The following is a 288358-nucleotide window of genomic DNA, read 5'->3' as shown; positions in this document are numbered from 1 at the left end:
GGTTTCTTGAAAGACATTTAGTTGTTCAACAGAATATGACCCCTTGTTTTCCATGTACTTTACTTATATTATATTATTTAGTCATAGGTCCTATGACTAAATAGTCATATACAGTCATATATAATACAGTCCAGAGATGGAAGCCCCAAGGAAACAGAACAAGAGGAAGGCCCCGTAAAAGATGGATAGACGACGTAGAGAAGGATCTTAAAACCATGAACATCAGGCAGTGGCGAAGGAAAGTATCCGAGAGGGCAGAATGGAAGAACATTGTTAAGCAGGCCAAGACTCACAAAGGGTTGTAGCGCCATTAGAAGAAGAGGAAGAAGTCATAGGTTCTAAGCTTATAAATTAACTGTAGCGATTAGTTACATGTACTTATTGTAATTATTGTACACAATATTGTTTGTGTCAATAATCATTGCAGCGAAACACATTAATTTAAATAAAAATATATATATATATATATTTTTAGTTCTTATTTATGTAATATAAACCACCTCACAGTTACGAAAAGCTATTACACGTGCTTACAATTGCAATACAGATGTAACTGACAAACGGACCGACGGTTGATGTCGCGATGGCCATCTATCGTCTCTGATGCCGTTATGCGCCAAGGATGCGTACGCGCACCCTCAATATTTAAATCAAAATTGGAAAATTCCAAGCCAAGTTTCATTCAAGTATGCAATTTAGAATGAAGCGTAATAGTATTTTGAAGCTATGTTATCATAACATACATTTTCGTTTGGTCAAAAAGTCGATAAAAAATTATTATCTTCATGATGTTGTCAAACAGTTGAAAAATCGTGTTAGTTTCACAAATTATAAAATAGTTTTTTTTATCTAAAATCAAGTACATATGTTTATAAAGATAAAACGAACATGCTAGAATATTTGTGAATACATGTTAAAGTACTAAGTATTTTAGGAGTACGTAAAAAAAGGGTACGTAGACTCATCTTTGGCTGTTAATGTGTTAAAATCTGTACATTTTGTCCATCTCGTGTACCATTTTTTTAAAGATAGTTAACGAAATTAAAATGCCACTAGAGGAATATTAAAATACATTAATTGTGAAAGGTGAGTTAATATGATAACGGTTGTAGTGATTGCTATGTTTTGTAAGTTCTTAGAACACTCTATATAAAGAATTATATTTCTCTTTTCTGATTTTTATTCGTTTGAGAAAGTACCGGACGAATAAATGAACTGTAACTGTAACTTTATATTACATAATCTGTAATATAATGATACATCATATTTTATAATTTTGAATAGTATTATATCACTTTAAGAAAATCTCGTATCAACATTTATTCCCGAAGCTTTCAGCTATCACCATGGCGAAAAAATATTCTATCTGTATATTAAGATAAAAGCGTAGTCCCCGAAATGGGAAGAGATCTTCGCCCATGGCTACGGGGTGCGGCCATAAATAAAGTCGATGTGCGAAACCGAGGAACTCACCCTAAAATTGCATTCAAATTATCCATGAAATGGAAAGTATAGTGGAATATAACATTTTTATTTAACGACTCAAATTTATTGTCTAACTTTTCATCTGGAAATGTAGCTCATGAAAGTTTACGTTTTTCGGAATTTTTCCCTGCATAATAAGGGTTCTTTATGTCTTTATTCTTGGAATAAATTATCACAAGAAGAAAAGAAAACCTTACGACTTCAGAAATATGGACGCGGTATGATAAAGATTTTTCTCCCCTTTCTCTGAAATTATTAACTGCAGAATTTTCTCCAATTTAAAATCTCTTTTCGTTATATACAGTTTTACTATTTACAGTGTGTACATTTTATAAACCTAAATTTTTTTCCAGCTACTCAAAATAACTGCTTGCCTATATAAACAAAAAGTTAAGGGTTTGTTCATACCCCAGCTTTCCTCTCATTACGCTCATGCTCCAATAAAATATTCATTCTCACATTAGAAAAATAATAAAAAAAATTATGTAGAGGCTCTAGAATCTTCCTAAGACCGTTAAAAGAGCCTCGGGCTTTTTTTAAAACGAATTTTTGTTTCGTATCTATAATCTCAGATATCCTTAATATTGCAGAACAGATATCATAGTTTCTTCAATCTTTCTAAGAACATATCGTTTATTGTAATTTGAGCGTTTACGTTGGTGTTCTTACTAACGATCAATATTTATGACTTCTTACAATTTAGTTTTAGCTAGTTTTAGCTTTATTTAGTTGAAGCTAAACAGTTAGACGAACTGTGAGCGTAACATACGGACTGAACCTTAATATTAAGAAAACTAAATTCATGGTTGTCAGCCGTACAAATTTAGATCCCGGGGCACTAATGGCAGGTAGCGAAGAGATCCAGAGAGTCGACAGATTCACTTACCTCGGAACTACCCTCAACGTACAATGGGACTACGCTCAAGAGATTAGATCCAGAATTGAAATGGCACGGTCTACTTTTATTAAGTTGAGATCCTTGCTGTGCTGCAGTGATCTCAGTTTGGGAACCAAGATGCGGATAGTGAGGTGCTACGTTCTTCCAGTGTTACTATATGGAGTTGAAGCCTGGACACTGACGCAAGCCACTGAAAAACGAATCGAAGCCTTCGAGATGTGGATATACAGAAGGATACTAAAAATATCTTATGTGGACCATGTCACCAACGTTGAGGTCCTACAGCGCATGACAAAAGAAAAAGAAGTGCTTAATTTAATTAAACAACGTAAGCTTGAGTACCTCGGCCACGTGATGCGGAACGAAGAAAAATATCGAATTCTTCAACTTGTTATGCAGGGTAAAGTATTTGGCAGAAGAGGACCGGGACGCCGTCGTATCTCGTGGTTGAAAAATCTCCGACAATGGTTTGGGATGACCTCAGCGGAGCTGTTTCGCAGAGCAGTCAACAAAACCATGATAGCCTTGATGATCGCCAACATCCGGACCGGATAAGGCACTGAAGAAGAAGAAGAAACAGTTAGACACTCGCGATATAAGAATAATATCTACTCTGTATTATAATCAGAAAGCAGTTGCACGCATCGAAAATAGCAAAAGAAATGAAATTCAAATTAAAAAAGGAGTTAGACAAGGATGTGTGCTGTCACCATTGCTATTTAATCTCTATTCGGAAGAAATTATGAAGAAACCATTGGAGCAAGAAGAGATTGGGATAAAAGTTAACGGCCAACCAATTAATAATATTAGATACGCAGATGATACGGTTTTAATGGCGGAGACAGTAGAAGACATGCAAGCCATTTTAAACAAGGTAGTCACAGCTAGTGAAGAGAAAGGGTTAACAATGAACGTCAAGAAGACGAAATTCATGATTATTTCAAAAAAAAACAAAGATTGAATGCAAACCTGTACATTCACAATAACGAAATCGAACGGGTGCACAAATATAAATATTTGGGAACAAGCGTTAATAACAACAGTGACATCACAGAGAAATAAAAACTAGAATTAGAAAGGCTCGAGCTGCTTTTGTTAATATGAAGGACATTCTAGGAAGTCATGACATTAACCTAAACCTGAAAATGAGATTGGTTAGATGCAACATCTTCTCGATACTGCTGTACGGAGTAGAGACTTGGACTTTAAACAAAAGCAATATTGATAAACTAGAGGCCTTCGAAATATGGATATACAGAAGAATTTTGAAAATATCTTGGACAGATAAAGTAACAAATAGTGAAGTTCTTCGAAGAATGAACAAAGAACGGGAGCTGTTAATCACCATCAAGAGAAGAAAGTTGGAATATTTTGGTCATGTGATGAGAGCGAAAAAGTACCGATTGCTCCAGTTAATTATCCAAGGAAAGATTCAGGGCAAACGAAGCGTGGGGAGACGACGTATATCTTGGCTGTGCAATTTAAGAGACTGGTTCCAGTGCACATTTAATCAATTATTTAGAGCAACAGTTTCAAAGATACGAATAGCAATGATGATTGCCAAACTCCGTAGCGGAGAGGGCACTTGACGAAAAAGAACAATTTAGTTTTAGCCGTATTTGTAACACGTTTTTACAACATTATCCGTTATCTTTTGGAGCTCCTGCTCACTATCTGCCAGCAATACGGTATCATCTGCATATTTAATACTAGTTGCAAGTAAGCTGTTTACTGTAATATCATCTTTTGATTCGTCCAACGCTTCTCTAAAGATATTTTTAGAGTATCTGTCGAACTCCTTTTCCGACTGTGAAGATCTCGGACAGTTTATTTTCAAATCGCACTGTTATTTTGTGTTGGAGATATAATTTTGAGATGAGTTATATCCTTACCATCGAGTCCTAATGTTTTTGGGGTATCCATTCTCTTTCTCTCTCCAATGGCGCTACAGCTCAAATCGGGCCTTGGCCTCCTCCAAACTATGCCTCCAACCTTGTCGGTCCCGCGCCGATCTTCTCCAGGTCCTCACGTCTAGCAAATTTTGAGCGTCCGCTGCCACTTCATCCTCCCATCTTTTCCGTGGCCTTCCTTTTGGTCTTGCGCCATGCATTTTACTATCAAGGGCTCTTTTCGGCAATCTTTGTGTCTCCATTCTTACTACATGACCAGCCCAGCGAAGTCTCTGAAGATTAACGAATTCTGAGATCGGTGTCTCTTTGAACAGTTGGTAGAGTTTATGGTTATACCTGGATCTCCATATTCCGTTTTCGTTAATAGGTCCAAATATCTTTCTTAGGACTTTTCTTTCGAAGACTTCCAGTTTTCTTTTTGTCTCTTCTGTCATCACCCATGTCTCGCATCCATAACATACTATTGGTCTGATAATAGTTTTGTAGACCCTGATTTTCGATCTCCAGTGTGTGTTTTTGGAGCGAAACACATGATCGAGTGAAAAATAAGTTTTGTTTCCCTTTACTATTCTTCTTTGGATTTCTGGTTCTTCTGTTCCATCCGTGTTTAATGTAACTCCTAAATATGTAAAACTTTCTACCGTTTCAATATCGTCCTCTAATTCAACTGTGCGTCTGTTTCCACTAGCTCTTGTCTGTGTTAACTTTTTTGTCTTTTGAATATTTATTTCTAGTCTCTTTCGCCTTTGATTTTAATTGTGAATATATTTCTGGGGTATCCATTAGTTTCCCATAATATGACATTTTGTCAAATGGCTTCTCGAAATTGATAAAACATGTATACACATCGCAGTTGACATCCCTGGCTCTCTGTTTTTGAACTTGCAAATCGAAAAATGCTTATTTTGTTCCGAGTCCGGCTCTAAGTCCAAATTGAACTTTATTTAGGTTTGTTTTTTGGTAAGTAGAAGGAATATTGATAGTAACCATTCTTTTGGTAAGTGACCACTCTCAAATATATGTTGTTGAATGGTCTTTAATGTCTACAATTATACCTGTATTGCTTTGTTTTCTAGTGTTCTGTACTTCTTTAACTTTTTTGTACATATGGAGGTCGTCATCTTTAGTTATAATTTTGTTATAGTTTTTCAATTTATGTACATTTCTCCATCAGTTATGCATATTTTGCTCTTTTATTTCCCATATTTCATGCGAAGAAAATTTTTTTCTTGGCATTGTTTGTTTTCAATAGTTTTGTATCTATCTTTTGCATCATTTTCTTATGAATTATTTTGACTTATATATTGACATTTGCAACTACTAGAGTGATAAAGTTTCGAAACCTTTTGTTTATGTTATTAATATGATTTTATTATAATCTACTCCGGGTTATACCGGGTGTTTTCCATGTATAAGGCCTTAAAGTAAGGTATTCGTTACAACCACATTCATCTCTTGGCATAATTGGATCAGCCTTTCTACTCTTTCATTTCTTGTTCCAAGACCATATATTCCCACAACATTCTCGACTGTAAATTATCTTATTTTGGTGTTAAAATCGCTCATGATAATAGTCAGAGTCTTCCAGAGTCTGATAAAAACTTTTTATTTCTTCTTCAGTATCATTGCTTAGTAACTTCTTCAGTATATCTTCATCTCTGTTTCTTGTTGTGCCATCTCCCGAATAATAAATATACCCTAAAAACAGGTTTCAATAATTTTCTTACTATAATCCATAAATTTTTTATTTTATTTGATTATCATAGGTACCACTTTATTTATTAAGGTACTGTGCAATATTTTTGTAAACTAATAATTATTTGAAATAAATATTTGCTTCTACAAAGTTGAAAACCTCCAAAACCAAATAAAAGCAAGTCAGTATTCTTCCACTTTTAAATATTTCTGATGACGTTATTAAGATATTCCGGTACAAACTAAAAGTCGTAATACTTTAGGAGTAACTAACTGCTGGTCTTTGTGAAAACTTGTTCTTGTCGAGATTTAATTTATGGGATGCACAATCTTGATCTCCCGAATAATAATCAGGTAGTTTATAGTTTTTAGAGTGTACGAGTTCATTAAGTGTATCTTAATCGAATTTTTGTACAGTCCTCCATGTACAGGTATATACGATACATATTTAATCGAAAAATGTAGTTATTACAGAAATTATATTCGTTTAATGAAATACACTTACTTTTTCTTCTTCTTCTTCCTGTTTTTCTTCTTCTTCTTTTTATGTAGACATGACTTTACCTGTCTTTTAATGTGCCTCCAGTAAGTTGTCGTCCCATCGTTTTTGTGGTCTTCCTACTGATCGTTTCCCTATTGGGGAACCGTCTCTTGACGTCTTTACCACTCTATTTGTTATCATTCGGCTTATATGATCCTTTCATTCTACTCTTCTAGTTCTTACCCAGTCCTTGATGTTCTTCACCTTGCATCCATGTAGTATAACTGTACTTCTAGCTCTGTCCCATAGTGTTCTATCATCAATTTTTCCAAGTGTTTTCATCTCGACGAAGATATGCCGACGATACCTTAGTGCTTGCTAATTGCGGAGAAGACCTTCAAAATCTAATGAACAAAATAAAACAGACTTGTGATCAGTATGGATTAAAACACAACGTTAAGAAAACTAAATATATGATAGTTAGCAAAAAAAGTTATATACAGGATGACGGTATAAAAGTCGGAGATGCCACACTGGACAAAGTAGAAAAACTCGTGTATCTCGGCAGTAATATCAATAAGAGCTGAAATCCAACCGCAGAAATTAAAAGCCGAATAGAACAAGCCCGAGCTGCCTTTGTAAAAATGAGAAACGTACTTTGCAGTCACGATCTTAGCATTGACCTTAAAGGTCGAATGACATCCTGCTACATCTTTCCTGTCCTGCTGTATGGAGTGGAAGCGTGGACTCTAACTGAGGCTATCCTTAGACGCTTGACAGCCTTTGAGATATGGGTATACAGACGACTACTGAAAATAAGCTGGGTCGAAAGAGTTAGAAATGAGGAGGTCCTTAGACGGCTGAACCAAACAACACAACTGGTCAATATAATAAAGAAACGCAAGCTGGAATACTTCGGTAACATTATGAGACACCCTGAAAAATATGATCTTTTACATCTGATCATTCAGGGAAAGATCCAAGGTAATCGTGGTCCTGGTAGAAGAACATCATGGCTGAAAAATCTAAGGCAATGGTATGGAAAATCAACTACATCGTTATTTAGAGCTGCTGTCAATAAAGTCACGATAGCGACTATGGTAGCCAACATGATATCCAACGATCGATAACGGTCATGGAACTAGAAGAAGAAAGTTACCTGAATACAACAGACTTGTGGAAAACGAACGGCACTGGTATAGAGTTTTTCCGACTGTCAATGAACATTACGAGATTCAGAAATTTACTAAGGTACATGTGAATTAATGATATCAATAGAAGGCATGATAGAGTTAGTTTGAAAAGTTAGTTTAGAAATCTTGTTACCAAGTGGAACGAAAATCAGAAAAAAAAAATTTTCTTATTTGCAATACGTAACCGTGGACGAAAAGTTAGAGGCTTTTAGAGGACGGTGCTCGTTTCGCCAGTACATACCAAGCAAACCTAATAGATACGGTATAAAAATATTTGCACTGTCTGATGCGAAGTTATTTTATACCAGTAACTTAGAAGATATATTTATTTATTATTATTTTTTTTTTTATTTTCAAATATATCTAAAACTTTGAAAATAAATATATCTAAAACCCAGATGATGACAAATCTTGTAGTCGGCGAAGATATATGCGTAGGAACAAGATCCATAGACCAGGTAATGGCCTATAAATACCTAGGTCATAAGATAACCAAACCGTTGAACTTCTCCGTCGTAAAAGACTGACTTGGGCAGCCTTCGGCAATCTGAACCATATTTTCAAATCGTCTGATATACCAATATGCCTTAAAAGAAAAATGTTTAATCAGTGTGTTTTGCCAGTGTTAACTTACGGTGCGGAAACGTTGACCATGACAAGGAGAACCGTTCAAAAGATCCGTGTGTGTCAAAGGGCGATGGAGCGTGCTATGTTGGGCGTTTCACTACGAGACAAGATTAGGAACACGCTACGACAAAGAACAGGAGTGGCTGATACAGTAGAGAGAGTAGCAACACTGAAATGGAACTGGGCAGGTCACATGGCTCAAATGACAGATAATAGATGGACAAAGCGGATACTGGAATGGAGACCAAGAGATGATGCCTACCGAAGCAGCACGTTGGACTGACGATCTAATACGTTGTCATAGGAATTGGATGCAAGAGGCACAAGATCGAAATAGATGGAAAATTATGAGGGAGATCTCTGTCCAGCAGTGGATAAGCGAAGATTGAATGATGATGATGATGAACTTGGAAGTATACGTAGGCAAAAACCAAGTGGGTGGTCCATACTATCTAGACACTAGTACCAAAGCAGTGGCGGAATCAGTCAACATCTCTACGGATCTAAGAGAAATGTTACCACCGACAATTGGTACACCAGCGTTCATCTTGATATAAGCTTGAAGGAAAATGGTTTAACTCTCTTGGGAACAATAAAAGTAAATAGAAGAGAAATTCCTGCATATCTCTCTAACAATCAAGGACGACTTATTGGCTCTAGTACATTTGGTTTTGGTTCAGGAGGAACACTAGTGTCATATAAACAAAAAAAACATTCTGTTATATTCCACTATGCACCATGGGGACGACGTTGATCCTGTAACTGGAAAACCGGAAATCACATTAGCATATAACAGCACAAAAAGGGGTGTTGATACCGTAAATAAATTATGCGCACAGTATGATGTGGCACGTTAAGATGGCCTATGGTTGTTTTGTACAGCCTTTTACATATTACAGCAATAAATTCCTTTGTTTTTTACAATTGTAACATTCCAAATTCCACAAAGACCCGACGAAGTTTTGAAAAATTTAGCATTTAGCCTTATGTACAACCACCAAGTTATACTGGAAGGAAAAGTACAGGGCAAAAGATCAGTAGGAAGACGCCAGAACTCGTGGCTGAAAGACCTGAGGAGATGGTTCGACCGCTCATCCGCAGAGATCTTTCGCGCAGCAGTTTCCAAAACTACAATTGCCATTTGGATCGCCAACCTTCGAAAGGAGACGGCGCAATGAGAAGAAGAACAACCACCAGAAGAATCAAAGCCAAAATGTCTATATATCCAAGATAATAAGGATTCGGCTAAAGGTGATCTGTCATTTGGATAAAGATGTCGTGCCAGTTCAAAAAACTACGGGAGCAACTGGGAGGTTTGATGACTGTGGGTGGAAAAAGAATCGAAAAACAAAATATCTCGATTTGTAAAAAGTATCTTGGTCTGGAACATGTAAATCCAATTTGCAATGACTGTAACAATATTCCGGCTTAATTTTATTATGTTTTTGCTATCTTTTATATTTTTTTATGATAAGTCTTAGTGAAATAATGTATTAATTTATTTCAAAATGGTTCTTGAAGACTGATATTTTAAGCTTGAATTTTAAATTAATTTTATTTTTTTTAGTAAAAAAGAGAATAAATCAAACTATAACTTATAATACAAAAATTGTGGACTATTTTTTGTGCTACGTAAATAAACATTTTAAATAAACAAAATATGTCAATAACAATAAATAATATTAAAAAAAAACTACAAACAATAGAATATTTTATTGAAATTTAAACAAACTGCATGCATAGGAGCAGTGACGGATCCAGAAATTTTTGCCAGGGGGGGTCATGGGTCTTGAGGGTGATTTTGATACAGGATTTAAATTTTTGCACGTCGGGGGGGGGAGGGGTCATGGGTCTTGAGGGTGATTTTGATATAGAATTTAGATTTTTGTACCTTTACAATTGATATGATTTGTCCTCATGTAAGGGAACCATTTTCTCAATAATTATTTTAAGCCCTATATTAAATAAATAGCAAGTTATTAAACCCAAATACCCTATGGGTGCAAAGAAGGGTACAACATTAAGGGATCTTAAACTTAAACAAAAAAATATAATTTAAACCCACATACTCTATGACAGTAAAATCAAATGTACAAGACTATTAAACCAAAGGAAAGTTATTAAAATATAAATACTGAAAAATAAAGGACTGTTAATTTAAACTAGTTATTTTAAAGACTATTAATTTAAACCCACCTATTATATAGCTACAAAATCAAGAACAAACCAAGGATAAATAAGTATAAACCAAAGTTAAGTAATTTAAATGCAATAAATCAATGTAAGTGTAAACATTAATGATGTTTTTCGAAGAATGTTGAAGATTTCGTGGACAGAGCACGTATCCAATAACGAGGTGCTGAGAAGAATGAGGACTGAGGGAGAACTCCTAAATATTGTAAACAACAGAAAAACGAGTTATCTAGGATATATTTACATAGAAGAAAAATATAACTTTCTACGACACATAATGGAAGAGACAGTAGAAGGAAAAAGAGGTCCAGGAAGACAAAAAAGGCTCCTGGCTGAAGAATGTAAGAGACTAGACAGGCATGGACACACATTCGATACTAAGCAGAGCTTTAGATAGAAAGCAATTTGCTGTAGTTATAGCCACGCTTCCGTAATGAAGAAGAAACCTTAAGAAGAAGTGTAAACAGCATTTCATTGAAATTGATTTTTTGGATAAAAAACATAATATAATTAAGGAATAATTATTTCTACAATTAGGCATATTAGGCTATAAGTGAGTGAAATATTTTTTTACTCGGTATTGAAAATTTTCTCACGAATTTTCAGCAACAGCCAGCAACGAGTGGTTAATAAAATTTCAGTCATTCAAAATACCATAAGAATAAAATAAGTAAATATTATATAATGTTATAAAAATGTATTCTTTTCGCCTATCCGATTTAGCAAATCGCTCTATGATTGCATCAACATCTAGAGAAATTTCAGGATGCACATTGATGAGTGCTACACCTGTTAACCTTTTCGCAGAAGTTCTATTTCTAAGCCAAGTCTTTAGACGCTTAAGCGTAGAACGCTTTGTTGTTGCTGCACTGACTGGAAGTGTAATTAATATTTGCAGAAATATTCTGGTATTTGGATACATATGAATATCGCAGTTTTTTAATATTTCTAAAATACAATCAGGAAGTTTTCCATTATTTTGCACGACTCTTTTCCACTTTTGAATCCACAGTGAAAACTCTTGTTCTACTGTGGAATATGCAGTAAGTAGTTGGTCCAATAATATCCTGGAAGGTGTAAACAATTTTTCTTAATCCAACTTTAAGGTTTATCTTCTGGTATGTTATCAGTTTTAGGTAAAACAACTCGAAGATTAAATAGATTCATAACTTTCGATGAAAGTCGTTCTTCTAAATCAGTTAAGATATTGTCTAAAAGGGGTAAATAAATAGATCTTCAGAAATATTTTTCGCAAGAGTTAGCAGATTGGTTTTGACGACAGGTTTCACTAGAAACTATACGAGGCATCTTTAATTCAATGTCTAGTTGTTCAACTATTTGTTTACATCATAGTAAAGTTTGCTAAAAACAGATTCAGCATTTGATTTTTTATTTTGAGAATGCATTTAGTGTCCTTTATCGCCTCAGTAGCCTACTTAAAATCTTGACTGAAGAAGACGACTACAATTGTACCTAAAACATCACTAAGACAAACTACTGTTTCACAGTGTCGCAAATATCTTGGACAGCAGCCCCCAGTTCCTTTATTTGTATTCACTAACGTATCAGAGAGAGCTAATGCAACAACAATATTCACTTTGATATTTATTATAGATAAATTATAAAATGTAGCACACAGTCTCAACAATTATAATATATATTCAAATTACAAACAACCAATTCGTAGACAAAAGTGGAGATAAGAAATACCTAATAGAAAATAAAAATGTGCGGATTTCGTACGAAAAGTCAAAATTTGAAAATCGCGTAACTCTGAATTCGTGGTATTCGAAGTCTTAGTCGAGGTATTACTGTATTTAGAATTGTTGATTTTTTTAAAGAGAAATTTAAAAAGGCTTCCGTAAAATTCTACACTTACTCCTAGAATAAATGAGTTTGAATCATTTCAACTCTTGACATTCTGCTTATAGGGTTGATGGGTTTTAAATTATTTGTTTTAGGATTATTTGATTGATATTTAATTTTGTTTTGGGGGTAGTCATGACCCCCGTGACCCCCCCTTGGATCCGCCACTGCATAGGAGTATTTTTATGACCGGTGTAGTAGACCGTGTGTGACTACTGATACACAAAATTAAACTGCGTCTACTGAAATGTTAAATATTATTAATACTATATTAATTTTCAATATCTGTACTACGTATGTGGATGAATACTGTACAACGAAACTGAAACATCAAGCAGTTTATTCTAATTAGAACTTTACGACACAAAGATTAAGTTCTGTTTTAAATTTAGCAAATTGTTAACATGAAACATTTATAAACGGTTATTAAAAATTGTCTGTCATAAAAATAATTAATAATGTAAATGTCGTGCGCTAACAACAACAGGAAATGCACAGCCGTTTTGAATCTTACAAAAAATAATTACCTCCATAATGGCAGCTAGTCGTTTGTTCTGCTTCTTGTGTTTTTTTTTTGTTGATAGTAAAAAAGAATGAATATTTATGTGGGTGGAACAGTGTAATTTGCAACTTTTTAATAATGTAGAACGATTTCTTAATTATGTGACAGTTGTAATTTTTTTATGTAAAATTCTGTTATGCTTTTCTTGTAGTTAAGCTGTGAATGCGAAAACATTTCTATAGGTGAAAGTAGTAGTGTTATTAATTAGAAGTTAGAACAAATGGTCAATAAATGATGAGTTTACGGTAATTTCATACAATCAAGTAAATTATCTTTAAATGTAATTATGCATTATAAGTTGTGCTAAATAAAAATAATGTCCTCATCAACGCTTTATTTCTTAGAGGTATGCTGCATGCTGTATTGCGTATTTTATCAATTTTGTGCCGAGAGTTCAAAGCCCTAAAATACAAAATCACAGAAACGGAATTTTTTTCAATAAACAGCAGCAAATAAACAAAAGAATGGATTGCTCACCTTTTCACACATATATTAAAGGCTAGTAACTCAAGAACTTGAACGCTTAAAGGTCATTAGCAGGATTTTAGAGAAAACTTGAACTGCAGCTACGTTTTAAAACCTTACAGCAGCCTAAGATACATTAAAAAAAAGGGTATGGTTTACAAGCTTCTCCGAACTCCCTAAAAATCCACCGCTCAAAGAATGGACAATATGCCGAGAAACCAAACGATCTAAATGGTGATAAGAAACGACATTACCACACCTAGAAAACTTTAAGAAAAGACTTCCACAAGGATCGGTAATAGCTCCTCTGCTATTACCGACATACCGGAAACCGCATCGACAAAGTTTGGCTACGCTGATGTTGTCCTTGCAACAAAGAGTAACATCTTTATCAACGTCTGTTTTGCGTTGCAATTCTTAGAAGGCACAGATTAAAGCAAAAATCTGAATTTGGTTTCGAAAATTAGTTTACGGATTTTAATATCAGATGTCGCTATTTGCGTCTATACGAAGCCATGTTAGAGTTGCTTCCTAAAATAGAATAGATTTATTTTCACGTTCAGAGCGACTGTGAAAGCCGTTCTGAAGAGGAGTATTAGGCCGAAATATGTATAAGCGGATACACAGACGCACTGTACGTGAAATCAAGCCTTAACTGTCTTTTCCTTTTAAAGAGTAAATCATTTGAAGCAATTAAAAAATCCTTATGACGGATTTAGACATAGTGGGAAAGTACTTGGAGGTTGGATGCTCCAACCAAACGCCTGGTAAGTAGAGGTTTCCAGTTTCCACCTAAATAACTAGCTTGTAGAAATAATAATTAACATACACTTCAAAAACATCACACTACGGGTAATCCTCGATAAAACTTTATTCTTCAAAAAGCATCTGACAAAAAGAGCGGAAAAATTAAAAAATTAAACTAAACTAAAACAACTAAAATCCAGAAACAATATCATCTAGAAGCTATGCGGCAAAATATAAGAAGCATCAGCATCCACCCTAAAATCATCCGCTTAAAAATAGATGTAACAAAATAGCAACCAGTGCGTAACAATAAAGCTAAGGTCCATTCGCTCAACTCGGGCATATTTTGACAGATTCATAGCTGGAAACCTACAACACAAAAGTTCCTAGCTCTCAGTATGAACAGCTTAAATAAACTTTTATTGCAGACTTCTTTCATTGAAAAAAGAAGAAGTATTATAAATAGTGGAAGTGTATACTAAACCCATAAAATTTTGAGTAGTATATATGTATTTAAAAGATAAATTTTAGTGGTTATAATTTAACATAACTATTTATTATATGGTGCAAATAAATAAATATTGATTGTCGGTAATTCGTAAAGTTCTATTATATCTACTATTTGGTTTTTTTACTATTAGCATTGACTATAAGTACGTGTGCTTGGTTGTATAGTAATTTGCAGCCACTTCTAGTCTGTCAAAAGTAACTAACTTCGCAAAAAAATAATTACTAAATTCACTAGAGGACTGAAAATAGCAAACCGAATATACCAACTAAATCAATAGTTTCCAATTGTTTAACAAAAAAATGACCTTAGTCGTTTAACTATGAAAAAATATTTAAGATATCAATTTTTTTGTTAGAGCTTCGAGTAGCTCTTTTTAAAGTGTGGGAACGTCTTAATATCTTCTCTTAATGCAAATTATACAATGCAAAATTTCTTTTTATTCTTCTTTCTCTTCCTCTTTATAAGCAATTCTGCTTGTTCATTGGCGGATTAATAAATCTATGTCTTCACTTCTCTTTCAATCTCCCAGCGCATTTCCTGTAATTCTTCTCGGTACTCTCATCTATGCCGTTTTCAGTAGCCTTTGACTTGTGGCTGTGTCGGGTCTCATTTCTGAGGCATATGTCATTATTGGTCAGTCACTGGGTTTATAAATTCTTGACTTCATCTTAGTGTTAATGTGTTTGTTTCGCCACATAGTGTTATTAAGGCATCCTGCCAGTCTAATTGCTGTTTGTACTGGATCTCTTACTTCTTTGTCCAGGTCTCCATAGCTAGACAGTTTATTTCCTGGTATTTTATTTGCATTACTTGTTCAATACTGATGCCATTAATTTCTATTTTACATCTGGTTGGTTCTTTGCTGACTACTATTGTTTTAGTTTTCTAAAATGAGATTGTTATATTAAATTGCGTTGCTTTTATGTCAAATCTATGAACCAGCCTTTGCAGACTATCTTCATCTTGGGCTATTAATATTGCGTCGTCTGCGTAACAGAGTATTTTTATTTCTTTGTTTCCCATTTTGTATTCTGTTGCTTTGTTAACACTTTTGATGATTTTATCAATGATTAAATTGAAGAGCATGAGGATCAATGAACCCTCTTGTCTTATTCCGCTGCCTATTTCTATAGGTTCTGTAAGTTGTCCATCTATTCTGACTTCCATTTTGTTGTTTTGACAGATGTTTTTGATAGTTTCTAATATTTAGGGGAACTTCTCTATTATACAGAAGATGGATTACATTGTTGAGTCTTACTCTGTCAAATGCTTTTTTTAGGTCAATCAGACACAGAAATGCTGGTCTATTATGCTCTAGTGATTTCTCAGTAATTTGCTTTATAACGAATATTGCATCTGTACACCATCTTCCACTACGAAAACCCTGTTGTTCATCTGCTAAATTTATCCTCTGATTTATTAGCACTTGTAAAATTTTAGTTGTAAGATTTAGTATTAACTTATGTAGTATTTAACAGGTTTATACCTCTGTAGTTTTCTGGCTGTTTTTTTTCTGCTTTCTTGAATAGTAGAATTAGTTCGTTCGTTCTCCATTCTTCCGGTATTTTATTGTGTTTTATAATTTTATTAATTAATGTAGTTAATTGTTCTGTCATTGCTGCTCTATAATATTTCAGTAATTAGTTTGGTGTCCTGTCTTTACCTGCTGCTTTTGTGTTCTTCAGCTTTTCAAGTATTTTCCGAACTTCCTGTACATTTATATTAAATTCTTCATCTGTGATAATTTCTGGTGTTTCCGATTCTAGCGTCGTTTGTTCTTCCTCTGCGTAGAGCTTTTTAGGTAGTCAATCCTCGTATCCTCTTCTATGTATTTTGGTTCTATTAGTTCCTTTACCTCCTTTCTTTGACCTCTTATGAAGCGCCATATTTTCTTTTGCAGACCGTAAAAATCATGGTCCATTTCTTTCGAAAAGCGTTAACAAAGCGTTAATGCAAAATTTGACAGGGATAAATAAAAGATTATAATAACTAATCATAGTTATTAAATATATGGAATATCTTGCCTAAACTTTACAAAAAAAAAAATAAAAATGTAAAATGATACTTATGGCAATAGTTAATGTATGTTTTCTCTGGAAGGGAGGCTGAATGTATTCTTCCCGTGTGCTTATATCTAGATTTCAGCTGTGTGCAGGCTTTAATGGAGATGTTGACTCATCCTGGTAGCAAAGAAGATTGTAGACTTGCTACTGTTTGCTACAGTTGTGATGGTTAAGGTGTCCCACTAAAAACGGGCTAAAGACAATTAAAAAAAACTACAAAAAAAATTTTGTGTTGGCTGACAATATAAAGAAATGCGTTGTTCACCATGGGGTTCCAGAAAATTAACACTTATAAAAAATTGCCAGTATTTTACTAGCAATTTACTTTTAGTTTGTATATATATATATATATATATATATATATATATATATATATATATATATATATATATAAGCGGGGATCCTACAGCTTCTGCCGCTTCCCGCATTTCGATCGCCATCTTTTTCTATCTCTCCAGGTGTCTTCATCAATGGCTCTATCTTTCATGGTTTCCATAACACCTTGTATCCAAGACTTAGCTGGTCTTCCTCGTTTCCTTCTATTACTTGGATTGTATTTCATAGCTCTTTTTGGCCATCTGTTGTCGTCCATCCTCTGTACGTGTCCATACCATATTAACTGTCTAGTTTCTATTCTTTCAGAAGTTGTATGTACTCTATCTGTTTTTCTTCTAATTTCAGAATTAGGTATACGTTCTACTCTTGATATACGGCAAGCTCTTCTTAGGTAGTCCATTTCAACCGTGTCAACTTTTTTCTTTCCTTTTACTGTCATTTGCCAACATTCTGCTCCATATGTAAGAATGGGCTCTACAATTACTTTGTAGATAGTCATTTTAGTTCTCATAGTAGCTTTGTTGGACCAAAGTATCGAATTCAGAATTTGAACACTCTTCCTGCCTTGTTGCACTCTATAGTCTATATCTCGTTCCGTTGTTCCTTTACTGCAGATAATACTTCCCAAATATTTGTATTCGTAGCACCTTTTCATTTGTCTAATTTCCAAATCCGGGTCTTCGTCTTCACTGCCCATTCGCATATATTCTGTTTTAGACATATTCATACTCATCCCCCATTTTTCGTGTTCATCTTTGAGCTTTCTAAGCATATAATCTGCATCTTCTTCACAGCTTGCAATTAGTTACTGTAAATACTCTTGAGAAAGTATTTCCTGTTTTTACAGTGCTTTGAGGACATTTATAGATGTTCAGTATTGCTTTTAGATATGTTTTACTAAGGTCCGTTTTCGTCAAGACACTAAATAAGAGTTTTAAAGGAACTGTATCATAAGCCTTCTCCAGATCTATAAATACCAGATGCGTAGGGAGGTTTCGAGCTGTTCGTTTAGTTTGTACGTTTTTAAATACCCACAAGGAAACTAAATTTCTGTAGCTGCCTGTATACCATGTAGCACAAAAAATTTATTTAAAATTTTTTTTATAAAAGGTATAATATTAATATTATACCTTTTTTTATATACATTTTTCTTAAATTCATTAGTTTTTATTATTTTGTGGTAAAACTAGAACACTTAGTTCAACAACCTTTTTTATTGTCAAAAATGTAACACGCGCTTACTTCTTTTTTGTGCAAAATTAATTCGTTTTTATGTTCACAATAGAAAAAGTTCAATTGGTAAAAAGAAAACGAAACAGACAGGAAAAAATTGGGGTAGCTGAAACCTCACCTCCCTACTTATGTAACAAAAAGATCGCCTCGCTACTTACGGGTTAGATAAGTTGCAGAATATCTTCCTAATGCTGTTAAAAGAACTTTTGGCTTTTTCAATACCAATTTTTATTTATATAATTTATATAATAAAGTGGCATAAAGGATACCAAGTATCCTTTATGCCGCTTTATTTTGGTCAATTATTTAAAGCATTCTATTTTGCCATATAATTTTTGAAGTATCAATATGGGATTTGCCTCTGCATCAGCTCCTTGATAACTATACATCGGTTATTAGTCTAGCATCTCGTATTCTGCGATCAGTGGCTATCCACAGTTCTTTGTGAATTATCTTGTGGTCAAAATAGATACTGATAAATCTCAGTTCATTCTTTTAGGAGCAACCTATTAACCTCCTATATTATCGTTTTTTTTTTTCTTAGCATTTACTTTTACCTTTGGTGCCAAATGATCCAAATCACAAAAAGTCTCAATAAGTCAAAATTGTCAAAAAAAAAATTAATCGACCGTTAAAATTTACTTTATTGTCTTATACACCATCAGAAATAATTTTACAACATGAACGATAAATAGTTCGACTTTCAAAATGTTTAGTCGAGTATACAACGTGGCCTCATACATGAAATTTCTTTTTTTATGACGGCTTCTGACAAAGGTTTGCGACTATCGGTTTTCTGTGTTGTGGTGTCTATAAACTATCACATCTGTTTTTCAGTCAAAGCTCTGCGATTATATGTTTATGTTAATACGACGCCTGGTACACCCTATTTTAATAGTTTTTTTTCGGCGATAAATTATGTAATATAACAGTTTTTCACTTTTGTGAAGAAAGACCCGCAGGTTATATTTCAGTCAACATATTTGTTCGGATTTTAATCAGCTCTTTGATAAACACAGCATGTAATTAGTAGAGTCATTTTGTATTTTAGGTTGTTTCAAAGTTATATATTTATTTTAATAATATATCTAATCTGTTTATAAATGTGTAGTGGCATATTATTTTCATTCTTGATCAATTCCTCGGTAAAAAATTACTGTCAATTAAGAAAAACAATATTTTACAGGTTATGTCAATGTTTTTTATCATTATCATCATTTTTATCATTAATTAACATTTAGTTAATCCACCAACTATGTTTGTCATTTTCAACACATGAGTTGTTGCCCTTTCTTTATAACTGCCCAATATTTAGTTCCGTTCATTGTGGCGGTACATAGCTGACGTTATGGCGGTTTTATAGAATTTTCTCTTTAGTTTCATTAGAATCTTTCTGTCAGGTAAAACACCACTCGGCTCCTTCCATGTCATCTATCCTACTCTAAGTCTACTGCATGTATGTCCAATATATTTCCCCATTAAATAGATGAAAAGAAATAAGAATAGAACTTAGAGGTAATGTATTTTGACAAGAGCTATGAGTCATTCCGATGCAGCACACAAGTTAACCTATCCTAAAACAGGTGTAACACCCACGCCAACAACGTTATTCATTTACCTGCGGCACCTAGTAAGCTAAAGACTGGTAACTTCATTTTACTTTTAAATATTATATTTTAATCTTAACCTATTCAATAATGTTACCTAAAGTCAAAATTAAATTTAACTGATAATATATAATTGGAAGTGCATCTTATGATATTTCTAGTTCTCTACATATCAATTTTAACGTTTTTTGCTTAAGTTTTTTACAATAATTTTTTATATACATGTATGATTATCACATGTTCTTTTGCTGTGCTAAGTTTGTTAATTTGTAAACTGTACCTAGTTTCAATTAATTGTTTATACAACTTGATCTCTAAATGTCCATTGTCGTAAGCTTTTTCACACATTTAATAGCATTGACTGCTACATATCTTTTTAAGGTAACACACATGTAATAACTTTTCTATCGACGTTTGGTTTTTCATATTGTTCTTTTTAGATGAACTGATGATGCTTTCTGAGTAAAAAGCGAAACGTTTTCAATAAATAGATGAAGTAGCCACCTTCTTTGTCTTTTATTTCTCCACTTTGACCGAAAAACCCACCACTCTACGAGTGTCCCTTAGTTTATATTGGATTGACGCAAGAATAACTTTTTCATTTATAGTATGTACATTTTTATCATTATTGCTTCATTTTTAAAATAAATCGCGGCTATAGCAGTTTCCCTAATCTCCTCTGGAATCATTTCGGCTTCACCTTCACTGCTGATTTCCATTTCTTGGAATTGAAAAACAAAAAACTGAGCGAAAACACACGAATTTTAAATGACAAGCGTTGTCATAACAAAATACAAAGTTGCTGTTATTATCAAAGCCGTTATCTAGCTACCCAAAATCGTCCCGAAACTGAAAAAATTAGTCCCGAAAGTAGCTACTTTCGGTTGTAAAAACTTCGATACTACTGTACTTTCGATTTAATAAATCATACCGAAAGTTTTATTTTCGGGACGGCTGCAGAAAAATATCTTAAATAACTCCAAATATCTACAATGCTCTTTGTTGTAAATATTAACAACCTGTATAAGAAGAATAAAACGTAACAAAACTTATAGGAATAGAAAAGTCAGTAATTCTTAACATCATTCAAAATCTTCTCACCATTTTGTTTTTTTTTGTAAAATACGTGCCAATAATAAATTGTACTAAATTGATTTAATGAGAATACCAGCCATAACAATTATTGCAATTAAAAACAACCTAAAGGTTACATATTACTTCCCACTAACTTTAGTCAGTCAACATCAGTCAGTATTCTAGTTTGCAACATCTCTACATGTAGTCGTCGGATTGTTTTGACAGTACCATATTTTATCGTATGGGATAAATAGCTTATGCATACACATGATTTTTTTGAGGTATTAAATATGTAAATATTTAATGATATAAAAAGAGGGATCCATCTATTCGTTTAAAAAGATTCAGCATGAAAGAAATCTAGAGGCATGAGCATTCAACAATTTTGTATCATAAATATCTTTAATTCTGAGATAAACCCTAACGGACTCCTGCAGACCTTCAAAAAATATTTGACAAATAACTGAAAGCGTACTTTTAGTAGAGTATATAACAACAAAAAAGTATGAAAGGGTTAATACTATTAATAAAAGTACTAGGGCATCTGAATACTGTTAGGACTTTTAAATATTGTCCTAATGTACTTTAAACCTTTTCTAAGGACACGCGAATGTACTTATTTTTTCTGAAGGAATATTTTTATCTTTTATTATTTTTAAACATTTATCTTAGACTCAGTTAATTTTCTTTGGCATTTTTACTTAAATTTTGGCCTACTGTGCAAGGTTGCATCTGAACAAACATTCAAATAATGACAAAGAAGGGACATTTGCATACCACACCATTAGGCATATGCACAGTTTTAGATCAATAAATAAGAGTTTATTCTATATATACAATCTATTGAGTTTAAATTTTGTTCCGCTTGAACTAAAAGTAAAGCCATCGTGAAAAATATTTTGGACAGAGAATCGCAGTTACGGCTGGAAGTTGATATGCAGAAAGTAAATTTTCTTAGCATCATTATTGATTCTTCAAATCACAAGGATACAAAACTAGTAGCTTTACTAGTAAGATACTTTGAGAGCAAAATGGGAAATCAAACAAAATTATGATAGTTAATGGATTTACCAGGTGATACGTGCTACTGATGTTTTACCAATTGATATCGAAGTACTAACAGTGAAAATTTATAAGAATTTCTATATTTACACTGTTAGAGTTGATTACCCGGAATGAAACAACAAATTACTGGAGGCACATTGAAAAACAGAGAGTCTTGTCTATATAAAAAGAAGAAGAAGAAGAGTTGATAAACTTCAGTGATTTTGTGAATCGGTTAATTATAAATATCAAAAAATGTTATAATATTCAAAAACACGATTTCTGAACATGATGCCTGCAATTGAACAGATTTTACAAATGTTTGAATTACTTCAAGCCTATTTTCTATCATCTGAGAATTGTCCCACAATTTTAAGACAATTTTTCAATAATCCCATTGCAGAGATGTGGATGTGGCTCGTTCCTAATGTGGCGTCGCAGTTTCATGAAGCTATTCTGAAAGTAGGTGATAAAACAAATGCGACAAATGCTGCCCAAGAATGCTTTAATCTTAAAAACAAGTTAGAACATCGGTTGGACGCATTATTGTTGCCGCTTAAAGTGAGGGAGTGTCTTGGTAAACTTGAAGATGTCTAAGCCGCTATTGAAAACTTCACTTCACAAGTGAACAAAATGTGTAACTTACCTAGAAAATTGGAGTACAAATCTACATGAATTTAAACTATTCAAATGGATAGATCTTAGAAGTGAAATAACATGGAAAGAAGATGAGCTATTCTCTCGAAGCTTTTAAATTGTATATCAAGGCAACTATTTTAAATTAAGATCAAATCTTTGACAAACTGGAAATTTTGAAAGACGTGGCTACAACTGAAAAAATTGGTGAGTGGAACAGACAAAAAAAAAATAGTGAGTATCGATCGCTTGAAGTTTTTAAGTGTGTAGATCAATATTCAAGCTGAGAAACTTACAAATATTATGCGAATTTATTTTTTCTCTTCCGGGTACTAGTGCAGCTATCGGGCGTTTATTTTCTATAATAAATAATTATTGGACGTCGCAAAAGTCACAAGTGTCCATTTCCACTCTCAAGGCAGCGATGTAGGTGTATGTAAATTTTGATGAGACTTGTAATGAAATGTTTCAATTGCTTCAGTCAAAGCCGGAACTTTTTAAGTTATGATTGTCCAAAACAAAACACAATAAAAAGATTCATTTTTTGTTTTTACTACATTTTTGTATTTTTGTACTATTTTTTTTCAAAAAATATATATGGTCACCGTAGTTATACTACTATTATTTACTAATAGTGGTAGATTTTGACAACAACACTGTTACATTATTCTGAAAGCCACGTTGTGTGTGTTTTCTGTTTGGAAAAAATGTGTTTTTTGTGAATTTATCTTAGAAAAATGACTAATTGGTCAAAATACATCTATCAAGGTAGCTGTCAGCAAATAGCTGACATCTATAGAAATTATAAATTAATTTGTATGAATAAAAATAAATGTTATGGGAATGTCACCATTTCCTCACGAATTTTTAGGAATGAATTTATTGTCTCATTTTTCCATCCTAAGAAAGATCAGTGCGGTACACGTGAAGAGTATAAAAATGCATACATAAAGAAGCAAAACACGTGAGTGTGGACAGTTCTCCAGACACCTTGTGGGGACATCAACTCCTTTTACAATAAATAAAAGTTAAGTACGTATAACTTTATTATATTTGGCTGAGGATTATTAAATGGTTTCTGCTACATTTAACACGAAGGAGAAGGTAACCGTGGATCTAACAATATAGGATCATGTTTATAGTCCTGTCTTAAAAATGAATGCTCTAAAGGCCAAATTTGAATGGTCAAAACAAAATCCAATTTATAACCTCATACTTATTTATACAGTAAGCAAACTCAATATTCCTTCTATCACTTTACAATTTTTGGTTGTTGGTCATACGCAAAATGAAGGGTATATACACCATGCACTCCCTGATTGGAAAACAGAAGAAAGATATCCTAAGGTCTGGTCCCATTTACACTCCTTCGCAGTAGATTCCTGTAATTTCTAATGCAAAAAAACTGATACTCCATGCAACACTATGGAAAATTTTTTTTGATAAGAAATATTGATTTGAAAATTTATACAGATTTGAAAGAAGAAGATTTTTTTGATATAAAACATTTGCAGGGGAAAATAAGAACGAAGTTTTTTTTCAATTCCGATGGAGAAAAATTTTATGGTTCGATATTGTAACTTTAAAAGTATTTAAAGATGAACTATTTACCGTATACTACAAAACTTCTTAAAGTGACAGCAACTTCAAAAAAATTTGAATTCGGAAAACAAAGAGCAGAAATTCTATTTGCTTAACTCATGATAATATTGAATTAAAACAGCTCTATAACGCACCACTGAAACTTGAACAAAATAAATTAGCTTTTTATGCAACAAAAATCACATCATTTTGAAATATTATGACTTTTATCGATCTTTAGGATGTACAATGGACCCTCCTCTCAAATTGTACAAGAGTCTCATCAAAGAAAGGCATCAAAAACCAGTAGTTACTTTAAAATTAATGTTAAAAATCTAAACAGGTAGATGTTTCTAACGATTATTTTGTAATAGGTAAGAAGCAAATTTACTTTATGTTCTTATGTAATTACCTTTGTGTGGTATTTTTAATAAATGTATTAAAACGCCTTAACAATCATTCTAATCTATCACAATTTTTACGTAGAACCGCAATTTCTGTGCAATTTCTAACTACTATGATCAGTAATAGTGGCATATTGTTATAATACACATTTGGGTTTTCAGCAACACAGACACATTTGTTAATAATTAATACATTAGTTTTAAATTTCTACAATACAGAATACTAATTGATAAAACAACCAAAATTAATCTTATTGAAGTAAAAATTTCAACATTATCATTCAATTCATATAAATAGTCGAATGTTAAATAGTAAGGATAATCTTCATACCAGATTTACTCAAAATGGTAATTTTTGACTTTTGGTGCGATTTTAATATGTCATTCTCCATATTAATTGTATTTTAACCATATTTGCCTAATTGTCAAAATGTCGATGTTGTTTTTGCAAGCTAAAGAAGTTGACAGAACCCTTTGTGGTTTAATATGGTTTCCACTCCCATAACGGACTAGAACTAGTCTAGATCTCGAGAACACACTTGTTTTCATCACAAAAGTTAGATAACACAGCTCCTTTATTTATAGATTTTCCTTCAATCTTAATTGAAATCGTTTTTAGAGTTGGTCATCGTAAAAGATCATTGGAACGGATCACTAAATCACATCCTAATACATATATTAGTCACAGTAAAAATCTTAAGATAGAGTACATTTTATAATTTATGTAGAATTATAAGTACCAGAAGATATTTAAAAAACTTACATAACCTTTTTGACTATTCCTATTCAAAAGTGTATTAATCTGTTTCAAATTGTTATATCACAGAAAACCTTGCGTATATAAAGCTTTATTTTTGTACTTTTGGTATTGAATTAGCAAACAATTTGAATGCTCGTTTTTTTTGTATACAGCATTGCTGAGCCGGAAAGAATTTTCTACCCCAGTTAACATTTATATGCGTCCAAAAGGGGCGAAAGCGAGGGTGTTGTTCTGATTTATTGTAATAGAGGAAACGCCTCACTTTAAATTGAGATCTGAATTACCGAGCAGCCGATATGTCAAAGCTATAGAGCGCCAAAAAGCATAAAATTGAATTGGAGGACCCCACTAGTAACTTTTTGATAGCGCGAATCGAATATATTAGGGCACTGAAGCCTTGTACGGCTTGGTATAATTATTATTCTAACAAACGTGTAGTTTTATCCTGCTGAATATTCTTAACATTTGTGCATTCGATTTTACGATTGTTAGAGAATAATTACTATACAGAAGAAATAAAAATAGTAATGGCACAAATTTCTGAACTAATAAGTAATATGGGAAAAATGGTATGCAGTAAATGTCTTAAAACGATTGCAAATTTTGATCCTTTTTTTCTAATTTCACAAGACATCTTTTATATATGTTCGACCGTTTCTATCAATTTTGTTCCCACATAATTTGTATGACTACTTACATCCCGGTAAAAAGTTTATTGTTAGGATAGCATATTTCAAATGCTTATTTATGCATAAATAGGCCAAATTCCTCCGTAAATATATGAAAAATCTTAAGAGACCTATCCCAGAGACCTTGTTTTTTGGACAAAACGTGGATTTATTCAAACAGATATGAAAATATTTCCTGACAAGATAACACTGTTAAAAATCTGAATTATTACAAATTGCAAAAGTAAACAGAAAAGAGAATGTATATATAACTGATGAGCTACTAGGAGAACACAATCATAGTGTTGAGACTACCTCCTGATCACTGCGAATTCAACGCTAATGAATTCATTTGGGCAAACTGCAAGTCATATTACAATGGGTATATTGGCAGAGAGAAATATTCTGATAATGATGTTATAAATATGTGGAAAGTGGCAGTAAACCAATGTAACACAGAAATTTGGAAAAAATGTATGAGACGTACTTATGAAATTATTAAAACGTGGTATATCCGATAAAAATATGGTTGACATTAACATCTAATCAATCATAATAGACACTAGTAATGTGAGTTTGAGAAGCTCAGATTCTGACAGTGAAGAAATCTTAAATTTATGATTGTATGCGATGATTAAATAAAAAGGAAAAGACAGTTAAGATTTAATTTCACGTACAGTGCGTCTGTATATCCACTTATACGTATTTCGTCCTAATAGGGCTCAGAGGCAGATATTCACAGTGGCTATAAACGTGAAATAATAAATAAAAATAAAAATAAAAAATAAAAACGTTTATTGCCTAATAAAATTTAACATTGCATTGAGTATCTCATTCATATTAGTCTTCTTTCAGCGTCCCGCACTTGCACCGCCAGCTTCTTGATTATTCGTCCTCTCGGCATCCTGGACCTCTTTGTGTGGATTTATCCTCGTCTTCTTTTGTAGGTACTAATTTGCGGCACCGTACCTACTTCCCTGCTTGGCTGTTTTCCGGCAACCATCCGGCTAGACCCTGATCAGGTGGTCGATCAGTTTATGGGTAGTTCTATGCCTCCTCTGGTTCCTGTTATTCTCGAGGAGGCCCCTGGTCTTACGGAGTCTTCTTGTAACCTGGTGGAAGAAATACCTGGTCCTTTTCTCGGCCACCTCCCTCAGCGGTTGAACGTGAAAATAAATCTTTTCTGTCTTAGGAAGCAACTCTAACATGGCTTCGTATAGACACAAATAGCGACATCTGATATTAAAATCCGTAAACTAATTTTCGAATCCAAAACAAATTTTGATTAAATAAAAATTTAAAACAGATTGTCTTTTTCTGCAGCTCAATAGTGTTTTTTTTTTAATTTATTATGCACAGAGTTCTTTATTTAAATTTTATTGTGTTAATTTTTGTATATACATTTTTTTTTCAGCTTAGTTTGATAACATGTGTAACTTGCATCTTGTCTTATTATGTTCATTACATTTTTTTTGAAAAATACCTATAGAATAGAATAGAATATAATAGAACAGAATAGAATAGCAATAAGCTTTATTGTCACCGAAAATTGTACAATTTTATGGACAAAGCTAACAAAAAGTCAGAAAAATAACAAAAACTATAATTTAAAATTTACTAAATTTACATAAAATGTCAATATCACAAAATAAAAGATAATAAAATACACAATTCATTGCAAAATTTAAATAAATTGCAAATTACATAATAAAAGCTTACGAACTAAAAGTTTAATTTCCTGCATGTAATACTCAAATATATATAAAAAATACATTACTTACTTGTACATAAATGTACTGTAATTTCTTAGTTATTCGTTAAGAAGGTCTTTCAGGTAGAATATGCTTTTGTCAGTTTACGGAACAGTTGTAGATTTAAGTTGCAAAGGGAGATGATTGTCTAATTTTGTTTGCCGAATATAATATAGATTTCTTTACTAACTCAGTAGACGGGATCGGTAAATACACATCAAAGGTTAAATTTCTGGTAAAGTAGTTATGATTAGGTCTTGCTGAAAAAACATGAAGGTGTTTACAAAAAATACCGTATTGCTCTTTTTTGTAATTTAAAAATAAAATCAGATTGGGCAGCTGTACTAGAAACCCAAAAAGGAAGACCATATCGAAGATGAGACTCGAACAAAGAACGATATGTTATTTTGGAAGATGCTAATTTGATTTCCGTCGAAACAGATTCTATTGCGATTCTAAATTTCTTGATGTACAGTAGTGAACGCATATTCTTGACTGATATGCGGATACCTTTTGTAGTCCAGGGTTTGTCATATTTTGACTTAATTGTAATTAAAGGAAATGCCTTATTGAAAATACAGACAAGTCTATCTAAAAAATCACTGAATTTATAGTCCTCGACCACAGAGGGAAAGTGTCACCCAGAAGTCAAGCACAAATTTTGGGAATTTATGAAAGTTCTTAGCCGAAAAAATCCTACCTAAACGTTGGGTTTTTGAGGATGGTTTGTTAAAAGTGTTAAACTTGGCATATACTGCTTCATGATTAGATAGTACTGCATTAATAATTGTAGAGCGTACATCAAGGGGTGAGAAATCTGAGACAATATAATCAATTATGGTGGATGTTGTTTTAGTAATTCTTCTAGGAGAATTAACGTGCATTGTGAAATCATACGATTTGAATGTATTGACCAAGGATATTTGGGTAGCACAAGAAACAGCGTAATTAATATTCAAGTCACCGCATAGAATTTTCCTGCTTTTATTGGGCAGGACAGGACGTCTAACAAATTTAACAAGTTCGGAAAAAATAGTTCCGTGGAAAAATTAGATGATCTGTAAATACAAAGAATGTATAGATTAAGATTCTTGTTATAAAGCTATAAAACTAAAAAAAAGCTTCATTCAACAGTAAGTAATATTTTGTTGTGGGGGAGAAATCATTATTTGTAGAAAGAAGTAGGGTGCAAAGATGAGCTGAACTTTGACGATCATACCTAGCAATCGTGGTATATTATTATAAAAAAAATGGCTCCTTGACTTCAAGCCAGTGCTCGGTAACTGCACTATTGGGGGAAATCCTAATTTTTCTAGAAACAAAAGTAATTTATTTGTTTTATATCGAATATTCAATAAAACCATGCGAAAGTTGTCATCACTAAAATAACTTGAGGTTTCTAGTCCCACGGAACACCTATTGTTTTTCGTTTTGGAGAGGCAACGGAATAGTAATTTCGGTGGCTTTCCATTGATTTTTGCAGGTTAATAATTCTTTCCGAAGAGAGAAAGGAACTAAAAGCAGCAAAATCAGCTTTCATCTCAATTGGACCAATTCCATATGCATCCTTAAATTCTAGAAAGATTTTTCGTAGATCTTCAGTTTTAGTGGGAAATCCTTCGGAAGCCAAAAAGTGTTAAACGCTTGTATTGGTGAATCCTTCGAAACGTACTGACGCTCGAGGATCCTGTTACGAGGATCAAGGCTGTACGATCTTGAAACCATCAATCTCCTCAATAGTAGTAAAATCAAAGTCATTCATAAATTCTAAAAACCATATTTAACACTGATTAAACAAAATCATCAAAATAATAGACCCCTGATGTAGATTTCTATTTAGTTTTTTAGATCATAACCAATATATTTTTATACATATATACAATGAAAACACTTTTATTCCTGTTGTAAATATTTATTTACTGTAGTTCTTTTCGTTCAAACTGTATCTTTTCAAAAATTGGAAAATCACGTTCATAAATGTATACCCAGTTTTCAAAATACAATAAATGAAATAAAAAAATATAAAAACGTCCATTGCAATATTAACCATTTTTTTATTCTTAGATCCAGCAGATGTACTGTACCTACTAATATTACCCTATTATGGCTTTAAGTCAATGTAAATTATTTATTGTCAACTGAATCTTATAGTAAATCCATTTCTATGCTATTCTTTTCCACACAAAGTTTATGTATGTCCGTATATTTATTATTGTTTATTTTTTGTAAAAAAATTTAAGTCAAAAATTATGCAAAAATTGTACTTACCTAACTTTGCTGTCATTAAAAGTTAATCTTTTAAAAGACCATTATCTTCTATAGCCTTGGTACAATTTCATGCATCTTCTCGAGGTACAATAAACCATAAATCAATCCCAAAATTATTGAAAGGCCATTTCAACGTCTTATAAAAAATCACAAAGGAGGGCACGGTGTCAGTTTCTGTAGATTTTCATACCCGGAATCAGGAAGATTTATGACAGTTATAAAAGTGAATAGCTTAAAACCACAACCTAAACTCTATTGTTGTATTTAACAATTCCTTTACGATTTACAACGCTAAGCCTCAAAAAGGGCAAATATTTACACCCTTTTGAATGCGAAAGTTCTTCATGAATTCTTTCGAAATTATTCCAGTCCCTTACCGTCAGTCAAAGCAAAGAAATCAATGTTTTGTATCAGGGGCGTACACTAAGCAAGGTTTAACTAGATTAAAGTATTAGTTTAATAATTAGTAATTATTGAATATACTGTTGGCCAAAAAAAAATTTAACACTTTGAATACTTTGAAATTTATTTGGATCAAAAGCACAGGCCTACATTTTTTTTTAGGAAAAAGTGCTTTAAGTTTAAAAAGTGTCCTATAGTAAATGGGATGTGCTGATGACGAATCTGTACTTAGTTTTTTTCCAGCCCGTCAGGTTTTTAAGAAAAGTGTGTTTGAAATTTTTTAATAGAAACTGTCAAAAATACTGAGAAAATATTTATTGAAACTTTATTTAATACAAACTTACACTGCAAAATTCTCATTCTTAAAAAAAGAGAATTCGGTATAACCTCAGTTAGACAATATTTGGTTTTTTTTAAATACAACCGTTCTATTTTTCTCTGAAAACTGTGTTTTGTAGTCTTCCTTTAGCAATTGTTGTGATCGAGTCTATCTTCAAGGTCCAGCAGTAATCAGCTATCATTCTTATATCATATCTTCCTTGGTAACGTCCCCCAATCTCCTTTATAACTTTATAAAACCTCTCTCCCTGCTACTCGCTTAGAGCTCCAAGATTTTCGGAAAAATAGTCAACGTGGAAATCCAGAAAAAGATGCTCATCTAGCATCCCAGTTTTTTATAATTTTCGACTAAATTGGCTACAATTTCTTTATAGTTTAGAGACTTGTTTCCAAAGAAACCGTTTATGACTTCTACGAAAGAACTCCATGCTTCAAATTCATCTTGGGTGATTGTCTTCTGGAACAATCTGTCCGATTTTAAGGTTCGAATGTGAGGGCCTACAAAAATACCTTCTTTAAGTTTAGCTTCAGAATGTGCATGAAATTTGTCGCACAGATATTTAAAGCAGTCACCTTGTTTATCTAAAGCTTTGGCAAACTACTTTATCAATCCTAACTTTATATGAAGAGGAGGCAAAAGAACTAATTTTGGGTCAACTAGTATATCACCTGGCACATTTGTTTGTCCCGGTACAAGTCTTTCTCTGAGTGGCCACTCTTTTTTAACGTAATGTAAATTTCGTGTTCGTCTGTCCCACTCGCACAAAAACATGGATACTTTGTGAATTCAGATTCAGTTCCAAGCAATAGTGATTCTTTTGCCATCTAAGCAACAACAATCGAACTTAAATTATTTCGGGTTTCTTAGGAGATAGTGCATTAGATATACTATCCATTTCTGTAGCAAAGTGAAGATAGAAAAAAATTAGACTTACACTTTTCTTCGGAACGTGCGATATGAGATCTTTCTTTATTTCTGCATTTTATATCAGCTGCCTTATAATTAAAATTTCATCTGCTCTTGATCTACCTTGCATAAAACCAAACTGGTTATCGAATATTTCTGGTTTTAAACAGATATCCAGGTAATACCATACTTTGGTCTTCTCCATTGGTCTGATATTCGTCACATTTACATAATTATATTAAATAAACCTATTAGCCAACTTATGTTTCTGCCTCTTATAAAGCTGTTCATACTTTTCCAGGGATATAATCTGGTCAATTGCTTTACATTTCTTTATTTTTTGAAGTGCTGGAACAACTTTCTCGTTTATTACTGTGCTGTTCATTGCTGTTATTGTGTCCTTTAAGTCAACTGGTTTTCTTTTAAATCCGTTATTTAATAAGCTGTAAAAGTTCTTTTTCTTTGACATCCTCTTCGGGAACTAGTATTTTATTATTTTCATCTGGGATACATCTAATCTGATTAAAATCTTTTGCTTTCTTTACTGTAACCTTCCCAGAAAACATTTAAGCTTTCCAAAGTTGACTATATATTTGTGTACGCTTCTGCTTTAGCTTTTGCTACTGCTACTTCCGCTCGATGTCTAGCAGTGACGATAGAATATTGCTAGGGCATTTTTTCATGTCAAAAGAAGCAACTTATCGGGAAGGAATAAAAGGTGATGAGCTGTAGTCTGAGATGTCGAAATCGCAGCAACGCACACAGGATGCTAGACGTTCTGGTCACTGGGCTGAGTTCTTAGATACCCTTTGTGCGGTTAAACTAAATGCAAGCTCATAACGTCTAGCTGTCAGCTGGATCTGCACTTACAGGACGTGCCGCATTTGGAAAATGAGTGATAGAGAAGTAGGCAACTCGTCGGCGGTCAACGTGGGAGGTCGGGACCTTATTCCATTTAATTTCTGGGAAGGATAACGAATAAGTGTTCAAGTAGCAATACAGGTACTACGGGGAGGATAAAACCCCACGCTGTAGCAGCCAGCGTGAGATCTTCATCATGTTTCGGACTCGTAGTTATGGTTTTAATAATGCTTAAATGCCGAAAGGTCAGATGGACCAGGGTCACTCTTGCTGCATTTTTCAGCGAGTGATGACACTAACTAGCTTAATGCTTTATGCTATTTTGCTTTCTTTTCAGCGACTGCATAGTTATGAAGATTTATGTCCTATTTTTCTGTAGGCCTATTTTCTTTCCACTGTTTGTAGATTTTTTCCTTTTTCTTAATTTTTTCTTGAACTTCGTTTGATCACCATGACTATCTCGAATAATGCTGACCATTTTGCTCTAAATTGTATTAAGACCTTCTTTCATGTTCCAGTACACTACTATTTTTATTCTGAATAGACCTTCTTTCTCATCTCTGTTAAAGAATAATTTGTTTTAAAGAATCTTAAAAGAAGATAACCTTTAGATGAAAGAAGACAATATCCAATAACGTGGTCGAATAATATGAATAAGCCATTATGGAAAGGGGTCATCTCCACTTTTTTGACACTTTCATTTTCTTTGAGGAAATGTGTAAAAAAAATGTGTAGTCATTTAAATGTGTAAAATTTTTCTTTGAAACCAAATCAAAGCTTTATATGTTATAGCATAACATAAAATATAAAATGCGAAACAATTTGTTGATAAATAAATACGTATCTTAAAGTTTTTTTAATGTTTTTCTTCCGACTTTTTTTTTAAACTTTGCTAGATACAAAAACATTTTATTTAAAGAACTGACAAAAACAGTTTCGTACATAAAACTAATGGTTCTAGCACGTAGGTCACTTGAATTAAATAAAACGACCCTGTCTGCCAAAGAAATGAACGTTTTAGTTCAAGTCGGCAATAAATTTTTAGTGACAAGGCATGAAAATTACTGGAACAGATCTTATATGCGATGCTATATTTCCTAAAGAAAAAAGCGGATCGGTATATAGACGGTCTGATTTATGAATTTGTTTTAGTGTTACATTATAAAGAGAATGTTGAAGAAATATATGAAAGTTCACGATTGGAAACGGATTTGCAGTTTAATTTGCAGCAGTTAAATAGTCTGAAGATGTTGATCATCCAATCAAAATAAACGTACAGTCTGTCCCAAACCCTTCTTTCAGTGCGTCACTAATTTTGACGTAATATAGGATTTTAAGAATGTCGAGAATTATTGCATGTCATTTTAGTTAAATTTGACAGTTGCAGGATCGTAATCCCTCTTTTTCTAATTGAAAATAATTTTAATATTAGTCTTTGTTCTTTCTCGATATATCTCGGCATATTTAAAATATTTTTATGACACTAAATACAAAATTAAATTTTCACTGTAAAATATCTGATAATACTAACCTGGAATGACAAATATTTTATCAGTTGAGTTGTGAAAGTACTGTCAAATTATATTTATGCGCATCATCGATTGGATATCTATTTAGCGTATTCTAAACTCCAAAAAATTATACACCCGTAAGTAGAATTAGCTTTACGATAAATAATTTTCTAAGTTCTATGTATAATAATCACAGACTCACGTTTTTTCTGTCACTTCTAGCTTATATGTGTTAGAGAGAATTCGATCAACTATGACGCACTGAAAGAAGGGTTTGGGACGAACTATACGTTAAAAAATGTATGTATGTATGTAAAGGGTGTTTCTTTAGACGTATAGATCTTTGAAATTGAATAAAATAAAGATGATTTTTATAAATTGACGTGAAATTGACTTTACTCGAAAGATAGTCTTCTGCCATTATAATTTAAATATGATTTCTGGCATATGACAGTTATGGTTGGCTTTGACGTATACTAATCTGGAGGTCCAATTTTCGATCATTTTGTCCAATATTTGTCGCCGTATATCGGTAATAACGTAGCGAATGTTGTCCTCCAAGTGGTCAATCGTGTTTATAGCACCTTCACATATCCCCACATAAAATAGTCTAGCAGTGATAACTCAAACGATCTTGGAGGCCAATTCACGTTTCGAAACGTGAAGCTATGTGGTTACCAAACGTTTCCTTTAATAAATAAAATGTTGCACGAGCTGAAACAATAGCTTCTGTACATTATGGTTGTTTAATTGGGAAATATGTATAAAAGGCAATCATCATGGCGCTATAGCGGTCACCATTGACTGAAACTTTCTTGACAGCATCGTTTTTGAGGAAGTACGGTCCAACGATTTTACCAGATCATAAAGTACACCAAACAGTCAGTTTTTCTGGATGTACTAGTTTCTCAAAATATATTTAAGGATTATCTTTGCCTACTCCAAATAGGGCAGTTTTGTTTGTTGACGAAGCCATTCAACCAAAAGTGAGCTTCATCGCTAAACAAAATTCGCTTATGTAAATTAGGATCAACGGCAATCGCGTTTTGAACCCACTCACCGAATCTACGAATCTATGCCTTGCTAGTTAATACTGTACCTTCAATTCTTGGACACGTATCCAACTCCTGTGCACAATGGCAGATAGACTGATTCCGGTCTTTTGGTATGCTACGCTCTACATCAGCAATAACTTCTTTTGTATGAACTGTACGACGTGTCTGTAGATACATATTATCATTTAGAGTAAACGCCGTGCAAAAACGTTCCATGCTTAATCTAGTTAGTTGCTCTGATGGACTATTATGTTGACTATAAAATAGACGTAGTGCGCTATACGTATTTCGAACATAAATCGAAATTTCGTTAATATTATAAGTCGTTTCGAACTTAACATAAGTCGCTTATCAGTTGTCAAAATAGCCGACAGTTAAAAAAGAGTTACCAACTCACATTTCTATACCTAAAAAAAATACCCTTTATGTATAGTGCTATTTATGATTGATCATTGAAATAGATACTCATATTACTTATTACCAGGGTCATCTATCGGTTTTCTCTCATAACATAACCAAAATATCTATTCAGAAAGCACTTGCAGAGGTAAAAAATGATTACCTAAAACGATTTATATAACCAGGAACAATTTGGAGCTCGACTGCAACCAAAATGATGCAAAAATTGTGTAATAAATAATTTCATCTAATAAAGCTATTTTTACATCATATAATTTTAATGCTATGCAAGAGGTATGCATGACAGATTATGCAACTGCGCATGTCCACTCGATGTTTTTAATGCAATATATGTACCAGGCGGAAAATTAGAATATTCATGTTGCTAATACAGTAAAAATTATAGTTTCGAATTAAAAAATTTAGGTGAATTAAAAAAAAGACTTGAGGGAGGTAATAACTAATTAAAAATGAAAGTTTCCTAAGTCAGAAGGATTGGCAGTTAATCAAGTCGTTTAAAATTGGTTTTAAAAAACCAGAAATAAAGCGATTCCAATATTTGAGCCTCTATTTAAAGAAAAAGAATTCAAGACAGCAAGCAGTTTGAAGATGGACAATTTTGCAGCATCAAATGGAAGGTTGGAAAGTTTCTGCAAACGTTATAATATAACGTTTAAATCAGTTTGTAATAAGTCTGCAGAGGTTAATTTGGACGACATAGAGGACGGGAAAACCAAGTTACCATTGATATTAAGGAATTATTCTTCACGAGATGTATACAATGCTGACGAAATAGGGCTTTATTACCGAGCCATGCCGAAAAAGACATTTGCTTTAAAAAATGAAAAATGTCCAGTGAAGAAGGCTGCAAATAACGTTTGACTATTTTTGTTATATGTAAATATGTAAGGTTCGAAATAAGATCCATAAGTAATTGAAAAAAGTAAAATCCCCGCTATTTTAAGGGTAGGCATATTGACAAATTACTCTTATAATGGGTTTCTAACAAAAAGGATTGGATGACAACAGAAATTATTACAATATGGCCGAATAAATTTGACAATAAAATAAAAATAAAAGTGCTTCTTTTCCTGGTTAATATCGCGGTACTTTTTAAAAACGCCCTTTTAAACGTACAATCAAAATTTACACTATTTACAAGAAATAAATTGATGACGACCTGTCTGCAATTTTTGTCGAAACTGCTGATCGGCTTGACTATTGGACTGCAATCCGCTGACAATCGGGGTTAATGTATCGTAAATCGCGTCACATTCTAAACTTTGATTAGAAAATGTTAAAAAGTCTTCTTGCTACTCAACATCACTTAAGAGAAAACATAAATTTATCAAATGCACTTTTCTGGATTAGAGCTGCTGGGAAAAATGTATCTCCTGCTACAGGTAAGAAATGTTTTTCTAAAGCTGTGTTTCACATGGAATTTTCTCACATGCGAAAAATTATGTCATTTTCTTGCTGTATTACTAGCTACCATTCTACCACAATTTTACAATCAATTCTGATTCTTCAACCCTACCTACTCACATTTTAACCTCACTCCATTAGAAATACAGACAGTTGTAAGATAGCAAACAAGAAAGTCTCGCTCTTGCCTATTACCTATCGTTTGGTACAGACGTACGGCTCTCTTACCTTTCTATCGATGAGAACGGACGCTCTCTCTCCCCTGTTGACTGTCGTTTGGTGACAAGGGTCTCTCTCTACTGTTGACTGCCGCTAACTAATTATCTATTTCCTGCATTTAGTTACGCGAAAAATACCGCAAATACTGTTTTAAATCGTGTACAGACGCAAAATGTGCTCTATCTCGTGATCTCAGTGTTAGCACCGCGAAACACGTGTTCAGAAACCGGTACCCGGACAGATTCCGCGTATGAAAAACAACCGCGAGTGTAAGCCTGTCAATAACGCGAGTGTGTGCAGCAGAAACATTAGTATGACTTTGTATAAACTTAATTTGCTAGAATATGTATAACCTTTTACCACATATCCTAATTTATTTGAACCAGCCCTATGTAATACAGTCCTCATTAACTGAAATTATATTCATAATTTCACATATGTACACCCTTTTTGTACAAGCCGGCTTCTCTGAAAAGATCCACATTTTAATGAAGAGGACAATATACTTCTTGTCCATCTCTTTCCTATAATCTGTAACGAAATTTTAAGAAAGAATCCACAATATCACCTATTTGGGCGCCAAGGTTAACGATAACTTTGATATAAGCAAAGAAATAAGAAATCGCATTAAAAAACCAGAGCTGCCTTTTATAGACTAAAGAAAATTATGATTAATAGAGATATTACATTAAACCTTAAAATCAGATTAATACGCTACATATTCTTCACATTGCAATATGGCATGAAGAGCTGGACTCTTACAGCAACACTAATGAAAAAACTTGAGGTCTTTGAGATGTGGATTTACTGACGAATATTGCGGAAGTTGGGTTGACCGAATAACAAATAAAATAGTTTTGCACAGAATGAAAAAAGCACAAAAATAACTAAAAAAAAATTCGAAAGATACAATATTTCGGGCATTTAATGAGACATCCAGAGATGTATCACCTTCGACACGTTATAATACAGGGCAGGATTGCCAGAAGAAGCGTCCCAGGTCGATATGGCTCCTGGCTCCGATATCTCCGAAAGTGGTACCAAGAGACATCCGCTTATCAGTTTCTAGTTGCCGTAAACAAAGTTATTATTGCCAGTATGACCGTCAACGTTTGATAATCACTCAGACAAGGTTTTAAAAGAAGAAGAAGAAACACATTTCGACATAAAATTAGGACATTGATTAATTTAGACTTCCCGGTTATTCGACACTCAAGAGAATTAAACTTGTCTCAGAAATACACTTTGAATATTTCATTTATTTAATATTTGCTAGTTGGTAGTAAAAGACGAAATCAATAAGAAAGGCGGTACTAATGGTATCATCCCACCACGAGTACTGTACTGTACTATATTAATTCGTTAGTGTACATATGATGGAGGCGGTTAGTTACTAATTGATTTTTAAGTACATCCTTTTTATTTTTAGATTTGATTGGAAACACTGTTAAAAAGACACAACCTTATGATTCACCAAGTATGTATTGGACGTGAGCATTTTGAAGGTTTGGCCTGTAAATTTTTGTTTTCTCTAGTTAAAATTAGAAAGTAATAAATTCTTAGACAAAAGTAAGTTACATATTATTTTTAATTTTTACTCTTACTTGTCATTTTTTAGCATAAGAATAAGAACAACTACAATTATGATAAATCACCTTATTATTGTTTATATTGTAATATTTTTTAGCTCTATTAAATGATTAATAAAAAAAAAAACACACATTTTTTGCACTTTTTGCATTTTAAACAGTTTTAAATGCAATCAAATTTGACTTTATAATGATTATTCTCAACAACTCCTTAAATATCTTTCTTTCTCTGTAGTAAACGTTATTAATCTTAGCATCTAACAAATTATTATTACTGTCTTCATAACGCTTATAAATACAATCATAAATAATTTTCTGCCACTCTTAAATTCAAATCATTAATTTGACGCCGTGGGTTTGAAGACATCACTATTGATTTATTTCATTCAACTATCTATCGAACGTTACCTGATGAAAGAAATACAGTATAGAAATGGGTGGAAGCATTGTTGGTAATAATTTACATTTATTAATACTCATTTGGGTAAATGTGTCCTATTTTTCTGGGTATATGATCCCATTTTTTTGCTTTAATCGGTTCGACATATTATATGAAATGAAAATTTCAATATGTGCACACTGAAAAAGGTCTTCTTCTTCTACTAATTCTTGGAGATCTTTTGATCTGTTTAATTCTGAAGCTGCCTCTGTTTAATTTCCTGGGAGGTAGATTGCCAACTATGCCTCCATATTTTAGGTGGTCTTCCGGGAGGTCTTGAAATGGGCCTGTTTTCTAGGGCAATTTTTGGGAGTCTATTCTCATCCATTCGTCTTACATGATTTTATCACATCTTCTTACGCTGCCTTCCCTATCTTACAATATCTTGAATTTTGCACTGCTCTCTGACGTTTGTATTTCTCACCCTGTCTCTTCTTGTTTTGCCCACTATTGTTCTTAGGGTTTTCTTTTCGGCAACCCTTAGCATCTGTTTCGTTTTGTTGTTATCTTCACGCACTTCTATGCCGTATGACCAGACTATCTCTTGCAGACATCCCGACAATGCGGATGCTTTGTTGATCTGACTCCTTAGGTCCTTTACTGGGTCGTGTGTACTTGATATATCTATGCCCAGATATCTAAATTGCATCACCTGTTCTATGGGGTTGTTGTCAACCGCTAACTTACATCTGAGCGGATCTTTTGCTATTGTCATACATTTAGTTTTGTTAGTAGAAATGGTCATATTTAGTTGGCGGCTTATTTGAAAGAACTGAAAGAGCTGTCTCTGAAGATCATCTTCTGATTCGGAAATAATTGCTGCATCATCTGCGCAACACATCATACCAATTCTTTTGTTGCCCATTCTGTATCCAATATTGAGAGATGTTACTTTGTTTATGATTTTAATTTATAATTCCTCCCGGTGTTGAAATATTTTCAGTGAATTGGTCTTCTGCTCTAACTTTGGTTACATTATTGTTATCTTCGTTATGGACTATCTTTGTTATGTTGGTCGGTGTTTTATTTTCTATTAATATATTTAGAATGTGTCCCAGGCAAACCCTGTCAAATGCCTTCGTCAGATCAATGAAGCAAATATACGCTGGCATGCCGAATAACTTTTTCTTTTGTTTGTTTTATTGTGAATACTGCATATGTTATAGACCACCCTCTTGTAAAACGTTGTTGTTCTTCAGCATTAGTGATTTGCCCTTCCAGTATGCCCTTAAGAATACTCGTGAAAAGTTTCATCGTCGTGTTTAAGGTTATTCCTCTGTAGTTTTGTGGGCAAGTTTTTTGTCCTTTTTTAAATATGGAAATTGTGATGCTCTTATGCCATTCCTCTTGTGTTTCTGTATCGTATAAGATTTTGTTAAATAGTTGTGACAGTTTACTTGCAAGTTCAGGGCCTCCATATTTTAAGAGTTCATTGGGTATACCATCTGTTCTAGGTAATTTTCTGTTTTTTAGCTTCTTGATCTTTGCTTCTACCTCTTCGTCATTGATTGTAGCACTTATATCTGCTTCGTATTCGTTTGTCTTCAGCGTTTCTTCAGCATCATATAGCTCCTTAAAATACTGTTGCCATGTCTCTATAGGTACTCCCTTGGTCTGCAAGAACTCGTTAACTGGTTTTTTCCATTTCCGAAGCATTTTCCATACTTTCTTTTGGGCACCATGTAAGTCCAAAGAAACCAACCAGAAGAAAAGAAGATTATCTATCCATATAAAAGGCTATGATGACAAGTCACACCGTTTGTCCAGTAAGGTATTGACGCCAGCTAGGAAAGTTTTTTTAGACAGATCAATATATCTTTCGGCTTTGGATCTTTTTTGTGGGGATTACTAAAATCAAAAATATACACCAATCCGTCTGCAGATCTTGCAGAGTTGCGACAGAAAATTGTGACAGAACGCCGATTATTGACACCGGAGGTATTTGCAAATGTACAAAGAGACTTTGAAAAAAGGCTGTTTTATTGTATGGAGGTCACAGTAGGTCATTTTCAAATTTAATTGGTTAATTTGATCAAATTATTTGATGAATATATTTTTTGTTATTATTGATGTTCAACCAATAAATTAGTTAAATCCAAAATTATCTTTAAAGTTATTCCGTAAATTAAAAAAAAAATAAAGTGTCATGTAGAGAAAAAATACCATTCAAATAATGATGCCACCCGCATCACACTTGTGTTTTTTTTTTTATTTCGAAGAAACTCTTGGTTTCTGAGTTTCTGGGGGGTAAAATTTTCGTTGGAAGACAATATATTTGTCTTAATTGGTAACATGAATGAGTCAGAGTCAAAAATTTGTACAATTTTTTAATATTTGCAATTTTGAAAACGATTTTTGAAGCGAAAATTTCTATCTGGGTTTCAATAGTCCCTTTTTTCTTTTGGACTTGAAGATCTACATACTTATTCACCTTACCTTGGCTATAATACTTTTAAAGCAATTTAGAACTATTTTTTGTGATAATTGATGTGAATATTAACAAAATATATCAATGCCGTACAGAAATTTTTGGATCGTATTATCCCACTTGTCAAAGGGAAATTAATTTTCCTCTCATAAGCACATGCACCGTGAACAATGTACGGCATGTCCAAAAATGTTATTATTTTATACAAGTAAACAGGCATTTTAAAGTAATTACTATTTTAATGGGAATAAGCCACAATTAAAGGTTAAAATAAGTTTATCGACGTTCCAATGTCCACTTTGGATATCGTTCTCAAAATACAAACATTAATGATTATATTTTGAGAACGATTTTCAAAGTGCAAATTGAAACGTAAATAAACTTATTTTAATCTTCAATTGTGGCTTATTTCCATTAAAATAGTAATTGCTTGAACCAATTCGTACGTGGTCTATCTGATTTTAGGTCTGTTGATTTGAAAAGTTGCGCGTCACTTTATCTATTCGCGCTTATATTGGAAGTATGTATGTACTATTGATCGTCATGTTCAGGGATGATCCGAAATTTACCCCGTTCCACTGCTTCCCATTATCATTTTATAGTTGCTAGTTAAATTAAAAATTGGTTAGATTGTACCCAATTTTTCTAGTTTGATAGTGACTCCAAAGTAACTTTATATTTACTTTTAATCACGTCCATTTTTCTTGTTGGGAAAGAAAACAAATCGTTTAAATATTCAAATTTATTTTTTAATATTCTACAGTCCATTAATATGTACACAACAAGTAATATTTAACATAAATAAGACGTGAATAAAAATCTAAGTAATCGATAATTGACATTAAGGATTACGCATTAGGTTAATATACACTTCAATTTACAACCTACGTGTCTAAATGTAACAGCAGTATTCCAGTATTTGAATTTTAGTTATAAAGACGTAAGAAAATCTCCAAAATTTCTATATAATTTTAAAATAAGTTGTGGTTAAATGTGATGTGGCCATTTAGGAATAAATTATATCTTCTAGAGTACTTACTACATATTATATAGTCAGTACTCTTAATATACGCGATATGAATGTGGCATATATTTTGTATAAATTTGAGCTGGATTGACGCTCAAACCTTACTCTTATAACGCCAATAAAGTTGAAAAACTTCTAGCGCAACCAAAGGAGAGTTAAATATTCCAACTGCAGAAACCATACAAATTTAATACCTAAATGTTTTCGGGCTCATCGATATTTACGATCAGTTATATGTAGACGAAAAAATTACGAAAAATGTCACTGCTCATATTGGAATTATTTAAAGTATCAGAACTTTCTTAGAAATTAAGGCATATATACAGCGCGGCAAAAATTGTGCTGCAGAGGCAACTAAAATCAAAGCAGAAAAATGTGTATGCTAGAAATAAGGCTGAATGACATGACATAAACAGGTGGATTGGCAATAAGAGGCAATGGTTCAAGAGCAACTTTGTAGGAAATCGTATACCAACTTCCAAATAACTATGGGCAGAAGATATTACTAAGTATAGGGCACTTTTTGACCCGGCTCAACTGGTCCTTTTGATTCCGCCCAATCGACCCGTTCGATCAACGTAAAATATGGTATTTGTCGTAAACATTTGACGTGGAACGTGATATTTAATGTAAATGTGACATTTGACGTAAACCGTGACATTTGACATGAAACGTGATATTTTATGTGACGCTTGATATGAATTGTATCTCAATATTGAGATTCTAAGTTAAATGTTACAGTGTATATTGAATGTTACGTAAAATGGAACGTTTCACCTCAAATATCACTTTTATGGACGCCTATAGTAGCAAGGAAGCACCAAAGACGGAGCCAAGAAGTAAATATCTTTGAACAAGGAAAGTTCAAAAGTAAGTTGGAGTGATGACTTTAACATAAATTAGAAGAATAATTCAAAGTGCTTAGGAAGACATGTATCCAAGAATGAATTGGTGAAGATGCTTAAAAGTAATAAGAATTAAATTTTAAAGTAATCTACTCTGTGACATATATTTAACGAAGTGAGTATATTTTATTAACTATTGGTCTAATAAAAGTTTGTTTCTTCAGAAATCTGATATTTTTAAAATTAGTTACAAATTTTAAACGCCACTAACAGCTCTAATACGAAACTTATTATTCTTTTCTTCGTTTTACCAACAAAAGCTTCAAACACTAGTTGAATACTGCTGCCATAAAAGGAACATTGAATTATCTCTGAAAGAGAATTTATTAGAAAACACCAACTAGTATATATTTACATTTAATACTGTTCATGTAGAAAATATAGTTATTAAGACATGCACACAATTCAATATCACTACTTTCACCAGGGTGTTTCAACAAGATTATCATTATCATAGTAGTTGTAAGACATGTTTTAATATTAATACATATAAATTTGTAGTATCTGCTCTATTATACAATATTTTTTCCTTAATGTACATAATATACAAGGTGTTTCTAAATTAATACAAATATTGTTTTAGTCAAATCAAAAAAAAATTATCATCTAATTTTAAGATTCAAAATTTCTCATAAAATATGTGAAATAAGTTCGCTTAAATTTTCGCTACAATTAGTTTTGACGGTAGTTCCAATCACCAAGTACTTCATGTAGACACCAAGTCGATAAGGTTTAGGTGCGATGGCCTTGGTGGTCAAAATTTTCTTTTGTCTTTAGACTTTGAGTCTCTGCAAAAAGCCAAAAATCTTCAAGAGTACACCGATGAAAACAGCTTCTGTATGTACAGAAATGTATGACATCAAAATACCCACTACAATGTAAAATCCAAATTGATGGAAAAATAATAAAGCAGGAAGCAAGGTTTCGATATTTGAAAATAGATATAACTCGTTATGGAGATGTTGAATAAGAAGTACGACAACAAAGCTTAAAAGCAAGTAAAGGGGCGGGATCTCTAAATGACACAATCTGGAAGAACAAACACCTGAGACAAGACACAAAAACAAGAATCTATAACGAAGCAATTAGACGTATACTAACATACACAATGTAGACAAGACCTTACACATCTAAAACAAGACGACTAGTAGAAACAACAGAGATGAAAATACTTTGATAAATATCAGGGAAACGACTGTTGGATAGGAAAAGAATCGAAAGCATAAGAAGAGTATGCAATATAGAAGATAGACAGAAATGGATGGGTGACAAAACGGAAACAGCAGTAGAACAAACACATTATTAGAATAGCAGAGTATAAGATAGTACCAATACCACGAGATAAGTCAACAAATGGACGAAGAAGCATTTTCAGATCAAGAAAAATATGGTACGATAATTTAAACAATTTAGGAGGCTAATATTGAAGAAGAAACAGGCTTTAAAGCCTACATACAAAAAGCAAGAAGAAGAAGTCACCGTTCTTATCTTAAAATCTAGAGAATAACAGGTTTACTAAATAAGAAAAAGATTGGTCCATACTGCACTGTTCCAAGGAAACTTTTCCTAAATTTCAGTCGCTTTTGTGGTGGATAAGTAGTCTGATCCACGTGATTTGTTTCTGGTGATTTATATCTTCTATGGTTGATCGTGTAGTTTCCTCTTGTTTCAGTTTTACAGGATATTAATCTTTAACAGTATTTCTCCATTAAATATCGTACTAAAGTGGTCCTATCATCTTTTTACTATTCGTTTCTCGATTAAAAAATCTAGATTTTGAGTCTTGCTCAGTATCTAGGTCGTCTTAAAACTTGGTGTGTTCGTGTTACCTATCTAAGGATACTATTCTTCAAACTTTTTATTGGTGTTTTTCTCTTTTTTATTTATGTTATTATTTTTCTTCCTCTTTTTTACCTGATATTCTTTAACATTGTTCCTTGTTCCTTTGTTAATCATTGTCAGATATGACTCGTTTCTCTCTTTGGTTTCAAATTTGCATTTTTATCAAAAACCAATTGTTTCGCTGCCATTTGGGTACTTTACCCATATCAAGAGAATTCCTGAATGTTCGGAACAGATTATTATCAATTAGATAACACCCAAATGTTCCTCAAGCTCGTTTATTAAAATAATTTTGGTCATTGAGACAAAAGTTTTGTGAAAACTGGAAACTTTATAGAGAAGATTCTTGAAGAAATTGCATTTCATAGTGAACTATAGTCCATTTTAGAAGAAAAGATAAAAGGGAGAAGCAGGCAGCAAATTGATGAAGGTGTCCATATCATTGTTAAATCCAAGATATTAACACGAACTTCAAAAATCAGGATACATAAAACAGTGATTAGACCGGTGCTCATCTATATAGGTGTAAGATGTAATCCAATTCTTTCGGAATCTATCATGATCTGAATACTACCGAATGAGAACAAATGCTGAGGTCAAACAAATATATAAAATATATATTCATATAGTCAAATAAATACATAAAATACCTAAACACCAAAAAACAGGAAGACTTAGACCTATATAGAGCGAAAAACAGAGAGGTAAAGAAAAGAGTAACAAATGAAAAGAACGAACGATGGGAATAAGCATGCACAGAGATAGAACGACATATCGGAGGAACGAGAAATTCAAAATCATGGCGAATATTAAAAGCACTTCAACGAAATAAGACAGAGAAAACCCAGATCGGCAAAATTAGTGAAAAGTGGCAAGAATACTACGTAGAACTACTTACAGAAAACCGTCCCCAATTTCAGGAAGAGAATATAGAACATGCAGGAAATGGGGCATACGACCAGATAGAAATAAGCCTGGCAGAAGTTAAGAGAGCAATCAAGACATTGAAGAACAAAAAAGCCAAAGGACCCGAAGGAATACCAAACGAACTAATTAAAAACGGAACGGAAAAGTTATTCCGCATGCTACATAGAATGTTCGAAAGAGGACTAAATGGAGAAGAAATACCTGCGGAATGGACACAAGCATACATCACATCCATACATAAGAAAGGAAACAGGAAAAAATGTGAAAACTATAGAGGAATTAGTGTAATATCGTCGGTAGTTAGTCTTTACGGGAAAATTATTAAGGAAAAACTAGAAACTGAAATAATAGGAAAAATTGGAGAAGACCAAGCAGGGTTCACAGTAGGAAAATCATACCTAGATCATACGTACACATTAGAACAACTGATAGAGAAGAAAATGGCAAAAAGTAGACCGGTCCATCTGGCCTTTGTTGATCTAAAGAAAGCATATGACTCAATACCTAGAGTCAAATTATGGGAAGCAATGAATGATCTCGGAATCCGACAAACACTAATAAAAGCAGTTAAAGCACTATACAAAGAAAACAAAGTAGCTATTAAATGTGGAAATAAAGCCTACAATCCATTTAAGACGACAAAAGGACTTCTACAAGGCTGTGCTACGTCCCCTACTCTGTTTAAAATATTCTTGGAAAAGACACTCAAACCATGGAGGAGAAAGTGCGAAGGAATGGGCATACCAGTAAGAGACGAATACCTATACACCTTAAGTTTTGCCGACGATCAAGTAGTCATCGCACAAGATGAAGAAGATCTCAGCTTTATGCTCAGAAAACTAGAAGAAGAATATAAAAACAACGGAATGGAAATAAACTTAGAGAAAACCGAATACCTAACAACAGAAAACAAGAATATGAGAAACCTAGAGATAGACGAGGGAAGACAAATAAATGGAACAGATAAATTCAAGTATTTAGGAACCATAATCTCGAACCAGGGAACAACAGAAGAAGATATAAACAACAGACTGAGACAAACAAGAAACTGTATAAGACAACTAAACTCAGTGTTGTGGGATAAGAACATTACGATAAAGACAAAAAAGAGAATATATAATACCCTGACAAGAAGTATCCTGACATATGGGTCCGAAAACTGGACAATAAACAAGAGAAATAGAGGTAGAATAAGAGCAGTAGAAATGGAGTTCCTGAGGAGAAGCTATAGACTTACAAAAAGAGACAGAATTGAAAACGCAGAGATTAAGCGGAGAATGGGAGTGCAATCAGACATAATCGGATATATAGAGGAGAAGAGACTATCCTGGTACGGCCACGTCAGAAGAGCGGACAGAGGACGCTGGATAAACAAAATCACAGAATGGAGCCCGATTGGAAGAAGAAAGAGAGGAAGACCCCGAAGGTCATTCAGAGATGAAATCGACGAGGCTATGGAGAAAAGAACCCTGCGAGATGGAGACTGGAATGACAGGGAAAATTGGAGAAAACGGTTGAGTGAAGGAAGACAGTGAAAACTGTGGAAATCCTTAGTAGTAGTAGTAGTAGTAGCGACGTGGCGTCATCCAAGAAATCAAATCACAACGCCTAAAATTACCATGTCCATAGGCATCCTAATAATCACCTTGACAACTTAATCTGGAAGGATAACCCGACAAAGAAAAGGCTTCTAGGTCACCCACGACTACGATGGAGAGGTAGCATGTGGTCAGATTTAAGAACAATGACACCAATATCATTGGTGATGGTGTGAGATGGAAACAAATTATGCAGTCAACTGAGACCAACCCTGTCTTGTAGTGCTACGAGAAGAAGCTTTATTCACTTCCTTCTCGATATTCACTTCCTTGTCGACTTAGTCAGTTAGCTGGCATTAACCGGTGGTTAAAGTAGTCCCCCTTTTCAACAGGGAAAAAGTATGTTTCCTTTGGGTGAAATCCTATAACTTCTACTTTGTGTTACTACTTTAATAAATATAACCATGATTGTCATATCATTTAATAGTTTTTAAACCTACTTCAGTAGCTACTTTTAACTACTTTTAAAATGTTTCACTGATAAAGGTCCGACTGAACCAAAAACGTGTTGAAAAATTGTAATCCTTTTGGATAAATGTTAATTATTTTTTAATAAAATAAATTATATCATTGTACTTTACATACACGTCTTTACTTATCTCTATTTTTATTTTTAATTATGGTATACAGCTAACCACTGGGATTTTCCTCTTTTACTTTGTTTTTTAGAGAGAAGATCAATATATTTTTGATGTTTGACTTCACATTAAATAACGTTAGACAATAGTTTTCTTCGAGCATCCACAAGAAGCGGAACTAATCGGACTTGAGAATGGCAAGTGAAAACTTGCCGAAACGTCGTCAAGAAAATGGTTTTGTAAAAACTATAAAAACCATAATTATCAAACGCGGAATCATGCTTTACAAGTCAAACTACTGGTTAAGAGTACGCATTAATTTTCCAGAATGAAGGACCAAATAAGATTTGATTTATTTCTTGTTAATATTTTTCTATGTAAAGTGTTTTCTTAGTATCACATTTTTAAATAGCTGTTGAATTAGAATATCTCTAATACCTGCAGATACTACGCCATTTTGATGGCTAAAACATGGCAAACCAACGTTGTTCTAATCGTTAGTTAATATCTTTTGAAATACCCTTTTACACTGCGCATCGTTAATTAAGTTACATAAATCTAAGAAGTAATTATTTACAATGGTTTATAATACATCTTTAACGTCATACATGACTCTTTGGTTAACTATTTGCCATCTCTCTAGTTAAAATAATAGTCAATAGATTTTTTATAAGCTAATATTCGTATTGTATTATACACAAAAATAGTAGTAACAATGGGATGTACATCAACTTAAGTCTTTTATAACTTATCTAATAACCTAAGATTTGCAGTTACCCAGACTATTTTATACAAAGTGTGACCTTTTTTATAAAAAAATTAAAATGTTTATTACTTTCTATTAAGTAACAACTTACAGACACCTCTTTTTTAAACAACTGATAAATTACACTATCACTTATATGATCGTAAAACATATAGGAATCCTAAAGACAAATAAGATCAAAGGATAAACAACTATATCGACTAAGTAGAATGAAACAGTAGGAAATAGGAAAGTATTGTTGCAGTTTTGCAACTTGTTAATAATTTTTAATTAAACAATAAATAGAAACTCTTTCAACATAGTACTTGCAGCCCCATCTAATTGTGGGACAAATTTGAAGAACGCATCACAATTGCTAAGTAAAGCAATATCGGTTCTCTCACCTATATTACCACCGCCGAAAATCGTCATCACCGATAGTTCCGAATTCAACATTTTTGGCTATAAATAAATACTGGTTCTCTATACCTTTGTCACGTCGCAATTAATTTGAGTTTATTACAGTATTCTTGCTTCTTATTCGGCTGTCGTAATATACATGACCAAGGCGAAAAGGAGAAAGCAGCGGGTTCTAGATTGAACATATCTATTCATACTCCCTTTCTAGTGACCTTATATGCTATATGGAAGTCATAGCATGTACAGAAAGCAATACATATTAAGATAAATACTATCATAAATGACAAAAGAAATAAAATGAAGCAAGGCCTAAAACAGATAGTCTTTCACATTTTTTAAAATGAAAATTGACGACATTCTCAAAAAACGGTAAATCAGTAGAATAGCATTACAAAGAACTCGATTGACGTACTCACCTAAATACCCTACTGCCGTATGAGTCTGAGACTGGCAGTTTGAGCTCTGTAGTACCTACTTTACTTATGCCAGACCTGATGAGAAAAATTCTCCTCTATACGGTACTACGACGCACTCTTATGACTAATTCACACCTACATCATGAGTAATCGACAAATTATCATTGATCAACCAAAAATTAATGCGGCTATTGCGTTTTTAAATCCATAAGGAAAAAGTGTAGCCTAAGTTGTTGAATTGACTGTCTAAATTAATGTTGCCGATGTTGCAGATTGCTGGCGACCTCTGTCCCGGGCTATGTACTTGCCCCAAAATAGGTCTCAGTGCCACCAACCAGTGACCAACAGGCGAATTTCATCAGATTAAAACGCAGAACTTACTATGGAAGGGCTTGGACGAGTTTATACAAGAGGCCTAGACCTAGACTAAGGTCAAATTAGCAACAGGCAATTAATTAAATGGAATAAAAAGAAGGCCCTACTCTTATAAAAAAAACAAATAAAAGGCAAAATTTCAAAATATTCTTATTAAAGCTATATATCCTGTATGGTCGAAACTATTAATCATTAATAAGTTATTAAATTTTTAGTTAGGTTTTCCTATCAGCAATTTCCATAATTGTAATTGAAAGAAGTGTATGATTCAATTTCATAAAAGTATAAAAAATCTATTAACTATTTTGTTTTTATAAACAACTTTCATGATTCCAATACTAATATTATTGCTAAAATCAATTGCTAGATCTAGAAGGGGGACTTACCGAAGGCGCCATTGGCCTCGATAACGAAGAGTATGGACTGAACCGATGATGGAAAGCGGTAGGAAAAACAGCCTTAGGTAGCTTCAGATCAGTGGAAGTACTAATGGAAGTGGGCGAAGGAGATCCCGAGGAACTTGGAGTGGAGGCAGGTGGAGGAGTTATTTGAGGTCTATGTTGGGAAGGAGGTCCAAGTAAACCTGCTGGTAGCCCACCGTGAATAGGGCTTTGCCAAGATGTACTGCCTCCCTGGTTCCAAAGATGCGTTGGGATTCCTAAAGGTATGGACTGTCGCTGTCCGAAGAACATTTGTTGGTTTGGCATGTGAGCGCTGTTAAGCAGGAACGCGTGGAGCTCGCTGGAGTTGTACGCAGATCCTGCGCGACCCCACATCTGCAGCTGCGCGCGAGCTTTTTCAACCATCGCCGCGGAGAAAAATGAGCTTGCGTTATTGTTTTCGGAGTCCATGGAATCGCCTGAATAGAGACGAAGAGAGGATCTCAAGAAGTGCTGGTCCATAAAGAGACTATCCATTGGCTCTCTGAAACAAATAAAGAATCGTTAAAATATTGATAACAAATTAAATCAATAAAAATGATAAAAAATTAGATTTTAATGTTTAAAACAGTTAATTTACGTCAATTGAATACAAGATTTGTGCGTTTATAAGACTGCTTCTCGCTTTTTAGGAGAATTAGAAGTTTTATGTTTCATTTGTTATGCTGGTCATAAAGTGTTTGGTTACCAAGAAAATGAAAAAAGATGGAGGGATTCTGTTTAACTGTTCAAGATACCTAAAGAAAAGATTTTACAAATACAGGAAAATATTAGCCCAAAGAAAGTTTCGGGTTATAATTTAAGTACGGATGAGCTACTAAAAAATGTTTCTCTTAAAGATACCTTAAAACTAACCAAACTAATTTATCAATTAGCCTACATTTACCACAGCTAAACGTAGGTACTCCGTAAAATTTTCTACTACATATTTCTATCTTGAGCTTCTTGCGTCCAATTTGTGATGATGCGCTTTATATCATTCGTCCATCTAATTGGTGGTCGTCCTTTGCTTCGATATGCCTCTTGTCTTGGTCGCTATTTCAAAATCTTTCTGGTCCATCTATCAAGGCAATTTTTTACCATCTTGTCTTAAATATTTTTGACAAGATTAAATGTTTGGGCAGATCACTGCAATGTTTGAATGTTTCTGGTTAAGTGTTTTTTGGTGAAGGAAAGGACAACTCATCCAGCCTCATACGTTATAGCCTGTATTAGCTACTGAAACCGTCTACCTTTTTATGTTTGAAACATAGTCGTCCTCATAACCTATCCTCCATGGACTATATGTATGAATATATTGATTATTACACATTTATGTCAGTAAAAACGTTTTGCCAAAAGTTTCAATCTCCGTAAATATGATTTTAAAGCCAAAAAAACACTTGCTTGGTTAATTAAACGATTTTTTCTTCAAACGTCAAATAATGATGACATTAGTTATCTAACTTGATCCTGTCAAAGTTTGATGTCTCCGCCGGCAGCAGTTTTTTTTTCCATTTCTTTAGCGGAGGGAAAAATGTTGTCATGGCAACAATATGAAACATGTCACAAAGCAACAATACAAATGTCATTAACAACAATTAAACATCATTTTTATTTATAGTAATATTAAAAGTACAATTAGTTAATGAGGCATTTTCAAAATTGAAACCGTGCAAAAATGTTCCCGACTCTTGATACGCATTGGTAATTGTTGATGATACTGATGGTCGAGAACAACTTTCAGCAATCATTCCCGATGTTGGCGAATCATTAGGGTTTAAATTTTTTTGAGCATTATCGTTCTTATTTCTTATTTCGTTTAGGTTTTCCATTTTCGCACTAAATTTGCGCTTGTGGTTGCAACAACAATAAGCTGTCTTTAATAATTGCAAACAACTGTCAAACAATTGTAACCAGGGAGACGCAAATCCCACCGACGACTTAATAATTTTAATTTCTAACATCTAGACGACTTTGATAGTTGTCACAGTTAATTTCGAGTAAAAATGGCGTATAAATTGTACTATTTATGGTTGAAAATTGCTACGTTTGAAGAAAAAATAGTATACTTTATTCGGCAAAGAAGCGACTTTTCTTGACTTGCCCTCTATTACGCGCCTCACTTCGTTCGGCGCGTAATATCGGGCGCGTCAAGAAAAGTCATGCTTCTCCGCCTCATAAAGTAATATACTATTTTATGCCCTAAAGTAATGTGCCCTAATATCGGATACTTTTTTTAAACCATAATATTAGTGTTAGCGTCAAATAATTTATAAATATTTTAGAGCAAAACAAGTAATAAACTACAGAGAATCATTTATTGAACGAAAATAAATCATTTCTACGAAGTAAAAAATAAAATTTAAATTTTTATAAAAAACGATAAATTTAGACTGACAAAAAAATGTTCCTAATACCGGATATTAGAATAACGGGATAAAATTAGCCATCGAGGCAGAAATCACAAATATGTGTCTTTTTTGTGCACATTGGTGCAGTCGGTGTGAGCCCACTTAAAACACTTTGAGCACTGAATCCATTGTTCGCCCGTAGTATCTTCAGAGAAGAGTCCAGTACAAAACAGTAAAATGAATTCTTCATCTTCTTCAGATGAACTAAAAGCTTCCTCTTTCTCAGCACGTTTCTTTTTAACCTTGGTTGTCATTGTCTTGTTAGCAATAGATTTTCCTTTATTTTTATTTGTTTTCTTAAAAGGCTCACATTTGTCTATTTTTAATTTCGGAATTAGTAAAACTGTCAACTAGTTTGTCAACAGATAGTTAACAGTCTTTCCTGAGACTGACAAGTTCCTTCTCGATTATAAAAATGTCTTTCTCTAAACAGAATTGTTCAAATTAAATAATAACAGCAACAGCGGTAGTGGTAAAAAATCTCCTTTCTTAAAAAGGACTTATAGAGACTGAAGCTATTTAAAATATGTATATACCAGTATAAGTGTCAAAACAAAAATTATAATGTAACAAAACAAGGTTAAACAATCAAAAAGGTGGAAAACTTCATGTAGCAGTAGAAAATAAATGGGAAATGCCACTTAACTGGAAAATCCACATATTGGCCCAAAAAACAAAATAAACACCAGAAAACACCAAAAAAGATGATGGTTCCAATTTTGATTGTCTCCTAATACTACTAAGAATTAGCATATTATATTAAGAGAAAATAATCCTACTCTAACAAATAACGGAACGGATTGGGACAGTTCTCAGTAGCCAAGTAACGCAAAATAACACCTTGTATATTCCGTGCAAGTATCTTATGTTTTTGGTCAAAACATTTGGTACTATAAGAACTCCCAAAAAGTAAAAAAACACAATTTCCTAATGACGGTCCCTAATTCGTTTCACACCGCAGCGGCCTCGTGTAATTATAAGGTGTTAGATAAACACAAATTTGGTTCAACCCATAACACGTCTTTCTTCATGATCAATAGTAGGGCGGCACATTGTAATTCTCAAAAGGACTCTCATCTACCGAATTGGGTCTATTACAAGGAATTGAATGAAGCTTCGAGACGATAGAGATGGAATATACGGAAATTTATACGAGCTATTGTTCCCGTGAATGTTAGAAGTAATAAAAATTATTGATGTGTTTAGAATTTTTCTACTATTTTTGTCCATTTGTTCTTATGACTCACAGACTCTTTGATATTGATCTTCATCCTTTAAAACCCTCTTTTCTTCGTTTTCTTTATAGCTACAGCTCCTATGCAGGAGCAGTTTTCTCCATGTAATTATTCCCAGTTCCTCTAGGTCTATCTCTGTATCAACTTTCTTTAACGTATTACTAAGAAATTATTTGCACTAAATCCTTTTGATATAATTCATGTCCACTGCACATTTTACACGGAAATGTTTGTGTGTCTAGTAGTTTTACCTTTTTTAATAAATAATTTAATATTATGTACAAAAGTTACATCATATATTACACATAACCATAAAAACGTCCGTTAGACGTCAATAGTGTCGCTATGACATCTTGTCGGTTGAGATAAATTGTTTCTTGCAATACTGGCCCTTTTTGGTTGTACAGCGGAAATTGAATAGTGTCGATATCCAGTTTCTATGCAATACTGGCACTTTTGAGCTGTGCCACTATAGCAGACAATTTTAGATATTTTCAAACTGTATCAGCGAGAATTTTTGAGTTGTGCCACATTAAATTAAAGAAATAAATTTATTGTTTTAAAAATGTCAGATATATAGTAGCAGGTAAAACTTTAACATCCGAAAAAAAAAAAAAAATAAGAGTGCAAAAGATTTTTTATATCCACCATTGGAATTACTAATAGATGTATTCGAACTGTTATTGGGAAGACGGAAAGTGGCTTTATAAGCAACGATCAAAGAGGTGAACATAGCATGCATAAAACATTTTGTAACGAAACTATAAACCGGGTTCGTATTGTCGAAGTAGTACCTCAAAAAAATATACAGCAGGAGGTAAAACATTGACAGATCTGTACAATGATTATAAAGCTGATTACCAAAGAGACAAAAACGAACTTGTAAAAATTGGTTTATATCGTAAACTTTTTAATTTTGAATTTAACTATGCATTCTTTTCTCACAAAAACGATTAATGTTAGTATTGTGAACAATACAAAAAATTGAGTAGTGACAAAAAAATAGTCCTAGAAGATGCTTAAAATAACTATCATAAGAAGAAAAACTTAAGCCGGGAGCTAAAAATACTTGACAAAGAGAATGTAACTAACTTACAAAAAGTTCCTTGTGTTGACCTACAAGGTGCTCTACCGACACCAAAAGGAGATGTTTTCCCTTTCTACAGTAAATCTAAGCTGTCAACATATCATTTCTCTACATGTGAACTTCAGAAAAAGGGACTGGAAAATGTGCACAGCTATGTTTAGCACGAATGAGAAGGCAGTAAAGGTGCCATAGAAATTGGTTCATGCCTGCTGATGTATTCGGAACAAACATCTATAAACACCGATTCTGACGATTTAAAATTCATAGTTTACTCAAATAATTGAGATGGCTAAGGAAAAAATAAGTACCTAATTTCAATGCATCAGTACGCTGTAACTCATTTCAAAATTTCTATAACTCATTGCTAGTTAGTTGCCGGCCATACTCAAAATGAGGATGACAGCTGCCGCTCTTTGATAGAAAGAGATATCACTAAAGCTTTAAAAGGAGGGCCTATTTATCCACAGGCTCATTAAGCTATGCTAATCCAAACTGCTCGTCGCAAACAACTATTTGAAGTACACGAATTATGTCATAATGATTTTTTTGACCTGAAAAAGTTAAATACTAAAACAGTGACAATTTTCAATGAAGATGTCCAAAGAAATACTTTTCATTTCAACAACATTTGTGAAATTCATGTAAAAAAAGCTCTAGTACTCACTACTATTTTAAAACTTTATTTGCATAAGAGGAGTATAGATCAGTTGATACCACAAAGAAAAAAGAGAAAAGGTTTAGAAAGCATGGATATTATAGAACTAGAAAAGGCTTACACTGACAGCCTGCCAATAACTGAAAAGAAGAAAAAAGACCTTACTGGCCTTTGTGAAGACAATAGTGTTTCACCAATGCACGCGGATTTCTACCGACTTTTAAAGCATTGTTAATCATAACTTATCCTATTATTATCAATATATACTTTTTTATTTTGTTCTTCTTATAGTAGTTAATAAACACATTTTCTCATTTAAGTAACTTGAATTATTCTTTATTGAACCTTTATTTCGATAACAAAAAAAATGCCAGTATTGTCTTTGCCTTAATTAGTTTTTAAAGACAAAATGTTGATGTGCAATAGTGCCACAACTCAAAATAAGGGTTGAATTTAAAAGTTTGTGTTACAATTCATTAAAGTCTACCTAACGCTCTCCCAAATACACCAAAATTTGTTTTTTTTTTTTTTTTCAAAAATCCCAGTCCATATATTAAAACAAATAAAACAAAATTATTGGCACACAAACTTTAAACTCCTGTCTTAAATAATTACCAGTTTTTGTGTTGTGCCACTATTCCATACAGCCGACGATATCTTCTCCTCAAGGTACTACCCCTACATCTATGTCTAGTAACCAGCAGATAGTAAACCTATTATTATTCTGAAGCTATAACTTAATGCAATTTACTATTTTTGTTGGGAATAAGCAACAATTTTACTTTAAAATTAAGTTTATTTGTTTTGATTTCCACTTTGGAATAGTAAATTGATAGTAAACCTGCTTTAAAAGATTTTCTTTGTCTATTATTGGGTCAGTAACCTTTTATCGGGGTCTGATAATGGACTGACAAAGTACAGTTCGAAAGTGGTCGTCCAAGTTACAATCAAACCAACTACCTTTTCTTTTCTATTTTTTGCCTATTTTAGGAAAGTTGTAAGTATAGTTCTTTATAGTTATAGCCAAGTAACCGTTTGCTCCATCTCTAAGAAGAAATCTGGAGGGCATAGTGATCGGGCGTTGCAGCATCAACCAAAAACAATCAATAATATTGAGACGCGAGAGGAAAGTTGCGCGCTGAGGTGATAATGAGATCATATGCTCCGCCTTCCACCACAAATTCAGTGGCGCTTTATGTAACAATTTTCGATCTCAGGATAGAGAAAACACCCAAGAAATACAAAGTAGATTTATAATAGTGATATCGAAGCAATGTTGGAATGTCGAATTTTTTGTTATAAATGAAAAAAAAGTGTAATAGAAAACACTCTAGGAATTCTAGAGGAACAAGTGCCCTTCTGTGCAACTGAAATATAAATGGAAACTTTGTTACATATATACATACATGGGATCCCCAAAAAGAAACTCCGAAAACTGAATAATACTAACGGCTTTTTAAATATTGAGATTTGAAATTTGTAATAATGAAAACTATAAAATGGCAATCTAATAACAACAAAGATATCACCACAAGGCATACTTAGACATTTTTTAGATCAGAAATATTCAAACAGATCTAATAGTTTGCCTGACAACGTCCCTCTCTGATTCTTTGTCTAAAAGATTGGAGAAAAGTCAGAAACTCACATGAATTAGGTGCTGGAGATTTCAGGGAAAAAAAAGTACCAAATGAACCTTGAAAAAATTTATAAACTAAATTTATATAGAATTTATACCTATGGGTCTTTCATATAAGGACAACTAACTTAAGAGGCTGTATACTTTAAAAAGTGCAGGACCTCACAACCTTCGTTTTATATGATCATTTGTGACTGATCGGAATGACGCAAGGCAAATCTATGTTTACTATGATCACATTTGATCATGTTTGCTGCAGTTTCAGACAAAACATCGGGAATAAAAGATCCTAGATTTAAATCAATAAGATTCTAAAAAGACCTGTTCCAAGTAACAAATTCTCTACATTTGGGCGCCACCACCGCCATGCGAATTTTTGGTACAAAGAATGTATCGGGTCCAATAAAAGAAGTATAATCTCATTTTTCAGCAAGACTACCAGAAACATTTACTGTATTCCCTGGTACACAGAGCAAATTTGCTTTATTGTAATCGGTCAGTTGCTTAAGGGACTGTTTATGGTTAAGCACAAGATTCAATTACTAGCATTCGGATTACAATAATGTAAAAACGGGTGAGTCGTGTTCAAAGTCAAGACGTTAATCGCCCAATTCAAAGAATTTCTGATTTGTTAGTTTGTGGAAGAAGTAGGAGATGAAGACCAAAAAAGACTTTTTGGGAGATGGCTAGACGGGACACGTCAGGACAGATTGATGCTGGTATGACCCAAGATAAAAATTTATAGAGCAACGTAACTAGGGAAGCCGTCGCTTCCTAGGGAAGAGAATGATAATGATGATGAAGGTCCAGCATTATCTATAAGGTAACAGTTAGGACGATCGCATTGTACCCTGATTCCTATGAGTTCTTGCACTTTTTGCTACTGTATTTATTGCCTTTTTTTGTTTAATTTATTGTTTTGTTACATCAAACTAGCATAGCACAATACAAACTCTGGGTCTAATAAATGTCTAATAAAATAAGTTTTCAGATCCCATATATTACCATAAAGCATACGACACGTCCATAGAGCCTTTGTTGCGTTGGTGGCGATATTTGCGTGGTGAACATTTCATATAAGTTTTGAAATTCAAAGAACTGAAAGTTTTTTTATGACTTTTTTAGTCGACTTTACTACAAAAATACGCATTGAAATAGTGTGGTCTGTTTATCTGCGATAACTCTTTAAACAAGTTCACAAAGAACCAAAGTCCAGGAATAAAAAATTTCGAGTTTAAAGTACAGAATTCGTTAGAGTTTTAAACAGGTCTCAGGCTTTCCTCTTTTAGAATCGATATATTATCTATATTTACCTATCCTACCATAACTGTTGCTATTTCTAATATCTATTGCTGGTACTTAGATAGTTCCAAATAGTTTTGTTACCTTTCTTCTTATCCTTCCATCGTCTATTTTTGGACATAGGTCTCTCCCAACTCATTCCATCGAACTCTCTTGAGCTACTTCCAATTTTTTTCGACTATTCTTTTTATATTATCTATTCGTCTCATCTGTGGTCTTTCTCTTGGTCGTCTACCTTTGTAAGTTCTATCTTTTTACAATTTTTGCTGTGATATTGTTAATTTTTGTTTTTGATTTTAGTCATTCTCATGTTTTATATGACAGTCGTATATCTAACATTGCTCTTTTCATTGACATTTTTAGACCGACGTATTGGGAGCTGTATACGAGTTTCTCCATTATAATTTGTAGTTCTTTTAAAGCTCGTTCTATTTTGAATCATTCCATATTTAGTAGTATCTCTAAGCCTACGTTTTTATTTTTCTTTTGACATTCTCCTTTGTTGATTCATTAAGCTGGCTTTGGGAGTTGTGCAAGGTTTTGTAGAAGTCTTCGACTTTGTTATTTTACATTTATCCTTTTCTTTCGTATTATTGGTGTCTTTAATTTTGATAATTTTTTGATCGCCCAGTGTAGATCTTAGACATTTTGGCCTCTATTGTTATGAATGACTTGCTCTATTAAGTTCTCGTTCCATTTTATTATGACGCGTTTTAGCTCTTTTCTAATTGTTATATTAAGTTTTACGTATGCTTGAGTATGGCTGACAACTAGTAGTTTTCTTCTTTCCTTCATTAGTTGTTTAGTTTCATTGCTTATTTTGTCTTGTTTAGTTCTTGTTTTCTTTGCGACCTGTGGTCGGTTTCGAGAAGGTTTTTATTTATGTTTTTGTTAATGTCGTCAATTGATACTTTTATCTCATCCAAATTGATATTTATATTGTCTTTATAAGACTTTTCTTTGTTATTTTTCCTTTGTACCAATCACTTCTCTTTTGTGTGCAAATAAAATTTGTAATACGCTATATGCTACATTATGTCCAAGTCCATTTTGCAATCAATAAAGGATACGAATGTAGTCTTGTAATCTTATTACTACAGAAAAGTTTAACTTTATTGTGTTCAGCGTAATACAAGATTAATGTTGGTCTTGCCTTGCCGAGCCAATATTTCCTGGTCTATAGCGTAATTAGTCAGCCAGAATAAGAAAATAAGTTGGCACGACAACCTACCTGAGGTGTGAGAAAATGTTTTGCCGTCATTATATCATCAAAATACCCTCCGAAGACAACGATTACCTTAAATTATAAGGCGGCATACGGATTGTACACCTTCTAGCGTTACTGCTTCAGCAATCGGCATAGGCGTGATGCACCAGCCGCTTTCAAACAGGTAAATTAAATTCTATCATAACAGACGTGAAACTTGCAAAAGAAGGAAAGGTGGGATGTACCATTAAATTGGAACTGTTATAAATAACTATTATCTCACTGTCTTTTCACGGAACGCTCGATAACCTTTGAGATATCAGCTAAAAGGAATATTTTCGAAACGACAGGAAATATATTATACAAATGCATAACATTGTTCTGCACAGCATATAACAAGTGAGTTTGCACTAAACAATAAAAGGAAAACTGCGTTAAGAATTTATGAACGTTGCTCAAAACAATTAAAGATTCTAGTTCTAGTGATAGATCAGAAGAATTTAAGAATACACTCATCTAACTGGATGACAGACTAGATCTTGCAACAGCAATAGAAGATTATATAAAAATAAATGTGAACAAATACAAAGCAGCTCAGAAAAAAAAAATCAAAACAAAGGTATGAGCAGCTAAAAAAATGGTATAACGATAGATTCTTAGAAATAGAAAAATTACAGAGAAATCATAAAATTCTAATGTTCTAATTCCAAGTCTAATTTCAGTTCTCTTGCACAAAGTACCTTTTTCATTTTATTAAAGTTTGTTCGTGCTTTCTCTAATCGAACTTTAATTTCTTTGTAGTAATCGTTTGTGTGATTAATTATTGTGCCAAGATAATTGTAGTTTCTATCTTGTTCTAAAGTTTTACCGTTAATTGTCAGGCTTTAATGTTGTTAATTGGTGTTCCATTGACCTTTATTCCTGATGTTTCTTCCTCAAAAGCTCTTTTTATAATTTCTTCAGAGTATGCATTGAATAGTAGGGGTAACAATCCACACGCCTGTCGTACTTCTCATTTAACTTCGAACTCTTCTGCTGTGTGTTCATTAATGCGTATGTGTACCTGCTGGTGTACATAATATAGATTTGTTATAATTCGAAGGTCATTGTATTATAACAGTTTTGCTTTGAGGATGTCAATAAGCTCTTTGTGGCCGATTTTATCTCGAAGCCTTGTTGTAATCTATGAAACAGATGTACATATCTTACTTCACATCCAAGCATCTCTGGATTAGTACGTTGAATGCAAAGAGAGCTTCACGGATACCTACTCCTTTACGAAATCCAAATTGGGTTTCTTCAGTATCCATATCAAGTATTTGGTAAATGCTTTTTTGGATGATTTTTAAAAACATTTCAAGTGTGTGAGACATCAGGCTTATGGTGCGGTGGTCGGTGCATTATCTAATATATTTTTTTTGGGTGACAAGTAAATGTTGAAGTCAACCATTCATTGGGCATGTCACCCGACTGATAAATTTCTTTAAAGAGCTTTAAGAGGACATCCATGTACTCATTTTCTATTATTTTTAGGATATCAATAGGCAATTGATCTGGCCCTGGGCTTTTTCTGTTTCTGGTGTTCTTTAGTGCATACAATATTTATTTCTTTGTAATTTCTATACTTGTTTTTCTGTCCTCAAAAGATATGTCTTGTAGGTTTTCTTTTTCGTCGTTGAAGAGCAGTTAAAGAGTTGTGGTTTCTTTTTTGTAACCCTGCCATTTCTTTAACCTTTTTATGTAGGTTGAATAGGTCGTATTTGTTCTGAAAATCTTCTATCTCTTTACATTTTTCTTCATAGTAAGTTTGTTTTGCCTCTCTTATCATTTTTCTGATTTCATTGTTAATGATTTTGTAATTGTGGCTGTCTTTGTTCTTGGCTTGTCTTCTTTGGTCCATCCTTGCAAGTATTTCGTCAGTCATCCAGTTGTCTCTCTTTCTTATCTGTTCTCTTAATATCTCTTTGCATGGAACGAGGAGGAAGTTTTGTAATGTTTCCCATTGTTGGTTTATTTTATAGGTATTAGTATCTAATTTATCAAAGTTTTCGTATATTTTTTGTTGGAGTTTATTTTTTATATCAGCTTCTCTCAGTTTTCTAACATCTAATTTTAGTGTTCTTTGGGATTTTCTAATACGTTTAAGCTTTAGCTTGACATTAGCGGTTAGTGGGTTATGGTCTGATGTGACATCTGCTCCTGGATATGTTTTAACTGATTTAATGGTGTTACGATATCTCTTTTGAATTATTATATAATCAATTTGGTTTTTTACCACTTTTTGCGGTTTATCTGCTGGTGAGCGCCATGTATATAACCGTCTTATAGGTAATTTAAAGAACGTGTTTGTAATTATTAGACTTTGTTCTTGGCAGAATTGTATTAGATGATCTCCTCTATCGTTACGGTCCCTAACGATAGAGGAGATCGTCTATTACATTTCTGTCAAGAACAAAGTCCAATAATCACTTAAATTAAGTACTAGCAAATAAAAACATATTTAGAGTGGCAAAAAAGATAAAGTTATGAATTAGAAAAAAAAATATGAGACGTTTCAATGAAAATAAAAGTTCGATGGAAATAACTGAAAAAAATACTTTAATAAAAGAATGGAAAGAAAGACTAGATAAACAGATAGGATGTCTCAAAAAAATTAAACCTCGTCTTTCTCAAAGCTGATGATATATTCATGAAAGCACAAAATCTGAAATGATTTAAATACAACCAAAAGAATCAAAGTAACGATTGTGAGCAGCAATAATGTTGAACTTTCAGAGACAAATCTGAAGACGGATTTGTCATACACTAAGAAACCTACGGAGCACCTTGAAAATGACTGGAAAATAAAAAAAATGCAATACAATAAAAGAAGCTTAACACTTCGACAGTGCTTGAAAATATTTCCGATAATTAAAATGTAGAAAATAATACTATCAAATGTTCCACCAGGATGTGTTGTCTCCCACCTCTACAAGTTCTTTTGTAAAGTTATAACTCATAGGCCCCAAGCAAGGTTAAGATTAATACTATCACTTTCGCTGCCTGCTCGTGTGTGTGCCTCCTTATCAAAGAAGGCTTTTGAATGCGCGTAAGGCAATTAATTATCTCATATTTAAAACGCTATTCGCTGATGGTCATATTACCATTATGGAACTTACGTTCTCTGGAATAAAATGATATAAAAGTTGATACCGATTTTTACTTGCACAAAATCACTATTTGGTAGGAACATGTACACTACTATTTTTTAAAGACCATTCGTAAAAGATTTCGCAAAACTATTAAATATTTTAAAGAAAAAGCTAAATTAGTACGATTTACTATTGTTTCCTTCATTTTGATTTTTGTTTCTTTAGTATTTTTATTTCTTATTACAACCATATTGAGATCCTTCGTTTTTTTATTGGCTTTTTTTGGTTTGATTTGATTTTGACAGGCTAGGTTAGGTTAGGTTAGGTTAGGTTACCCGCAGAGCTATTCAGAGAATGGCTGCGCTGGGGAGGATAATGCCTAATATCGGTGGTCCCAAACCCGAAAGGAGAAGGGCGCTCCACGGTGTGGTGCAGTCTGTCGTACAAGGATCTAGGGATCCCACCTTAAATTTTCACCTTTACCATGCGAGATGCGCTATGCACCATTGCGCAGATGATTTTAAGACTTTGACATTTCTGTTTCTCCTAACCTAACCTGTATCTTTTACCGATTAAAAAAGGAGATCAATGCTCATCATAATTATAGCCAATAAAAATAACCTTGGTCCATCCTTGGCCGTTTTCTTAGGTTGTTCAAAATTTCTATAAATATTTTGAGAACGATTTCAAAACGTCAAACTTTGGTTAGTTAAAAAATGTGATTTTCATTACAACCAATAAATTGTGGCTTAATCCCATATAAACATAATATTTAAATTAAAAAAGAAGTTTAAAAAAGTTTCATTGTAAAAGATTTTGCTATTTAGTAGTGGGAATAAAATGTAAAGAAACATACAAAAAACCAGTAGAAGTACTCAATGTTTGTCAAATAAAACAAGAAATAGGCTTTTTGAAAGAGGAAAGAAAGAATTTTGGAAATTAAGATAATATATTATGAATGATATGAAGGATAAAATTTTCTTTTAAATTAAGAATTAGTTGTAAGTTTTTTATTTATGAGATTTGCTAGTCATCATTTTAATCATAATTTCGATAAGACTACATAAATGAAAGATTATAATTGGTTAATTAAATATCTAGCTTAAATCTAGTTTTCAAATAAATTGTCAATTTATTATTTCTTGAAATCACAAGCCAAAATTTTAAAATCATAATATGCGTAATGGAGCATCGCGCAGATCGCATGGTAAAGGTAAAAATTTAAGGTGGGATCCCTAGATCCAAGTGTCTGTCGTCCTCTACGCGGCCCCAGTCTGAAGTGAGCGGTAGAAATACCAACTTACAAGAGGCTCTGCTGCAGGTAGCATGTGCCTACAGGACTGTGTCAGCTGCCGCTTTGTGGGTTATCACCGGCTGTGTTCCTTTACATGCGTGGCAGGTGAAAGGGCAAGGATTCACAGTCGTAGGGGGCGGAACATTGGAGAGCGAGAAATGAATGAGATAAGACTGGCCGAGAGATTAGTTTCAATTGGTCAGTGGCAACAAGAGTGGGAGGCAACACGTGATGTGGCGGAGTGGACGAGTGGTCACTAATCCCGAACCTTCGAAGCTGGGTGGACTGTGGGCATAGGCAGCTGGATTATTATCTAACGCAAATGCTCACAGGCCATCGCTACTTCCGCAGCTACCTTTTCAAGTTTAGGAGGGCTCATCCGATTAGTGCCTTTACTGTGGTTTCTCGGATACTGTGACACACACGATGTTGGAGTGTGAGCGTTGGGCGGATGAAAGAGAGAAGTTTGTAAGAGAGTGTAACTGCAGAATGTTTGATTCCGTGAGAGAAATGGTGGAGAAAATGATAAGGGATGAGTGGTGGTGGACACAGATCCACAAATTTATCAGGGAGCTGCTCTCTTCAAAAGAACGAGGGGAGAGGGAACTCGCAACAGAATTTTAAAACAAACGAGTAGCACCTTGGTGGGGTTCGGACTGTCGCAGGCCGAAATAAGAGTAAATGAGAGACAGACGACGCGAGAGAGATGTCAGCCTCGCTAAGGCAGGGGGTTGAAAGTCCTTGGTGATTCGTGTGGATGTAGTTTCCTCGATGAATGTGTCGGAGAAAGAATGGAAATCGGGCGATAACAGGGCATCAGGAGAGATGTTTGCCTTAACCGGCCCTTCCATCCTGATGTCTGGTGTGACAGAGAAGAGGTTTTTAGTTGGACGCCGACCGTCTCGAAGTGGTGACGGGACGAGGTGTCAAAGGTCTAAATTCCTTGGGCATCTCGCCCTGTCACAGCTTCGCTACGGTATTAGGAACCCAACACTACCTGTGTGAGTCACAGATGTCTGTATGCAGATTTTCCTCCTTCTCTTTAAGGATGTAAAAAAAAGGTTAGGTTAGGTTAGGTTAGGCTACTTTTTTACTAAGAAGGCGGTGAATTTTTTCTGGTGATATTAAATAATAGCAGGACTGGCAGTTTGCAACCTAAATATTTAAATTTTTTCTTTTTTTCTCCGTCGAATAATTCTTCCATATTAATATTCCCTCTATTTAGCAAGAATACATTTTCATAGACTGGCTTGGGCTTTCACTAATTCTCTTCGCGTCTTTTTTCGCTGCTATTATAATACGAGGAGTATGATTTGTTTTAGTTTTGATTAATATCTCAGCTTACTCAGACAATGTGGCTTTTTATGGATTTTAATAATTTTCTTCTGCTTTAAGACCTTTTTCATATCTTTATTTTATTTTTATCAATTTCTATCCCTTACACTATGTTCATAATGTCTGCTGCATTTGTTACCGATTTTAATGATTCCTTTTCCGCCATTCGTTGCTGTAATTTATAACTTTTTGTCATTAAGATACGAATTTTAGCTCCACGGTAACAGCAACCACTAAAAAAATATTAGCAGAAAAGTCTCATACTTTTGTCTTTTATAGGCAACGACATACAAAAATAATCATTCCGAAAACATAACAACATCATAAAAAATTTAATGGTCGCATTTCTTCCATTTCGTCACATTAATGTTTCATAAAGACACAATTTCTTAATTGTATCTGTTGTTGGTTTGCCAGTAGAAAACCAAATAAATAGAGCTATTTACTTTTTTTCTTTATACATTGTGATATTACTGATCTATAGGGTTACATCAAAATTTAGGTGATTTAATTTTTTTTATTTAGAATTACCATATCAACGTAGCAAGTAATTAGCCTCTGTGCGTGGAAACTTCATAACAGAAAAATCAAAATAACAACTGGCAAGATTTACTAAATAGAAAAACAATTTTAATTTTAATTCTTCTTCTTCTCCGATTGCCGTCTCCCTACGGAGGTTGGTAATCATAATCGCTATTTTTATTTTTGAACTTGCTACTCCAACAAATCAATCGATCTGTATTAATACCAAGCACGTAGATTCTTCAACCAACAATTATGTATTTGGCCAACACAACTTCTTCTTTAAATTTTTCCCAGTATTATGAGTCTCAAAATTTCATATTTTGGTCCCCTCATCACGTGGCCTAGGTATTCCAGTTTTCTGGTTTGTATAGTGGTGATTAGTTCTGTTTCTTTACCAACCCTCTCCAGTACTTCTTTATTTGTAATTCTATAAGTCCATGATATTTTTAATACTGCGGTATAATCAGAGTTCGAAAACCTCGATTGTTTTTAAACTGCATTTTTTTAAAGTCCAAGTCTCAGTTCCCTATAATAATATTGAAAATATTAACATCGAATTATACGCAGTCTGCATGTAAGGAGTGGCTTCATTTGTATAAATGCTGATGTGGTATTCTCAATTCGCGTGTTTATTTCTTCGGTATGATAATTGGTTTCATTGATCAAAGTTCCCAAGTATGTACTGATATTTTCCTACTTGTTCTATCACGTTACCATTTATTGCCAATATATGTGGTCTTTTTGTAATTAGCATATATTTCGTTTTTTTAATGCTTATAGTAATTCTCATCTCAGCACTATTCATACTTAAGCTTTCGCTTAGATATTGTAGGTCTTCTATGCTCGTTGCAATGATTACCATGTTATCTGATTATATAGTAAGCTGTTAATTAATTTTTCATTCTAGATAACTCTCGCTTTAATATTTTTAAACGTGTATTTGAAAATGTCTTTAAAATAAAAGTTAAGCAGAAATGGCGATAAAACGTATCCCTGTCTAACTCCTCTACAGATCTTCATTTCTTCTGACTGTTGCCCATCAACTTGAACTACGGCTCTTTGGATCCAATATAATGTTCGGATTATCTTTATAATTTGACTGTCAATGTGCTTATTCATAAGTATTTATATTAGTTTTTCATGTCTTACTCTATCAAAAGCTTTTTCGTAGTCAACAAAGCACAAGTTTAGGTCAACGTTTACATCGCAACATCGATAAATCAGTATGTTGATGGCAAATAGTCCTTCTCAAGTACCCATTCCATTTCGGAACCCGTACTGCATCTCATTAAACTTCTCTTCTAACAGAGCACTCTTTTGCTGCTTGTTTTTTAGGGATAGTTAAAAACGCTGACTTCAAACAATCTTGTGGTATTATTCTCGTATCGTACACCATGTTGAACAAATCTGCCAATACTTACAAGTTATCATCTTCCACTAGTTTTAACAGTTCTACAGATATTTCATCTAATCTAACTGCCTGATTATCCTTAGAGTTTTTGATAGCATATTTGATTTCATCTATCGTGATCTTCTGTCTCTCTAAACGATATAATTCATGTCTCTCCTAAAGTCTCCTAAAATGTACGTTATATCTCTATACTTTGTTAACTTCAGTGTATTGTGCAATTCTGAATAAAAAAATTCGATATATCTTCGATCTTATTATTTTCAATAATTTATTAATTTAAAATAATTTTATAACTTTGTACTTGCATTTTTAGCAATATTATTCTTTCTGAGATTTGAACTACACCTAGTACTGATTTTCTTTCCTAGTACTGAATCTTTAATGAAAACTGGTAAATCAGCTGGCTTGGATGGTATAATGATGAAAGAGATCAAAAACTTTGATACAGATCATGCGTAAAAAAACTTTTAAACACTTAAGCTATGACGCCAATCCAGACTAGTTATATTATTAAGCCAAAGTGCTAACTGGAGCTAAAACTAACTTTTCGACCAGTTTCTTTATTGTGTGACATTTTTAAAGTTTATAGATGAATGATGATTAGTCGAACCTCTGTCATCATTGACTAGAACCTAATATCCGAAAAACCTGGATTTAGAGCTAAATCTTACTGATATACAGCTGGAAAAGTATACAATATAACCATGGATTTCTTATAAATGAGCTTTTCACAGAAAACTAATACGGTCGCTGTATCATAAAGTTATGAACATAAAATTACCAAAAAAAGTAAAATAAATAAATGACTCATTTTGTCTTAATTGCGTATCAATTGCTTGGACCACGTCTAAGGTAATATTGATTCCAATGTCAAAAAGTCCACTAAATAAAGTCTCCTCTTACGGATCAATATTAATTTTCACCAAAATTTTTTAAAACTATTTGAGAAACTAAAGGGAAAAAACCTCATATTCACTGATATTTTGCAAACATTTGACACATTCTGGCATATTAAACGATAAAAGAATCATAAAAAACGTGGGATTAGAGGTACCTAATATAGAGGAATTCGAAATAGAAAGAGCTTCAGAAGGGCTGACAAAACTCCACGACACGATTGGAAATCCAGGATCCAAAATCCCTTAAGACTGGAACAAGAGTCTAGACATATTCATTATACAAAAAAGAAAACAAATGTGACCTAAAGTGTTATAGACCTTAGTTAAGTGTATAAACTTTTTATGAGAATTATTAACAACCGGTTGACTTACAAAATGGATAATTACCAATCTATAGAACAGGCTGGCTTCCGCAAAGGATATAGTACATCAGACCATCTGCTGCCAATGAGAACATTGATAGAGAAGGCAAATGAATACCAACTACCCGTATTTCTTGCATTAGTAGACTCTGAAAAGGCTTTTGATAATATCGAGATGTGGGCCATAGAACCAGCTATTAATAACTCTAGAATCGATTCCAGATATAAGGAACTAATACATAATATATGTGAAAACGCAGATGTCATAGTTCAACTAGAAAAAACATTAAAAGAATCGGAACAAATTAGAAGTATGTTGCTCAGAATAGAGATCGATATTAATAGTAAGGAGAGGCCTAGGACCAAAAATAGACGGTAGAATGCTAAGAAAAAAGAATAAAAAACGCAGGCTTATCACAAGGTAGCATTTTGGGACCAATACTCTATTTACTATACAGTCCTCATATATCTCAAGAACAACATATGAAGGTGACCACTTTCTCTAGTAAAAGCAATTCTGACAGTTGGTCGAAATATCACAGAAATTGTCGAAATATTCAAGAAGCTTCCAACAAAACAAACGAGAGGAAAGATTGGTCGAAGGTAAAATTGAATGAAAATAAATCATTACATGTTGAGTTTACCTTTTGAGAAAATAAAAAAACAAAACTTAATATAAATAATTGCACTATTCTCAGATAAGCTACAGCAAACTGTCTGGGTATCATCTTAGTTACTCAACTGAAATGAAACATAAAAAAGAAAAGATTTTGGATATGTAGCATAAAATCATGGGGATATGCAGCTAATAGTAATATTAATATAACGTAACACAAGTACTCCAAAACAAAGTCCTGATTGGTCCTGATGCTCATAATGCCTAATACCTTCATATAAATCTGAGCAGTCAAAGAAGACATCAAAAGGTACACAATAAAGCACTAGAAGCGAGTTCACTTCCATCACAATGAAAAAGCACTACAGCTCCTTGATAATACAGTACTGTGAAGGAAGAAATAATTAGAATCGGTGCTTCAAGTGAACGATAATAAAAAAAATTACCAAAAAATTACCATTAACAGTTCGCTGATATCTTCATGAGGACATACGTGTAGTCATTGTTTCAAGTAGGATTCAGGATGTTCTCTTAAAGTAAAATCTTTTAACTTCGATCTCATGTCGCTTTAATTTTAATTTTTAATACATTTAATATGTAATTTACACGGTATTACACCTTTTTAAGTGGCTAGTTTCAATGAGTAACTATCTATTGACTGATGATGGTATAATAAAACCAAACATGTTCTAAAATTTAAATCAGTTTAAATAATTTTAATTTATTATAACGCTGATTTTAAATTTATACCATTTTACACTAGAAGTTTTTTACTTCACTGTAAGTTGTTTACTTTTATTTAACTGCGTATTAGAGAACACAAGAAACCTCGTGTAATATCACCATATAACGACAAATTTCATCTCAGCAATGACGAGAATATATTCAGATCCTACTAGGAACAGCCCTCTCATAACTTGTAAAATACCATAAATCCGTACCCGTCAAAGTCGTTGAATCGAGAGAAATCCCTGAAGCTCATGGCGAATGGGTTCCAATGGATTTTCAATTTAGTGATGAGCTGATTTTGATATCCTGTTACAATTCAGGGCATCAGCTCAAGAAATATCGAGAGGCACACGTTGGCAGAGATAGGTTAACGGGCGTTGTCCTCCAGAATAAATGATGTATTCATATTACATTATAGGTAATTCATTCCAAAAAACTAAATTAATTAAAGTTGAATTTGGATGTAATATAGAATAAAAAGATCTATATTAAGAATAAGGAACTTAATAGTCGAAACAACATCAATATCAAGAATGGAAAAGAGTTTTTTTTAAATAACACTATAATCACTTCGAAATAGAAGTATGGACGATTTAGAAATAATAATGAATGGGATATTAAAGTGAAAAGAGGTTCGGAAACTGTTTTTTGGTGACATGTTTAAGTTAAATAGTATTTTATATGGGATTAAACTATAATTGATTGTAATGAAAAATACAATTTACATTCATTTGTTTTAATAATCTTATTTATTTAATAAAAGAGTAATTCTGATACCAACTTACCTATCAAAATCCGTCAGTCTCGAAGAGTCCCTAAATCCTTTCGCGAACGGATTAGAATCAATTTTTAATTTTGTGATGAGCTGATTTTGATACGCCGTTACGGCTGTGAACACAGTTTCGGGAAATATAAAGGTTCTGTACTGTTCGGCTTCCAGATCGTTTATGGGCCCGGAATGCTCCCGCCATTTAACTATATGAATCCGAGGCTGATACCGATGCATGGAATTGAGGACGATCTGAAACAAAGCAGTTTTAAATTAATACAAAATTTACTGGATATTTTGCGAAGTCAAATTTTTTGATAAATATTGTTAAAGAAATTTAGGAATTTTCTTCAGCGAGAAAATACCTTTAATATTAGCTTACTATACTATTATTGAACATGTCAATATTATTTAGCTAGATCTATTACTCAAGTCCGCTGGATTGAATCGTTTTAAATGATGCACTTCACCTGTGGTTTCGTTTAACTCACGCACTAGCACGTTATTATAATTGAATTCCTGCATTTTATAAAGAGTATATAAATGATAGTTTTTACATAAAATAGGGCTGTTGTTATTATTTTTATTATTATTAAGGAATAAAACACACGACTTAACTCAACAATATATTAAAGCAAGAATGATGATGATAGAGGATTAAATCTATTATTATCTGGTCTATACACCCCAATTTTGCACTTTTTAGAAGATTGAAAAATTTTCTCATCAGTAAATATTACCCTGTCCCAAAAAACTTGATTTTGTAGCTGATAATTTAAAACAAATATAGGTCTTGATTGCTTCTGTTGTGGTGTAAGAGCTTGTTTTATGCTACAGTTCGGTACCTAAGACGCGATGCTTTAATTCTGCGCCAAATTGTTGTCTTTCTTCTCGGAAACTGTGACATAATTCTTGCAGTTTTCACATCTTCAAAAGAATTCTCTTCTAATCTCTCCAAAAACGTACGATCTTCATGAACGGTAGACATTTTTGGTTTTCCAGAACCTTGCTTTCTTTCGAGAGTTTCTTGTTCTCTCCATCTTTTATTAATATTAAAAACTGTTGTTCCGCTTACGTTAAAATAGTTCGCTACGGCAGATAAGGACCAACCATCTTCTAATTTCTTTATAATTATTGCTTTTAGTTCTTTGCTAGCATGTGAAGCCATCTTCTGAGCTTGAACAGAATAATTTATTTGACAAATTTTACGATTTGGCAGTGACAGTGACAGTAAATCTGTTATTATGCACAGAATCTTATTTTAAAATCTTTGAAGAATTTTAGAGTTCTATTCCGTGTACATACCCTCTTTACGACTGATTTGTCAATTAGTTTATTTTCTATTTTTAGTCTGGATTTACTACCTACCAATCAGACAGTTGGTAAATTTGGTCCAGTTTTTATCCCAATTGTTTACGTTTTATTGGCAACAAGTTAAACCACCTCAGATTTGTTGACGACATAGTGATTATAGCGAGCACATTCGAGAAACTGCAAATTATGATGGGGGAACTAGCAGTCAGCTACCAATACTTCTGCCTAAAAATGAATACGAAAAAAACAAAAATAATGACAAACACAGATGACCCCAGACGTATAACTATAAATGGCAGTGAGATAGAACAAATCCAGGAATATATCTACCTAGGCCAAATCCTGAGACTTGACAAAGAGAACCAAACAGCAGAAATTACTAGAAGAGCAAGGCTAGCATGGGTAGGATTTGGAAAACTTAGTTGGAAACTTAAGAACCGCAAAATACCCCAATACTTGAGGAGCAAAGTGTTCAACCAATGCATCCTTCCTATCATGACATATGGATGTCAAACCTGGACCCCAACCAAGGCAAACATGAATAAACTAGCCACAACAGAAAGAACAATGGTAAAAAGCAATGTTAGGTATACGACTGTCAGATAAAAAGGGGAACGACCAAAACAAAAGTCGAGGACATAGTAACAAAAATTGCCAAACTTAAATGGAGCTTCGCGGGCCACACTGCTAGACAAAAAGACCAACGTTGGAATACTACAATACAACATTGGAGACCTTACGAAAGAAAACGACCAAGAGGAAGACCACAGATGAGATGGGTTGATGACATTAAAAGAATAGCCGGAACAAATTGGAAATATGTTGCTCAGGATAGAGACCGATGGAAGGAGTTGGGAGAAGCCTATGTTCAAACATGGACAACAGAAGGCTAAGATGAAGAAGAAGTTTACGTTTTGTAAAAATATGTAATATCCATATCATACGTCGATCTAAGGCCTAAGGTACCTTACGTGATTCGTTTGTTGAAGCTGCATAGTGTATACCATTCATTGTGACCGGCGGGCAGGTATCCCTTTTCATTGTAAAGATTACGTGTTTGGATTTAGCATCATTTGCTTTCATTTTCCATTTATTCAACCAAAGTTCGATCTTGTTGAGACAATTCTGTAGGTTTTTCGTAGCATTGTCTGCATTTTGATGTGATAATAATATTACAGTATCATCCGCAAATGTATTTACTCTCGTTGAGTATGCACAGGTCCAATAACACTGCCTTGGGGTACACTTGATTCAATTGGGTACAGGTTAGTGCATTTCTCTTGGTGTCTGTCTAACTAGGAAGTATCTGTTAGTTAGACAAAATTCCAATACACCATAGAATACATGCGGTAGATGCTTTTTGACTTTATTCTTGTACATAATGAAGATTCGTAATGATTAAAAAATAAAAACAACGTGACTTTTAATAAAGAGAAAAAAAAGTATGTTAACTGGTTGCGATCTCCTTGTGGACACCTTGCATTGTCTTTTGTAATTTATTTTTACTATGTCTCCTTCAAACGTATCAATATTGCTATCTTTGTTATCGATGGCTTTATATATCTCGCGCAGAACAAAATTCAAAACCTTGGCTGCTGATTTTTGCAACTTTTCTCAATTTTGACGTTTTGCTTACTGTTTTTTAGTCTTCCATTTTAATTCAGAATGCAGTAGTGGATATATATTTCATAATCTTCGGTTAAGTGCCCTAAAACAGTACTTTAAACATAGCATTAGTATTGACAAATATGCATGCAAAACGGTGAATATACTGTTTAATTTCCTTAACTATACTCATAACTTCAATTAAGGAATAACAAAAAAGATTTTGTAAACGTTTTGTTTTCTGGGACCACTGTTAAATTAGAGTGACTCAAGCGATCAGCATCATTTTTGTCTATACGACTGCATTTGAAGTGAGTTTTCCATCACTTAACCATTATCTTCAACCGAGCCTAGTCTTCTTAATAATTGCCATTGCTTGCTCTTTACCAAGAAGACGAATATGAATCTAAACATATAATCTAACAGTATTCCATTAATTTGTTACTTTCTATTTATTTTATTCATCTTCTAAACTCAACACAAAATAAATCGTTATATTGAATGATTATAACGATGCTGCACTAATTATCTTTAGCTAGACCTCCCCTAATTTTATCCTGTATTTTTAATTATATACTTTTTCTTGTATTGTATATATATTTCTATATCATTTAATTATTTATGTCTGGGCTATTTTTGTTTGCTTCTCGTTTAAAACAGGTTGTTGTTGTTGTTTGCGCCCACTTTTATCAATTATTAATTCTAAATTAAGAACTAAATTAGGTTTGTATCAAATAATTAGGTAGTTATTTTATCATCAAACTAAAACTTGACATTTTATGTGATTTATGAATCTATTTTTTACTTATCTGCTGGCTAATTGTTTGTGTGGTCCTAATGTTTGAGTCGTTATACCCATTTATTAATTTATTTAAATTTAACCTAATTATTTCTAGTTATAATATACACTGCTGCGCAAAATTAGCAGGACACTAAGTTGTAAAATTAAAAAGGATAAAAAAACTTAAATTTTAATAAATCGTTTTTATTGAATGTTTAATCTTCTTCTTCTTCTTGTGCTACTCCTATCCGAGATTGGAAATCATCAAGGCTATCCTGAATGTTTAATAACAAACCATAAAATAAGAAACAAGTTCCAAAATCTTGATTTATTTTATAACAAATAAAAATTTACAAAATTTGTTTATTCCGGAGTAATATTAAATTTTTTAAATTGAAATCATCAAATAATTCTAAAATATTGATATTAAACGGAGTATTTTTTCCTAGAGCTTTAATAATAGCCCTCATCCTTTATGGCACAGCTTGGATCAAAGCATAGAGATCTCGTTTTGCGGTATTTGTTTACCAGCGCCTGTTTAAACCTACCACAGTTTCAAACTCGCCATAATTTTGTCTATCTACTTTTCCCAAGGTGCCTTACAAATGCTCTATGAGGTTAAGGTCTGGACTCCTAGGAGGCTAGTAACCGAATACCAACATCTATAAACTATTGCGTTGTTACTCTGTTTATGTGCAGCAAAGTATTATACTGCATTAGGAGAAAAGTTTTACCTACAAAATGCACATAAGGTAAAGTTTGTTTAGCAGAAAATGGTTGACTTCAATTTGAGCGGTCGTAAATGTTACCTGAAACCAGGCCTTTTATACTATTATCGGTTAAGCCAGGATATTTATAGTCGATACTAATTGAAGTCAACAATTTACTGCTAAACAAACTTTACCACATGTTCTTCCAGATATTCCCTTATGTACCTATCAGCATTAACGCTACCTCCCTCTAACCTAACAAGATCTGTAGAATTTGTCGCCCCTTGCCATTACTTCTCCACCACCAAACTGTACTTGAGGAGAGAAGTAACATTGGGCCTAGCATTTTCTAGGCCTTTTCCACACTTTTTGGCGTCTATCAGGTAAGTATATGGTAAAACGTTCTCTCAAATCATTTTTTGTTTCTTAGTAAGGTTGTAGCATTTGCTTTTTACCGTGTATTTAATAAAAATCGATGTAGTTTCTATATGTTTGCGTTTTAAAATATTAAACGTATACAAACTTCACGAGTTTCTTTATATTAGTCAAGTGCCACTTCCAGGAAGATTTATTTACTGTCTCGCATTTCAAATCGTTTTTTTTTTCTGTTCCGCTCATAGAAATTTTAGAATAATTGCGGAGTTCTGAATAGAGATAGATTATTGATTGGCAAAACTTTATACTATGCGTTAAAAAATAATCCACTAAGTATGATTTTCCATTCATTCTCGTTAAGAACGAATTTTTGTTCCGGCGTCATTCTTGATCTTAAGAGCAGAGAAAAAGGTTAGAAAGCAGAATTCCTCGTAATTTTTTACTTTTTTTATAACCAGTCACAGCAGATTCAATCGCAATGCTAAATATTTTTTTGATAGTGAAAAAAGAAATATATTTGTCATTATTTTTATTTTCTCTGTATATTGGTACTTAGTGCAGTGTTGCGTTTCGGTTTTTTTTATGGGGATATTCCTTAAACTTTTAGTATGTTTGAATAACCGTTGTTTTTTTTATATACACAACACTAAATTTGTACGTAGTTTGTAAAAAGTATAAATTCTCACAAAAATTCTCATTTTAAAATTTTTTTTTATTGAGATCATCTTTAACACAAAATTTTTTACCACTTTTACCACATCATTGAGAGAAGTTATAATTTAACATTGGAGGAAGATGTAATTATAGATCATAATTATGTTAATAGTTTTAGTCTCATTTCTTCAAGTCGTTTTGAGGATAAAAGTGAAATATTTTTATTCATTAAGGAAACTAGTGGTTTATAATCGTAAAAAGCAATAATTTTTCTACCATAAACTAAATATGAGAGTGACGTAGGCTACATGCTTAGAAAACTGGAAGATGAGTATACCAAATGGGGCCTCACAATTAATAGGTATACAAAAAACTGAGTACTTAGTTGTAGGAGAAAAACCAGAAAGCCTACAAATCGAAACGGGAACTATAAAACCAAAAGACAATTTTAAATACTTGGGAGTCCAAATAACATCAAGAGCAGGAAGTAACGAAGAAATACACTCCAGGATTGGCCAAGTAAGATCAGCCACCAGACAGCTACACGGACTATTATGGAATAAAAAAATAACAAAAGAAAATAAAAGAAGAATTTATAAAACAAAAATAGAAAGTATTGGGCTGTGCGGTGCCGAACTCTGGGAAATAAACCAAAGAAACAAATCAAAAATTAAGGCCATGGAAACGAACTACTGGAGACGATGTTGCCAGCTCACTAGACTTGATAGGGTGAGAAACGAAGATATTAGGAGAGAAATGGAAATCGATCTAGACATAATAGACACAATCGAAGCCAAAAGACTTAACTGGTATGGACACCTTCAGAGAATGCCTGAAAATAGATGGCCAAAAAAAAAAATAGAAGAATGGACTCCGCTAACTAGAAGAAAACGAGGTAGACCAAGACGATCCTGGAGAGACGATGTCGACGATGCAATGACCGCCAGAGATCTAACAACTGAAGATTGCTTCGACAGAAAACGCTGGAAATTAGGATGCGAGAAGCGGCGCCAGCTGTAGAAGACTCGCTTGTTATATATATACTAAATATTGAACTTCTTATAAGCAAATAGTCAACTTAAGATTACGTTTTCAATTTGTGAACAAGATGATCCTGTTAATGACATACTTCTTGAGACAAATAAAACAGGTATTTTATTTTTATTTAGACCACAGCCTGATCCATCTTTTGATGTATCACAATAAATTCTAATACGTTTATTTAAATCAAATAAAATTGATTATTATCAAATAAAATAAGTTGGCTTTGATACTATTATATTAAGTATATTTACTGATTCTTTATGTTTATTTGTCCAAAACCAAGCAGTATTTTTATGAAGTATTTCTCTTAAAGGACTGCATTTTGTAGACATATTAGGAATTAATTGTCTCAAATAGTTAGACATTTCTAGCATTGATTGAAGCTCTGTTTAAAAAAAAGGATTAGTTATTTCTTGGGGCTTGTTTGCATTTCCTTCACTCAAATTGACCGTATTAAATAGTTATAGGCCGTGTCCACCCGGAAATTCAATATGATTGCACTCTTAATTTCAATTGGTTTGGAATTACTACCAGATGACATCATCAACAACAATTATCATCAAGGATAAAATTTTTGAAAGTTTGTAAAAGCTCCGTCATCTACCTCGTGTCTTATATTAAATTGCGCAGGTATTTTATTGGGTTGCAACGCCATGTTTTATATTGTGTAAAAGATTATTAAAATATTCATTTATTTTTGACACGTTTATTAACCACTACATTCTTACAAGTATATTGACAAGTATGAAGTCTGTCTAATGACATTCTGACAATTATGAAGAGAGACATTTAGTGTCGCCAACTATCAATATACGTTACTACGAGTACGAGTAGTTTACAACCACTGGAAATGGGACATAAATTTTGTACAAGTGTGTGAAAAAAGTAAATGTGTTCACTTATTACATGTTCTATCTCTATTTCTTGTCTGGGGTTCGCTTTTAAGTGTTATTTCTGTGTTTACCTTTTTGAAATGTCACGACTCTTTGTCAGCGACCATTTAGCAGGCAAATTTTTGTCGTCCTTTTTAATTAACACCATTTATTTATTCTCGGTTTCTAAATACATTTAAAAAAGTTAATTAAGTTTTTTATACAAAAATTCAACTGTTTTTGGTGGATTTGTTTGTTTTTTCATTTTTCCCCACGATCTCTATGTAGTCCTACCAAATTATCTACGTAGTCCAGAACTGTTAGAAGATACTCTAACGCATCTTCGCATAACGTGTTTCACAAAGGCAGTAAATGTTCGCCCAGTATTTGACATTTTATAACGAAAAACAAAGTATTATTATCATGTTTATTAAAAATCTATATAAAATTTATCAAGCGTCAACAGCTTGTCTCCATTAACTCTGACACATCCGCAACTAATTTACAAATTACTTATTTCATGTCTCTCTTGCTTATATTTGATTTATATAAAAGGAAGTCTATCTTTCTCGTCTACCGCTCGGTAAAGAGTCTGTTGATGGGGTGCGTAAACGGAGTACACTGCGCGGCAGCCATTGCCTCTATGCCACCAATCATTATTGCAGAACAAGATTTAGGTAACGTGTTGCTTAGCAACTCCGCCGTTTACATAGACGACCGCGAACTTCACTTGTTTAGGTGGCATGAACGCACGCGCGTTCGTCACCGTTAACCGTACTGTCTGTTAGCGCTGATTATTAAAACAACGTTGCCAAAAGCCGCTGCTAATCTGGGAACGTAATACTTTAATATGGGTATATAAATCATTTTGCTTATTTACATTATTTGTCGATAAATCTTAAAAAAAAACAGTATTAGGCTTTTTTATTAAACATGAAATGCAGCACATTTACGTACAATATGCTGTAGTATGCAGCTACGATTTAATATTGATTTCTTAGTAATAAGCATTACACAGCTATTGCATGTTTGTCCAAATTAATAATAGTTTCGTTACCCTATATGCAGTCATTTTTATAATATCTAGGTATATATTTAATAAAATCGATACTAAAATATAAATGTACTTGGGATCTATAGCTAGATATTGCTACCCTTCTTTCTTTTTCTTACGGAAAACTACCCTTCTTCTGGTAGAGGTTAATAATCTTGTAGCTGTCCTTATTGTTGAAACTGCAGCACTGGATAGCTCAATAGAGATACAGACAGACAATTCACGGTGCTTTAGTAATTACGAGAAATATTCTTCTTGATCTTGATGATTCGTATTTGGTAATATATGTGTAATCTACTCTTTGGGAGTTAAAACCATGTCCTCATAATAACTATCTCTTTTTGCCGACACAAGTCGATTAAGCGTTCAGCTGTATCACTTTTTTTTAATCCCACACATTCATAAGCCTCGAAGACGTCACAATTCTGACGAAATACGTATTCAATTTCCTCGTTCCAAACTCGTCTTTGTCTATCTCACTTCTTTCGTTCGGGTGTCCAACGAAACATCATTGATATGCATTTTTCTTATCGCTATCATTTACGTTCTATCCAAAATTGTTGACATTATTTAAATAGTCCATTTCAACGGTGGTTAATCTTGTTTTTATTTCATAACAGACAGACGATTCTAACTTAAGATTTCTAGTACTAGCTTTCTTCTTACATGTTTCCTAATTTTATTTGACATGTTTTGTCCCATAAAAATACATTTAAACAAGGTAGAATTTCCCTGGCCTCCTAAATTGTGTATTTTATTTTCATTTCTCCTATGTTTCTAGTAAAACTAATAAATAAGTTTCATATTGGACCTAGACTTTACCCAGTGAAGTCCCATTCTTCATGGTTTTGTGCAATTTGTAGCCAATTATTTGTATTTTTGTAGGATTTTCAATTCAAGGAATTTTATGCATCTTTTATTTTTAGATTCTTTCCGACTGATCGATGATTCTGATGTACTGTTATCTAGCAAAAACATTAGCAACATAAAGTAACTTTAAAATACATTCTTTAACGTCCAGGTGACTGAAAACATTGTGATTTTTAATCACTACGTATCTCTGTCTGATTGTCTTTATTGATAACTACTTCATGAACAAGATATAAGTCCCTTTATCAACTTCTACTTCTACTACTTCTACTTCTTTTTTTTAATTATATGTTTATTTATCTTTATCCCCCTGTTTCCCTAAATATGTTTTTCTTAAGGTTTCTTGCTTGAGTTATACTAGTATTAGTTAGAAAGACAACTTAACAAATGAAACGGCTTACTTTACACGTCAAAAAGAGAAAAATTATCCAAACCACATTGTGGCACTTATTTGTCGTTTTTAAAATATTATTCTTTAGATTACCATTTGCAGGCGCTGCCAACGGACTCGTGTATGGATATCGTCGTCTCGTTTGAACACGACATGTTCCTCACAACGCAAAACAAAGAAACTTGTTGTTTTCGCAGCCTACAAATTTTAGGTATCACTTTTTTTTAATCCCACATAGTCATAAGCCTCGAAGACGTTACTACTCTTATGACTAAGCTTGGTGACTTTCTTGTTTTTCAGATAGTAAGGACGAGCTCTACCAATCATATTAATCATTGCGTGTTCTGCGGAGTAGCTTCCATCATAAGGAACACTATTAGAAAATAAGAGCTGGGTGTGATTAAAGTCTCAGAAAGAATAATAATGCTAAAAATTCAAGCACAGAACTGTAATATTAATATGATCCAAGTCTATGCTCCCACAGCTGATAAGACCGAAGATGAGATCGAAAAGTTTTATTCAGAATTGCACAATACAATCAAGTTAACAAAATCTTAAGATATTACTTACATTTTAGGACACTTTAATGGAAAAATTGGAGTAGGTACAGTTGAAAATATAGTTGGACAGTTCGGATTAGGAACTAGAAACGAGAGAGGCGAAAGGCTCATAGAATTCTGCCAAGAAAAGAATATGCTAACGCCAATACTTGGTGTCAGCTGCCTAAGAGAAGACTATATACATAGACGTCTCCTTCACATACAGAAAACCACATTGTCAGAAACCAGATAGACTTTATACTCGTAAATAGCAGATATAAAAACTCTGTAATCTCAGTTAAAACTTATCCTGGAGCAGATGTTAGCTCAGACCATAATCCGTTAATTGCTGACGTGAAAATAAAATTAAAAAGAATTGAACTAAGAAAACAACAACCAAAATTTAATGTAAGAATGCTAAAAAACGAAGAAATAAAAAACGAATTAAAAAATAATGTGAATGTTAATATGCAAAAAACACTAACTGACAACAAACAAATTATGGATATAAATAAAAAGTGGTATAATATAAAAAACACACATTACTGAAACCAGCTCAAGAAAGTTTGATACAACATAGGCCAGAGGCTAAAAAACAATGGATGACAGAAGAAATACTATTACAGATGGAAGAAAGAAGAAAATGTATAGGAAAAGATCTACAGAAGTATAAAGAAATACAACGAATAATTAAGTAAAAAATCAAAACAGCTAAGGAAATCTCTTTGATACAACAATGTAAAGAGATAGATGAACTAGAAACAAAATATGATATGAGGAATATGTACAAAAAACTAAGAGAAGTCACTGGAATGGGTCGAAATAGACAGCAAGGACACATAAAAGACAAAAAAGGAGTACTACTAGTAGATTTACCAGAGAAATTAAGAAGATGGGAGGAGTACGTTAGAGAACTTTTCCAAGATGAAAGAGGTGAAATACAGAAAATGCAAGAATTAAATCCTTTAGAGAGACAGAAGATCACGATAGATAAAATCAAATATGCTATTAAAAACTCTTAAGACAATAAGGCAGCTGAATTAGATGAAATACCAGTAGAACTGTTAAAACTATTGGAAGAGGATAACTTGGAAGTATTGGCAGATTTATTCAACACGGTATAAGATACGGGAATAATACCACAAGAGTGTCTGAAGTCAACATTTATAACCATCCCTAAAAAACAAGCAGCAAAAGAGTGCTCTGATTATCGAACACTGAGCCTCATGAGTCATACTTTAAAAGTACTGCTGAAAGTAATACATAAGAGAATATACGAAAGGATAGAGGAGGATATTAGCGAGACGCAGTTCGGGTTCCGAAATGGAATGGATACTCGAGAAGGATTCAGCGTTGATCTACACTTGTGCTTTGTTGACTACGAAAAAGCTTTCAATAAAGTAAGACATGAAAAACTAATATCAATACTTATGAACAAGCGCATTGACAGTAAAATCCTAAATATAGTGCAAACATTATATTGGAACCAAAGTGCCATAGTTCAAATTGATAGATATTCAACACTCAGAAGATATGAAGATCTGTAGAGGAGTTAGACAGGGATGTGTTTTGTCGCGACTTTTGTTTAACTTATATTCTGAAGAAATTTTCCAAAACACGCTCAATAATATCCAAGCGGGAGTTACCGTTAACGGAAAATTAATTAACAACTTAGATATGCAGACCTCACTGTGATCATAGCAACGAGTATAGAAGATCTACAACATCTTATCGAAAGCTTAAGTTTGAATAGTGCTGAGATGGGAATTACTATAAACGCTAATAAAACCATGTACATGCTAATTTCAAAAAGACCACAAAATATACATCACCTATTGAAAATCAATGGAAACGTGATAGAACAAGTAGAAAAATATCAGTACTTGGGAACTTTGATCAATGAAACCAATGATCATACTGCAGAAATAAACAGGCGAATAGAGATTGCCAGATCAGCATTTATACGAATGAAGCAACTCCTAACATGCAAAAATCTAAATTTGGAGATCAGACTACGTACTATTCGCTGTTATATATTTTCAATATTATTATATGGAGCTGAGACTTGGACATTAAAAAAATGCAATTTAAAAAGTATCAAGGCTTTCGAACTCTGGTTATACCGCAGAGTATTAAAAGTATCATGGACTGATAGAATTACTAATAAAGAAGTACTGAAGAGGGTTGGTAAAGAAACAGAACTAATCACCACTTTACAAACCAGAAACTGGAATACCTAGGCCACGTGATGAGGGAACCAAAATATGAAATTTTGAAACAGGGAGAGATTCAAGGAGAAGATCTGTTGGCCAAACGCAGAACTCATGGTTGAAGAATCTACGTGATTGGTATCAATGCAAATCGATTGATTTGTTTAGAGCAGCAAGTTCAAAAATAAAAATAGCCATTATGATTGCCAAACTCCGTAGGGAGACGGCACTCTAAGAAGAAGAAGTTCAATAGTGTGCTTTATTTTTGGCGCTAGAACTAAAAGTTGTTGCCGGGAATTGTAATATACAGAGAAGTATTCAAAACGATTCGATCCAATTCGATTAAGCTCGATTCTTCTTTGAAAGTTACAATTTTCGTTAGCCTAATAAGTTTCATTGGGAAATCTTCACTTTAATGTATTTTATTAGGTCTCCTTTTAATAAACCGGTAATTGCTTGTTTAAAATCTACCAAGCGAATCAAAATCATATAGAAATATAAAAATTTACAGCGAGAACAAGAAATATAGGTAATTATACTTAGTTAAATATTCACAAAAAACAATTTTAACACATAGTTTTATCTTAGTACTATTCTTCTATTTAATTAACGCTGTACTTAATATTTGACGTCAATGTATACATTTACTAGTGAATGTATACATTGACAAGTTACGGTTTAACTGTAAAATACATTTTACTGTTAAAAGTGGCAACTGCGTAGCGCTTTATTGTTCGCGATCGGTGAGTGGAGAAATTCGAAGCATTTGCTATGTTGACATCATAAATGGAGGTTCGGTCGAAACTTCTGTTTGTTAGGAATTTATGAATATGTATGAACAATGTTCACAGTTACGATATGGATATATGAATAATATTGAAGTAAGCATTCGTATTAAATGTAAATAAAATATATAGTTGATTACAAAGAGAATATATTTTTTATAATGTAGGTATCTAAAAAGAGTAGGTAGGGATACATTATAATACAGATTACACAAGATTACTAAATAATTTGTGTACAGAAAAAGAAAACTTTGTGTTTAAAACATAATATGATTTCCTAAAACATGCCTTGTGTGGATTTCGTAGAGGTCGAGGTACCATTGATGGTCTCATGCATTTAGTTACGGATATACAAATCTGTTTCTCAAAAAACGAATTTATGCTATGTTTGTTTCTAGATTTAAAGGGTGCATATGACGTGGTTGATTTGGATATATTATATTCAAAAATGGTGGCGTGTGGTATTGATAAAAGATTATCTGTAAATATAATAAATTTGTATGTGAATAGAAAAATATACTTACGGGACCATAGAAATGTATTACACGGTTCAAGAATATTATATAACGGTCTCCCACAAGGCTCAATTCTAAGTCCTTTATTATTTAATGTTTATACTGCAGATCTGCATGGTTTGATGGATAAAAAATGCAAAATAATTTAATATGCAGACGATATATGTTTATATACCAGCCATAAATCCTATGAAGATTGTATGTTGAATCAGAAACTTAGCTTTAGTAACATAGATAAGTGGGTGAAACAAATGAGTTTTAGTATATCACAAGAAAAATCTTCGATTGTATGTTTCACTAGACGTAGACAAAAAGTCACAGGCAAATGCCAGATAGGTGATTATAATTTCCCCTTAGCAGAAGAGTATAAGTATCCAGGCATGATCCATGATAAAAAACTCTTATGGTCCAGCCATATAAAGTACGTAAAACAAAAATTCCGAACGTGGAATTAACCTTCTGCGTTTCGTTTCTAAAAAAAGATGGGGTGCAGATCAAAATATCTCTTTAATGTTTTATAGATCCTACATACGATCCATTCTGGATTACGGTTGTATTCTTTACGGTTCAACATGCAAAACAAATCTACTAACTCTTGACAGAATACAATTTAAATCAATAAAAATTTGTCTAGGAGCTATGATGTCTTCGCCAAACCAAGCAGTTCTAGCAGAAGCCCAGGAACCGCCTTTACACATACGTAGGCAAATGTTAGCCAACAAACGTCTAATAACATACAGATCGTTTAATACAACCATGGTTCACAAAATAGGTTTACTTTTGACAGAAAATTTAACAAATTACTATTTTTCGATTGTCCTTATCATAGGGAACAGACTCGAAGTCTATATTTAGGTTTAATTATTCTGAATATTAGCCTACCAGTTAACATCAGCAATCTGTTATCTTATTCTGACAAATCTATATATAATATTCTAATTAAGTTTATAAACGATTCTAAAATAAAAATTAAAAATCCTTATAACAATTTTCTGTGGCAAAAAGATTTTTTGTCTAATGCCATCTCTCTTTCTCACACACACACACACACACACACTAAAACATGCCTATGGATTGTTTAAAGTCTAAAAATAAGCTTTTAGAACTTATTTCCTTCTCAAAATTTACTAAAAATCGCAACAGATTTACTTTGCTGGTTTTTATATGCCTGTAAGCCGCGTATTTTAAAAAATAGGACATCTATAATTAAAAAACTTGAACTTCGAAGTAGAAAACTTTTGTTGTATGTGGTATATTTATTTAAAAAATTAAATTAAAAAATTATAATAAATTCTAATAAAGTTCAGAACGTTTTCGGATTAGTCAGTTTATCTTGAGCGAACTTTTGTAGTACTTGCGTAACTAACCGCAAAACCAAACAGTGGTTGGGTTTACATTAAAAAACATACTTGAAAGTATTAAATTATACGGCAAAATGTCGATGCAATTGGATTACTAACCAAGAACCATAAGCGCTACTCGAAAAAATTATTTCTACATCCAAACTGTAGAACTGGAGTTTGTCAATCTACAACTCACACAACTAACTAATTTAACTATTGTTTTTATTGCATTTAATTACTAATGTCAATGGTTTTAAACCAAACTTATTGATACAGTCCTATTCACTCTGACATTACTTTAATGATATCGCATACTTACATGAACCCTTATTTCTACAAGATTCTTACGTCCCAGTATTGTGTTTATATAATTATTTCTTTCTTTGCTGTCTTTTGTAGGTCGATCAGGTATGAAGATCGAATCGATGGTTCAGTGCGTTGGCAAACAAACTTTGAAATGTGTAGATTACTAGGTTGAAGGTTCGAATCACATGCTAGGTAGAGAAATAATTCAAAAGCAATAGCAATTTTACGTCTTGTAATTGAATATGTATATAATATATATAACAAGCGAGTCTGCTACAGCTGGCGCCGCTTCTCGCATCCTAATTACCAGCGTTTTCTGTCGAAGCAATCTTCAGTTGTTAGATCTCTGGCGGTCATTGCATCGTCGACATCGTCTCTCCAGGATCGTCTTGGTCTACCTCGTTTTCTTCTAGTTGGCGGAGTCCATTCTTCTATTTTTTTTGTCCATCTATTTTCAGGCATTCTCTGAAGGTGTCCATACCAGTTAAGTCTTTTGGCTTCGATTGTGTCTATTATGTCTAGCTCGATTTCCATTTCTCTCCGAATATCTTCGTTTCTCACCCTATCAAGTCTAGTGAGCTGGCAACATCGTCTCAAGTAGTTCATTTCCATGGCCTTAATTTTTGATTTGTTTCTTTGGTTTATTTCCCAGAGTTCGGCGCCGTACAACCCAATAATTTCTATTATTGTTTTATAAATTCTTCTTTTATTTTTTTTTGTTATTTTTTTATTCCATAATAGTCCGTGTAGCTGTCTGGTGGCTGATCTTGTTTGGCCAATCCTGGAGTGTATTTCTTCGCGTGTACTTCCTGCTTTTGATGTTATTTGGACTCCCAAGTATTTAAAATTGTCTTTTGGTTTTTGAATATATTAAGATTGAAATCAAGTAGGCCGGTATAGTCAAAAATAACGTTTTACGTCTCGATGAATGCTTATTAATTGATCCCTACTGGAAGATCAATAATAATTAACTCAAGCTTTTGAATTGAAATTAAAATTGAATATAGGAATGTGATGCTTTGCCTTTTCTGTTCTTCTTCGCTTATTTGCAAAATGGTTTTGTATGTACAATGTAACCTCTTTAAGTCAACCATCGATAAGTCAAAAACCTATAAAACTCGAAAAAATGTCCCTTCCCTTCAAACTTCAAAATCTCCATTACTGGAAATCATAACTCTCTTTTAGTCGAAATAATCAGTGATTCCCCGTAAGCCATTTGTCCTCTATAATGCGAAAAATTAATTTGGACCTCTGTTTTACGAATTAAGCAATGTTTTATTGTACAAACTGTACCTTCAACTTGATTATTTGTTATCATCGATATAAGTTATTACATACCTCTATAGTTCGAAGAAAAATAAGTTATCGACATTAAGAATTTGCTGACAACGTAAGTACACCATTTTTTATTAGAAAATAATTAACGAGTATACGATAAATCGGATTACTAGTTGAGAAATTTACTTAACACGTGCTTGCTTGTGTTTAAATAAATTATTTTTGATTTCTTTTGACTTTAGCGGAGCAAGTTATTTGTTGACAAGTGAAACATTGTTAAGAGTAGTTTGGTTCTATCCAAAGAGTAGCACAAATCCTATAATGATTAATCTAATCTAAACTATATCAAGAACAGATATCAGAATACACTGGCTATATCAAGATTTTTACTGATGCATCAAGAACTCAAAAAGGACATGCAGCGGCCTTTATACTGGGAAATACTGAATAAGCAATTCGTTTCCCTCAATTCTGCAGCATTTTTAAGGGAGAAGCAATTGCAATTTTAAAGACATTAGTCGTATGTAAGAGTCATGTAAGCTCAAACTTTCTTCTCATCACTGACTCTTTTTCTGTTCTTCAGAGCTTAAGAGCTATCCTGCAACAAATACAATTGGCACTTTACCACCTACAAAACAGACATACAAAAGTTAAATTTTTTTGGGTACCGAGTATCCCAGGAAATGAAAAAGTAAATAAATTGGCAAACAAAGCTGTTTGCTGAACGAGCAAACTGAAATAATGACAACAATTCCATTCAGTGATATCCAGCTCAATATTAACCAGCATTGTGTAAAAAAATTGGCAACAAATGTAGAATTCTACTACGGCTAAACCTAAAAATGTTAAATGTTAACTAGGATTGGCACCAAACTGCACTTTCCAGAAAATAGAAGACAGCAGATGACAGGCAACAAAAGAACTACCACCTGAATGTTCCTACTGTGAATGTCCAATAACTGACCAGCATATATTGATTGAATGCCCTCTTTATTCCTACGAAAGAGCCATCAACAACATACCAGAAGAAACAAATAAACTTAAAGATATTTTAAACTGTCATCATCATCATCTTGGTGCTACAGCCCTTAGAGGGCTTCGACCTTCTCAAGCTTTCTACGCCATTCTGTTCTGTCCCTTGCTTGCATTTTCCGCATCTTGTGTTACCCCATCCATCCACCTCAGCTTTGGTCTACCCCGTCTACTCATTCCCACGGGTTGCGCTGTTAGAATCTTTTTTATCATGATTTTAAATTGTAGCATATCAAATAGAATCAAATTCCTTAAAGACATACGTTTATTACATAAAATTTTATAGTTAATTTGTAATTTAATTTGTAATTAGTATATTTTGTTACTGTAAAATCTGTAAAACCCGCTAATAACCTTTAATGGTTGATGCGCCAATTCTAAATAATTAAAAAAAAATGAGTGTTGTAAAACGTAAACTGATAACTTTAAATCTCGCTAAAATGTTAGAAGTGCTTGAAACTGTGAAGAGCTATCCAAATAAAAAAGAAGTTGCCTAACAATTTGGTCTACTAATTAGTATTCTGTCAACAATAATAAAAAATAAATCACACATCATGAAAAAAAATCAAAATGATCAAAATTTGTGCTGCAAAAGACGACGAATTGCAGGAGAAGTGTTGATTTAAATGGTTTAAACAGTGCTGGGGCCAAAATATCAGTTTTAGTGAACCACTTTTACAAAAAAAAGCGAAAATGTAGTATAAGTAAGTTATTGGCTAATTTCAGGACCAGTAATGGATAGCTAGAAAAGTTCAAAAGAAGACAGGAACTTGGTTTTAAAAAGTTTGTGGCCAAAATATCAGATTTAGTGAATCAGTTTTACAAGAAAAGGCGAAAATATAGTATAAGTTATTGGCTAATTTTAGGACCAGTAATGGATAGCTAGAAAAGTTCAAAAGAAGACATGAACTTGCTTTTAAAAAGTTTGTGGGGGAAGTGCAAGTGTCAACATTGGAAACTGTAAACAATGGAAAAGTGAATTTAAAGATTTTTTACATGATTACGAACCTGACAATATCTTCAATGCTAAGGAAACGGAACTGTTTTTCAAACGTCTTTCTGATAAGACTCTAGCTTTTAAAAACGATAATTGCCATGGCGGGAAGCGCAGCAAGGAATATTTGTTATTCATTATACATCAAAATCTTGTTATTCGTTGATAATTGTACAGACCATTATGATAGTCCACAAATAAAAGCAGTTAAAATGAAATATCTGCGCCAATGCCACATCAAAATTACAGCCTATGGATCAAGGTATCATTAAGTACTTCAAGTCATTAAATGGAAAAGAAGAATGATGAAAGAAAAAAAGAATTCTACCATTTATAGATGTATTGCAATTCATGTGAATGGCTGATAAAGCTTTACGAAATGTAACTACGATTACTATAAAAATCTGTTATGTACATTGTGGTTTTCTATCGTCTTCAACAGAAGCTGAAACCGAAGATATTTCTATTTCACCTCCTGCACAGTCAAATACACTGGTATATGAAACAGGAATATCCTTTGAGGACTTTTTTTTACGTGCTATGATGGATTTCTGACTGCTGAGACATGGCAAATGCTATAGATAAAGAACAACTGGACTGTTGTTGGTTACCTCTGCAACTTGAATTTGTATATATTTCACGCAACTCATAATTCGCAAGAATGAACCTCAACTTCTTTATGACGAATCAAAATCTGCCCAAGTCAAAATTCGAAAGTCGAAAGCTGTATAACTTTTTTGGTGTCTCTCTCGATATGTGACATATAGAGGTTCTACTGTATTTGGTGTTATTTCTCTGTGCTGAATATTAGTATATAATAAGTCAAATGAACACTATCAGTAAATCGTCTACTATAATTGATTTGTATCGTGTATTCATAGATTCGATATGTTTTATTAATATGAAGAAACATAACACTTTAATACCTGTAGTGTTTCTTACCTCCCTGTTTTATTTTATTATTTTTTTTTACTGTTTCGAGCCAGCTTGGTGTGGATTTTAATACGTTGTCCCGCGATGACGGACAGTTAATTTTATTGACCAGAATTGTTATTTTTATCGTTATATGCCCAAGCTTTGTATGAACTGCAATATTTACGACTAAACGGTCACCTGTTCACAACATTTATGAATGGTATAAGCCGATGGTAAGTAGGTAGATGTTAGTCACTATCGTTCAACATCAGTGGTGTACGGTTTTTGACCTACAAGTATTTACGATAGGTTGGTTCTAACTAAGGGTAAGAAATTTGATGTGTGTATGATTATAACTTAAGGAAAATACGATTCTCTTGTCTACTACAATTATTATATTTCAGGGGTTTTTAAAAAATACCTATATTTGAAGACCATAAATAAGTTTAGATTCTATAGTCTTATGTTTTAGTTAAACGTAAGAATAATATTGATTGTTCTAATATAGACCACTAAATCATGGACATAAAAAATGTGGATTCTTTTGCGATTCTGTGTGCCATCCATGCGCGGAAGTACGTGCGGATGCGGAGGAGGGTCTACGGGGCTTTAGACCCCCTATTGTATTTCATCATCATCATTGGTGCTACAGCCCTATAAAAGAGCTTCGACCTTCCCAAGTTTATTACGCCAGTCAGTTCTATCCATTGCCAACTGTTGCCAGTTTGCTGCGCCTATTTGTCTACCATCCTCATCTACACATCCCTCCATCTGAGTTTTGGTCTACCCCTACTTCTACTTCCCACATGTTGTGACATAAGGATTCTTCTAGGAGGGTTGTTCTGCTGTGATCTTGCCAGATGTCCTGCCCATTTTAGTCTTCCTATTGTATTTAGTTTGTTATTTTTTGAGGTTTTAACATTGTTCCGACTTCAGTAAATAAACATCACTGCTATAAATTATCATTTTGTGTACTTATTTTAAATTACGCAGAATGCTTGATTTGAATTATTAATTTATGCAACAGTAAGTTTCCCACATTTTAAACAATGAACGGTAATTGTAATTGTAATTTGGTTTGGGTGTAGCGAAATTATCGGTATTGCTAGCCTATCCTTATCCCACAATTCTGCTTAGGAGGCAGACTACTTCTCTTTTCTCAATCTTAATACCAACAGTCTGTAAAGACACTTGCATCTCGGGAGAGCGAGTGCAGATTGGGATTAAGAGGAATCATTCTCAACTATAAGACATGTGAAGACCCATCTCAGATCGAGGATGAACAAGGAGAGACTAAATGGTTTGGTGTGACCCAACATTCATCGCAACATTGACTTTAATCCAAAAGAAATCATAGACCATATTCATTTGCAAAAAAAGATCCTAGACGACTCCAACTATATTAAACTGTAAATAGGCTATATAATTATTATTGATTTTCAGGATTTAAATTTAAATTGCAATTCTAATTATCTTTTATGTTGTCTTTCGTAAAAATTATTTTAATTTACAAGAATAATAATAATAATAATGTGTTGTATATAGATGATTTGAAGTTAATAGAAACCACCTGGATCACATGCTAAAAACTGTAGAAATGGACTAGACTAACTAAAGTTCCGAGTTCTAAACATAGTCAGAAGAAAGGTTCAGCCGGGAGGATTCTATATGTAAAATGGCCAAAACATCGAGGCCATGAGAGAAAGTGATAAGTAAAACTATCTCGGAGTAATACAACCGCAGAAAATTAACCACAAGCAAATGGTTAAACCTGAGATAACTACGGAGTATATACAAAGAATAAAACAACTGATTCATCAGCATTTGGATATGGAAAATTTTCTGTAAAAAGTACGAACACATCTCACGAAAGCACAAAAAAACTTCATCCTCGTAGTGCAGTTAAAAGAACGACATTACCACGGTATTTATGGGTACATATAAAGTCAGCAATTACAAAGACAGATTGTTAATTTACAAACATATTTTCAGATGTAGGCTGAATCATCTACATTACATCGCGCGATTTGTGCAGTAGATGTCACAACACCGATCAAACTGAGGTAACCAGAAATGAACATAAACCATCTTACTAAGAATAAAAAAATGCAAACCTGGATGGGTAAACCTCTGCAGGGGCGACATCCCAATGAAGTTAGTCAAGACTATGTCGACAATACAAGGTCGGAAAGATGTTAATGATGGAAGGTTCATTACTTGCCATTCAGGATCAGGTTATACCAACCAAAAATTACTTGAAATATATTGTTAAAGACCCTCAGGTCTAAAACAACAAATGCTGATGTGAATTATAAGCCTAAGAAATCATCCAACATCTTACTGGAGGCTGCCAGGCATTGCCTACAACTGAATGTAAGGAATGGCATGACTGAGAAGAAAAGATTCTCCATCAAAAGACTGCTGTCAAACTCCAATCCAACCATCTCCCATATTATCAATATGTTTCTAAGAGTATGCTTGAGAATGACAATTACAAACTGTACTGGGTTCGCACTGTGCTCACAGACCAAACAGTGGCACATAATATACCAGATATCATATTAGTTAATGGATTGACGAAACAAACAATACTAATTTATGTGGCGATAATTAACAACAATAATCTGCATGTTAAATATAACGAAAAGATCGCCAATAGAGATCTGGAAATTCAAATACAGAGACAACGGAGAATGGAAGGTAGAGAGACATAACCTATTAATCTCTCTACTAGTAGAGTCATTCCGAAGAACCTCCTAGAAAACATAAAAGAGTTTGGGTTTAAATGATCATAAGACCATGCAGAAAGCTGTCCTACTTTCTTCCTACGTCCGTATGGCTAAATCTGGAATCATAATAATATTTTCGATAGGTCTGGATCCGCGCCTGCGCGGGGGGACTAAAATTTTCTGTATTATTCCAATTTTAACATATGTACCACTGAAGCGAGTACCTCTAGTGTTTTTGCTCCGTCTTGAAAATTATATTATATCAAATACAGCCAAAGAAATTTTACAAATTTGTATCATATCGATGATTCAATTTCGGTTGTAAAATACGTGGAGTACGCCTATGTGGAGGCACCTGACAAAAGTCGTTTGTTACAACCTAGCAGTCCACGGTTTTGATCATATAAAACATGAATAAATATTAAAAAAGCGCCTCAAAATTGTCAACCGTAAATATAAATTATTAGTTATTGTATTTATATTGTCAGGAACAGTTTGAGAATTGCGAAATAAATACATTCATCTAAATGCATTTACTTGAAGGTCTTATAACGTGTTATTATATTGTTGTAATAAAATTATACAAAAATGGATTTCCAGTAATAAATATTGACTAAAAAAGTTTTAGTTTTCACTCGCTCTTGTCGTTTTATGATGTTTGTATATGTCCATATTACTCCAGCCTCTATCTGGTCTCAGTCTTGTTCTTATTATTTTGTTTGCCTCCTCGGTTAGTCGGAAAATGGACAGGGCCTGTGACTTCACACCAATTTCGTATATTTCTATTAAGAAAATTACACTTCTGACGTTATAAGTCAGAACTGTAATTTTCTATCCTTAAACTAACTATCTGACAAGTTCTTAGATAAAATATCTTGATCCACGTAAGCTGTGCCTCAAATAAGACACTGATTCATAATACTCAACAATGCTCGGTATACTCCAGCCCAATGTTAAACCTCTTCATTGGCAACTCGGTTCATTTAGGATATTTTAAGTAGTCTTCTTAAAATTCACATCTCGCAAACTCAAAAGCAATTTATAGACTTAATTTAAAACAGGGAACAAACCTAGAATTTATCGTAATTTGACAAATAATAATATACAAGGTAAAAACTTGACCAAATATGGAGAATTAAACAAAATTTCGAGACTACAGATATGAGAGCAGGATAACTGGAAAGACGTTAATAATGTAATAAATTTTTGGCCATCATCCCCTTAATTTATATTGTAATTCAATCGTTCGACAAAAAATAACTACCGAAGGCTCAAACATCCGAGCAAAAAAAGTTCTATCGAAGCCCTATAACCGCCGATGGCAAGTACTTACCAGAATTCCCAAAAAAAACTTCCTTCTCTTTCCAATAACGTAAATTTATTAATATATAGAGGAATTATTCTCTAATAATGCAGCTAGTAATGGACATAACCTCCATCATCCGATTTTGCATTCTTTTTCCAGGTACTATCCATACACAAATTTAGGGCGGACGTAATTTCGGCCGGAAAAAGAGCAGGTACTAAAAGCCGGTAGGTAAATTCGGCCGGAGGTTTTAAGTTGCTTCCTTATCTCATAGGTATTTTCGGCCGCAAATCAAATAAAATAACAGAATGCTTTATATTAAAATATTTCTTTATTTCAATAAAATTATTACATCAACTTATTTCTATAAATTAAGTAAACTATAAATTTTTAAAAAACGTTTTGATGTGATACAGATTTAACGAAATTAATTCTAGAAATATTGTCAGATCGAAGCATATTTACCATGTTTTCGATAAATTTTAGTTTGTTTTTTACTTGTTTGTCTTTAATTTTTGCTGGAATATTTAAATTTTTTATTTTTAAATATGCATCGATCTGACAATCTTTTAATTTTTCTATAAAAATAAATATAGAAGGGTGACTTGAATAAAAACTAGAATTAAAGTGCGAATGGAATGATTCGCAGGCATTTGTGGTTCTTTTAATTGATGGGTTTTCATATGCCCATATATTTGGTGGAAAATGAGATTCTGGCGCTATGTAGTTTTCTAATAAATAGTCTGCGTATTTATCTATAAGTTTATGGTCCGGTTTGTATGACATGAGATCAAATATGAAACAATCTTCAACTTCAGAGGGGTCTAAATAAGTTAGCCCAAAAGTATGAGTAAGCCATTTGCTTTCCTCGCAGTTTTTATCTTTATACATTTGGGTTAACCCTAATGATTGTATTTTCCTATACCACGCCTGGTGCAAGTGGAATCTACAACCATTTAGTTTGGTTTTGGGAAAGACAACTTTTAATGCGTTATGAATTGCGATTTCAAAATCCACAAATACCTCCTTCGGTTCAAAAACAATATTATAAAGTTCAAAAATTTTAGATTTTACCAACACAAAAAGTCTCATATATGTGTCACTGGTCTTATTGGGCAACAGACAATACAAAAGAGGAACATAATGCCCATTTTCCAGTCCATGGATGGTAAATAACTGATAAAAATATTTTGTACAATAAGAAAATGTGCCATCCATGTAAAAATCTTTCATTTTACATAAACTTATTATATTTGTATGGCAAGAAAAAACAATGATATTATCAGCTGTGCTGTTAATAAACAAAAAATTTTCACCTGTTGTGGTTTTCGGTCCATAACTATCGAGTACAGAATGTACATCGTGAATATCCTTAGGCAGGGCTGGTAAGAGCTTACGGCGGCTGTTGTACAAATTTCTTCTTATTAGACTGACATCTATCGATGACAAATTCTCTGGCAAATGATTTGAAAGAACGCTTTTAATAATTTTTGAAGGTTTCTCCGATATGTCTTCCTCAGCTTTGCGCTTGCATGAAGTCGTCACTATTTTTCTCTCCAACGTAGTTTCATCGGACTCGTGGTTGTGGATTAATTCACTTCTAGTAACTGTGTATTCCGCACCAACAGTGTACAGTTTGGCTAAACATCTTAAATTTTTCTTTATACACCTCCAACGTACTTCACCACTTTTTAATACGTCCTGTTTACAAAACTGAAACTTTTCTACAACTAGTAAGTCACAACCGCGTGAACTCTTAATTACTGAAACAGATGCCATCGTATACAAATAATATATTTTATGCTTTCTATCGACTAGTAGCTTCAAGATAAGTTATAATACTGACTAGCTATACATTTAAAGGAATAATCTTAAGTAGGTACAACATAGTTATTAGAATAAAGAGATAAGTAAATTAAAGGTATTTCCGACAGGTACACAGGATTAGGTATTTCCAAATAAATACACAATTAATATTTTACAGAAACTATGAAGCGTAATTACCAATATTTTAATCTCATCGTAAACATCAACCCCTCGGCCGAAATTACCCCTGTCATAAATGGTACCCCTTGATTTATGCAGGTAGGCCAAGGGATTACCGGCCGAAATTACGCCCGCCGCAAATTTATACAAAATCTACTCGCGTGCTTCCAATTCCAGCAAGATAAAAAGAAACAGGTATTCTTTGAACAAGCCAACTCTGGTTATCGCAGATGGTTCATCGACATCGTGTTGCTTCATTTAATACTTTTAAGTATTAAATCCACTTACCGCTTGGCGAGGAGTAAAGTCCCATAGAACTTATTCCACAATTGACCAATTGTGCATCCTCCCAGGGAGATGTCGTCCTTAACTCATTATCCATCCTGTCATTTTTAGGAAGGTGGACAACTCCTGGCATTCACTTAGGACATGCTCTACAGTTTCATCTTCTCGTTTACACTTTCTGTACAGAGGTGTGTTTACTAGCCACAGTGTGTGAAGGTGTTTGCTTAGTTGACAATGACCAGTTAGAAAACCAACTGTCAAGCGTAGGTTTTTCCTGGACATTCCCAAGTACTTCTTGGATGCTGACTTTTAAGCCTATATTCTTGACCTTGTTTCTATCTTTTTGTGGTTTGCGTGTGGGAGTGACATTTGAAAATTTTCGCGATTGTTGCAGTTAATCCACCAAAAAGATCCCCAGGTCCTAAGAGTCTTAGACTTGCCGCCCCTCTAGCTAATTGGTCAGCAATGCAATTGTTTTTATTTCTATTGTGTCCTTTAACTCACCTCAGGATGATGTTATGACTATCCGAAGCTTGTGACTCGTAACACTCCATTTGACTTAATTGAGTCGCAGCCTGCGTGTAGCAGTAGTAGTACATCTACCTCTCCCTGCAAGAAACGAGTTTTCAATGATCCCATTCCTCCTACCATTATTCCTCCAACTAAGTCCCAACCCTTGGCGAGGAGGTTATTAGCTCAAGTACGTCAAATTTCACTGAAGATTGACTGATAAGTCCGAAAACGTTCGTTGTGAACAAAAACAACTTCTGTAATCTATCTGGATTTTTTTATTTATACGGAAGTTCTCATTTCAATGTAAAAGTTTTTTAAATGAGGATACGGTAAGGGAAACTGGAGTACAGGATGTGGTAAGATGCAAACGAGCACACGCCTCAAATAGAGAGATCATGTCGAGGAAAGGACCGAGGAAGAATCGCAAAATTGACAAAACACATAAACCCGATACAAAAAGACCACTAGGAGGACTTTCGAAGATGTGATATGATAACTAGACATCAACATCATAAGAGCTGGAGTGAAAGAATAAACAAGATCATGCCCTACAAATAGAAGAAGAGGAAGAAGAAGAAGGGGAAGAAAAAGAAGATGAAGAAGTAGAAGAGGAAGAAGAAGAAGAAGGAAAATAAGAGGAAGAAGAAGAAGTATGCCTTGAATACGCGAATGCTTAAACCGAGGTGATCATGATCGTCGTCGAGATATAAGTGAAGATAATAAGCCGCCCGGTTCAAGACCTACAGGAAGACCACCTAAAATATGGAGGGATAGTTGGCAATCTACCTCCCAGGAAATTAATCAGAGGCAGCTTCAGAATTAAACAGATCGAAAGATCTCCAAGAAGTAGAAGAAGAAGAAGAAGAAAAGAAAAAAGAACATCAGCAGAATGAACGACCGACATATTAAAGGTTCTGAAAATGCACGAGACTACACCTTACAGCAAAAATTACATTACAGCAACGTCATTCGTACTAAATATTAGAAATAACTGACGATCGTATATAAACATAAAATATTTTTTATTATAATTACAGATTTCTACACAATCTCACAAGACAAAAGCAACTTTTGTTTTCGTTGAAGCGTGTACATTAGCCAGTTGGATTTAGCAATTGAACGATCTATTTTTGCATTCATTATGTCCGTCGTTACCTCAAATTAACGACTTGTAAAATAAATGTGTCGAGTTATTACAAAACTGATGTCTAATACGTTCAGGAACTGAGATGCATAACCAGCATTAAACACATTTATCAAGGATATATTTTAAAAGCTAAAACGATTGTTTTTCATCACAGTCAAACACGTAATTAATGTGAGCTATATATTTACCGATATTTAGGAGTAGGTATATTTTTCCACGCCGCTTTATTTATGACAAAATTTTTAATTTGGACAATGTGACAAAAATGCTGCATGTTGCATTATGAAGAAGTGACTTTTACTTCTAGACCTATGCGGGCTCCACTCTTTTAATTACATTTTTGAATAAGTTTCTACCCTAAGTTATGTCAATAAATTTTGTATACAGACACGTCTTGTCTAAGCGTCTCCTACCATCAGTTTTTTATTTGTACAACCATGTATTTTTTTCAAAAATAATTTGAAAACATGATATTGTTCTGTATTCACTGCAGTCTTTAGCGTTTGTTATCTTAGGGATAGCGCAAAAGATAGATGACGTTAGAAATGATATAGCTTTAACGCTATGATTCGTCGACTAATAGTGAACACAGGATATCTATGTTGAACACAACTTTCTCTGTGAGAAATGTTTATTTATAATAGTAAGAAAACAGTATTATGATATCTTCAACACCTCTATTATATTCTTTATTGTTTACTTTTTAACTGAAAAAAAAAAACGATTTTGTGGCCTATTTCGATGTGTTCCAGCATAACTGTCAAATTTGGGGGACCAGAGCGTGAAGCATCATTTGTCCCTGTACAACTGTTTGTATAGTCAGTATGTCAGCGTTTCATCATTGTTTCGGATAGAGCAGAGTCCAAATGGCACTTATCAAGTCATTGGTTTTTTGAATAATATTTTTTTCATTAGGAAGCAGTTCTTTTCCATTATTTAGAAAAATTACAAAAGTAGCTTTACTGAAGCGTAACTTATAAATTAAGTAAAATAAGAATAGAAAAGGCTAGAGCAAATTTCAACAAAATGAGAAGAGTTCTATGTACCAGGGATTTAAAACTGGAACTAAGAGTTAGGTTGGCGAGGTGCTATGTTTTTTCGACTTTATTTTATGGAATGGAATCTTGGACCTTGAATGCGACATCAATGAAAAAACTGGAATCATTTGAGCTGTGGGTGTACAGAAGAATTCTGAAAATATCATGGACAGAACACGTCACAAACAAAGAGGTTCTGGGAAGGATAAACAAAGAAATGGAAATTTTAAATTCAATAAAAACAAGAAAATTAGAATATCTCGGATATATTACACGTGGAGAGAAATACACCTTGCTCCAAATGATTATGCAGGGAAAGATCCAAGGAAAGAGGAGCATAGGCAGGCGTAAAATGTCATGGCTGCGCAACCTGAGAGAGTGGTACAGATGTACATCAAATGAACTTTTCAGAGCAGCCGTCTCAATAGCAGAGCAGTCCGAATAGCTATGATGATTGCCGACCTCCGCCGCGGAGATGGCACTTGAAGAAGAAGAAGAACTTATAAATTATTAGTCTGATTGGAATCTTCTCTTAGATGCTTAGAAAGAAGATTCTTAGGAAGAAAACTAAAACCACGAAGAGAATAATTAATGAAAGAGGAAGAAGTCAAAATGGACGAGTCGTTATCAATAGTGTAACAGTATTTCAGTTTTTTTATTTTTAGCCCCATTTTGATGAGTTTTTAGCACACTGTGTAAAAATTTATAAATTTTAATTTAGTTCAGTGAGTTTTATATAAAATTTTGTATTGACTTGTTATAGGGGGTTAATCGAAAGGTGGTTTTTTTATTCTAACTTTGAAACATCCTGTGGAATAATTCCGTATTAATTTGTAATACGACGATGGAGGCTTTGGTGACTGATATTGAAGGAATATCATATCGACATTCTAGTAGCACTGTATTTAAATAATGATTAAAATCAACGACATTATCTTGGTTTTAATGAACAATGATAACAATAACAAAACATAAAAAAAAACAACTTAAATGTAACTTAACCTAAGTACGGAAATAACAAAGAAAAACGACTAAAAAATAACTTAATACTTTGTATTGCCTCCTCTACCCTCTATGACTGCCTATACACGTCGGCTCATGCTGTCTATGAGGTTGCGAATATCATCTTGCTGATGTTTTGCCATTCCTCTTCTAGAGCCAAGTAAAGTTCGTTAGTTGAGGCTGGTGCGATTTCGCGACCTCTAATATTTCTACCAAGCATGTCCTAAACGTGCTCTATTGGGTTCAGATCTGGCGAACACGCTGGCTAGTTCATTTTATTAATACCAACTTCCTCTAAATATTGCGTAACACACATCGCCGATATATTGAGAAAAGGGTACTTCTTGATACGCTAAAATGTTCTCAAACCAGTGTGCAGTCAACGAACCCTCAATGAATACAATTCAGTGTGCGCCTCTCGGGATCTTCTTCTTAGAGTGCCATATCCCTACGGAACGTCGGCGACTACCATGCTTATAATATTTTTATACTGATCTCGGTCTTGCGCTACGTGTAGCAATTGGTCCGCTGTCAAACCTATCCACTGCCGCAAATTCCTCAACCAAGAGAGTTTCTTCCGTCCTATCCATTTCTTTCCTTCGATTTTACCGTTGAGAATTAGCCGAAGGAACTCATATCTTGGTCCTCTGATTATATCAGCGACTATAGGCAGGAATATCCCTCTCGGGATATTCCTGCCTATACCATCACCGAACCCCCTCCATGGCTAACGCGGGGGCTCCGCAAAATTCTCTACAGTTCGAGGACATACTAGTTCTCTCCCATCTGATGAGTGAAGACAGTATTTCGACTCATCCATAAAAATAACATTAGTCCATTGTCCTAAATTCCAATGAAATTGTTCCCTGGAAAATTGTAGTCTAGCCACTCTATGCTGTGGAAGTAATTTGGGCCCAGTTGCTGGTCTGCAACTTTGCAAACCAAATTCATGTAATCTTCGACGAACTGTAAATACATATAAATTATTGCCTCGAACCTCTTGAAGCTGATTTCTTGTTTGCACCTCTGTTAAATGACGATCCCGCAAAGCGTTGATTTATATTAAACGATCATCTAAAGCGGTAGTTTCGCGCTTCCTGCCACTTCCCGCTTTACCCTTTGTTTATTCCAGTTCGTATAAAACGTTCCACTACCCTTTAGATCTTAGAGCCATGAGTGTGTAGTACTCTAGCTACATATTCATAATTTTGCATATCTTCAACCAGAGCAACGGCTTTCGCACAATCTTCGACATTAAGAACCATGATCAATCATAGGTAAACAAAATGTAAGTGTCAGTATGACATAATGATAACAGTCACCAAAGCCACCTCGTCGTATTACAAAATATCTCCAAAATAATCATAATTTAAAGAGTCCTAAATTGTGGGTGGCAAATTCATTTGGCTCTAAAAAATGAAGCAAGGCATATTTTGACATGAAACATGAAACAAAAAACACAATGCTTAGGAGACATGGTTGCGACCCAAAAATTTAGGATTTACGAAAATTCGCAAAAGGAATTATTAAACAGGATGTTTCAAAATTAGGATAATAAAACCACGTTTTAATTAACTCTGTATAATAAGTCAAATATAAAATTCTATTAAACAACTGACTATAATACCAAATTAAAATTTATAAATTTATACACAGTGTGCTAAAAAAATCATCAAAATAGGGCTAAAAATAAAAAAATTGAAATACTTTGAATTTGACCAAACTTTTCTCATTTGCGTTTTTTTGCATCTGAGTGTAGAATGTGCAGGTGTAGGAAAGAAAAATTGTTTAAGTTTAAGTATTTAAATGTGAATTATGCATATAAATATTTTTTTTACTACTAAATAGAGTTTTTGAATCCTTTACAGTTTTGTTTAATTTTTTTTTTTTGAAATATTTGAAACTTTTAGGTCAAGATAAACCATAAAAAACAAAGAATGCCGTCATAACCGACTATTTGGGTATGATGGCATATTTTGCTGTATTTTCAAATTTGACTGTCAAAGTCTTATTTTCTTTTAATTGTCAAAATCTTTTGTTATTACCAAGAGTAACGTGCTACTAACTTTTTCATGGTAAAGAGTCGTTTATCTACTTGATTGAGGATTTTACAGACAATTTTTGTCATGGTTACCAACAGAGACTGGTTTTTCCTACGTAAAATAAATAGAAAAACAACAAAGGCAAGAGCATAGTAATAGTATATTACTTTATGAGGCGGAGAAGCATGAATTTTCTTGACGTGCCCGATATTACGCGCCGAACGAAGTGAGGCGTGTAATAGAGGGCAAGTCAAGAAAAGTAGCTTCTTTGCCGAATAAAGTCTACTATTTTTTCTTCAAACGTAGCAATTTTCAACCATAAATAGTACAATTCATACGCTATTTTTACTCGAAATTAACTGTGACAACTATCAAAGTCGTCTAGATGTTAGAAATTAAAATAATTAAGTCGTCGGTGGGATTTGCGTCTCCCTGGTTACAGTTGTTTGACAGTTGTTTGCAATTATTAAAGACAGCTTATTGTTGTTGCAACCGCAAGCGCAAATTTAGTGCGAAAATGGAAAACCTAAACGAAATTGAGTCCGCGGCTAATGATGCAGTAGCACGTTTGGGGCCCTCCAAGTCCGATAAGAACGATAATGCTCAAACAATTTTAAACCCTCACGATTCGCCAACATCGGGAATGATTGCTGAAAGTTGTTCTCGACCATCAGTATCATCAAAAATTACCAATGCGTATCAAGAGTCGGGAACATTTTTGCACGGTTTCAATTTTGAAAATACCTCATTAACTAATTGTATTTTTAATATTACTATAAATAAAAATGATGTTTAATTGTTGTTAATGACATTTGTATTGTTGCTTTGTGACATGTTTCATATTGTTGCCATAACAACATTTTTCCCTCCGCCGTAAAGAAATGGAAAAAAAAACTGCTGCCGGCGGAGACATCAAACTTTTGACAGCATCAAGTTAGATAAGTAATGTCATCATTATTTGACGTTTGAAGAAAAAATATGTTGCTATTGCATCAATTATCAAAGCAAATGATCGAGGAAAAAAGTCAAATTGCGTAATAAAAAGGTCGTAGTAGAATAAGAAGTTAATGATGAACATAGGTACATCATTCTTAGAAACGGTTCATTTTTCTCCAACTTTAAGTTAAATGAAAATCTGAAAGTCATTCAAAGCCCACATACGGCTCCACAAATACATAAAATATTATCATTTCTATCTTAAAATATTCTCCATTCATATTGTCCTTTTATTGTTATGAGAGATGACAGCATCATTTGAATTCCAGCAGGACCCCATACTTAGACTATAATCAGAAAACGTCAGTTTAGTATTAATCACAAGCATAAAGAGAGAACGAACATCACGTATATTAAAATCGGGAGTTATGATTATGTGACAATATAAAGTGAAAAGAGGACTTACAATGTCGTAGCTGTATTAGCCAGCCACTCGCTCTGTCGTGCGTTCTTGCTTATTTACAAAGATTTCTTTCAAGAACGATCACCTGCTCACGGTATGTAAAAAGCTTCTAATAGTCCGGTCAACCAAATTAGCCGAACGAGAGCGATCAACTAATTGATTTATTTAGCCTATGGCTTAATACATGAAATAAAGTGATTAAATGTAAAATAAGAAGCCTTTAATTAAGGGCTTTAAATCTTTTAATTTAAATAAAAGAAAGTTCTTGTGAGATATCATCGAATTTTTTTATTCGTTTAAAAGGCCTCTTGATACCATTATATATAAAATATCTTCTTCTTCTTCTTCTTCAGGTGCCATCTCCGCGGCGGAGGTCGGCAATCATCATAGGTACTCGGACTTTTGAGACGGCTGCTCTGAAAAGTTCATTTAATGTACATCCGTACCACTCTCTCAGGTTGCGCAGCCATGACATTCTACGCCTCAATATGCTTCTTTTTCCTTGGAACTTTCCCTGCATAATCAGCTGGAGCAAGGTGTATTTCTCTCCATGTGTAATATGTCCGAGATATTCCAATTTTCTTGGATTCCGTCTTAATTGTATTTAAAATTTCTATTTCTTTATTCATCCTTCTTAGAACTTCTTTGTTTGTGACGTGTTCTGTCCACGATATTTTCAGAAATCTTCTGTACACCCACAGCTCGAATGATTCCAGTTTTTTCATTGATGTAGCATTTAAGGTCCAAGATTCCATTCCATAAAACAAAGTCGAAAAAACATAGCACCTCGCCAACCTAACTCCTAGTTCCAATTTTAAATCCCTTGAACATATCACTCTTCTCATTTTGTTGAAATTGTCTCTAGCCTTTTCTATTCTAATTTTGATCTCCTGAATGTAATCATTTGTGGAGTTAATCATTGTTCCCAGGTATGCATATTTGTCCACTTGTTCGACGTTGGTTCCGTTTATTAGATTCTCAAGATTCTCATTATTTCTTTGAGTTTTCGATATTCTCATAAATTTCGTCTCCTTGACATTCATTGTTAGACCGTACTCTTTTCCATACTCCGCTATTCTGGTCACCAGTCTCTGAAGATCTTTAATATTTTCGGCTAAGATCACAGAGTGTCGTCCGCATACCTAATGATGTTAATGGGAACTTCATTTACCTTTATTCCAGCTGTTTTACCTTCAAGAGTTTTTTTAGGATCTCTTCGGAGTATGCATTATAAAGAATTGGCGACAATACGCATCCCTGTCTCACTCTACGTCTAATTTCAATTTCTTCTGACAGCTGCTCATTAACACGTACTTTTGCTCGCTGTTTATAAATAGTATAAATTTGATATGATCCTGAGGTCGTTGTAGTCAATCTGCTTTGATTTCAGAACATCAATTCATTGTTAGAACAATCAATAATTGTTCATGTCTTAATTTATTGAATGCTTTATTATAGTCAATAAAACATACGTATATATCTTGATTGATATTCAGGCATCCAGGCAAGTGAAAAAAGAGCTTCACGTGTTCCTAGGCCTTTGCAAAAACCAAATTGTGCATCATTAATGTCTATGTCCAGTTTGTGATATATTCGGTTATGGATGATTTTTAGTAGTAACTTTAGCACATAAGACATCAAGCTAATGGTGCGGTAATCGCTAAACTATAAATTTGGTTTAAGAGTGTCACTAAAACATCAATGTGCTTCTCATCTAGAATTTTTAGGATTTCCATAGGAAGCAGGTCTTCTTCTTTTGTAATATATGGTATAAAATATAATTGAAAAATAGTTAAAACTTTCGCTGCGGCTTCGCTGGGTAGTTCACACCTGAAATGTTCAAAAATTCATGACTCTGAAGCTTAAATCAAGCTGAGTTTGACAGACAGCAGGTATAGGTTATCTTATAGCATTTTCTTTTTACCCCATATATCATAAAACACCGAAAAAGTTTCTTAATCTTTTTGCGTCTGCGAGATTGATAATCTAAACATATTGGGGTCTGTCTATAATAAACAAATTGCTCTTTCGTTTGATCTTGATTAAACTTAGATATTTACGTAGGTTCGATAACGAGTGCAGATAAGCAACAGAGGAAAGAAACGAAGCACACATGAAGTCGCAAGACGGAGAGCAGACAAGATATATAGAAATAAAAATAGAACAAGCCTATAAAAATGGACAAATAGAAAAATAGAAGAAAATTTTAAAAACAACTAAATTAGAGGGGCTTACAAATACCTAAAAAAGATAAAAAATGGGTATAAACCTCAAACAAGTTTATGTTAAGATAAAAGTGGCAACTCATCAGTGACTAACAGAAAGTCACAGAAACCTGAAAGCATTATTTGCAGACCCTACTTGGTACACAAGTAGACATGGAATATGAAATGAGTACGAACTACGTAGAATAGAATGAAGTAGAGAATGGAGTAGAAGCTTCAACTATAGAGGAATATCTCGAAGCTATTAAGGCCCGGAAAAACAATAAAGCCCCGGAAGTTGACGAAATACCAGCAGAATTGTATAACGTAGGTGGCGACCACCTAGCAAGTCACATCCACGCGTTCATCAAAGACATATGGCAAGAAGAGAAAATACCCGACGACTGGAAGAAAAGTATAGTATGCCCGATCTATAAAAAAGGAGACAACTCCAGCACAAAAACTACTGTGGAATTTCTCTACTTCTTCTTCTTCTTCTTCAGCCTTAAGTAATTCAACTTTGGACATAGGACTCCCCCAAATCAATTCAGTGTTTTCTATTTTGCGCCACTTGCTTCCAGTTGTGTCCTTCGATCTTCTTAATATCATCACCCCATCTCATTTGTGGTCTTCCTCTGCTTCTCTTTCCTAACCATGGCCTCCACTGTTGTACTTCGTGGTTCCATCTCTTATCCTTAATTTCTCTACTATGTACAGCATATAAAGTCCTCACGTATTTTATAAACTAGCGGCTCCAACCACTAGCATAAACTATTACTGAAAAGTATTAGACGGGCTTCCGACAGGGAAGATCGACACTGGATCAAATGTTTACCGCCAAAAGAGATCTTGTGTATATCATGGGAACATGACATTGATATTCATAACTTCAAACAGGCATACGACTCAATCAAAAGGAACAAACTCTACAATATATTGGCTGAATTGGCAATACCACACAAGCTAATTAGACTCATTAAAACTACAATGGATGAAACTTAGGCATGTGTACGAATACAAAACCTACAGACTTTTTCAAAATTTCTCAGGGACTAAAGCAGGGAGATGGGCTGACCCCAACTTTGTTTAACCTGGCACTGGAGTATGCAGTTAGGCAAATGAAAACAGGACGAGGAAACCCACTGACCAACGGAACAGTTCAAATAGCCGCTTATGCCGATGATATTAATATTATGAGTAGAACATCAACAGGAGCATAGGAAAATAGAAAACAGACGCAGAGTTAAAAACGCAAACAAAAATTCTAGGTCTGGAAATTAACACAGAAAAAACAGAAATAATGATACAGACGAGAGGAAATATAGTCCCACAAAATATTATATATGAAGATGACATTGAAACGTTTGGAAAGTTTACATACCTGGGAGTAAAAATATATGCCGACAGATCAGAAGATGGAGAAATACGGAAGAGAATAATGCGGGCAAATAGAGCTTGTTTTGCCTTCTCTCATATATTTCGGTCTAAAAATGTCCACCGAAATACGAAGCTACCAAAAAGAGCACTGAATGCTAGAATGCAGGGAAAGAGACCGGTTGGAAAGCCAAGAAAGCGCTGGGAAGATACAGTAAACAGCGACGCACAAGCCCTTTTAGGAGTCCGTGTATGGAGAAGATCAGCCACAGACAAGTAAGGGTGGAGGCAAAAAATAAAGGAGGCCAAGGTTCAATTTGGGCTGTAGTGCCGTAGAAGAAGAAGGAGCTCAAGGCGGAAAATGGTGAAAATAATACAGCTAAAGCTGGCAAAATACGTTAGATGAGAACATTCAAGGTCGACAAATGAAGACCTCAGGGAGTCATATTTCCAGAAACAAAGTATTTGAGATGCTAGAAAACAATAACAACGATGATGACTGAGGCCAGATCGAATAAACATCGCTGTATCTAACTTATAGGAATTCATTTTAATCAACGCATATGTAGCTTCACTTCCATTGGTATCTTCGTATTTAATAGAACAACAAACCAGATCCGAATCCACCATCCATCGAGCGAAATTACCGCTTTTTCGTTGTGCAATAAGTTGATTTATAAACAATAAACTACCATAATCATTTAAGACAAATACTAATCTTTAATATTTAAAAGTTGTGTGTGTGTTGTGTGTGTATGTGGAGAGAAAGATAAATATTTAAATCTATACATTCCTCTGAATATTACCAGTGTAGTAAAATGAATTTTTAAATATTTCTACTGGCCTAATTCCTATGGTGTCGTAAAGAGTGCTTAACTCAGCTTCAGCTTCAAGCTGGTGCTGTGGAACCCAACAGGGAGTCCAAAGGACAACAAATTTCTCACCTAGAGACTAACAAGGCATCTCGTTTAAAATCCATATCGTAGAGATTGAAATATGAGCGTTTGGGTGCAGGCCAGGCCTCGGGGGACCTCATTCATAATCACACAAAAGATTATCTTTCAAACATACATAAAATAAAGTTTTAAGTTTTCTGTTTCTTTAATAGTAATATATTCGAGCAGGTAGATAATTGAATGTTTTTTTATTTATTGCTAGCCAGTTTTTTATGCTTAATAAACAAAAAGGGTTTAAGCACTTAAAAATTTATATACGATAAATCACTTTCGTTATCATCGGTTTAATGACGGTTTTCAAATAAACTAACTAAATATTTTTTATGTTCACATGACATCTCACTAACTTCTTTAAATTTGTATCCTATAATAAAACTACGTTAGTATACACTCCGCTCCAAGAAGTGAACAATGCTATATCATCACCTTTTGTACAAGGAGTAGATATTTCAAGTAATAAGTCTTCAGTTAATGGGTTGTGAGGTAAACAACAATTTAACTACAGTACTTCTTTTCTGAATTTTATTCTTTGTGGGGAATGTCAGTGGCGCCATGCCGTTACATTGACTGTTGCTGTTATAGTGTCCAAAAATAAGCTGTGCCATGCCATGAAAATATACAAGACATGTATTTTTTTGTCTAACTGTCATAAAGATGATGCAGTTACAAGAAAGAAAGAAAGAACGTTTTTTCTATTATTTGTGTCAGTGTAAAAAATAGTCAATTGTTGATCGTCTCGCTCTAAGTCTGGCTTGTTCTTCTGCTTTTATTTCTTTGAAAGATTTTCATTTTTAATTCTGTTTTTATTATCTTGAAGTAGAATCTACTCAGTGTATTTGATACAGCAATTCCCTGTAATTATCATAGTTGTAAAAGGTAAAAGAAATAATAAATTAGACTTACTCACAATCAATTTAATTTAACTATCCAGATGACCGGTTTCGCTTTCTACAATATGCAAAGCATCTTCAGGTCTCGATACAAAGTTAAATAAATGATGCCGGTACTCTATTAATTGATGGTTGACAGAACATGCTTCAAACTATCCTGTATTGTTGATTGGAGAACTCAAAGTCTGCTATTGTAATTGTTTGACAGTAAACGGGGAAGTTCTTGAGGAGACAGATTTTATCCAATGAAGTAGAGATAGGTGTAATGTAATTGTTTGTTTGATGAAAGTAATGTTTTATACCATTGAGTTATTTAAAAGTTATTTATATTTATTCTAGAGATATATTTATGAAATGTGTGTTATTTATTGAGATTTTATTTTTGAAGGTGACAGTTGTGAGACAATGAATGAGACTAGATGTACAAATTGTGTGGGTGTGCAATTCTATCAACTTGTAATTATCAAATTTCTTTGATAAAGTTCTGTTGTAATATGTGGCAAATGGTTGTAAAGTCCAATATTTAAATTTAAAAGTTAAAATTGAGGACACTTTAAAACACACAGAAAACACTTAAAAAAGGGGGGGACGAAACAGACAATAAATTTAAAAAAGGGGGAGGATTTGGAAGCACTACATATCTTACTTGGAGACAATGAGTTTTTTTTATGGCAATAAGAGACTAAAAAGAGAAATACGAATTTAACCTTTGATGTGTATTTACCGATCCCGTCTACTGAGTTACTAAAGAAATCTATTATATTCAGCAAGAAAATTATACAACCATCTCCCTTTGCAACTTAAATCTGCAACTTCTTTCCTTTAGTTCCGTAACTTATTCAGTAAAAGAATACTCAGAATAAATAAGAAATTACAGTACCTTTATGTACAAGTAACTAAAGTATTTTTATATATATTTGGGTATCACATGCAGTAACTTAAACTGATTAGTTCGTAAGATTTTATTATGCAATTTGCAATTTATTTAAATTTTGCAATAGATTATATCTTTTATTTTGTGGTATTGACGATTTATGTAATTTCAGTAAATTTTAAATTGTTATTGTTATTTTTCTAACTTTTTGTAAGCTTTGTCCATAAAATTGTACGATTTTCAATGACAATAAAGCATATTTCTATTCTATTCTATTATGATAACATAAAGTCACCAGAAATAAATTGGCATTCAAAAAATTAAGCCATTTGTTTAATCCATGATAAATATATTCAATTTTTTAGTCTAATACGCTAGTATCGTAGTAGCATTGATTATAAACCACCCACCCATGGGTGATTTATAACCAATGGAGTAGTATGAGAGTGTCTAATGTAATTTTAATTCTACCCTCTTAATCCACTCTTATATTCCTCAAAATCTTAGTTCTTACCTTGTTAAAGGTATATGTCGAACATAATAGGGACTGTACTGTATACCTGTCTAACTCTGGCTTGTAATTTGAAAATTTTCGAGTATAGATTGTAATATATGTATAATATTTAATCTACTTTTTGATTTGCTTGGCTACTTTTAAGATAATCTGTTTTAAAAAACGATTTTTCTTTAAGAACTACTAAAGTAACACTGAACATAAGTAAAAGAATGACAAATATAAAGACAATATATTACTAAATCCCAAATATTGTAAACTGATCCCAAAAAAACAATTTATACAACATGAACGAATTCAACGTTAACATAATGATCATGATTTTAAAGTAATATGACAAATTTACATTAACAACCACATTTTGATTTGTATTTCTTAACAAATCTTCTAGGTGCCTGTTATCTCCTTGCGATAACAAATACGCTGATATCCTGTTACCGTCAGGTCCGTTTTCCATGGGGTCTTGTTCCGCTGGAGGTGCAGGAGCAGCTCGACCATTGATACTGAATCTATTTCTATTCATATTGAAATGTTGGAGATATATTGTAATATAACAAATGAAGAACTTTGTTAGAATGTTATCCAATTTTTCCAAAACTTGGAACTTCCACGTGAGCTGGAATTGACTTTAAACGTTAAAGGTTCAGTTTGAGTACTCTGTGAGCACTTTGGCAATGCAGTGGTTAAGGGATTTTCTTCGTCGTATGTGGCTCTTAATAGATCTTCGATTAAATCACGTCCAACGCGAGAAATGTACTCTTTCGTTTGTAAGCTGATTTCGTAGGGATCAAAAACTTTCATGCTTCTCTTCTACTTAAATTTTGACATTACTGTTCGTTTAATGTTCTGTTATTTGTCAAATTAGTAATTTACCATAGTAACGCACCAGTTTCACGCACAATAAAGGTGTTACCAAAGTACGATCTTTTGAAGTAGCTTTATTGGATTTTCTTATTGGTATTTTTAATGAAATTATTCCTATTCCGAGGCAGAGAACCATGAAATAACCACATAGTCAGAATGGAGGAGACCCGTGTCGTCAAAATAGCAAGAGATAAGTCACAAATCGGCAGAAGAAGTATCGGATGACCGCGCAAAAGGTAGAATGACAACCTTCCATCAAGGTATTAATCCACCAATGAACAAGCAGAATTACTTATAAAGAGGAAAAAGAAGAAAAAAAAGTATTGGTAATGCTAATAAGTAGACTGTACTTTTTAGTGACCGAATCCAAATGTTTACAGTTTCTCTACCTAATAACTAGCGACGTTAATGATATTGTTGCTGTCATGTCACAATAAATCTTCGAGGCTGTATCTATAGTTTATTTTTATGAACGAGAGAGTAATTAGCATAATTTTAACTGGTACCTCCGACCACTCCATGGGCGTGCTCAAGATTAATTGAAAAATTACTTTGAATAATTGTAAAAAATAAATGAATTATTTCAGTGTTATAAAGTGTTATGTGTATGTAAACAAAAGTGACCTCTTTTATCACACACTATATTAGAACTGACTGGCCTACATTAAAAAGGGTTTTAAAAAATTCACACTTTTTTTTATTTTTAAAAATTACAAAAGAGAAAAAGAGTTTTTAAAACCGTCTAAGGTATGTTAAATAGATGAATAAAAATATTAATATAAAACTTACAGCTACTTGTTACAAATCCAAATCAGATTCAGAAGATGAACTTTCAGAACCAAGATTTATAATAACTGGCTCGATCATTTTATCAGTAATATTGTCCAGCTTCCACATTTTTTCCTCTTCTTTAATAGTGTGATTTATTGCCTTTTCCCAGTTTTCAGGTTTTACATTATTTACGGCCTCCAAAAACAACTGTTTAACATCATGAATTTTAAAAGTGGTATTTTTTCTTGAAACTTCACTCTTTATCTGTGCCCATACCAGTTCAATCGGGTTTAATTCACAATGATATGGTGGGGATCTAAGTACTGTCATTCCACGATTTTTGGCAATTTCATCAATTTCGTATTTTTTAAATTTTTCTTTCTGAAGGGCACACAACGAATAAAGTTCCTTTCTTATAGATCCGGGATGGTACGTAATATTTTTTGAACTCAGCCAATTCTGCAAGTCTTTTTTTAACCACTTGGTTGTGGGCAGTCCTTCTATAAGTCTGGAGTGATAACTTGCATTATCCATTACTATTACACAGTTCTTAGGAAGATGATCTATCATTTGTTCGAACCATTCTTGAAAGACATCAGCGTTCATGTCTTCATGGTAGTCACCGGTACGAGTTGATTCAAAAGTTAATAAACCACCTTCAACAAAACCGTCTGAACTGCCAATGTGTACTATTATCAGCCTGCGTCCCTTTCCTGATGTGGGTTTAAACCAGTAGATAAGTTATTTACAAAAGCGTGCCTTTGACTTGTAACAGTCTCATCCTGCCAAAATTTATTTGGTGTATGACCCTCGTTGATCCATGTTTCATCAAGATAAAATATTTTTCTTTTTTGGTTTCTCATTTCCTTTATGGTTCTTAGAAAATGTCTTCTCCATATGACAATATCGCTTCTTTCTAATAAAATAGACTTTCTGGGATTCTTTTTTCAGCGGAAGCCTATTTCTTTTAAAAGTTTCCATAACGTACTTCGACTCATTTCTGGGTAATCCTTATCATCTCGAACTGAGACAAGAACTTTATCCAATGTTGGAAATTCTTGTCTAAAGAAGAATTCATGCACTTTCCGTCGAAGTCCTTCTTTAAAATGATATTCTATTTGAAATTTTGGTTTCCCTGGAGCATTACGTGGCATTTGAAAACTACCACATTTCTCTTCTTTAATAACTCTGTAAATCGTAGATTTCGCAACACCAAGTGTACTGCTAACTAACTCAACGGTCTCATCAACACTTTCACATAAACATTTGTCTGTAAATGATTTAAAACAATTAAAGATTAATGTTTTTTCATTAACTTATAGAGGACCAATTTTTCGGCGTTTACACGGCACTTCCAAATTTTCCATAACACTAGTATACACAATAAACTGCACCTTGCAACTGAAGTACCTACTTTTAGTGAACTGTTAAGAATTTTGAATACGCCACTTGGACCTTCCTACAAAATGGAAAAACCCACTATCACATTTTCTGTAGAATAAGTTTAGAAGGTAATTATCTAGTCAATTACTGTCGTAGATTCCTGGAATTAAAGAATTAAATGTTTGATTGTTGAAACCCTTACTTCGTGGAATGCACTCATTTCAGATAAAATAAAACGTTTTATTTTATCTAAAGAATTAAATTTTATTTTGCAAATAGGCAAAGAATTAAACTTTATTTTGCAAATAGATAAAATAAAACGTTTTATTTTATCTAAAGAATTAAACTTTATTTTGCAAATAGGTAGGTACTTATTAAACTTTTATTGGTTATATATAACCAATAAAATAAACATCTTACATTTCTTGCAAATTCATTAGTACCTGTTAACCTCCATCACTCCGACACTGGCAACCTTATTTAGGGATTAGTAACTCTCACAATTATTGTATTCTATTCTGCTCCAACCTTTATACCTGGTGGTCATACTCAATTTAAAATTGTTTTCCTATATACTTCTGTAAACTTGTTGACAAATATCTGTTTTTCATTGAGTCACCCGTATCAACAGTTTAGGGATTTGCATACATAATTTATTGTTTTATTACTCTTTCATACATAAAAATACACTATAGCAAGGCATTGTCTACACTTCAATAGGTGTTACATGTTCTGAAGATCACCGCATTCGCAAAGTGAGTCATGTGCGAAGATTTTACCTGATTTTCTTTGTCTTGATAGCCTTTCTTGACAAGTCTTCCCTTTATCTTAGTCTAGACTGTTTGTGTAACGTTATTCCACGTAGGGTGTCTATCGTCGAACTCTTGTTTGAATTCTATGCAACGAAACTTCCAGTTCTGTGAAGACACTGAAGAGGTGCAGATTTCATGCACTCCGTAATTATTCGGCTATCTTGTATGTACAGATAATATATGTTTTACACCGGGTACCGGCATGTATAGATAATATTCCAATACTGCTGATTTCGGTACAAGCGATCCTTGATTGCTTGGTTAGAACTATACCTGGTGTAGTTATGTCTTTGGCAGTATTTTAAATAATAGTATACATTAAACAAAAAAAGTATTCAGTAAATATAAAGTATAGCGAGAAAAGATTAAACAAGAAACAAAAATTTAATGAGTGTAGTATGGTTAACCCACAGTTGCAATGGAAGCATAATTCACTGTAAGTTTTTTTATCCTTTTTATATTCTGCTCCAACTAATTCAGATATAAAGCTTAATATTTTCTGATGGTGATAAAATAGAAGAAGCATATATTTGGGTACTAGCAGACCATGCTAGCAGACCACCCGGAAGATGCTCAAATGCTGGTATGAAAGTTCAACTTTGAAATCATAAATTAGGCTACAACTTTGAAAAAACAAGACATTGTCTTAAAATAAGAAGAAAAAGAATTAAAAGACGTTTCCAAATGATAAGCAATATTTAATATCAAGTGATACAAATGATCGAAAATCCTTAAAAGTAATTTTATGTTGGGCCAGTTACTTAATTCTGTCGCTCCTTATAAAGTAAAACAATTTATTTGACATTTCGCAATTAAAAATCTTTTTAAAATTGTCCAAAAACTAAATGTTATGTGACTGACACACGGTGCTCAATTTTGCACCGTATTTTCTTCGTACATTAATAACGAAAAGATAATCTGCTTCCTAAATCCAGATGTCAAAAATGAAATTTATAGGATTTAATGGCCTCACCAACAACCCATTTTATCCGTATCACAAAGTCTGAATTATAACGTGGATGCATTTTCCGTTTGTCATTAATGTACAAGGTGTATCTTTTGTAAAACTAATAAAACGCTGTCGGCTGGGCAGTTTTGATGAATGAATTAAAGTGGTAGTGCATAATTGTTTAAGTCAGCCGGTACAATTTCGTTCTCTTTCACGTAAATTAGGCAGTAAATGTAATAATCTGACAGGTCGAGCTGATTTGAATTATAAATACAACACTAAAAATTGCTGCTATTTGAATTTTCTTTAAATTCATTTACTCATTCACGACATCTGTTTCGATGACAAGGCATGTTTTTCTAGTGAATATTTCAAGAGGGTGGACTTAATTAAATGCATTAATTAACACATATCACAATAAACGCTCTTTAAAGCATCAAAGGGGTATCAAAATAGCAGGCCGGATTTGCAAAAAGTAGACATGCACGAGAACTCCTTTTAAATATGATACAAATAATCGAGAAATCAAAAGGAAATTAATATATCGTCGTACATTATCGCAAGACGTTCAAAAAACTTAAATGAAATCACTTAATTGCGGATACTAAAAAAAGTAAGAGTATCTTAACATCTCATTGTCCTTATAACTGAGGTATACGACAATATCAATGATTGAAGGCAAGAGAGGAGTAGGTCGCAAACAAATGTCGTGGCTACGGAACATAAAGAACTGAATAGGTATAAATAACACTGGCGATCTTTTGCATGCCGCAAAAGACAGACGTCTGGCTTTAAGATAATTCGCCAACGCACTATAGGTGCACGGCACTATAAGAAGAAGAAGACAACAATACCACTGGATTAGTAAATTGTTTTACACACTTTTAAATAAATTCCACATAGGACAAGGTGTCAGGCAAAGCGCTTATTGCCAGAAGATGCTTCTTGCGTTTCCAAGAAGACTTTGATCCCATATGAACTGTTTAAAATATGAGCCAAATGCTTGGCCTGGAGTTAAACGTATCAAAGACAAAAACCATGATAATAGATAGGCAACACAACAATCATCTATACATGATTGACCAGTTTGATGTAAAGATACACTAGTATCTGGGATTATTGATCACAAACACAAAGACACTACAAGTGGAGACAAAATGGAGATGTGTTCTAGCAAAATTCATACCTCCAAAGACATAAAAAAATAAGATTCAACACTAATATACTAATAAGAATCGATCGCTGAAATAATCGGGAAAGAGAACGGTAGACATTAAAATCTCCTACATGTGAAAAATCTAACAAATTTCATGGACTGATTGTAGAAGAAATAATTCGATTTTAAGAGAGCTAAAGATCAGTAAGAGGGAAGATAGATGGCCGAAGACAACAAGAAAGCTATTCGCTAAGATGGACTGACCAGATTACATAAACATGCTAAAGACCAATGGACGAATTAATAAAAATGACAAGAAACATATATATGGATATGGACCATACACGACATCCCAAATACCACTACACTGCGTTTAGGGGATCAAGACTAATGAGAAAGATCACAAGAAATCCAAGAAATCGAAATTAGAAAAAGAATGAGATTATGTTGTGTATTCTCACCACTTTTCCTAAAGTTAGAATAAAAATTAATGAATGGATGATTATGGCTATCAATAAATATTAAGAGAACTGCTTATAGTCAATTACTCGTCTTCCCATCCTCTACTGTTACCAATAACGGAGCATAAGTAATTAAATTTCTCGACCACTTCGTAACCTGCCGTTTCGTATCTCTGCTTGGTTGTTTTTGATGCTATCGATGATCATCACTTTGGATTACTGCATAATTATTTTCAAACTATATTCCGTACTCACCGTGCCTAGCCTATTCATAATTTGTTCCAGTTCTTCTGGTGATGACTCCAATATAACAGTGTCATCAGCATAACGCAGGTTTTTGATTTTTCTTCCTCCTATCGTTACTCCATCTTGCCATTCCCCAAAAACTTAACGCATAATATGTTCACTATATATATTGAATAGAATAGGGAATATTATGCATCCCTGTCGAACTCCAGATTTTAATTTGAAGTTTTTCGAAACCACATTACCTCTTAGTAACTCTTACATTAGCAGTATTATTTACATATAGTTTTTGTAATAAATAGATTAGATGTTCTGGCGTACCCATTTCTTTAAATATATGCCACATTTTATCCCATTTTACGGTATCGGAGGCCTTGGAATAGTCTACAAAGCATAATTATGTTTCTATGTTAAACTCTCGAGATTTTTCGACAATTTGACCAATATTAAGAATATGTTCTCTTTTTCCTCTACCTGGGACAAATCCACATTGTTCTTGGGGAATTTGTGGTAATAGATTTTAGTCTTTCATTGATGATGGTTAGAAGTTCCTTGCTCGCCTGTGATATCAATGCTACTGTACGGTAATTACTGCAATCTGGTTTCGCTTTCTAGTTAAATTAAATTGATTGTGAGTAAGTCTAATTTATTATTTCTTTTACCTTTTGAAATGGACTCACACAAGCAACACATTCATGATTTTCAGCAGATGTTTAAACATTGTGTTGATCCATATCGATGACAAATTGAAGGAGCCGTTCACCTTGTTCGTTTCACTTGGCTAAGCCATCCTCACCGTTTCTTGGTCAACTATTTTAGTTTTTCCTATTTTTGCATTAAAATCTCCTATTATCATCATTGGTTCTTTTTTAGGAATGTTAGAGATGGTTTCATGTATCAGGTGGTATGTTTCTTCTACTGTATCTTTTGCTGCTTCGGATGTCGCTTCAAATGATACATCGTTGTAAATACGATTAGGAGTCTTCCAAATGAGGTGTCCAGCACATATATAGCAATTGATAGTCATTCAAAAATTAAAATTGACGTGTTTTAAGGTTTTTTTGAAAGTCGTCAAAATCATACTACATAATAAGGCTACTGTGTTGTCATATGTTAAAAAATGAAGTATACATATTTACTTGTTTTCTAACGATCGTTTTAATTAACTTTTTATCTACTAGTAGCATTAAAAGTATTAATTAACCGCCAAGATTAAGTGTTTAAGATAAAAGTGTACATGTAGAACATGATTCCAAAATTAAATATCTAATAGTGGTTTTCAAGATCGCCTAAAAGCTCCCAAAGTAATCCATTAAAGCTCTCCTAACATCAAAGGACTATGACGCATATTAATCAAAAGTAACTCAAGTAGTTGACGTGAAAACATGAAAGTTTGTAACGTGACTTTTTGCCCTATGAAAATTATTTTCATGTTTCGGTTTCCCGACTACTTTTCTAATGGAGGTTGATTATAAAGCATTACATCAAGATTAACCTGGCGCGTACCTATAAACCGTATAAAAGATTGTCAATCGCCCAAATCGGGCTATTGATTTCTTGACGCACTATTAATTATCATGAAAATTTAATGTACCAAAAAGAGATTGATCCTTGTAAAAAGGTCACTACATAAACATTTTTAGGAAAATTGATTTAAATAAAAAACAACAGATAACTTTATTTACATTTGTAACGTTATAAACGTCACATGTTTGTTATTTTTGTTTATTATTTTATTCCAATTTCATTTGATTTTATTAATTTGTTCTTTTTCTCATTGCGCCGTCTCCTTTCGAAGGTTGGCGATCCAAATGGCAATTGTAGTTTTGGAAACTGCTGAGCGAAAGATCTCTGCGGATGAGCGGTCGAACCATCTCCTCAGGTCTTTCAGCCACGAGTTCTGGCGTCTTCCTACTGATCTTTTGCCCTGTACTTTTCCTTCCAGTATAACTTGAAGTAATTCATATCTTTCGCCTCTCAGCACATGATCCAAGTATTGCATTTTCCTCTCTTTGATTATTCTTAGTAATTCTTTTTGTTTACACATGCGACGAAGTACCTCAACATTAGTAACTCTTTGTACCCATGGAATCCTCAACATTCGTCTGTATATATACATCTCAAAGGCATCTATTCTTTTTTCTATTTCAGAGTCCATTGTCCATTAATTTGTTAACTTGTTGTTAACTTTTTTATTTTGCTATTTTCATTCTAAATATCTTGCCCAATAATTATTCTTCAATTTTAAATTATCTTGATTCTATTCCCATTTACTCTTGGTATATTCTTCGCATTTAGACCCCGTATCTACTCCATATAAAATGTCTATGATCTACTCCAAGTCGATACAAAATATTTGTCAGTTGGTAACTCCGATTTTCGATTTGTCATGTCAAGTTTTACTTCAATGCAGAAGTGGGAATTTTTCTGCTTTTCAATGTGCCTCCAGTAAGTTGTCTTCCTACTGATCGTCTTCCTATTGGGGAATCATCTCTTGCCGTCTTTACTAATCTATTTGTTGTCATTCGGCTTATATGATCGTTCCATTCTACTCTTCTATTTCTTACCAGTTCTTGATGTTCTCCACTCTGCATCTACGTTGTATATCTGTACTAGCTCTGGCACATAGTATCTAGCCATCAATTTTTGTACGTGTTTTCATCTCCTCTGATTCTAACATCCTTTTTGTCTTCTCTATGTCAGGTCGTGTTTCTGCCGCGTATGCCATTATTGGTGTGATGACTGTTTTGTAAATTCTGCCTTTCATTTTTTCCCGATATTTTTATTTCTCCATTCAGGCAGCCTGCGGCTCTGTTTGCTGTTCGCTCTATTGACTTGATCTTCTACTTTAACTGTGCTTCTAACCACTTTTTCCGTGGCCTTTCTCTCTTCATTTTATCCCCACAGACAAAATGTCACGATGTACTCACAAAAATTAGTACCACTTTTACAAAAAGAAAACAAAAACAAAGAAAATCTATAAAACAAACTTACCTGTCCATTTTTATCCATTTCGTTATTGGTAAGTTTGACTTTCTCGAAAGATACCACTTGTTTCCTAAGCTGCTCCCCAGAGTACGGTGAATCAGGATGGGCATACAACCTGTTAGGTGCTGGTGGATCAGCCTTTCCCGCTACCAGCCACGACGAGCGATGGTACGCATATCTGTACCGTTTGTTGTCTACTGGGACCACGTCGAGTAGTACTGCGTAACGTTGGTCCGATCGAATGCCGGTGAATGATACTCTTAACGTCGGAAACATTCTCCTGAAAGAAACAAAAAGATTTTTAAGTCTAAAGGTCAATTTTAAAGCTGAATGTTTAGGAACATAATAGATTTTTCGTTAAATTTACTGTTTTCGAATTTCCATTAAAAATTGCCAAATTAACTTGTATAGCTGAACAACTGTTTGTTCATAAGAGAAATTTGAAACTTTACAAGGAGAAGCTTATAAAGTAAAGTACTTAATTATAAACCGCTGAGTCGGAAAAGAGTTTAGAGCAAAGACTGGAATGGTGATAAAGAAATTGAAACTGAAGACTAGAATAGTAGAGACAAGCTTTTGATAAAAAAGTTTGAACACTTTATGACAAGATCAGAGTCTCTAGAATGTCTTTTTAAAGATTCATTACAACAAGTAAGATGATAACTGTAGATGATAAAATAATTGTTAAACTTAATGGTATTAGTATCTAGTATTGGTAGTACAGAGTAATATGGAAATAGAAGGAGATGCAGGCAGCAGTGTTATAGCGAGATACATGAATTAAAAGCCGGCGAGTGATGTGTTGAATTCATTAGAAAATATATATTAGGGAAAGGCTTAGATTGGCTCCAACTGACGCCAAAATGAGTGCGCAACGGTTAATATAGTTAGAGTATGTTCAACATTGAATTCAAAGAAGAATTCCTAAATTGCATGTTTTTAGAAGCGAGTTAGAAAGACCAAAAAAGCTTTGGTAAGAGGCGTGATAATCTTCTTCTTTGTGTGCGGTGCTTGTTTTCAAGCCTTGGCTATCGTATTAACAAGCTAATAAAATGTTTCTCGGTCGGCACCTAGTTGAAACAATTCCTCGACCGTTTGTCCTGTTCATTTTCTAATGTTATGCGACTAGGACAGTTGTTTTCTTCTAACCCAGCGGTTTCCTTCGCTTTTGCCCTGAATGATCAACCGGAGTAAACAGTACTTAGATCATTTCATTACATGACCAAAGTATTGGACTTCTCTCAATTTGATGATATTGATCAATTATCTTTATTTGTGCATGGTATTTAGCCCGCCTTCATTAGATATGTGGGCCCACGGGATTCTGAGCATGCGACGCAACACCACAACTCGAACGCTTCTACTTTGGTAGGTTTTTTTATTTTTGTTGTACATGTTTCACATCCATCTAACAAAGCAGACCAGACGTAGCACTTCAATACACTTGGACGTTTGGTTAATAACAGATTTCTACTGCACAGTACAGAATGCCAGTTAATGAAGCTTTTTCGTGCGAGTTCTATTATGGTCAAAATTTTACCATCACTTTTAACCCTGCAATCAATCCAGCTAACCAGACATCTAAAGTGATCCACCTTTTTCAAGATAATAGTATCACTAGATCCCAAGTACGTAACAGATACTACAAAAACAGAAGAAACGAAGCAGAAATTATTAATAAAGCGCAAGATAAAATTGAAATTATAAAAAAAACAGTATTAATATTATGTAAATATAAAATTGAACAATGACTGTTAAAGAATATTTGTCCAAATAAGTTATAAACACTCTGTCTATTACGAAAATTTATTGCCGCAAAATGACGACCAATCAGCCACCCGTCCGTATTTTTGTCTGTTTGCTTTTCATTAGTATAGTCGAGTCATTTCTCATTAAGATGCTATTAATTACTGGCGTTTAAATGAATTTTAGTTAACGGTGTTGTTTAATAGTTTTGAATACTTAATTACAAACACATCATGGGCATACGTGTAGGGATTGAAAGGAGTTCACTTCGTATCTTAAAATTATTTATATTAGAAAATAGTCAATTTATTTTGTGCAAGTAAAGTATTATGAGCTAAATGAAAAACAGTTGCAGATGTTTTAATAGTTAAAGGTCATAAAATCGTCTTCTTTTTTATTTAAATACTTGTGGCTGTCTTTATTGCTTTGTCTATCTTTTCTTTTCAAGTCAAAAATGCCAGAAGGAAAAAAACAGCATTTCTGACGAACAGAAAATTAAGAACCATTAAGAACCAAGAAATTACAACCTAAATCTATTATATGATAAGAAAAGCAAAGAAAAATCATTGATTACACTCATAGAAGAGTCTTATCAAGAAAGAATCACCCACATCTAATAGAAGTGGATTCCTTTTCTCACAAATCAGGAGCAACACACATAATAACAAATGAAAGAACAGGTGTAAAATAATAGAAAGAACAATACTCTTGTTGAACATTATCCAGGTCTAATATAGAAAATATTCAGTGTTTAAGAAAGGGGACTACAAAAGCCCAAATAACTACCGAGAAATAAATTAGTATTAAAAGCAATAATTACTTCAACTGAACTAAAATTCTTGAAGAAACTAAAATAAATCCTAAATATTTCAGACCATTTGGGTGCCCACCGGTGTATTCTCACGTGGAAGTTTTGACCAAAAGTAACGGGTATAAGTCAATCCTGTGTCCCAGCCTTCCAACATCGAATTCGCACATTACTTATATAGGTACTGTTAACTGAATGGATTTTAAGTTTCTAAATAGGTAATAATGATTGCTTAACTCTTACTGATTATATTTCTCTTTTCGTTTCCCCATTACTGAGGATCGTGGTTTCTTCCAATATTCCTAACAATTTTTCTCTATTGGTTTCTATCTTTAACTGATCTGAGAGCTTCGTAAAATGGGTTTCCAGCTCAATTCTTGATTTGATTACACCATCTAGTTGATGTGATAGTAGATCGTCTTCTTGATCTTCACCCCGAAACGTTTCCAGAAACAATTAATCTCGAGTTAGTTAAGAATGAAAACGTTTGTCCTAAGAGCTGTCCACGCTGTGCGCAGCATTCCTCTCCAGCATCACATCTCAAAGGCATCAATTTTTTGGAGCTCGCATCCGGGAAGAATGCAAGTCTCTGTCTCGTATAGAAATATTGAGAATACAAGGGCATTCAGGTCTCATCTTGATATTATGAGAGATAGATCTGTCTTTCCAAACTTGAGTAAGGCGACTCATCGCATTTTTTGCCATATCCATTCACCTCTTAACTTCTGCTTCATAGTTACCATCGTTAGTTATACTTGACCCGAGATAGACAAAACTGTCCACTATCTGGTATTCCTGTAACATGTTAGTTAGTTGTATAGTGTGGAATCTGCCGACCACCATTATTGTTGTCTTAGCTTTATTGATTTTTAGACTAACTTTATTGCTTTCGTACTCAACTGTCATCAGTAAATCTTAAATTTGAGATTTTACACACATCCTTGTCTAACACCTCTCTCGGACTTGAATTGGTTTGAGAATTTCTGATCTAGTCGTACTGTTGCTACATTGGACTGGTACAGATTTTTAATAAGTGTCACCAGGTGCATTGGTGTGCCCATTTCTATTAAAATGGGACACAATCAAATGTCTCTTGGTAGTCAACGAAGCATATAATCATAGGTACCTGAAATTCTCTAGACTTTTCAATGAGTTGTCTCAGGTTCAGGATTTGTTCCCGTATACCTTTACCCTTTACAAACCCGGCTTGTTCCTGAGATATTTGGTAATGTAGATAGGTTTTCAATCTGTATTTGATGATGTGCAACAAGCTTCACTTGTTTTTACTTAGAATAGAAGCAATATTTAAATTTAATTAGGTCCACACTTATTTTGGACTTTATTTTAGATCTTTGGCACAACTCCTTAATGCAATTAAAAAGTTTTGAATAAAAAATGTACCAAATAGTTGACTGTATACCCTAGTATTAAATAAAAAAGCAGCATGCAAGAATAAACAAATTTTGTTTTCTTTTGCGGAAATATACCTTTACAAACCTTGTGGCACGATGGAGAAGTTTCACCAACAGAATATATGTCCGAACTTCTCGATCGACGATGTGAAATAATTCGAAGTCGAATGTTGAGAAGTAATTGATTTAATTGGTAGCTCAAAAATAATTACACTCAACGTAACTTCAAAATGACTATACGTGTTGTCTGAGGTAAGTATTCTGATCGAAGTCCAAAAAAGAGTTTAAGCCCAATTTGTAAGCACACAAATAAAACTAAAATTCATCAAAAAGGCCATCACTTTGTACCTTTTGACCGAGGTGCTTACATACATATGATATTCGCACTATGAATTATTACAACAGTATTTAGGTATCAAATATTAATCTAGTTTTGCCAGAAGGTAAATACCCTCTCAAATGAAAATATAGATATCTACTACAATTATATATGTAACATTAGTAAGTTAAGATTAATGTGAGATTACAAATTAAAGGGTTTAATTTGTAACTGAACAAAGAGAAAATCGAAAAACTGTAAATCACAACCATCTATTGGTACTCAAGCTTTGGGTCTACTCTTTATATTACATAGATAAACCCTGAGTATATAAAATTTACTTCAAAATCCGCTACGCCTATGGTTAAAACCGGAAGTTGATGTAAAAAACCGGCCCAGCGTAGTGGAAACCAAATTAGTGATTAGCAATCTGTACTTATAGTTGTTAAGTCATTTTCTCAAAGATCTGCATAATCATCATCGACTTATGCATTTTTACCACCTTATTAAGGCTGAAAGTCATTTTGTTAATGGGACCTATCGAAAGAGCCAGTCATTCCTATTGTTTTCATTCCACGAATATGTGATTTATATCGTTTGTGATGTCTTTTTACTGTTCTGTTTTGGAATTTTCGAGACCTATAATTATTTGGAAATAATAAAGCTTTTTTGTTTTATAAAAAGCATTTAGAGTAATTTGTGTCTAAATAAATGTATTGCTTTTAGTTCTCTTTGGTTTTTATTCATCTGATTAAGAACCTACTAAATTAATGTTAAATAAAACGCTATAAACGTATAAATACACCATTTTGCATTTTTTTTAAATGGAATCACGTGGCAAGTAATACAGCACTTATTTTATTGAAAGTTGTTGTGTTACCAAGGTTCTTAGATTTTTATGAGATTCTATAACGCCGTTTTAAAAGGGTTAGTTGAATGTTTAATGGACATAACTTGAAAAAATATGTAAACTACACCTAATAATTTGATAGTGTGCAGATTTTATAAAAAATGCTTGATTATGTCAATATATTTTTCCAGTTTCCCACATTCTGGGATGTTCTTTAGAGACATCTGTCAAACATATGCCTTTTTTTTGAAAACTATGGATCTACTCCTGCGATTAACGAACGTTTTGTATTTAATCTAAGCGAGTATACTAGGTGCTAGATAAAACTGATATTTATTAAAGTTTGAGCTTCCTGAATATCTAGCCGTTCAACACGTCAATGTACATTTATAATGGTTATGGAGTCGTTTTTCATGACATTTGACAGTCTTTTTTTCTTCTTTGATAAGTTTTATGTTGAGTTCGCGATATCTTTCTTTCCCATTTAGGTAGAGGATCAATTATTAAACTCTACTAATTTCTTTTTGGCGAAGTAATATTGTATTAGCATTATCTTCTCAAACAGTTTGGAGACAATTCGTGATGAAATTCGTATAATTGTACTATGCAACCAGAACTCAAAAGCTTTTATTTTCTTAATATCATTTTTTTAGTGTCCACGATTCCATGTCGTAGTACATCATTGATAGTACATATCATCTCATAAGCTATATCTTTATTCTAGACTAGACTTAAATCTCCACTTTATATTACCTGTTTCATTTTCATAAATGTACTCAGGGCCTTTTTAATTCTGATCTTTATTTTTTTGGAGTTTGGACAACTTCGTTGAAAAGAGTACCTAAACAATTGTACTTTGTCACTTTCTTATTCAGCTGATTATGTATTATGTATGTATATATTTTTAGTATTCCGGACTGCTTTTATTACAAGCAATAATTTTGATTTGTTTGTGTTTAATGAGAGACCATACACTTCAGAAACTTTCACACGTACATTAAGCGCATGTAGATTTGAAGCGACTCGGCTATCAGTACTGTGTCGTCTGCATACTTCAGACTGTTACTTGGGCTTTCAAAATTGCACAAAATTGCACAAATCCACAATTTTAAATAATTTTTTATCAGTAAAATATGAAAATAGCAAATAGGTATCTTAGCTTAGTTCCTAAAATATTTATAAATCTGAGTTTCATGGTTCACAAAATAGTTGGAGGGATAGATTTTAAACTCGAATTGTATGGATACGAGAATAACCATATTTGGATTCATCAAATTTATCATGACTTTCTTCTTCTTTCTTTTCTGTTGAACTTAAAATACTTAACAGCTCCTGCATTCAAAGGAAGCTTAAACTGTTGTATTATTTCAATCTTGAAATATTTTATCCAGATTTTTTCCAGATATTGTGCATTGTGATTTTTTAGAGATAATACTTTATGAGTAGCTACGTTAAATAGATAAAAAATTATTTTGTGTTCTGCATCTGTATAATGGTCTATAACAAGTACTAGTGCTTTTTAAGTCGTTAATATCTTCTATGTTTTTATGTTAAGACTTTTGGACACTTTCTGTTTAGTTTGGGTATAGTTTGGCCATTCTAATAGTGCAATCCGATAATGAACTGTCCGAGATCTTCACAGTTGGACAAGAAGTTTAACAGGGATGCATACTATTATTAGTTTTTAACATATACCCTAAAATCCCTGGATGAATCAAAAGATTCAGATATGCAGATAACACCATATTACTGGCAGATATTGTACAGGTAGTGCTCCAAAGAACGATGGATAACGTTTTAGAAATATGTTACAAATGGGGCCTAAAACCAAATTGTAAGAAAACAAAAATAATCATCATTAAGTAAAACTCCAACATAAACGCACAAATTACAATGAAGAATACACAGTTAGAAAGACGAAAAAATATGCTACTAGAGCTGCATTAAGGATACCTGGGATCAGAGCTACGAAATAAGAAGTCATACTGAAAAAAAGCAGAAACTCCTGTAATGGACTTGGGAAGATTCTCTGCAAATTATCTTTAAGTATCAATATACGCATAACCATTCTTAGATATTACCTCTTTTGTATGGTGCAGATTAATAAACTCTTACTACAGTTAATTCCGTAGATTGACGACAAAATTCGACGGATACCAGTCGAAAGAACTAGCTGGTTTTAGAAAGGGATTCAGCACAAGTGACCATTTACTAAGTATGAAAATACTTATAGAACGAGCAAATGAATACCACATTCCTTTATATATAGCGTTCATAGATTTCGAAAAGGCTTTCGACAGTGTCGAACATTGGGCAGTGAAAAGTTCTATGATTAACAGCAGAATTGACCACAGATATACGGAACTAATAGCCAATATATATAAGGAAGCCAAAATAACAATTAAAGTATATGAAGGAACAAAATCAATACAAATAAATAGAGGCGTTAGACAGGGTGACACAATATCACCGAAACTTTTCAATCAGGCTCTTGGAGATATTTTTAAAAGATCAGAATGGGAGAAAAAGGTATAAAAATCTGTGGACAACGCTTGAACCATCTAAGGTACGCTGATGACATCGCATTGATGACCGATAAAAAAGAAGAATTATTTGAAATGATAAAAGAACTGGACGTAGAAGCTGGAAAGATATGCCTTAATCTGAATTGCAGCAAGACCAAAATCATAACAAATACAGATGAAGACATCACAATGAGGATTGGACAAGATGAAATAGAACAAGTTCAGGATTATATATATCTGGGTCAAACTATAAAACTTAACAAAGAAAACCAAACAGCAGAAATTAAAAGACGAGTTAGACTGGCATGGGCGGCATTTGGCAAACTGAACTACATTCTTAAAAACAAAAGATATCAACAGCATCTTAAGACCAAAGTATACAATCAATGCGTACTACCTGTTCTCACATGTGGTTCCCAAACGTGGACATTTACGAAAGTAAACATGGACAAAATCATAAAAACCCAAAGAGCAATGGAAAGACAAATGTTGCATATAAGACTAATGGATAAAAAGAGAAACCAGTGGATAAGAGGGAAAACAAAAGTGAGGGATGTTAGACAAGAAGTTGCAAAATTGAAATGGAGATTTGCCGGACACAATATAAGACAAAAAGAAGACCGATGGAACAAAATTCTTATAAGTTGGAGACCGTGGGAATATAGCAGAATATCGAAGAAGAGTAAGGTCCCAAATGAGATGGGCAGATAATATCAAGAAGTACGTGGGCTCTAGGTGAATGACTGTAGCGACAGACAGAGAAGAATGGAAAAGGATTGGGGAGGTCTATGTTCAAAGATGGACCGAAGAAGGCTAATTAAATAGATAGATAGACAGTTAATTATGCAAGGCAAGATTAAAAGCAAGAGACGCCCTGGACGCAGATGTATATCCTAACATCAAATCTTGGGAAATTTACTGGTCTAATGTCAACTGATCTATTTTAAGCTGCTGTAAATAGTCATCGCCAACATCATAAGAAAATAGGCAACTTTAGAAAAAGATTCTAAATTATATTTTGACTGTGTCTTTCGATTTTTCAATTTATTGCACTATTATACCATGAGAACCTATCTATTGTAGTCCTACTCATCTATCTTTCAACTATAACTACGTTCATTCCCAAGATAAGCGAGAGTTCGCTCTGATGGGTGGGTGTGTCATATTGTTACAGCTTGTCATTGGTTAGAAATTAATTTCTTACCAATTTTTTTAAATTTATCTTGGAAATAAACGTAGTATAGATTTACTACGTTTCTTTACTACGTACTCTATACAAGAGAAGCCTTGTTTAGTATACAGGTGCTAGTACAGAGATGCAGAGATATAAATCAAAATGTGTACATTTGTGCAATCGATTTTGAAAAGGCTTTTGACAAAGTCCGACATAACAAAATGCTAGAAATATTGGAAACAGCTGGATTGGACGATAAAGATCTACGAATAATTACAAATCTATACTGGCATCAAGTGGCAAGAATAAAGGTTGAACAAGAACTGTCGGATGAAATAAATATAAAAAGAGGAGTGAGACAAGGCTGTATATTGTCGCCTTTACTTTTAACTTATATTCGGAGGAAATATTTAAGGAAGCCTTAATGGAGACAACCGTAGGTATTATTGTGAATGGAGTAACCGTCAACAATATTAGATATGCCGACGATACCTTAGTGCTTGCTAATTGCGGAGAAGACCTTCAAAATCTAATGAACAAAATAAAACAGACTTGTGATCAGTATGGATTAAAACTCAACGTTACGAAAACTAAATATATGATAGTTAGCAAACAAAATTATATACAGGATGACGGTATAAAAGTCGGAGATGCCACACTGGACAGAGTAGAGAAACTCGTGTATCTCGGCAGTAATATCAATGAGAGCTGGGATCCAACCGCAGAAATTAAAAGCCGAATAGAACAAGCCCGAGCTGCCTTTGTTAAAATGAGAAACGTACTTTGCAGTCACGGTCTTAGCATTGACCTTAGAGTTCGAATGACATCTTGCTACATCTTTCCTGTCCTGCTGTATGGAGTGGAAGCGTGGACTTTAACTGAGGCTATTCTTAGACGCTTGACAGCCATTGAGATGTGGGTATACAGACGACTACTGAAAATAAGCTGGGTCGACAGAGTTAGAAATGAGGAGGTCCTTAGACGGCTGAACCAAACAACACAACTGGTCAATATAATAAAGAAACGCAAGCTGGAATACTTCGGTCACATTATGAGCCACCCTGAAAAATATGATCTTTTACATCTGATCATTCGGGGAAAAATCCAAGGTAATCGTGGTCCTGGTAGAAGAAGAACATCATGGCTGAAAAATCTAAGGCAATGGAATGGAAAATCAACTACATCGTTATTTAGAGCTGCTGTCAATAAAGTCACGATAGCGAATATGGTAGCCAACATGATATCCAACGATCGATAACGGTCATGGAACTAGAAGAAGAAGGTAGATTTACTCACGACAATTTAGATGTATAATATACCTACAATTACTCATAATCTTAACACAGACGACACAAATGTCTGTTGCACATGCTGTTAATAGAGTCGCTAACATAACAAAAGAAAATTGATATAAAATTCACTCAGTACCTCAAACAGTATTAACTAAAGTAAACGATAAAAAAGGTTGGAAAACATAAATTTGTTTACCAAGACATATGGAATGACAAGTGACAGATGGCAACAATTTTCAAGACTACTGAAACAAACACGACAAATAACGTCTAATGATATTAACCACTAATTTTCATTATAATGTAAGATTGGGCTTATTAAATATAAGCTTGGGCACCGACATCCGAAATATAACAATTGGCTTGTATTCTATTGTATTGTATTGTACAGGGTATTGTATACTACGAAAATACAGGTATGCCATGATTTAGTTAAATCTTCTACTTGTCTTAAAATTCAATAAAAAAAACTTGAGGTGGAATAAAAATCAAAGAAAGCTGTGTGATATTTTAATATTTTCCCTCACGCGATATTCCATAAACGTATTTTAACAACGCGGCATCAAGTCGGCCAAGGAAATCAAAATTACAGGCTGTCGATTTTAAATTAAGGTAATTTTAACATTTAACACTAGGTATTTTAGAAACACATATTAGTAGGTACCTGTTCAGAAACGTTCAGTGCTTGCCGTAATGCTAGTAATACTGCTATTAAACGTTAATAGGTTTTAGAAGAAATAACACAGGAATATAACTTTTAGGGGAAACTGAAGTTGACGATTTAAAAGTACAATACGGCAATTCGTTTTTCTGATAAAACGTCTTGACAGTTCAATATTCGTAAAGTTAAATTAAAAAGTCACAGCAAGTAGCTAATAGGTCATAATTTAAGTTTGAAGTGTTTACTAAATGCCACTCGTTTAAAATGAACACTGTACGTAAAGACCATTATAGGAAAGAGGTATCCAAAACAAACAAGTCTTGTTTTTAGAATATCTACTAATAAGAAAAAGTGCTATGAAATTATGCTATACAATAAACGGTATGCTCTATTTCTCGTAAAAATCGTTCGTCAGTGGTCTTTATTATTGAATTAATCAACGTAATTTGTCAAATTTAGTCCAAGATGTCCAAGAAAAAAGGATGAGTTATTGCTGTATTAACTCAATTTGTGAAAGATTTTCCTAATTTTAGTACGGATGAAAATGTACCTATTGGTTTGTAAATATTGAGAAATTTCTGTGAATGTCAAGTTCTTCTTCTTTTGGTGTCTATTTGTTTCGAATATTGGCGATCATTCTAGCTATAATTATTTTATTGACTGATTAAACATGTCAACTATCGAGGCATTACCCTCTTAAATACGGCCTATAAAGTACTGGCATATATACTTTATGATCGTTTACTAGTATATGCTGAAGAAACAATAGGCAAATACCAATGTGGATTACGAAAAGAAAGGTCAACAATTGATCAGATTTTAATTCTCAAACCTTAAAAAAGACATATAACTATGGAATTGTTACCCACCACCTCTTCATAGATTTTAAAAGCGCTTATGACAGTGTAGACAGAAGCGCACTTTATAATGCCATGACAGAACTATCTACCGTCGCATCTAATAACATTGTTAAAGGCAACTCTTTCGAAAGTTGAGTGCAAAGTCAAGATACAAAACAGAGTGTCAAGGTCTTTTCAAACACATACTGGATTACGCCAGGGAGACAGTCTATCGTGCCTATTGTTTAACATGGCGCTAGAAAGAGCCATAAAGAAATCGGGCATAACAACCAGAGGTACGATCATCAACAGAAGTGTACAGATATTGTCCTACGCAGATGACATTGACATAGTAACACGGACAAAAAGAGACCTCATACAAGCTTTTGAAACATTAGAAAAAGCCTTGAAGACGATAGAACTGCAGGTCAACGTACCCAAAACAAAATACATTAAGGTCACGAACAGCACACAAATAGCGGCACCACAAAATCTGGTAACAGAAGCACACACATTCGAAGGGGTCTCAGAGTTTATATATCTTGGAACACAACTAAATAACAGCAACCTAGTAAGCGTAGAAATTAAGAGAAGAATATACCTGGCGAACAGAGCTTACTTTGGACTAAATCAGCTCTTAACATCACACGTCATTAGCAGAAAAACCAAGATACTAATATATGAAACTCTTATGAGCTTTGAAAGAAGAATACTTAGACACATATACGGAGGAGTACGAGAAAGCGGGATATGACGCAGGCGCTACAATTTTGAGTTGTATCAATGCTAAATCATGTAATGACTATAGATTGATAAGCCTAATGTGCCACCCTTTAAAGATTCTCTTGAAAATTGTTCAAAACCGAATTTATAAGAAATGTGAGGAGCAGATAGATGAAACTCAGTTTGGCTTCAGAGGAGGCATGGGTACAAGAGAGGCATTATTTGCGTTGACGGTACTCTTGCAGAAATGTCGGGAATATAACAAGAGTGCATATGTATGCTTCATAGACTTTAGGAAATCCTTTGACCGAGTGCAGCATATGAAGTTAATAAATGAATTAAAAAACATCAATTTAGACAAAAAAGACATTGAGTTTATTAAGGCTATATACTGGAACCAGAAAGCAGTAGTAAAGGTGAACGATATAGAAACAAATAATATACCGATTGCGAGAGGGGTTAGGCAAGGATGCGTCTTGTCTCCGACGCTTTTCAACGTGTACTCACAGGTCATATTCAGAAAAGCCTTATGGGAAAGAAAAGAGGGAATAAGAATTGGTGGAGAAATCATAAACACCATGAGATTTGCAGATGACACGGTAATTATGGCTGAGAGTATAGAAGATCTACAAACTATACTAGATGCAATAAATAGTGAATGCATTCAAATGGGACTTGACATCAACACAGATAAGACCAAATTTATGATAGTATCAAGGAGTCCAATAAATAATGAACAACTAACTCTTGGTGGACAGCAAATAGAGAGAGTGACAAAATATAAATATCTGGGAGCTTACATCAACACAGAATTAGATCCAGACCAAGAGATCCGGGTACGAATAGAAATGGCAAGGGCAGCGTTCTTAAAATTCAAACAATTGTTCTGTGACAAAAATCTGAATATTGCGCTGAGACTGAGGTTTGTTGAATGTTACGTCTGGTCGCAACTATTGTACGGGGTAGAAACATGGACACTAAAAGCGCAAATAGTTAAAAAGATTGAAGCCTTTGAACTTTGGATATACCGGAGAATGTTGAGAATCCCATGGACTGCCAGGGTCACCAATGAGGAAGTGCTGAGAAGAATGGGTCGAGACAAAAAATTGTTGAGAACGATAAAAGTACGCAAGACTGCATACCTTGGACACATACTAAGAAATAATAAATATAGTCTTCTGCAGGTCATCATGCAGGGTAGAGTCGATGGCAAAAAGGGAATAGGTAGAAAGAGGAAGTCATGGCTGCGAAATATTCGAGACTGGACAAACATGACTGTAGACGAATTATTCCACGTTGCAAAAGATAGAGAAGCCTTTAAAAATGTGGTCGCCAACCTCCGTTAATGGGGACGGCATAGGAAGAAGAAGATCAATGCTAAGAAAAATGCAACATCGTCCGGTCTATTAAAATTAATAGACTAAGGTGGCTAGAACACCTTGAAAGAATGGAAACCGGAGACCCCCAAAGACAGATATTATATCAAGAGCCAGTAGGAACCAGGAAGAGAGGCAGGCCAAGATCTAGATTTAAAACTGAAGTCGAAGATGACTTAAGGAATCTTGGAGTCAGAAATTAGAAAGCAAGGGCGAAAGATAGGGGGGAATGGAGACTAATTGTTGAACAGGCCAAGACCCACACAGGGTTGTAGAGCCAAAGATGATGATGACGAATAAACATGTCAAGTGACACAGCATTTTTAACAATTGCAAAGTATTATTATTTATAGGATAAAAAATCTATATTGCTTTCATCAAGACCAAAGCATTCAAATTTTAATGAAGATGTCAGTACCAATAAAAGCTGTGCACAAAATTTATTGTACATAGCTTTTATTGGTGCTCATAAGTTTTTAGTGGGCGTGGAAAATCCATTCCTGAGCTCAAAAGTTTGTAATGTGTGCTACATTGGGCTCTCCTCTTTACTCGGGTATCTTTCAGTTTAATACTTCTTTCTGGTTTTCTTGACAATATTGTAGTTTATAATAGATCTAATACTTCTCGTTTTTTATTCATATGTTTATTTATATGTGCCTTTAGCCCATTTTGACCCAGCGCTGCCATACGGCAACGTAAATCGGGCGTCTATACCAATATTCTGAGTGTATAAAATTTGTCTTTTGTAACACAGATGTTGCTGTAATTCACTTTAGTAAGATTGTCGGAATACGTGTTTTCTGATCTAGTTGTTTATAGTGAGATTATACGTTGGTAAGAGACGTTTGTAAACAGCGAATTTCTGTCGTAACATTCAAAATGAACATTCAATTCGAGGAAGTAATATTATTTGGTTAAGCAATTTTTTCGCGTAATTTCGTTATAAATATCAAACAAGCAAATGAAACTTTGGTAAGAATGTTGTAAAATACATAACAAAACTATTATTTGTATTTGAGTGACTGTGATCTCAATGATCTCAACGCTAGGTCAATACGCTACTATTTAATTATTTTTATACTTATTTTTCTCAGACGGCGTGTGACTTTAGAAGAAGCTCTCCAAATAACATATGAATATGATTTAGATGTGGATGAGGAACCTCCTTTGCCTAATATTCTAACAGATGAGGAGTCTGTTAGGCCAGGAGTGGCCAAACTTTCTTAACAGTGTGCCACTATCTGTTTATGAAAAGTTAGTCGTGCCACCAAAAATTTTCTAACAAAAAATTCAATAGGTAGTTGGAATTTGTATGAAATAACAAAAAATATATGTAGCTACAATAGTATATTATTCCACGAGCATGTAATGATGGCTATTACTCACGATGATGAAGTTTGAGCGAAAGAAAAGTGTCGTAATTCATCAGAGTGAGTAATAGCCATTACATGCGAGTAGAATACTATACTTTTTCTACGGCCTTTTTTTATTTTAAATAGTAAAAAAATATAATTATCAACTACTCGAGATTGTTTATTACTAGTAGTAGTACAGTACATGTTTATGGTTGATGTGGTTAATGTGGCTTGTGAATCTGAATTTTCCTAATTAAATCTTGAATGTTGTGGTCAATTTTTGTTACAGCTAATAAAATTGGATTTTTCAAATGATTATTGGTTAATTTTGAACGATATTGTGATTTAATAACATTCATAATTGAAAACATTTCTTCACAAACATACGGTCTTTGCCTAACAGTTAGGCAAAGACCGTAAGTCTACGAATGTAGAACAACAAATTTTTGTTAGCAAGAGTTTACTAAAATATTTAAGAATAAAAGGAACTATTAGAGAGAATAGATTACCAAAGACGTTCAAAAGTTTTACGTAAAGCAAAACGCAAAGCAGATTATTTTTCTTCGATTGAAAGAAATAATGGCATTATGTTCATAAGGTGGTTGGACAATAATGCAGTGACAATAAATGTCTATGGTGTAATGCATTTGTCTCAAGCAAAAAGATATACTAAAGCCGAACACAAACTTATCCAAGTACCAAGATCTTTTGTCAATAATCAGTATAATAGTGGAATTGGTGGAACTAACCTAATGGACGGTCGATATAATTGCAATACATTCGAAAAAATGGTGGTGGGTGATATTTACGTCGTTGGTTGATGTATCTATTGCTTGGATTATTCTTCAACCATCTGTGGGTACAAAAATGTCACAACTAGACTTAAGACGTGATATTGCAAATATATATCTATCTCGATATGGAACTGCGCCTCAAGGAGATGGAAGACCAGTTACATCAAGAAATAGTATTTCCTTGAACAAAATTTGTGATGATTTGAGGTGTGATGGAAGAGATCATCTCTTACTCATACTCACTTCGGAGAAAAAAAAAGAAAAAAGAAGAGATTAGCAGGTGAAGGATGTTCGTAAATCATTCTTGCAATGTGCAGAAAATGTAATGTTGGATTATATTTGGTAATTTTATATTTAATCAAAAATGAGTAACAAACCTGAATAAATATTTTTAAAGTGCATCTGTGTTCTCATAAAGTGCGATCTCATAAAGACCTAGTGTTGCCAACATGCATTTTTGAAAAAACTATAAAACATTTTTTGAAATTGAGTCTTAATAAGCTGTGATAAAGTAATGACCATCAGGAGATCTTTAACATTACTGTTAAACATTTCTGAGAACTGTTTATTGTTTAGATGTGGCACAGATTGACTAAATATAAAAGGGATCTGCCTACAGCATTGTTTGGTGATATTCCGTTAGCCAATACATCTTCTAGATACTGAAGAACCTGTTCTAGCAGCACACTCATTTTGCTTCCAGCTGCTGATACTTGGTTTAAGTCGAGCATGGGATTGACATTTCTTGATCTGGAAGATCCTGCTACCGTTGTTTCATGGCAATATTGAAGAGCAAATATTTCAGGATCATAACAAACTACATCAACAGGTATTGATATGAACATACAACCTTGGTTACCATTTGGTACTCCCAAATGAACACATACATCTGCTTTGAGACCCATTCTACCATTTTGAAGACTTTTTCAACGGTAATATGAACAGGATACTCATGGATTAAGGCACTGTGGTTGATATTTTTATTACCTGTAGCCCACCATCCAATGATTGACTCACTTGAATTTACTCTTCGATTTAAATCATAAACATCCATGGCATAAGATAATTAGGCTTCAACCTGATCATCAGTTTCTTGATGAGGTACGCAAAAGTACCCAATAAGGTACCAATAACTCGATGAGAGTCAGCATTTCTCCGTTCGTATGCATCTACAACTTGAAACAAAACCACCGGATGGACTTTTACTTGTAAGTTTAGTGCCATCTTGATGACGAACTAACTGATTCTGATTTTGATTGAACTAATCTCCTGATGGTCATTACTTTATCACAGCTTATTAAGACTCAATTACAATTGAACGAAAAACATTGTTAAAAATTTTTTGAAAATATTATTTTGGAAAAAAATTAATTTGGACTGTGTTATTCTTAAGTGATTCAATTGACATATCTCAATTAGTCTTTCGATATTGTGGTTTATCACAGCCTCTACGTAAGGGCCTCTATCATCTTCTATGGCCTTCCGTTTAGGTCACACGCTAATATTATTTCTTGTGATAATAAGTTTTTTATATTTTCTTTCTATAAGGTGTACATACACAGTTGTTTTTCTACTATCAGACCGTTATCAGTTGATATGCGCAGAATCACGTCTTCCGTGTATTTTCATTTTAAAGATTACATTCAAATAATTGTTATTATGTCCTCACGTATTTCTTCTCAATAAAAAATGTGCGAGATATGACACTAATTTCCGTAAAATATAGCAGTAAATTATTTTCTACAGGAACATCGTCCATGATTGATTATTTCATATAAGAAACTTGTGAAAAGCCGGTGATCATTTGCTCAAAGCGCGGCAAGATATAAATGCGATGATTAAGAGTCATTTAATTATTTTTATGAGCTAAATCGAGTTGTTTAATTAATAGTTGGCCTACAAACTCCTCAGGATATTGTTAAGTTGCCACCAGAGTCATTAATCAGAACAATGCCGACGTCCCCTTCGGCTTTGTGCAATTATGTTCAATCATTTCACTCACACTTTTAGTCATGGGTCTTGTGTTACATATTTAAGACGAGATTGTCGTTGCGGAGTTATCTGCTTCTATTATAAAAAGAGATTTATAAAGATTTTATTTAAATTGACTGAAGGAGACAAATTAAAAATTTAGTTTTTTGTTTTCAACGTCATTTTAATTAAAAATACGTTTACGTAATTTGACGGTATATTAAATGTTTGTCTCTACACTTGCCTAGTCTTCTTTTGGGATTTTAAATCGACTACATTCATTATATTCGGCGTCTTCTTTTTCTATTTGTACCACCTTCAGTTCCAATTAATTCTCTACTGATTCTCACTTTATGTTAATGAGGAGAAACGTCTGGAGAATATTTTAAACAACCATGCAACACACAAAAAACTGCTCTTCTTAGAATCATCTGGCAATCGGAGCAACAATCAATGAATGCATTAGCGGAAGCAAGAGCGAATACATTAACAATCTTCTTGCAGAAAACAACATTGAGATTGCTACTGCCGACAACTCCCAACTGAAAAACCGAGTTCAAATTCCAGGATATAGATTAATAGCAACACTTAATCAACCACAATATGGTATTGCTACCTACTGTAAGATAGACAGAAAGAACATTAGCACTGTACACTCTTATTCATCTCAAAAACTCTTTATTCTGGCAACCGTAATAGACAAAATCACGATTGTTAATATGTCCAAATCACCAAAAGCAATAAGGCCAGCAGATGTGCTTTCTTCATTCCCGCATCTATTAATATACACAGAAGACTTCAATAGCCATCACACTGCATTGGGCTATAAAAAATTTAACCTCCAAGATAAAGCAATTAAATAGACGCTCAAGCATCTTAAATTTTAACACCATGCAAAACAGAAGCTTATCTTTTTTCCACTAGATGTCAAAAAGGCTACAACCTAGATCTAATATTTATATCTACCACCATGGAACTTCTTGATAATTGTCCAAAATCGCATGCAAGTAATAATGACGATTGGTATTACTATTTCCATTATAAAATTAATTCCTGTGCCTAGATGGAACTTTTATAAGGCAAACTGAGGTAAATAACAAGCTCAATTGGAGAGCGATATCAGATAGATCAAATCCAAGGTAGAAAACTAGGAAATATTTGCCAAACTTATAATCAAAAGTGCTAAAACAACACATTTCACGCAGTCTAACCAAATCCTACATTCCATGCTGGACCAAAGAATTTATAAAACTGTATGATATATACAAGCAAACCAAAGACTCAGACGTAGGTGAACAACTTCTATAGTAACTGAATTCTATAAAAGTCACCAGGTAGAGAGAAACTCTCAAAAACTTTAACTTCAAGCAAAGCAGTCGTCTGCCTGGAATCTACTTAGAAAACTGGAAACTAACATTTCCTAACATTCCCTAACATTCCAAAAACTAATTCTCCATCAACAAACTCAAAAAATATAGTAAAAAACGCATTGTGTGGCCTTCCAAATCAGTTATAGGAAAAGTATATAAAACAGTAGTACGATATCAACCCAAAAAGATCAAAATTGTATGTCAGCAAAGCCTGCTGAATATGAGGCAAATAGAGGTGGAGAAACTTTTCAATGCTCTAGAATTAATTAAGAGTCGCAAAGCTACAGAAAATGACAAAATATTTTTTAGTTCATAAAATACAGTTGTTCGAAAATTCAAAAGTAGCTCCTAGATTTCTTTAATTAGACAATGATGACGCAAAAGCTCCTTAAACTATTCACACAAAGTAAAGCAATCACATTCTGCAAACCAGGCAAAAATTTTTCACTACCACAGAGCTACATACTAATCTCCCTTTTAAATGTCTGCTATTAGATTTTTGAGAGAATTATCTATGCGAGGCTTTAGCAATCTGCCAGCGGAAAGATTTCCATAGAACAAGCCAAATTTATGCCAGGTAGGAACTGCAGCGGTCAAGTTCTTTCTCTAACAACATTTATAGAAAATGGATTCCAAAAGAAGAATAAAACGGCATTACCTTTGACTGACCTGATTGTTTCGAATTAACGTTAATGGGAAAACTGGTAAATTCAAAAGTTTACAGAATGGCCTTACCCAAGGGTGGGTACTATCGCCGCTCTTATTTAACAGTCCATCGCAGCTAAAATCTCGAAACCCACCAATAAGAACAGCTAACAATCTTTCAAACAATTTCACAATCGATGATCATTATATTTCACAATACGTATTTTAGCAATTGTAGTATTAATTGGCAATAAAAATAATTAAAAGAAAAGTATATCTAAGCATGAATTGACTCACTTCATTGACAAAGACAAAACTTTTATCTGCTACTAATATGTTAACCGATAAAATATCTTAATAGGCAGCGAAAGCACATTTTTATATCTCTGTTGATTAATAAAACTCATAAGAACGTGAGACCTTTTGGTGACAGGATGGTTTAGTTTCCAAATTAAATTGAAACGCTATCGGAATTAACGGTTCATATTAAGAAATTTTGATCGCTATAATAAATTTGTATGTTAATGTGGTTTGTACAAGACGAGATTAGATAAGGTCTAATGGGCTGAGGACGTTAATATGGACTAAAAGGAACACAGTTAATTTTAACACAATTAATGATCGATATTTGAAAAAGAATATTTTAACCGTCAAGTGAAAATAGTAAAATTTTAAAATTGTGTAAACTTTTTTTTCAACAGCAAAATCCACATCTCTGTCAAAGACATCAGTCATACATCTTTGATCAATGACTGAAAATTTTCTGAAACTGACAACAGACAAAAAAACCTTGTCTGATCATAATGGATTAGAGAAAAATTATAGTTGTGTTGCATTCTATAACTACGATTAATTTAGATGGAGTAAGAGAAGAATGGATAAAATTTGGGGTGTTTGTGTTTAGAGTAAGACCATCAGACTACAATTATTTTGACAAAGAGGTATACAAATATTAAAATTGCGTTTACTGACCGATTTCTAAATAAATTTTTATACGAATATATTGGAAAAAAATTTCAGAATTGTCTTAGGATCATGCTAGCGCCGTTGTTGAACAACAACACAATTATAAGACAACACCGGAGTATATAGAATGTTAGTTTAAAGATGGAAAATAAGATGATAGCCTAGTTGATAAGGATAATAATCTTCTATCTCTAGAATCGGTATTCCGCACACACATACATACACACACCACACATAGTGATTAACCCTTTTGTATAGTGGCATCCACATGTCTAAAGATCAAACTGGTCTCACCTCACTGTGAAGTAGTACCTATCTGACCGCCAGGCTTTTCCTCCGTCCCTCCCCAACGTGTGACTTACGAGGGGAGGCTTATGATGTTGTTATTAGGCCACCTGTAGTAGGGGTAGCACACATACCGGCTTTTCTCATCTTAGAGCAATAAAAAAATAGAATAATATAAAAATAAGAAAACACACTTACATGAGTGAGTGATAATGATATTAATATATTAGCTTCTTTGTCAAATTGAATCTTTTTCGAAATGAAAAGGTAAATCTACTTTTTATTTTACTATGTATCAATTTAATTTTTTATTTTCACTCCTTTGATCGTCCTGAGCATTTTAATTAAAATTTCCCTCTTGAGTTGTTTCGTTTCCGCTCGGGTTCAAATACAAACTTACGAATCGGCTCACGCAGGTCTTGTACATTTTGTATTTACAGTCATTTAACAATAATTTATTATTCTTAATTATACCCTTCAACCTTTCCGAAAGTATTGATGCTAGTATTTTTAATAATGTTTCTGCAGCTGCATAGTCAGTTAAGATATTTCAATTGCATTTTTTCTTCTACGGAACCATGGAACAAGCTTTCCTTCTATTGGATAGTTAGTCACTCCCATCCCATGCCAGGAAATCAAAATACAAATAAAGTAACTTGTTAACTATTTTTGGTTTGGTTTAAAACGCAGATTTAAAAAAAAGATCGTCTACGATAAAATTATTTTTGTTATATTTGTAGCATAGTATTATAGGAGAGTTATTTGTTAGTACAGAATAATAAATAATTAATTTTAAATTTTGATAGAAGCAAAAATGAAGAAATTTCGGTGTAGTAAAGTAATTTTTTATTTATTATTAATTATTTTATTTATTACTTAATATATTTATTACAAATGTTATATCCCAAAGATAATGCGACAAAAAAGAAACAAATTACTTTTTTTTTTTTAAATTGTATTCAAGGTTCCTGAACTACGAGTGGCGCAAAGAGCTTCTATGAAAACGCGCCATTTGTTCTATTTTGCTTAAGGCTTTTACCTCGTTCAATGAGTTTTCCTGAGCTCTCATCTCCTCCATATATAATCTTCTTCAAATTTGTATTAAGCGTCCTCTTTTTTATTTTTCTTGGGAATTCCACTCTAGGACAGTCTTTGAAATACAGGAGCTATTTTACGAAGTGTTTGGCCAACCACACTTTGTGGACTTTTCTATGCCCTTCTGTTTGGTGAGATGTAGTAGATCTTTATTTCTGATCATTCTGATTGAACAATTCTTCGTACATACACATTTGCTGACAATTACCTGTAGTTTGTTTATAAGGACGTTTGTCATTATTCAGGTTCCGTCGAGTAAAAGGGACTTGACATTAAACTATAATCTTCAGATCTTTGTAGCATACTGCAAATCTTCTTCGCATTAAATAAAACAACACTCTTAGCAATATTTTCCATATTGTTAATTTTTGATAAATGAAAGTGCCATACGAAAGCAATAAAATTTTTAAAATCCAATGAAATATATTGTTGAATTTCAATTGTCAAACTTTTTTTAAGTTTTTTTTTGTCATCAGTTTAATCACTTTTTGTTTTTGCATAGTCACATGGTGAATATAAAGTAAGTAGCTTTGGCTCTTAAAAAACAAAAAAAAAAATCTTGGAACATAAAAACCGATAAAACACAAGTAGGAAACAAAAAATTTTAAATGCCTCTTCGAAGATGAAGTTAAAGAAAATCTAAACATTGACATAGTACCTTTGCCTTTGGAATCTATACACATTTCAAAAAAGCATTTACACTAAAAATGAACAAAGAAGGAAAACACATTACACAATGAAAAAACAATAGCGAAAACAACACCATTTCAGAAGTTGGAATGGGGTTTTCGATGGAAAATCGGACAAAATTACACCTGAATTATTAAAGAAAAGAAGATTGGCTAATAATATTCAAGTGAACAAACAAGTTGGTACCAGACTAAGTTACTAACTAACCAGAGTTAGTACCAGATCAATAATAGACAGTCCATAATATACCTACGATCAGGAGTCGTTGGTTTGAAGATCTTTCCACAGAGCGACCCGAAAATCTTTTAAGTATACCTTACACTACGTTTGTAGATCCCGGATAGGCTTCAGTAGAGTTTGCTTTGGATCCTCATTTCTAGTCTTTACTTCCTCTTAAGGGACTTAAACCTTTTCTTAGTGTAAGGTTAAAAGTTGAAAGTCGAATTTAATCGAATAGAATCAAATAGATCAAACGATTTGTCTTTAACAAGTTCGTAGTAAACTATACGCGTTGATACGTAATTTTCATTAATCGTCGCTAATTATTATAGCAATATGATTGATAGAGCGCATCGTCCTAAGTCTTTTGTGGAGTATTGGGAAAATATGTTGTAAGTACCGCCACTTTGCATAAACCTATATGATTTTTATTTTAAATCATCTTTCTTATTTTTTTTTATATCAGTCATTCTTCTTCTTCTTAAAGTGCCTATCCGTTCCGGATGTTGGCGATCATCACGGCTATCTTTACTTTATTTATTGCAGCGCGGAACAGTTCAGTGGTAGTCGTGTTATACCACTTTCGTAAATTTTGAATCCAGGAAATACGTCTTCTTCCCGGTCCTCTCTTACCATTTACTTTCCCTTGGAGAATCAGCTGAAGAAGGCCGTAACGTTCTTGATTTCTCATTACATGTCCTAGATATTCCAACTTTTTAGTTTTGACGGTCATGAGAATTTCACATTCTCTTCCCATTCTACGCAGGACCTCCACATTAGTAACTCTGTCAACCCAGGATATACGTAAGATGCGCCTATAACACCACATTTCGAAAGCTTCGAGCCGATTCATAGATGCAACAGTCAGTGTCCATGCTTCCATTCCGTAGAGCAGAACTGTGAATATGTAGCAGTTCAATTATTTTATCGTTTTTATCTGGATTAATTCTGACATCCACATTACAACTCCCTAGGTTCCCTAAGTAAAGCAGACAGTTAATAATATTTATAAGTATAAGTATTTATAATATTAGGAAAACTAAGTAGTACCGCCACGTGATTTAATCATATTTTTGTCTTTTTAATGGACGTAAAATAAGCGTGTCCATCTATAAGTTTTCTTGCCGTGTCGAGTTCTCCAGCGACCTACGTTTTTATTTTTGGGTGTAGTACCAAGATTTACATCATTTTACTTTGCAATCGGTGAAGTGGTTCTTTTTAATATAGACAATCGTTAATATAGACTTGCTTGGTTTTTTCATTTTATTTCATTCATTAGGATGCATTTTAAAATTTAGTTCTGTTGGTTACGTAAGGCGTAATAAATGTTTTTGCTATTTTCTGATCAATATCCTTTGTAAAGAATCCCCATATCTCTTCCGAACAGAGCAACCGGGGAAACATTCCTTATCTGTGTGCACCTACAGGGTGATATTATCTTCCTCCCCGTTTAATATCCCTTTAGTGCCATACTAGTTAGCTGCGCTGGTCATGCTTGATCACTTTACTTCTGTCAGTTCTTGCTGAGCTTCATGATAATGAAATCAGAATTTCCCTAGAACCCAAAGTTGAACGACCAGAACCAAGCATGTAGAAATTCTTCATAATTATAGGCCTCGGGGTTCTCAAAGCTATACTTCGTTTGAAAATTATTGGTAGCTTAAAATCTGTGCTATATTAATCATGCATTTTCAAGTCAAGTATATAAGATATAGCCTTTTGGCTCAATCAATTGTGTATTTTCCTTTTTGTTTCATCATTTTATTTATCCTCCTCTCATTCCGCTTATCTTCCACTATTTCGTTCTTGGTATTCTCCCCTTTTTTCGTTAGGATCTAAAGCCACATATAGTATGAAAGCAACAAATCTATGTGACATAAATATAAGATTAATGCAAGAGAACAACAACTGTCACTATTATTTAACTAGTTTTGAAATAGTGATCCGAAAAGTCAATGAAACCAACTGATGATGTTTATAGAACCAGAAACAGCAAGAAATGCCTGCAAAAAATTGCACAAGCTAAAGAACTAACAAAGATGATATAAGCAAAAGAAAAATATATGTTTATGGTCTTTTACGATGACTGTAGAAGCAACACATTGACCTAATTTTAACATCTCTTTATTTTCTTCATCAAATTTAAATTTTTTTACAATTCCTTTCTTGTCATCTTGTAATATATCACCAGTGTGTTCGTATTGATACAAGTACTGCTCATATTTTTTATTTTCTATAATTTTGTGGACTTTTTAGCTTATTTATTAAGTGTTAAACATGTACTTCATAAATAAAGCTTTTCTTCATAAGTTTATGTATTTATGTATCTATTTAATAAGTAAATTTGAAGCAGACCATAATTTAAAAAAAAATATATAGTATCAAGTAAATACATAAACATACCAATTACTTTTTGTATATTAATGAAAATGTTATTTGCTATTCTATACCAAATATAGTTATCAAACACTGATTACACTTTTTAGCAGATTTTTGCTGATAATGGCCTTTATCACGGTACATAAACCACGGAAATAATTAGGATCTGTCTTTTTTGTTTGTTGAAGAAGGACGTGTTTAATAATGATTGAGTTTATTTTATTGTATAATTTTAATATCACGGTAATATTAGCGAACGGTAAATGGTCTGCAACGAAATAATTTAACGTAACAATATGCCAACAAATCATTAGTATAAATTAATCATTAAGGATATTTTTTATGTTTCACTAATTACTAGGTTGTTCTATTTTAGTGTTACGTAAGTAGGACTGCTAAACACATTTTAAATTTACATAAACATTTAAGTTTTATAAAATTGCATGGATCTGAAACTAGAAAAAATCCTGTTTCTTATAATATTGTAGATGTTTGAAAAACTTCTGCTCAAAAAAATTAAAATAATTATTAAAACAAAATTTTTTATTCCGATCCATTAATTTGTTTTTAGAAATAAGGAGTCCGCAATCGAAGAAGTGTTTGTGCAATACCACATATATTATCGAAAGATAGAAGAAAAGTCTACTCAAATAGCTTTCTTGTTGGATTTGAATTGAATTTTTTAGAAGCCTTTTTGAATTCTTATAATACTGAACAATACTTAAGAAGTAAATAAAAAAACCAAATCCTGTTACTGTTTTTTTAACTTTTAACCATTTTCAGTAATTGTTTTGTATATTTATTTTAATATAAACTCAGACAACCATTTTTATCATGTTAAGTCTGGCTGAATGACTAACAGTCTATGCCAAAAAAAAAACCATTTTCAGAGGCTTCTGCCCTGGTCTATAATAAATACGGAGTATAACTCCTGTTTTAATTGTCCTATGTTAAGTCACATATATCTAAATGAACTGTCTTAAAAGTTATTCCTGTTTTAGAAGAGTATTCTGTTGATAAATTAGATTAGGTATACCACAAGGCAATGTTTTGACGTGATTAAATGTTGGTAAGGGGGCTTGAAGACGAGATAGTTTGCCGATGACAAGATCGTGTTAAAACTCACTAAAGATATTTTCCTAATGAATAAGTTAGGGTTTCGTCATAGAACTTAACTCACTTAAGGTGTCACGTAAATACCGGATACATGGCATACTATAGGTGTACGTTTTGTAACAAACGAAAGTGGAATACTAGTTTCTGGCGCCTGAAAACTGATACCTTTCGGCTAGGCCGCTAAGGAGGAAACCTCGACAAATAATTCTGGCCGTCCAAGGATGAGAGTTGAGTCATCAGGGTAGCTCCTTTACACTTGCACTATCTGTTATGGTATTTTGAACATAGGAACAAAAGGTATTAGAAAACAACAACAAGAAATTATACAGGAAATTACAAACCGCAAACTAGATATAGCCATCCTCTCGGAGACAAAGAAAAAGTTAGGAAGTAGTAAAGATGTTAAATATTAAGTACATATTTCTACTCCGGAGTAAATAAAGACCAGAGATCTCAAGCATGTACATCTATTTTAATTTACAAAAAGCATATGAAGTATATAAAATCTCGGGAGCCATATAATAAAGTTTTACAAAAATGACGATTTGTTTTAAGGCAAAAATATGATGATTCTTGGTATATGTGCAATAAATGACGATTCTACTATTCCGGAAAATAATTATTTTGAAAAAGCCTTGAGGAACGTGTTAGGAGAAATACCAAATACCCTTGTGCCGATAATTGGAGGAGACCTTAGTATGCTAGAGTGGGTAAAAAGAAAAATGGTCTAGTAGTAGGGAGACATGGAGAAGAAAGAGGTAAACAACAATGGAGAAAAACTAGTAGATATGGGAACAATATAAAATAAAAATAATGAACGGCTTTTTTCACTCGCGAGTCACCACGCCAATAAATACAACCAAACTATTGAGGCAGAAGACTTTCTCCTACTCTATTTAATATATAAATTTAGACAAAGCTCTAGTAAAACCGTTAAAAATGTAGAAACATAGAACTAAGAGTAGGGGATGACATGCTTTTCACTTTATGATTTGCGGATGATCAAATCGTAATTGCCGAAGATCAAGATGAATATCGATGATCAATATAAATTATTTAATAAAACAACTGGAAGAAGAATACGAAGCCCTAGGCCTTACCAAGAATATATCTAAGTGTGAGTACCTGGTGGTCGGAAACGGTGAAATAGAAAATCTAATTTTGGATACGGAAAGCATAAAACCTATATAGAAAAGTAAATATCTCGGAGTCGTCTTTATTAAAAAAGGAAATAGCGAGGACGAAATACAAAGTAGAGCGAAGAATTAGCCAAGATAGAGAGAGCATCTGGCCCCTGAATTCTCTTCCCTGGGATAAACCAATAAAAAAATCACGAAAAAGTAAAGCGTATTTAAAAGTATTAAGTCCTGGTGCTCTGAAATTTGGGATGTAACAGAGGCTAACAAAAACAACCTCTTAGCAAGCAAATTGGATTTTATGAGGAGTCGTCGAATGTCAAAATTAAAGAGAATTAGAAATAAGCATATCAGAAATGAAATAAATATGAGCAGATATATTCCATGAAAATGACTGCTTGAAAACCATAACGACCCGAAGCACTTATCGTCAGACATTGCCCTAAGGAAAGCCGCCCTAGAGACGATACACACCAAGTACCCAGCACATGAGTGGCTCCACATCTACTGCGATGGATCCTCGATGCCGGGCTCGGGAAGAACAGGAGCAGGATATGTCTCAACGTTCTTCAAAGGCTCTATGCTGTGGGTGCCCCTCTCACCAACTACGACGGCGAAATTGCTGCTATACACGAAGCTGCAAAAAATCTTGAGAATTTCCAACACCCCCAAAAAGTTGCTTCTTCATTGACTGTCAAGCCGCAATCCTTGCCCTGTCGACAAATCGATACACCGACTGTGCCAAAACAATATCTTGCCGCGTCCAACTATCGGACTTGATGGAAAAAGGGTGGCTGATTACTCTACAATGGATCCCTAGTCATGTCGGTGTTGAAGGAAATGAAGCGGCGGATGAACTTGCAAAAGAAGGCACTACTCTTCCACAGCCCCCTAGCTTCCAATCATACACATCAGCAAAGTCCACCATTAGAAGAGGAATCAAAGCGAAGATAAAAGAGCAGCAAATACAAGCCGGTGCTGGAAAATCTTGGGCCCACATAATAGAGTCACCAATCCCTCGCAACTTGCCGAGACCCATTAGTGTAGCCGTGTTCAGAACAACTACGGGGCATGACTACCTGGCCTCCCATCTACATCGTATCGGCGTCCGCGAAAATGACAACTGTCCATTATGTGATCAGCCCCAGATGGATGCTGCTCACCTTCCAGAGTGCCCAGCCCTGAAAACAGACCCACCCGAGGAGGATGAAGATCGCCTACGAGAAACGGCTCGTCTATACTGGTCAGCGCGCCACCAAATGGCTAACATGCCAAGGGTGGGCGTTGGCTAGTAAGTAAGTAAGTAAGTAAGTAAGTAAGTATATTCAGAAAATATTGGAACAGATACCTAAAAAAATGAAGGAAAAGAAGTCTACCACGCCGAAGTTGGAGAAATGAAGTTGAGAAATGAGTTGGAGAAATGAAATGAAGAAATGAAGTTAATGGCTAAGACGGTAAGAAATTTGGCAGAGAACAGACAGGAAAAAAGAAGCAATAGAAACACAGTTATAGGTATGTAAGTAAGAGGTTATGAAATAACCTCTTCTGACTAACTTATAATTGAGCTACAAGAAACTTTCAGATTAAATAAAACTTTCAAGTTTTAAAGGTTAATAGTAGTTGTACCTCAAAGCGCTCAATCGTGGTTATTATTTCAAATCGGTTTAAGGTTGGGAGCTGATACTGTCACAACAGGAAGAAATAAAACGAATATGTGACTAGCAAAAGTTGCCCTAGGAAATATGACCAAAATATGAAAGGACTCTCAAATTTCACGAACTCTAACAATGAGGTTGATCAACAGCTTAATATTCCCAATACTGATATACGGATGTGAATCTTGGACCTCCCTCCGGGGGTCAAGATTGAAGAGGGAGTGGCTGTGCGAGTAAGAAAAGGCTAATTCATAACCTTTAACTCGCACATCTATAACGAGTTTCTTTTGCTTGTTTTTTTCTGTCTGCTTTGCTTTACTTTAGTCTACTTATTTTTCCATAAAAGGATAAGATATTCCATGTAAGATACATAAAAGCCAATAGATTAAGATGGGCAGGCCACGTGGTACGGAGTGATGACGACAGACTGATTAGCAATGTGTTTTGGGAAAGACCAGAAGGTAGAAGATCGACAGGAAGGCCTAGAAAAAGGTGGAAAGACGCAGTCAGGGAAGACCTGGAGAAGATGGAAGTAAGGCCATGGGAAATAATAGCACAGGACCGGAATCAATGGAAGGCAATAGTAAACGCGGCAAAAACTCACGAAGAGTTGTAAAAGCCAATGATGATGATGGCTTATTTTTCCGTGCTTTTGCTAATTAGATAAATATGTAACTTTCTAATTATTATATTGACATTGGTTTCCCTTTTATGCATGAGTCTAATTTTCCAATTCTTTTTGATTATTTTTAATTTTAAAGCAGATCTAAGATACGGTTCGAGCATCCTATGTAGCGATTCTAATATAACTAATTGCTGTTGTAATTGTTTATTCACAAAAATATAAAATATGCAGTGTAAAACATAGCACAAGAAAACCGTTTCAAAAGTGTTTTATGGCTCATAAATGACATTAAATATATGTACAAAAAGCTCTTGTTACCCCATAAGGCACTAAATATTTTATTTATAGTTAGTTTGATTGTAAGTATTATTGACGCATTAACATCTTAATACGTTGAAATATTTTAAGCACACATTCCATTTATACCTCCCAGTTAAAGTGGAACCAAGAAGCTCAAAACACTTTTGAAGATAATGTTCTATTAAACGCTTCCAAGACTTAATATCGGTGGTGTGTTTAATGTTAGAGTGCATAAAGTGGCTAATTACAAAGTAATCATTAATATATGAGCACAGCTGACACACATCTGCCTGTCAAGAGGCACCCTTTGAAACAAAGAGAGGATATTATGATAAATATCTACTTATAATTTTATTTATTTATGTTCTCATATTACTTTGCATGTGGATATTATATTTTGAATGTGTAAAAGTAGTGGTCGACCTTCTTCCCCGCCAACAGCTGGCTTTTGATATCAGAAATCAGAGGAAAAGATCTTTTTTAAACGTTTGCCATAAATCTTTTAACTCGTTTGCCCCAAATATGCGTGATGGCTACATTAAGCCAGTTAATTTACTTTGGGTTAATTTCTTTTTAAAAACGATATCAATTACAACAACATAATGCTTTTCATTTTAAAATTGTGATAATTCTTAAATTATTTAGTTTTATTTTGTATGTTGACGTTTACTTAATAAACAGAGAGGCGGATAAAAGCTGAATGTATATACCTTCACGGACACTCTGATTTCTTCTTTTTTCTTCACGTGCTTTTTTTGTTTCTAAGTTTGGCTATCATCATTTCTACTTGAAATTTGGATATAGCCCTACAAAATTGTTGATTGAAATTGCGATTCAACCAACCTCTTAAATTACATAGCAAACAAAAAAAAAACAAGTAAGCGATTAATCTTGAAAGATGCAACAGTTAACGCTAGATCTTTGATGTCTTGAGGGGTACCTAGAATTGGAAAATAAACTAGACAATATCAAATTAGACGCAGTTGGACAAGTGAAAAAAGAGAATAGTTCCTTCAAAAATATTAAACTAGAATGATCTACGTTATCACGTGGAAGAAGAGTTTATGTCGTTATTTATTATAGGTCGAGCAAAAAACAAAGGCATTCCTTTCCTCAGGTAGCTGTAGCTCCCTCAGTGGTTATTGTTAGTTGTTGCCCTGGAAACCATTAGGGTTTTCTAACTCTAATGCCACAAATTGATCGCATCGCTCCTGTGGTGATCCTTTCCCAAATTAACATGCTAATTTTTCTAACTTGGCTGCACCCTACTAAAAACAACCAATAGTCAGAAATATGTATACACGGTTGCCTTCCATTGATATACCTATTTTGTTTCTTGTTTTCCTGTTCTGCAGAAGGAAGGATCAGAATGAACAACCAAAAATCAAAAGAATTTGTTACGAAAATGGGTGTTAGATAAGGAAGGGTCCTAAATCCTCGCTTACATGTTACATTAATGGCTAAAATGGCCAAAGAAGCACGAATAAGTGTCAAACCCGTAAAAGTCGGAGTGAGAAAATTATGACAAATATTTATCTCAGAAATAATAGATGCGGATGATTTAGTTATTGTGACAGATAGCCAAAACGACCTACACAACGCTTGAAAGTTTAGAATAAATGTTGGACTTTAAGTGACAGGGACAAAAGTAAGATACAAACGTGTGAAATGCAGTGCCGCAGTTTTATGAGTGTCGAAGCATTAAATTGAGAAACGATTTTATAAGGGAACAATTTAATGATGTATCGGTCTTAGACAAACTCGAACAAAGGCAAATTGAGTGGTTCGGTCATACGTTCCATATGGAAGACAACAGAAAAGTGAAGAAAGAGTGGCAAACAGTAACGGACAAAAAACGCAGAGAAGGAAAGGGAAGGAAAAGAAAAAACCACATCAAAACTAACCGTCATTACATCAGTTTCAGAGAAAATTTCTGAAAGACAATCCTGACATTATAGTAACGAGAGCAGACAAGGGTAACACAACAGTCATAATGGATGGAAACGAGTACATCACCAAATCGTTTGAGCTTCTTAACAACCCAAATTCCTATAAAAAAATCCCCAAAGATCTGACTCCATCAGTAAAAAGGAACACTAACTTACTGATAAAACAACTATATGACGAGGGACATATCACTACCAAAACAAAATAGGAATTAACTAACTATACTCATACCACCCCAACAGATTATGGACTTCCAAAAATTCACAAAGAAGGGTGTCCACAACGTCCTATAATTGCATGTAAGAATGCCCCCACTTCATCCTTGACTAAGTATCTAGCAGGTATTATTGAAACTTCTTTTTCTTCTTACAATACCTACAAAATTAAAGATTCTTTTAAATTTGCAAATAAGATCAATGGGTTTTTACTACCTTCAGGATATGTCTTAACGAGTTTTGATGTTACTTTGTTTACCACATGGTAAACCGCCCTTGAATTGGTAGTTTCTATTCTGACAACTGATTACCATCTGATTGAACCGAACTGTACAATTCCCAAAGTACTGTTCCTCAAACTGATTACCTTTTTATACAACAATACATATTTCACTTTCCAAAAGGATTTCTACGTCCAAATAAAAGGAGCACCCATGAGTGCAGCCATATCCCTATCTTTAGCAGAAATTGTAATGAACTCCCTACTTCACTACTGTACTCGAGAAATTAATTTCCAGTTCCCCTTCATCTACCAATATGTAGACGACCTCATATGTGCAGTCCCAGCTGACAAAATCAACTACACCCTTAACATATTTAACTCCTATAACACTCACCTACAATTTACTGTCGAAACAGAGGAAAATAATATGGTGCCATTCCTCGACACTAATGTAACCAGACATGAGGATAATACAGTAAGGTTGGACTGGTACAGAAAAAAAAAACATTCTCAGGTAGATATTATACTCTTATCATCCAGACGAACAGAAGATTAACATCATCAAAGGTCTGAAAAACAGAATAAAAAGAATTTGTCACCCTTCTAACTACAATAAGATCATCAAGTTACTTTATGAGATTCTTAGAAAAAAATCACTATCCTAAGATGCTGCTGAACAAACTGCTCTTCCAAGATATGCAAACGGCAAGAACAGACCAAGAACAAGCATTAGAAGGAGAATCAGTAGAACTTTTCTATGGGAGATTGCCTTATATCAGGGGTCTATCACCACAGATCACAAATCTTTTCAGACAGTTTAACATAGTGATAGCAAATTCAGTGTACAAAAGATTAGGGACATACTTCACTCACCTAAAAGAAATAGTTAAAAAACTGGATAACTTCAATGTAGTGTATTCTATTCCATGGGCTTCCTGTTCGGAAGTGTATATTGGTCAAACCAGCCAGAAACTATCAAAAAGAATAGCTTTGCACAAGAGTAATGTTGTGAGGAAACCTACAAGTACAGCTTTAGCCAACATATTAAGAATACTGGACACATTGCCAACTATGACAATGTGAAAGTACTAAAACAGGTGGACAACCAATTTAAAAGAAATTTCATAGAAATATGCTACTTCCACAACTGTAGCTCTTTTATGAACTGTAAGAAAGATGTGGAAAACTTGAGTTGTATTTACTCATTTTTGCTTCAACAATACCTGACAAGACGTAACAGACTGGAATATGGAGGCAACTTATCATAACATACACAGATGACCTACCTGCACTTGAGAATAGATTTCATCTCCCGGCTGATTGTATTTCTTTACAAGTTTTGTTCCGGCTGTGAGTTCCATATTTGTTGCAAGAGGTGTAAATGTGAATATAACCTTATTACATGTAACATCTAGATGTTGGCAGAAGATGGCAAGATTTTCAACAAAAGAGAAGAAAAATTCTTCTATTCTACTTCTTCCCTTTGAAGTGCCTTTGACATGAAGATGTGGTTTTTGTTTGTTTTTTAGATGTTTTTGTGTTGTAATTGTAAAAATACCCGTTTATGTTGTAATGTCTTTATTTAAAAAATTTAAATGTTTTTTAACATATTTTAAGAGAATGTTCACTAAAAGGACTAACTGAACATTTTCAAAGTAAGTTTTAGATGTTAACTTCCACCACTTGCACTAAATAAGTTTTCCATTTAGGTGCTGATGGAGGGGACAGTCTATCACCGAAAATTTCACATTTAAAATTAAGTTCTTCACCAAACGGGCTTATACCATCTTGAGCCAATCCTTAACGAGAAGCTTTCCCGAAGGTTATCTGCCAAAGAAGATTATCATTGGGCCGAGCTTTCGACATCCTCTTTGACGTCTTCTTCAGGGCGTTCGAGGTCTCAGTCTCCCGAGTCCCCAGACACTCCTAAACTGATCACTAATTAAAGCATTACTGTTACATTATTGTACTAACCGAGGAAACCTTTCAAAATATATTATATATATATATATATATATATATATATATATATATATATATATATGTATTATCCACAGTAATATTCACATGTTTCAAAGAAATTAAAATTGTGTTAATTAAAAACAAAGGCAAAAACACGATTTGGTCGATAACGAATAGGTAAAAAGAATAATTACGCAATTAAGTAGTAGTTATTGGATTATGCAACACGTTATTGAAGAATTTATCACATTCTTGCTATTTTACATATGCATGCTCGTTTTCTACACCTGCAAAACGGTTTCACCACGAAGAAGTCCGTCCACTCGTACGTATAGAGGATGGAGAGTTAGCCGTAACTGTTGGTTTAATAATCATTTTAATTTTAGTTCACTGACTCGACGATATATCATTTTCTAACCGTTGGTTATAAATCAATTTAGTAGTTTGTTTAAATACTACTACTACGTTTATGCGTTGTATATTTTTCTTTCTTGGATAATGAATACTACTGTTTTCTGTATTTATTCGCGTGTTCTTTACTATATTTAATGAAAATTGGAGTTTCAGAATCACATTTAATCACTTGCTCACGATTCTTGAAATCTATGAAATTATTTTATCACATTTTAATGATATGTTTACATATTTTAAAAGAATCTCCCTATTTCCAGTGTACCACAATTCAGGGATTTTTTTTTCATTCTACAATTTAAAGAAATAGCGATTTGTCTAACAGTCAAAAGAATTTATATTTGCTAAAAATGTTTAAATGGTTGAGAAAAATATAAATATAATACGTACATAACTAACTAATCAGAAATAGCAATGGGAACTTTACTCTAAAATATGCGCAAAAAGCTAATCGGTTTTCAGAGCATTTCGAAATGAGTTAATCGATTCTATCGATAACTGGTTTAAATATATTGTAAGTAGTGCCTATTCAATGCATCATTTCAATGCCAAAGTCGTAACTGCCAAAATAGATAAGTCTTCAAACAAGGATTCCACGAACCTGTTTTGCTACTAACTTTACTTTCAAAAGTACGTGAACTAATCAACAAATCAAACAATTTTGCGTTAAAGACTTTCATTGATCGACTAAAGAGATAAAATTATCAACATCTCTGAAAAGACGTTAGAAGTAAAAAGTCCCTTCTTTAGTGCCACGACAAGAAGATATTTGTTAATTAATAAATTCTGAAAACAACGAAGAAAATGCAAGACTACAATCTTTAGTCAACCAGATTTATACAAGGACGAATAATTGAGAAAAAAATTAAATGAGACAATATTTTCAAATTAAAATAAATGACACCAAAATCCTTATTATGGATACGATAGGGTACCTGGGTTTGCATCTTGATAGGAGCCTTAGTTGAAGACTATAAAGCAGCTGGAGAGTTTATATTAAGAAAAACTAAAAGAACTTAAATTGGGATACAAAAAATTTAATTGAACGTGTAGAAGAAATTTAAAGTTCGTCATAGATAACAAACCAAACTATAAATAAATCCCTAGACTACTATAATCAAACGGATCTAGGCACATCTTCAGAAGTGCCCAGAAACAACAATTTGAAGACAATAATGACCAGCCGATAACAAAGAACGCAAGACACTTTTTATATGCCGATGACCTGACTATTGCAGTACAGGCTAAGAACTTAATAGTATCGATGTAAATCTCGAAGCTGCTCTAACAGTATGTCTAAATATTATATAAAAAACTACCTTAAGTCAAATCTCTCAAAAGCACAAGTAAGAGGTTTCCACCTAAATATAAGAAATTCGAGGGAAAATGACCAGATGTATGAAACTTGTCCCACTTAATCTCCTGTATAAGGCAGCAGGTTTTTCATCATCCTAAGAACGTAGAGTAGGTGCTGAATATAAAGAGAAATTTAAACAAACCTTCGATGAACGCCACCCACTGTAAAATACGGAACCCAATCGTTCGAGGGTAAAATCCAGATAAAGCTTCCTGCTTACCGTCAGTATCTCTTAAGTAACGTCTCAGATTTAGGCAGTCTCCATGACAATTTGCCGATATTTTTTCCGATCTAATGCTGCGTGTAACAATTGATCCAGTAAAGAAGGTTTTGTAACCACGAGTCCTACCAATTCCTCTTTTTGCTTCTATCTTTTCGTTGAGTTAACTGCAGTATACAGTATCTAGGATCTAGGATTATATGCCCCAAGTATTCTTTCTTTATCATTTTTATTAAGTTACCTTCGCCTTGGCCTATTCTGTTTAATGCTTCTATGTTTAAAATCCCCTGAACTTATGGTGTTTTGAGTATCTAAGATAGGACCACATTTCGAAAGCTTCAACTTGTTCATCATATTAACTTTCATTACCCAGGTTTTACATATGTATAGTAATACAGCATACCTACACATAACATTTTAAAAACTTAATTCTTGGTTGTAGGTTCAAGTAAAAGTTGGGGATTATAGGTTTACGTTTTATAAATGCTCCTGTTGCCATTTGTATAGTGAGTTTTAATTTCTTTATCAGAATTTAGTATGTCGTTTATCCAGCAGCCTAAGTATTTATAATGGTTGACTTTTGTAGTGGCTTCATTGTCAGTTGTTAGATATTGTTACAGATGGCCAAAGTCTTGTTTACTAACCACAAGTAGCTTTGTCTTTGATATATTATATAAACACCAATTGAAGGTCTTCGAAATTTTTAGCTATGATCGCTATGCCATCCGCATCTTATTTTGTTAAATATTAGTTTCGAGTATACGTTCAACAAAGTCTACATATTTAAACAGCTTATCATGTTGAACCCTATCAAATTCCTATTGTAAATCTACAAACAAATGTAAATTGGTTTTTGTACTTTCCATTATCTTTGAAGTAATTTTTAACACTAAAAACGAAGCTTCCCTTTTGCCTAATCCTTCCCTGAAACCGAATTGTTGTTCCCATTGTTTTTACGCAATTCTGTTTAATTTTGTTAAAATTTATCTTAAGAACCAGCATGACTCATGAGACTAGTCAGTCTAAAGTCTTTATATGATGACGTATTAGGTTACTTTGGAAGTCAAGAAAAATGTAAACTTAAGCTATTTCTGTGGACAGTGGAAATAAAACAAGAGAAAATACAATGTAAAAACTGTATTTCAGCGCATAAAATAGTTCATGCTATAACTACAAGATATGTATCAGCAAATAAAACTAATATTTGAAAACACAACACTCGACATATATGGACCTTAAAAAGCAAATTAAACATACCAACAATTATCTCTACAAAAACAAATATTCGGGCATTAATCATAATGAAATTAGACTGTACTAATCGTTGCTATGTATGGTAATTACCTTATTTGTATAACGCATTCAAAAGCTCTTCCATTATTCCACTGAAACAATGGGTGCGAAGAAAGCGCTCACGAATTTACCATCAGAAGCGGTAGTTGTTTATTTTTTTCGAGTTGATTACTTCCGCGTGAAGCTTTCTACTTTGTTGCGGCGCTAACGCTAATAGACCTGTGTTCGTTTCTTTTGAAAATTTTTGTTCGTTTAATAGTAGAGTCGGTGCTTTTTGATCACTGAGTAGTCTAGTAATTTATTGATATCAATTATTCTTCTTTAATATTATTAAAATTGCTTTGAAACATTGTAATATTAGTAAACTGAGGTCTTTGTTCTAATAATTTTTTGCAAAACGAATTTATCGTCACATCTGATAAATTTCTGCTTAATAAGGATTTTTTCTTGTTTTTGGAACCTCCTATTAAACACCGCTCGGATCTTTACTATGAGTTAAAGGAACTCGTATCTATTAGAGACAAGATTAAAAAATTGGAATTGGATTAGCATATTGGAGAACAAGTAATATGTATGCAAAAAAAATGTTAAGAGGTGAATATGACACTGTAGTATTTTTTTCTACTCTATATATCATTGCATCACAAATTTTCTAAATGGTTTTAATTTGGGCGTTTCAAATGTTCGAAAGAGAAACACTTTAAAGACTACGTCCCAAAATTATTTATTTATAATACCTTATTTATATTAGCAAATAGCAGCTTAAGATCCAATCTCACAGATCATTGCATGGGGGTAGGCGCGGGAGAGGAGTTTTGAATGCTAACAGTGAAGAAACACAAAATAATCCCGCTTAGATCATGGGGAGGTCAAGTTGATATGCTTTATTTGAAGGTGGGCTAGTTGAGATCGCGTTCGGGACTTATGTCTTCAAACCTGAGTGTCTTCTGAAAGAACACCGCTTTGTCAATATACATAGATGTTGGCAGTTTTGGTGCTTTTTTGAGAAATCTGTTATAGTTTCCTTGTTCTCTTCTTCTTTACGTATCATCCCTGCGACGGAGGTTGGCAATTATCATCGCTATTTTGATCTCAGATGCTGCCGCTCTGAATAGTTCGATTGATGTGCATCCGTACCATTCCCTCAAGTTAAGCAACCAGGAGATTCTTCTCCTTCATACACTTCTCTTGCCCTGGATTTTTCCTTGCTCTGGTGTCCCTCAATTCCATGGATTCCTACTTTAGTCCAGAACCAGTTCTGAGATGCAGTTCATCCACTTAGTAATTATTCGGGAAATTTGTATAGCTTGCAGTTAAAGGGTACATTAAAAAAATTAAAAACTCAATGTAAGTATTTATTTTACTTTTGGTACTTCAGCTAAATAAAATTACAAAAAGTTGCTGAAATTTTCTTAATATGCCCTTTTAAAATGTACAGTGGTCAGGGGGTACTCTGAGGGGTCAGGAGACTTCGATCCAGGAAGCCCTGAAGAAGACATCAGGGTGGATGTCGAAAGCTCGGTAGAGTGGCAATCGACGTGGTTCAACCCGGAAGGCTTCTAAATTTAATATTAATTTTTGTAATAATAATAATCTAAGTTTTGAGTTTAATTGTACTAACCACAGAAATATTTCCGAACATATATATTTATAATATTTTTATATAACACAATATTTTGAAGAACTGCTAAATAATGAAGAACAAATGCAAACAGATGAGGCAATGGGCCAATCAGAGGATAATGATGAGGAGTACGTAGAGAAAATAACAGAACCGGAAATAAAGGAAACAATAAAATGGCTTAAAGACGGTAAAAGCGCAGTGGAGAATGAAATTCCGGCGGAAATTTTAAAGGAAGGAGGGGTGACACTGCAAAGAAAGCTATGTAATTTGATACTGAGAGCGTGGAGAGAAGAGAAAATGCCAGAGAGATGGAGCAATGCCGTAATTCGCCCAATACATAAGAAAGGTGACAGAACCCTTTGTGAAAATTACAGAGGGATAGCGCTACTGGAAAAAAACACGAGAATGGCATAGTAGGTGAATACCAAGGAGGGTTTAGAGCAAGAAGATCGACAATAGATCAAATACTTACCTTAAAATTAATACAAAATAACAGTTACGAACAAAACATGGGACTCCACATGCTCTTCATTGATTTTAAACAGGCGTATGACTCTATCGATCCGGAAAAGTTGTATAAAGCTCTAAAAAATTTAGGAATATCAAAAAATTTGATAAAATTATTGAAAATGTCGCTAACAAGTACAAACAATAGAGTGGTCATAGAAGAAAATTTGTCAAATCTCTTTTCGGTTACAAGAGGATTAGGACAAGGGGATTCACTTTCTACCAATCTGTTTAACTTTGTCTTGGAGGCAATAATGAGAGAAAGTAAGATCCAAACTACGGGTACCATTTTCCACTATAAACAGTAATATATAACCTACGCAGATGATGTAGTCCTCTTAACAATAACAAACAAAAAGAACTTGAACACATGTTTAAGAACTTTGAAGATGAAGCAAGAAAATTTGGATTGTATATAAATGAAGAGAAAACAAAGTATATGGAAATAGGTGATGAAATAACAGAACAATAAATTCATTACGCTTAAAACGAGATAAAAGGATTACTAAATTGAAAATGTCAGCCAGTTCGAGTATTTGGGTGTAACAATAACGAATAAAGGGGAAGAAGAAAGAGAAATCGAAAAGAGACTATTAAAAGGAAGTAGAGCAATGGGCTCATTAAACAATATTCTAAAAGCAAAAAATGTATGTAGCGCAGCAAAAATTCGAATATATGAAACAGTCATTCGGCCAGTGGCAGTGTATGGATCTGGACCTGGACTATGAATAAGAAAGGTGAAATTAAAATCGAGATCAGGGAAAGGAAGCTGTTGCGGAAGATTTTTGGTGGTATTGGGACGGCGAAGGAAAAGTGGCGTACAACAAATAAAGAGGTAATGGAGATGTATGGAAAACCCCTAATTGTACACAAAGTCAAGAGAGTCAGGTGGTTAGGTCACATCACTCGAATACCAGAGAAATGTTGTGTAAAAAAAGTGCTTTTTGGAGGTGGCGGGAGTAAAATGAAGAGAGGAAGTCCACGAAAAAAGTGGTTAGAAGCAGTTAAAGGTGATTTAAATGGTATAGGAGTGAAGAATTGGAGAGAGAGAGAGAGGGAGAGAGAGAGCAAACGACCAAAACGAGCAAAACGAAAGAAGTGGAAAAAATTAACGAAGAAAATAGAACTCAAGGGCCTTGGTTTCTATTTTTTTCCTCAAATATTTTAACTTCATATGGAATTGGCCAATACGATGACAAACGATGGACAAAACCTTAGTTATAGCCTATAGTTTATTTTTATGAACGAGAGAGTAATTAGCATAATTTTAACTGGTAGCTCCGACCACTCCATGGGCGTGCTCAAGATTAATTGAAAAATTACTTTGAATAATTGTAAAAAATAAATGAATTATTTTAGTGTTATAAAGTGTTATGTGTATGTAAACAAAAGTGACCTCTTTTATCACACACTATATTAGAATTGACTGGCCTACATTAAAAAGGGTTTTAAAAAATTCACATTTTTTTTTAATTTTTAAAAATTACAAAAGAGAAAAAGAGTTTTTAAAACCGTCTAAGGTATGTTACATAGATGAATAAGAATATTAATATAAAACTTACAGCTACTTGTTACAAATCCAAATCAGATTCAGAAGATGAACTTTCAGAACCAAGATTTATAATAACTGGCTCGATCATTTTATCAGTAATATTGTCCAGCTTCCACATTTTTTCCTCTTCTTTAATAGTGTGATTTACTGCCTTTTCCCAGTTTTCAGGTTTTACATTATTTACGGCCTCCAAAAACAACTGTTTAACATCATGAATTTTAAAAGTGGTATTTTTTCTTGAAACTTCACTCTTTATCTGTGCCCATACCAGTTCAATCGGGTTTAATTCACAATGGTATGGTGGGGATCTAAGTACTGTCATTCCACGATTTTTGGCAATTTCATCAATTTCGTATTTTTTAAATTTTTCTTTATGAAGGGCACACAACGAATAAAGTTCCTTTCTTATAGATCCGGGATGGTACGTAATATTTTTTGAACTCAGCCAATTCTGCAAGTCTTGGTTGTGGGCAGTCCTTCTATAAGTCTGGAGTGATAACTTGCATTATCCATTACTATTACACAGTTCTTAGGAAGAAGATCTATCATTTGTTCGAACCATTCTTGAAAGACATCAGCGTTCATGTCTTCATGGTAGTCACCGGTACGAGTTAATTCAAAAGTTAATAAACCACCTTCAACAAAACCGTCTGAACTGCCAATGTGTACTATTATCAGCCTGCGTCCCTTTCCTGATGGTGGGTTTAAACCAGTAGATAAGTTATTTACAAAAGCGTGCCTTTGACTTGTAACAGTTTCATCCTGCCAAAATTTATTTGGTGTATGACCCTCGTTGATCCATGTTTCATCAAGATAAAATATTTTTCTTTTTTGGTTTCTCATTTCCTTTATGGTTCTTAGAAAATGTCTTCTCCATATGACAATATCGCTTCTTTCTAATAAAATAGACTTTCTGGGATTCTTTTTCCAGCGGAAGCCTATTTCTTTTAAAAGTTTCCATAACGTACATTTCTGGGTAATCCTTATCATCTCGAACTGAGACAAGAACTTTATCCAATGTTGGAAATTCTTGTCTAAAGAAGAATTCATGCACTTTCCGTCGAAGTCCTTCTTTAAAATGATATTCTATTTAAAATTTTGGTTTCCCTGGAGCATTACGTGGCATTTGAAAACTACCACATTTCTCTTCTTTAATAACTCTGTAAATCGTAGATTTCCCAACACCAAGTGTACTGCTAACTAACTCAACGGTCTCATCAACACTTTCACATAAACGTTTGTCTGTAAATGATTTAAAACAATTAAATATTAATGTTTTTTCATTAACTGTTAGAGGACCAATTTTTCGGCGTTTACACGGCACTTCCAAATTTTCCATAACACTAGTATACACAATAAACTGCACCTTGCAACTAAAGTACCTACTTTTAGTGAACTGTTAAGAATTTTGAATACGCCACTTGGACCTTCCTATATACAAAATGGAAAAACCCACTATCACATTTTCTGTGGAATAAGTTTAGAAGGTAATTATCTAGTCAATTACTGTCGTAGATTCCTGGAATTAAAGAATTAAATGTTTGATTGTTGAAACCCTTACTTCGTGGAATGCACTCATTTCAGATAAAATAAAACGTTTTATTTTATCTAAAGAATTAAACTTTATTTTGCAAATAGGCAAAGAATTAAACTTTATTTTGCAAATAGGTAGGTACTTATTAAACTTTTATTGGTTATATATAACCAATAAAATAAACATCTTACATTTCTTGCAAATTCATTAGTACCTGTTAACCTCCATCACTCCGACACTGGCAACCTTATTTAGGGATTAGTAACCCTCACAACTATTGTATTCTATTCTGCTCCAACCTTTATACCTGGTGGTCATACTCAATTTAAAATTGTTTTCCTATATACTTCTGTAAACTTGTTGACAAATATCTGTTTTTCATTGAGTCACCCGTATCAACAGTTTAGGGATTTGCATACATAATCTATTGTTTTATTACTCTCTCATACATAAAAATACACTATAGCATCATGAGAGAGTGGAATAGATAAATAACTTTTAATCATACACAAAGAAACAATAATTATTGCCGATGATAAATGGAAGAATGTTGACAACAAATGCCTTATCCCTGGGATATAGAAAGCAAACGCAGTATTTTAAAAAAGCTGAAACGCCACAAAGAAAAAATGAATTCTGTACGAAATGCTTGTGACGTACCCACTAAAGCGAAGTCTGATTAAAAAGTTAAAATGAATTGATATAAACAGGTAAATGCGTACATATTGTTTGATTGAATTTGGAAAAGCTGCATGGGTGTTATAAAAAGAATTGAAAAAATCTGCTGATCAATTCGACGGTCTGGGATGATCGAATAAAACGAAATAAACTGTCCAATGCATACATACTCGTAGCCATAATAATTGACGGGAGGTCGCCCATTGCCATTATCATGGAATTATCGTTTCAGTTTAGACCGCTACCTCATTAATTATCCGGGGTGATTGGTGACAGGTGGGTGGGGGCGGCATACCGTCGGCGGTAGCCGAAAGGGGCGGCGTTGCCAGCTTCCCTTGGGGCGGGAACGAATCACCGTTCACTGAGAGGCATCTGCCAACGTATCGATCGCACGCAGCAATGGCGTGACGCATCTGTTTTTGTTAGCCGCCGCCGAAACTATAGTTTTACCTCTACGCCGTGCCGCCGCCAACGACACGACTCCATTATTAGACGAACGAACTTTGTTTTCGGCTAGTTTGTTTTATGATTATCGACTGTTAATATGGAACTATGTAGATTAAAACCGAATAAATCAGTTCTGGCACAAAATAATTTAGAAATTCGTGTCTGTAATAAATCATACAGACGCGGAAATAACTATTTAATTTTTTAATACCTAAATATCATGATCCTGGACGAAAATACAATAAATAAGTTTTTTACTTATGTAGTATTTGAAATGAACTAAAAATATTGGAAAACAGTGGAATTCAAAATATGGTAGGGTACCACAAACCAATCTGATTCACAGATTCTCTAAAATCTCTCGACAAAAATCAGTCAATTACATTCCAATAATCCAATAGTCTTATTAATATTATATAATAAACAGAACGTTTTAAAAGAAACCTATTCTGAGGTCATATTTATTTGGGTTTCATCTCCGGAATAACAGGAAATGAAGAAGCTGACCTTAACACAAGAGAAGCTGACAAATGTAACAATCACAGTGTCTAAGTGATATCTAATGATATGAGATAGTCTATCAATTGAAGAATGATTTAAGCTTGGTAACATGGAACTTGCTATTTAATGTTTATAGGGAAAGCATCTGCCAGGAAACCCTTTTGCAAGCAAACGAAGGAATCGTAATCAATGGAGAGGTTGTAAATAATATTCGATACGCAGACGACACTGTACTAGTTGCAAGAACAGTAGAAGAATTACAACGATTAGTTACAAATATAAATATTGCCTGCAACAATTATGGCATAAGTACCAATATCAAAAAAACTAAGTATATGGTCTTCAGTAAGAACATGACACAACCAACACATATTAGTATAAACGGCATTCAAATTAAAAAAGTATCAAGTTACAAATACTTGGGTACTTCAATAAACGAAACTGGAGACCAAAACAATGAAATAAAGACGTATCGAAATTGCCAGGGCCACTTTCATAAAGATGAGGAAATGCTTCTGCAACAGAGATATAAGCATCTCTCTCCGATTAAGAATGCTAAGGGGCTACGTATTTAACACGCTATTATACGGTGTAGAGGCCTGGACTCTCAAGCAGAACAATATAAAAGATATTGAAAGTTTCGAGATGTGGTGCTACCGTCGAATTCTGAAGATAAGTTGGGTTGACAGAGTTACAAATTTTGAAGTAGTGCGAAGGATAGGAAAAGACCCAGAAATTTTGTCAACGATCAAACGAAGAAAACTCGAATATTTGGGTCACTTGATGAGAGGACATAAATACGCATTACTTCAAAATATAATGCAAGGAAAAATAGAAGGAAAACGGAATCCAGGCCGTAGAAGAATGTCATGGCTGCGTAATTTGAGAGAGTGGTTTGGCTGTACCACTAATGAACTCTTTAGGTCAGCTGTAAACAAGGTCAGGATAGCCTTGATGATTTCCAATCTCCGATAGGAGTGGCACAAGAAGAAGAAGATGGAACTATCGAAATTGTGTTCTACTTTGGGTACCATACATTGGCGAGTGGTTGAGCGGTCTTTAGGAAGTCAAAATAGTTGTTGCGTCTTCCTGACGAATCAGGCATGTTCTTTAACTATGATAGCTACTTCCTTCCAATTCCTCTGCGAGTTTGATTTTGTCTTTTATTATAAGCTGAAGGTTTAGATATCTATCTTATTTTATTAGATTTAAATAATTCACGAAATGCAAACTAACACAATAAAAACTTTTGATCATTCTTTGACGCAGTTCCAGGTTCAAGTTGTGGTTACAGAAGCGCGATTTAGCGACCCCCTCAACGCTTCGTTGATACATCTATATAGAAGCATTGCTATATGAATGACAGCTCAATATCTTAAATTTTGTCTTAGTGACATTCATTTCTAGACCCATTACCCATTTCCACAAGATGACAGTGCCGTCAGTATCTCGAATAGTACTAGTTAGTTCGTCATTGATTTTCACCAAACTCATTATCTTGCAAAGCTTGTTTATAGTAGATAAGTTAGTATTTTAAAATCCGTAAACTAATTTTTCGAAACCAAATTCAGATTTATGCTTTAATCTGTGCCTTCTAAGAATTGCAAGGCAAAACAGACGTTGATAAAGATGTTATTAGAGACCTGGGGAATCTAAAATTGTATTCCACAACATATCTCCTCAACTAAGCAAAAATCCTTAGCGAATTGAACCAAATTCAGATTTCGAAAAATTAGTTTACGGATTTAATATCAGATGTCACTATTTGCGTCCATACGAAGCCATGTTAGAGTTGCTTCTCAAGACAGGAAAGATTTATTTTCACGTTCAGAGCGGCTGTGAATAGCCGTTCCTTTTATTATTTTAGAGTAAATTTTAGAGTTATTTCAGAGTAAATATTGAATAATAACGGTGATAGAATGCATCCATTTTCCATCGACTTGAACGACTACTTTCTGCTTCTAATTTAAGGTTTCCATGAGACGCAGATCTCTACAATCAATGCCCTTAGTTCTTAATATCTTAAAAAGCATTGCATTATCTATCAGAAGTTTTTCGTAATCGAAGAAAACTACGTAAAGATCTTTAGATTGGTCGCGGAACTTTTAAAGAAATATATTTAACGCAAAAAGTACCTCACTACCAAGTGCATTCTTAAAGCCAAACTTTAATCGTAATCTAAAATAAAAGAAGTAAAACTGGCACTGAAAAATTTATTTTTACTCTTTGATTTTAGTGGTGTTTGTCCAAGGCTTTAATATGGTGTTTAAGAATTTTGTTGTGTAGCAATATAATATGTTTTACAAATCTCAGAAAGCATTCGTTGATATTTATTTTTCTATTTTGTGCGCCCAAAGTGTTGTACATTATACAGTAAAAAAATATTCTCTGTTAATCAATAATTCGATAATACTTTTCTTAGTGTAGAATAGTTTAATATTTAAAAAAATCTATAAATCCCCAATGCAAAGTGACAGAACGTGAAAGCAGTTAACCGACTCGTTTTGATGTAAAATACAGATATACTGAACGTTATTTGTCAGAGCAACTTCCATGAAAATATATATAAATTATTTTCAAAACTACATAAAGATGATTAAGAGATACCAAAATAATCTAGGGTTACATCTAACACAATGATATTATAAGCCGGAAATGCACCGAGTCACTCATTAAACCCTAATATGTCCAATTAGGTGGAGCAGAAACAGAATATTATAAGAAATGAAGTTTATCTTTGATGAACTCGGTGATAAAATGAGTTTACAAAAAGATAATCCCCGAAAAGAATAATATTTTTATAATACCCCTTAATGATGTAGTAGAAAATGAAGATCACTTTCAGTAGGTGATCAGTGAGCTTTAATATGACGTTGAAAATTATTAATATCTACAAAACTTAAACAAATTATATACCAATGTCAAATTATAAATAATCGCAATATATCTAGCATCACTGTCATACAGGGTGTGAGATAAAGAATGATAGAAGAAACAATATATAAAGCAGTTTAGAGAAAAATCTGCAAAAGAACTAAAAACTTTGTTGAGCTCGTACGCATTTTTCAAAATCACATTGATTCAACCAGCTGGGATAGTTCGAGATAACGAACAACAGAAGCAACATAAAACTAATCCCTAGTACAATAATTATAACAGTTACAGAAAAAAAGAAGGCCCTCAGTCCCCGGACGACTCTTAATAGTTGGTAAAAGCAATAAGAAGAATGAACATCAACATTCTTGCTGATCAACAAGATCGTTTCAAGCGTTGTTTCCAAGAGAACGGTTAATTTTACACAAAAAGTGATTATAAAGATTTTTGTTTACAATTAACTTCAGCTATATTTTCTATTTAAAACATTTCTTCTAGGGCGTTCAGATTCTTGGTAAATCGATTTTTTTTTTGCTAATAGTCATATAGGTGGATGCGAGTTTGTATTAATAAAAAATCGTTGTGATATTCTGCCATAAAACTCTGCTATCGTACATTTCCAAACCGAGTATAGTTACACATTTTATTTGTTATGGTTGAAATTTGGTTGAAAATATTAGGTACCACAAACCTCTTGTTAACAAACCACTATGAAAGACCTGAAAAATCGTAACCCACATGGGTGTTGACATATCCTACTGCGCATTCTTTCTTTCACATAATAACCATTATCCCGTAAAATACAACGTAACGAATAGAAGCTAATTTCAAAAGTTCTGAATAAAAATAAAACGACCTACAAAGTTAAAGGTGAATTGTGAGATATTGTGTCCACCTCGTTATCTCTATTGTCCTGACATCACATCTGTCCTCCCCGACTCATTTGTACCTACATGATTCCGAACACCTCTACAGCCTACTCGAAATTACTCGTGTAACTAGTGCCTTACGCAGATGCTCCGATTATTTAAAATATCTTCTACAGGAAGGAACACATTTTATTATTATCAGTTTTTCTGGGATAATCTTTAATACGAATAAGATATACAGTAATTATGTTCTCTATCGCGAGAAAAAGGTAGTTATGGAAATATGGCGCTACATAAGAGGTCAAAGAACGGCGGTAAAGGAACTAATAGAACCAAAACACATAGAAAAGGATACGTGGATTGACTACCTAAAAAAGCAGAGGAAGAATAAAGGACCGAAACCGGAACCACCAGAAATTACCACAGATCAAGAACTTAAAATAAATGTACAGGAAGTTCGGAAAATACTTGAAAACCAGGAAAAAAAAAAGCAGCAGGTAAAGACAGGATACCAAACGAATTACTGAAATATTGTGGAGCAGCAATGACAGAACAATTAACAACATTAATTAATATTTATCCCATTTATCCAATTTTCACTTTCTGAAGTCTTTGAGTCTATAAATGGTCTAAAGGATAAACTGAGTTATGGCCCTGATAATATTCCTACGTATTTCTTAAAAAGATGTGTCTACAGTCTATCCAAACCTTTACATGTATTATTTAATTTATCTTTGAGACTACACATCTTCCCTAGTAAGTGGCGTGATAGTTATATAACTTCTGTTTCTTAATATTGTTCTGAAGCTATTTTCTTGTGGCATTTTAAAGTAATTACTATTTAAATGGGAATAAGCCACAATTAAAGGTTAAAGTACGTTTATTGACGTTTTAATTTTCACTTCGGAAATCGTTCTCAAAATACAAACATAACTCCTGTATTTAAAATCTGTGACAGAGACAATATAAAAAATTATAGGCCTGTTGATCTGCAATCCCTAAACTTTTTGAACTAATTCTAAACAAATATCTTACTTGGCATTGTAGGAATCTCTTGATTAATGAGCAACATGGATTTAGGCAGGGTAAATCTACATCTACAAATCTTGTTTTGTATCATGATTACATTATCACTGCTTTCGAGGATGGGTACCAAGTGGACTCTATCCATACTAAATTCTCGAAAGCCTTTGACACAGTAATCCATTCTTTACTCATCTTTAAATTAAGATGTATTGGCTTTCCTGAGTGGCTTCTTTCATGGTTAAGTAGTTATCTTAATGAAATAATTCAGTTTGTTTTTATAAAGGGTTCACTTTCAATTCCTATCTTTGTCAGGTCAGGGGTCCCACAAGGTTCACATGTGGGTCCTCTTTTCTTTAATTTGTTTATTAATGATATTTCTGAGGTAATAAAGGTTTGTCAGTTTTTGCTATTTGCTGATGACCTTAAGTTATATTTTAAAGTTTCAAATCTATCTGATTGTCTAAGGATCCAGGAAGACCTTACTTCGCTGTATAATTGGTGTCTTTCCAATGGTCTCCAGTTAAATAAAGATAAGTGTTTTGTTATATCCTTAAGCAAATCTAAAAATAATGTTGTGTTTGACTATCACATTAATACAAGCCTTCTATCAAGAGAGACTGAAATAAAAGATTTGGGAGTGTTATTTGACAGTTCCTTGTCGTTTATCCCTCACATCAACAATTTGTCAAATAAAGTTTACCGAAATCTAAGTTTTATCACAAGAAACTCTCGAGATCTTTCAGTACCCATATATAGAATTTTATATCGTACTTTCGTCCGTAGCATCCTGACTGATGCTTCTAGCATCTCATTGAGCAATGTAAGCAATATTTCGACTAAAGTATTGGGTTTTAGAAAGCTGTGTTCACAATGAGTGACTTTCTCAGGAACATTTAAAGTGTTTCTAAAAAGATAAAGTGTATTTTGTGCATCGATTCATCACTTTATAGGAGACTTAAGTCTATCACCATAATCCTGTATTAAAACAAGAGGCTAAAGTGTGGTGTGAATCTGGCTATTCGGCCTCGAAACGAGTTCGTGTCCAGAAAACGAAAAAGAAAGTATTAGCATCACTTTGGGATCCGAGAAGAATTATTTCGCTTGTAGATTACTTGCAAACTGGTAAAATGATAAATTTTGAACATTATTGTGACCTTTTAGACCAGCTCAAGGAAAATTCGTGAAAAATGACCCGGTTTGCAGAAAAAAACATTATTTTTTTTATTAGTACAATGCACAGTATCATATGAGCATTTTGACAATGGTTAAAATCCATGAATTAAAGTTCAAATTGTAGGGGCATCCATCTTATTCATTAGATTTGGTTCCTAGCGACTTATCTGTTACAACACCTAAAAAAATTATGCGTGAAAATGATGAGATCATAACAGCAGTAGAAGCGCATTTTGCAGATTTTCACTACACACTTTTGGCTTTATTTATCATCGAACGAGCAGAACAGAACTAAAGGATCTATTTTTTTAAACAACAGCAAGGAGGCAAGATGAAGATGTCTACAAAATCGACTACATTTAACATAGAACAACAAATTGGTCGTAGTACATGATATATTATAATAATATGCCTAGAGCTACTTTTCACACAGTCCAACAGTATTATAAAAAATATGTCGTGTCCAAGACCATTACACTTCGATCTGTCTTCAACGAAGAATATCAATTAAGGACGAGAAAATTATCAAAATAAAAAAAAACACCTCACAACCTGTTAACGTCAAGTGAAAACGACTATAATCAGAATCCATTTCGTCTTTTTCCGGAAATGTAATCACTTTTTAGAGACACCTTAACATTTTTAGTCTTCAATTTAAGGTAGGTAATATTAATGCAGGACCGTAATCATAGAAATTTCCACAGTTTAATCAAAAAACCTTGTTTTGCAATAAAATAATTACATACTTTTAATAAATTTAGGTTATATTTAAATTAAAAGTACGTATAGAAATACAAAGGATCCTCAGAAGAGAGAAAGGCATTTCAAGACTTTACAAACAGAGAAGTAAAGACGCAAGACAAATACTAGATATCTACGTGATCAATGATAAAATAAAAGAATATGGAACCACATAAACACGATATAAAGGGAAGGGACGAAAATCAATTCTATACACAAATTTAAAATTGCAGAGCGAAAGTAGGCGAAAGGAAAAAATGTTTAGGACGCGCCTTTTCTTCTCTTTAGGACACGTCTCTTTTAGGGCGAAAAAGATGGAAGTTTGATGCCTGAAGAGGCAACAAATACGTAATGACTGAAATAAAGAAGAAGATATTGTTACGCTGATAATAGGAAATTAATAACGAGCCTTTAAAATTAGTTTAAATGACAAACTGGTTAATATTGTTTCGGACAACGTTAATCTAGTCTTCTTCTTAGGGTGCCTGTCCATTCCGAACGTAGGCTATGATGACTTTGTTGGTTACTTTGCTGTGTTGAGATCTTTTCTTACCATGCTCTTAAGCCAGGATATTCTTCTTCGTCCTGGGGCCCTTTCTCCTTCAATTTTACTTTGCAAAATGCATTGGAGTAGCTCGTATCTGCCTTTATTTCTCATTATATGTCCCAAGTACTGCAGCTTACGGCCCTTCACGATGTTGACCAAATCCACGGTTGTTTATCTTCCATATTACTTCTTCATTGGTGACTTTGTTTGTCTATGGTATCTTCAGGATCCTTCTGTATAACCATAGCTCAAAAACCTGAAGTTTTGATAGAGTTTCCGACTTCAATGTCCATGTTTCTACTCCCAACAGAAGCTCTGAGTACACGTAACCTTTAAGGAGCCTTATTTTAATTTCTAGGGTGAGGTCATGGCTCTTGAACACAGAGCTCTAGTCAAGAATGCACTTTTTGCCGTTCCGATGCGACATATATTCTCTTGAGTATTGTCCCACGACTCATTGATTATAGTTCCCAAGTAATTGTACTGTGAGACACGTTCAATTCTGATTTGGTTCACATACAGATTTGCTCCAGTTATGTTTTCCTTGCTGATGATCATTATTTTGATTTTGCTGGTATTTATATCCAATCCATATGAAATTATGCACCCCTGTGTCGCTTCTCTTAAGATTTTGACCTGATCTGTATATACTCCATCTATTCGGAGCAACGCTGATTGATTCCAATACAGGTTAACTATTATTTTTAGGTCTCTTTCTTCAATCTCTGTCCTCTTCAGCACTTCCATCATTTGTTTATGCCCTGACTCTATTGAATGCCTTCTTGTAGTCAATCGGGCATACAAAAACAATATAGCTAATATCTCTACATTTCTGAAACAATACCTGCACGCTAAATAAAGCTTCCCTCGTACCAATGGCATTCACAAATCCAAACTGATTGGGCGCAATTTGTTCCTCGCATTTTTTGGAAATTCTTTTGTGGACGACTTAAAAACAGCTTCAACAGATGGCTCATTAGGCTTATGGTCCTATAGTCTTCACAAACTTTTGCTCCTAGTTTTTTGGGCAATGATACGAACTCCGATTTGAGCCACGCCACTGGTATTTTCCCTGCCTTGTATATGCCTTCATTATCTGTTATTTTTCCACTGTTGCGTTTTCGGAACTTTCCAGCTATTTTCTCCACCTTTCGATTGACATTGAAGTTATCATATCGACTCTAATACTCCTCTATTTCTTGACATTGTTCTATTTTTTGTTTCTCTTTTGCTTCTCTTCATCTTTCTTCTGACGATCGTATGTATGTATTCTCTTATATTCTTGGAGATTTTGTTGGTTTTTTTCTCTGATCTATAAGTTCAAGTATTTCATCGGTCTTCCACGATTTCCGTATTCTTCTTCAGGTGTTGTTCTTTTATTTCTATCATTGTTTCTTGTATGGTGGTCAGACTTTCTTCTGTAGTTCCTGCATTTCTGCATTTTAGCACCTTTCTATTGAGGTTTTTTACTCATCTTCAATCGAACTTTGGGATCTTTCAGTTTCCTAACATCATACTTCTTCATCGACTTACTTTGTAACTAACCTTCTTCATTCTGTAAGGGGGGCCTCGAGAGTTATTTTTTTATCGCGTAGAAAAGGATCAGCCAATCACTGACCTATATTGATTGAAAACTCAGTTATTATTTTAAAATTTCTATAGACGAAACAGAGAAAAACGAATTAAAACCAGAGACAGATATTGCATTCTACTTAAGGCAAATTGGTTGTGTTAACAAACATTTATAGTAAACACTTCTCGTTTGAAATTCTAAAACACAAATCACTACGTGCTTATAGGAACTTATGAGAGTTATATGATGTACAAAGGGAAAAAAATGCTACAACATGGACTATAAAATGGAAACGATGGGAAAATAATTAAAGCCTACGAGACGTTGCATGCTGAAGGAAAATGAAGAGAGCATAGATCAAATCGCTCGATCCTCCAAAAGCTTAATATTTATAATCGAGTTTCGCCTGCTAATAGACTTATAATTTCGGTAAACATTAAAGGTAAATGAGTCAAAAGTTTTAAGTCAGGTCCAGTGTCCGTGCTTCTATGCACAAAATTTGATTGCTTTACCAGTAGAGACTGAAACTGGTTAGTTACCAATTCTGAGCAAGTCTTCTTTATTTTTTACCTTCTGTATCAATAACACTTTCGTTAAAAAACAAACCACAAGGTATTCTTATAAAATTCAATGCCTCGTGAAGCATGGTTTGAGGTATTAAACTTGGATTGCGGCCCTGCTTCTCGACAACTAATTTACCGCATGTAAAAAGCACTTGGTAATAAACGAAATTGAAGCGAGTAGAGTAGAGGTTTAATGATGAAAGCCGACTAACGGATGCTACGATACACTTTTACAATTGTCCCGCCAGTTGGCCAGAACACGCGATCTGATCATCAACTATGCGACATTTGTCCAACGCCAACTGAGTTTGTATTTACACCTTGTGATATTACCGATAATTAGTATTGGCTGACGCCAACATAACCCATCGAAGACACGATGATGATAAAAATATTAAGCATTTTTTTATTATACGGTTTGGAGTAGTAGGCGACACTGAAGAGCCGTGTTCGTATGAGATCTAATTAAATAATATTTATCTATCCTTAACTTTATAAATCAAACGAATTAAAAATATATTATTATTTACAGCCTATCTCTTTATTCCATCTTAGTTTTGTAACCTTCTCTGGGAATAATATCACAGTACATCAACATTCAACGTGTAAATTATTGAAAAAAATATTCATAAATCTTCGAAAATGTTGTCGTAATAAATGGGTTTTAAGAAGATTTACTACATATTGTCTACAATGCTTGTAATTAGTAAAAATAAAAAGTAAAAACTTCACTATATTTCCTTAATTTTAATTATTAAAATAATATTCGCTATTAAAAGTATTATTTTCCTTTCTTAGATTATGTAGTTTGTTTTATTGTTATTAAAACTTCTTTTATAGAATACCATATAGTGAGTTTGACATTGCATTTTTGTACAAATATCCCTAGAAAATTGTTTATGACTATCGGTAAGATAGTTTCGAAACAAATTCAGATTTCTGCTTTAATCTGGAGCCTTCTAAAAATTGCAAGACATGACCAGACGATGATAAAGATGTTAAAGAAGACATGGGGAATCTAAAATTTGCATTCCACGACATGTCTATTCATCTAGGCAGAAATCCTAACGAATTTGTTTCTCGTACTCATACAGAGTAGATCCGAAGAAAATGAAAAAGACAGAAAAGATTTTATTTCACGTTCAAAGCGTCTATGTATCTATTGATACGTATTTCGCTTTAATAAAGCTCATCAGAATAGTTATTCATAGCCGTTCTTAACGTGAAAAATAAAGTTCTCTGTCTTATTAGAAGTAACAATAACATGACTTCGTTATGGACGCAATAGCGACATCTGATAGAAAAATCGGTAAGATAGTTTCGAAACAAATTCAGATTTCTGCTTTAATCTGGAGCCTTCTAAAAATTGCAAGACATGACCAGACGATGATAAAGATGTTAAAGAAGACATGGGGAATCTAAAATTTGCATTCCACGACATGTCTATTCATCTAGGCAGAAATCCTAACGAATTTGTTTCTCGTACTCATACAGAGTAGATCCGAAGAAAATGAAAAAGACAGAAAAGATTTTATTTCACGTTCAAAGCGTCTATGTATCTATTGATACGTATTTCGCTTTAATAAAGCTCATCAGAATAGTTATTCATAGCCGTTCTTAACGTGAAAAATAAAATTCTCTGTCTTATTAGAAGTAACAATAACATGACTTCGTTATGGACGCAATAGCGACATCTGATAGAAAAATCGGTAAGATAGTTTCGAAACAAATTCAGATTTCTGCTTTAATCTGGAGCCTTCTAAAAATTGCAAGACATGACCAGACGATGATAAAGATGTTAAAGAAGACATGGGGAATCTAAAATTTGCATTCCACGACATGTCTATTCATCTAGGCAGAAATCCTAACGAATTTGTTTCTCGTACTCATACAGAGTAGATCCGAAGAAAATGAAAAAGACAGAAAAGATTTTATTTCACGTTCAAAGCGTCTATGTATCTATTGATACGTATTTCGCTTTAATAAAGCTCATCAGAATAGTTATTCATAGCCGTTCTTAACGTGAAAAATAAAATTCTCTGTCTTATTAGAAGTAACAATAACATGACTTCGTTATGGACGCAATAGCGACATCTGATAGAAAAATCGGTAAGATAGTTTCGAAACAAATTCAGATTTCTGCTTTAATCTGGAGCCTTCTAAAAATTGCAAGACATGACCAGACGATGATAAAGATGTTAAAGAAGACATGGGGAATCTAAAATTTGCATTCCACGACATGTCTATTCATCTAGGCAGAAATCCTAACGAATTTGTTTCTCGTACTCATACAGAGTAGATCCGAAGAAAATGAAAAAGACAGAAAAGATTTTATTTCACGTTCAAAGCGTCTATGTATCTATTGATACGTATTTCGCTTTAATATTCGGCAGAAATCCTAACAAATTCGTTAGGATTTCTGCCTAGATGAATAGACATGTCGTGGAATGCAAATTTTAGATTCCCCATGTCTTCTTTAACATCTTTATCATCGTCTGGTCATGTCTTGCAATTTTTAGAAGGCTCCAGATTAAAGCAGAAATCTGAATTTGTTTCGAAACTATCTTACCGATTTTTCTATCAGATGTCGCTATTGCGTCCATAACGAAGTCATGTTATTGTTACTTCTAATAAGACAGAGAATTTTATTTTTCACGTTAAGAACGGCTATGAATAACTATTCTGATGAGCTTTATTAAAGCGAAATACGTATCAATAGATACATAGACGCTTTGAACGTGAAATAAAATCTTTTCTGTCTTTTTCATTTTCTTCGGATCTACTCTGTATGAGTACGAGAAACAAATTCGTTAGGATTTCTGCCTAGATGAATAGACATGTCGTGGAATGCAAATTTTAGATTCCCCATGTCTTCTTTAACATCTTTATCATCGTCTGGTCATGTCTTGCAATTTTTAGAAGGCTCCAGATTAAAGCAGAAATCTGAATTTGTTTCGAAACTATCTTACCGATTTTTCTATCAGATGTCGCTATTGCGTCCATAACGAAGTCATGTTATTGTTACTTCTAATAAGACAGAGAATTTTATTTTTCACGTTAAGAACGGCTATGAATAACTATTCTGATGAGCTTTATTAAAGCGAAATACGTATCAATAGATACATAGACGCTTTGAACGTGAAATAAAATCTTTTCTGTCTTTTTCATTTTCATGTTTATGACTAGTTTAAATATGTCTGGGTAAAAATTTGTGGAAATTCAAGGAAAAACCGAAACTCTTATCTGGGCTAACATTGTAGAAGTGAGAAATAACTTATTTATTCTTTGCATACCATACAAGGTTGGCAATTATCAATGTAATTCGCACCTTTGATAGTCTTTTCCTGAAAGTTCATCATCATTCTAGCTTTACAACCCTGTGTATGTACTAGCCTCCACAAGAGTTTCTCTCCAGTCGCCCTTATCCATCGCCTTTCTCTGCCAAGCACGTATTCCCATATTTCTCATGTCTTCATCGATGTTATCAAGGAACCTCGTTCTAGGTCTTCCTCTTCTTCTCTGACCAATGGGTCTATCAAGGAGCGTTTTTCTAGCTGGGTCATTTTATTCCATCCACATTACAAGCCCTATCCACCTCAGACGTCCTATCTTAATATGTTTTACAATATCAGGTTCCTTTTCTATAAAGTTGTATCGTCTTCTTTACACTCCATTGTCATTCACTGTTCCATAGATTCGCCTCAATACTTTTCTTTCGAAACATCCTAACATGTTTTCATTACTTTTTTGTTAGAGTCCAGGTCTCTGAACCATTAGTTAGGACTGGTCGTAATATTGTTTTGTAGAGTTTAATTTTTGTATTTCTGGATATAATTCTGGATTTAAGGAGGAGATTGAACCCAAAATAGCACATGTTAAGGAGCGCTCACAGGTATACAAATTTGTTCACTACTTAAATGACATCGTTTTCTATAACCAGTGGTCGTAGGATTTGTGATTGCGTTTTTATTTTCACACCAACACCAGGTATATCTTCGGTTTGTTGGTATTTATTATTAAACCCATTTTTGTAGCTAATTCTTTAAATGGTACATACGCCTCTCGTACAGCATTTTCCGTTCTCCCAACAATATTTATATCATCAGCATAGGCCAGGATTTGCACTAATTTATTATATATTGAACGACTGCTTGTGATTTGTGACATACGTATTACTTTTTCCAGAGTCAGATTGAACAGTATACAAGAGAGAGAATATACCTGGCCCATTTGTTTTAAAAGGTTCAAACAGTTCCCCCTGATAGGTAAAAGAAATAAAATTAGACTTACTCACAATCAATTTAATTTGACTACCAAAACGACCGGTTTCGCTTTCTACACTTTACAAAGCATCTTCAGGTCAAACGGTACAAAGTAAATTAAATGCTGAAATTATAAAAAGCCCATAATATTAGGGTGCTGTCTTATAAAGATATAGATCAAAAAAGGTTATAGTAATTATGCCAATATTACATGTATGTATTTATTAATATGCATAAAATTGATTTAGCAGTCAAAGTGAAAACCCACAAATTGGTAAGAGATAATCTATTGAATTGTAATAAATTAGAAACAAACAAAATACTACCTACATGTCGGTACAAGAATTTTTAGATAATGATTCGTGATACATAGTTCAAACTATCCTGTATTGCTGATGATGGGTGATCTTCGGTTAATGTGGTAACTATCTGACAATTAACAAGGAAGTTTCTTGAGGGGATAGATGTTAACAAATGAATTAGGATTAAGGTATATGTGATTGTTTGTTAAATGAAAGTTATGTTTTATATTTAAATTATTAAAGTTATTTATATTTATTCAAGAGATATATTTTAGAAATGTGTGTTAATTTATTGAAATTTTTTACAGTAAGAGGACAGTTATATGACAATGAATGAAATTAGATGTACTATTTTGTGGGTGAGCAATTTATTTGAGTTATAATTATCAAATTTTTGATAAGAACATAGAATGCTCTGAATTCTATCTTTCTGTTGAGGTTTTTTATATATTTAAGTTCCTCGTTTAGGTGGTTTCGTTTTTTTCTTTTGTGTATCCTCTTTTCTTCTCTTCTCTTTGTCTGGTAATTCTCTACAGTGGTTCGAGTTCGTCGGGTAAGCATCTTTCTGTAGGCTTCAATTTTTTCTTTTGTTGCATTCTTGCATTCATTGTCTGAATAAGTTAACGTAAATGATACACCAGACTCTAAAGTTATTTAACCAGGAACTACAAGGTATGATTTTTGCATTTTTCTTAGTCTTTATTGCCATCTGGTCACATAGGCAAACACAAGTAAGAAGTTCTTTTTAAAATTCAACTTATGGTAGCACTTTTGCCCAATCAAAAAAAAATTGTATTTAATCGCATTCAATTAAATGTATAGTGGCATATCCCACATTTTGCCGATTATACGCAAGCGCTAGGGCGAGAATTACTGCACCGCTGCAGTACCACTGCATCTCCATTAAAGAAATTATTTGTAAAAGTTTTAAATTCGGTAAAACAAACTGTCATTATAAATTGTCATTACTAGCTAAATTTTAATATTTGTTATAATTGTTTATTTTATTGTCATTACTTGAATATTATGTTAAATTTATATTTTTATATTCATAAGTCAAGGAAAACCTTGATACTCATTGATTATCAGTAGTAATATCCCTAGGACATTGATAACAGACGAGATAATTTCATGACAATCGAAAGCTCGTTCCTTGGTAACAGCACGAAGCCGAAGGCTGAGTGCTGTTACCAAGCAACGAGCTTGAGAAATTTGTCATGAAATTATGAGGCATTCATCAATGTCCGAGGGATATTAGGCGGATAATTTTTCGAAAAAAAAAATCATTACTCAACATAACGAAACATTTATTTATTGAGAGTACAGTTAGTGAAAGTACAATTATTAAAATTTAAGTTAACATTCTCATTGCCGAAACGTGACATTTTGAAATTTATTTGGATGAAGTTGTCAAACTCGATCGTGTTGTCATAGGGATTGAAAATTGCACTGAATGCAATTATCAGTCTAATGTTGACATGATTGGGTGAAATTGTTCCACATGACACAAAATGACGAAATTTGAATGGTTGTTAGAACAGTCGAAAAATTATCATTATGAATATCGAAGTAAATGTGGTAAATATGGGAACTTTATTAGATTTTTTGTGAAAACGCCTCAGAAAATAATGAAAGTGATGAATTAATCACAGACGTTGAGGAAAATAATAATTTTCCAGCTAAAGTTGTTTCTGATATAAACAACAATCATTTTGATAAACACATACGAAAAAAAAAAAAAGAAAACGGGTTAAAAATAATAGAAAAAAAAAGAGAAACGACTCTCTAGAATAAATCAATAAATAAGTACAGCCGTTGAAACAAAACAATTTTAACTTACCAGATAGTGCTGCTCAAATAAGCAAATTAGAGGAAAGAGTAAAAAAAAATTTACCCTTGTTCAAGAACAGGGAACCCGAGGTTGATAAATATAGAAACTGCTGAAACATCAAAAATTTACATCGGTCAAACTGGTAGAACTTTTAACAAACGGATAGCAGAACATAAAAGTTCTTTCAATAATAGAAAAACAGATTCTACATACGCACTTCACCTTCTAGATCATAACCATTCTTTTAATGACGAATTTCAAATTCTTCACATCAAAAATAAAGGCCTTAAGACATCTTTTTGTGAATCTATGGAAATTAACAAATTAAAAAATACAACTGAATGACCAATTCGGTTAATGTTTAGTTCAGGTTGTCATTCTGAAATCGGGCTTTAATTTTTATTCTATACACTTTTCCACATAATATATTAAATGTAGCTTTGTACGAAATATTAGTCACAGTAAATAATCAGAAGAGTCCATTTACGTTACCAGAGTTATCCGTTATACAACATTTTTTTATCCGTAAACTTTTTCAATTTTAAAAATTTTATTTAAATAATACAAATACCGAAAACATAGTACGAAGGTTCGGGCTAATCTACGGACATTATAATGTTGAACATAACTAAAAAATGTTTAATATTCTTTTAGAGTTTTGGTTCATTTTAGGATTTTTTTTGCAGAAAAAGGCAAAAATTGAATCAAGGACAGTTGAGCTATGAAATAATTCTAGTCTTTTGAATGTGAATGAACAAATGGGTGAATGAGTGTTTGTATCTGGGAGAAAAACGGGAGAGTTATAAATATGTTATTATATATGAAATTAGCAACAGGTATTATGGTTGTTTTAAAGACAAGTGGCAAATAATAATATACTCGAAGCAAATTAATACCTAGTTTAATTGATATTAAGAAGGATGTAAACACTTTGTCTGCACATAAAAAGGACTGAAAGCTATCTTTAAAACGTGGAATACCGGCTTTACATAATTATAATGGAATATCATTTATATACGAAGCTACTTTATTTTAAATAATAGTAGGGAGGTACATTAATTTTCTTATTTTATTCAAATTTTATTCTTGGCATGTAATAACAGAGTTCGCATTAAATGCATTTAATATTTTTTTCCTTGCATAATAATGTTAATATTGGGAAGCAGAACCAACCGACTTCGCAAGATAATTATTGTTATTTAACACGTTGAAAACATCTTATACTCAATATAGAATTAACTTCGGTCTAATTGAAGAACATTAAAGCAATTATTATACGTTGGTCATCTTTTCTGAGAATAATATCCCAGTAACACAGTAATTGAAAAAAAAGCGATTTTCGACCTGGAAGTTAAATCGTTGAAGAAAATATTTCTACTACATTTGTGGTTGATATACCACAATGAATGCGATCAAACGGAAACGTTCTTTAGAGGTATTCATAAATACACTAATGCATTAAAAAATATGGGAGGTCTCTTTCTACATCTTATAAATCAATGCTAGTTGGAATCTGTAATATCTGCAACGTGGCAAACGACACAAGTTGTATTCCAAAATTATTAATAATAGTAATGTTAAATATATATAAACTCATGGGAAAGGTTGGAAATCATCATGGCTATGAGCACCCTGTTGACTGCCGCTCTAAATAGTTTTGCACTACTGCATTCAACCATTCCCTCAAGTTATTAAGCCACGATATTCTTTTCGTCTTCCCACATTTCGTTTTCCTCGAATTTTGCCTTACATAATAATCTGCAACAATGAGTATCTTTGCCCTCTCATAACATGGCCTTAGTACTCAAGTTTTCTTTTTGTGATAGTCAATATTATTTCAGCTTCATTTCCTATTCTTCTAGTAACTTCTGCGTTTGATATTATTTGAATACATGATATTCGTATGATTCTTCTGTACCACCAAAATTCAAAGGCGGCCAACTTATTAAGATGCACTTGTTTGAATATCCATGCTTTCAAGCCATAAAGGAGAGTAGTAAATACGTAACACCACAGCATTCTTAGGCGTAGTTCTAACCTTACATCCCGACAACAAAGAAACTTTTTAAGTTTAACAAATGATGCATGTGCTATTTCAATACGTGTCTTAGTTTCTTTGGTTTGGTCTACATTTGATGTTATCCATGTTCCAAATATTTGTAGGTGTCCACACTCTTAATTACAGTATTCTTAATAATTAATTGGATGTTTGCATAATATGCTGATTTAGTCATGATCATTATTTAGTTTTTTTCAAATTCGTCCTTAGTCCGTATTCATGACAGCATTCATTCGTTCCATCACGTTCTGTAGATCATTGTTGTTATCCGTCATTATTACCGTATCGTCTGCAAAACGCATGTTATTCAAAACTTCTCCATTGATAGATATACCTTCTATTGAATATGAGAGCGCTTCTTTAAATACCGCTTCACTGTAGACAATGAAGAGTAGTGGTGACAGCACGCAACCCTGGCTGACTCCTCTCTGTGTTTTGATATCTCGGGTGTTCTGGTTGTCAACTCTTACCTTGGCAGTTTGATTCCAATATAGATTAGATACAATTATCATATCATGACTGTCAAATTTAATATTTCTACAAGCTTTTTATGTTTAACCTTATCAAATGCCTTTTCAAAATCTACAGACCATAAGTACATGTTCTGATTCATATCCTTGCATCTCTGGCCAGCACATTCAAGCCGAACAAAGCATCTCTTGTGACCATACCATTTCTAAAGCCAAATTCTGTGTCAATTCAAGAATTTTAACAATTCTGCTGTGTATTATTTTCAAAAATCTTGTGTGTAACTCATTAAAGCTATTGTTCTATGATCTGAGCAGGATATTGCACTTGACTTTTTGGGTATTACCACAAAGGTCGATTGCAGCCATTGTCTGGGGATTATGGAAGTCTGATATATTAGATTAAAGAGTTCAACCATCTTCAATAAAATTATCATCAATGAAGTTTTAATAAATCGATGGGCACAATATCTGGTCCGCTAACTTTGCCCTCTTTTATGTTTTTGATGGCATGGATGACTTCTTCCGTAATATTGGTGGCCCGGTATTGTCGTTTCGGGATGAAAAATAAGGGTCTAATCACTTTCTGAAATGCTCAGACGATCTGTAGAGGACTTCGAATAGCTCCATCGAATACTCCTCTACCCAAGTCCATTTACGGATATGGACTTGTAAAAAGTTTATCTTCGGTGTTTTGCCTTGAAAAGGGCAAGATATTTCTTACAAATTTGCAATTGAATTACTTCTCAGTCACAAAGTATGGAAAATTACAGAAAGCAGAGCCCCTAGAACACTAAGCTCTAGGAGAGCCCATGAGGGACTGACTTGGTTGACCTGAAAATCGCCTATATTTATATGTGCTGTTCGAGCGATAAATAGGGATTTCCAGATCAATAGCCAACAGGAAAATTCGAGGCGGAACGATGCGCATCGGAGTGCGTACTAGTCTGCAGACTATCACGCTCGATGACAGTATCCCCTGTGGTTTCGAATGATAGTTCTTCTCTTTCATCAATAAATAACTTTTGGATGTAATTGGTGCAGTGACACAATCTTTCGTTTATATCAGTAATAATATCTCCTTTATCATTTTTAAGGATATCCATTATTGTGCTTTTTCTAGAACCTGTCATTTGTCTTTTGCCTCTCAAAGTTTCTTTCTGATGTTTTTCTAAATTTTTTTGTATTTATTCAGGTCTTTTGCTTTATATTTTCTTCGTTCTTCCATAAGTTCAAGAATTTCTACTGTCATCCAAGCTTTTGTTTTTTCCTCAAGTAGGTAGAGGGTTTCTTTTCCAACTAACACAAGAGCTGTTCAATTTTTCCCCATTTTTGTTCAATAGTTTCTGGATTATCTGGAATAGGAGTTTCTGCATTATCTTCTTTGACTTTCCTTAAGTTTTCGTTTATTTTAAATTTCGTTTCCGCATATGTATTGTCTTATTTGAGCCGCCTTGTATCCATGATTTTCTTGGAGCTAGGGTGCTTTACATTCTTTAGTTTCACTCTTATCGACAAAACAACCGGATTGTGATCGGAGAATATGTTCGCTCCTGGATAAGTTTTGGATAGTTTTTGTTAGAAGTTTTCAGAAGATTGGAGAAAAGTGCTATTTTCTGATGAGACCCACTTCCTAGTGCGGGGCCAGCGATCAAAAATCGTACGAAAGGCAGCCAATGAGTCACTTTCAGCTAGCCATATTAACCAAACAGTTAAACATCCCACCAAAAAATGTTCTGGGGCTGTTTTTCATACTGGCACTCTTATTCCTATTGAAAGTATGATGAACAGTGAAAAGTACAAAGCCATGCTAGGGCAACGCTTAGCTATAGAGCTTGACAAAGTACAGGCCGAAGGGACTGCAATTTTTCAACAAGATTCAACTCCGTGCCATGTATCGAAGGTTATGATGAAATATTTCAAGGATAATAATATTACCCTTCTTGATTGGCCTGGGAATTCACCTGACCTTAATCCTATTGAAAATTTGTGGGCAATATGTAAGGCTAAACTGCAAAAATTTGACTGTACGACAAAAACAAAAATAAATATAAGGTTGAATGCTAGAATAAACGAACTTTGATCAGATAAAAGGCATATATCGAGCACAGTTTAATTTAATCTTGCCCAAGTACTTTCGATCCCTAGATCATCTTCAGGGGCATTTCGTCAATTGTGGCCTATCCGGCAAGAACAAGATGTCATAAACATATAAATGTACATTACACTACACTACAAATGGACAAAATAACACTTTAAAATTATTTAAGAAAGGCTACATTACTTGCAGAAGCCGGAGACAGAATATTTTGACTGATTTTCTTATTGGTACTTTTCCTTTTTTATTTCATTTCTTATTTACGTTATGTATGTAGACATACTCTTCTTAACGTTTAGATTGTTGTGAACCAGTAACGTAAACTGATAGTTTGCAACACTATGTCACTCTCTATAATTGTCAGAAGATCATTAGACATACACTTAATAGTTATCAACATACTTAAGAAATGTGGTAAGAATATGGTTATTAATAAACGTTCAAAAACTACGGAATATTTTAATAATCCTACACACAATCCAAAACACATGGAGGTACAGACTAAATATATTAGAGAGAAGTAAAAAGCTACTTCAGTGGTTTCAATTGATTTTTCAATCGATCTTCAGAATGTTTATTATAAGAAAACTACTTAAAAACACAATATTAACCTGCTCCATTGCAATCCGCTTCGAATATAAGAGAATCTCATTTTCATTTTTTGTCTGCAACAAGAAATGCATATTCAATTTATTTGATCCGCAAATATTCAAATTGGACTATAAAAATTGTTTAGTTTTATCGTTGTATTGGAGTCTCTCCGAGCACGACATTTACAATATTTATGTTAAATGCAATAAAAGCGTACAACTTCGAACCTTGGAAGCTCATAAACGACACAAACTTGTAAAACCACCCACTTCGATAAATACACACTGCATGTTGTTGGACTTCACCCGGTGTAACGTTGATGATTTACTGCTCACCCACCCGCTGATCTCTTTATAGTCCACTCGATATTGTTTATTTCCTTTTCTTACTCTGGTCGAAATTTACTTTTACCTCCAAAGCTGTCTATCACGTCAAATTCTTGTACAAACAAGCTGATGTGTTTGTTGGAATACATTAAGTGCCAAATTTAATGAAGCATTAACTTAACTCTTAAAATATGCGTAAATAACAAAATATTTCTGAAACTACTGTCTTGTGGCTTGTTTAATATCGGTATTTTTTGTATGAGATTAAACCAAAATTGATTGTAATGAAAATTTTGGTCAAATTCAAAGTATTTCAATTTTTTTATTTATTGCCTTGTTTTAATGATTATTTTAGCAGACTATGTATAAATTTATAAATTTTAATTTTGTATAGTCAGTTTTTTGATAAAATTTTATATTAAACGTATTGTACCGGGTTAATTTAAACGTGGTTTTATTATCCTAACTTTGAAACATCCTGTGGAATAATACCGTTAGAGAATTTTTGTAAAACCTTATTTTTCAGTTGCAACCATGTCTCCTAAGCATTGGGTTTTTTGTTTCATGTCAAAATATGCCTAGGTTTTTTTTTAGAGCCAAATGAATTTGCCACCCACAATTTAGGACTTTTTAAATTATGATTATTTTGGAGTTATTTTGTAATACGACGAGGTGGTTTTGGACGTGTACGAACTCATCACTTTATAGCCCCTCATAAAATTATTAGACCCTACGAGATATAGTAAACTGATCACCGGCATCCTTTGGAGATCGGTAAACTCATCACCAGCATTTTAGGCCCAAGGCGCTTGTTTATAATGCAAAATATTGCCTGTTACCTGTTATACTTCTCTTTTATGTGATAATTTATTAAATTCAGAAAAGTATTTTAAGCAAATTGCTTTAAAATATATATTAATATCGGTTGTCTCACGGTGAGTGGCCTGTTAGACGTATCTGCCAATCTAAACGGTTTTGAGATCTGAAAAGTCAGTTGCATATGTTTTCGATAGTAAACTTTATAATGAAAATGTTTGTGAGCATGTCCTGTTTTTGTTTATATCGGAAATAGTCCCCAACCTCGTTATTTGATTTGCACTCCCTTTTTATATGTCTCATTGAATTCTAGAGATAATCTTTTGAGCATACATTCGGTCCAAGTGATACCGTTTTGGCGTTATTTGACTTTCTTGAAAATAATAAGCGATTTTGGACACTTGGTAAATTTAAAATATCTAAAAAAGAAGAAAAAGCTAAAAACTTGAATGTGCCATTATTGCATATAAGAGGAAACAAACTTAATGTTCTACACGCGCAAAGGTTTATAGTTCATGCAGCGTGTTTCACTCTACCACCGTTCGCGAAACATGGAAATTGTGTCAAATAAGAAAAATAACGAAGTTCTCTAGAATCAAGTGGTCTATCACCAAAAATTATTTTCGGCTATACAAGATGTTGTATGTGGCATGATTTAGGTTGTTTTCAAGTGATCGTTTTTTTCTGTTTGATGGGAATGATCCGAAAAAAAAAACGGTATAAATTTATTCACCAGTTGTATGACATTTAGCCTTACACCCTTTCGTCGCACAAGTCCACAAAAGGCAATTCGATTTTAGAGTCTTTCGCAATTGAAATTTGAAATTATTAATAACCATCGTTTTTCGTCCTCGTTGGCTCAAAACCTAACCGCTCTACCATCCAAAGGGTAGTGGAACGTTTTATACAAACTGGAACAAACAAGCATAACGCGGGAAGTGGCAGGAAGCGCAAAACTACCGCTTTAGATGATCGTTTTATACGAGTCAACGCTTTGTGAAATCCTCATTCAACAGCGGTGCAAACAGGAAATCAGCTTCAAGAGGTTCGAGACAATAAGGTAAGTGTATTTATGGTTCGTCGAAGATTACATGAATTTGGTTTGCAAAGTTGCAGACCAGCAACTGTGCCCAAATTACTTCCACGGCACAGAGTGGCTAGACTACAATTTTCCAAGGAACATTTACATTAGAATTTAGGACAATGGAGTAATGTTCTTTTTCCGGATGAGTAATACTGTCTTCATTAATTAGATGGGAGAGAACGAGTATGGCATTGAACTGGGAAGAGATTTGCGAAGTGTTCTTCCAGTCCCCGCGTTAGCCATAGAGGGGGTTCGGTGATGGTATTGGCAGGAATATCCCGATAGGCGCACACTGAATTGGTATTTATTGGGGGTTCGTTCACCTACTACCCTTTTCTCAGTATATTGGAGATGATTTTCTATTTATGCAAGATAATGCGCGACCCCACTCTGCAACGTGTGTCACGCAGTATTTACAGGAAGTTGGTATTAATAAAATGAACTGACCAACATTATAAAAAGCATTGTTACATATGGAAGTGAGGTATGACCACTGAAAGAAAAAAACTTAAAAGCATTAGAAGCAACAAAAATGGACTTCTAAGGAAGAGCGGCTGGAAAATCAAGATTGGACAAAGAAACGAAAGAATCCGAGAAATTATGGGAGTTAAGCACAATATAATCGAAGACATCTTAATAAATCAACTAAGATGGTATGGACACGTCCAAAGAATGGATGAACACAGAATAGCAAAGAAAGTATTGAACTGGATACCGCATGGAAGAAGAAAACAAGGTAGACCGAAAATAAGATGGAGAAAAGGAATCGATAAAGACTTAAGGACTTAAGACTGGAAATCAGAAGACGGCGTAGAACATTATAAACTGATTGATTGAGTTATTTTTTCAACTACATAAAGTCATAAGTATAATTGTCATATTTGGTACAGGTTCAGGTAGGATTTATTTAATTTATTAATATTAAAATTTCATTTCATTTTATTTTTATTGTACATATATTAAATACGATTAGTTAATATTAACTTTTATTTGTTTTATTCATTCCTTTTTGTTTAGATTTGTATTTAAGATGAGACGTACCTACACTTAAGAGACTAGAGCTAGTCGAAGCCCAAAAAAATTGCCACCGTTTCTGATGGTCAGTTTTATTGTTACACATTGGCGCCCAACGTAAGCACCGTGTAGAACAATCAATTTCAAGAAAAGTGTATTCATTTTATTTTCAAAATTTGTCAGATAATAATAGTGACGAAATTTTGCTAAACGTAACAGTAGAGAAGATTTTTGCACGGATTAGATTGGGAGAAGCATGATAGAAAATCAGTAATTACTGAAAATCTAGAAATAATTTGTTGGAGAAGGTAATATACGATATTTGAAAGTTTCAGAACCACACACCAATCAGTTCTTTTTAAAATACACAAAAAATCTTAGAAAAGACATGAGCGGATCTGGTGAAATTCCATTCCACTTGATATTAATTTTTAACCATGACGATATTGAAATTCTTAGAAGGAATAAAGAAAGATATTTAACGGTACTTTTAGGGGTACGAGCCCTGCACTACCTGCCTACATAATTTGGATATTACCAGTCAGTTCATAACAAGCTATTACCAAAGTCGGTCGCAAAATCTCGTAAGCAAAACTCGCTATATATAGCTCGCAAATACTCTCTTCGCTTATATATCATATGTATTTGTAACTAAGTAGTTACACTCGCATCGCATTATTCATAGAAATTATCAAGTAAATCATTTATAGTAACCAGTGTTTTCTGAATCCGCAGTTATAGTTTTTATATAAACAGTTGATCTATTCAAACTAGCAGAGTTGCCAGTAGTTCGCTTTAAACATAGAAACGACATTCCGCTAAGCAATTCTATTTGTAATTATATATAATAGTGAAAATAGCCTCAGTGAAAAGTGTAGTGAGATATCCCATATCACAGTGTTTTCGGACGGTTATCAGAAATTACTATTTAATCTTAGCATTAAAGATAAGTTAGTGTTTAATCTGTTTTTCATTCCAGCCCCTGGGCTGGTGGTCCTTCTGCCTTTAATTCTTTAAACGAGCCTGTTTTCATTCCAGAATCTATATCAATTCAGAAACACCCTGAAGAGTAATTAAAAAGTAGAAGAAAATAAGAATAATGTGTCATTCGTATGGAATAATTGTACAATAACCTATTAAGAAACTGCATTTATTTGATCGGCTTCTGTCTAACTCCAATTTACACTATTCCCTCCCAAAATATTCCTTATCTTTTTTTAATTACCGTGTTTACAATATTTATTATTATGTAAATGTGCAGTCGATAAAAATGCTCATAAAATATTACTACGCTTCCAGAAATTAGACTTTTATGTTATACGCCTTAATAAACATTATAAGCTAGCAAGAAAGATGGAAAAATGTTTATTGATAGAAATGAGGGGGTCAGCTGGAAGCTTCTCCAATAAATCGCTTGTAAATTGAATGGAATTGCCGTTTTGTGCGACGTGAACCACCTTGACCATAAATAGAATTGAGAATACTGACAGTTACTGGGTTTAAGAGAAATGTGAAGTGTACAGGGACGGGTTGAACTTTTGTAAGGAACACAAAGAAAGTTGTACCATTAATAAATACCTTGCAAATATCCTTTTATCAACTAGGTAAGGTGATAAGCATAATAAGTGAATCTTTATTGGTTACGTAGATTTCAAAACGGCTTTCGATAGTGTTCCGAACATTGCTTGCTGGACAATAATAGAATTTATCACCGATATATCAAATATATAACAATATTGCCTAAACATGCAAATAAATATCATAAATACAGCATGAAATGAGGAAGTTTTATAACCATTTCTCTCTCCGGCGGGGCTACAGTCCAAGTCGGGCATCCACCTGCTTTCCTAGGCTGCTCTTCTCCAGTTATCAACCCTAAATATCCCTATAGCATCGATTATCGCTTCAACACTTCTTCTTAGTTCCACTAAGCGTTCTACCAGGCATTCTGTTATTATCTTTTCTTATAAGGTAGCCTGCCCAACGCAATCGTTGTTTTTTGGTATAAATTGCTATAGAGGGTTCCATGTTATATTGATATAAATCATATTTAAAATTATACTCTACATACCATTGTCGTAAACGGGTTCTAATATTCTTCCCAAAATCTTTCTTTAAAAAGTTTATCTGATTTATTGTTTTTTCTGTCATTATCCATACTTTAAACTTCGCTTTCAGGAAAAAAATATTTGTATCCTATTGATTCCAAAATAAGTCAACCAACATATCTGATCTTTGTATCTTCTCATTTTTGTGAGAAGATTAAAACTGTCATTACAAATAACACGTCTTATAATGTATGTCATTACAAATAACGTGTCACTTAATTTGAAAATAACTTTTTTTGTTACATTAAATTTTTTCCATAGAGCATATAGCGTCCTGTAATATTTAAATAGCGTTTTGGTTATTTTGGAATAAGAGTTTTCCGAAAATGCCATCACAATGTCCCCAGCATTCTTCTATCACCTTCTGTCATTATTCTATTTTGACATATGACAGATCACAAATAATGACATATGACAGTTAACACCTTACAGTATTACCAACTGAAGCAATTATGTTGTAAATGTATATTGTTTTGTTCCTCCTCCTCCTAAGTGCCTTCTCTGTTGAGGTTGGCGATCAATATGACAAATTTCTCTCTGTTCTGGGCTTGATGAATTAATTCATTTCCTCTTGTGTGGGTTCAATCTCTGATGTTTCGTGGCCAAGATTTTTTCTTTCGTCCTATGCCCCTTTTACCTTCAATCTTGCCTTCTAACATTACTTGGAGCTGCTCAAATTCCCTATGGCGCATTATGTGTCCTAGATATGACGTCTTTCTAATTTTGATAGTATTGACCAGATGGGGGCGTGTGTTCATTGCTCTCGTTATTTTGTTAGTGATCTGTAAATAAAAAGATTTGCGTTTCATGTAGATTGGAAATATTTGTACGATTGGAATTGTTAAATGTCTGCGGGAAAAAACAATAAATAATTGAAGAAGAAACAATATTTAGCACAAATTATACCTTAGCTATATACTCTATGTCTAAGTTTATACTTTACTTATTCCTTTTAACCACATACATATACAAATCTGGTAAGATACCTACAGAATGGCTACTATCGACCTTTGTTCCGCTATCAAAAACCAAGAACCCCGAACACTGTAACGACTACAGATTAATCAGTTTTAAGTCACAATTATTGAAAACATTTTTAAATATTATACTACACATGCAAGTATATTCAGAAATTGTGAAGCAAATATGAATAATAGACAGTTTGGCTCTGTATATTTTCACAACTCTAAAATGTCCACCACACCAACATAAGATCTTTTCGTCGCCTTAATAGATTATGAGAAAGCTTTCGACAAAGTTAAATATAACATTCTCATGAAATGTCTAAAGCGAAACATACTCGACATAAATGATATTAAGTGAGAAATCTCTATTGAAACCAACAGGCTGTGGTAACAAAGATGGAAATAGCACAAATGCGCAACAGGTAAGCAAAGGAGTGAGACAAGGTTGTGTACTTTCACCATTACCATTGAATATATATTCTGAAGAGTTATTTCCGCAAGCACTTGAAAACTGTACAGAAGGTATCAAGATAAATCGTGAAAATATAAATACACTTCGTTAGGCCAATGACACAGTCATCGCTGAAAGTGAGAAAGACCTGCAGACGCTACTAAATACAATTTTTTATTTTTTTATTTTTTTAGAGAATTGTTCTTTCAACTTTCTTTACAGGGAACAGTTTATTGCTGTATTCCTTAGTTGCTGTATTCGAAATTTATTATCAGACTTAAGCAAGTCTGTTTAAATTCAAACATAAATACAAGCATAGCACGTGTTACCCTTCTTTCTACGGTAGTATAAACTTACAAAGATCACATCTAACATGATAGATTTAAAAAAAAAACTTTATTTAAATAAAAAAAAATTTCCGTAACCCAACGTTAAGTTTCTTGATGTCATCTTGACTAATAATAAATATTATTTCCTCGTTTTGGTAAATGTATAAGCTTTAAAGGCACCAAAATAAAATAAAACAGCGTCTTCAGGATGTTGGAAATAGCACTAAATGCGACTTTTTGGTAGTGACGACAAAAATAATATTCAAATATTTTGGTTATTATATGATCATTCAACAGCAAGCTGTTTTATAGAATCAATGTGATATTAATCTTTTTACACTACGAGAGAATATTAGCTAATCAGTTAATGAAAGAGACAAACGACATAATAAAATTAAATTCACTGAGGTTATTAAAATAAAATATGTACCTAATTATTTTTTTTAGTAGTATTTAATATGATTCAATATATTTAAATTAGTTTGGCTAATTATATTTTATGGTGACTTCATATCCAAGAGCGGGAGTGATTTTTATGTCTTAAATCCACCTACGCTTTTAGAAAAGGTTAAGTTCCTTCGTAATAGCAAATAAGGATACTTATTTAAAGGAGAGCAATGCCAAGAAGAAGTGATAATACCAAATATTCAATTAAATCAATTTGTTAATGTTAATAATCATCATAGTCATTAAGAGCTTGGTAGATATGTTGTGGTTCATCATTGAGCTTCAGCAGCTCGAATAGTCTGAACAATGATACTTTTCCATTTATCCCGGTAATCTGTTACATGTATTGCCTGGGTTTATTGCTTGTTGTGAAGCTTTTTCGTGATGTCTGTCCATTGATGTAGAGACATGCGCATTGGCCTTAACTCCGAGGCCTTCCTTGAACCACCAACCGCTCCATTTTATGATTATTTCGATTTATATGACCGAAGAACTTTAAAATTCTAGAGTTAACAGTACTAGAGATATGCAGATAAAAAATATAAAGAGACCAGGATCAAACACAATAACTCAATGAACTTATTCACAATGAACAATACTCACGGCATTACCACAGGAAGTATGAGAAAATCTTGAACATAATGGAACCTCCAATAAAGGCATAACCTTACAAAATATATACTGTCACAATATTAGTAGGAGGACAACAATGGTTTAGATTTAAAAAGCATCCATCAAATATAATTTATCAACGTTTCCGTATTTCCTAGACTTAAGGAAAGAGATAAAACTTAGCTGGATGTTGCTGCTTGTCTAATCTTCATGTAGTGTTCCTTTCAATTTAAGCGAACTCTTTTTCTATGTCTATAAAGAACACAATAGTACCAGAAAAAAAGTATGCTCAGAAATCTAGCAAACAGACGTGTCAAGTAAATATTGATGTTAAATGAAAAAGAGGAAGGTCAAAAAAGAAATGGTTAGAAGATAAAGTTAATAAACACTATGAAAGGAATTAAAAGCCATAGCCCTACACCCAATGAGATCAACTGTATAGGTATTGTGAAAAATTGTCACTTTTTTGATAAGGATTGAAGAAAGCAATTAGCCATTAGTGATCCTTCACCAAGGATAATTTTTCTCATCTTACCACTGGAATAAAATTGTAAAGCTTGATAAAAAAAGCTTGGTAAAACACATTTTAAAAAAACAACCGTTACTATCGCGAAAAACAAACAACAACTAGGAACTGATAATTCACTGAAGCACACCGAAAATAGTATAGTAAGGAATCATAAAAAAAATTTAAACAATTGAAATTGCTGCTTTAAAATTTCACATTTAATTTCAAGTTAATTTAAACATGGCAAAAGTGTCTTTGATACATTTAACTTAGCTTTAATTTTCACACGTGTTCGACTACTTGGCGTAGATTAAATTAATCAAATGTACCGAAGAGGTAAAAAATTCCCACTTCATTTAACAGCTAAAATTGCAAGTATGGGAATTTTTTTATAAGGAGAGGAAAAAACAGACATACATATTAATCTTATTATTAAAATCTACTATTAAGAATTACAGTATATATATAGTATATACGTAGAGTGATTGTCAGTAAAAGATATACGAAATTTATTAAACTTAAGCGGAAAATTTTGCCTATTAATGGAGAAATTAATAAAAAATGTGTAAGATATTTCCAAGAATTCCCTGTTGAATTTCTTACCTGTAAGATAACAAATATTGTATTAATATATAGATAAAGACCTGTTTTAATTATTACGACCCTATTAATATATAGAAGTTCTGTTTTAAGGATACCTTTGCAAACAGAAACAACAGTCTAGATGGAGAGGTTAATAAAGTTTATGAAGAGTGATCCTACATTTGAGACCTTGTGAAGTTTGAACAATATAAGAATTCTTACACCGCGAACAAAGAATGATGTAGACAACATTATTAAGCATTTCTATATAAGTTTTATGTTTTATCTTTAATTTAAAAAAAGGCATTAAAGTCTTATTTATAAATAATGCTAATTTTGAAGTTGTTATTGAAATCATTGTCGTTACTATATAAATGTCAAAAAAATTCTGATCAAACCAGAAGTGATGTCATTACTATAAGGTGGCGTACAGTACTTCAGTTATTCAGGAGCATCGGAGATAGTGTTATCACGAATAGCATTGTTGGTTGTAGTGGAATGTGCTAGTCCTCATTATGTATGGCGATATGGTGTGTATGAAGATTTTTATTGTGGAACTAAGTCTGTTAATACTATTTTTCATTAGTTAAATTAGGTAACCTTGCATAATAAGTTGGTTTTTGGTGTCAATAAATGTTAATAAATTTTCATTCGTTTCTGATGATCTTTCATTCATTGATAACCTTTCATCATTCATCTTTCTATATATGTGTAGAAACGAAACTTAGCAGCTAGTATGTTCTTTCTCTATTGTAAACTGAATACCCCGGAAAATACTATTGTATGTTTTAATCAATTATTTTTTTTTTTTTTTCAAGTGACACAGCCAAGGTGATGTATCAAAATATTTTAATAAACGAAATGTGATGACAGATAAATAGATGGAAAGGTAAGACAGAAAAAACATAATCCATAACACAGGCTCCAAAAATAGAAAAAATGTTTGTTTTCATAGAAGTACCGAACGTTTGCTGATAATATTTGTTGTGAAATGAGAAATAGGTGTTATTAAAAGGCGATGTGGACATTAATTTTCAGTGCTGTATTAAGTAATAGCTTCGATTAGATCCTTTTTATAAAAATTTCACTTTATATTGTAAAATAAAAAACTATTTTTTCCAAAAAATCACTCCGAATTGTATATTGTAATATTCTCGCAATCCACCCCTGTACTATAGCAGATTTAGTAGGGTTTTAGTGAAGAGAAATCAATGAAGAGAAGTGGAAGAGGGTAGAAAGCCAATTGGAATTAGATACTCTTCTGGTGAAAGTATATCTCTTGGAAATGTGTCGGGAAAACACCCCAACGGAGTTGTCGTTCTCTTTCTCTCTCGTTCATTCTACTTAATTAAGGATCAGAACAACTTTAAATCACAGCATGCCGCGCTTTGAGGTTTAACGTTCTAACAACGTTATTACAAGTTGTCAAGGGCGTTCGTTTAATAGGAATAGGATAGTAAAATGCCAAATTATCTAGAGCGTGGAAGATGTTTTTGCGTTTAGCGTCCTTTTCACATACTTGTAAGACTATTATCAAATGAATTTTCAAGGATAATAATTAGGATGTACTTTTATGGACAAATATTTGGTATATTCAGGTATGTAGCTGTAACATCATACTTTTTAAGCCGATAGTTTGCCTGGCGACATTTTGTATAAACAAGCGATTGAATAATTTTAATATTTTTTAAAAATGAAAAATGGAAAGAAGCATGGATTACTCCAATTCACAAAAAAGGTCCAAAAGATATTTGCGGAAACTACAGATGTATCTCTGTCACCAGTACCTTTAGCAGGCTGTTTGGTAAAATCTTAAAAAACATGATTGAGAAAGAATACGAACCTCATGAAATTGAACAGCAAGCAGGATTTAGAGCTGGAAGATCTTGCGTAGACCACATATTTACCCTAATACAACTGAATGAAAAGAAAGTTGCAAGAAACCAGGAAATACATCTTTTATTTGTGGATCTCACAAAAGCTTATGACACGATTCCTGTGAGAAAGCTGTGGCAGTCTCTTGAACGATCTTCATTAAATAGCACGATCATCGCCGCAGTCAAACAATTATACAATAAAGCATCATCAAAAATCAAACTAAACAACACCTTATCAGAAGAATTTCCAGTAACAAAAGGCTTACGACAAGGATGCTGCCTCTCTCCAATACTATTTAAGATATATTTAAATGAAGCACTAAAACACTGGAGAAGATCATGTTCAGGAATGGGGATCCAACTTGACGACGATACAACATTATACACTCTACATTTTGCGGACGACCAAGTAGTAGTGGCAGCAGACAAGGAAGATTTAGAATTCATGACGAGACGGTTGTTTAAAACATATGAAGAATGGGGGCTCTCTGGAAATAGAAACAAAACGCAATACTTATGCATCGGGAATGAAGTAGAAGATCTAATGGTCAACGAACATGAAACAATCAAGAACTGTGAGGAATATATATATATTTGGGAACAACAATCAACAAGAGTGGGCGCACCGAAAAAGAGATAGAGCAAAGAATCGTGAAAGGGTGATAAGGTGCCTAAACCCGATGCTATGGTCAAAAGAACTATCAAATCAAAGAAAGCATCTCCTCTTTAACTCCATCTTTAAAAGTATAGTGCTCTATGGATGCGAAACATAGCAACTTACTAAATCCCTTGAGCGACGCCTTCTTGCATTGAAAATGGACTTCTGGAGAAGATCAGCTAGAAAATCTAGGCTTGATAGAATACAAAATGACCATATCAGAAATATAATGGGAGTCAAGTCAACCATCATTGACGAAATTCAAAGGAGACAACTGATTTGGTATGGTCATGTGAAAAGAATGGACGACGACAGGCTGCCAAACCAAATTTTAAAATGGACGCCAAGGGAAAGAAGGAACAGAGGAAGGCCAAAACAATCCTGGCTGGGCGGCATTCAGAAGGCAATGTCGGAAAGAAACCTTCACCCTGGCGAATGGAATGACCGACGTAGCTGGAAACTGGGAAACGCTATAAAAAACGGGAAAAAAAAAATTTTTTTTCTCGTATTTCTTTTTTTTAAATACGTTACTGTATAATTTCGTGAATTTATAATTGAGTCCCAGTCCCATATGTTTTCTATCTCTTCACTTGTATTTAAATGTTCATTTTTTTTCAATATATTCTCTGATATGATCTTCCAAATTGTAATTTTGTCTTTTCTCGGAGTTATGAATTTGTACACTTTCAGTTTATTGATTTCTTTTTCCGTTCATTTCAACTTCGTCTAAAATATGACCAAATCATGTGAGCCTTTGGACTTTATATAATAAATGAAATCTTCTCAGTTTATCTGACATTCGTTCTAATGTCTAATTTCGTTCTCAAACTCTTTGAATATTCATAGATGTCCATGAAGTATTAGTACTCGCACAAACTATAGGAGTATAAAACTTAGTCACACCATGAAAATATATAAGAGAGTAATTTAGATTTCCGTTTTAAACTTCAAGTTGGAAGTATCTCGTTTGGATTTCTGCAAGGTAGAAGCAATTTTTTATTATAAGCCGGCTGATAAAAATGTACGAATAAAGCTACAAACACTTATATGGTATTCATTGATCTTAAGAAAGCATATAATAGAGTTCCTCAGGAGATTCTATGGTACACGCTAAATCAGAAAGAATTTCTAGGTAATTGAATATTGTGAGCAACTACCAAAAAATAATGACCCAGCCTGAGAGACTTACACACCTTTTAAGAATGACATTTAGGTGATACAATTCGTTGGAAGGAGGAGGATTAATTCGTGTAAACAGGAATCACTCTACACCGTTTCAATGTTTTAGACCATCCACTTCCCCCCGATAGCACTCTGATGCGTTATAGAGGCTATCTTATCAGCAAAGTGCTTGTCGTGTGGAAGTCCCACACGAAATCCTACATCAAACAATGCAGGCTATCTCTAGTGACTTATCTACTATCATCTTAATCCACGATCATATTGAGTATACTTATTTGTGTTAGGTCTCTGAATAGGAACCGTTCAGCGACGCAGCTTCTCTAAGACAGTTATTGTATGCTGCTTGAATCTTCTTTTTGTTGCTATAACTTGTGTGCCCCAATGCTTGAGATGCATATTTAATTATTGGTAGTATGATACTGTTTATCAGTCTTAATTTTGTTTTGATAGCTAACTTGCTTCTTTTTTCTCTGAGTCTTCTTATTGCGGCTCTGACCTTGCTGTTTTCTGGACTGTAGCATTAGACATGTACGAGGTAGTAGCATTTAGTGTTGGGGCAGGTGTGAGTGGAGATTGATTTCAGGGCTCAGTGCTAGTTCTTATTTATTCTCACTAGTGCTGTATTGTACAACAGTGAAACTACAAAGTAACCACCCTAATGCTCAATATATGCTATTGAAATAGTGTTAGTATTAAATACTGAAAGGGATTTAAAACAAAAACTGAAACAGTGGAGATAAGATCTTAAAGAAAGAGGTTTTAAACTCAGTACGTCAAAAACAGAGTATTTAAAATGTTAATTTAAAGATAGAGTTAGTTCGGGATAGATAAAGTGAAGAGAATCGAGTGGTGCGTTGTGTGACAGAAAGATGAAACTAAAAGAAACATTCTATAAAACTGCCATAAGATCAGCTATGAATATTGGGCAGTTAGAAAAGAAAAACGAACACATAATACTTGTGGTGGATATAAGAATGCCCAAATGGATAAATAGAGTGAACATAAATGGTAAAATTAAGAATAAGTACATTAGAGAAATTTTAGGAGTGGTGGCAATTGATGTCAAAATTAGAGAGCATAGTTCAAGTATTTTTAACAGACACAGAAATAAAGAAAAATGGAATCATGACACATGCAGCACTCCAAGATGAAGATTGATACAGAGCCAAAAAAAAAGAAAAATAATTTTGGTGCTGGAGAAATTATAACAAATTTAAAATATGTTTGATGCGCTGATTTTAAAATGCCTTTCCTTTTTTGTAATAGCTCTATCTGTTTTGGAGTCGGTTGTATATTTTTAATAAAAGCTAAAAATAAGAAAATACGAAAATTTTGGAGGTAAAATTAAAATCAGTTAACTAACGAAATATAAAATTGCAAACTGTAAGGAAGAGGAAAGGTAGCATGCTCCATGAAAAGATTAAGCGAAGTTCGATATAGCAACAGGCTACCCTAACCCCTGGAATAAATAATAAGAAGAGTTTTCTTTGGAGTCAAAATGCTTAAGAATATATCGTTCTTCTCTTCTTCTTTACGTGGCATCTCCACGACGGTGATGGTAAGATGGATACACATATGCGAGCCGAACTGTTCGCGAACTGCTCGCGAGCTGTTCGCGAACAGTTCGTTGAAAATATGTTTACAGCGAACTCATCGCGATCCATGGAAAGCGACGAACCAACTTGTGCGAAGTAACAGATTTGTTTGTGTAGAAATGAATATAATTATTTTATTCATTTTTAATGAACACAATTTTGTGAAATATAATTTATGCTTTCAGAATTTCTGTTTTATTCAACTCACCCTTTTCTATTTCACCGGTCCCTGTGGAGACCTTTTTCTTTACGCGCCTAAACGATGCCGATAGGGTTATCATTTTCAGCTTACAATCTTCTGGTGGCATGTCCATTCTCACCTATTTCGCGCCATGCATCATCTTTTAAGTTTTTTCGAAAATGATCACGGTCTTTCAGATCCCAGAATAAGCGGATTTTTATTCTGATATGTCAATAAGTTAAATACATTTATTCTCGGACCACTGTGCAATGTCAGCGATATTGTCTGTGCGGACTACGAACAGACAATATCGCTGCGAACACCGTCCAAATTTAACTGCGAACATTCTTTGTGTTCATCCCAAAAACCGACAGGCCGTGGTTCCTGACGAGCAACGAACGAACAGCTCGCAAGCGGTTCGTCCCGTCGTACAAATTATACGAATATAGCGTTCACAAACGGTTCGCGAACAGTTCTGCTCGCATATGTGTACCCACCTTTAGATGCTGCCGCTCTGAACAGTTCGATTGATGTGCATCCGTACCAATCCGTATCATTCCCTCAACTCCCTATGGAACCATGAGATTTTTCTGCTTCCTACACTTCTCTTGCGCTGGATTTTCCTTTGTATAATTGATTGAAGTAAGTAAAAAACCTTGACAGCCTAACTCTCAAGTCTAATTTCAGTTCTCTTGCACAAAGTACCTTTCTTAGAGCAATTGGGACTTTATATCTATCTCCATTTTTACACATCAGAACGGGAACTAAGTTCGATCCGGAATATTGATCTGGCGAGAATTTCTGGTCTCTTAGTGATCAGAGCTAACCTTGCTTACCGTTTTACTGAGTCTGGTATCTAATAGGACTACCGTCACAAATTTGCACGCGAGTAAAAGTAAAATGCTGCTTTATCCAGGAACGACAGATATACACTCAGTAAGTGGTGTCACGACAGGTAAGTCGTAAATATATCACATATCCAAAGATGAATTACAGCACAAAGTCGAAAGGGTCGGCGTAGATTCATTTAGACAAACTTTCCAAAAAATCTGAACCAGACGTACTAACCAGATGTTACAAGACCTAACAATACCAAGACAGATATCGCACATATCTTATAAAACCAAGTTCGGAAGTGGAATACAGACTTGGATGAAGTTGGTTTGCGTTACGATGGTACCGAAATAACAAAAAAAATTGGAAATTGTGGACCGACTTCTTTGTGGACATTGATGGATGAAGTTTTTCTTGTAATAAAGAGTATTCTAGTAAAACAAATCGCTATGGTTAACAAAAGTAGTTATTAAAAATCTTCTCGGTATGATATTATATCTTATTATCATACTGAAAACATATTCCGTTCATGCAAATTACTATAGAGTAAAAAAAAACGAACATGCCCTCCTTAAATATCGGACTAATCCGACAAAGTAATATCTTATACCAAAAATGAATACATTCAAACGATAAAATGTTCACCTTTAAATATTTTCCAGAAAATCAAATCGAGTTAAGCGAATATTAACGATTTAAAACGTTTTAAGAAAGATTCCATGTCTGTGTGTATATAAAAGATGAAGCACCTGCACGTCTCACTGATCCTAATCTGACGTATGTCATATATCATCTCCACTTTTTTTATTGGAGTTAATCTGAAAAGAACTCAGGCATTAAACATTTTAGGCCAAACAAAGAATCAGTTTCGCTGAAATAAATGATAGTAATAGGTTAAGAATTCCTGAAAAATAGGACAGCTAAAGAAAAAGATTTATCTCGCTGTTATGTCCTATTAAAATGTACATTCATGTTCAATTTTTCTCGCTCAAAATATTTAAATCTGATAATATTTCATGTGAGAACAAAACAATAAAATTGTAATATCATCTATTCGGCCTTTTTGACTAATTTTCATCATGCATCATCATATATCATATTGTTATATTCATTCAGCGTGATGTTTTTGTATTCGTTGTAGTCTTCCGCACGTTTGCGGATTTCTTCTAGTACTAAGCTGTTACTTATTCTACAAAAGAGTTCTGGTCCCACAACAGATCATTTTGAACATTTTTGCTAATTCTGTGGCAATTTCGTTTCCCTTTTCTCAAATAAGTCTTAAAATCTGTAGAAGGGAGATTTAATTTTCCTGAATTCACTTAATTTACCTCCTATACAGTTTAGAAGATGTAATTTGGAAAGTTCACTTTTCATTTAGAGCGTTGACTTTTCGTTTGGAGCATTTAAAATGACCTATACACACTCCTATTCCAATTTCTTCTGCTATTTTAGAAACATTTATGTATTACTTTTGTTATGTTTTGCTAATTTTAGCAGCGTTTGGGACTCTTAAGTAATAAAAATATTCTTAGGAGTATGTTACCTTGCTTGTTCTCTTTCTCAATACTACATTTTTATTATCCATTTTCACTTATTCCTATCATGTATACAGTATGGTAGCTTATGCTTCAGTACCAGTCAAAAACGGTCAAAAAGTCAAAGAAAGTAAATGGATGGAACCTAAAAAACTATCTGAGTTACGGAATACAAAACAAAGGACTAGTTTATCAGTTGTTAAACCGTAATATTGTAAACATGATAATAGATATTATCATACTACAGAATGCTACAAAAACGGTCATTGACAGAATAGAAAGAAGAGGTTTAAAATGGTTTGGACACCTATTGAGATTACCTGACGAACGTTAACCCCAAAAATTTCACAGATGGAAGCCCCCTGGAAGAAGAAAAAAAAAGATCTCGACGCTCATGGAATGAAGGAATTAGAAGAGCGATGGAATCGAGAGGTTTGGCATGCTCCTACCTTGGACCGGGAGGATTGGCAGAGGAGAACGGGAATACGGCAATAGCCGTCTCCAAAATGTATTGTATTTACAAGTTAGATCCTGTAATATATATATATACAATATATATTGCTGGATATGTGTCAAGAGCGAATGAAAATTACACACCCAGACGAAACCTATTAGCGGTACCAGTATGAAATAGTAGTAAAGATAGACCAAGATTGAGATAGAAAAACGGTGTGGACGAGGACTCGATGAAGGTCTGCGCAGCAAACTGGCAACAGTTAGAGATGAACAGGAACAGATGGCGAAAGAGAATGGGTAGATCAAGACTCAACTAAGGCTGTAGCATCACTGATAATGATAATTATAATAGATATACTAGAGTAAGATAAGATTGGTGTGATCAAAAATGTGCACAAATATTTGACAGAAATAATAAAGCATGACAACAGATGCAAGCCAGACGTACTAGAACAAAACTAGGTAATATAGAAGATGCCGTAAAAAAGATTTGGAGAATAAAAATAGAAGAGTTGGGAAAATTAAGAGAAGCAAACCAAATACCTCTAAGCAGGTAATTAACGCAACTGGAGACTTCCAATCAAGTGTAATTTTCTGCAAAGATATATAGGAATTGGAAATAAAACAGCAGAGTATTTCAGTGAGCTACTAACAATACAGAAGACACAGAAATTAGAAATGCTACCCGAATAAATCAGGAGGAGCAAATATTCAGAGACCATTATCCAGAAATATAGATAGAGATATATCATTTAGGGAAGAGATTACTATTAAAGCTTTGATAAACCACAAAACCACAAGAACATTTAGAAACTAGGAGAGAAAGCCTTGGTTAACAAAATTCATGAACTGATCAAAGATAAAATCATGGATAACAGAAACGATTCCAAGAAATTGAAGTGAAGGGATCATCATCCTCATCCACAAAATGGGATATAAGCTGAAATTTATATGCAAACTACAGGGAAATCTACCTGCTGAGTAAATGTTTTTAAGTCCAGAATGACCAGTAATGATACAAAAAAGATTTTGTACCTATGCGTGATTAGTTGAGTAGTGATTTATAAAAGCTAGACATGGACTTAGTTAGCAAGTATAAAAAATCGCTCAAAAGGTGGGAGAGAAAAATTCTCAAAAAAGTTTATGAACCAATTATAGATGGTGAAATCTGGAAGAAATGTAGCTGTCGTCTGAGAAATGAGACTTAGTTACTGAAATAAAGAAAGAGCGAATAAAGAGGGTGGATTAAGTAAAGAAAATACCCCGACTCGGATAAAGGTTGGCGTGCAAAATGACCTATGGAAATTGAAAATTCAAAGGTGACGGCAGCAACCCAACAGCAGAGGTCGATGTCCTTCAGTCAATGTAGCAGCGCCACGAAGAAAAGTACAGCACGATGATAGTTAACGTCTGGATATAGACACAAGAGTAGGCAAGAATATTCTTCTACCAATCTTCTAATACTAATGAGTAAGGATAAGAATAATGCAAGGAATGTTTTTTTTATTCTTTAAGAATATTCTTTAAGAATATTATTAAGGATATTCGATAAGAATTTGTAAAAACATTCCTTTATTCCATATTGCTATACGGAGTGGAAACATGGATTCTCGGAATTACAAGTATGAGACGTGTAGAAGCCTTTGAGATGTGGGTTTTTCGAGGATGCTGAAGATCTTTTAGACAGTGTACGTGACCAACAACGAGGTGCTGAGAAGAATGGGGACTGAGAGAAAAATCCCAAATATTGTAAAAACCAGAAAAAAGAGTTATCTAGGACATATTTACAGAGGAGAAAAATGCAACTTCCTACGACTGATAATGGAAGGGAAAGTGGATGGAAGAACAGGTCCAGGAAGGAGAAAATTCTCCTGGCTGAAAAATGTAAGAGACTGGACAGTTATGGACACACATTCAATACTAAGAACAACTCAAGATAAAGAGCAATTTGCTGTTGTTATCGCCAACATTCAGTAATGGAGAGGGCACCTTAAGAAGAAGAATATCAAGGCAAGTGATAATCGAAACCTAGCAGATAAGGTAATGACATATGCCTTATGAGTTCTTATATTATTTGTAATAAATGTGTTAAAAGCACTTCTCTCACTAATATTTATTGGTCTAATTACCTTGTGTCAGTGAACTAGCAACCTATAGAACTGAAGATTATTTCATTTCACAAACGTGGGATCTAGCTATAAGATGATAACAGTAGGGTTATGGGTCTATAGTTCTTTTGATCTCTTTTTCTAGTTTTTTAAATAATAACAGCGGTACTACTTTGCTCCAGTTGTTTATAAAATGAACATAATAAAATCAAGAAAGTATTTTACCTGTACAATTACTCACGTATTTGGTATTTAAATTAAATATTGATAGCATTAGAAACTGGCTAATTAATTTATAAATCATATACTTCTATTTAATCTACATTTGAATCAAATTCTTTTCAAGCTCCGATAAGGACAATTATTGATAGAGAAATTCTTCAAAATTTGCATCAATATTCTACAAAGATAATCTCTTTTGTTGCTCTTTTTACATGAAGTGTCGATAACAAAAATATTTTCTAAATGAAACGGATTAACATTTTGTTGATTTTGTGAGTATTTTGCATAAACATTTGGGGACTGTAACTCTCACTCCAAATTAAATAAAGTATTTATTGTAAGTTTATAGATTAGTAATAAATTGTATTGATAAAAATTCCACTTATAAAAAATCGTGGACTCAATGTCCGAATTTTTATTGCGTCTTGGTCAAAATGACTGGCCTAAAAGTTTATTATTCAATTTTTATTTTGTAACATCCAAGAAGTATTTTATGTTTGAGTTGTTGTCGACAATGATGGTGAAGAATGCGTTGAAATGGTGGATTAGATATGATGCCACAAAAACGCCCCAACAATTCTTAAGTTAAATAAAAGGATTAAGTCTCTGCGGGTGGTAGGATACTATGATACATTACAAATCAGAAATATTTTTACTAATATGTAAAAAATTAAGTTTATCATGAAATATGTGACTGTGTGAATGTGTTTAATGATTAATTAGGCTCTAATAAGTATTTTTAATTGATATGCATATTTATTGTATGAAAAGATTTGAACAAATCCCACAAATTAAATTTTTAACCTATTTATTTTTTCGTGTGTACTATTTAGTTTTTTTTAGTATTTACACTGTGTGATTCGGCATGGTAAACCATGATAATGCCCTGTGATTTTTATGGGTGGTGTGAATTTATTAGATCAACTATTGTCATATTATAGAATCTTTATCAAGTAAAAAAATGGACATTGTGTTTAATATTCCATGCCTTTGATTTTGCTTGTGCCAATAGTTGGCTAGAATATAAAAGAGAACAGCTTAGTTTACCTTCCAAAGATCAAATGGATTTGTTAGATTTTACAATACAAATTGCTGAGGCGCTAATTACAGTGGTAAAACCAATAAAAAGAAGCATTGGTCATCCCAAAATGTCAAATGAAAATTCTCCCCACACTCCAAAAAGACCCACAGTGGAAATTAGACCATTGAAGGAGATAAGGATGGATAAAATATATTATTTATCCGAGTATGACAACAAAAAGGAAGCATCCAGATGCAAAAATGTTGGGTGTAAAGGGAAAACGCACGTATTTTATGAAAAATGTAATGTACCTACATTTATGTTTTGTAAAGAACAAAAATTGTTTCAAATATTTTCATTTAAATTAACTTACTATATTTAATAAAAATATCGTATGTGATTATTTTCCTAAATTCGTATTATAGTCCCAATATCCATTGCAATGGACATTTTGTCAAATGACTACCTTTTAAACAAAAATGTTAAAAAGATGATTTTAGCCTATTACAATCTTCCATTAAGAAGATTCAATAGAAAAAAAATTTTTGTCTGCAGAGAAAAAGTCAGATCTGAAGTTGGACTGAAAGTACAAAAAGTCGAATTGATATACAATAGTTGGACTTTTTTGATATTTTTCTTCTTCTTGCAGTACCGTCTCCTATCGGAGGTTGGCTACCATCGCAGCAATCTTTACTTTGTTGGCTGCAGCTCTGAACAACTGTATTGAACTGCACCCATACCACTCCCTTAAATTTCGCAACCAGGAAATCCTCCTACGTCCCACATTTCTCTTTCCCGAGATTTTTCCTTGGATTATGAGTCTAAGCAGAGCTTTTGTCCTCTCATTATGTTGCCCAGATATTCCAGTTTTTTCGTTTGTATGGTTTTTATGACTTCGCATTCCTTCCCCATCTTCAGCAGAACATCTTGATTTGTTACTCTTTCTATCCATGGTATTTTCCACATTCTCCTGTAACACCACATCTCGAATGTCTCAATGTTTTTGATGTTTATCTTTTTCAGTGTCCAGGCTTCCATGCCATACAGCAGAACAGAGAAAACATAGCACCTTAACATTCTCGTTCTTAAGTTTATATTTATGTCCCGGCTGCATAGGAACTTTTTCATTTTGACAAACGATTGTCTCGCTATCTCTATTCGCCTCTTGATTTCTCTTGTCTGGTCATTAGTATCAGTGAAGCAAACCCCTAAATATTTGTAGGACGTAACTCTTTCAACTGGCTGATTATTTATGGTTAAATTCACATTGGTGTATAGCTTATTTGTTACAATCATGAATTTAGTCTTTTTGATGTTCAGTTTTAGACCATACTTATTGGTGTGGGTGTTTATGTTTTCCATCAGAAACTGTAAATTTGCTAGGTTATCTGTTACTATTAGCGTGTCATCAGCGTATCGTATATTGTTAATTAACTCTCCGGTAATGTTCATACCAATATTTTGCTCTTGGAGCGCTTCCTGACATATTGTTTCGCTATATATATTGAATAATAGGGGAGAAAGCACACAACCCTGACGCACAGCTCGACGAATCTCAGTTTCTTCGGTTAACTCATTATCAACTTTAATTTTTGCTGTTTGTCCCCAGTACAACCTGGATATGATGTTAATGTCGCGACTGTCGATGTTTTTGCTTCTTAGGATTTCTTACAGCTTTTGGTGTCTGACTTTATCGAAGGCCTTCTCAAAATCTATGAAACCTACGTAGAGGTCTTGGTTTACATCCAAACATCTTTGAATTAACACACTCAGACCAAACAAAGCTTCCCGTGTTCCCAGTCTACCTCTGAAACCAAACTGTGTGGCGCTTATATCCTCTTCTAATTTATTAAATATTCTTTTGTGAATTATTTTTAAAAATACTTTTAGTGTGTGGCTCATCAATGCTATAGTTCTGTGGTCTGAACACTCTCTGGCGTTATTCGTCTTCGGAATTGTGACAAAAGTAGAGGAGAGCCATTTCTATGGTGCCTGTTCTATAAATTGTGTTAAAGAGGTTCACCATTATTTCAAATGAGTCGTTTTCTATTAGTTTCAACAATTCTACAGGAATTTCATCTGGTCCTGCAGCTTTACCCCCTTTTGTGTTCCTTATAGCATATTCTACCTCGCTTTTTAGAATTTCAGGCCCTATTGTGTCGTCTGTAGGTTCTGCCACTGCTATTTCTGGTTTTTCGTCTACAAAAAGTTTTTCTATGTATTCTGTCCATCTTGCCAGTTTTTCATTTAAATCTGTAATTATTTTACCTTTTTTGTCCTTTACTAAGGATGCTTGTTTCACTTTTTTACCTGCTATTTCCTTGATCTTTTTATGCATGTTAAAGCTATCGTACTTTCTATCATATTCTTCTATTTCCTTGCAGTTGTCTAGAACCCAGTTCTCTTTGGCTTTGTTTCTCTTAATTTCACGGTTCACTTCTTTGTATTTTGTCTTGTTGGTTTTATTTCTTCGCCTTTCCTCCATGAGATGCAAAATTTCGTTTGTCATCCATTCCTTTTTCTTAATTTTGTTTGGAGCTAAGGAGCCTTCACCAGCTGTCATAAGGGCCTTTTCTATCTCCATCCATTTATTCTCTACATTCCCTGTGTTCCTATTTTGTGCAGCGATGTTTCTAAGATTGTTGTTTACCTGTTTCCTTGTCCTTTCCAATATAGTTGCGTTTTTCAGTTGCTTAACGTCTATCTTTTGTTTAACTGCACTTTTCTGTAGTTTCTTGAATCTTATATTTACTACAGCCACCACCGGATTGTGATCCGATTCTATATCAGTGCCTGGATAGGTTTTTGTAGACGTGATGGAGTTTTTAAACCGGCTTCCGATTAGTATATAATCGATTTGATTCCTGACGATGTTGTCAGCATTATCCCTTGGTGATGTCCACGTGTACAATCTACGATTTGGTAATCTGAACATTATGTTCATTACTACAAATTCTTTTTCTGGGCAAAATTGTATGAGACGTTCACCTCGGTCATTTCGTTGTCCAAGTCCAAATTCACCAGTGCATCCATCAGTTTTCACCTTACCAACTTTAGCGTTGAAGTCGCCCATGATTACGGTGACCTTGATATTTTTAATAACCCACTATTAAATGGTTTTAAATAGTAATTGTGTAGTTTGGGATGTTTCCTATGGCATTGGCAATCCAGCCACTGTCTCACTTTTCTTTAAATTAGACTCTGTAAGTAGCAATTTTTTACAAGAAGAACTTTTTACTTAAAGTTGTGTGTTTAAGCATTTCAGATTTAGTTTCTGCTGTTTTATAAATCTAATATTGGCAGTGATGTCGAAACTCATCCTGGATTGTATTAAATAAATATTGTTTTTACAATTTGTGATTTCAAAGATTAGTAATCGGTATTGAAAGGTTAATAACAGTTATAAATTTGAAGAATTAAAAAATAACTTTATTAGAATGAGGGTTAACAACGGGGGGATAAAAGTTACTGGGAGAGAATAATTAAAAAAAGGAGTGATCTACGTTAATAAATACATCTAAACAGCATTGCAGGCATTACCGCGTCAATAGAGGTTGGTCACACTATATAACCTTTAACAATGCGACCAAATGGTCATTTGGATAGGCTGCAAGCCATAATTTAGTTTTTATTGGTCATTTAAAAGGTGCAATGACCAAACCGGTACTTACACACTCTGGACCAAAGTCCAGCCGTTGTGCTCTCATGGCTTCACCACCGTAACAATTACAATCAATCAATATCTACACTCCCATAATCTATTCAATAACACAAAATCATCCCCCTCAACAATAAAATCATCTCGATATTGGTGTTGCTGGTGACTTTAATTTACTGCAAGTATTGTGCATTTCAAGGGTATTACGCTCCCTTGACAGCCCACATGCAGCGAGAGGGAAGGAAACGGCATTGTTGGGAATAATCCGAAATTAGATTTGGAATTATAGGGCTTGTAATGATTATTGAATGAGAATCTGTATATTTTGACAATTTAATTCGATACGATATTGTAAACGTCACAAAAAACAATCAGGGAAAGTGGTAAAAAAGTCGTTAGTAAAACAATTTGTAAAAGTATTACAATTTTTCATATGTTATTTAGTATTATGGTCTTAATCAGTAAATAATTTATTTTATACCAATCACATTTACATATCTACACTGTATTTGGTATTGGGAAATATCAATAAATCACTGTCAAGTGGTCAAGGCTTAGAAGTACTTGGTTAGTTGAGTATAGTTTATTGTTACAAGTTTCATGATCAAAAGAGATAGGATATGGGTATAATATAAATACCAAATTTATGAGGATATCAAAAACCCAAAATAATGGTGAAAGCCTGACAATTAACGGTAGTGCTTTGGAACAAGTTGAAAACTACCACTATCTTGGCACAATAATTAAACACACAAAACATTACTCCAAAGAAATCAAAGTTCGAATAGAGAAAGCACGTACAAACTTCAATAAAATGAGAAAGGTACTTTGTGCAAGAGAACTAAAATTGGACTTGAGAGTTAGGCTGGCAAGGTGTTATATTTTCTCGACTCTGCTTTATGGGATAGAAGCATGGACACTTAACGCGTCGACTGCTAAAAAGTTGGAAGCATTTGAAATGTGGGTGTATAGAAGAATCCTGAAGATATCATGGACCGAGCATGTAACAAAAAACGAAGTCATGAGAAGAATCAACAAAAGAATGGAAGTATTGGAAACCATCAAGACACGAAAGCTGCAATACCTGGGGCATGTTATGCGTAATGAGAGATACAACCTACTTCAATTGATTATACAATGGAAAATCCAGGGCACGAGAAGTGTAGGAAGAAATCTCATGGTTGCGTAACTTGAGAGAATGGTACGGACGCACATCAATTGAACTATTCAGAGCAGCAGCATCTAAGATCAGAATAGCCACGATGATTGCCAACCTCCGTCGCGGAGATGGCACGTGAAGAAGAAGATGATATAAAAAATAAAAATAAGTTAAACAGCTGAAAAGTTCCGGAGTGACTTGAGTGGGTTAAAAGGGGGGAAAAGCGGGAAGATGAATTTTTTAATTTATTTTTACTTTGACAAGTTTCGCCGGAGATAATATAAAATTCATAAAACATTTTTACCATCAAAATTACCAAGGAAAATAAAGAAAATTTCCTTTTTTGATGTTTTATCTTTTATGATCCACTGCAGCACCCAGAAGAGTACTTCATATTACATAACAGAATAAACGTTTGCATAATATACTGATAGTAAAATTTCCTGGTTTAGATAACGCTTTATTACCATTAATAAGTAGCGGGCTCTGTTTAGTTTTTTTGTCGTATTTTGTATTTGTTCCCCCCAATTCAGGTTCTCGTCAATATGAAGACCAAGAAATTTAACTGATCTAGCAGGTTCTGAGTTTTGTGATAAAAAATCAATTATATCTGGGAACTGTTTTTGTGACTGACGGATTTTAAAGTAAACAAAAACTGTCTTATTAGTATTAAGCTACAGCTTATTTCCAATGAACCACTGTTCAGCCTTTCTTAGAGTTTGCTCTGCCATTGTGACTAGTGTTTCTAATGTTTCTCTTAAAACAACGCATTTGCGTCATCAGCGAAATTTACAAGATTTTTGAAACCACCAATTACCGTATTTGGAAGGTCGTTGATATAGACCAAAAAGGCAAAAGGTCTCAAGACGCTCACAATCTTCACCTATATACCTTGATAGAGGTTCCGTGTTATATCTCAGGAAACTGGGTAGTTATCTGAACTTAGTCATGTACTCTAGAGGTCGGGTTATTAGACCTTTATCATTGATTGTCTTCTTCTTCATTCCAGAATGTAAATATTTGTTACGTGTTTTAGCATCAAAAGTCACTACATCTGAAGAAGCTTCTTAGTCTTCTTCTTTCTGTTTGTAATTTTTTTCTTTATTTCTGTGTCTATTTTTAAGTCTTATAATGCCGTTCACTCTTCTAAGAAATCTCATTTCGCTGGCTTGAATTATAGATTCATATCTCTGCGTCAATACTCAGATTCTATGATTTACAGATTAGTATTTTCTTTTTAGCACACAAAGGCTAAAATGATATCAGATTAAAGAAATACGATAAATAGGTCTGTTGATCAATCAAAAATTAATCCATTAATTTAGAATCTCACATTAATCTTAATTTCCTGAATTTGTATAGATTCACCGTGTATAATTATGAAGCGTATCGATTAGTAGCTTAATTATAGTTTGTTCTACTTCCTGCAAACTATTGCCTAATATTATTGAGGAAATGCCTGAAATCATATCCTCGGTTCAAATTATATTTGCCAGCTTTCAAAAGTCAAAGGTTTTTGTTCTATGCAGAGGGCAATACACTTATTTGATGAATCTTAGCATTTTAGTGAGATTATAAATATAACTCCGGGACTAGTCTGGGACACAGTCATAAATTTGGGACACAGTCACAGTTATAAATTTTTACCTTAACAACAACTATAGTGTACACGACTTCAACATTTTATTTTTTCATCCTCGATCGAGAAGAATCGGATACAGGGAATTTAGAAAAAATTTGAACTTATAATTGAATCACTTGTTTTGAAAAGGTAACAAATGATACTTTTTGCCAAATACACTTTTTGATGCAATATTGCTCACAAATTGTTCCTACACAGTATGTAGTTTGAAAACGTAACATATCTCATCTCGTCCCTGTTAAAAATAGACATTGAGTTTTGATTTAGTTAGAAAAGGTAACAAATGTTGGCTATGTTACCTTTTCGAAGTAAACCAACTGAATTGATTCGGCAACGATCGGCTTTCAGCTGACGGTAACGTATTGGAATGATAATATCACTATTACGCCAGTTCTTGCAAGTACAGCTAGCTCACTTGACCGTTGTTTATTGTAATATACTGTAATACGAAAAAAGAGGAAAGGTGTTGTGAATGCAGACAACTATAAAAAAATTTTATACGAAATGCTAAGGTGAAAGGAAAAGCTCATATAAATCATGTTGGAAAAAAAATTCCTCAGAGAAAAACAGGAGTACACTGTGGGTAAGTAAAAATAGTACAGTTTTTAGAGAGCAGAGTTAAATAGATTTTTTAATATTTTTAGCTGTCTAAAAAAGTGGCAATAACAATCGACTACATGCAGAATGTGCCCCTTCCCCATATTCCTGTGCAAGAGGTATTTTACTACAGGCAGCTATGGATTTATGAATTTTGTATTCATGATATGAAGAATAACAAAGCCTTTTTTTATTCATACCAAGAAGGAGAATCATTGAAAGGTCCAAATGAAGTATGTACATTTTTGCTCAATTTCATTGAAGAACACGTACCCTTAACGGTAACTGAGTTGTATCTTTTCTCAGACGGATGCCCCGGCCAAAATAAAAACAATACCGTCGTGCGATTTTTGTTAACGCTAACATCAAGTGGTCAGTTTCAAACTATCACACATTACTTTCCAATAAGGGGACATTCTTTTAATGAATGTGATCGAGATTTTGGAATTGAGAAAAGAAAACTACGGAGACATGATAGAATATACTCTCATGATGAATATATCTCTCTCATTGATACTTCTTCAAAAAGTAAAAAAATTAGTGTTCACAAAGTCGTTGGTACGAAAGTAATCGACAAAAAATGGTGGCCACAACACTATAAGAAGCAAGTTTTGTCAATATCAAGGCGCGGCAAGAACTTTGCCACTAATAAAAAAGTTTCCTTTCAAGTCAGCAATTTCTATGAGTTTCGATATTCTAAGGAAACTCCTGGCAAAGTAACTGCACTTCCATTTATTGATGGAATAATCCAGGAGTGTTTTGGATTAGCCAAAATACAAGAAAGCAGAGGTGATCTTCCTGACTGCGTTTCATATCCTGCATATTTCGGCAAATTGCCTATTAATCATAGAAAAATGGAAGACTTAAAGAAACTGTTGGTGTATATTCCAGTAGAAAAAAAGGAATATTGGTCCCAGATTATCACATGGCCTACAACAGAGCCAACTGAACCAGCAGAAGAGGATTTCTAATTAGTGTATAGTTTATTAGTTGTATTTTCAAATTTTTTTTTTCATATTATTTGAATTAAACTAAAATAAAATAATGATTGCTCCATTTTTTTATGGACTCGCACACATTTGTTTCGAAAACGTAACATATGCAAAATATTTAAACAAATATTCTATTGGTATAGTGTACTTTAAGCAATTGACAACCATGACATTGTGCAAACAACACATCCACTATCAACTCATATATTTGAAAGATTTTTGTAACTACATCATTTTTGAAGAAAATCAGTTTTTTTGTCCTCCTGTAAACTTTGCATTTATGTACATGTTACCCTTTCAAAATAAGTGATTCAATTACATTACTCCTTTTATTACATAGTCACTCCTTTCTTAATATTTTCTGTTATTGCCCTAAGTTTAACAACTGCTTTCTGAATTACAAATTAGAACATTCACCGCAGTAAAAGCAAAATCCGAAAAACTCTAGATCCAAAGACATCTGAGCCAACTGGCCTCACCTGTTGAATAAGCAATTACATTCTAGTAAACTAACTGCATTTAAGGCCTTAATTAGGTAAAACCTGTGAAGCACACGTGGTAAGAGCGATAGTTGACAGCCCCGTTCCCATCGGAACTGCGATGACGAACATTGCAGTGGTCGTTATCGGAAATATCTGGGTACACGGTGACAAGGAAAATAGTTTGATGTTTTCATCGATAATTGTAAACACATTGAATATATGTCAAATAGCTTTTACGATATTTGTGCTGAAGCGTTTACAAAATAGAACATCAAGTCATTAGCGTATTCGAATAGGTACATTTAAAATAAAGAGTAAAGAATGTAAGTATTTGTGTGAACTAATGGATCTTTAAAAACCAACAAACCGTATATACTCAACCCAAAGTAAATGATTTAATGAAGTTAATATATGGATATGGATTATGGATGGATTAATACATTTTATGTATTGGATCTATACTTTGTACGCCAAAAATTTCATTATGAGTAAAACGAAATAAAGCAATAAGTTAGAAAATGCGTATTTTTGACTGGAGTTACTGGAATCTTCGATCGACGATACAATTAGCACTAGTTTTGTCGCCATTCACTCATCGGTGTATGGACAAAATGTTTTAATCAGTGGAGACTGAAATATATTGATGTAAAATGAATTTTTTGCATATCTGGCATATTTTGCCTAAATTTCATATTTTTACAAGAAATTGCATATTTATATCTCGAAGCTTCGACTATTTTTTAAATAATTTTAAACTGTTTGTCCTTGTTTAGTGTCTTGTTTACAGGACCATCAATCTTAAAAGCTGAAGTGGAAAAAGCCATACAACAAGCCAAAAACAACAAAGCCAGTGGACCAGATCAAATATACAGCGAATGGCTAAAATTACTCTCAAATGACAATATAAAAGAACTCTTCAACTTTAAGTACTAAAAGTACTTTTCAATCAAATATAATATGATACCAGTGAAATTCCATCGGACTGGTTAAAATCGATCTTTATTCCTCTACCTAAGAAACCAAACGTTAAGAAAAGTAGCTACTGTAGACTCATTAGTTTAATGAGCCATGCCGTTAAAATACTGTTGCATATTCTCCTAAATCGAATTAACAACAAGTGCGAAGAAATAATTAGTCAAGAGCAGTTCGGGTTCCGGAGATGCCTTGGAACTAGAGAAGCACTATTTTCTATGCAAACACTCCTTCAACGATGTTGGGAGGTAAGAAAACCCGTATATATGTGCTTCATTGATTTTGAAAAGGCATTTGATCGCGTTCAGCATACCAGACTAATTACCGCCTTGCAGAGCATCCAACTAGATGAGAAAGACATCAAACTTATTGCCAAACTTTACTGGAACCAAACAGCCATTATTAATACCAACAACAGAGAATTAAAGCCAATCAGTATTGAACGAGGCATAAGACAAGGCTGTATACTATCTCCCACCCTCTTTAACGTGTATTCTGAGAATCTATTTAGGGAAGCTTTAAAAGATCAAAAAGGAATTATCATAGGAGGAGACATAATTAACAATATACGGTACGCCGACGATACTGTGATTCTAGCTGAAAACATCGACGATCTGCAGGAGCTAATCAATAGAGTTGACATGGAATGCACAAATTGGGGACTGACGATAAATATCGATAAAACTAAATACATGGTGACCAGTAAAGTGGATATCGGCGCAACCCAACTGATATTAAACCAACAACCGCTGCAGAGAGTTCAGAGATTCAAATACCTTGGATGTTGGATTACCCAAAATCTAGATCCATCCTTCGAAATTCTATGTAGAATTGAACAGGCAAGAAACTCATTTCAAAAATTCAAGCCTCTATTATCCAATAACTCATTAAATTTGGAAATCCGTGAAAAGTTTACAAGATGTTACGTGTGGTCTGTACTTTTGTATGGATGTGAAACTTGGACTTTAAACGCCGATATCATGAATAAAATCAAGGCGTTTGAGATGTGGTTGTATCGAAGGATACTAAAAATTCCATGGACTAGCAGAACCAGAAACGAAGAAGTTCTTCGAAGAATGGGACATCAACGAACTCTATTAAATATTATTAAGAGGCGTAAACTAGAATATCTTGGACATATAATCAGAGGACCAAGATATGAGTTCCTTCGGCTAATTCTCAACGGTAAAATCGAAGGAAAGAAATGGATAGGACGGAAGAAACTCTCTTGGTTGAGGAATTTGCGGCAGTGGACAGGTTTGACAGCGGACCAATTGCTACACGTAGCGCAAGACCGAGATCAGTATAAAAATATTATAAGCATGGTAGTCGCCGACGTTCCGTAGGGATATGGCACTCTAAGAAGAAGAAGAGTGTCTTGTTATGTACAACTTTATGTTTAATTTTATGTTTATGACATTCTGCGATTGTTAGATAGCTCAAAATTGACGAAATGCCCCTAAAGATGCTCTAGGGAGCGAAAGTACTTGGGCAAGATTAAATTAATAAAACTGTGCTCGATATCTGCCTTTATTTTATCAAAGTTCATTTATTCGAGCATTCAACCTTATATCAATTTAATCCATAAAGCACCAATTAGACCTATATTAACATACACGGCGAAGCCAAGACCTAACACATCTAAAACGGGACGACTACTAGAAACAATAGAGATGAAAATACTCCGACGAATATTAGGGAAAAGTCTGTTAGATAGGGGGAGAAGTGAAAACGCAATGAGAAGAGCATGCAATATAAAAGACATAAATGGATGGGTGATAAAATAGTTCCACAGGAGTGGAACGAACACATTAGTAGAATGGCAGAGGATAGGATAGTACGAATCGCATGAGGTAAGTCACCAAATGGACGAAGAAGTATTAACAGACCAAGAAAAAGATGGTGCGATAATTTAAACAATTTAGGAGGCTAATATTAAAGAAAAAACAAGCTTTAAAGGCTACATTCAAGAAGGAAGAAGATGTCTAGCTTATCGGCTTTTTTAAAACCAATTTTTCGTCAAAAGGTATTCACGATTTAAGAAATTTTGGGAAACATTGGTGTAAGGTATCTTGAAATCTTACCGGAACTGCTCCAAATAATCGAAACAACTTATACATCACAATCAATGTCCACTTACAGCTAATCTCACGGTATTATTGAATATAGAAATATTTGATACTCCTCCGTACGTACAAGCTCAGATCTAGCACTTGCTTCTACATTCGAAGTAAAATCTGAACGATCAACGTCACATTGACGATAATGAGGCCAAAACGACGATGTTTCGGTGTTTTTCCAATTACAGTGGCATTGAAAAGCTAGTTTACAATAATGATAAGCATCTTAATGTTGATGGCAATTATGTACAAAAATAAAACAAGTACAAGCTGTCATGTAAAGATAAAAATTAAAAAGTTGAGAATATCAAATTGTTTGTATTGAATATTAAAAATTATACACTATGAGTAAGCCGTATTAGATAACGGAAGAAAATATTAATAGAGAAAATTATCTAAGAATGTGAAAATTTCCTTGGGCCACTTACGGAAAAATACGATTCATTTGTGAGCCACTAGAGATATATTTATCCATGGCCAAGGACAGCATGGAACAATGTGCTACAATTATAGCACAAGAAGATTTTATTACCCGATTATTAAGGAAACCTCACATTAAATTTAAAAGAAAATAACAACCAAACTGTATTAATAATACTTATATTGCCCCATATATATAATTTATTGCCTCACTTTAAAAATACTTCCAATTTTTACCTTTATTCAGCATTTAAAACCGGTAATATTCAATTTTACACGGATTGAAATATTATTTTTTAGCGAAGCCAGTGAAAATGAAAATTGCTGTTTACCATAAATATAACGAGTCCGGATTCACTGGTAATTTGGCACCTTTTAATTCGAATTCTGTCAGGTTCCACAGAGCACTCCCCAATTACCATATATAATTGGAAAGAGTTACTTTTACCCTGTGATTATGGTCGGGCATAAATTTTGAAACTCGGCAAACTCCCTACTCGATATTAATGTTTACAATTAACGATGAAAACCATACCAGGCCACCTGTCACCGACCAACAAGTCGATATTCGATATCGCTATTGTGTAGAACATTACCTGAATAATGATACGATATATGCGGTGAAACAATTATCATTAGGTAATATTAATATTATCAGGAAATAGAACACTCGTTTGTATATAATATACCTGCGACAGATGTAGCTTGCTTTTGCTGATTGTATTTCTATGTGGTGAATAAAACTAGTTTTTATTATAAACAAAAAAAATTATTAACAAACAAAGCAGAAGCTGTAAAATATAAAGTTTTTACTGAGTTTATACAAAATACTATATCGGACAAACCGAGAGAATCTTTAAAAACGCATACCAGAGTCCAAAATATTTTTAGAATGCAGAAAAGGATTTTTGATCAATTATATCACTCTATTATCTGAATTAAGCTAGTTATCACACTCCAAATAATTCCCAACATAACGTCGCAAAATAGTGACGAATAATTAAATGAACTTAAGTAAACTTGTGCAATAAAAACTCAAGAAACACCTAATTTTACTCCCATGATATTAAAGTGCCATTTAACAGAGAATTTGTAGACTCAGTGCTAAATGTACATGACCATTGACTTATTGAGACTATGACCTTGTAAAGCCAGCGACTTCTGAACTACCCCTTTCTCGATCGCAGTCCTTTTACGCCTAGCGACTAGTGATCGTTTTTAGTACCTAATTCTTGGTCTATCAAATAGAGACAATTCTTTTGATATTAATTGATATAGTCTTTTTGTAGAAAAGATAAAGAGGTGTGTGACAGGGATGTATACTATCTCTATTATTATTCAATATATTCAGAGTACATTATGATCCTAGCGATAACTGATATAAATATAGTGTGTAAAAGCCTAATGGAATAAATTCATTATTTAGGTTACTGTACATATTTATAAAAAATCCCGAAACACGTCAAATTTAAATTATAACTTGACATTCTTTAACGTGAAAATGCAACCCCTACCTTCAACCCCCTTAGAATGACAGGTACAACCCCCAATTTTTAAAATAGGAAGTATAGGCTTGTGATATATCGTTTAAAAGGTCTTTTCATTCTCCATTCACAAATGTTGTCGCTTTCAAGTTTATTAAGATTATTTAAGATAACATAAATTAAAATCATGTGGTTACCGAAATTCGCTAAAATATACTCAAAACTTATTTCCCGTTTCTTGATAATAAGAAAGTGAACAAAAACCTTAGCAATGTGGTTTTAGATCAAAAATGGTTAGATTAACGGAAATGCATAAAGTAACAGTTTTACAAATGATTGGTTACGGAGATAACACCCGAACACAACAGGAAGTAACTCGCCTATTTCATGAGAAATTTCCTAATTTACCGCCTATATCCCAAGTAACAATAAGTAAAATAGAGAAGCAGTTTCGCGAGTTTGGTCATGTAAGGCAGATAAAAAAAGCAGCTGCCAATGCACTGAGTGATGAACTCAAATTAGATGTGTTGCTTGAGTTTCAGGAAAATCCACATACATCGAGTAGACAGGCATCCCCTACATTCAATGCTAGCCATACATCGATAGTAGATATTAAAAGAAAATAAATTGCATCCCTATAAGATGATACCTACTCAGGAGCTCATGGAAGACGAATTAGAAGACGTTATGTTTTCTGATGAGTGTACTTTTTCACTTAACGGTCATGCTAATCGGCAAAATTGCCGCTACTGGGCCACGGAAAATCCTCACTGGATGAGAGAAGAACACACTCAATACCCTCAAAAGGTTAATGTTTGGGCAAGGATTGTAGGAAACAATATCACTGGTCCCTTTTTCATTGGGGGCAACTTGAATGGCAACAATTATTTGGCACTACTTCAAAATGATGTCATTCCAACGTTGGCAAATTTATATCCTGATCCAGGAAACCCTCAAGTTCCAGCGAATACGATATGGTTTCAGCAGGATGGAGCACCACCACATTACCAACTTAATGTCTGGCAGTACCTCGATACAATATTTCCCAATCGGTGGATAGGGAGGCGAGGATCGATTGAATGGCCAGCGCGATCACCTGATCTTACATTATTAGATTTCTTTTTATGGGGATATGTGAAGAGCCATGTGTACAAAACTAAACCTTCTGATTTAAATGACTTAAAAGAACGAATAACGCTTGCGATTAGGTCGATCACGCCTGTTATGTTAAATAATGTTAGAAGACAGTTTTATTTGAGATTAGGATGTTGCCAAGACGTTCGCGGTGAATATTTTGAACATCTACTTCATTAACATTCATAGTTCTTTTTCGTGTTCTATATTTTATTACGTTTTGCATTACATTTTAGTTTTTGATTGTATTGTAGCGAATTTCGGTAACCACATGATTTTAATTTATTTTATCTTAATTAATCTTAATAAACTTGAAAGCGACAACATTTTTGAATGAAGAATGAAAAGACCTTTCAAACGATATATCACAAGCCTATACTTCCTATTTTAAAAATTGGGAGTTGTATCTGTCATTCTAAGGGGGTTGAAGGTAGGGGTTGCATTTTCACGTTAAAGAATGTCAAGTTATAATTTAAATTTGACGTGTTTCGGGATTTTTTATAAATATGTACAGTAACCTAAATAATGAATTTATTCCATTTGGCTTTTACACACTGTAGAAATAAATGGAGAATGACTGAACATAAGATATGCTGATGACACTGTCATTTTTACATTTTTACAGAGAGTAGTTGTGCAGTAGAAGTAAGTAGTTGGTTTGGGCTTAATTTTAACATTAAATACACAAAATACATGGTTGTAAGCAAAAATAGCAGAACGTGTGGTTTGTAACCAAATAGACTTCGTATGTATAAATAAATGATACATAAATTCATTATTAGTAGTCGAAACATATCCAAGTGCAGATGTACCAACAGATCACAATATTTTGGTAGGAAAAATAAGACTGAGATTGAAAAGAATTACAAGGACTAATAAGCAAACAGTTACTATTGCAGAATACATAGCAGAATATACACGATATTAGAAGAGAGAATTAGGAATACTCAATTCGGGTACGAAAGAAGCCAGGTTGTTCAGTATCCGGTATGCATATATAAACCAAAATGTATAAATCGGTGCAATCGATTTTGAAATTATACACTACAGGATGACGGTATAAAAGTCGAAGATGTTACACTAGACAGAGTAAATAAATTCGTGAATCTCGGCAGTAATATCATTGTAAGCGGCGATAAAACCGCCGATATATTTTTCCAGTGCCACTGTATCAAGTGGAAGCATGGACCCTAAGTAAGGCGATGCTTAAACGCTTAGAAGCCTTTGATATATGGTTATATAGACGTCTACTACAAATAAGCTGGGTCGACACAGTTAGAAATAAGGAGATCCTTAGACGCTTGAACCAAACAACACGACTGGTCAATGTAATAAAGAGACGCAAGCTGTTATACTACGATCACATTATACAACACCCTAAAAAATATAAACTTTTAGATCTGATCATTCAGGGAAAGATCCAAGGTAAACGTGGTCCTGGTAGAAGAAGAACATGATGGCTAAAAAATCTAAGACAATTGTAAGAGAAACGATAGCAAATATGGTAGTTAACATGATATCCAACGATAGATAATCTTCATGGAACTAGAAGAAGAAGCAAAAGTAGAATAGCACTGGACCATTATTAGTTATAAGTAACTAGTAATTAGTATACTGGTAAAATCAATAAGAGATTTAATTTTCATTATAGGACAGCTGATGGAAAAATATACGAATAAAAAATTAAATGCTTATATTGATTTGGTGAAAGCATATGATAGGATCCACAAGGAATCTAAGTTCCTGTAGTTGGCTGTATACCATATATTAAAAAATTAATTAAAATCCTTTGTAAAAGATATATATTTAAAAACCCAAACTGGCTATGTTAGACAAAACGTTTTCGGAATCCATCATTTCATCATCAGTGTCTAGGAGTACATGAATGTAGCCACTAAATATATGGGTAAAAACCCGTTAACAAATAATTAGTTACATTTGGTTGACAGTATTTCTTATAAAATATTAAGATGTTAAAGTTACCGTTGGATTAGGTAACATGGCGACATATGACTCCACGTTGAAGTTGCTAGTCCTGAGATGGTATGTCTACGAGGAGTTTATGGAAGCAACGGGGTTTTTACCCATATATTTAGTAGCTACATTTATGTACTCCTAGACACTGATGATGGAATGATGGATTCCGAAAACGTTTTGTCTAACATAGCCCGTTTGGGTTTTTAAATATATACCTTTTACAAAGGATTTTGATTATTTTTTTCATATGATAGGGTTTCTCAAGAGGTTCTGAAGTGTGTGTTCAATATAGGATTGCTTCAGAACTCAGTGTTTAATTCTTCTTTATTCTAATTTGTATCGGATTTGATAACAGGTAAATAATAATTAGTGTCATAAAATATTATAAGAAATCATATCATACAGTATACTCTTATACACTTGATATATCCGCCCAGGAGTTGTTTTTTATAGAATTTATTTTTGTGCCATGCACATTATACAATTGAGACAATATCAGAAATCATTTTTGTAAAGATATAATAAAATTAAAACTTACCTCCCAGTTTTGGTAATTATCATCTCAGTCCCTAACTCGTGAAACTTGTCCCAAAGATCTTTAGTTTCCAAATGACATTCTACGTTTAACAATTCTTCACAATTACATAGTATTTTAGGCGTTTTCGGCAGACTCTTTTCTGGAACAATATCGGGAGAATCTCGGTCTAAATCAGCAGTTTCTGAACCACAGTCGGATATTGCAGGGCTTTGCCTTAACAGTTTTGGTTTTATCACTCGGGATAATTCACTATCTGAGCATTCTTCAACGTCGACTTCAACATCATCGTCTTCTAGTGGATCGTCGAGATCTGGAGAACTTAATCGCGAAAGTCGGCCTACAATGAAAAATAGTTTTTAAGTGACATAATTAAACAAACAAGTTTAAAAATTGTTTAAAGTTACGATTGTTTACTCCTTTTGCACGAATACACTTATATCTTATTTCAAACTATTTATTACTAAAAGTTCTTTAACTAGAAAGGTCATTAAAAAATAACCAAATAAATTTTATCTTATCCCATGCGTTATAACAACAAAAGAAATATAATGTGGTTAACTCGATCAAATTTACCTTGGGCGAAGACTGTCATATCTCAAAAAGTAAAAAATTGACTATATTAATAAACAAATCTTACATATTCGATACTTTTTGTGTGATAATGTCGTAAAGTTAGTTTATGTCTACGTCCGTCAAATGGTAGAAGTGGCGTTATTGTTAATAAGATAAATACGAAAAGTTGGTTACATTTTGCACAATACTGTATTATTTTGAGATATCACTTTCTCAAAAACAATAAGATAATATAATATTTTCTGTGAAGAATAATGCAATAATTTGAGTTGTGTCAGTCTTGTAAAGAAGTTAAGGTTATGTCTAAAATGAGTTGTAGTATTATTTTGAGTTACGTCAGTGTTTAAGAAAAAGTATTAGTAAATTCAAAAAAACTGTTTGAATCTTTTAACCCAACTATCTACAAATTATTTCGACTTATGGGGTTCTAATAAAAAAAATCCAGTTGAAATTATGTCAGATTATAAAAATATCTCAAGGATTTAGGGGTAGTATCACGCTAAAGTTGGCTTCTGTCAAAAACAATTAAGACCAGTATTTTTTGAACTAGATATAATTTACTGCAATATGACAGGATTTTTTAGTTTTTACACTATAGCATTGTTCTTATTTTTATGTAAATATACATTTGTAAAAAAACAATTTTAATAAAAAAGTGAACTATCTCTAAACACTGAACACATTTTTTTAAAGAACGTCACAACTCAAAAATTTTATGGCCTAAAATGGGATTAAAGAAGTATGAGATTGACTGTAGCTTTTTACAGGCTAGTACATACCAAAGATATTAGGCTGTTTGTAGTTATGGGTAAAGTTTTATGTTATTTTCAAAATTCATCGATTTTCTATGAATGGTAATTTCTGAAAATTTTGAAAACGACTTCCGACTTATAAGTTGAAACATCAATACACTGTATATTATTCTACAATTTTGGTTAATTTCCAACGTAGTTGAAAGATAACAGAGGAAGAAAAATCTGAAAATGTTACACAAACCAGAAAAAATTTTTCTCAACAAATAATGATAAAAGTATGTATTGCCATTTGTTTTAAGATTACCGTTGATTGAGAGATTACCTATTTGTGTGTAACCTACTTTCTAATGTATTATGCCTCAGATAAAAGTTTATTAAATTATGTAATTGACATAAAAAATTTTACAATATAGTTCCATATCAAGTTTTTTTCTGTCTACTGCTTTTTGTTTCCTTCTTATTTAGAAGTGTAGTAAATACAGAAACTTTCGCTAATCAAACTGTAAGTTATATACCCGACGGAATCATAGTATTACAGTTGATTTAATGTACTTAATTAAATGATCTAGTATGACTTTTAGTATATTAATAACAGTTTAGGTAAATGCAAGATCATGATTTACTTATTGATTGTTACAATAGTATTTTATTAACAATTTTCTATCTAATAAAGTTTTTGAGATCATTTTCTAGTTAAAGCGTGATTTCAATGAGGAAATAAATACAGAAAATTTTAATGTCATTACCAGCAACCCAAATTATTTTTCAAAAATTGTAAGAAAAAAAAATCGGTCGGAGAGCTGTGAGATCTTATCGCGGTGTGGAGGTATCTCTCATGCTCGATCGTGGTCGTTAATTCTGTGAGGTGAGTGGAAGCTAAGAACAGCGCAATTCCGGGTACTAGGCGACAGTGTCGAAGAATCTATAAAAACAAAGACCACTTTATCCTAGGCTTTACACCGCATATTCTGAATGCCGTTTACCACATCCCAATCGTCATTTCTTCGTGTCATATCTATCTTCTTCAGTGAAGCCTCTTTTCTCCACTGCGTTCTTTATTTGTCCGTTACACTGTAATCTAAGACATCCTTTTTCCCTTCTTTTATTTGGTTTCCATCTCCAAGATCTTAATACCGGAGTAATTTTCGTTCATCATTTCAAAACGTCATTTTCATTGCATTTGGTCTGTCTTCAATTTTATTTGCCACCCACGTCTCTGAGCCAAACAGTGAGCATCATTCCACTATTATCTTCTATGTTTGTGCCTATGTACCCCAGGTCTTCTGCGGTGTTTCCAATGACCAATTATTGCGTTTTATTATAATTAATTGCTCAAACCCCAGCTTCCAAATTCTTCTTCCAGCTTTTTTTATCAAGTAAACGATGTCGTCTTTGCCTTCTGCTAAAATTATTCGATCATCGGCAAATAAAAGACTATGTATATAGTAGTCCTCAATTTTTATTTCCATCTGTTCACATTTCTTTTTCACCAGTTTTTTTAGGGTTTCATCTATATAAAGTTTATATAAGGTTGCTGCCAGGCAGTATTGTCGAAGTTCTTTATCGACTTTAAACAGTTTTGAGCTTTATATATTCATTGTGTTCGTAAGATAATTTTGCGACATTTATGTAGGTTTTGTCTACTCCGTGATTTTCCATTGCTTTCTACAAGTTTTTGACTTGGACGCTACCATAGGCCTTTTGGAGGTCCGGGAATACAATGTGAAATTCAGCGTTGAATGCTATTTTTTTTCTATCACCTTTCTTATAGAAATATGTTATTAGTACATGAACGTCCTAGAAGAAAACAACCCTGTTATTCTGAAGTGCGCAGCAGTTTTTACATTCTTTCATTAATGATTTTTCAATACAAACTACCTACAGAAGGTGTGACGCCTATTCCCCTATAATTTTTGTGTCTTTTTTATTTCCCTTTTCATGTATGGAGCTTAAGTAGCCCATTTTCCATTCCTTCGGTATTTTGCCATCAAATAAGTATTTGTTTTAAGTTTTGTATTAAGGCAGAAGGGGCGTGTTTTAGCAGTTCTGCAGGTATGTTTTCAGGACCAGTGGCTCTGTAATTTATCCTTTTTTGCGCATCTCATATTTCGTTATCAGCTATATCTGCAACTTTTGTTTGTCTGTCTTTCATTTCGTTAATTGAAAGAGTATATAAATGTCTTTTTTCTTGTAATATCTCTGTAATATAATTTACACTTTTATGGATATTTTGTATAAAGTTGCTCAACGTTTTCCATGTAAAACCTTGCTTTTGAGCTTGCCATTCAGCCACCTACATCTTCACATTTTTTTGTTGAAATTGGTTATTTCTGTTCTCTATTTTTTTTTTATTTATAGGTTTGTATTCTGTATTCCATTCTGTCTTGTTGATCTTGTGTGGTTACTTTATCTAAAACCTACAAAAAATTAAAAGTTCATCGAATATACAAGCGGATGGAAAAGTAAAATTTCAGGGAAACAGAGAACCTAGGTTGAGAGCAATAAAACGGTAATAAAAAAGACTATCGAATACAATCGACCACTCGTTCTGGCTCTTGTAGATTTACATAAAGCATTTGACACGGTAGAATTTGACAAAATCCAGGAAGCACTACATTGACTACCGATATACAAGGTTAATTTACAATACATACAAGAACGCAACTATGTCGGTGAAACTACATAAAAACACGGATCTTATCCCAATCGGCAGAGGAGTTCGACAGGGTAATACCGCCTAAACTGTTTACAGCAGTTTACTAGACAGTACTAGAATATGCTTGTAAAAAACTCAACTGGGAAGACCTGAACATTGACGGTAGAAATTAACAAATTTGAAATTCACAGACGACATAGTTTTGTTCTCGGACAATCTCAAGGAGATATGTACAATGCTACATGAACTTCAGTTTGTGTGTGCCAGTGTGGGTCTTAAAATAAACATCTCCAAAACTAAATTCATGACAAACCTAGTACCTAGAGGAAATATCAATATTGGAGACAACAGAGTAGAGCTGGTGGAAAAATACATATACCTTTGTCCAGACCAAGGCCTATGTCCAGCAGTGGACGTAAAGGGCTGGGTGATGATGACCTGAATTGACGTATTGAAATTTAGAAAGGTAAAACTAAAAGAATGAAAAAAAAATGCAGAGAAGAAGACTAGGACGTCCGAGAAAGACATAATAGGAGGGCATCAGACAAGCTATAACCGAAAGGAATCTAGAAGATGGCGACTGGTGAGATAGAAAATGGTGGAAACTAGGATGAGAGAAACGACAATGATGAAAGTAAAATAATCTTTTCGGTGATAAAAATAGTTGATGCCGAGAAAATAACCGAAGTTACAAGACTATGATATGTAGAGTGTAAGTAAGATCAATTTTAAAAATAGAAAATTATAAAATAGTAACTAAATAACAAGCGAAGAGATAGGCGCAGTCGCTGACAAAATAAAGCAGACACTATTTTTTATAGCTAATAAATGTAAACATATAGAAAAAAATTCAATTTTTAACCAAATATCGATTGAACTTAAGTAATAAAATTTTTATTTTAACAACAAACCAAAGGCTGAAATTTACGACTTTGAAATACACAAAATCAATCCAACGCTGATAATAACTTTTACACAACAGTAGAATGGGGTGTCAGCTAATTAAGTTCTGCTAAATCTTCGTACGATGTCGAACTTATCCAATTGGATATTTTTAATTTAACTGCAATAAATAATTGGAATAATATCCAAAAGGTTCGTTTAAAATATCACCAAAACAATTAATATCTTCAGCTTGAAAATTACTTTTTAATTCATTTAAATGTCTAGTAAACTGAACACTTACTTTATTACGCCGTGCAGTGTGTTTAATATTATTATTATTTATATTTATCTTTATATTTTGATCTTTGAGTTTTTTTTGCTCTTCAGTCAGTGAATCGTTACATACCGCATATCAACTTAACAAAATGGCAGATACAGAAAACCAAACATCAGCCGCTTCGGCTACGTCGGCATCTGGAACGCTACAAACATCTTCACCATCCAAAAAGGAGAAGAAGGCAAAAAATCCACCGGCAAAACCTTCTCATCCTCCACGTCTGAAACGGTGAACAATGCTATTAAAGGGCTCAAGGAAAGCGGTGGTTCTTCTCTTCAAGCTACCAAGAAGTATATTGCTGCAAATTACAAAGTAGATGTGGAAAAAGTTGCACCGTTCATCAAAAATATTTAAAATCTGCAGTCGATACTGGATCGTTGGTGCAAGCAAAAAAGAAAGCTGGAGGAACAACTAAACCGAAAAAAACTGCCGCCGCTGCCAAACGTTCTGCTGCAGGCGAAAAGGCAAAATCTGTAAAGAAAATAACAAAGGCTAAAAAAGCCGCATCAAAGACAGAGAAAAAGCCGGTAAAGGCGAAGAAAGTTGAAAAGAAGTCAGCACTTAAAACTGCGTCATCTTCATCAGCAGTTCCGACTTCCGCAGAGGCCAAAGTAAAAACACCAACCAAAGCGAAGAAATCAAATAAAGGCAGTCCTACGAAGAATCCCAAGGCACTTTAGCCAAAGACCGCCAAGGCTGCTGCAAGTTCGAATTATTAAAAACAAATCTGATCTAGACCAAAATAAAACTGATCTTTGATCTTGGTTTTAAAATAGAAATATGCTGGCCTTACTTCAATTTTTTAAACGATTTTTTGGATATTATACACAAGCAGAATTGCTTATAAAAAGCATTTATCATCAATAAATAAAATAACATATCGAAATCCACGTTAAAATCAATCAAATTACAACAATAATTTTTGAAGCAGACAAACCTATCAACAACATTCTTTTTTTTTTCGAATCTCTTTTTATTCTTCAAGGACGTGAGAAGCACAGTTCTTATTGGTATTTTATCTGTTGATTCGTTGTTGCTGTTTCTTTTTCTACACGTGGTTTTTTCCTCCATTTTCTTTTTCTTCATTTACCATACCTTTTGGATTCCATTACCTGCTTTATGGTGAATTCTTTAGATATATCCATTTTAGACAATAAGGGTTTTTTTTTAGGACTTTTCAATACACTGGCTGTTTGTTCGATATATTTTCGTGTTCATTGCTATTTCTCTTAATTATTTTTTCATCTGTATAGCGTTTGAAGTTGTCTATTGTTGTGTTAATCACCCATACTTCTCTCACATACAATAATATTACTTTTTGAACTAACAGTGTTACTTGTCTATACATTTTATTTCCTTTTTTGACAACTGCATGACTTAAACTATAATATGCAACAATATTAAAGATAATCAAGTAGAATTAGTTGATCTGATGGCGTAAATATGTCATTAATTTAGTGAGTTCTTGGTTCAAGCCACGCGCAGTTCCAAAAAAAAACACAAAATGGGTAATACGGAAAGAGATGGGAATTTACCACTTGATCTTACTTTTTCATTGATTCTTTTTAAGGCTCCTTAAAACCAGAATGTGGACTGATTCAAGCTTTAAATGCTAAACGAACAAGTGCCAAAAAATCTCTTTCATCTTCTTTACATGTAACCGATAATGTTCGTAGGATTTGTTAATGTAGTTTTCAAAATTTCTCAAAATTCAAACTAACCTATTCATGTAAGTAGTACGTCTGTGACTGTCCATGCTTGTACTTTATATAATATTGACGAAACTTCTAAGTTTCTAAGAGTTTGATTGATTCTTACAAAATCTTTTGGAATTTTGACTGTAGTATTATGTAATAACTGTCCAAAATAGACGTTTATCCACTGGTTGGAGACTCTTGTAATCTATTTATATGTCATTGTCTTGCGCAGTACTAGGCTTTCATCATATATTGACTCAAGTTGTTAATCTTCACTCAATAAATTTTACAAGGTTGCTTATTTTGTTCAATAGATTAATTGTCAGGCAGGTATGATATGATTGTATGATAGATACACAGAATTTTCAGTTATTTTATTGATTAGTGCTGTTCATAATCCAGTATTAATCCTAGGTTAAAATGATTTCGGATGTAAACGGGAGTGACAGGGGTAATTCCTTTTTTGCGCTTTTCATTTATAAGTAATGGATTCTTTTCATAGAACTTATTTAAAATTATAAAAATGGACTTTTATCAAATAATAAGAACTAAAAAAATGCTGTAGCAACATTGTAACAAATGTAAAAACAAATAGTTTCTGTTCTGTGCTGAATATTTCGTTTAGAAATATTTATATGTATTTTCTTTCTCTAAAATAACTCATAGTTATGTACTTTTTATGTAGAGGCGGTTATCTTTATCACTAAAATGTTTATATAAAGAAAACATTTGCTGTAACATATCTCAAGACTGACATTTGACATATAGTACAAATTAATTATTTTAACGCTTATCAAAGATAAATGTAAGCAAGAAATGATCTAGGCTACATAATTATATTAAACAAAAGGAAATATAAACAATACATAATTGAAAGATATCGCAATGAAGTATCAATCAATCCATAATTTTATAATATTATAGATTGGGCTATTAAAAATTCATTTTATTCGTCCAAAAAAATCATATTTGGGTCCTTAGTACTTCTCTTCAGTTACAGTTTAGCGCAATAATACATATAATTGGGGATTGGTATTCTTACTATGAGCCAGTTTACTTTTAGTAGGTACACACAAAGCACTAATACATCTTTAGAAAGAAGTTGAAGATCGTTAAAATGTCCACGAAAGAAAAATAAGATTCGGGGCAAAATAAATTCATGAAATGTCAGAATTAGAAGATAGATTTCAGGAATGAGCGACATAATGAACTCTGTAGAAATAAAAAAATCTTATTACTTATTTTTTCAGTACAACAAAAAGTTTTCACATAACCAAAGGTGCGGTTTAGTCTACATATGCTTGGAATTGTATAAAAACATAATTTTCTAATGATGTGTTAAGTTAGACGTCGATAAATATTTGTTTATAAGACAATTATCTTTGTATTTTCTTCCCAAGTGGGAGAAAATTGCACAAATACAAAATAAATACTGACATTAGTTCTCTGTTTGTCAACCATTATCTGCTATGAATAAAAAAAATGACTGGATAGTGGCAATTAGAGGCAACAGTCCGTCGGAAAATCTAAACAACTTGAAAATGTTTGCAATGGGCGTTAAAAACATAAGAATTTAATCTGAGAATACGACATATTAGTAGATTCCCAATGAATGTGTGTTTAATAAGCAAATTAATACGTTTGGACAACTCACCATCAGTTTGTGGTTCTCTAGTGTTGTCACTTTCGGGAGGCGTAGCGCCTCTAGCCATAATAGCAGCGATTGAAAAGTCCGTCGCTCTCTGGCTTTTCGCGGTGGGCACAAGAAGTCCCTCAGGAACGCTATCTTCGGGCATAACTCCGAGCAACATCACTACACAGTCACAAATCACAAGAAATCACCACAAAGCGTCAATAGTATTAACACATTGCTGCCCACTCAGATACTAACTAGCTGGCCGTTTCAACTACTAACGTCACTCGACCGGTTGAATAAGAGGCGGGGCTTCGATTTCGGGGAGGGGCTCTGAAGAGGCGGGACGTTGCGTGTGGTCTGTATCAGTTTCGCGTGACTGGAGCTATCAATCAGAGAGTTGTGGTAACAGTGGCGACATGCTATGTAGACAGACCACTTGATATCACTTGCGAGGGCCACCCACTGATGACCGGGGGCGAGCGTAATCCGGCCATGGCTGCCTATTATCCTAGTTGTCATACATTGTATAGTGTGTCTTGTAAGTGAAGTACAGGGAGCGATTGCAGCAAGCTGCTCTACCTGTTAATTGCGTAGACGATATATTATGGGTTCAGTCTTGAACTCACTAGCGGGTCACACCTGAAATTTATTAACAGGGTTTTGAAATATTGATTTGAATAGCCCTAATTTTCTTCTTTTACATATGAGACATATTTTCATTCTAAAATGCTAGTACGTAATAAAGCGGAGGAAGTTTCCTGATTATTTTTCTTTCTACTACTATTCTTCTTATAATAGTAGGTATATGCAATTGTATTCTGTGTCTCAGCTTGCACAATTAATAATTTTATCGATTTTTATTGTAAACTTTCAAACGAGAACGCCATGAACGTGTTGTAGGTATACTTTTGATTTTGTAACTAATTTCTCGCGCCAACCTATAAATGACATACCTTAACACATTTATATCTCATCTGTCAGATTACTAATTAGAGCCACAGGTTAATTGATGTAATTGCTCAAATACAACATAAAGGGTAACTTAATGTCAACGGGACGGAGTTTTCTAGTAAATCGAATGTTTAAAAGCTTTTTTTACTTTTCACTTTTGTGTTGATAAAAGAAAAAGCATTTTAAAATTATATAGTTTTTATGCTAAACTAATAGGGTATGTAAGGGGATATAATATATAAAGATACATGAAATGAACAGTGAATTAAAGTAAGTAAAGTAAAGTTATTAAAGTTTAATCTTCTGTGCAAATACTGTTGTCCTCGCTGTCGATATCATCAACAGATATTATTTCTTGGATAGCTGAATTTGAATTCAAAGAATCGTAAAATCTTATATACTAAAACGCTAAGCCCTTTTCTTGTCCACCACTTTACTCAAAAACCATATTAGATAATTAAAATATTTTTTCGGAATATTATTAGTATTACGTATGAGATTGTCAAGATATACTTTTGGTACAAAAATTCACTTCCGGTTTTGAGATGACCGAAAGTTAAAATTTACTTTAAGTTTTAGACCCCACAATGTATATATGTATCGAAAGGTCTCGTCGAGACGAATCTAAATATGTACTTCCGGTTGCGATCCGACACCGGAAGTGACCCGAAACGCGCATAAAACGTCAAGATAGAGCAAATCTGACACCGGATTCGTGATCAGCATGCAAAATTAACTGCTAAATGATATCCATGTCGACATTTGATGAACTAAAAATTGCATTCCGGTTTTGAGGTCGACTTCCGGTTTGGTTTGAAAATAAAAATTTCATTTAAAAAACTCGATGTCGAGTTGGTCCGCTAGTTCCTGACTAATTTGATTTGATACATACTTCTTTAACTTCTGCAAATCCTTAGCTTTAAAAGTATTTAGTGCCAATGAGGCCTCATACAGTTGTTTCAGTTCCAATTCTTTGGGTAACTTCCGTTTGTTTCCTATGTTGATCCTGTAGCATGGGCCTGTAAATGTATATCTAACTAATACTTATGTAAATTCTTTACACATTTTAATCATTGTAACTTCGTTTAATTTCATTGCTGGTTTCTTCTTCTTCTTAGTCGTTAACCTGATGCAGGTATCGTGATATCATGAAGCTATTAGCTAAATTTCCCAATGTTCCACGTTTTTCTATCTTCTGCCATTCTAGCACATTCTGACAATGGAGCGCCAATGGTAGCAACAATATGGTCCGTGTTTCGTGTGGAAGATCTACCTCTATTTCTTTTGCCTTCTACTTTTCCCTGGATGGTAAGTTTTTCAAGACCATTTCTTCGAAGCACATGTCCAAAATAGCTTATTATTTGTTCTGATATTTGTGTTCTTAGTCTTTTCTTTATGTTTAGCTGGTCCAGTATGGATTCATTTGTTCTTCGGGCCACCCATGGTATTCTCAGCATTCGTCTCCAGCAGTACATCTCAAATACATCTATGTTCTTTTTGTCTTTCTCAGTAAGGGTCCAGTATTCCGATGCATAAGTAAAAACTGGAAAAACTAGACTTCTCACTAGTCTCATTTTTGTATCGGTAGTTATTTCATGGCTTTTTCAAATTTTTGTTAATTTTGCCATAGCGCTTTTTGCGATTGCTGACCGCCGCTTTATTTCTTCAGTACAGCCTCCTTTGTTGGTTATTAATGAGCCCAGGTACACAAATTTATCTACAACAGCGATATTGTTTATCATGACCAGATGATTTTGATTGTTGTTAGCTCTGTCAATTATCATGATTCTCGTTTTATCTCTGTTTATTTTAAGGCCCATCGTTAAGCTTACGTCTTCTATCCGTTGTAGCAGGTGAATCAATTCAGCTTCAGAACTAGCGAGGATAGTAGTATCATCTGCATATCTCAAGTTGCAAATCTTCTTCCCGCCAATGGTGATGCCACCGTTCCAGTCCTTAGTAGCTTTCCGCATTATCCATTCACCATAGATGTTAAATAGAATTGGGCTTAGTATGCAGCCTTGTCTCACGCCCTTTGTGACCCTGAAACTATCGGTTAGTTCCCCATTTATTCTAACTCTGGCATAATTGTTATTGTACAGGCTTTTAATTAGCAGTATCAGATGATTGGGGACTCCCATTTCAGACAAAACCTGCCACATTTTACTCCAGTTGACCAAATCGAAAGCTTTACTATAATCTATGAAGCACAAATATGTTGTGATGTTGAATTCTCTGGATTTTTCTACAATCTGCCGTACGTTTAAAATTTGTTCTCTAGTACCACGTCCGGGGACGAAACATGCTTGTTCCTCCGCAATGTTAGGTATTAAAAAGGGCTTTATCCTCTCGAGAATTATGTGTGGAATATATTTAATTGTAATTTAAATATCCGAGTAATAATGTTGTGACACCATTTTGGCCTTTCTTGCCCTCTGTTTCTAAATAAATATTTAGAACGACATAATTTTTCCCAACATCATGAATCCCAAATACCAACATCCACAGCTGGCGACAATCAAAAACATCACTGGTACGTATGTGTGGCAAAGTTAGGTTTTGCATATAATCAACGGTGAGCAACATTATCTTATTTTGTTGGACATCTTGCTATAGTTTTCTTTTAATTTCAATAAACTTCTTATCCTTCTTCAAATGTACTTTGTGCTCAATTTTAATTAGGTTTGCTTCTTCTAAATTTGCCAACTGAATTTTTAGTTTATACCTATTACATGTGGCACATGTATCAGTTCGTGGGAGACCAAACTTGAGATTGTACCCATTCTTGAAAACTGACCAATACACTACATATGAAACCTGTAATTGATACATTTGTAAAAATAACTTATACATTTTATTTATTGACAAATCCTCAGACACATATCTACAGTTGGATTTTTTTTAAGAATAATGTGATTTTCTTGTATTAAAAGACTCAAAATGACGGCAGATTAACTTCAAAACTTCCTCTGGTGTTTTCTTGTAACGGTTTGTCTCATGGCTGCCTTTCTTGTCTTTAGGGGTCAATATATTACAAGAAAGGATATCTTGAAGCCTTCTAACAAGAGCTTTTGTAACACCATGTATGTTACAAAAGGCAGTAAGGCATACAGGCTGTTTATTTACATCTATACGAATCTTATAGAAATAAGTGACCATTCGTCTTTGTGGGTAGGATGATTAAATAAAGCTCATTAAATAGGCATTCCAGTCATTTTTTACTCCCAAATCATTGAAATTGAAATGTGTCAATATATTTTGACGTTGTTCCAAGAAAATTTTTTATACAGCTTGCGTCTGAAACAATATATTATATGTAGTTAAATTAGAGAAGATATTTTAAAAAAACAACTTTAATAGTATTAGTAACAGATACCTATAGGTATTTACCTACAATCTGGTCCTACCTTGCGAGCTGGAATTGACGTTTTGTATGGTTAATATGTTCGACACTTTTAGCTTTCTTTATTTTTATTACATTTTCCGTTTTTTCTTTATATTTTCGTTTTTTATTTAGTCCGGAATCATTCATTTTGATCAAAAACGTATAAACGTAAAAGTTATAAACTGAATTTTGGAGTTAGGTAATATTATTTGACACCGACTATACAGTGGTGCTAAAAAGTCCTGCATCACCTTACCAAACATATGAAAATAGAAGTTTAAGGCATTTACCTTAAATATTTTTTAACCATTTACTATCTACAACAAACAAGCATTTAAACACAATATTATAAAATGGAAACAGCAAAAATTTTGATTAATAAAAAAAATGTAGTTCGGAAAATTTTTTATTCATTATTACAAAAATTAGGCTATTTACATCAAGACGATATTGTAGATCACATTGAAGTAATTTAAACTAATTTTAATATTTAATTGACCAGCCCTTTTTTTTAATAACTAGTTCACATCTTTTGTGCATGGAGTTTATTAATTTTTGCAGTTCCTCCATGGAAATACAGTGATGCCAAGCGTGGATTAGAGATTCGATTAATTTCGTTTTATTTGTGGGTGGGCTTTTGGAAATGATGTTTGATATCCTTTGCCACAAATTCTCGATGGGATTGAGGTCCGGAGATTGCGCTGGCCAGTCCATCCTATCAATTTCATTACTCTCCATCCAAGCTTTAACCAATTTTGCTCTATGGCAAGGAGCATTATCATCTTGAAAAATAAATTTTTCTTCGCCAAACGAGTCTTTTCCACTACGCAGCATCTTATTCTGTAGTACCTCAATGTATTTGGTAGCATTCATCATTCCAGAGACAACGTGTAGGCGACCAACTCCTCGAGCGGACATGCAACCCCATATCATAACGGATGTTGGATGTTTAATTGTGGGAAGAACATATTTTGGAGAAAATTCTTCACCAGGAAATCTTCTGACGTAGGCATTTCCAGCATGATTATTAATATTGAAAGTGGATTCATCACTAAACAGTACACTCTGCCACTGCTCTGCTGTCCAGATTCGATGTTCCTTGGCCCATTTCAAACGGTGCAATCTTTGCTTTTCTGAAAGCAGTGGTTTCTTCCGTGTCTTACATCCTCTAGGTTCAAAACTAAGCAGTCATTTTCTCACAGTGGAAGTGCACATGCTTATACCTGTAGATTCAGACCACAGCTTCGTCAATTGGGTGGAATTAAGGCTTCTGTCTGCCAGACTACAGCGTCATCCCGAACAGAAGCTTTCTTTGATAATGCTAATTACAAGCACAAACTTAAAATGAATTAGCGAAAATATACAAAAAACTTGTGTTAAACCTCAAAAACTATAAAGACCCGTTTACATGGGTAGAGTAATGATGCAAGTACTTGGTAGAGTAGAGTAACTCTACCCGTAAAAACCCTCAGCGCAGTAGAGTAGCAAGTAGAGTGCATAGTACGTGGTAGAGTAGAGTGACTAGCAACATGTGGCAAAGTAACTCTACTCTACTACCACCACCACCGCCAAAATATCCACTCGCCTGCGCACTCTACCCATGGAACGCGGTCAATTCTGATTCTGGTAGAGTAGAGTAGGTAGGAGAGTGCATAGGGATGCTGTCATTCCGTCTGGAGTTGTGTTTTGTGTAAATAGTGAAAATGAAGTTCACCGAAGATGAACTTCATTTCACTTTCACTTTAAAACTTGTAGAGATGTATGGCGAATACCAGTGTTTATGGAATTTAGGTAGTGTACACTACAGAAATAAAAGTATGAGGCAAGCTGCGGAAAATGAAATCGTCAAAAGAATGGCAAAAGGGGGCTTTGGAGTAAACGAGCTCAAGCAAAAAATTAAGAATATAAGGTGCACTTATAATTAAGAGTGTTTAAAAATACAAAAATAAAAAAATGGGGTTCAGGTTCAGCCGATGTATACGTTTCGAACGTGAAATGGTTCACTCCTATGGAAGCAATCATAAAAGGTGCAAAAAGAAACAAGAAAACTGAAGGCTCACGGGCAAGTTACAGATTTTTATTACTTGTTAATAAAAAATACAATAAAAAATAAAAAATGTATTCTTATCAAGATAAAACAGCTAAGGTCCCGTGTCCTTCTTTTAAGCAACTCTCTCATTCACTCTTTTCTTTGTTACAAAGCGACCTCAGTTACAAATGCATTTGCAACAGTAGCTAAACAATTTTAAATCAATTTTCTTCTTCTTGAATTCATTTTGTACTAAACAAACACCTACTCCACAGTATACTAGCATAAGTACTATACTTGTACCTCTCCTCGTGTGAACGGTATCAAACCATTTTTGGTAGAGTAGCGAGTAGAGTCTACTCTACTCGCTACTCTACTCTCCTCACAACTCTACTCGTGTAAACAAGTCTTTAGGCGCTTAGGTGATGCAGGACTTTTTAACACCACTGTAGATACATTTTTCACAAAAAGTACATAACTGTTCAAAGATATGTAGTCTTTGCTAAAAAGTATTGACATATACGTAGTTTTTGTAAAACATCGACATTTTCGCCGTTTATTTTTAGCGTCCTGTGTCGTTTTTGTAAACTATCTTTTACATTATACAATGTACCTTAAAACAAAGAGTTGCTCAAATTATTACCTCAAATTTAGTAAAGATGTGGGTAATGTTGTTTTTGTAAATAAGTCTTCAATCCTCATCCAGCCAATCCTTATTTTTGCTCTTCCTTTCCTTCTTCATCAAATCATCGGCTAACCTGGTTATTAAAGCTTGAATTTGTCTTCACTTCTTTCAAATTGTGTTAAGTAATGTTAGTTTTTAAATTCATTTTCTCGGAATGGTATTCGACCAAAAACTAACAAGGAAACAACATATTTCGATAATAAAACAGTCTTGCTAAAATGGATTAAATGTAATGAAAACATTATTAAATAAAAAACGGAGAACCGACGAAACCATATTATTAAATATTTATTAAGTCACTAGTTCGATCAAAAATAGCCTATAAGGCTATTGTATATGCCTCCGAACAACCACCTCTTACCTTACTAAGCAAATATTTATGTCTCTCGTATGTATCTTCAGTCGCCGGTAAAAAATTCTACCCAGTGTTTCGAAATACATTCACGAAACATTGCCTAGAAACTTATAACAAAAGGGGGTTTGATTCAGCATTCTACGAAAGAGTTCGCAGAAATTTAAAGGATCTGCAACTGCAAAGTCCTGACCTCTTTCCTTCAAATGTAAAAACTCGCCTTCCCCGGATATGCATAATTCCCGAAATCAATAAGACACTACTCCAATATCACAAATCAGAGACATCACCCACTGTAATCCGTCAGTCATTTTAAAAGAACCTCGAGACTTACAAGGACAATTTTTGCATTTATACAGATGCCTTCAAATCTGTAAATGGAGTACAGCAGCGTTTCCCACTTTACATTCTTCTCGCAAATTTAAATTAATGTCAGCCACTTCTACATACACAGCAGAATTATTTGCAATATTGCAAGCCCTCTTTTATATCAAAATTATAAAACAGTCATTATTACAGATTCTCTAAAATCATTAACAACAATCGGTCTACAACTATACACTAAGAACCCCCATAACTTTACTTGTGAAGAAAGAACTTGCTGACTTACAAGAATCTGGCTCCGAAGTCCAATTTATGTGGGTTCTATCTCACATAGGAATACAAGAAAATGAAAAAGCAGACCTCCAACCAAGAGAATCTGCCAAAATAATAAGCTTTAATAGTGTCAAAGGCTATCTTAAAGTGATATAAAACAGTTCGTCGAAGAAAAAGTAATTAGTGCCTGGCAAAATAAGTAAGACATATCAGAATCTAAAGTAAAATAAATTAAGTCGAGAGTGAAACCGTGAAGCCTAGTTAACCTAAAGAGAGCTCACAGAAGCTCAATTTAAATATTATGTTTTTATGAAATTAAGCCGCAATTATTGATTGTAATGAAAATTACATTTTTAATTACTAAATTTTGATATTTCTACTTCCACTCTGGAAAGCGTTCTCAAAAAAAAAATATTTTAAAGAATTCTACAAAAATGTATAACCAAATTATTTGTTATTAGCTTATGTCCTTTCAAAATTTACATACTTCGCCTCGATCTTGTAGGCAATAGCATGTATATGGCTGAAAAATCTGAGAGTGGTGTTTTTACCCTCGAAATATCAAATTCTGACTGTGTTGTGTGTTGTTTTTGTATTATATGTTCGTGTAAACTGTACCGTAATTGCCGTTGTGTAACGTAAGTTGTGCAACGTGAGATTTATGTTTGTGTATTGTGTGTTGCATATGTATTGTGTATAAGATAGTACAGTTCATCCATATTACATATTCCCAACCGTAAACAATTGCACGTGAAAGCCAAACAGGGTCCTACTGAGGTGTATGATATGATTTTAAAAAAATTTACTTCTTGAAATTAAAAATGTCAAAATTTTTAACTATAGGTAAAATTGAATGCTCCATTGAAGAAAAATGTACTAAAATAAAATACCCATTAGCTGAGATATACAAAACAAAGTATTTTGAATAAAGTAGCATTATCATAAATTTTTCAAAAAATAAAAACATACCATTTAAATCATTCAGAGTCTAAGGAGCTACATGTGCTGCTTTCTTCGTTTGGATTTATTATTATTGGTTCGATCTGCATTTACGTTTTAAATTTATGATCATTTTATTCGCTTTAACTTCAAAATGTCCCTTCACTGTGTTTTTAGGTCTGTGGGTTCCATCAAGTTCAAGGAGTTCGTCTGCTGTATCAGTACTTGACATTTTTCTTGTCCTTTTTATCTTCAATAACTTGATTAAGAGGAAGTCAGAGGAAAATAATATGTATTATAATAAAATCAACCTCATCGAAAGTATCGATAAAGATATAAAATTGCATTTTGTATACTTTTTCTCGCTCAGAAAAGGAAAAAAACTTTTCGAAACATCAATAGATAACAATATTAGTTTCTCTAACCTTTATCCCAGTGATTACCACAAGCCAATTTTACTGTTGATGAATAAATACTTTGTTTTTGGATACTAAAAGTTTACTACACACTATAAAACTTATAAAAAATAACACCAGTAAATAACTTAACAATTACGTTAAAAAACACAAAATATTAACTTATAATATAACAAAATATATAAATAAACACACTATAATTTGAATGTAATCATACTGAGCAGTTTGGACCTGTAAAATGACAATCATGCTCACTCAAGGCGATAAATCATATTTAATAGTCTCTTGGCAAATGAGATGGCGAGTACTGTCGGGAATTTGCAATATGAATAGGACTTAATTGATACTTTTTCAACCTTCTATTACTCGGCTAATGTTGTTACAGTCTTGTTGTTGACCTCTCCTTTTAATATTCGCTCCGAAAGCTTGCTACATTCTGCTGATGGGTTTGCAACACGGGAAGCAAAATACCATTTTGCGCTCTAACAAAACATTTAACTGCGGATGTTTTAGGGGCATGACGGTCATTTGTTGGGCGTCTTCTTTTACAAGGTGTAACTTTACAAAATCTAGTAAGAAATGCATCCCGGAAAATCAGCAATACCTGCCATTTTTAAGCTAGAATATCGATAAGATTTCGTATTATAGTTCTTCTTCTTCTTTAAGTGCCATCTCCACGACGAAGGTTGGCAATCATCATGGCTATTCTGACCTTCGACACAGCTGCTCTGAACAATTGCCTTGAGCTGCAACCAAACCACTCTCTCAGGTTCTTCAATCAGGAAACACGTCTTCTTCCTACGCTTCTCCTACCCTCTACTTTTTCTTGAATTATGAGTCTTAAGATGTTGTATCTTTCGCCTCTCATCACATGTCCGAGATATTGCAATTTCCTTTCTTTTATTGTATTTTCCATTTCCCTCTCTCTGCCTATTCTCCTTAACACTTCTGTATTCGTGACTCTATCTACCCATGGAATCCTTAACAATCTTTTAAATGTCCACGTTTCAAACGGTTTAAGTCGATTTATTGTATTCCGGTTTAATGTCCAACGTTCCGCTCCATAGGTAGTAGAGTACACTGTGTACATAGCATTTAATTAGCCTTATTTTGACGGCCAATGTCAGATCTTTGCTGCATAAAATCTTTTTCATTTTCACGAAGTTGGCACGTGCTTTTTCAATTCTGACTCTTATTTCTGCAGTATAATCGTTATTTTCTGTGATTATCGTTCCCAAGTAAGTAAGTATATCTTTTTACTCTCTTAATCTGATGGCCTCCTACCGTTAATATTTCGTTTGTATTGTTCTGGCTAATTTTCATGAATTTGGTTTTTTTGATTTTAAGAGAGAGTCCGTATTCTCCACTATTATAGTTGCATTTAGGGAAATCTAGAAGTCCCACCGGCGCATATCTGTAAAAAAACAAAAAAATATAGCGAAAACTATTTTTTGTTGTTTTTGGTGAAAAACTAAATAAAAAAGTGGCAAATCTAATAAAGCAAAGGTTATTATGGTCAACAATTATATTATTCTTAATTATTTTTATATTAAAAGGAAACTTTACTAAACGTGTATAAACCTTATCGCTTGAACACACTTTTTGTGCCCCGAAACAAATAATAATAAATTATATAATAATAAAAAGTCTGCAAACATATTGTTTCTACTTTCATCGAATTTATTTATTTTATATATTTATTTCCTACTTACTGTATTAGATAAACGCACCAAAATAGATAACCTACCAAAAACAGTTAAAAAATGGCTTACCGCAGTTCTTTAGCAATATTCCTGTTCCATTTTCGTTTTTGTTGAATTCTCTTACGAGCTCTTGTTGGTGTAACTGGAACAGCTTCAGTCTCCATTTTAAATTTAATACCACAGGAGATATTAAACCCAAAGTTATTTAACTCTTAAGCGATCAATTTAATAAATACGTAATAATTCTTCTTATAACAAAAATTTAATAACACTCAAAGGTGTTGCAATTTCGTCAAAAACTGAAGCATTTTAATACGCTGTGATCGGTCAAAACGGAGATTGCCGGTGTTGCCATTCGCGGACCGATGGAGATTGCTGTTTTTGTTACTAACTCTATTTTGTTACTAACTACACAATATCTTGTGGAGTTGTAGAGATGAACACAAAGATATAGATGACAGCAATAACTCAATTTGGGGAAAATATAGAGATTACTGGTTTTACTTCTATATCCCTCATTTGCCTCATTACCTTAAGGCGCTGTTTTTGATGTATGTTACAAGCTCGTTTATCCTGATACTTAGAATCTTGCCCACGTAGAAATTGTTGCATTCACATGTTGTTTTATGGATATAGGTTTTTGATCTTTCTTGTGTGATGTTGGGTTTGATTTAGGAAAACTTAATTAGCTTTCTAATCAAAAACTGAAAACCAAAAACTGAATTAGCTTTTTACGATATATCTTTATATAATTTGATATACTGTAATAACTTATCTAGCTAATGACCCAGGTGGTTAACGCCGCTATTGTTTTGTAAATAAAAAAAATGTTTAAACTCAGTTTCATGTCATCTTTTTTTTTTTGTTGCTTTGCAATTTCTTGTTGCATTTATCTTTCTTCTTCTTCTTCTTCAAGTGCCCTGTCCGTTGCGAACGTTGGCTATTAACATGGCAATTCTGATCTTGTTTGCGGCGCTTCTGAATAGTTCGACTGATGTGAGCCCGAACCACTTCCTCAGATTTTGGAGCCACGTGTGTCTTCTCCTGCCTGGCCCTCGCTTACTGTCTATTTTTCCCTGGACAATCAATTGCAGTAGACGGTACTTATCGTGTCTCAATATGTGGCCTAGATAGTCAAGCTTTCTTTGTTTAATTGTATTCACGATTTCTTTCTCCTTTCCGATTCTTTGGATTACCTCTATGTTGGTGACATGTTCGGTCCAGGATATACGAAGAATGCGTCGGTACACCCACATTTCGAATGCTTCTAGTTTTCTCGTGAGCGTCGCCGTCAGCGTCCAGGCCTCCACACCATACAGTAAGATCGGAAAAATGTAGCATTTAACTAGACGTAGTTTTAGGGGAAGAGACAAATCCCTGCTTATGAGGAGCTTTTTCATATTGCTAAATGCTGCTCTAGCTCGTTCTATTCTCGCCTTAATTTCTGTGGCCTGTTCCCATTTTGCATTTACGTTGGTGCCAAGGTACACATAACATTCTACATGGTCAATTAGTATGTTACTTATCCGTAACTGTCGAGCAGGCTATTGCTTCCTGCTTATCAGCATCCACTTTGTCTTCTTGAAGTTGAGGCTCAGGCCGTATTCCTCACTAACTGAATAAACTCTTTCCATTACCTGCTGTAATTCGTCTATGGTACTGGCAAGGATCACCGTGTCGTCGGCATATCTTATATTGTTCGTTAACTCGCCGTTTATTTTTATGCCCTCATTTGAATTTTCCATACATTTATTAAATATTTCTTCGGAATAGATATTAAATAGGAGTGGGGATAATATACAACCCTGACGGACACCTCTTTTGATCTGCACACTTTTAGTGAGTTCGTTGCCAATTTTTGCTCTTGCTGTTTGACCCCAGTATAGGTTTGCCACAATAGTGTCATTGTCGTCAATACCTGTCTTTCGCAGAATATGTATCAACTGTTCATGATTGACATTGTCAAATGCTTTTCTAAAATCCACAAAGCACAAATACACGTCCTTATCAACGTCTTTACACTGCTGTATAAGCACCTGGAGAGCGAAAATTGCTTCTCTAGTTCCAAGGGCTTTCCGAAAGCCAAACTGCGATCTATCAATATTTGACTCACATTTATCATATATTCTTCTATGAATGATCTTAGTGAACGCTTTAGTGACATGATTAATCAAGCTTATAAGCCGGTAGTCATCACAGATCTGGGCATTTGGTTTCTTCGGGATTGTAATAAATGTTGACTGCAGCCAGTTCTCCGGGATTTTACCGCTATTATATATGTTGTTAAAAAGTTCAACTAGATTATCAAGGAACTGTTTGTCTGATTTACATAGGATCTTTAATATTTCGCAGGGTACATTATCCGGACTTGCTGACTTATTGTTTTTTAGTGCTGCAATGGCATCTTCTATCTCCGATTTAAGGATTGAAGGTCCTGTTTCTCCTTCTCCATATAGGTGATCATCAGTCCTGTCAGATGCAAATAATTTTTCTATGTATGATTTCCATGTTTCTAAGATCGTTGATGGCTCCGAGATAAGATTTCCATCGCCATCTTTTATGCTGTTGGGTGACTTATTAAATTTCCTCTTGTTTGTCATTGATTTTATTTTTTTGTGCATATTGTAACTGTCGTATTTTCGTTCGTATTGTTCTATTTCCCTGCATTCGTTGGAAAACCATTTTTCTTTGGCTTCTCGAATTTTCGTTCTTATGATTTTGTGGATCTGCTGGTATTTTTCTTCATTTTTATTCTTGAATTTACGTCTTTCATCCATCATATCCATTATCTCATCAGACATCCATTCTTTCTTCTTCCGTCTGTCACGCTTTAATAAAGTCGCGCATGTTGTTTGGATTGCTTCCCTCGATTTATCCCATCTCTCTATTATGTCCGACGTGTTCTCGTTAATGTCGTTTATTTTCTTTCCTAGTTGTTCTCGTACTTTTATTTCGGTTTTTGGGTTAGTGAGTTTCTTAATATCAATTGTGTTTAAATTAGATCTTTTCTCGAGCATTTATCTTTATCGGTATGAAAAGGTCTGAATTAGTATAAGTTACACTGTAGTTTCTATTTCTTTGTATTATCCTAATTATAATCCTAATAACATATTCTATTCTTTTTAAGGCGTTTCTTTGATTAAACTTTTACCGTTTTATACCAAAATCATCTTTAAATATTGTTTTTACTCAAATTTATATAATATTTAGTATAACTGTAATGTTATTTTTTTAATAAGCTCCCCATTTTTCAATCCCCTTTTTTATAACTCCGGTTTTAAAGATATCGAAATGAAAGTTAGCCGCTGATATCACAGTGAATTCGAAATTTAATTAGAATATTTTTAATAAATTTGAGGCGTTCGTTTAACCGCAAAAATTGATTTGAATTTGTAATAAAGAACCCCTTATTTTATTTAAACCCTAAAGACAGCAGTTTAAAAATACATTTATTATATATTCTGATCCTCCCTTCAGTTTTACAGCTATTTTGCAATATTCTCTGTGTTACACTTCGTTTCCAGCTTTTGAGATTATAAAATAGAGCCAGATAGTCAAACATAATTTGTGATCAACTTTCTTTTTATATTTTTTTCGCCAAATATTTTCCATATTCTGATCAAGCTCTCAATGCCGTGATCATTCTCCTGGTCATTATTCCAGTTATGTTTGTTATTGTTATTGGTAAATGTTATTTTTCGATAATTTTCCCTTATTAATTAGTCCTAATCAGAAATTTAACCCTAAATAATCGTTCATTGTCTCTTTCCTCTCTTAAGACATATGTAGTTTTAATTTACTTGCAGAATATTTCTTTTTTATGTGACCTCCTGAATGGCTGCTATTTCATATTTGTCCATTCCGGTTAAGTTTTTTAGTGCTCCTGCTACAAAAGTACCTCTAACATTCCATTGTCCAATCAATCTTTCAATGAAAATAATCGACTTTGATCTACAGATCGATCTTTTCTATGTAGATGTTTAAACCTCTTTGAGAAAAGTATACTTAAAAATATATAACTTACAGTTTTCTGCAATCCATACAACACTTTACTTTTTATTTTTTATTAAAACTTCAATTCAATTCTTTTTAAACATTACTATCGTTATTATAGGCACTTTTTCGCGTGCAAGGAAATATGATTTTTTCTAGCGGATATTCTCAAGTTAAAGTTGAGTTCATGTAATGGAATTAATTATCTTACAATAAAGTCGTCCTAGGAACCCTTCTCAGTAACATTGCCAATATCATTTTAAAGTGGTCTACTTTAAAATGTATAATGTATGTCTGAATTGTCAATATAAATAAGTCAGATAAAATTAAATTACTAGAAGAATTTTTCACCAAGTAACAAAAAACTGTTTGTTTTTTAATAACGTCAATAAACTTATTTTAACCTTCAATTGTGGTTTATTCCCATTAAAATGGTAAAAACTTTAAAATGCCACAAAAAATAGCTTTCGAACAATATCAAGCAAATACAGATTAAAATTTTGGTACGTCAAAAGGCAGACGCGTAGTGTGGAGACGAATGGTTTATTGAATTACAACATACTCCCCTTCTGTAAACAATCTCGGATTTCCACGATAATATATATAATGTATAGTTAACTAATTACAGAAAGGTAAAAGACATAGCTTAGTATTCGGTCTTATAAGAATACCTTCTTTAATTCGAAGTTTTATCGCACGAACCTTGTCATCTGACCCTGGTATAACGTCAATTACGCGGGCGAGTAGTCAGCGCAAGGGGGAATGTTATCCTCTTTCAATACTACCAGGTTGTCAACTTGTAGGTTCTTAGAAGCCTATTACCATTTGTGTCTGGTTCAAGTATCTTTGCCAGAATGAAAGTTTGTTTCCAAGAATCTCATTGACGTTGTGTTCAGGATAAGCACTCAGGCTATGGTCAATTAGAAAGTGACCAAGAGTAAGAGCTTCAAAATCAGTAGGGTCATTTGAAAGAGGGCAAAGAAGACGTGAATTTACTATATCTTCGATACGAGCGAGGACAGTGCTCAGTTCCTCAAAGGTGAGCTGAGCGTTTTCCATCAAACAATATAGATAATATTTGGTGCTTTTAACACAGGATTAGAAAGGACATATTCAGCAGCAGCATGACCTAGTCAGATATGCTCTTGCCTCAATACAAGAGAAACTATCTGGTGTTTAGAAGGAAGCAATAAGGGATGCTTTTGGCTATAGCTGACGTTCGCGTAGTGTAATCGTTCACCAATGCACAGAAAACATTCGTCATTTATGAAAAGATTAAGGGATCAATTTTGTTTTATCTCCTTTGCAAACGCTTGTAATTAAATTTGTCTAAGGACCAGCGCTAAAGCAGAATTTCCTCTTAGAAAGTCAATGGACCTGTAGATTTGGTACCTAGTTTCGAAGTAGAAATGATTCTTAGTACGTAAGCTAAAGCGGAAGTCATCTATTAGTTTGGGAAAAATTTGCTAAACAATTCTGTACAAAATTCATGTGAAGGACTTATCTCGAAAATTAATATATTAAATGTTGGAGACTTTTGTTATAGGATGGTTTTAGGGAGGTTGGTTCAAAATTAAAATCAGATAAATTTAAGTTTATATCGGAAAGAAAATTAAGACCATGCCACAATAAATCAGAGTGGATGAATTAAGGTGACTACACTCCTCTGGATAGGTCTGCGGGATTTTTAGAGAAAGCGACGTGTCGCTACGATACCTTGAATCAAGGCGACTCTATTGGCTACGAAAGTCTGTTAACGAGAAGGATGAAAATGTATCCAACATAGGGCTACCTGAGAATCGGTCCACAATTTTGTGTAACTTAATAGCTTCTAAATCAAGTCGCACCTCTTAAAATCACAGCTGTTTTTAATTCCCACCTGAAGGATGTGCTTTTTTATTACTGTTTTTTTTATTTTTTCGAGATTTTCGGTATTAGTTCCATTTCCACTGTCATTGTTTATATATTTTTGGGTGATAGGTATCCAACCTTCGTTTTATTTCCTTTTCCTGCCGCGCCTTTCCTCAGTTCGTCTGTAGTCTTGCTGCAGCGTGTGTTAAATCTTCTTCATTTTCTAGCGGTGTAACTCCCTGTAAATGTTGGCCTATTCAACAATTGCATTCCATGTCCTTCTGTCATTGGCGACTCTTCTTTAATTCCGAACTCCAATAATCTTTAGATCATTCTGGACGCTCTCTAGTCAACGTTTTTTAGTACAGTATCGTGGTCTATTTTTGGAGGTCTCCATTCAGTGATATTTTTTGTGTTTCTTTCATTGTTCATTCGAAGGAAGTATCCAAGCTAACAAATTCTATGAGATTTAACAAATTTTACTATATCGGCGTGATTAATTTTCGTCGAGCTCAAAGTTCATACGGATTCTGTATTCCTCATGCTGCTCCCAGACAGGCCTGAGCGCTTTCTCTTCAAAAATTTTCAGGACATCTTCGACTTTCTTGAGCAGGGTCTATGTTTCACAACCATTAATTAATTAATTTAAACAGTTAACTACTGTGACTGATGAAAATTGTCAAGGTTTTGTTGAAGCAAAATAAACTACTACTTCAACAACTAACATTTATTCAGAGCAATGAATTATGCGTCTTTAGAGGAATGTGAGTTTAATTAATAACTTGGAAATATATATTAATTTTGTTAGTAGCACTGTCGGGGGTCTTCAATTTTTTATTGTTCTTAAAATCGTATTCTGTGATTACAATATTTTGTTTTCTTATTAGTTTATCTTTTTTTAATTAGTTTCTTTCTTAATTAGGGACCTAAGTAACATTTTACTTCGTATTAAAGTATCATCATTCTGTTGTTCTTCTTTATTCTCAATAATTCTTTGTCTTCCCTTTTTTCATCTTCAATGGATGATTTTTTACTTTTAATTTCGGTTAGTTTTTTCCTACTAAACATATTGTTAGATGTAATCAATAAATCTACTACCTTTCTCCAACAGCGATTTTGCCATCCAAAATTAGTGTTTTATTACTCCTTTTTCAATTGCACGCCTATGTATTGTTTTATAAATTAGTCTATAAGACCCGACACAGCCAAAACACGAGTGCTGGAACAGAAGAAATGAGAATACTCAGAAGAATAACAGGAAACACGTTGAGAGACCGAATAAGGAGTGACGAGATCAGAACAAAATGTAATATACAGGGTATAACAAGTGAACACTAAATAGAAAAAAAAAATGGAACAATCACATCAGTAAAATGGTGGACACAAGAGTCGTTACAATGGACAGTGGAAGTGTGACGTCACAACTGTCAATTACTTTCCAAACAAAAGTTTAAATGTCCAATCTCAAGACTTTTTAATTTCTATAAAGTTAACATTTTGCTTCCTCTGCTGCTTTTTCTTTTAAGTATAGTGTTTTTTACGATAATACCATCATAATTCAGTGTTCTATTTCTATGAAATATAGTTTAAAAGTTTAAATTAAAGACATTCTAACCTTACTTTATTGAGCATGCATTTTATTGCCATTTTTATAAAACAACATGCTTTATTATTTACACAACCTTGTAAAATTGTTGTAGTAACTATTAGAATACTTAGATATTGCAAAAAGCGGAAAGATTCTGTAAAAAAAATGAAAAAATAACGAAAAATACAAATTATCCACACTAAACAAGGTTTGTTTGGAAAGTGAAACTGACAGATGTCAATAAAATCTACGTCATTACTTCCACGGTCCATAGCAAGGGACAAATCACCAAGTGATAGAAGAGGTATTGGCCGATTGCGCAAGAGATGAAGTGACAATCTTCCATAAAGGCAAGAACCTCTCAACGAACAAGTAAAGTTGCTTATATAACGGAAGTAGAAGCATAATTTTGTTTAACTCTGACCAAGTCCCCTTATTTTTAAATTTGTGTCATGTGTTTTAGTTGGAGTATCACTAATAACGTATTTCCTAAAAGTTTTGACATACAATTCATTGGCGGAGACCGGCCCTGGCAAGCTATGGTTAAGTTGTACTGATATTGTACTCCTAGTTTTTAATAAAAACAAGTGGTTTTATTAAATAGTTTTTTAAAATTAAAGTGTTTATCGACTAGATACTACTACGTAAGTCATCTATAGATATTTATTATTTTATTATTGTGAAAATAAAACGTCAAATAATAAATATGCACTACCGTACAATCATTTTGTGAGGTTAGCTGCTATAAGTAGCTTATAGTAGCATGCGGTTGGATTGTCACTTACCAGAGTCGGAGTAAGGCCTTCGCCGCCGCAGCTTAAAATGACTTTACACAATGTAAACACACCTTCCGATCTAACGACTCCAGTAAATCAACGTTCGAATATCACAAACAGTTATGCATCAGCCGCTTCACATTCTTTTCCGAGTAAGACCCAAGCAATTGTGTTTACTTGTATCGATAATGCTAAACTGCAGGATTATCTCATTCCTTTGGGCACAATCATCAACCCAAAAAATATTATTTTTTCATCTAGATTATCTCATAATAGAATCTGCATGTATTTGGCAAACAAAACCGTAGTAGATAACTTCATGACACAACATGGCTCTATAGAAGTACTCGGCGAAGTTATAACAGCACGAAGACTTGTCTCTCCAGCAAAAAAACTAGTATTGTCTAGAGTCTGCCCGTCAATTCATCATTAAGTGTTAGTTGAAGAATTACAGAATGTCGGTTTAAAGCTTATTTCCCCAATAACATTTCTGAAAATTAGCTCGACTCTTCCCGAATATAGTCACATATTAAGCTTTCGGAGGCAGGTTTATATCAGCCCTGTAACATAACCAATTCCAGATTCTATTCTGATAAAATTCACTCACCTGCTTTATTTGCAAAAATACAGGACACATATCATCTCAATGCAATAACAGTTCAGTAACGGAATCAACTCATATTGAGTCAAACAATGAAGTACCAAAGCAAACAGCTTCAACAAGTATACTACACAAGGTACCAAACACACAGCAGTCATCAAGTTATCCATTATCAAATCCGAGCATATCACCTACACCTACAAATCTCTATGACAAAGAAATTACTAATACTCCTACTCATAGCAACACTTTCAATCAACCTCATTCAGCGGCAATACCGTCTTCACAAACTTCGGAAGCAATATCCTCCAATCTATCAGCTCCTTTTCCATTAGATACAACTGCAGAAAATTCTAATAAAACTGATACATTACCACAATCTTCTGAAACAACCATTTCCAATTTTACAAACAAAACTTCAAGCTCGACTTCTGTCACTACCAATGAGTCTGCTCCAGTACTTCCAAATGTAATAAACCACAGCATCCAAGTGAAAACTCCAATAGCAATTGCGAAAACGCAAGTTCTTCCATAAAACGCAGTATTGGTGAGATCGACACGCCTCCTTCAGACTCAGCAATTTCATCAGAAAATCCGTTTGCAAAACCCAAACCCTCTATACCAAAAAAACCGCGCTCAGCTAAAGTCCCATCTACACGGGAAACTCTTGAAAATTTCATTGATAATCATACCCCACCATTCGTTTTAAATTACCACCAATTGTCCTTACTGATTGATAATGTCCAAGGCTCCCCCGACACTATTAGCGTCGTTAAAGAATTTACAACTGATATGGCTGGTTTACTTCATCTTTTACAAAGCAGCTATCAATATGCAAATGATAGATCTACAAAAAGCAAGTTTACAAAACTTTAAAAGAAACTACACAACCATTTAGGGAAAGAGATTTCTGACTTAGATGTGACTCTTCTGTAAACAATTGTTCAGTATCATCTAACTCTGAATCTGTTTCAGAACATTCAACTCGATACTTCAATGGAACATTGATGTATTTTTCCATCGTCTCCCTATTATACAGCTTCTTTTATCTGAATATGCCATATACCGTCCTGTGAAACTTCTTAACGAGCTTACACTCACAAAAGCCCTAATCATAACAGATTCCCTTAGCTCTCTAAACTCATTAACACACATTTTTCCGAAACATCCTTTTGAAAAGTTGCTAAAATACCAGCTTTCCCAAGCTCATGAACATGGAAGAAGCGTCCAATTTTTATGTGTTTCCTCACACGTCGGAATAACAGGAAATGAAGAAGCTGACAGGACTGCACGAGAGGCAATTTAAGTGATTTGTCGGAGCCGATAGACAAGTGTGTTTCCAGTGACTTAAAAGCTTATTTTAAAAATAATGTGCTTGTGGCGAAATGAGTGGTCTCAAACTAATTCCAATCTAAATAAAATCAAAAATAATGTGTCTGAGTGGTTTCCATCGTCGCGCAATAGACGAGAACAAATTGCGGTTGCGCGTTTACGTCTAGGACATACCACATTAACGCACTCCTACCTTTTCGCAAAGAAAAATTCACCTATATGTGATCAGTGTAACGTCCGATTAACAGTCGAACACTTTTTAACAATTTGTAGTAAATATGACAAAGAAAGACAGCGCTACAAGATCCCAAACGCTCTACCACAGGCTCTAGGTCAAAACTGTTCCTGTGACAATATAGTGAATTATCTCAGATCCATAAACATTTTGTACAATCTGTAGGTGTTTAACTTTGTTATTTATATTTTGTTCCGTCGCTAATAACCTTTTGGTGGATGCGACATCTTTTTCTAAAAAAAAAAAAATAAAAAAAAATTCATTGGCTTTACATTAACAAAAACAAAATAACGTTAAGTTTCCTTTGGATACAGGTTGGTTTACTTTGTTTACTGTCAGTTGGGATTTATTTATTTTAAAGTTTTGGCTGCTTTAAAATATCTTGTAAATTAGAGATAAGAAAAAGTGTCTACAAGTTGGTTGGACAGGTACCCAAAGCTGAAATTTGACGAATATTCCAGAATAAATACATTTCACAAAGAATAATTTATAGGACAATAACAGAGTGAGAACAGGGAATACAATGTCTTGAATCTTCTAAAAAGTGAAAGACCACGTACATTTATTGCACAGAGGTCAGAGAAATTGCTGAGAAGAGAAAAAAAGCCACTTTGGAATGTCAAGGAAGAGACTGGCTCGTCAATACAGATCTTCTAAGAGTTCGATATCGTAAGAATTAAGGAGCAATGACTTTAAATATCGAAAGCGATGTAAGTGCTTCAAATACGTATAACAAAATGCTGATGACACTTTGCCAATGAAAAGAAAAATTATTATTTTACATGACGAAAAGTATTTCACTTTGATTGACTCACGATAAGTATTTTATTTTTTCTGAACTAAAGGGAAACGATGGATTTTATATGGAAAACGTAGAAGAATTCCCTGACAGTGTTAGATACAAACATAAAACAAAAGCAGATATGATCCCTGTCTGGTGCACCATTTCAGTTATCCCGACCTTCTGTGAAGAGTGAGTGGTGAACCTTTGAGTAATGAGAGCTATGTTGATAACTGCCTTTTCAAATTGCTTTAATTTTTCCACGAACATTATGCTAATGACGATTTCATATTTTGGTCAGACCTGATATCATGCCATTACTCAAGAGATACTCAAAACTGGATTAGACAACACCACATATCTCTTGTTCCCAAATATGATAATCCTCCAAACTTGCCGTAGGCCTGTCTAATAAAGTATTTTTGGAATCTACTGTCTAGTAAGATTTATCATAGAGGCTTGGAAGCCAAAGATAAAGAACAATGAAGACGACGAATTTACTAGAAACTGAGAGAAATTGATCTGAATTCCGTCAAGGACTTCCTGCGAGACATTCAAAGAAATTTGCGTCTGTTAGAGGAGAATCGGCCGCTCCACATAATAAGATAGTATATTTTAGTTAAGTATAAGTTATAATTTTATGATAACTAGCATTTAAATAAGTTTCTTCAATAAAAAAAAATCCGATCCATATTTTGTGCCAAAACTTTTAGGACATCCGTTATTATTAACTAAGTTGTATTAGTATTCTATCTCACGTTGTTTCTTCAACTGTTTTCTTCATGTTCCAAATTTTCCTCATGTAATTTATTCAGTTAATGATGGTAGTTTTTTGTTGGTATTTCGCAACTTTAAATGGATAATGAAAGTATTTTAATTTATTTCGACATATCCAGAGTCTTTTGTTTCATTCTTTAATTTTTAACAATCAGTTTAAATTAAAGAAAAACAAAAGGTATTTGAAAAAGTTGATAAAATCTGTTTGGAAAATAATTAAATACCTTATTATTAATTTCTCGCAATCAATGTGTTTAATATAATATATTTTATAATTATAGAATCGTGCTTTATAATAATAAAGTTTATAGGCATTTACTTAGAATGGTAAGCTAATGGCAACGGTGAATTTGATTCAAAATTTCGTACTCATATTCTTATATGTATATACTTATAGAGAGAGGGAGTGAGGAAAACCACTAGTGTTAGGATTGACAAATTTCATGTAAAAGTAGGATTACACCAGGGCTGAGTGTTTAGGCCCTTATTTTTTTGTCATTAGTGTTTGATCAGATAACAGCGGAACTGTCAGCATGCATTAAGCATCTTTCCCTGTTGCTTCTTCTTCTTTTTGTGCCACTCCTATCGAAAATTGGAAATCATCAAGGCTATCCTGATCTCGTTTACACATGACCTAAAGAGTTCATTAGTGGTACAGCCAAACCACTATCTCAAATTACGCAACCATGACATTCTTCTACGGTCTGGATTCCGTTTTTCTTCTATTTTTCCTTGTATTATATTTTGAAGTAATGCGTATTTATGTCTTCTCATCAGGTGACCCAAATTTCGAGTTTTAATTGCCCTGTTGCTTAGTATACGCTTACGAAGTAATGTTAGTAGGAAATACTGAAAGCGGTTTAAAACAAAAACCTCTTGTTCTTCTTATAACGGCATTACAGCCCAAATTGAGCTTTGGACTCCTTTATTTTCTGCTCCACCCTTGCTTGTCTGTGTCTGATCTTCTTCATACACGGACTCCTAAAACAGGTTGTGCGTCGCTGTTTGCTGTGTCTTCCTAGCGCTTTCTTGGCTTTCCAACCGGTGTCTTTCCCTGCCTTCTAGCATTTAGTGCTCTTTTTGGTATCCTATCCTCTCCCATTCTTTCCACATGTATGGTCCATTGCAATCTTTGTATTCTAATGAAGTCTGACAGTGGTACTTCCTTATAAAGTTGATAAAGCTCGTTGTTGTATTGACTTCTGAAGATTCCGTTTTACCTCACAGATCTTAGTATTCTCCTTAGTACTTTCCTTTTGAATATGTCGAGGTTGCTTTTGGTTGTTTCTTTCAGAACCCATGCTTCACTGCCATAGCATGCTATTGCTCGAATTAAGGTTAAGAGCAAAAAGTGTAACAGTAGAAATAAGCTCTTGTGGAAAAAGATTTAAAACTTACTAGTACAAAAACAAATTATTTGGAGTTATGTACTAGGAACAAAATGATAAGTTAAGATAGTGAAATGGTTGTAAATAGTAACAGTTTAAGGTATCTAATTCAGTCATTTGAATATACACATCGATAATATGTGACAGAAAGATTTGATTAGTGCTGTGTGACAGAAAGATTTTAATGAAACTAAAGAAAAAAGTCTGGCTATAATGCACAGAAATACGCAAAGAGGTAGCAAATACGTTAAATAATAACTTACAGAATACAATACAAACAATTTTAAGTAAAAATCTTTTATAAAAGGTATATAAATTAAAAACCCAAACGGTCTATATCATGACGACAATACAAACGTTAACAAATAGGTTGATAATACATGGAAAGCTATAAGAAACAGCATATAAGAAACACAGATAAATAAAAATGATGAAAAATATGTAAAAAAGGAATAGAATTTCTGGACACAGAAAATTACATCATTAACAAATGAAACATACAATATAAAACAAAGATGAAACTAAAAATAGGAAAACACATAAAATTATTACAATAACAAAGAAAAAAGATAAATGGATCAACGGACGCTATGACCATTTGAATATACACTAGAAAATTGTAGAAGTGACAGGACAAAATGAAAGAATTCTTCAACATCAACAATTATACTAGAACTAACAATTATAATAGAAAATAATTGATTTCTGAGGGATTAAAAAGACATAAAACAAGAATGGGTAACATACATACAGGACATTTAAAGGACAACACAACAGAAGCATAGTTAACAAATATATTACAGTCCGAAATATCAAAAAGCAGCAGGTTCTGATAACAAATATATGTAGAAATGTTAAGACTCTTATAGAAAGAAAGCCTAAATACACTACAACAAAGTACTTGAAACAGAAACCCATCTGCAAAACTATTTGGAATCAATATTTATTCTAATACCCAAAAAAATTTGACCAAAAAATGCTCTCCTTTTAACTTAATCTGCCTAATGGTCGTAAGCGATGAACAGTTCGAGTTCCGTTAAGGATTGGGACCAGAGAGACCTTCTTTATTCTTACAGTACTGTTACAAAAATGCAGAGATCAAGCTAAAGATGTTTGTATGTGTTTCATGGATTATGAAACTATTATGCTATTTGACCGAGTAAAATACACTAATCTCATTGACCTACTAAGTAGACAACGAGATTGTTAGATCAATTGTATTAAAAATTTCAATTGAAAACAGACAGGTTAAGTCAAACAGGCAGAAACCTGTCCAGTAGTGTCTCCACAATAAGAGGAGCGCGGCGGGAGTGTGTTCTATCATCAGTTTTCTTCAGCGTTTATTCTGAAGAAATATTCCAGAGCATACTGAAAACATCCAAGAAGGCATTAAAGTTAACAACAACACAAGATATGCCAATGATACTGTCATCCTGAAGATCACCCCAGAAGGGCTTAAACGACTCTTAGATACAGTAGCAGAAAACGAATCCCTTGGTCTTATTCAATCCCAGTAAAAAAAGCAATGGTAAGCCAACATCCAAATCTATGAGCTACCATGTAAATTTATAACACCCCTACAGAAGACATCAACAAATTTAAATACCTTTCCTCATGAATAACCAATCATACAGACCCGAAAGTGAAAATATGAGCAATAATTGAATACTCAAGATCCAAATTTCTCAAAAAAATAGCTTTTGACCAATATAACTCTTTCACTGGATGGTAGGCATGGTAAAACATACATATATTCTGTTCTCCTATAGAGGAATAAATCTAACTGTTATTGGAAGATTGAAGTCTTCCAGGATGTGGATGTTTGGAAAACTCCTAAAAATACTACGGACAGACCATGTCACTAACGACGCAATATTACGTAAAATGGACCATGACAGAGAACTTGTTAATATTATCAACAAGCCCAATAGCAGGTAAATAGGACATATGTACCAGGGAAGTTATTAAGAGCTCCTGAAGTTGTTAAGGAAAAATTGAAGGAAGCTGGAAAGGACCGAAGCATCCTTTCCCTTTTTTTGCTTAATATTTATGTCTTCTATTTGCTATTTATTTATAAAAAGCAAAATAATAAATACCAAACACCTAACAGTGGACACATAAACCCCAAAATTTGATGTCAATCTAAGCTTACACCTTTACTCTAGAAATATCATCTATCATTGGAGTGATCATCTAGAAATATAGCCAGTAAAACTGAAATAAAGAAATCATTGTGGTTTATTCCAAAAAAAGTGGTAATGTAAAACAATAACAGATGTTAGTTTTATGAAAAAGAAGAAGCTATGTACATCAATAAACAAACTAGATAAATTAATAGAGGAAGGTTTTATTTAAGTGTTAGTTTGAGATTGAAACTGTGAGCTATGAACAACTAGAGTATGCTAAAAATCCTTTTTTTTTTTGCTTAGTAGTGACAAAGCTACTTGAAAGAAATTGAGTATGAGGTAAAAAATGTACATTTAGAAACGGAAAAACTAGACTCCCAACCACATAGTATCATAAAAATTACTGCTTTTATTAAATCATATTACACCGCTATATTTTTGACCACTTGATGAAACTCTTCTGTTGGTGCCTACTCTTTGTGGATGTTGACAATAACGTCAACTGTTAGTTGGTACTTCCCATTACGAACTACATCCACGATGTAGGGCATATTTCTGATTTTCACAGTAGGTGAGCATAACTTCCAGATTTGTTTTTCACTCTAATAAGAATAATAACTCTATCATATGCTTTCTCAAAATCCATGATCCACATGAGCGTTTGTTTCTTTATTCCTGAATTTCTCCATCGACTGCCTTGTAGTGAAAATTGCATCTATTGTTGATCTTCCTTGCATAAAGCCAAATTGATTATCGGATATTTTGGTTTCTTCACGTATTTCATATCAATTACTCTCTCTTATATTTTCATGGCATTTTCCCCACTTCAATAATTCCTAACTAATATACTTCTAAGCCAACTTGTTCCCCTCTCTCCTTATGCTCTTCACTTTTCCCCAGATAAATGATCTAGTTCATTGTCACCTCGGGGGGAACAATTAAGGGTCTAACCACCTTCTGTTATCTCCGGGTGCTCTGTAGAGGGCTTCGAATATCGCAGTCGAGAGCTCCTCTACCCAAGTCCATTTACTGGGTATGGACTTGTAAATATTTGTCTTCTGATGGCTTGTCTTGAAAAAGACAAGATATTTCTTACATGACAAAAATATAGGTCGAAATAAAACATCAGATTGTAGTTGAATAATATCCCAGCCACAGAGTATGGAAATTAAATGCAGGAAGCAAAGCCCCGAGAGCACTAAGCTCTCGGAGAGCCCGTGAGGAACTGACTTGGCTGACCTGAAAATCGCCAATATTTATATGCGCTGTTCGAGCGATAAATAGGGATTTCCAGGTCAAGAGCCAATGGGAAAATTCGAGGCGGGGCGATGCACATCGAAATGCGTACTAGTCCACAGACTATCCCATTCGATGACATCATCTGCTTCTTCTTTATTTATTTTTGGAAGTACTTGAATCAACTGCTTCTCCTTGTTTGTTATTTCGGTGACCATTGCTATTACTATCTCCGTTCACTCAAACGGTTTTCTATCAAATGTTTCACTTAATAAACTGTCAAAGTACTTTTTTCATCTCTTTTTGACATCGTTTTCGTGAATTATTATTTTATTATTTTCATCTCGGATATATCTTATCTGATTGAAATCTTTTGTTTTCTTTGTGTCTATGTTTAAAAACAACTTTTGTGTTTTCTGATGGTAATATGGTTGCGATTTTCCTGTTGGTCATAAAATATAGTCTCTGTTTTGTTTTTCCTTGGAACTTTGCTGATTTTGTCCGTCGTACCCTTTATATATGGCAGAATAGTTTTTCCGATTGGTTTTTTTTTCTTTTTTTGGATCTTTACTTTAATTTCGAGATTTCTGCGCCTTTTAGGCGTAGACATGGAGAAGTTGTCTTTTTTCTCTTAAAGGCGTTTTGACTTTGTACAGAATGATGGCGTGAATCTGCGTGTAAATAACTGTCAGTGTGGGTTGGCCCTGGGTATACTGGGTATCATAGTTAGTTTTCTTAGTTTTCTGAGGATTCGAAAAAACTGAACGCATTTAAAAAGCCTTGTCCCGAAATTTTGCGCCTACACTCTTAATCTATGTAACATGCTATGATAGGCTGCCAGTTTATGTTATGTAGGATGGGATGATGAATTGTGAATAGTCGTGTCAGTATGGGTAGGTTAATGAAATACTGAGAACTCATGTTTATTTTTAAATTTGATAATTTTTAAATCTTAAAGTTATTCTCGATTAATATAGTTGGGTATTCCAAATTCAATCACAGCCGAATATAATTGGGGTCTATTAACAGTATCGTATGCTGCCTTAAAATCTACGAAGATGGAATGGCAGTCTATATTATCGTATCCCTCGTTTATTTTCTAATATTTGTTTGATGGATGAAATGTGAAGTCAACTCAAATTACTTTTAGTAAAATGACGTTATGACAAATGACGTTATGTCAAATGATATTAAGCCAAACGGGGTCAAATGAAGGTAGGACAAATGTCTCTTAGGTGATCTGTCTTAGGTCAAGTGTTTTTAGGCGAAGTGTTATCAATTCATTTGTACAGAATGTAGTTCAATAATTTTTATTTTTTCACCAGATATTTCCTTTATTTATTTGCGTTGTATTTGTTTTGAAAACGCTGGTAAGCATTTCTCGTTAATTACACTCAGTCATTTAAAATGTAAAAACTATTTCTAAGTAGTTCGAATATGCGACACAATTTTCAATTTATTTATAATTATGACTGTGAAATATTTTTATGGAGTCTTTGTCATGATCTATTGCTATTAAAAATGATAACAGACTTTTTAATTATATGTTTAATAATGAGCGATGCGTCTATCATTTTTATTTAACATACAATTTTTGTTCTTAGGCGTGAATATAGTTGCGATATTATGAATAAAAATATTTAAGTCTTACAGAAATTTAGTTTGTAGCGTATATTATCATCTAGAATGAAATAAGAAGAAAAAAGCTGTAGGTAAATCAAAATGAACTGTAACAAGAGCAGCAACATATAAGTATCTCTGAACCTATGAACCTGAGATATCAAAGTAAAAGAAATATATATAAAATAACAAAATATTAAATCAAGCTAATGTTTTATTGTGAAGACATTATCTTAGCCTTTTCAAAAGCCGTGTTGTTTCTTTTCATATAATAGATTCTGTAACTTATTTGATTCCAATAATAAACATTTAAAAATATATTTTATAGATTGATATACCTTCCTCAAACTTTTGTCAGGATTTTACAGTCAATATTCCGATACCTCTATAATCAGACATACCTCATACGTTAGAAGTTTTATATGTATTGATCCTGTTACTTTTCTATTTTTTGATGTTGTAATTTATTGTAAGAATTATATTTTATTACTGGAACCCCCAACACATTAGTCGAAATCATTAAAGATTAATCAGAGTAAGCAGAGTAAGCATGGACAATCCACACTACCTCCAAAGTCTACTACCATCCTTTAATCGCCTGAATATTGATCTAAACTAAAAGCTTCGTTTCCGATAATATCTAAAAATAAACTGAATCTAAAATTCTATCTCTAACATACTTTCAAATAACAAGTACTGTAAATTGATTGTATTATTTTCACATCCTCATACTATTAAGTCTTGGTTTGGTATTGAAAAGTTGTATAATCCGTCTTCTTCTATGCGGCTGGCCATACAAGGAAAGGTGGAGGGCAAAAGAGGACCGGGGAGAAGACGCACGTCCTGGCTGAATAATCTGAGACAATGGAGTGGAAAAACGTCAATAGAGCTTTTCAGAACGGCTGCAGATAGAGTCAAATGGATCATGATGATTGCCAATGTTCTTAGGAATGGGGCACGTTAAAAAGAAGATAATCCGTCTTCTTAGCACTGCAACCTAAATTAGGCCTTGGCTTTCTGTAATTTTGCTCCAACATTAGCATTTTCGCTCCAATTGATTCTAGATTCTTACACACTTTATAGTTAGTGTCCACTATCACTTCTCCCATCACTTTATTTCCCAACTGTTTAATGGCATCCCTTTTGCTGTTGTTCTAGCTTTCTTTCCTTCATCCTTTCTAGCTTCTTTAATCCTCATAAAAAATATATTTTCTCGAGGTCTGTAAAGTAGGCTTCCGTGTAAAAGAAGTCGTACAGAACAAAATCTGGAGAATACGGTTGATGGGACAATAGTTCGTAGCCCAATTCCAAATGGGGTCGTTTTTTTCTGCATTTTGGAGTCGAATCGGTCCAATAATTCAGCGTAGTAGAGCCCTCTAAGCATTTTGTCCTTCTTCGGGTAATCGATGTAAATTACCCTTGTGAAGCCGAGAAAATTGTTGCCATCACCTTTCCTACCGATAAGACAGTTTTCGCCTTCTTCGAAGCAGGTTCGCCGGGTGCAGTCCACTGTTTCGACTATTCTTTAGTCTTTGGTGAGTACCAGTAGGTCAATGTTTCGTCGGCTGTTACAAAACAATGTTAAGACTCCTTTGGGTTACGCTTAAATAGCGTCAAACACTGTTCTGAATTGGTTTCGTGGTTGCGCTTGTTGTCCGGGGTGAGCAAACGAGGCTTCCTTCGCGCTGACAGCTTTCTCATACCGGATATGGCATATGCGGTCTTTTAAGATCCCTACTGTCTCAGCTATTTCGAGCACCTTCAGTCAACGGTCTGCCTATACGAGGTCGTGGATTTTTGTCACATTATCCTTCGTGGTAGCCATTTTCGGGGCACCGCGGCTTGGCTCATCAAAAACCAACGTGTGACCACGTTGAAACTCGTTAACGTTTTGACGGTTACTACCGAAGAAGACGAGTCACTGTACACAGCAAAGCGCTCTTTGATTTCGTTGCGTGATTTCCCTTCCATAAACAAGAATCGAGTCACAGACCGATATTGCACTTTTTTCACTCTTCTTGAATCCGCAGACAATTCCAGTTCAGCTGAAATTTTGACAACCGTCTACGAGAATTTATTATACGATAGTAGATTTCTATTGAGATAGTGGTGTCATCGGTTGGTGAGACTATGTATTTATCGGACGCCCTACGTAAGGATATCTTCTTCTAAAGGTACCTACCCCGACCACGTTGGCCTATCTAATTCTATTTACTGTAGCCTGAAATGTATAAGTTTACGTTAGACCAGTCCATTTCCTAAGATTGGCCAGTCAGGATATACGAGTGTACGTCTGCGTCCAGGGTCTCTCTCCAGGGCGTCCAGGACACCAAAGATGTCACATCTAGAAGTTCTTTTACGTACAATAACCCGTTCAAGACCCTTGGGACAATACGTCCCGTCAGAAATTAAAAAAATTTTATTGGGTCAATGAAGTCCAATTTTACATTGAAATTAAACATAGTGGTATTTATCCTTTGTCTTTTATGTCCTTTAAAATTAGCAATATATTTTTCTAGTTAAGAAATAAATAAAAAAATATAATACTTGTGTATATACAAATGTCTATAGATTACATGAATGAACTTCGCAAAAGCACGTGATACAATAGAATTTATTGAACTGAATGCACCTGAAATGAGAAAAGGGAGTTTTAGTCTATGCAAATTTTCTACCATTATGTGCTGAATTTTTTGCGTAACATGTGACACATCTTCTTGTGGCCGAAATTTGCATTTCCTCTATATGGTGGCCTTCACGAGCATGTGGCACCTGTAGCTCTGAATTAGTTAGTCTATAGAAGTCTACCAGTTGACAAACCAACTCTTCCTTGAAAGATGTGATGGACATGTTTTGTTGGTTACTTTTTGGTAAATTATATAGGCGATGACAATAGCTGACCCTAGAAGGAGCTCAATTGCTATTTTTGACTGATTTTTGTAATGCTGTAGAGTAAGACTTTAGTTGGTCGAATATATCTATAAATCCTTTGCTCTTATTGTAGTCGATAACAGAAACTGGCTTTTCAACTATTTCTGCCCTTTGATGGACGTCTACTATTTCAGCAGTATGCTTTGTACTCAGCATAAGCACATCGCGTTTGTTCTTCCACTTAGTTACTACTACACCTGTGTTACTCCTCATCCCAATAATCTCCCCTTTTTTAATTTTGCACCTGTCACTTCTTTCGGATTAAGTGTTCTGTTTCTCCCTAAAGTTCCCACCAAATTTGTATTTTTGTTTAGCAACCTATGTGCTAATATAACGCTAGTATAAAAATTGTCTGTGTATATTGTACGTCCAACATCTAATAAGTTATTAGCTAAACAAAACACAACACTATTCGGAACAGTTTCAGCCATATTTTCAGTTTTATCATTACCACAATAAATTTGTAGATCATAAGTAGACTTCGGCAAATATGCAAATAAAAATGTAGAAAATATGCGCATAAATATGCACGTGTTTACCCGAAAATATGCAAATATTTTACAAAATATGCATACAAATAAATAAAAAAATCGTAAAATAGTAACAATTTTATTTAAAAAAAAAAGTGTACATAACTAAATATTTCCTACTATTCATTAAGATTTACATTTATTTTAAGTAACTACATCATTTTTAAGTATGAATAAACTTATTTAGAATTATGGTAACAATAAATGACCAAGTGGTGTTCAAAATTTTCTAACAAAAACTTGTGGCTTCTGTCTGAGTACATATATTTATATATGGAAAAACTTCGTTCAACATCAACTGATGTAACGGGAGCATTTTTCAAACTAACCAAAACATTTGGTTCTAAATTAATTGTTTCCGAAATATTTCCAGCTAGAACACTGACTACTTCAGAAAGAATATGGTAACCTTTATTTTTTTCCATAGTAGCTTCAAATTTTTTTAAAATATCTTTTCCAATATTACCTCTAACGTTCCGACAACATGACGCAAATTCTTTTATTAATGCTGTACTTTCGAACAATGACAGTTTTGGTGATTCTAACTGAGTAATTGTTTTTTGAACAAAACTAAAATTTGATTTTATAAATGAAAGTTCTTGTTGAAGCAAGTTACTCTGAAAAGTTTGTTTAGAATCCAAAAGAGATTGGGAACTTTCATCTGTTAACGTATCAATTATGTTCTTTATTTTAACAAAATGATCTGCATAAAAATTAGCTGCTTCTAACCATAATCCCCATCGCGTTAAAATATGTTGTGGTGGAAGAGGAATGTTAGGTAGCATTTCTTTATAAAGTTGAATTCTTATAGGAGATTTAAGAAATACTTTTTTGACACTGGATATCATGGTATTTACAAGAGGAAACTTTTTTTGTATTTCCTTTGCAACTCTGTTTAATCCATGCGCTACACAAGTAACATGTATTAAATCTGGGAAAAATATTTTTAAATTTTGTCCTGCTTTTACCATATAAGGAGCAGCATCCGATAAAATAAGCAGTAATTTATTAGAAGGAATAGTTGTCGGAAGAAAAAAAGTTGCTAATGTTTCTTGTATAAAACGCGAAATTGTTAAAGCATTTGTTTTCTCAAGTTGCTGGCATGAAATAAGATGAGATTTTGGTAAGGTATCTTCTTTAAGAACACCAATTAATAAATGAGCAATATACTTTCCTGAGGAATCAGTGGTTTCGTCTACAGATATGTAAAAATAATTATCTGCAATTTCTTCCTTAATATTAATTAACACCGACGAGTATAGCCCGTTCACATTATTTCTTCTTAGAGACCGATCACTTGGAACATTAAGTTTGCAATATTTTTTTAGAAACGAAATAAAATTTACATTTGCTAATTTTGAAAGCGGTATGTTTGCAGACACTAATGCGCGACACAAGTCTTCATTAAAAGTTTCTTGCTCATCTAATTTTTTTGAAGTAGATTGGAAACATTTAGCAATTGAAGTTTGATGTTTTCCTCCTATTTTTCCTTTTTTTGCAATGTGTGAAGCAGTTCTCACATGTTGGTCTATCTGAAATTTCTTCTCACATGCTATCTATAAATAAAAATAAAAACCTTTATTTTAACCCAACCTTTAAAATATAAAAATATACAAGGTGTTTTTGGTTAATCAAATAACTGGTTTGGAAAAAAAAACACTCGCTAAGTGTTTTAAATGCAGTATTAATCCACAAATTAGTTTTTGTTACTAACCATTATTACATCATATAACTTATTTTAAAATTCAACAAAAGTTTTTTTTTGTTAATTCAATTACAATAAAAATAATTGTGTTTTAGAATAGCTGACTTCATAAAAAAAAGTAAAGGTGAAAAATTTTTCTAAATACACACCATTGTATTGTACCATGGACAATTTTTTCTCACTAAAGGAAGCTATTTTTCATTTAAAAACAACCTACGAGTACTAAATTTCAAGTAAATACGTTTATTGGTTTTAAAGTTATTGTTGTTATTAACTAAAAGAATTTAATTTTTTTTTTAATTTTAACACCCTGTATCTCGAAAAGTAAATAAGTTTGACCCCTCATTAACTATATCGTTTTGTTCAATTTTTCGAGAAGTATCTACAGTCAAACGTTGTAAGTGTCATTTGGAAACACCCTGTGTGTATGAAATATTAGATATTTAATAGAAAATATTAGATACTTACAATTTTGCCACAGACTGAACAGTAGATTTTTCCCATATCCATAGACAGCTCTTTATAAGGTTTAATCCAAGTTGAAGCACTGGTTGTTTTAGGCATTATAAAATCACAATCTTCCTTTTTGTTACGCACAACGAGTGTTTACGCTTTGAATATCAAAACAAAAATGATTTACAAATCTGAGCATCAAATTAGAAATGTTTAGGTACCTAATTCAATAAACTGGGAGATTTTGGAAAATCCCTAAATTAGGAACAAAACTATTAGCCGTTTACCTGCTGTTAAGATACAATAAATTGTAGATAGATTTGGGGATTAGATCATAAAATGCAAATGAGCGAACCCTTAGCGATTATCCAATAACTGAATGCCTCAGTGACCGAGACTTTCTAAGAATGTTGAGGGCTACTTAAATTGATCTTCTTTGAAATTGTAAATGTTTTGTACCTGTAGAGATTACGTACTTAGATCATTTCTTGATTAAAATGACTACAAAATTTTATACAAGAATTGAAATAAATTGGTATGTTTAAAAATTTTCAAATACAGTATAAAAATCTGAACTTTTATGCACTTTATGCAAACTTTTATACAAATATGCCAAAATATGAAATATTTGCATAAAATATGCACAATATGCAAAATATGCAATATGCATATTTGCCGAAGTCTAATCATAAGTATATCCAACATCCAAGCACAGTTTGTGTAATTTTACCACGAACTTATGTCTCTTGTTTTTTATATACTGCCTAAATGACAGTCTGTCCCTAAACGGAACTACAGTTTCATCAATGCAGAGTTCTTTTCCCGGCATTACCACTCTTTGAAAATTTGATACCAATAGGGATGATGGTTTAATCAGTCGAAGTTCTTTGTCACTTTTTTTTATTGTCACTAAAGTGTAAATTGGCAAGTAATAATTCAAAACGATTACTGGACATAAGACACTTTACTTTGCTTTCGTATAATTGATTTTTTGACCAACATGAACACAACTTTAACAATTTTTGCAATAATATCCAGACAAGAATGGCCAATTTCTTCGCTATTTGTATCTACCCACTTATAAATTCAAGCTTTTGGACTATGACCACCTATATTTAACTTCTGATGTGCGTATCCATTAGTTTCTTGTAGATTCCACTCAATAATATCGTCATTCAGAAACAGTTGAAAATAGTCAAGGGAAGTTTTATCATACATCTCAAAAAACTCAGCTTTGACACCTGCAAATGTGTTTAATATTTTGGCCCACATAACTTTCTTTTACTATGCACTGTAGCGTTTAAGTTGTTAACTATGTCCAAGAGTTTATATACTTGTGTGTCTTGTAGAGATTTTGCAGTATATATTGGTCTTGGTGGTCATTTAAATTCCAGAGCTTATCAATTTTTAAAACACTTCTACGCATTTATTAAATCTGTGATAAAATTATGAAGTTCTCCGGATTACCCGGATCTATAAATCTATCCTATAAACCAAAGTCACCTTTACCTCTGCAGTTTATCAAACTCAAGAAATTAAATTGTTACCTAACTGTGACTTCCTGGACATTCCTCTTCTTGTTAATGTACGCTAAGAGTATATGCGTATAAATTAGATTGAGATATGATCGCCCAACACCCAACAGTTTTACTCCGTCGTATTACTTACATTTATTCTTACCGTTTATAGTTGAAGGTGATTTCTTGATGATATAATAAACAAGCGCTTCTACATCCTAGTCGTATATTAATTGAGCTTTCTTCTAGTAAATGGTTGTTATAAAAATGCATGACAATTTTATCCATTGTATATACATAATGCCAAAAGTTTCCTTTAGTTTTTATCTACTAAAGTATTTTGGAGATTTCTAAATTATTAAAGATGACAGTACCTACCGTTCTTATTTATAGTTTTACGACAGTTATGTTAGATTTTTTTTATTGGGAATAACCAGCATCAACCATAGAAGGCTATTAGCGGTGTTACAATATACACTATAATATATTATAATGAATAATATAAAATATAAACTATAAAGTTTTTACAAACTTGATTATAATTTAGAATTTTAGAATCACTTATATTTGATTATGCAATTTCGTTTTCTTTAAAAACCTAATGATTTTGTCACAATTCGCACTGTCTAAAGCATTTTATATCACTTGGTAGTCCAGTAGCTTGTCTTTTCATTTGATATAATGGACTGTCTATATCAATGTGGCCTACAGTTATATTGGTGTCAAAGGCGTTGGATATTCTAGGAGATTCCTTCCTTAGTAGGTGTTCGTGCGTCAGTCAGGTATGTCCTATTCGTATACGATGTAGTATAACCTGGTCCCTTCGCTTTACTAAAATTGGTGTTTTCGCTGATAGATCTGGGTTTACTTGCCTCAATTTATTATTTGGTAAGAGTTGCCATCTTCGTAACCATAAGTTTTTTGTGTACTCATTGATGCATTTTTTCATATCTGAGTTAGAAATTTGGTTAGTTGTATTATCGGATCTCTCCATTTTACAAGCTTCTTTGACCATTTGATCAGCTATCTCATTTCCTGGTATCCCCAGGTATTACCATGAGATGGTATCTACACAATATGTAGTTGTTTATGATTATTTTGTAGAGTCACAAGGTCTTTTTTAATCTGTTCTAAAATCGGATGATTCGGATATATTTTCTGAATTCTCTGGATTGCACTTAAGGAATCTGTGAATATTACTGTCATGTCTTCAGGTCGACTAAGAGTTTGTTGTACTGCCTTGTAAGAGTAGCCTTAGGTAGTGAAAACTTGAGCACAGAATCCTCTGTGACAATGGCGGATCCTACTGTTTCCAATTCGAATATTTTTGATGCATCGGTATAAACTAGTTGACAGGAGAATATTTATTTTTAATATTGTAGAAGTATTGGGGAAAAAGAGATGAAGGGGTATTGTCCTTATTATAAGTTGACAGATCTGTGTTACAATATGGAATTTATATAGTCCAAGGGGAGCATAATCAATATTGGTATGCATAATACCCGGAAATGTGAAGTTGCTAATTCTTTTGCTAAATGATGATCGAAGATTAGGATTTTGATTGTAATTAGAATAGTAATGTGTAGAGAAAGCATAGGGGCAGGCTGGGTTGTTTGGATTAGTTGATAGCTTGCTTGCGTATTGTAAACTGAGACGTAATCTTCTAATAGAAAGTAGAGATTCATTTGGTTCGACATAAAGACTTTCAACTGGACTGGTTCTGTAGGCTCTTAGAGCTAGTCTTAGTGCGGTATTTTGTACAATATCTAATTTTTTTAATATTGAGTCCTTAGCTGAATTATATACAATTGATCCATAATCTAATTTACTGCGGATTAAGCATTTTCAAATATTTAGTAGCTGTGTTATGTCTGCGCCCCAGTTATGATTTGCTAGCAGGGCCGCCGCTAAGGTATTGGCCGCCCATGTGCAACTTAATATTTGCCGCCCCCTTCCAACACTTTAGACATACATACTATTATTTAAAGAAATGTGCAGAAGATGCATAATATAACAATTATAATTTGTAAATAGATAAATACTGAATTGAACATTTAGACTAATCTCCATGATCCAACGTCCATATATTATCCTAATGTATATCCTAATATCCTAATATCCCATCCTAATATCCTAATTTAAACGTCCTTTATCATAATTTAATAATCATGATCCAACGTCCAGAATATGTATATCCTATTATCCTAATTTAAACGTCCATTTAATTAAAATAAACCGTGAATAGAAACATAAACACATAAAAAAACTAAAAACGCACTTTTCGGGCTTTAGTCTCGGAAAACTTTTTGACAATATCTTTAATGTCCAATGTCGCACACACTTCATGTTCTTTAGATAACATTGCTAAAGCAGAAAGTTTATCTTGCTTCATTGAGGATCGCAAATACGACCCATCACTAGTAACTACAGTAACAGTTAGAGTTAGGAATATACGTACAATTATATGTAGTTAAGTTGGGAAATGTTGATACAAGATTATTTTCGTAAATATATTCAAGAATATCACTACGACTTTTTTCTGCAAAAAAAATTGTTGAATAGCTTTAATTTCTTCATATAAATCGGTTGCACTAATCTCAGTCTCTGAGCTGTTTATGTCTGTAAGGGCTTGATTCACTTTCTCACAATTGGTTTTAAGTTCATCATCGTTTTTAACTTTGGTTATGCCATATATTACACTAAAAATGTCTGTGTGTTGTTGAAGTAATTGAAACCTTTCTTCAATTGCTGTTATGACAGCATCCAAAATCTTAAAATAAAAATTTATTTTAAATGACAATTCCGGAGATACTATAGGTTCATCAGATCCTTCATACTCAAAATGTACTTTTCTTCTTCTAATTCGTTCGGTAGAGGAGCTAGGGAAATCTTCTTCTATGTTAGCTTTTGTAGATAGCTGTTTTTTCCTCAGTTTTTGCCTCTTTTATTTTTCTATATTAAAAGCCCGAAAGTCGTTTTCTTTTTCTTTCGGACATTTTGAAATTATCACTTAAGAACTAAGCCGGGCTAATTTAACAAAATAATCCAAAAACACTTCAAATAAGATGTCCAAATAATGTTTCTCCAAATAATATGTAGCCGTAACGCGTATACGAATACAATTGCCCTGATCTCGACGTTACTTCGAAATACAGTGCCTACTGTGCAAAAGAATCGGGTACACTACTATATTTTACAAACAAAATCGTTTATCAAAAGCGTGTTTAAATTCATCGAATTCTGAACTAAGACTGAACATAAGACATAATAACCCATCTATAAACATAACCATATTAACAATATTATAACAGAAACTTTTCAACCACTTGCCTAAATTCTTGTAAAGTATCTACGTGTGAAATTCCAAATAACTGAAGTCCGAAAGTCGCCAGCCGCTTTGAATTAAAATGTATTCCCGAAACTGCTTTATGACTGTACCTGCAAAAGGGCGTCAGTTCATACAATAAATAATATTTTCTGACATTTTTTTTAGATTAGGATGAAAAAAAGGAGGACTTATACATGAAACGCATTAGAGTATTATCACGTACTGAATAATTATTATAGTTTGGAATATTAGAGTTCACAGAATTATCTGAATCATTACTATTTAATTATTTGAATTTATTTTCGTTTTAAAAAAGTATTATCATCAGTAGACTGCTTTTGGCCGCCCCTATTGTTGGCCGCCCGTGTGCGATGCACACTTGGCACACATGGTAGCGGCGGCCCTGTTTGCTAGTACTTTAAGAATATTTATGATTTTAATCAGAACATGATTTTTTAAGTAATTGGATGTGTTTGTTCCAAATAAGTTTTGAATCAAAAATCATACCTAGAAATCTAAGTTCCTCAACGTTTTCTAAACCTTGATCATACAGTGTTAATTTTGGAAGATTTGCAACAACTTGACGTTTTCGAGAAAAGCACATTACTTTGGTTTTAACCGTAGAAAATTTCAGTCCTGTTGTTTTAGACCATTCTTGTAGGGAATTAATAGAAAGTTAAATAATGTTTGATGCCATATTAAGATTCTTATGAGAAATATAGATTACGAGGTCATCTGTATATAGGATTGCTTTAACAGGGTTTCGGATTCTGTTCTGGATATCGTTAATCGCAACTAAAAAGATTGTTGTACTTAGTGTAGATCCTTGGGGTATGCCATTTTCTTGTGTATAGTATTCTGAAAGTTCCTGATTTGATTTAACTCGGAAATTTCTGTCATCTAGAAAATTTTTGAAGAATGCTAGAAAATTTCCATCTATACCCCAATGCTGTAATTTAACAATAACGTCATATTTCCATATAGTATCATAAGCTTTAATTATATCAAAGAATACGACTATAACTTGTTGATTAGTTGCAAATGCCTCATTAACTGCCGATTCTAGCGACACTAAATTGTCAGTTGTGCTTGTATTTTTCCTAAAGCCGCTTTGCTGATTAACTATTAGATTTTTTTATTCTAAAAAGAATTGTAACCGTCAATTTAAAAATTTTTCTAGTAATTTACATAAGGAAGATGTTAAGGATATTGGTCTATAAGATTCCTGGTTTGACTTGTTTTTGTTAGGTTTTAAAAGAGGAATTATTGTAGCGGTACTCCAGGATTTAGGAAATTGTTTAGTCGAAAATAAAAAATTGAATATATCTAAGAGTAGATGCTTAGCAGCTAAAGGAAGATTAACTAAAAAATCAATTTGGAATTTCGTCTGGTCCAGGGTTAGAGTTTTTAAGTCCTTGCAGTGATTCGTTTAGTTCTTGCATACTTATGGCAACATTTAGCGGACTGATGGAATCTGTAATTTTGACCTTTTTTTGCTATTTTCTTTTTGTTTTCGACAAATAATGGGTCATGTACGGAATCACTTGAATATGTCTGAAATGAGTTCGCTAAAGCGTTGGCTATTTGACTGTTGTTTGTAATTAAGTTTCCCTCAATGTCAAGAGAGTTAATTTTGTTACTGTATGAAATGCCTTTAATTCTACGGATTTTATTCCAGATTTCCAATGCTGGAGTATATTCGGTTATTGTGGAAAAATGCTGGTTATCTTGTCCATCCATGATATCCTTAGAATTCTTCTGTATAGCCACATCTCGAAAGCTCCAAGTTTTTTCTTCATCGCTTCAGTGAGTGTGTACGATTCAACTCCGTGGTATAATATCGAGAAGATAGAACATCGTAGGAGCCTTTCTTTTATATCCAGATAAAGGTTGTGGATTTTAAAGAGTTTGGCCATGTTATTGAATGCACTCCTAGCCTTCTCTAGTCTACATTTTACTTTTTGTAAGTGATCCCATTGTTCTTGTACTATTGTCCCAATAAAGATAAACTGTTTTACTCCGTCCACTGGTGTATTCTTGATAAGCAGTTGGACGTCGCTAATTTTTGCTGATGACTATAAATTTAGTTTTTGATATGTTTACTTGTAGTCCAAATCATTCACTTACTTCATTTACTTTGTTTATTAGTTGCTGTAAACTGTTTAAACTGTCTGCAAAAATAACGGTGTCATCTGCATAGCGGATGTTGTTTAGGCGTTCTCCATTTAAAAGGATTCCATGTTTGCAATTTTCCAAGGTTTCACTAAATACTTCCTCTAAATATAGGTGAAAGTATACAATCTTGTCTAACACCTCTAACGCAGAATCTGGGTGGCTTTCGTCGGTTCATCTCCAAGATTTGTTCTTATTGTGGCTAATTGGTTTCAGTATAAATTTTGTATAACACGCCTATCTTTATCATCTATTTGGGCTTTTGTTAGAACATCCATCATTTTTTGGTATTGAACTCTGTCCAATGCTTTTTGGTAGTCCACAAAGCAGGTGTAGATATCGCAAGTCATATCTCTGCATCTTTGGAATAATACCTGTAAACTTTACAGTGCATCTCTCGTACCTACGTTTTTCATGAATCCAAACTGTGTGCCTTGTATTCTCTCTTCACATAGCTTGTCTATTCTGCGATGTATAATTTTAAGAAAAAGTTTTAGTGTATGTCTCATTAGACTTATTAGCCTCTATTATTCGCACTTTTTCGCTCCCTGTTTCTTTGGTAACGTAATAAATTCTGAAACTAGCCAATCTTTTGGAATATTGCATGGACGTATAAATAATACGTCCATGGAATATTACCTGTGTCATAGATATTATTGAAGATTTTACATAATATTCTTAAAGATTCATAATCAAGAAGTTTAAGAAATTCAGACTGTACTCCTTCTGGTCCTGGAGCTCTCTCTTCTTTTAGTGATAATATGGCTGCTCTTATTTCTGCCACTAGTATAAGTGGTCCTGTTTCCGTAGGTATTGGGGACTGGTTTTCCCTCTCATCAAAAAATACATTTCGTATGTAATTTTTCGTATGTAATTTAACTTCTTAGTTGTGCTTTGTGGACTTGTTGTAGATGGGCTCCTACATAGCGTTTGTTTAGTGTAGAGAACAAAGTCTGGTATCATTTCTCTTGACCCTTACGCATCTTAGGATATATGCAGCATCACCTCTTAAAGCAGCAATCTAGGTAACAGCCTTTTCTTGATCAGTTCAATGAATGATCGGTCGATTATGGGAGCTTTTTCTAAAACTGGAAGTTTTGCCGAGCCTATTCTTATCATCGATATGGACGTGGTACAATTATATCACTGAATTGGTGATTGATTTGTAGCGTGTGCATCATCCAGAATCTGTCGAGACATCGTAAGACACCGTCTGCATGAAGTGAGTTACTAGAGTCGATAATCACTATATAACTTTTTTCCTGAAGCAATCAGGCTTTAAAATCGGAATGAAGTTGTGTATTAAAACTGAGCAGTAAATAATTTGGTTATAGTTTTATTTAGAGACGAATTTAGATATGGTTTTCATGTATCTAATTGTCACACAAAAGCCTACATATATTTAATATCCAGTTTTAGTGCTAACGACACACAGCACGATATGTTTTGTGATTAAAACAATTCATCATCTATTTGAGCATATTATATTAAGTCAAATCTTGTTGAAAAACTGCTTCAGATTTGGTATTAACTATCATAGTTCAATTTATGTTCTAGCAATATCTTAGTATTTTAGAAGATGATCATGTTTTTTATCAACATGATAACATTAATCCAGTTTCCTTCACATGAAATACGTACAGAAAATAATAAAAAGAATAAAAAGCAGTACATCTTAAACTTGGCATATGTCATTACTCACTTATTGTCGGAACTTTTCACTATTTTGATTTAAACATATTGCTGACTGCTTCAAAAAGTACAATTATGAAGAAACATATAATGTGTTCACATTAAATCGCACAAGTCTATATTAATCACTTGATTAAGTGCGAGAAGATTACTTTTTAATACGACTATTTCAACATTGTTACGTTTTTTCGTTTCTATAACATAATCCATCACAATTACGTCAAAGTGAAACTTCCGTCTCCATATTCACATACATCCTATATAAAAAATTCTATTGTTACCTTTAATAATTAGAACAATGTGCCAAATTAAATTATCTATAGAAATACTACAAACTTTGGTGCAACCCGAGAATAGTTTTGTATAACAAAGACTTATAATTTTTTAACGCAGATCCAACACATAATTTTCATTTATATTAAGTGAAGGGCAGTTGTATAAGAAGCCAACAGTCTTTTATCTTTTACTACACAACATGAATGAACCTCTTAATGATCTACAAACTATATCCTTGAAAAATATATCATCTTTCATGGGAGTGAAAAACAGTCAATAACCCCAGGGTGTCAAGCACTTCAGACTTACCCTTAACGGTCAATTAAAGTCATATTCATTCTGTGGCCTTACTCACAATGAGCCCCTTATATAAATGACAAAAACACAAGGCGTTCTAGTTTCGAGAAACGAAGATAGGGTCTGATCTTTTTCTTCTTTATCTAAACTACTCTGGTGGGCTAGAAATCCTCGTTTTCTAATAGTTGTCACCAATAAATGGTTTAAAATTTATGAGGTTTTCTCAACAGCAATTGTTAACAAATCTGAAGTTGCAATGTAAACTCTGTCACCACAGGACGTAGCCCAATTTCGTATTGTGATATATTCTTTATAGTTTCTCTAAACTGTTTGTTTGGGTTGTTGTCAAGATGAGACACACCTGGTCCAGTTTTAAGCCGATTCATATGCTTATCCTGTGTGTATTTCGTAACAAAAATACTTATTTGTTTTGTCGTTTTGTATCGGATTATTTTGTAAATCTTTTTTTTATCTCAGAATTATTTTCAGGAGCATGAAACAATTTATTTAAAAACTAGGTAATGTAAAAACCTTTTTATTCCAATACGTTTCTTTAATAACCTGCTTATTTAAAACAAAATACAATTAATTTTAAAAACTTTTTTGTTATTTAAGGGGTTAGGTAATTAACGTTGATAAACATATTATTAGTAAATTGTCATTTAGGTCACTATTTTCAATGATTATACCAAAATAATAAAATAATTGCTTTATTTAACCTATAAACTTCCCATTAAATTCTTAATATGTGTTTATTTCTTCTTCTACTTCTCTTTTGATCGGCACACTCCAGTTTTATCCTCCATTGATGCTGTTGTGCCGTCTTTTTCTTAAGTGTCCTATTTTCATCTTAAATTTGTTTTGTGATTACCTGTTTTCTCACATTTTTTTACATGTCGAATCCCATCACATTTTCCTGCTTTTGGTCAATTGATTTATATCTATTTATTCTTCTTCACGTGTCATATAAGAATTATCCGACGTTGGCGATTACCATTGCAAAGGCTTCTCGATATTCTGCCACATAGAATAATTGTCCTGCATTCAAAGCACGAGTCCATTCAAAAAAAATTTTAACCTTGAGACCTGTTTCCTTACTTCACCTCTAAGGCCTTCTATTTTGCCTTTAAGGAGTAGTTGCAGTATTCTATATCGATTTCCCCTTACTATATGTCCCAGATAAGAAATTTTCGGTTGTTTAACAATCTTTAGCTAGCGCCGCAACGCGAACAAAACTTTTTCCATGGGTTTTTGCAGTTTTTACGGCTGTGACCTGGCATCTTGCATCTAAAGCATGCCGTTTTCGCATCGTACTCTGCTTGGTCCGTGCGTCTCCAGTTTCCACGGCAAATCTGATTTGCTCGGGTCTTTTCGTCTTCTAGAGCTTCTTGGGCTAAATCCTGTAATTCGGCTAAGTTTCCGAAATCCCGGCGGCGAGCATAAAGCTTATATTCTGGTAACAAATTTTTGTATATTCTTTCGAGTTCTTGGTTTTTGGAAAAAGATCCTTCTCGTCTGATTAATGTTTGAATCTCCGTGATATATCTATCTACTGGTTCGTTCTGTCTCTGTTTTCTGTTTCGGATTTCCTCTTCTAGTTGTAGCAAATATCCCCTCGATAGAAAGCTTTTTTAAAATCTTCGCTGAAATCTGTCCATGACTTCCAATTTTTGTTATTGTTTCTGTACCATAACAAAGCGTGGTCTCCTAATAATTCTGGTAATGCTCTTAGTAGATCTTGTTTATCGATCTCGTAGGCCAAGCTTAATTCGTCTATCCTCTCTAAGAATTCTATTGCATCCGAATGTTTCTTGTCGAAGTGTGTGTTCCACTTTCGTACTTGATTTAGCAATTCTGGTTGCCCCATTTGTTTCGTTATTGTTAATTCCTGTAATTGTCTTCGGATGCCCGAAATTTCCTGGGTCAGTGTGTCGGATTCTGTTCCCTTGGAAGTTTTTTCTTTTGGGATTGTTCCTGTAGCTTCCTCGCGATTTTTAAAATAGGTTCTGAGTCGTGCTCTCAATTCGTCGACAGTTCCCTTGGGATCTAAGCCGCATTTTTCGGCCTCGCTCTGCAATTCCTCTTTGCAAAGTTGATTTATCCACGACGTACCTGTTACTGAGTCTGTGTCTTTATCTGTCGGCATGTTATTAATCTTTGCTCGGGCGCCAGTTTGTGATGGGTAGCTCTTTCGGGGCGACAGACTCAGTAAAACACAGGTTTGAAATAAAAATAAATCTATTTAGTATATATACAATAAATAAAAAATAAAAAATGAATTCTACGTTGTATACTTATAAAACAAAAATAAAATGAATTCTACGTTCCCGTCTGGGTCCCGCGATGAATGAATTCCCCGGCGAACGTCTATAAAAGAAAAGAAACTAATTATTACTAATAAAGAAATGAATTAGCACACCCACGGTAATGTTCAATACACAACACCGATGGGTTCCGCTTGGCTAAGGACAGAGTACGATCCTCAATAAGGAAATCTCTCTGTCCGGCTTGGCTCTATGCAGATCCACGGCAATGTTCAATACACAGTACCTACCGATGGGTTCCGCTTGGTTAAGGACAGAGTATGATCCTCAATACGGAAATCTCTCTGTCCGGGATGGCTCGCAGGTTCACTACACCGGCGAGTCAGGGAGCCTAGAGCGCTAGCTACAAGACTGTCTAATTCCGCTATTCACACGCCTTAAATAGCCGTTCTGAATCCCACTTCGCCGTCACGTTGTAGAAGTGGATGCGCAAATATTGACACTCCCACGGTTCGAACTGTTAAACGATCAGAGCATCGTTACAAATTCTCTATCTTTTTGACCCTCTATAGTACTTCCTATATTAATTTTTCTTGCTGTCCAAGGTATCTTCAGCATCCGACTATGAATTCACATTTCCAAAGCTTCAATTCTGTTAATACTTGATACTGATATTGTCCACACTTCTGTTCCATACAAAAGTACATACCAAATATGCACCTAGCACTGAACCAATTTTTGTCTTAGTTCCAAACTGAGATGATTATTGCAAAGAAATGTCTTCAATTTTATAAAAGTAGTTTTAATTATTACAACAATAACATCAGTCAAGAAATACAAGCACGAATTCTTAGTGGTAATAAGTGCTTTTATGCATACAAAGAGTTAATGAAAAGTAAGTTACTGAATCGTGAGTATAAGCGTAATCTACAAAACAGTAATTAGACCAGTGGTCACATATGGATGTGAAACGTGTACTCTCTCAACCACTGATGAAAATCAACTGAGAATATTTGAGCGCAAAATACTAAGGAAGATATTTGGACCAACCCAATGCAGCGATGGTTCGTGGAGAATTAAAATGAACCACGAGCTGGATGAACTAATGCAGAGCGCAGATATTGTTATAAGGCCCCATAAAAGATGGATAGACGACGTCGAGAGGGATCTTAAAACCATGAACATCAGGCAGTGGCGAAGGAAAGTATCCGACAAGGCAGAATGGAAGAACATTGTTAAGCAGACCAAGACTCACAAAGGGTTGTAGCGCCATTAGAAGAAAGAAGAAGAGTTTTAATTACTGCTATTCTTCGTTTTATTTCTATGTCTGGATCTAGTTAGTCCATTATGACAGTTTCCAAATATGTAATTTTGTGAATGTTTTTAACTTCGACTCCATTTAATTGAAGCTCTGCATTTTTATGTGGGTTAGGACTAGATTAAAATTTGGATTTTTTTGAGCTCATTTTAATGCCCATTACATCTCGTGCTTTGTAAATACGATCAAGCAGAATTTGGAGACCTTCAATATTTTCTGATAGAATTACTATATCGTCCGCGTATCTAATTAAATTAGGAAGTTCGCCGTTGATTTTGATTCCATATAGTTCTCAAGTGCGTTTTTAAATAGCTGGTCCGAGTAAATATTTAACAATGTTGGGGGCAAAATGCAACCTTGTTTGACTCCTCGCTGTATGGAGATTTTGTCGTTGTAATTGTCTTCAATTTTTACGGTAGCAGTTTGATTCCAGTACAGATTTTTAAAAACGCGAATATTTTATTCATTTTTTAGCATCATTTTTCATGGATTAACTTAACATGCTGTACTTTATCGAATGCCTTTTCGAAGTCCACGAAGCATTCAAATACATTTTTTCTTTAATCATGGCAATTTTTATTATTATATCTAGCTCAAAAGTGCCTCCCTAGTTTCGAATAACATTTCTAAAACATAATTGGGTATCTTCAAGATCTTCGCATTTGAGTCTAATGCTGTTGGAGACTTGAAGTATTCTTGGGAAACTCTGAAGAGTGTGGCTCATTAGGCTAGTTAATCGATATTCTGAGCATTTTCTACCATTAGTTTTTTTAGGCATTGTAACAAAAATGGACTTGAGCCAGTCTGCGAGAATCAATCCAGTGTTATATATTGCATTAAAAAGTTTTACTAGTATTTTTATTTAATATTGTACTAGAGAAAATTAAAATAAAAAATAAAATTAAAATAGCAATGATGATTTCCAACCTCCGATAGTAGAAGGAACCTGAAAAAGAAGTACTAGAGAAAGCGATAAGAGAATCTGGAATAATAACCAGAGGAACTATTATTAATGGCAGCGTACAATTACTAGCGTAATCGTGGTCGAATCATTCAAGGCGCTTGATGCAGCAACAAAAAGAATGGGACTACAGGTTAACACTAGTAAGACGAAGTATATGAAAGTATCAAATTATATACAAGCAGCACAACCCGAAGATCTAACGATCAGAACATATACTTTCGAATGAGTAAGAGAGTTTATATACCTAGGCTCACAAATTAATCAGAATAATGCAGTAAGTACAGAAATTAACAGGCGGATATATCTGGCAAATAGAGCCTATTATGGATTAAAAAAAATTTTAACAACAAGCCTAGTTACAAAAAGAACGAAACTAGTAATATACAGAACTCTTATCAAGCCCATCCTCACCTACGCGTCGGAAACATGGACGATGACAAGGATTATGGCGTAGACGCTATAATTTCCAACTTTACCGCCTGTATGACAGACCTGATATTATTAGGTCCATCAAAATAAACCGGCTGCGGTGGTTAGGTCACATAGAGAGAATGAATGATATGGAGTCGCCAAAACATATTTATAACCAAAAAATAGATGGAGTGAAAAGGAGAGGCAGACCTAGAGCACGATTTAAGGATCAGGTTGAGGAAGACTTGCGAATGTTAAGAGTACGAAATTGGAAACCCAAGGCGAAGAATAGGAGAGAATGGAGACTTATCCTTGAGCAGGCCAAGATCCACCATGGGTTGTGGAGCCAATGATGATGATGGTGATGAGTATTTTTATGTTATCTTCATATATTAGCTTCAGCAACTTAGTTGGTCATCATCTCTGTTGATCATTTGGACCACAAGCTTTCCTAATTGTAGAATTTTTTAAAGCCTGTTCTATCTCTGATTTTATAATTTCTGACCGTGAGTACAATTTTGTTAGGATTCGGTAATATCTTTTAATCCTTTTCTGTAGATATCTATAATCTGTTTCTTTCGATTTTGTAAGTCATCATTGTTCCATCAATTTCAAGATGTCTTCTACTATCCATTGATTTTTCCTGATTAAGTTACTTCTATAATCATTGTTTGGAGATTTTGTTAAGTTGATTTTTAAATTTATTCCATAGTTCCTCTTAATTTTTTAGTTGTTCTTCGATATTCATTATTCTATTGTTAAATTCTTTTTTAATGTTATTTTTCATGCCTATATCGTCAAAATAATTATATTGGTTTTTAGTTGTTGTGGTTGGATTCGTTTTAACCTTAGTTTAATATCTGTCACAAGGACCTGCAATATCTGCTCCTGGACTTTTTGACGGCAATTCGGAAGCACTCTCATACAAGTATATAATCTATTTGATTTCTTGAACATCCAGGGTTGTTGCCACTATCAAATGAGGCTTTCCAAGTATATAGTCGTCGCTTGGGTAGTTTATACCAGATGTTTGCAATGACCATGTCGCTATCTTTACAAAATTCATACAATCTCTGTCCTCGGTCGTTAGATTATCAAAAATTATAAGCACTTACAATTTGGTCTCGTCGACATTTCCCAATTTTTTGGATTGAAGTTCACTATAATATAGAAAATTTCATGTTTATTTATCTTCTGTAAGATGTTTAGGATTTGATCATAATGCTTTTCGACTTCATCGGCATATTTCCTATCTGCAGTCGTGACATATATTTGAAGTATATTGGTTTTGATGGTTGAGTATTTATTTGGAGTAATATTATTCTATCCGACCCTGGTACGAAGTTGGTCCCATATTTACTCAGTTCTGATGTTTATAATCGTTGGATTCGTCAATAGCAACTGTCAGAGTCCAAAATGAGCTCACTAAAAACTTTACGATAGTCCTAGGATTAAGGCAAGAAGACGGGCTGGCACCGACACTATTCAACCTGACCTTGGAATATGTGATAAGACAGCTGAATATAGGAAGAAGTAATCTCCTAACAAATAAATCAATACAGATTGCCGCATAAGCCGATGATATCAACATCATGTCTCGCAGAACAGAAGAGGCGGCGGAAATATATTCACAATTAAAAACAAAGGCAAAAGAGAACGGACTAGAAATAAATATTCAAAAGACAAAAAGGTTAACACAGGCAAGAGCTAGGGAAAACAGACGCACAGTTGAATTAGAGGACGATATTGAAACGGTAGAAAGTTTCACATATTTAGGAGTTAAGGGTTAAGGTTAGAGTAAAGGGAAACAAAGCTTATTTTTCACTCGATCATATATTTCGCTCCAAAAACACACACTGGAGATCGAAAATCAGGGTCTACAAAACTATTATCAGACCAATAGTATGTTATGCATGCGAGACATGGGTGATGATAGAAGAGACAAAAAGAAAACTGGAAGTCTTCGAAAGAAAAGTCCTAAGAAAGATATTAACGAAACCGGAATATGGAGATCCAGGTATAACCATGAACTCTACCAACTGTTCAAAGAGACACCGATCTCAGAATTTGTTAAACTTCAGAGACTTCGCTAGGCTGGTCATGTAGTAAGAATGAAGACATAAAGATTGCAAAAAGAGCCCTATAGTCTGTGTCAAGTTAAGAATTCATAAAGGAGCCTTATGGGAAGCGGTGATGCCAGAACTACCGATAGACTGAGATAGGCGAGAGTAGTGGAGTTGCAGCGAAAAAGCAGGGCCGAACTGCATGTTATATTGCACATTAGACGTTTTTTCACTTAGGTAACTTTAAATTTTTTTTGTTTTTTTGAAAAATAAAAATTAAAGACATGTCTTTTTCTCACAACAGTTATTTATTAAATTTCGGCTTAGGTCATCATCAGACTCTTAAAAATATTCTTAATTGTTTAATGAACAAATTGAGTGAGTATTGTGGTAGATATTATTAGTGTCAGTAAAAAACATAAAAAAACAATAAAAACTTCTGTATATTTTAAAAAAAATACAACAGAACCATAGAAATGTAACAAATTATTATATATATTATATATATATTTACAATATTACAATTATCAAAAACTATGTACATTCTTCGTCCATATCCAAATCGGAATTGTCACTACTATCATATAAATCTATAACTATGGGAGTTACGTCTTCCATTAGACCGTCCACTTCCCAAAATTTTTTCTCCAGAGTCATTACATGTTGAATATAGTTTTTCCAGTTATCAGACGTAACATTTGAAAACGCTTTTTTTATGAGGTCCTCCATATCCTTCGCTTTGAAGGTGCTGTTATTTACGGCCACATGCCTTTTTACTTGGCTCCATACCATTTCAATTGGATTTAATTCGCAATGGTATGGAGGCAAACGAAGCACTTTGACATTATTTTGTTGTTTACAAAGTTCTTCAATTTTGTAATTATCAAAATTTTGTTTAAATTGCGCGACTACCTCCAAAAGCTCGCACTTCAGATAATTTTCTTCAAAAAATATGTCTTTTTGTCTTAACCAGTCCATAATGTTATTCTTATTCCACGATTGGTTAGGCAACAACTCGGTTTTTACACTATGATATGGAGCATTGTCCATAACAATAACCGTTTTTCGAACTAAGTTGGGCAACAGTTTGTTTTCAAACCAGTTCTCAAAACACGGACCGTCCATTTCGTCGTGATAATCAGCGCTGTTTTTTTTTTGCAAGGAAAAACATTTCAGCACCGTTTACAAAACCATTTTCACTTCCGGCATGGACAAGGATGAAACGTGGTCCACGCTGAGTGGGATGCTTTAGTCCAGTACTTAGCCCTTTTATGAACGCATCTCTTGCCGAGGTGACGGTTTTGTCTTTCCATTCTCTGGAAACCGAGTGCCCCACATTGACCCATGACTCATCCAAATACACAATGTCATAGCCCTCAGCCCGATATTGTTTAATGGCCCTTAAATATCCATGCCTCCATGCAATTATATCAGGACGTTCTATTAGCACGGCACTTTTATCACGTTTTGCATAAACAAAGTTCATGTCTTTTAACAACCTGTACATTGTACTGCGGGTAAAATTTTGCAAGTTTTCGTCTTGGTTCACTTTTGGCAGAAGACGATTCAAAGTAGGAGGAATGTTTTCAAAAAAAAAACTATGCACTGTTCGACGAACGCCGATACGAACACCTTCATCGTAAGTATAGTCTCTGGAGTTGTTTCGGCAACGGGTTCTTTTTCTGTTTGTTTTTACCTCAGAAAGCTCACCTTCTTTGTCTTCCTGTACGATTTTTTGAATCGTACGAACTGACACTCCTGTCATCGCGGATACTTTGTCGAATACAATACGTTGACTTTCATCTCGAAGCAAATTAATGTGGTATCTCACTACGTTTAAGATCACTTTTTTAGCACTCAGATGTAAAATTTGACCACTTTTAAACGGCAAAACTGGATCCATTTTAACAATATAATTTTTTACACTTGAGATTTGAGTGCGCGATGGTTATGCCTTAACCCTTGTCCGGGCAGAAGAATTTAAAAACGTAATCGGGCAGTTTGGGCTTATGTATACAGACAAACATATAATCTCCACTTCACCTAATTACACTATTTTGAAAAACATACCGCTCATTTATCTATAACTCATAAATCTGTCTGCTTTCCAAATGTGCTTTCCAAATGACACTATTGTTTGGAATGACTAAGTACATAAAGAGAATTAGAAAACTATTAATAGTCAATTATAAAGTAATCAATATTGTTTACTGTTAGGGCCTGTTAGCCCGGCTTGCCCGATAATGGAAGTTTAAGCACAATATCTTAATTATTATTGCTTTCTATTTGTTAACTATTGTGAAAGTAATATTTTATAAATAATTTTGAGAGTTGACACCTAAGCTGTCAGAATTACCTGTGCCATAATAATTAACCAATTGCGTAAAACCTAATATTTTAACCACTAATAAAGACATTTTTCTAATAATCTTTAAAATCACTTCCCTGAAAATGTAACCATATTTATAAGTAATTGTAGTCGTTAAGCTTATTAAATAGATACGTACCTATCTTTTTAAAATAAATTTGATGAACATTGGAAAATATAAATAAAAATTTGAATATAAATAAAGAATGGGTTATTTCGGCCGGCCCTGCATAGTCCCGTGAACTATTGGCAACATACGCCCGTAAGAAATGCACTGGCCTATCTGTTCAGTTGTGAATTCTTAACTTGAAACAGTCTGTAGATAGTAAAATGCAGGGCGCAATACCAAAAGGAAGGCCACGGAAAAGATGGGAGGATGAAATAGCAGCAGACGCTAAAAATTTGCTAGACTTGAGAACCTGGAGAAGATTGGCGCGGAACCGACAAGGTTGGAGGCATAGTTTTGAGGAGGCCAAGGCCCGATTTGGGCTGTAGCGCCATTGGAGAGAGAGAGAGAGAGAGAGAGAGAGAGAGAGAGAGAGAGAGAGAGAGAGAGATGTTTATAATATACCTACACCATTTTGTACGGATCTTCTGTGCTGTTACCATAATAATATAATACACTACCTTCCTTTTTACATGTCCCTGACTCTGGCCATTGCAATTCGCTAATTCTCACTAGATCTATTTTCATTCTTTTTATTTCTTGAATTGCATTGTTTAGTTTCTCAGCCGCAAATAGACTTCTGACATTCCATGTGCAAATTCTCAAATAAGATTTTCTTCTTTATAGAATTTTTTATGGAGGTTTTTGTATGTTTACGATCTGAGAGACCTCGTGTTGTTTTTCGTATGTTTCCCCTCTTTTGCCGAATCGTGTCCTTCGCTCTACATGATTAGTAACGGTTTGCAATTGATGTGTCAATTCTATGGTAATTTTCCTAAGTTTATTCTATAAGTCTTTAATGCAGTGGTTTCCTTTTGCCTTCTGCATTCTTATGCTATTGACCATTTGTTGATTCATCCGCCTTCGGGGCCGATTCTTCAAACCCATGACAAAAGAGTGCCCTGTCACTTATTCACCCGAAACCGTTGGTCGGTAAGTGGGGGATTGCTTATACCGGCAATCACTCGAACGTCAGAGCTTCGTTTATTATCTAGCAGAATGCACCGGATGATCAGAATCAAGATCATGACACGGGTAGGTGAGGTTGACATACGCTGCGCATCACTATACCTTACATTCCTTTTATATCTACTATCAGAGGTTTTTGTATCAATATCTTCTGTTCTTCGCCAGTTGTGTTGCTTCTTGTCAAGATTTACCATTATTTTGCA

At 33.7% G+C, this 288358-nt stretch overlaps 1 protein-coding gene and 1 pseudogene across 1 annotated transcript; both read right to left on the bottom strand.

The window, feature by feature from the left end:
- Positions 1 to 47893: 47893 nt before the first annotated feature.
- LOC140432858 (T-box transcription factor TBX20-like) lies at positions 47894 to 233620 on the bottom strand. Its single transcript, XM_072520998.1, has 5 exons — positions 233389 to 233620; positions 224832 to 225168; positions 120979 to 121252; positions 71514 to 71749; positions 47894 to 51392 (listed from the first exon to the last, which is right to left on the bottom strand). The coding sequence occupies exons 1-5, from the start codon at positions 233543 to 233545 to the stop codon at positions 50825 to 50827; spliced, it is 1572 nt and encodes a 523-aa protein (XP_072377099.1). The 5' UTR covers positions 233546 to 233620; the 3' UTR covers positions 47894 to 50824.
- Positions 137282 to 138083, bottom strand: LOC140442532 (eukaryotic translation initiation factor 3 subunit F-1-like; annotated as a pseudogene).
- Positions 233621 to 288358: the final 54738 nt, after the last annotated feature.

This window comes from Diabrotica undecimpunctata, chromosome 1, assembly GCF_040954645.1.
Source record: "Diabrotica undecimpunctata isolate CICGRU chromosome 1, icDiaUnde3, whole genome shotgun sequence".
NCBI classification, from domain to species: Eukaryota; Metazoa; Arthropoda; class Insecta; order Coleoptera; family Chrysomelidae; genus Diabrotica; species Diabrotica undecimpunctata.
Note: the sequence above shows the minus strand (reverse complement) of the source record. Positions and strands in the feature narration are given on the sequence as shown.

Coding starts and splice junctions, on each gene's coding strand:
- LOC140432858 (XM_072520998.1), bottom strand. CDS start 233,545: ATGTTGCTCGGAGTTATGCCCGAAGATAGCGTTCCTGAGGGACTTCTT. Junction 225,169..233,388: donor TAGAGAACCACAAACTGATG/GTGAGTTGTCCA, acceptor TTTTCATTGTAG/GCCGACTTTCGCGATTAAGT. Junction 51,393..71,513: donor AGACTGACGGATTTTGATAG/GTAAGTTGGTAT, acceptor TATTTGTTTCAG/AGAGCCAATGGATAGTCTCT.